The sequence below is a fragment of the Toxorhynchites rutilus genome, chromosome 2 (assembly GCF_029784135.1).
Source record: "Toxorhynchites rutilus septentrionalis strain SRP chromosome 2, ASM2978413v1, whole genome shotgun sequence".
Taxonomy (NCBI): domain Eukaryota; kingdom Metazoa; phylum Arthropoda; class Insecta; order Diptera; family Culicidae; genus Toxorhynchites; species Toxorhynchites rutilus.
Genome location: NC_073745.1, coordinates 145,613,106 through 145,878,417, shown reverse-complemented (window position 1 = coordinate 145,878,417; position 265,312 = coordinate 145,613,106). Strand labels below are relative to the sequence as shown.

The 265,312-nt window shown below is 38.3% G+C and overlaps 8 protein-coding genes, 2 long non-coding RNA genes, 1 other non-coding gene and 1 pseudogene across 17 annotated transcripts; 2 read left to right on the top strand and 10 right to left on the bottom strand.

The window, feature by feature from the left end:
* Positions 1-4,704: 4,704 nt before the first annotated feature.
* Positions 4,705-6,605, bottom strand: LOC129771182 (uncharacterized). The gene is made up of 3 exons (XR_008742301.1): positions 6,429-6,605; positions 6,219-6,368; positions 4,705-6,152 (listed from the first exon to the last, which is right to left on the bottom strand). It is a non-coding gene; the product is annotated as an uncharacterized LOC129771182 (long non-coding RNA).
* A 7,189-nt stretch (positions 6,606-13,794) lies between these two features.
* On the top strand, positions 13,795-38,961 carry LOC129771164 (uncharacterized). 2 transcript variants are annotated; one of them, XM_055774575.1, is made up of 3 exons: positions 13,795-14,081; positions 14,154-14,328; positions 36,855-38,961. In XM_055774575.1, the coding sequence occupies exons 1-3, from the start codon at positions 13,953-13,955 to the stop codon at positions 38,774-38,776; spliced, it is 2,226 nt and encodes a 741-aa protein (XP_055630550.1). In that variant the 5' UTR covers positions 13,795-13,952; the 3' UTR covers positions 38,777-38,961. The 2 variants fall into 2 exon arrangements, with proteins under 2 accessions (XP_055630550.1, XP_055630549.1); XM_055774574.1 differs by having other exon boundaries at positions 36,816-38,961.
* Positions 22,869-27,442, bottom strand: LOC129771167 (uncharacterized). Of its 2 annotated transcripts, XM_055774581.1 has the most exons (4): positions 27,135-27,442; positions 26,734-27,068; positions 26,254-26,570; positions 22,869-24,177 (listed from the first exon to the last, which is right to left on the bottom strand). In XM_055774581.1, exons 1-4 carry the CDS (start codon positions 27,291-27,293, stop codon positions 23,600-23,602), a joined length of 1,389 nt encoding a protein of 462 aa, XP_055630556.1. In that variant the 5' UTR covers positions 27,294-27,442; the 3' UTR covers positions 22,869-23,599. The 2 variants fall into 2 exon arrangements, with proteins under 2 accessions (XP_055630556.1, XP_055630555.1); XM_055774580.1 differs by having other exon boundaries at positions 26,734-27,442.
* Positions 38,962-74,249: 35,288 nt separating the features above from the next.
* On the bottom strand, positions 74,250-74,791 carry LOC129771179 (DNA-directed RNA polymerases I, II, and III subunit RPABC5). 2 transcript variants are annotated; one of them, XM_055774595.1, is made up of 3 exons: positions 74,738-74,791; positions 74,508-74,633; positions 74,250-74,448 (listed from the first exon to the last, which is right to left on the bottom strand). In XM_055774595.1, the coding sequence occupies exons 2-3, from the start codon at positions 74,600-74,602 to the stop codon at positions 74,340-74,342; spliced, it is 204 nt and encodes a 67-aa protein (XP_055630570.1). In that variant the 5' UTR covers positions 74,603-74,633; positions 74,738-74,791; the 3' UTR covers positions 74,250-74,339. The 2 variants fall into 2 exon arrangements, with proteins under 2 accessions (XP_055630570.1, XP_055630569.1); XM_055774594.1 differs by having other exon boundaries at positions 74,508-74,675; positions 74,738-74,772.
* Positions 74,792-75,470: 679 nt separating this feature from the next.
* Positions 75,471-76,292, bottom strand: LOC129766207 (uncharacterized protein K02A2.6-like). The gene has a single exon (XM_055766718.1). The coding sequence runs from the start codon at positions 76,290-76,292 to the stop codon at positions 75,471-75,473; it is 822 nt and encodes a 273-aa protein (XP_055622693.1).
* A 157-nt stretch (positions 76,293-76,449) lies between these two features.
* Positions 76,450-79,231, bottom strand: LOC129766206 (uncharacterized protein K02A2.6-like). Its single transcript, XM_055766717.1, has 2 exons — positions 77,288-79,231; positions 76,450-77,232 (listed from the first exon to the last, which is right to left on the bottom strand). The coding sequence occupies exons 1-2, from the start codon at positions 79,229-79,231 to the stop codon at positions 76,450-76,452; spliced, it is 2,727 nt and encodes a 908-aa protein (XP_055622692.1).
* Positions 79,232-79,758: 527 nt separating this feature from the next.
* Positions 79,759-82,519, bottom strand: LOC129771184 (uncharacterized). 3 transcript variants are annotated; one of them, XR_008742304.1, is made up of 6 exons: positions 82,413-82,519; positions 82,133-82,331; positions 81,526-82,061; positions 80,986-81,415; positions 80,651-80,922; positions 79,759-79,881 (listed from the first exon to the last, which is right to left on the bottom strand). It is a non-coding gene; the product is annotated as an uncharacterized LOC129771184 (long non-coding RNA). The 3 variants fall into 3 exon arrangements; XR_008742305.1 differs by lacking the exon at positions 82,413-82,519 and having other exon boundaries at positions 80,986-81,418; positions 82,224-82,338; XR_008742303.1 differs by lacking the exon at positions 82,413-82,519 and having other exon boundaries at positions 82,224-82,338.
* Positions 82,520-91,545: 9,026 nt separating this feature from the next.
* LOC129771166 (uncharacterized) lies at positions 91,546-95,450 on the top strand. Of its 2 annotated transcripts, XM_055774579.1 has the most exons (4): positions 91,576-91,669; positions 91,764-91,785; positions 91,900-93,274; positions 93,335-95,450. In XM_055774579.1, exons 3-4 carry the CDS (start codon positions 91,922-91,924, stop codon positions 93,683-93,685), a joined length of 1,704 nt encoding a protein of 567 aa, XP_055630554.1. In that variant the 5' UTR covers positions 91,576-91,669; positions 91,764-91,785; positions 91,900-91,921; the 3' UTR covers positions 93,686-95,450. The 2 variants fall into 2 exon arrangements, with proteins under 2 accessions (XP_055630553.1, XP_055630554.1); XM_055774578.1 differs by having other exon boundaries at positions 91,546-91,669; positions 91,764-93,274; positions 93,335-95,449.
* Positions 95,451-101,780: 6,330 nt separating this feature from the next.
* LOC129771169 (DNA fragmentation factor subunit alpha-like) lies at positions 101,781-261,287 on the bottom strand. Its single transcript, XM_055774583.1, has 5 exons — positions 260,804-261,287; positions 254,720-255,310; positions 144,119-144,331; positions 128,130-128,362; positions 101,781-116,028 (listed from the first exon to the last, which is right to left on the bottom strand). The coding sequence occupies exons 2-5, from the start codon at positions 254,747-254,749 to the stop codon at positions 115,578-115,580; spliced, it is 927 nt and encodes a 308-aa protein (XP_055630558.1). The 5' UTR covers positions 254,750-255,310; positions 260,804-261,287; the 3' UTR covers positions 101,781-115,577.
* On the bottom strand, positions 217,677-218,738 carry LOC129771170 (uncharacterized). Its single transcript, XM_055774584.1, has 2 exons — positions 218,207-218,738; positions 217,677-218,141 (listed from the first exon to the last, which is right to left on the bottom strand). Exons 1-2 carry the CDS (start codon positions 218,672-218,674, stop codon positions 217,764-217,766), a joined length of 846 nt encoding a protein of 281 aa, XP_055630559.1. The 5' UTR covers positions 218,675-218,738; the 3' UTR covers positions 217,677-217,763.
* Positions 220,968-221,741, bottom strand: LOC129771172 (inositol monophosphatase 1-like; annotated as a pseudogene).
* Positions 241,250-241,395, bottom strand: LOC129772377 (U4 spliceosomal RNA). The gene has a single exon (XR_008742607.1). It is a non-coding gene; the product is annotated as a U4 spliceosomal RNA (small nuclear RNA).
* Positions 261,288-265,312: the final 4,025 nt, after the last annotated feature.

Here is a 265,312-nt window from a genome sequence, read left to right as displayed (position 1 = left end):
TTTTTTTTTTTTTTTATCTTCGCTTATTTTTCGTCGGCCTATTTCCGCCACTTTAGTGCCAATCACCGACATCAGGGAGGCGACTCCACCTGTTCCTACCTATCAGACTCAACAACTCATGAGCCGGGCCAACTTCTTTTACTTCCGCTCCGAAGGAAGATTTTTTTACTACTTGCAAGCAAAAGTGATTTTAGTTTACCTAGAGTACTAATTTGGTTTGGTAAAAATAATTTTCATTCATAATTTTTATTTTAAAAGCACGTTCATTTTTTTTGCAAACCCATATTGTCATGCCTGCTCCCCCATTTCGTAATACGAAGCTCAATGCCGTCAACGCGGATTAGTTCATGAATGAACAGCTGGGACATATTGCTTTAGCACGGTTGTCCATTTTATGGTTAAATTCAGAAATCGATTTTTTCCCGGTTCATTGTTTGGATTGTGCTATGAAATTTGGTAGAAATAAAGAAAGTAGTAGAAATGGGCAAGACCTATGATGATGTTCTGTTTTTTGACGTAGAACTACGTCTTTCATTAAGGGTGCCAAATCAGAAAACAGGTCACGTTTTTATGAAGTAAAGTTAACGTTAATAACTATTTTTGCCGCGAACGAATTTTGGCGATTTACATACTAAAGGAATCGGAAATTCCGTAAGATTTGTTTAATGTGCCAAACATTAGAATCCCTTGGTTTGTAAATGGTTAAAATTCATGAAAACTTTAAGCGTTTCCATTTTCCCATAAATATGTTCTATCCATTTGTGTGATTTCCCGAACAGGGGTGTCAATAACGAGCAACTTATCGACGACCAACAGAGGGGAAATCGTAGGATTCAAAGTCTCCGTGAGCAAAGGAAAAGTAGAAGAATGAAAGGGAATACAAACAACACACAGACAAACTTTCATTCGGCATCGGACTGTTGAGCAATCCAGTTCACTTTGCTTTTGCTGCGTTTCGATCTGAGATTGGACTCCACCAGTGGTAATCCAACTTGGATATCGTCGTTTGGTTTTTCTGTTTTTCGCGTTATTCGTATCGTGTTTTTTTCCGCGTAATAAATTGGACGCTTCGCGTAGTGTGTGATAAGTAAAAAGAAGAGGAATGCAGGCTCGAGCCCTGCAAAAAAAACGAACCCATTGCCAAGGGCAATAAAATTCCGAGGCAAGCGTCATTTAATGCACGCAATGTTGGTGCAGTGAAAAGCACTCGCACTGAACCCTCATCGAATAACAGCGGAGTAGGCGATTCGGCGCGTCGGTTGAAAATGTAAACGCCTTTACCCAGGCAGCAACCAAAATCAAGCTCCCCCCGCTGGTGGTAAAGGCGGTCGCTCTTGACAAACTCATCAGCGAATTCGCATTGATGGGTGTTACAGCAGAATACAAGCTGTGTAGCATAATTCAGTCTTTTTTTCCAAGCAGTTAACATAGTTTGTTTTCCGTCATCATAAGGGCTTCGTTGGTGCCTTTGAGAATGCATCAATGCATAAAACTGACGTTATGGCGAAGCAAGCGTTAAGGTTGTGCGCCAAAAAATTATTTGGGGAATACCAAGCATCTTGAATGTCTTACTGGAATGTTATAAGTTATTTGGGTTCACGTGCCAGTCGCAAAACAGCCTTCAGCTAGGATTGCATTTGCGCTAATATTGACCATAATGAAGCATTGCCACTGCTACTACTCGAAAAGGTTGTTATTAACAAAAAGAGTTCATTTCACTTGTTTAGTCACCAAGGAAGTGAATGACGTTCTGGAATTTTGCATGTGATTAGATTTCGCTCGCCAGTAGCAAAACTTCCTCCACTAAGGGTGACAGCTGCGCTTCTCTCGAGCATGAGAAAGTAATGCAACTTTTTTCGATGCCAGTAATATTAACAGAAGTGTTTCTTTTGAGAATAGCGTAAAATGATGAGAAGTATTTATATTCCTAGTAGTTTCAAACCACCAATGTATGGCTCTGTATGCATGCTATGGCGAACGCTTGTTTGGCGCTTGGTTTACGTTGTACGAACGATGCCTAGAGGTGCGATTGCATTGAGGCAATACTAAATAACATGTAGCATGATATTTGATACTTGCAAGTGTTGTCATTGTTGTTGTTTCCATGCGGTGCCAAAGATATATTGATGTAATTATGAGATGTGGAATAATGGTACGGGTGCAACATGTATATAATCGAGTCTATTTCAATTGCGAAAAAGGCCACCGGAATAGCGTTCGAGGTATGAAATAAATCGCGACATACGATCAGCTAGTATATTGTTTTGCGAGGGCATAAATGAATCATCAATCAATTATCGTCAACTGATTCTACAATGAAAAATTCATTTCAGAAATTATTCTACTAAGCAGTTATTTCTAAAATTTCACAACATTATAGAATAATATCCGAAGGTATGAACAAGCGACTTATATAAAATAACAGTGTAGTTCTACGTCAACAATGCGGTCGTATCTTGGACACAACCTCCTATAATTTTTTCACCAGGTGAATGATGTTAGCAATTGTTGCGCTTCAAATATTGCAGATCCTTCTCGTATCGGTCGAAAGGAAACCCCTGCATAATCAATGGTATCCACCAACTTGATATGATATCGATTGCATCGTCATTATTCACAGTTTGAGCACGTGAAAAATTTCCGGAAGTTAGTACTCATAACCTATATTCACTATCATTTCGAAGATTATCTATGACTTAGGTCCAATCGCGTGTTGAGACCATTGTGAATAGACAAACATATAATTTTCTTACCATTTACTGATGACATTTAATGGCTAAAATGATTTTAAATCGAAATTAATGAAAATAATCACGACCGAATCGCGCTGTTCAGTGCGTAAAATAAACAAACACCCTCACTTTTGTGGTTCTGAGCTCTAATGTAGATGTCGCTGATTCAGCTTTGCGTAAATTCGTCAATTGACGCTCAATTGACGTCAATTGTGCTATGTGTATTACGAGGAATGGGTTGTTGTAAGTATTGTAACTTTAACTTTTTTCAACTATGTAAACGATGAATAGGGTGTTTTGCGCTAAAAATACTTCAAATCCTTCTCGTATCGGCCCCTACATAATCAATGATATCAGCCAATTTGATATTAAATCGATTTCATCGCAATTAACCATAGTATGCATTATCAAACTTAAAATTTTCGAATCGCGTGTTGAAACCATCGTAAACAAAACAAATCACCAACTTTCTTACCATATACTGACGACATTCAATGGCTGGAATGAATCTAAATTGAAATAAAATGAATAATCACCACCGAATCTTGCTTTTCAGTGCGTAAAATAAACAAACACCCTCACTTTTGTGGTTCTGAGCTCTAATGTAGATTTCGCATGCGTAAATTCGTCAATTGGCGATCTAACGTACAAATCTACATCTAAGCGGCGCTGCGGTGAAAGTGATAATGGTTTTAAATTTTGCAATGTTTGTTTATGAGAGGTTTGTAGTTCTTTCCATAAATTACAATGTTATAATCATAAAAGATTATTTGACTGCGATGAGTTTGGAAGAAATTTAATTCTGCGCAATTGTATATATAACATGTTATTTTCTTACCTCTTTCAGTAGTGAAAACTGTATAAATATTCACAATGGTTGAATTAAAGAAGGAAATTCTAGAGCACAATCAAAAACAAGTAGAAAATGCATGGTTCCTGCATGTAGGAACTACCTTGGAAAGTCCGGAAGTAAAATATACGTGATTTGTTTTTGAGTTTTAGTTCTTAGTTCAAAAACAAAATCCAGCTGCCTCACCGATCGTTTACGTTTTGCGTTAGATCGCCCATTTTCACTACTGAAAGAGGTAAGAAAATAACATGTTATATATAAAATTGCGCAGAATTAAATTTCTTCCAAACTCATCGCAATCAAATAATATTTTATGACTATAAGAGCCCCCGCATACTACAGACTTTCTGTCAACCAACAGTTTGGTCTGGTCGGCCTTCTGGTGCAAAAACCGACCCAACTGAATCGGCGTAATGTGCGCACATGCATACCTCTCCGTACTGATAAAGAAGCCGACCAAACTATCGGCCAACAAATCAGTCTGCGGGGGCTCTAACATTGTGATTTATGGAAAGAACTACAAACCTTTCATAAACCCACATTGCAAAATTTAAAACCATCATCACTTTCACCGCAGCGCCGCCTAGGTGTAGACTTGTACGTTAGATCGCCAATAGATCTCCCCAAGATGTGTGGAATAAAGGTGTGACCGTGTCGTCAATAAGTGCGCGAGGGGAAACGGTATAGATATACAGAGGATTGTGGGAAGGGATTTGACTGCAAATAGAGATGTCTAAATTTTTCGTTTATTCGATTGTCGATCAATCGTGAGGTCATTTTTATATATTCGATTCATTCGAATAATTATCCGAATTCAGTATTCGATTAATCGAGCGAATATTTATTTCTTGTAACCAAAACGAACAAACATTTATAATAAAAAAATATGATGTCATAATTTTGAATGTGACATATAATATAATTTTGAAATAAACATGGCGCAACATAATGGTTTTTAAAAAAAAGTTGTATTTCAGTATATTGATAAATTTACCATTTGATTTTTTTTAGGACGATCGAAAAAAGAGCACACCATGAAAATGATACAGGGCGGACTCGATTATATACAATGTCTGATTTCTTTTAACCGTATATAATCGAGTCAAAAAAAGTTTTTGATCGTTTTATTGCATTTTTTTTTTTCATTTTTTGAATATGAAAGAGGAATTTGATTTTTGATTCATACCCTTAAAGTCAGAAAACACCTTTCTCGCATGAAATAAATTTATCCAGATTCTCTCAGTAGATAATAGACGATCATATTTGATGAAAAAAAAATCCTTCTACGCATATGTTCGAATTTCAACAATGAAATAGTTATAGAACTTTTTTTTTGTTTCGAACTTTGTTGCCTCTAACTTTCTCTACTTTAAATACTACGCTACGGAAGACGATTCTGTTGCTTTCATTTGAAAGATGAGAAAATTTTGTACAGGATATAGTAGTGGAACATGTAAATTAGTGGATTTTGATAACATTTTGGAAGTGGATAACTTGAAGGTTAACAGTTTTTAACGTGGTATTATTAATTTTAACCTGAAAATTTATATTGAACTAGATCATTTCTATCAATTAAATTAATGTTCTCTAACCGCATGAAAATTTGTTCTTTGACACCCAACTGCTTCTTCTTCTTCTTCTTCTTCTTCTTCAATGGCACTAACGTTCCTAGAGGAACTTCGCCGTCTCAACGTAGTATTACTTGCGTCATTTTCATTAGTACTTAGTTAAGATTTCTATGCCAAATAACACGCCTTGAATGCATTCTGAGTGGCAAACTCTAGAATACGCGTGATCACAGTGCAAGTCGGAGGAAATTTCTTTGACGAAAAATTCCCCCGACCAGAACGGGAATCGAACCCGAGCACCCGGCATGTTAGTTATGACGCTAACCACTCGGCCACGGGTGCACACACCCAACTTCTACCTTTTTGATTTGGCTGCAATAACGATATAACGATACAAATGGTGAAAACTCAAGTAAAATCCTCAAAAATGACAATTTTTATCCCACTGTACATGCAATACCCACTTAAATTTCACCTTAACGTTAAAAGGTTACCTTTCTTCCTGAAATAAGTCATACTTAAAATACAAAAAAAAATATTTTTTTCCAAACTGTATATAAACTAGTCCAAAATTGTATATAATCGAATCACATATTATCGAGTCTGTATATAATCGAGTCCTACATTTTTATTGCACCAACATAAAATTTTGCTGTTCGAAATTATCTGTTCTTCGAATGTTGTTGAAATAGCTGATTTGTTTGAATATTTCTACTTGGTCCCTATAACTACTAGTTCTAAAGAAGTATATTTATAGAATTATTGACCACTAGTATGATATATTTTCCTTAGCACTCTGAATTTGAATACTACTATTTTAGAATGGGAGCTGAGACCACCTTCTTCAAGTCCGCATTTTACTCCTGCAGACTCTGAACTCTTGTTCCCAGTTTCCCCCACCACCAAGGCATCATTTTCATGCTTCAACCGTAAATAATTTAGCATATTCGATGAATTTAGACGAAACACCATGACGGTTAAACAAATTTTGCACTGTGTTTTCTGAAAAAATGGTTCCCTTTTTCATTAATCGTGATTACTTTACGTGAGTATTCGATGTAATCATACCATGATTTTTTATTATTCGATATAAAATTACTGATGCAGATATTCGATTATATGAATTAATCGAACGATTAACCGACGTCTCTAGCTGCAAAACGCGGGAAAAATATCTCCATCACCAACCGACACCGAGAGTCGATTTATTCTCTTGATCTGAAACAAAAAATAAGATAGAGTATATTATAAACCTAACTTTAATCGTAAAAGACTTACCTTTCAACTTCTCAATGCTCTTATTGCCACCAAAACAATTCCACACACAAAGAGCAAAAAAAAGATATTGCAAAATAATGCAGATTGTTTACATACAAAATCCAAGATGGCTGAAAGGCCTTTTTCATAAAGGCTGATTTAGACCAAGATGTGTAGAATAAAGGTGTGACCGTGTCGTCAATAAGAGCGCGAGGGGAAACGGTACAAATATACAGAGGACTGTGGAAAGGGACATCTCTATTTGACTGCAAATAGAGATGTCTAAATTTTCCGTTTATTCAATTGTCGATTAATCGTGGGGTCATTTTTAAATATTCGATTCATTCGAATAATTGTTTTTCAGTATTCGATTAACCGAGCGAATATTTATTTCTTGTAATCAAATAGAACAGACATATTTGTAATAAAAAAGTATGATGTCATAATTTTAAAAGTTACATTAAATATAATTTTGAAATAAACATGGTGCAGAATAATTGTTTTTGAATGAAATGGTATTTTAGTATATTTATAAATTTACCATTTCATGATTTTTTGAGGACGATTGATAAAAAAAAGTACACAATGAGAATGATGCACAATATTATTTTTTTACCAACATAACATTTTTTCTGTTCAAAATTACGTTCAAAATTATGTTGAATGAAATAGCTGATTTGTTTGAATATTTCTGCTTGGTCCTTATAGCTACTAGTTCAAAAGAGGTACATTTATAGAATCATTGACCACTAGTATGGTATATTTTTCTCGGCACTCTGAATTTGAATACTACTATTTTAGAACGGGAGCTGAGACCACCTTCTTTAAGTCCGCATTTTACTCCTGCAGACCCTGAATTCTTCTTACCAATCTCCTCCACCACCAGGGAATCATTTTTATGGTTCACCCGTAAATGATTTAGCATATCCGAAGAATTTCGACGAAACACCATGACGGTTAACACTCCTATACTCGCGCATACTGTGCGTCTGAGAGACCAAGAAATCAATAATTCGTTCATTTCTCAGAAAACATCAACACTACGACATTGCGATTCTCTCTAGCTTCGTCATTCGTTGTTCATCATCGTTTAGCGTATCATATAAGTTGGTACGAAGGGGACGTATGTCACTTTTTCACCACCTTTGGTCTGAGACACCGACGCGCGTACAGGAGTAACTTTTTTGGACAAGTGACTTTTTTTCCTATTTTAGAATATTGTTCAATGAAATGTATAAATTAATGTGAGTGGCGTGGAATATTTATTAAATATAATGCATTATATCATTTTCGGACTATTCTTATTTGATTTTAGTCCTTTTGTCACCGGATTGAATGGATTCATATATTATTCGTCGATATTCTCGTCGTTAGATTCATACGTGCAAAAGTAAAGTACAAATGTTTGACATTCGTATAGTTGTTCACTAAATATAATGGTCACGCATATACACACTTGTGAAATAAATGCACTTGCGGAAGAATTGTGAACTGTAAATTATAAATTAATTGGTGGCTTATGGTTATTTTTACAGTTACAGCTTCGGTTTTTTTTCTATAATATATGAGCTGAACAATATCGACGATAAAACAAGTCGCAGGAAGTTCCTAGAAATCCTTTTATATCATCTTTTTATGCCCCATCAAAAACAGGCATTAAGTTTTTGTTAACCAGAAACAAAGAATATTAAATATAGGAAAACTTGAAATTCCAGAAACCTTACAATCGAATAATTAACCGACGTCTCTAACTGCAAAACGCGGGAAAAATACCTCCATCACCGACCGACACAGTCGGTCATTCTCTTTATCTGTTTATTCTCTTGATCTGAAACAAAAAATAAGATAGAGTATATTACAAACCTAAATTTAATCGTAAAAGACTTACCTTTCAACTTCTCAATGTTGAAAGGTAAGTCTTTTACGATTGCCATCAAAACAATTGCCACCAAAACAATTCCACACACAAAGAGCAAAAAAAAAGATATTGCAAAATATTGCAGATTGTTTATATATTTGTTTATATACTGTTTATATAAGATGGCTGAAAGGCTTTTTTCATAAGTTACGCTACCGTATTGTATCTATCGTGGTTGAAGTATCCAGTGAATAGAGAACTGTTTAAGTTAGAGGCCAATTACTTGTTCGATACTGGTACAAGTAACTTGAACAGAGTGTCTGTTCTCTGTTCACTGGATACTTCAACTAGAGCGCTGACTGGCATCGTCTAAATCAGCCTTAAGTTGCGCTACCGTATTGTATTTATCGTGGATCTCCCTAATGTAAAACTATGTAAACCTATGTAAACCCGCCATTAGGTTGGAGCCAAGATGCTGAAACGATAGGTATTTCGTTCTTCATACTTTCATGACAAGACATGAGACGAGTAGCGAGACGAGAGCGTTACGTTGGATGAACATGCTTTTATGCATCCAATATTGGATACGAAAATATTCTACTGATGGGCAAGAATATGTAATTTTCAATTCCAATGGGAACTTGCAGAATATTTTGCAACAACGATGACATCTTTCCGGATTTTTCTCGATAACCACCAAACGAAAAGAGTTGCGTGCGTGTATGTGTGGCGACTGCTTCGATACTTTCTTGGTCTTCTTTTCAGTAGCATCACTCTCCTCCTGATGAATTCCCTTTAGGCCTAAGGTGCACAAACAGGCTCTTGGTGACACCGTTCATCAGCCCTTTCATGATTAACGAAGTTAGTTTCACCACAACAGCGACAACATGCTCCTGTCGCTGTTCAATTATAACTGAGTGGATTTCCGAGCGGCGCTCGCTCATATACCGATTGGTGATTTTAATAGCCTGTTTTGAAAGCAATTTTTGTACGCTATTTTGTTTCAAATTTATTCATGTAACACAGAAGTCAAAAAAACGAAATTCAAGGCTCAGGATTTCCTTTGATTGAAACAACCAACGCAACTGGTTATGTTCCTATAATATATGGCAAATTAGCAACACAAAAGACAACTAATTTGAAAAGTAAACACGAACCTGTTGCAATCATTGTCAACCTTCTTTTGCTCTAGCATTTATGCAAAATCAATTACTTGTAACAGTTCTTTACGGATCTTCTGGATCTGGTAATCTCCTTCCCGGTATATGCACAGCATTCTCCTCCTCCCTGAGCGAAATTAGTGGAGCCACAATCCGCGTTATTTCTTGTCACCATCGCCGTAAGCTGATAGTACTCTTTTCCTCCTCCTTCCTCCTCTTTTTCCTTTTTTTCCGATGGGAGCCAAACAGAAGTACATATTGCTTGGAAAGAAATGCATTGATTCCGTGGCTAAGAGCGACAAGATATACTTAAAACAACCTTCTGCTCTGTTATAATTCGACCGCTAATTGTAGATATCTAAAAAAAAAAAAATAGAAGAAAATAGAAAAATAGAAGAAAAAAGAAGAATTATGAGAAATTGTTATAATATATATCCAGAATGTTACTTAGCTACAGTAAAGCGCGAGCAGCCATTTTGCCAACAAATGTTTTTGTCAACAATAGATACGATTTGACTCTGTAGTAAAAAAAAAACCTTTTAACGATTTTTTTTTCTCTATCAGATCAGAAGGACCAAGTGCAGTGTAAAAATATAAAAGTTTGAATGAAAATTTCTACTTCATATTGTTTGATTACCTAACACATGTAGTTCTGACACGCACTTAACCATTTGTCGGTGCATTTCCTGTTTATTCCACAACATAAAATCATCATCAGGCACAGTTTACGTTTAATATGTTTTTGCAATTTCGGAAAAAACCCTTATTTCATCACATAAAATAAGTATTCATACGTTAAAGTAAATTTTCATTCATAATTTTGATTTTGAAAGCATGTTTTTTCCACCTGAACATCCATCATTATTTTCGCCTCCCAATGAAAGTACACGAAGGATAATGCCGTCTACGCGAATATACTGTCCAAAATCAAAATCCGAATTGGAATACGATTCCAATAATACAAAAGCAAAAGCAGCAGTTTTCCATTTTCATAGTCTTTATTTTTAGATTTTTAGATTTAGTATTGTACACGGTACACGATTCACACCCCATTTTCAGTCAGTCCTTAATTGCGTTAGCCGCGGTCACTTTGCTACCCAATCGTGGATAATACGTTCTAAACTTATAAAAATTCACAGGGGAGTTGTGTCCGGGACACGACCGCATAGTTGACGTAGGATTCCGTTAGGCTATCTGTTGATTTTGGATATGTTTGGAGAATTACATCGTTAAACTCTTTGATAATGATTTGGTGACCCTGAAAAGGGCCGTTTTGTTTGGTTGTTGTTATGTATGGATGAAATAAAGAAAAAAACTCACCAATGCAATATAACCCAGCAAACATTAAGTCGCATAACAAGCGTATATATAACATCATATGCCCTAAAATTTGGTTGGCATATAATGCGCCTAACTGGCATATGCATGCAAAAGTGGAGGCCATATACATACATGGCAAATGCTTACCGGATTTGTTTGGATGAATATGCAACTTTGACCGGCTATAATAGCGATTATGTTGGAATTGAATTGCGATCTAATATGAATATATTCATGAATTGTCAAAGCATCAAATACGACTTATGCCATACTCATATATGATTTATGACAGACATAGAAACAAAACAAATGGCGCAAAATATTTTCGTTAAATGTTTATTATAACCTCACGAATCGCCATTTTTATATATGAGTATTTATGTTCGTAGAAATACTAATTGATTGATTGACTTATGTAGGGAGTGGAATATGAATGTTCAAAATGACACAGATTGATGTTTGGTGAAAACTGCTCCGATGTAGGTTCGAACTCCGGTCGTCTGGATTATCATCCACCAGCTATCTCGCGCGGCTATCTGAAATTTAATTCAACAGCGTTTAAAACTTCCGCGTGCATCAGCATTTCATTGACATTTCAATATGATGTAATATGTTCTTTATTAGGATTTAATATGATTTACTGTTTCATGATTTTCTACAGCATGCAATATGATTTACTACAGTACTGAATCGATTTAAATTATACGCTTATACGACACACAAACTGCATCAGCATAATATACGCATATGATGCGGATTAAATATATTTTACGACAATGTACATCATAAAATTGATGTTTATTATACCGAATTGCGACTTAATTTGATAATGATATATAAAATCGTGTTTTTACATTTTATGCGATTTCAAATATACACGATACATACTTTGATTGATATTATATGCGATTATGATTTATTCTGATTTCTTGTAAGACTTAGTACGTGCCAAATTATACGATTCAATGTTTGCTGGGAAAATAACAAGTCTTACAAGAAATCCGAATAAATCATAATCGCATATAATATCAATCAAGATATGTATCGTGTATATTTGAAATCGCATAAAATGTAAAAACTCGATTTTATATACCATTATCAAATTAAGTCGCAATTCGGTATAATAAACATCAGTTTTATGATGTACATTGTCGTAAAATATATTTAATCCGCATCATATGCGTATATTACGCTGATGCAGTTTGTGTGTCGTATAAGCGTATAATTGAAATCGATTCAGTACTGTAGTAAATCGTGTTGCATGCTGAAGAAAATCATGAAACAGTAAATCATATTAGATCGTAATAAAGAACATATTACATCATATTGAAATGTCAATGAAATTCTGATGCACTCAAAAGTTTCAACCGCTGTTGAATTAAATTTCAGATATCCGCGCGAGATAGCTGGTGGATGATAATCCAAACGACCGGAGTTCGAACCCACATCAGAGCAGTTTTCACCAAACATTAATCTGTTCCATTTTAAACATTCATATTCCACGCCCAACACAAATCAGTCAAACAAGTATTATTTCTACAAACATAAATACTCATATATAAAAATGGCGATTCGTGAGGCAATAATAAACATTTCACGAAAATATTTTGCGCCATTTGTTTTTTTTCTATGTCTATAATAAATCGTATATGAGTATGGCAAAAGCCGCTATTATAGCCGGTCAAAGTTGCATATTCATCCAAACAAATTCGGTAAGCATTTGTCATGTATGTATATGGCCTCCACTTTTGCATGCATATGCCAGTTAGGCGCATTATATGCCAACCAAATTTTAGGGCATATGATGTTATATATACGCTTGTTATGCGATTTAATGTTTGCTGGGAATTACCAATACCGAACACAATTATCAATTTTTCTCACCAGTAAAAACATGTTACTTTAATATAGAGAAAACATAATTGATTTGGAAAAGGTAATTTTCTTTTATGACTTTTACTTTCTGAGTGGTTATTCAACCCAATGCGAATTTTTATTGAACTAACAAAACCTAATACTACATGTAGAGCATATGGGTAATCACTTTTTCTAACATTGTGCTAAATTTTTCGCAATATACGATCGGTCATTGATATGAAATTTAATGAAACAACAAACACTAAAGTTCCAAATTTAAATTTTATTTACTAGAATAAGTCGTATCACTCACCTTACTTGCAATATTTAAATGCCCCTGTCTTGCATATATTTGCAATGCCGATTTCCCTGGGCATCTTGGTTTTGATGTCTCTGTTAGGGAATACATTTCGGTAGGAACAAAAGCTTCCCCTATTTTCATGTAATTGCAATGCCTATTTATCCCAGGCAGCTAGGTTTTGATGTCTCTGTTAGGGAATACATTTCGGTAGGAACTAAAGCTTCCCCTACTTTCATGTATTTGCAATGCCGATTTCCCCCAGGCAGCTTGGTTTTGATATCTCTGTTAGGGAACACATCTCGGTAGGAATAAGAGTTCCCCCTACTTTTATGTATTTGCAATGTCGATTTCTCCCAGGCAGCTTGGTTGGTTAGGGACCCGCCGCATGTGTCGTCAATATCGACCAATCAGAAGTGGGTATTTCCGTTATGGTAGGGGTTGAGATTTTTTAATTGTTCGATAGTTAGTTTCATCACATATATTATTTTCTTCAATATAAAAAATTGTTATGGAGTGCCGAAATCGATTGACGCAAAAATTTCATCAATCCATCATGAAATGACTGAGCAATAAGCGTTTGAAATTGGACAATTTTCACGATGTGCTCGATTTTCGATTTTCAATTTGTACCCCAATATGTTCCCGAAAGACGTAATCCTACGTCAAAAAACGACATCTTCATTATTTATTCTTTGAATGAAACAATTTATACGTTATTATCTTTCGGAAAAAAAATGAAATTTACCTATAGAAATGATCCTGTGGAGCACAGTATTTCGTAATTTCATATTTTTAATATTTTAATATAAATCTTACGTAATAGCACACCGAACACTTGTCACTGAATATGTTTCGTATGTCGCGGTGGCGCCCCGATGTATCAACGAAAGATGTTCACTAGTGTCTGTTTTGACGTTCGCCCAAGCGAACGCTGTTCTCGCAAATAGCAAAAGATTGTGGCCGATTATTTCGTGTCCAATATTGTTAACTCAATACTGCATGTATTGTTGGTACTGCTAGCGCGTCTGAATCGACTTGTGCCACTCCAGATGGGATTGGATGTGAAACTTTGCTGTAGATTGTGTTTAGCGGATTCCGCCAGCGAGAATGCAACTCAGATCGATGTGCAACAGCAGCGGGAAGTGGGCGAACTGGTGGAAGAATTATACGCTTTAAATGTATGTAGTTGAAATACGCAGACTGAATGGTCGACCGGTTTAATATAGCTGCAAGTTTTAAAATCGTCACAGGTTGGCGTATCGGACCGGGGTTCCAGGTTTGTCTGCGTGCCGTGTTACAGGAATGCTGCTAACTTGAAAAAGTATCTTGACCAACATCGCACAAAGGCGAAACTTGTTTCGGTGAATCAATCAATACTAGTGGCACAGGTCGAAGCCTACCTGGAGAAACAATTGGATGAGACAGGTATATTTTTTCGTTATTGTAATGCCGGAATGACGATGGTTGAGGATGTTTTTCTCTATGATTAACCTTCTAAAATGGTGGTGAGTCGGGACACAAACCTATATATTCATCGAAATTCAATGTTCGAATTCGAAAAAATGGTCATACAATACGAAAAATTGGCGACTCTTCAGGTACATTGCTAATCGTTCGAGATTTGCTATTGGTGGTTGATGGATGATCGGGGCGAATCGATTGTTTCTAGATCGTTCCAAGTCCAATAAGATTGAGTTCCGTAGTAACGTACTGGAATAGCATTTTATCCAAAAATACTAGATTTCGATGAGAGAAATGATTTTGTTCACAACTTTTTACCAAGAAACTAGATTTCGTCCTTACATTCTCGTGCATCTCGTTTGCTAAACAGCGTTCCATATTTCAATCGGATTCCAAACGAACATCGTCCTCTTTTGATCTTCGATCCACCTCGAACGTTGCTTTATCGTGAGCAGATATTACCCACACCTTTCTTCACCGTCCCCAAATTTTATCTGCCAAATGCAGCGTCCGTTTATATGCGTCTCGTACTGCTCCCACTTCGTTCATTCGACCAGCGAGCCAGACGTCTACGCCCCAAACTGTTCCAGGCAAGAAGTTTCTGAGCCCTCCGTCTATACTGACACATGTGGCAAATATCTCATCGGCATGTTTTCTCCTATCGCACAGAGCCGCAATTGTCTCCTTGACAGATCGGAAAATGCGTTCTCAGATGCCGCATTGTAGTGGCACTACCCATTTACCCATTTAGCAAACTCGTTCTCCAACTACTTTAACAACACCTCCGAATGTCTACAATGTTTTCCCACAATTGTCCATCGCCGTGCTTCGAAGCAGTGACGTTCCTCGAGAGATCCTTTTATGCCCTCCATTGGTGCTACATCGGCGTGCAGTATGAAGATTCGTGCCTCTCCTTCTCGACAGAGTTCACTTGAGCCAGCAACGCTTCCTCATGCTGGTGCAGAAAATCGAGATTGGTGAACCAGGAGCCATTACTGTCGAACGGAGGACTTTGTCCCCACTTCTTTAGAACATCTGATGCTTTCATCTTTGTCGGAACCCAGCGCCAATAAGGTAAGCTCCAATTCCTCTCGATGATGAGCTCGTTGTTCCGTCGGAAGCGAAAATGTATCCTGGTCCGTGGTCCTGAGTTGCCTAGGATTCTCTCGTTGCCGGCTCTCTTGTCCCGACAAAAGTGGATCGTTTGAGCAGCTTCCTCCTCTCCCATCCACCGAAGGATTTCATGTGAATTATGATCTTATTTCACATTCTGGTTTTTTACGTATTGAACCGAGGTCGGAAAGCAGACATTGTAGACATTCAGAGAGTCTGCTTTAATTGCTCGGAAGAGAAAGCGCAGTGTTTGCCTGTCAACCTCGATAACCCGCGAATTCAGGAACACATATTCAACTTTGCAGCGGTATCCCAAAACCAGACGGTTTTTTCCGGGCTTGTAAGAAGTTAGGACCACGATAAATGGCAGTTATCAAGTCATGCAGGGATCAGTTCCGGAATGCTCCTTTGGAGTAGCTAGGTAAGTGTATCTCTTTCGTTGGTAGTCCACTATCTGTGTACGCTTTCGGAGGACCTTTCCAGATTTTGCTTCGATTGCTTCAATCGTTTGACAACCATCGAACTGATCCGTCGATCTTCCACAAGAGGCCGATTTCAAAGCGATTCGTTGTGCCTTGTAGAATACTCCTCATTTGTCTTCTTGACAGCCACAACCGGGACAACCGAGCATAGTGCGATTCAGACAAATCGTTAAAAATTTCGTTATTGACGATGTCGTTGAAACCCATAAGTTCTCTGCGTTACCCTGCGAACACTTTCTTTACTCCGCGGGATATGTTGGCCGCGGAACATCCGCGATACCTAGATGATTTATTAACTCATTCTCGATCAGCGTAACCGACGCAAGTTCGTCCAAACCTAGCGTGGTGACTGGTTCCGAAATAGTGCCGTACTGGAATCATTCGGAAGAAGGTTGCGTTCGCTAATCGGATGTGCGTACTCGTCCGGATGACGTCCAGCTAACTCCTTCCGAGTGGAGTGAAGGGTTATGTATTCTGCTAGCAATCTCCGACGTTACAATGATTCTTGAACTTGAATGAAGCGTTTCCGTAGTCATTCGAGCAGATGTAACACAGTTTCTACTCCATTACGAGAGCCACTCGTTAACCATAGGCCATCAAATAGGAGTTGAACAGCAAAGTGGCTTCCATAATAAAGCGAGAAACTTTGGTATCCCACGTCATTTACCGCGCCGAATAAGGAAGATTGTGATGCGTTCAAGAATGCTTCATCGCATTTCGTAAAACCGGTCGCGCATTAGTTCTCGCGGTATTTTCTCATGTAACTGTCTCGAAGTGACATTTGGTGTTGTTGAGCGTCGTGCACAAATTACGTAACCCAAGAAGGGGGAGGGAGAGGCGACTCGAAGTTACGTTACTTGATGTGGGGGGAGGGGGGTTGCCGTGATTGTTACGTCACAATCACCGAACCACTCAGGGAATAAGTGATAGACGCACTAGGACTTTTGCATATCCCCCCACGAAAGTATGACTTCATAAAATTTAATATAATCCTTCATAAAATTTCTTACCTTTTTTGAATTCAGCAGACCAAATTTAGTTAGACATAAGAATGCCCTTTCCAAGAATCCGCAGTCTTCGCTGAATTAGTATACTGCATTGACACAGTAAGTGCTTCGAAATTACAGAAACGATAATTATCATCTGTCAGTTTTCCGATATTTTAAGATGATACCTGCTCGGACAGTGTCCGGTCAATAGACCGGTTAATGTACTGAAATCTGCCTCATTCAAGCTGAGTAGCTGCGTGTTATTTTGTTACAAGGTGTAGTGAATAATTTTGATTGTCTTGGTGTTGATAGAGCCCTCCAGCTGGCTTCAATAATCGATTTTTCTCAGGTTTTCAGTTCTAATCTAATGCATGATGTAGATAATCCACAAAATGAATCAGGTCCGACGAATTTAGTTGAAGACTCAAATCTTGCTAAGAGAACGGCTTTTTCGATAACTTCGTTAGTAGCAGCTAGTTGCTTCAAGGATAGAATACATTCCCAAACTAACTTTGACTGACACGTGTATACTTTTAATGCATTAAAAGCTGCTTGGCTGTCTGAGAAGATACATATATTGATATATAGCTTGTATTTCTCTTGTGAACTGTAGGCCAATTGAATTGACATTACGATTCCTGGTCCAGTGATCCCAGCTTCTGTAGATTTACCAATTTCAGACCCATCGGTATAAAACACGAGTGATCTTGGACGAGCTTTAGGACCAACTTCGCTGCGATTCAATTAAATCACTTTGAATCACACTCACACTGAAGTTAGTCTTTGTTTTCTTCCAAACATCATTAATGCTTATTATAGTGTTCAGTTGAAAATCTTTCAGGATTTTTTGTCTAGTTTACGGCCGCCACACTAGCAAAGCTAGGTCACCTTGGTCATGCTGAAGCGATTCAGTACAATGGTCCACGTTGCTGTTCGTTCCGGAAGATACTGTTGTTCGAACGTATTTTCTCATGGACTCAATTTTAAAAGGGTGTGCGAGCTGCCTGAATTCGAGGTTATTCGGTATCAAGGAATAATCAGGCCAGTAATCATAATTAATTTGGATGGACGACCAGACGAGAACATTCGTTTCAAAAAGGTCATAGATATGGTCGGGGTTCTGCCAAAGCGAACCAAGTGCCAAAAACTTTATTTTGAGATATTTCAGTTTGAAGTTTGGGCTCCCACAAATTGACTGTGCCTGATCAAATCTATCATTTTATCGCTCACGTGTTACAAACAGGGTGTCAAACAAAATACTCCCTTTCATGCTGTAAGCACACATCTTCGCCAATTTCTAATTCAGAACCTACATGAAAATGAAAAAATTGTAAGGGGTTGTATCTAGAACACGAACGCATATTTTCGACGTAGAACTACGCAATTACATTATGCAATCCACTTATTTACCCCTTCGAATATTATTTTAGAATGCATCGAAATGTTCTTGTTCATGTTCTTCGTTACAAATAAATTCGATGAAAGTCCTTTCACGTTTTATATGATGCCTAGGACTACCAAAATATGTGAACGGAAGAATTGGCAAACGATCATTGTATTTTACATTTCCCCTTAAAATCATTGCACATCTCATATTTACGTAGTTCTCGAACCGTGAAAGTTAATTCACCTCTAGTATCTGAAATGACGATTTTCCCAGGCTTCTCAGTTTAAAAGTTCGTTTTAGGTTTGCACAACGACAAGCGAGTATAAAAGTACTCAACACCCCCGACTTGAATGTATTCACAAAGCGGATTCCCCCAGGTACATCGATTTTGAAGTCTGTGTTGGGGAAACCGTGAATCGGGCCAATCAAAACTTGGCAGTTAGGGCGTTTAAATAACGCTTGACATTTTACAGTTATTCAATTGATTGTGATAGACGCGTAGAAATATTTCCTATCAATTGATGCAAACATCTTTCCGATCTGTTAAGAAATGTTCGAGTTATAAGCATTCGAAATACGGGTAGGGTTAGGAAGTTCTTCCAGTTTTCATGAATTTGAACCTGTACGAACTATTTGGTCCGGTCTCGGTGTAAGATAAGAAACTGTTTTATTGGCTTTCTTCGATACAATAACTTGACCGAAGCTTGAGTAAATACTTTTAGAATAGCTGTTTAATTGCAACTGAGAGTGATCTGGCTTCTGTATATTGTATATATATATAGGATGTCCACGATCTAACTACTGATCAAAAGGCTATCGACGGTCATTCGTGTGATCGTTCGGTTAACTGATAAGAGAGGCAAGATAAATTAAGCTAGCTATTTTAGTACCACAATAGAGTGGGTCAACTTCATTTGGTTACATAATTTGTTTCTTAACAGAACCGTTTAGATATTAGCGAATTGTGATGTATAGCATATCAAACAAATCTTAGAGAATTTCCGATTCGATTGATATGCAAATCATGAGAATTCGTTCACAGTGAAAATAGTTATTAACTTTAACTTTATTTCATGAAAATGTGACCTGTTTTCTGATTTGGCACCCTTCCTGAAAGACGTAGTTCTACGTCAAAAAACTAAGTTTCGTTGCTGCCATACACGCTAAACTTCGTTCTCTTTGCAGCCAGAACGGACCAAGTACATGCTAACTATTAACATAATATCATTACACAACACATTAGTATTTTGTAACGGCTCTGGACTAATTTCATGAATGGTATATATATTGACTCACTTTTACTGTTTTTGATAAAATAATATTTTAATAAACGAAAATAAATTGATTTAAGAATGCATTACACTTGGTGTGGTTGAATGCAATTTTGGAAAATGCACACCATCCTTTTAACACGCTTCTACACTTCATGGCAGCCCTTTTGCTGTCTTAAGGTCCATTTATACGTTGCTAGTAGCTGACTTCACAATGAGCAGCTACTGACCCGGTGAACTCGCTTGACAAATGGTTGACTCGCCTTGTCCGTTCACACAATGTGAGCTGCTGGCAAGAAACTAGATACTACGGCACGGGTTTACCAGAGATGCCAGACGATTTTTCAAATGTTCATCAAATAGTCAGAAACAGCAATCAGGTCCGAATTTGTCAGATGAGGAAAATGAAAATGATAGTAGATTTGCAGAAGGAACAAATACGCCTCGAAAACTAAAATAATGAAGGAAAATCTACTTTTTTATATCGATTATGTATTCTGTTTCTTAGAACAATACTTTTTTTTGCAAGTTGTGAGTGAATTCTGAATGAAAATTGTGCCCGATAATGATTTTATATTCAGATTCCCAATAAAGTTATCTCAAAAAGAAAACGTATTAGTTTTCCAATAATTTTCAAATCTATAAATATCTTCGCACATTTTCAAATATCTTAAAAATAGAGACATGTCAAGACAATGTAAAGATTTGGCATCCCTGATTCGAGCGCTAAATTCTGTTTTTGACGTTTTGAGGGATGCGAGTGCGAGTAAATTCAAAAAACTTTGAAGTAGCTCGCACGCCGAATCACACATGACACTAACTGGAATGATGTGTTCACACGGTGTGAGTAGCTGCACTGCAGTAACTGACTAGATCGACTCGTATGCTTACTCGCACCGTCTGAACCCGGCTTTACTTACCAGATCCCGACGACATCTGATTCCAGGAGCTGTCCGAAACAGAAAAATGTGGACCCCACCAGTGGTAATCCAACTTGGATATCGTCGTTTGGTTGTTCTGTTCGTTTTTCGCGTTATTCGTATCTTGTGTTTTTCTTCCCGCGTCATAAATTGGACGCTTCGCTTAGTGTGTGATGAGCAAGAAGAAGAGGCAGGCTCGAACCCTGCAAAAAACGAACGCATTGCCAGGGGCAATAAAATTTCGAGGCAAGCGTCATCTAATGATGCACGCGATGTTGGTGCAGTGAACAGCGCTCGCACTCTGAGAGAGAGGAGCCAGCTCGCGTTTGTTGTGATCACCCTTATGTCAGCGCGAACCAGTCACGGTGAACCAAGGGGGAGTATTGTACTCTGTAGAAAATTTTAACATGACATTTATTTTCAAGACATTTTATGTTGAAAATGATTCTGACGTTGGACTACGTCTTTAATTCTATACTAGGATATGAATTCAAAGTTTCGAAATCGAGAGAATCACATTGGAGGAACTTGATTTTGAGCGTTAAAACCTCTTTGTCTGATAAACGAAATGGTATGATAATCGCTTCATTCAAAAAATAAAATGTCTACGCGTTTTATGCTTGTTACTTATTGATCCAAAAACTTGTTTCAATAGCTTAAAATTGCTTTGAAAGCAATCTATTGATTTTCTTCATTGGTGGGAATTTTCTAACGATAGTACTGGTTTCTCTGGACCATAGAGTTAAGGAGGTAAATTTCAGAAATGTGTATAGAAAAAGTGGTCAAAGTAATATGGATTTCCATTGAGTTAGGGATAGACCTGTGCGCCGGCCATATTATCGGCTGTGACGGCGGCGGTCTACGCACCATTTTTGTAATGCGGCGGCGACGGTGTATAACAATGCCATATAGTTTAAAAATATTTTTTTCAAGAATTTTCAATTGGTTTCAAAAAGGTTGTGTTATTAAACGTTATATGCAACTAGAATAGCAAATGCATGAAAAATAGAATAGAAAATATCGAAAAATCGTCATCGGCGTGACAAAATTGACTCGGCGGTGCGCCGGTCCAAAATATCTGATCGCGGCAGCGTATGAAAAAGGATCAGCGGCGGCGGCGCACAGGTCTATTACAAAAGTATTGGATTTGAACTAAAAGACATGTTGGTATTTTAAATATATATAACAATATTTTATTTATCAATCGTTTTAATTAAGCATACTTCGGCTATCATATTTACGCTTCCGGTTTTTTTTCGAACTATTGGAACATGTTTTAAATTTTACAAATCTCTTAATTATTTTATGTTTTAAATTATGACAATTCGAAACCCTCAAAGGCAAAGTTTTCAAACTTTTTTGAAGGGTAAAAATATCTTTTTTCGTTAGTTGAGAATGACTTCCAAAGTAATGGTTGATTATTTTTTCCATACAAATAAAAAAATAAAAAACGGTGCGTGTAACAAACACGAATGGCTTTTGACGTGCTGTAGCTAGAAGACTTGAGTATTTTCCATACTTTTTGTCGAAAGGAACTGCCGAGACACACTGGTTCAAACAATTTGAGCAAGTATTACTTGTTCTACTAATACTGCCCAAAATATAACCGGAAACGTGGTACACTGCATTGGCTTCGGAATTTTTTCTGGATCTTAAATACAGTTCAGCTACAGCAGATATATCCATATTTGATAGATCGGGAACATCGGGCTGGTCAGCATCGTCAAAACCATTCGCAGTATTGGAAAGTGAACGTTCACCAGGTTTTTGAGTATTTAAATACTCCATGAAACCTGTGAGGTATTTTTGGTCATCCATCTCATAACATGATTTTTTTATTGGCTGCATATGTTGCGAGATGGCGATAGTACGTAAATGGTTTTTGAACTGCAATGGCGTTGGGCGTCGCTGTTTTGTCCTAACTACTCCAAAAAGGCTTTCGAGGTAGTCTTGAGTTAGAACGGATGTGCACACTTCACTATATCCCTCTTCTATGAGAGTATTTTGGAGCCTCAAAATAGCCGCTGTAGCCATGGTTGATTGCCACGGCTTCCAGTAGCCTTCGAGACCGACCTGCAATTTGAGTATTACAGTATACTGCTAATGGACGTAGAACTTCCACGTTTACCTTCCGCAAAAAAAATTAAATCCTCGGTCAATTTGTCCCATAATTTTTTGAAGTGGTTTATTAGACAAGATTTTTATCAATTGATAAAAAAAATTAATCCTAGTATATTGTTTCCATTGCTCGCAATCAAATACATTATTGTAAGCGACCATTAATGTTTCTCAACACCTTAACTTTTTCAATAGAACAAATGGATCTAGGTTGTGATGTATAATTTTTTTATGGAAGGTAACATGTAACAGTCATACGTCAACGTCAGTATGCCTTTAGTTATTATTATTATTTTAACTGAATTACCTTCAAACCGGTTACAAGTTTAATCATCATATTAAGATGATAAATATCTGCTGCATATTTAACTTTGTTGCTCGGATTCAGAAATGTATCTGTTGATCTGGACGTTGTTAGGTCATACCATCTTGACAAATCCTCCAGGAAAGCTGCAGTCGTTTTGAGTTCAACATTCTCTGACTGATCCGCGATTATATGCATAGCTGCTGCAACAGTATGGTTACAATATTTGGTCGAATTGCTAACCTTCATCTTATCAACATTTGAGATTTTGAGCAATTCGAAGTCAACTTTCTCAGGCTTCAACCGATAAACCATTTTTGTTGCCTGGTCGGCCTCTTCTGTGACTAAAACACGTAAATGTTCCCTTGATACGATATTGGAGGAAAGATTTCTTAAATCAGTATACCATTTTTTTTTTTTATCTTCGCTTATTTTTCGTCGGCCTATTTCCGCCACTTTAGTGCCAATCACCGACATCAGGGAGGCGACTCCACCTGTTCCTACCTATCAGACTCAACAACTCATGAGCCGGGCCAACTTCTTTTACTTCCGCTCCGAAGGAAGACGTAACCAGAGATTTTTCGCCTCAGAAAATCCCAACGACGCCAGCTGGGATTGAACCCAGGCCGATCGGATTGTGAGGCTGTTACGCTAACCATACAACCACTGGCGCCGTCGATCAGTATACCATGATGGAACTTTAAAAAACTGATTTGATATAAAACCATTGACGATGCTTTTAAAAAGGTGTACAGGATCCGGGATAAATTCCAAAAAGCGATCTTTATCAACAGGATGCACTGTAGTCCAGTTGTTCAGTGCGGTTTCTTTCTTAGTGCTTAATCCATAACTTTGCCACATGGCCTTGTTACTTGATCCGCAATCAGAAGTAACGAATCGAACTTTTAGGCCGAACGATTCAACGTTGATAATAATCCTGTCTACAGCTTCCTTCAACAAGCTGCCTGGAATTGTATTCCCTACAAATTCATAAGAGATCACTTGTTTCCACCTTGAATGCATGCCAACAATCATGAAAACAAGACCATGCGTCGCAAGCTTATCACTGGGTGGCATTGTAGTCATTCCGAAATGCTTCTGATTGTTTGGACAGAATTTATTCGCCTCATCTAGACTCATTTCGTCTAAAACAATGCCACAATCAAGTTCTTTCGAGCTCATCATAGCTACCTTCAACTTCAGGATGTCCAATACTTCATGTAGAAATCCTATTGCAAATTAGAGAATTATACAAAATGTAGTGGTAACGTTGTCTGTAACTTGATAAAAAATGTAAATCAGGGGTTTTCATATAATTCGCTTTTTATTGTACTTGAAGTGTTTCATATAAAAAAGAACTATGATATGATTCACGTTGTCACACGATTCGAAAGAAATCTGAAACAGGGTATTTCCTTCGGAGATTCGGGACTAAATCAAGTCAGATCAAATTAAATGGTGACCATGCTATATCATCAAGAACACACTAGGCATATTCAAGAGATCACAAAGAATTTCCTGTCCGTTTCATCAATTTTTATTGAAAAATTTTCTAGACATATTTTCGGAGCTCGAAATTCAAAAAAAAAACAAACCTCATTAGGAACGATATTAATACCCCTAATTTGTTTCAATAATTAAAATACCATATACACTATTGTGTATAAACGAAGTAGATATCACAGAATTCTATGTAATTTTATCTACAGTTAACCCTTTCATTACGGCAGTGTGCTTCGCCGAAGTGCTACTTTTGTACGGGGCACTGCGCCGAAAGTATGCACATCGCGCTGGTGTGATCGAAGAGCAGTATGAATTTCATGTCGTCTAAAGACAACGCTCGTACACACAGCTCGTCGCGCGGATGTCGTCTATAGACGACACTCGTACACACAGGACGTCGCGCGGATGTCGTCTATAGACGACGCTCGTAACGAAAGGGTTAAGCATGCAGATCATTGAATGGAAAAATATAAATAAACAAATCTGGGTCGCTTTGTTACAGGAATAACTCATAGGATAAGAGCATTTCGACTTATTTGTATCTTGGTTAACTTACCAGGTAACACATCACAAAGTATAATATAGAAAAAAATTATCGGGATATTATAAAGATAAATAATTTTGATATCTCAGTATCATACCTGTGAATTTAATTGTCTGTGTTATTATTACATTACAAAATATTATTCGTGAAAAACAATAATGCATACACATGCAATACTAACGTTATAGTTCAAAGTGTTCTCTTCTGGTTTCTACGCATGTATCGATCATAAATCGCTGATTAACAGTTATGCCAATTATTGACTCCTAAGCTCTAAATAAACTGATTTCAGTTAGGGATAGTTGGAGGAAGAGAGACGAGTAACATCAAAAATTTTTAAAAAATAAATACGATTCTCATTTCAGTATTTTTGAATGCGAACTGATGACCCAGATTTTTTATTTTAATTTTTACCACACTCCATGTATGGGCATAATTTCATATAATTGTGATAATCATCATACCAAAAGAATACAGTGATTTAAGGTGAAAGTTAACGGAATTCACAAATAACAGTCCTGGCAGTTTGGGCCTAATCATTTCGAATTTTTGAAAGCACAAATCTCAAAAAATACAAGGGAATCGTGTGTGAAATTCTAATTCATGGTGTTACGGACGGAAATCCCAAATCAAGGCCGGTCTTAGAATTTGTTTACGATAATAGGATAGACAAATAGGGATCAGGTAGAACACATGGCAGGGATAACTAGAATGACGCAGGCAAAAGAGTCTGGTACCAGACAAATGAGAAAAGGCAACTCTCATTTGTCTGGTACCAGACACTCTCACGCGCCAATAGGTAGAGAAATCTTCACAAAAACAAAGGGTCTAAAATGTTTAGTCACCAGATAGGACCTTAAATATGTTGACGACAACTCATACAAAAGATTGTTTTTGTTGTTCAGGCAGCTTATCGTTATGCGTGGCGAGGGTAGAATTAAGAACTAGGAATAAGTTTTGTATAAAAATCCGAGATAGCACAAGAATAAACTCACTCTCAATTCGCCCGAAGTGGAAGCTTCTTTATTTGTGAATTTCACCAGAGGAGCCGAATCAGGTGACTCTAAATAGGGTTCATTCCCTATTTAATACATGGTTTTCTGCGTTACAGCATCATGAAATTGTTAATTTGCAGATTGCTCTCGAGCATTTTGATATCGGTGCTCTCAAAAATTCAAATTGGCAGTACTGTCAATTTGAGGATTCCGTGATCTTACAGCAACCAAAAACCATTTGCAAAAAAACGTATAGATCTTACCGCTGTCAAAATGTATTTCTTGAATCCTTCGCACTAACGTACGGACACTAGGTAGTGCTACATACGGCAGTTTAAGCAACTGTTCGTATCCAGCCCCGCAAGCAAACCGCATCCGTAATCCTTCCGTAATGGTTTCATTAGACCACTCTTTCACCTGTTTCACCTTCCCTGTTACTTTGGAGATCTGATCCGGTCGAAATTTCCCTTTTAGTACTTCTTCGGTATCAACTGCTTCCTCCAAAGCACGAAACTTGGCTTTCCATGACAACGCTTCTTTCTTCCACTTGATTGCAAGTCCTTTCCAATTCTTCGCATATCTGATGAAAAATTTCATAAGTGCGTTATGCAGGACATTGATTTTTTAAATATTAATAATGTTTTTAATATATTCCGTTACCGACTTTTCTAGACAGTGCTTCAAAAAATTACCATATTTTTTTAAACACCGTCTAAGGGATCGGTAACGGAAAGATTAATCACCTGTTACTGATCGATCGCTTCCTGACTCTTTTGGTTTTGTGGACGAGACTAATCGGTTCACCTTCACTACCAATCAATTCGATTGAACCTTCAGTTGTACTACTGCCTTGATTAGCGACTTGCATGGCACATTTCAAATTTGCATATGAATGGTCCACCAGCGATGGGCAGGAGTATAACGGCAAGGACGTCGAAAGACTGATAGGATAATTGTCATCGCCATCCGAATCCCGATCGATGTCTATTAAAAATGCAGACACAGTTGGTACGGCATCCGTTTTTCTCAACCTATTATTATTTCCATCGTGTACAAAAGCACTTTCCTCAAAATGCACCTGTAAGAAATCAATGTTGGCACATTTCATTGGCGGATTAACGCTTACTCTATGTATTCTACATACGCTGCATATTCGCATTGCTTCAGATAGTATCCAGTCGTCCCCCACATTGCAAAAATCGATCCACTGAGCTTGCAGCAATAAATCAACCGGGAATCGGTGAAATGATATGTTGGGGTGAGATTTCTTGCTCCTGCCACATTTCCTCACTTGACATTTCATCTTCGCTGTACCGAATTAAATGTCGGATCACAAAAGGCAAACACTAATCGAAACTGTCCGATTACGATCACGAAAAACCAAATCGCGGATTAAATAGCACAAATTATCTCACAAACAAAGTTTCACGTCAAGTTTGAACAATTTTTCTGAAAATAAACGACAACAAACCGAATGACAAACGGAGCTGCTAACTTGATTGAAATTGTCCGATTAGAATTTTTATGATGAAAACCCGTAAGAAGAATAAGAAGAAAACAAACTATCTGTCAAATCAGCTGGCTCCTCTCTCTCAGCTCGCACTGAACCGAGTCTTCGCGAGTGTGACACCGCATCGAACAACAGCGAAGTAGGCGATTTCGGCGCGTCTGTCGAAAATATAAACGCCGTTACTAAGGCAACAACCAAAATCAAGCTCCCCCGCTGGTGGTGAAGGCGGTCGCTCTTGACAAACTCATCAGCGAATTCGCATCGATGGGTGTTACAGCAGAGTACAAGCTGTGTGGCATAATTCAGTCTTTTTCCAAGCAGTTAACATTATTTTTTTCCGTCATCATAAGGGCTTCTTTGGTGCCTTTGGTGCCATCAATGCATTAAACTGACGTTATGGCGAAGCATGCGTTAATCTTGTGCGTCTAAAAATTATTTGAGGAATACCAAGCATCTTGAATGTCTTACTGGAATGTTATAAGTTATTTGGGTTTGCGTGCCAGTCGCAAAACTGCCTTCAACTAGGATTGCATTTGCGCTAATATTGGTCATAATGAAGCATTGCTACTGTTTTCGAGGTTGTTATAAACAAAAAGTGTTTATTTCGCTTGTTTAGTCACCAAGAAAGTAAATGTCGTCCTGGAAATTTGTATGTGATTAGGTTTCGCTTGCCAGTAGCGAAACTTCCTCCACTAAGGGTGACAGCTGCGCTTCTCTCGAGCATGAGAAAGTAATGCAACTTTTTTCGAGGCCAGTAATAATACCAGAAGCGTTTCTTTTTAGAATAGCGCAATATGATGATTGTATTCCTAGTAGTTTCAAGCCACCAATGTATGGCTCTGTATGCATGCTATGGCGAACGTTTGTTTGGCGCTTAGTTTACGTTTTACGAACGATGCCTAGAGGTGCGATTCCTTTGAGGCAATACTAAATAACATGTAGCATGATATTTGATACTTGCAATTGTTGTCATTGTTGTTGTTTTCATGCGGTGCCAAAGATATATTGATGTAGTTATGAGATGTGGGATAATGGTGCTGGTTCAACATGTATATTAGGCTGTCAAAAAAGTTCTGCGGTATTTTTTTTGAATTTTCATTTGTTCATAAAATTAGTTACAATCATCTGTTTTAAGTCAAATATGCGCCGTTTTGTTCGATGACTTGTTCCCAGCGAGATGCCAACTTCATAATACCCCTGTTATAGAAGCTCGCTTCCTTATTGGCAAAAAACTCGTATAGCCAATTTTCACAGGCCTCTTTTGTGGCTAACTTCTGACTACCTAGCTCGTTCGCCATGGACAAAAACAGGTGGTAGTCACTTGGTGCAAGGTCCGGACTATACGGCGGATGCAAAAGAACCTCCCATCCGAGCTCCCGGAGCTTCTGGCGCGTCACCAAAGAAGTGTGTGGCCTGGAGTTGTCCTGATGGAAGACCTCTGTTTATCAAAGATGGCCTCTTCTTCATGAGTGCTACCTTCAAGCGGTCCAGTTGTTGGCAGTACAGGTCCTAATTGAGCGTTTGGCCATAGGGAAGCAGCTCATAATAGATTATTCCTTGACAATCCCACCAAACACACAGCAGAACCTGCCGTTAATGATGGCTTGGCCACCGTCTGAGCCGCTTCAGCGGGCTTCGATCACGACCGTTTGCGCTTCACGTTGTCGTAAGTGACCCACCAGTCACCGCCAGTCGCCAGTCACCATCCGCTTCAGAAACGGGTCGATTTTGTTGCGATTCAACAGCGATTCACATGCGTCGATACGGTCAAAGATGTTTTTTTGCGTCAACGTGTGTGTCACCCATACATCGAGCTTCTTTGTGAATCCAAGCTTCTTCAAATGGTTAATAACGGTTTGATGACTTAAATCGTGGCTTCTCCTTCTCCGGAGCGGGATGTTTCGGAAAACTGAATAATCATTCCGGGTTGATGGTTAAAATTGAACTGCCGTGTATTCTTTGCTTACCAACTAGCTTAAATAATAACCTAAATTATCGTTGACCCGAACTCAAGCCACCATCGGTGTTTGGGAAACAACCAGATGGTTCTTTATGGTAACCATGTGTTAGCCAATGCGGAAGACGAATCGCTGTTTGTACGCAAAGCGTACATGTGGCGAGAGACAGAAAAATAAACAAGGAAAAGTGTCGAATAGCAATAATATTTTATGACCCAGTGAGGAATGAGTGTGAAGCAATAATTTGCGTCTGGGTCGTTTGGAAACAATGTTTTTAACATTGCTTTCTAGGCAATATCGTTTTTGGGTTATTGAAAAATAATGCATGATGAAGATGCATAGGGATGCTATACTTATCCCCAGTTCTTGGCCGATGCTACGGCTGCTACTATGCCGGTCTTTCTCGGCTAATTCAGCGATTTTGTCGCAATTTTCGACGACAGGCCTTCCGGAGCGTGGCGCATCTTCGACGACCTCTACACCAGAACGAAAACGTTGAAACCATCGTTGTGCGGTGGAAATGGAAACTGTATCGGGTCCATAAACTGCACAAATTTGATTGGCAGCTTGAGATGCATTTTTGCCTTTGTCATAGTAGTACTGTAAAATATGTCGGATTTTCTCTTTATTTTGCTCCATATTTGCGACACTATAACTCACGAACGACTTAACGAAACAAAACACTGTCAAGGACTATATTACAGCGCGCAAAAATACCTTTCCAACAAGCTATAGTATGGCTCAATACAATGAATACAACTAGAACTACGCGCTTACAACGACACCTCGCGAAAATACCGCAGGACTTTTTTGACAGCCTAATATAATCGACTGTAGCCGAGTCTATATCAATTGCGAATAAGGCCATCGGAATAACGTTCGAGGTAAATTTTCAATGCATTGACATGAAATAAATTGCGACATACGATCAGCTAGTGTATTGTTTTGCGAGGGCAAGAATGAATCATCAATCAATTATCGTCAACTGATTCTACTATGAATAAAACATTTCAGAAATTATTCTATTGAGCAGTTGTTTCTAAAATTTCACAGCATTATAGAATAATATCCGAAGGTATAAATAAGCGACATATATAAAATAACAGCGTAGTTCACCGTCAACAATGCGGTCGTATCTTGGACACAACCTCCTATAATTTTTTACAGTCTGCTACACAGAATTTTTGTTTTGGAGCTGTTGTGAATTGTCCGAATGACATTGTTATTTTACAATTGATAGATTATTATTTTCTGCATCCAGTGGTGTAACTCTTTTTTTTTAAAGGCGATTAGTTCGTTTTGTCAGTACCCCGACCATATTTGCGAATTATTATTTTAACCAATTGAATCTTGATGCAATATTCGTTGCTCCAGGACGCAGTGTTTTCAACCAAGTAAAACGTCGGATGGCTCCTTTTTCCCGGTAGTTAGCAGGTTCAATACTTCCTCATGATCTCACTTGGATGAAAAACTCAAAAGGTACCCGGACTTTCAAACGAAACATTTTGAGTATGCAGGGAATCGCTAGTTGATTTGTAGAATAACCTAGTGATCGGTAGATATCCCGTCAAAGCAGAATACATTAAGTACGCAAACTCCGAAATCGATGAAACGGAATCAGTGGTTTGCTCGTCACGTGAGGACATTCCAGTACATTTTGCAAGTAGTAAAATGTAATGACAGGAACTGCTGCGTTGAACCAAGTAGTATTTACTTTTGCGCAAATCAACATCAACTTATACCAGCCCATGTTCCTCTCAGCTACACGCCAGAGGTTTTGAATGCACCAATCCCAATAGATGTGACCATTATTTTTCCGTCTCTGTTTGTTCTAAATTGTATGAAATTTTCGATAGTTCTTTACTTGCATATAAGGAATCTCCGTATGAACATTTGATTGCGATCTGGGCAGATGTCTAATTGTATACGTTGATATTTTCATTACTTAAAGCTAAAGTATGCGAGACGAGCTTACGCGCTCTTTTATGTACATAAAATTCGTGCTCCTCACTCGATCTGGAAAGAGTTGCACACAGCTCACAATGACTGTTGACATGCAAGACTGGATAGCACAAAGCACACTGTCTCTTTTACGTGCTGTGCGAGATCTCAGAAAGTCTGCTTTTACGGTCGATTTCCGCTAGAGGTTTCGGCTAGTATGTAAGGTCCAGTTTGACATTTGCCTCGCACGCTTCGTCGACCATTCTTGATACGAAGTTTGTGAACGTTCGCGACGCAACATCTTGTTTATTCCTCTTGTATTGGACTCACTTGTGTTTGTTATGATGCCAGAAATTTAGTCTTCGTTGGTTCCAATTTCCTCAAACGCATAAGTTGGCTCTGAAGTCGAACTACGGTCTACGGACTAAGGCCGACCGTAGAGTTGGTGTAGTTTTTGAATAACATTTCGGATGGGTTCGATCGCATTGTGAAAAATTTCAAACGCTTATTGCTCAGTTATTCCATGATGGATTGATGAGATTTTCGCGTCAGTCGATTTCGGCACTGCGTCATCTTGGCGGGTTGGGCCGTCTCGATTCCCTATCCTCGTTAAACAGGAACTTCGTCCCCCTTACATTGACATCAGAATAAATTTCGAAAAACGAAAACGAGAAAATAAATTCATAATAGAAAATTTGAGGCATTTATACTCAAAATGAAAGGGATGTAGGTGACATCATCGATTTCTCTACATCGACTCTCTCTTTTGGTCTAAACCAGCCGTATGACACCCGCCATGTTTTTGGTGCCAACATCTCACACGTCAGAAGTATTTGTTTTCTTCAAAACAGCGATCCGCGTTGACGGCAGCGAGCTTCGTTTACTAGTTTAGGGGAGCGTCAAAGAACAGCTGATTTTCAGTCGGAGTGATCGTTTTCAAAATTAAAATTATGAATGAAAATTAGCTTTTCCAAATTAGTATTCTGTTTAAAATTAAAAACATTTTTGTTTGCAGGTGGGGAAAAAGTCTCATACGAAAATTGTTTATGAAGACAACTTTATATTATAGAGAAAAAAATCAGCAACAATGTTGGAATTGTATGACCATATGGATGAATGAAAGTCAGAAATACGTGTTTCTAATAATTAAATAACATAATGTGAAAATTTTCATTCAAATTTTAAAATTTGAAAACCGGCTTCGTGTCTTCTAATCTGGTAGATTTTACACTAACGATTTTGGGACCCAAATTATGGCTCTAGCTTGAAGTCGCCACCAGACGTCGACGTCATCGCGAATTACCAATTTACCACCATCTGACATATCGTGATGTCGATGATGAACTTTCACAGCAGAGGAATAGTGAGATAGGCGGTGACGATAGGTAGAGTGAGATAGCGATAATCGTGTCATACACCTGGTCTAAACATAGCTGCAAACACACTCCCAGTTGTATTTGACAATGTGGAATATAGGTCAGAAGCTCATCTATTGGACCCTATAGCAAACTCAAATTGGAATGTTTTTGCATTTGAGTTATTCACCCCTATTCTGTATTTCGATAGAATCGAAAGATTTAGAACGTCTTTATAAAATTCCGTTCTGTATTCCGTTCGAGTTTCAATAAAATTATAACTCGAACGAGATAATGGTTTCGAACGAAATGCAAATCTGACGGAATGCAGAATCGGGGTGATTATCTAAATAAAAAGGTGATGATGAGAAATCGATCAAATCACTTACACCCTTTTCCTTCTGAGCCCCTCACATGATGTTTTCCCGCGCTACAATATTTCTAGCCTACTACACTTTTTCCAAGTGATTGTTCCTGTTGCAGTAGTTTACTGCAGCGATCTATTCCGGTCACGAGCAAATATATGTAAGTTGGGGGCATTTTAGTATTGCATGTAATGTGAGTGATACGAATAATTTTAACAAATAAAACATAAATTTGAAACTTAAACGTTGGCTGCTTCGTGAAATTTCATATCAATGACCGACCAGGCATTGTAGAACGTTTAGCACAAGTACAGGTCGGACTCGATTATATATAGTCGACCATTTTTTTCAACAGTTATTTTCAAATCCTGTACATAATCGAATCTCAAGAAAACAATTTTTTTCATTAATGTATGAATGTCAAAATAGAAAAATATCTTTTTTGTGATTCGATTATGTATTGGATTCGAAAATTAACGTTGAAAGTGAAATTGCGAATATATATAATCGAGACCGACTTGTATAAGTGTAAAATTGTAGATGCTAGCGGATATGTTAAGAATGTCTTGGAATATGAAACGATTCATTTCAATTTTCATTGATAAAAACCAATGTGTGTTCTGCTTGAGAACGGATCATCCGATTCAAGCTGTCTGTTTTGTTGTATTCATCTTCACCCAAGAAAAGTTCATGCGGCGAGATAAAATGGAAAAGTGAAGGAATATTCGAAAATGTGATTTCCCATATGTTGTCATATGACCTTCATATCGTATTAGGTACGTAGGTACGTAACCCGATTGTAATTCGAATCGAGGCAAACAGCATCGTGTTCCGTTGGGTTTGAAGCGAAAATGGAAGTGAGTTGAATAAGCACTCTCAGAAAGTAAAAATTATAAGAGAAAATTACCTTTTCCATTTCAAATATGTTTTCTCTATAATAAAGTAACATGTTCTTTTGTGGTGAGAAAAAATTATAATTATGTTCGATAACGATAATTATCATACATTACATTGGTGAGTTTTTTTTTTGACGTAGAACTACGTCTTTCATTGAGGGTGCCAAATCAGAAAACAGGTCACGTTTTTTATGAAATAAAGTTAACGTTAATATCTATTTTTGCCGTGAGCGGATTCTGGCGATTTACATACCAAATGAATCGGATATTCCCTAAGATTTATTTGATATGCTATACATCACAATCCCATAGTCTGTATTTGGTTTAAATTGATGAAAATCGGAAGCATTCCCATTTCCTCATACATTTGTTCTGTCCATTTGTGTGCTTTCCCAAACAGAACTGTCAATAACGTGCAACTTATCAACGAGCAACGAAGGAGAAATCGTAAGATGTAAGGTCTCCGTGAACAAAGAAAAAGAAGAAGAACGAGGGGGAATATTTGCCTAGAGTATGAACAGTGGATCTTGCTGAGGCAAACTTCATCATTCTTTGTGTGGACATCGACTGGACAACATCGTGGCTGGACGAGCTGGACGACGAGGGATCGAGTGCCTTTCTCAAGGCAATGAGGGTGGAGGTGTAGTGCAGGAGTAGGGTAAAGTTTACCAAGGGCCTTTCTCAAGGCTAGAGACAAATGAACCGAAGAAGTTTGAAGTCTCTATAATGCAAAACCTGACCTGACCTGGCAAACTTCATTCTTCGTGAGGACACCGACTGGACAACACCGTTGCTGGGCGAGCTGGACGGCGAGGCAATGGGCGCAATGGGCGCAAGGCAATGGGCGTGGAGGATTAATATGAGGAAAGAGTGGAGTTTTCCAAGGGCCTTTGAAGGCTAGAGACGAATGAACTGAAGAAGTTTAATTCAACAAGGAAAGGAAGGAAAGGCAAACTTTCAGTATCGTTCTAGATGCGAAACAATGAACATCGATTGTTCTTCCTTGTTTTTCGCCATTACATGTCTTCGTTTCGGACTGAGCTGTGGACGCGACCAAATTACTCACTCGCCGATGTCTCTAGCATTGCAATCATTGCATCAAACTTACGCCATTGCATTAATGTTCTGAATTACCCAATTGTGTGGGGAATCATCAAGCTAGGCTATCGTCAGCTCACCAAGAAAAAAAAAGTTCTGGAATTTTGTCAGTGATTTGGTTTCGCATGACGGTAGGAAAACTTTCCACAAAGACTGGCAACATTTACAGAAAGGGTATCTGTTGAGAAGAGCGCAAAACAGAGATAACTGTGTGTATATTTAGTTGCTTCAAGCCATCGATATATGGATATTTGTGTGCGTACGTGCGTGATTCATAACCCGTACGCAGGTATGGGCAAAATCGCATCGAAATTCGTTCAACAACACTCACTCATCAGATAAAACTCACCCTTCTATTCTCGTTTATGCCACACTTTATTTGAGACAGAAAACATTCACCTATCATCTTCGCAAAGTTCATTCCCGATTTGATCTATTTCCAGAGAATTTTGCATTCCCTCATTTGCCTCTCGGAATGGCGTTAGATGGTGATAGAATCAAATTGGAAACTTTTGCTTGCGTCAGCGAGTGTCTCTGTAAAATCATTCGTTTTTCACTCAAATAGCAATCATTGAGCCTCGATCGCGGCAGTCAAATATATATAATGCTGTTTTCCACTCTTTGTTTTGTTATGTTCACTCTCAGTCCCGATTGAAGATGGTCGGGGAGTGAAGAATGATTAATCGTGCAATCTCACGATTGCTTGCTGCATTCTTTTTGCCATGATTATTCCAAGCAGATACAAGAGTGATTTATAATTAGGTGTGAAGAAATGAGCGAATGAACTTTTCCATACTTGCCCGTATGTGAAAATAGTGCACATCATCGCTACGCTGAAACCCCATTTGTAATGATAAATATAAACAAGGAGGGGAGATAGCGGGAGGGAATTATTTACGCTAGGGTATTAGTAATGAATCTCTGTTGAGGCAAATGTCTCAGCCTTTTTCCAAGCAGTTAACATTGTTTGTTTTCTGTCATCATAAAGGCTTCGTTGGTACCTTTGACATTGCATCAATGCATTGAACTGACACTATGGTGAAGCAGGTGTTAAGTTTATGCACCAAAAAATTATTTGGGGAATACCAAGTTATTCAATAAGTTATAATAAGTCATTAATTATTTGGGTTCGCGTGCAGATGGTAGGAAGGTATTGTAATTAGAGAGACTTTAAACTCTGAGAGTTCATTCGTCTCTCCTCTACTTCGCGTGCAGATAGAATTTATTTCGCTTATTTAGTCACCAAGAAAGTAATTGTCGTTCTGGAATTTGTATGTGATTTGGTTTCGCTTGCTAGTAGCAAAACTTTCTCCACTAAGGATGACAGCTGCGCTTATCTCGAGTATGTATTGTTCTGCGAGAACAAGAATGAATCATCAAACAATTATCGTCGAATGATTCTACAATTAAAAAAACATTTCAGGGCGACCAAACTGGTAGAATGGTTATTTCAAAATTATCGTAGCATTATAAAATAATACCCGCAGTTATAAACAAGCGACTTTAATTAAACTACAGCGTAGTTCTACGTCAAGAATGCAGTCGTGTCTCGAACACAACCTCCTATATATTTTTATTTTATTCAAAAGTTGCAAATTACACATTTTTTGTAACAAAAAATAATTTTAGATAATCATTTATTCTGTACTAACCCGGCCTTGCCCAACTAACAACATACTCTCCCTACTCTTCTCATCTGAAGTGCTTGCTGACAACGCATCAACTTCAATTTTCGTTTCAGAGGATGACTTGCGTAGCGAGCCTCGAACCGGCTATCGACCGCCAAGCTCAACTCCTGCAGAGATGTTACTCACGCTGGAAGACTGCATGCGCTGTACCAGTTTCCGCGAAACGTTACAAAATCCCTATGAGCTGGGCCATCTAAGGCTTTCCGGTCCTATTTATCAGGAAGACACGGATAGTTTCGCCGAGTTTTGGCACCCCAATCTGTTGTATTGTACGGTTTGTAAGCACACTTTCGAGGATGCCGAAACTTTTGATGATCATAAGCCTACCTGCAAGTATCGTTGTGTATACTGCAAGCGAAAATATGCGCTACCGGAGAGCGCGAAGCAACATGTTTGCCCGGCTGGAGATAAGTACAAGAGAAGTAAGCGATTGCGGATGCTGAGTATAACGGATGAACCAAGAGCTAAACGCGCTAAAACAGTTGATCGTGATTCGCAGAGTGTACCACGAGCCGAAGCAGTAGAGGCAACTCCCGTGGTTTCCACATCTGCCAATTCATCAACATTCGAGGATAATCATGACAATGATAGTTTGAAACTTGTTCCCATGCCAACTTTATTACCCGCTCCAGCAGAAGCCCCGCACATCGAGGGTGAGGCTAGTCTGGATGCCGAACTTTCGAATCTCTTAGAGCGGTGGTATGGCCACACGGAAGATATCGAAGAGCTCAACCATCTAAACTTGGAAGCCGTTGAGGAAGTTGCGGATGAGAATGGTTCCATCACCAACGCAGATCTTCACGGTAGGATTATTGATATGACATACCAACAGAACGCGACTCCACGTAGGCCTGCTATATCGGTCAAACCAATGAGTCAGCTAATCGGAACCTCTGCTCCGCCTCCTCTAGCGGTATTTTCGTCCGCAATCCAAACTCCCAGCGACGTTATAGAAATTGATGATGATGATGATGTGGTGGTACAGAATTCGACTGCCGTTCCTCAAAGTGCTTCCTCTGTGACCAGACCCGACGGCCAAGCGCTTAGCCAAACCGATATACTGAACATCGTTAAGCATTTCCGCGGCATTGATGAGAACGAATCCTATCTTATTAAGGCCAAAATAAATGGGGCTCAAAAGTTAATCTGCATCAGTAAGCGAAAAGGCGAAGGAAATTCTCAATCTAGAAACGCATCCTCTATTGTAAATAATAATTCCGCACTTCAATCTGGAAGTAGGAAACCAACGCTCATAACTCCAGCGAGTAGGCAACAGCAGTTGGCAACTCACAGCACTCCTTCATCTCACATGAAAACAAAAATTGTGTCCGATAAAAATGGTACATCGGATTCCGGTGTTCCCCAGATTAAAATAGCGCACGTGCAGTCTCTGGGTCAGAATACACAGATGCTACAAAATCAAACAGGACCTCGACGAATACATAATGGAAAACAAACAGTATTTACACCACAATCGACTGTGAACCATCAGAAGACTACCGTACAAAACATAGCATCTCCATCCCCGGCTTCAATGAAGCGGCTACCAACCTTCCAGCAATCGACGGCTAACAATGCGACGACTCAACCGCGACGAATTATAGTGGGAAGTAATTCCATCAAGCTACTCAATGCATCGGATAAGACAAAGATCATCGATCCATTATTGCAACAAACAACCGGAGTCGTATCAAACTCGAGCACCACCACCACAACGACGTCAACACAGCAGCGTATCGTTGTGCAGAGGAAACAGGTGCAAACCATAATTCATTCTTCGGTACGCCGAACAACCGGAAGTAGCACCCAAGTAAGCAATGCGAGCTCTAACGAGTTACTGCGGACACATTTGCTCCAACAGCCTCGGATTGTTTATCCGGGCGCGAACAGAGCACCCCAGAATGGAAACAACGCGGCTACTGACTCCAGTAGGAAGTTTCAGCTGAATAACACAACCATAACTCGGATAGATTAACCTTGCGTAATTAGTAATCTACAGATTTAAGCAGAATCATTAGGAAAGTATTTTAATGGCATGTAAAAGTCATATTCTAAGGTACATTATTACCGGATTATTGTGGTAAAAAACATGAAGCGAAATTCATTTGTATCTAAAAAGGCACTATTGAATAAACGAGATGAATTTTTTCACCGACTGGATACTTCTTGCTTTTATTATTTTTACTCATGATTGTGTGCCGAAAGAATTTCCTAACTTTTCCGCAATCGAACTTAACGCGTGTATCTTAAATGTTATAGGGGAACTGGGGGTAAAACCGACATCCCCTGAGTTTAACTAGAAAACTCTGATTGACTATGTTTTGAACACTGTACATGTTAGGGGCTGTCCACATACCCCCTCCCTCTCCGTGGACAAGCGTGGACATTCCTGATACGCCTAACCCTGTTGTCCACGTGGACATTTCTTCATTTTTTATAGAATATAATTGATTTTTTATGTTCTATTCCATTTTTTTTTCATTATTATTATATTTATTTAGCCAACAGGTAAAATATTCACCCCAATGACAAAAAATATACTTGCACTATACACATTAATTGCAAAAATAACATTGAAGTCAAACACACCGTAGCATCTGTTGAAGATTCGGCACATCCTTCGCATGGGCTCGTTAAGTCCGTAGTTGGTTCATGAGGGACGAATATACAGGAAAATCTGTGAGCGTAAATTACGACGGCGGGTGTTTATGTGAAGCAACTTAACAGCGAAGTGCAGTCGATGTTTCCCTAAATCAGATCACCGATGAAGCTTGCCATCGTAATGTTGCGTCTCGCATCCAGGAGCTCCAGATGTATAAGGAAACAACGGCTTTCATAGCGGGGCAAATTGTTGGTGTCATTCCACGGAAGATGCCTCACAGTGAAACGAATAAACTTCCGTTGAATAGCTTCGATGCGATTCGTCTCGTTTTCTTAGTATGGACACCACACTACAGCCGAGTATTCCAAAAGAGGCCGCACCAATCAGCAATGTAAAGCTTTTAAGCAATACACATTTTTGAAGGTTTTAGCGAAGCGAAATATGAAGCCGAGATGAGAGGAAGCTTTTGATACCACGTAAGCGACATGATTCTTGAATGTGAGCTTAGAATCGCGTAGATGTCGTGGCAGCCGTTACTTTTCTATTTGTAAAAATGTTAGCCATTCCCAGTCTACTTTGTTGTGTCAGGTTGGTCCCAACAAATGGTGTCGACAACGATACTGATATCGTGATATCTGATATAGCATAACCATCCCAGATACTCCAGCTCCATCAGGATTCCAAATCGGAGGAGGCATGTATACCGACCAATTGCTTGGTGTTGCTGTCTTATTTGCTGCACGGCAAATGAATTCTGCATCATGTAGACGGCCCAATCTGGTGAAACCATGTGAACAAACTGAAAAAATATAATATAAAACAATAAATCGTAACCTAATTGAAAAACTTCTCGTACTTACGACATCTGATTCTCGATCCATTTTCTGTTTTGTTTTAAATGAAAGTTCACAGAGAAAGAGAAAAAACAATACTTGCAGTGATGCCGTTTCGCTCAGTTGATGTATCGAGTTCATTTATAGCTGAAACCTAGGTAGTGCGGACTGAATCAAAACGGCTGTCAAAAAAGATCCAATTGAAATGTCAAAAGAGATCCAACGATCAGGAGTGTTATTTTTCTTATGATAATCAACACTATAAAAGAGGTATTGTTGTCAAGGGCAAAAATAATTAAAATTATAAAATGAACGAACTACATTTTTCCGTCAATTGTTCAATTAACCATTGCATCTCTGAATGAGCATCTCAGCCTTTCACTGAGCAACGCATTTTTAATGTCCCCTCTCTTTGACATAACGTTTTTCCGAACGAAATAAAAACAAACGAAGTCAGAGTCACGTAAATGTTTACTCCTGCGATTTAAAAATATTCTATAAAAAGTGGAAGGAAGAGATGCCAGATGATTTTTAAAAAAAGTCTGTAAAAACATGTGAATGTCTGTTAAAAATGTGGAAAAGTCTGTAAAAGTGTGCAGATCTATAGAAATGTCTTTGAACGTTAATTTTCACATATTCATTAATACTTTGTACATCGCGATGCACGTAAGATTGTATTTTGTATATACATACAACCATTCCATGCCAAACCAATATAGTGGTTCTCAGATCTTCGTCAAAAGTTGTAATTTTGTTCTTTATCGCAAAACATTAGACTCGTATTTTATTTATTTTTTCATTAGGGTGCCCATGTCCATTTTATGGTGATCCAAAAAATCATTTTTTCGAATTTTTCCCAAAATGACTTTTTTCAAAAATTTATAACTTTCGAACCACTTAACCTATTCAGATGAAACACATCAAATTGAAGCCAATGAGCTTTAATTGAGAAATATTGAACTTGCAGATAATATGGATCCTATTTTCGTAACTATTGATTCTAGTCGTTTTTTAATGTTTTCATGGTTTTGGAATAGGGGGCACCATATTTTTTTATATTTTTTCTTGAAAGCTTAGAATTTTTTTCATAAAATATCTTGATATCAGATATGCAATTTTTTCATTTTTGAAACATGATTTTTCAAAACTAATCGATGGTTCGAAAAACAATTTTTCCCTCTGCAAAAAGTCATAACTTTTGAACTATTGGACCGATTCATACCATCGGTATATCAAATTGAAGCTTATGAGTTCTTTTTCTTTGAAAAAATATTCATTTGCGAAAAAAATGAATTTTTGCTTTTGTAATTATTGATTGAGTTAGTTTTTCATAGTTTTCTCGGTTAAAGATAGGAGCGCTATATTTTTTTATATTTTTTATGGAAAGCTGAGGATTATTTACCTTTTTTGAACCACCGGATAACTTTGAAAAATCATATCTAAAGAGCGAAAAAATAGCATCTCTGATATCGAGATATGTTATATAAAAAATCCTCAGCTTTCAAGAAAAAATATAAAAAATATAGCGCTAAAGTCATAAAAAATAAAAAACGACTGAAATCAATAAATGCTAAAATATAATTATTCTTTTCGCAAGTTGAATATTTTTTAATAAAAGGCTAGGTCATTAGTTTCAATTTTATATGTCGATCATCTAAATCGGTTCAGTGATTCAAAAGTTATTAATTTTCGTTTGTCATTTTTGGGAAAAAGTAGAAAAAAATGATTTTTCGGACCACTTAATAACTTATGTATTGTAAGTGTGTTTAAATGTTTCAACGATCTACACATACATACATACACATACATACGCGTTGTTAATTTTTATAAAAATCAGTATTTCTTCGTTGATATATTGGACATCCACCAAGGCTGGGGGTCTTGTCGTTGATGAAATTTATAAGAAAATGCAGTGTATATTTTCCATCCGCCATGCAAGGCTATACAAGTTTTAGATCACCACACGGCCATGAACCATGTCTGTGGTAACAATATCGAACAGTAACCCATATTTCGTCATAAGCAGACCCGAAAGCGAATGTAAGTTGTTGAAAATAGAATGAAAATTTTTATTCGATGTTGTTCATATACTTAGAGACATAGTCCTGACCCTAACTTAACTATCTTCTATCTTCTATCTTATATATATAAAAATGGAGTGATGTCTGTCTGTCTGTCTGATTCTTATAGACTCGGAAACTACTGAACCGATCGACATGAAAATTGGTATGTAGGGGTTTTTGGGGGTTTTCGTGATATTTTGAGACCCCTCCCCCCTCTCTAAGGGGGGGGGGGGGACTGATATACAAATGAAACACAAATTTCTGCATTACTCGGAAATTAACCAAGCAAACGAAACCGAAGTTGGCATGTGAAAGTTTTAGGGTGCAATAAATGTTTCTATGATGGTTAGACAGTCCTTTCCCCACTCAAAGGGGGGGCTGCCATACAAATGAAACACAAATTTCTGCATTACTCGAGAATTAATCAAGCAAATGAAACCAAATTTGGCATGTGGAGGTTTTAGGATGCAATAAATGTTTCTATGGTGTTAAGATACTCCTTCCCCCTCTCTTAGAGGGGGCTGCCGTACAAATGAAACACAAGTTTTTGCATTACCCGAGAATTAATCAAGCAAATTAAACCAAATTAGGCATATGGAAACTTTAGGGTGCAATGAATGTTTCTATGGTGGTTAGATACCCCTCCCCCCTCTCTTAGGGGTGGCTGTCATACAAATAAAACACAAATTTCTGCATTAATCGAGAATTAATCAAGTAAATGGGCGGGACGAAGTTTGCCGGGTTAGCTAGTTTTCAATAAATCTCCTTGCATTTCAGCAAAACAATCTTATCTAGAACAGAAAATAATTATCAGAGACAATTTTCGTTCAAGATTTTTCCTTACCTGCATAGAATGCAATTTTTCATTAATTGTGTATAACCGTATCCTCTCTTTCGTCTGCAATGATGTCAGGGCAAAAGTACTTATGTGTATAAGTTCCAAACTATATACACACCAGATGGGCCAACCAGAAAGACTGCCGGGCCGCAGGTTGAGTATCGCTGGTCTAACGTCATGTGTATTGATATAAACTAAATATAATAACTTTTCTGTATTAAAATTGGGGAAAAATGTCATATGGTGAGTCAAATATCTTTGATGTGATGGATAGAGCCTCTTATTTTTCAAAAACCTGTGAAATATTGTTATATCCAAAAAGTCTACAACAAAAATTGAAAGTGTTTTACAGATATGTCTGTAAATTTACAAACATATTTGTAAATCTGGCATCTCTGGTGGTCTGAGAATTTATTGCAAGAAATCGCTTGAAAACATGCATGAATTTGCTTGAAAATGAAGTGGATTGAGTCCGCACCACTTAGGCTGAAACTATAGGCAGTGCTGCATGCGGGGGGCAAAGCGGGATTAGATTCCGGCACTTTTGTAGCACCCTAGTCTACTTTGTTGTGTCAGGTTGGTCCCAACAAATGGTGTCGACAACGATACTGATATCGTGCCATTTTGCAATGATTTTGTCGACCTATCCTTCGTATTTGACAACCAATTACGGGCCAACACTGTGCCAATCTGGCACCGCGTCGACCGACCGAAAAACTACTCGACTCTATTATGGTTTTATTTTGTTTTTTATGATAATGAGAATAAAAAGTGATGACAAAAAATAGACCGTTGATGGGAATTATTTATTTCTTTATAAATATAAACAAATATATTACACATTACATTTAATTGTATATGATATTGTATGTATATGATTTTCTATGATCTTTTTTAGCATATTGCATATTGCATACTGCATCACTGAAACAAAACATTAATTGATTAAATTATATCTGATTCAATTCATATTTTACCGCACTATATACTTGCTATCGTGACGGTATTTCTCGTCGTATCACGATGATTGCGTATAATTTTACGGATGTGCTCAGATATTGTTTTTTACAGCGTGGCGAGGGGCAGAAGTGGGTGGCCACCAACTGCTGGATGCTGCTGTTACTTACTGCACGGCAATGGATTCTGCATCGTGTGGGTAGTCCACTCTGGTGAAACCATTTGTATGCGGAAGCATGTGTCCCATCCGAAGACCACGAAACGTTCGAGTGTGAACCAACAACTACTTAATTGAAGTACTGTGGCCTCACTGAAATGAAAATTGTATTCACAGCAAATATCGAAGAAAACTATATACATTGAAATTTTCCTTACCCCTGAAGGTGATAGGTGATAGCATAACCATCCCAGATACTCCAGCTCCATCAGGATTCCAAATCGGAGGAGGCATGTATACAGACCAATTGCTTGGTGTTGCTGTCTTATTTGCTGCACGGCAAATGAATTCTGCATCATATAGGCGGCCCAATCTGGTGAAACCATGTGAACAAACTGAAAAAATATAATATAAAACAATAAATCGTAACCTAATTGAAAAAGTCACAGGAGGGTTGTGTCTGAGACACGACCGCATAGTTGACGTAGGATTACGTTAGGCTATCTGCCACATGCTGATTTTGGATACGTTTGAGAAACTACAGGGAAACTTCGATATAACATACCCTCGTTATAACGTACCCTCGATATAACGTACATTTTACTTCGATATAACGTACACATTTCCAAAGTGTAAAGGAAAAAAAATCCATTTTTTTTCTTGATAGAACAATGAATTATATGTATTGTGATGCTAAAACAGTTGTGTACCTTCAATCAATCCCGAAATACAGCTGATTTTGTGATTCCGGATTCTAAATGAATCAAGATTTAATCAACACTACGAAGGGAAACATCATGAGAAAGGCTGGCTTCGTCTTCTGATTGAAGTTATTCATTAACTTTACTAAAACAGCAACACAATAATGTATTATAGACTACGTTTGTGGGTACTTTATTATTCTTCGATATAACGTACAATTCGATACAACGTACAATTTTGAAAGTGAAATGTACGTTATATCGAAGTTTACCTGTATATTGTTAAACTCTTTGATAATGATTTGGTGGCTCTGAAAAGAGCCGTAAAAAATCAAAATAAAAAAAATAAATACATTTAAATTTTATCAATTCAAAACTGCCTTTGGGCCTGCTAGTTCGATGGGAGATTAATCTGCCTCCCTAAATGAATATTGCTCATGGCGTCGCTTGGTGCCGCCGAAAGCAGACTCGTTTGCTGAGGAGTGCTGAGCGACAATGAAAATGTCTTTCTAAAGGTAGGTCGAGAAAGAGTATGAACTAGTTTTCTTCGCAAGGGCCCTTCTCAGGGCTAGAGACGAATGAACGTAAAGTTTAAAGTCTCTATAATTCAAAAGAAGAAAAATATTGTTACCAGATGTCACGAACTTCGACATTTTTTGCTACTATGGTGCTACTCACCCGTGTAGATGGCGCAAAGGCACCGCAAAAATATTATTTTATAGAATTCCTTCATGCATTTGTCTGATACGGGCTGTGTATCGTTCGTTCTTGTTTTTGAAGGGACTTTAACCCAAAGGTCATTCGTCCCTAACGGGCTGTGTATGACTGGAGCGTTCCGTTATATACATGCATGCATATGTCCTTCGCTTCTTTTGCCAAATCCAGTAAAAGGTGGATGATGAAACGTATGTTTTTGACGTGATACCTTCCATGTTAGTTGTTAGTAGAAAATGTAAAAATAAACAGTATTTTTGATCGGTTTTATATAGTTTTTGTGGTAAGTGGAAAACAGTAAAATAAACTCTTTTGTTTCAAGACAAATTGATAGTCCTGAGAAGAACTGGAATGGTTTAATGGGTTGTGCGGAATCTGCTGCGTTTCAGTCGGATGTAGCAGTTTAGTTTTGGGAGCGGTAGCTTTTACGGAATCGCTGATGCTTTCCTTGACTTTGGCGCCATCGGCTTCTATGGGTCGATTTGCGAGGGTTTGATTGTCACCACCACGACGAGCTAAACGACGGATAGCGGGTGTGATACGATGCGATGCAATGCACTTCGCTTCTCTGCCTCATTTGCCGCATCCAATTGTTGATGTGAAGAGGAGCGCACCAGCAATGCACACTAGATTTAATTCGATGCTCTCCGCTGCTTCCTCTTCTTTGCTCCCTTTGCCGCACTGCATCCATCGTTGGTTGCCGATGGCTTCCTCTCCTTTGCCGCACCGTATGGTGTTGGTTGCACACTAGAAGCCCAGATGTATGCCGATCTGAGCGTTGAACGAGAATGATAAATCCGAAAATGCTACCGTCCTTTTATATCAGTTGGTATGTGAGAAATAGGCGCCCCCCACTCGCTCGCCATGCAAATATTTGACTTATCGGGGAACGAAAGAAGCGAAGCAGGCGAAAAAGAAATGACGTCAATTTCGACCAATCAGTACCGTTTGGATAGGGGTTGAGATTTTTCAATTGTTCGATAGTTAATTACATGATATATATTATTTTATTCAAGGTGGACATTTTTCACGATGCGATCGATATTCGATTTTCAATTTGTACCCCAATATGTTCCCGAAAGACGTAATCCTACGTCAAAACTTCTCGTACTTACGACATCTGATTCTCGATACATTTTCTGTTTTGTTTTAAATGAAAGTTCGGAGAGAAAGAGAAAAAACAATACTTGCAGTGATGCCGTTTCGCTCAGTTGATGTATCGAGTTCATTTATAGCTGAAACTATAGGCAGTGCTGCTTGCGGGGGGCAAAGCGGGATTAGATTCCGGCACTTTTGTCGCACTTTATGGCGCTCGGTCGACATCGGACCGATAACCGCTCGAAAACAGTTTAGAGCGGGACTTTATGGCGCTCGGTTGACATCGGACCGATAACCGCTCGAAAACAGTTTAGAGCGGGTTACTATTGGTGGTTTGTTCTCAATTTTTTATTTCTTATCGAGCTCGGGAAGCTCTTTAGTTTGTTTCATCCGGTGAAGTCCATATCAAAATATTACTCATGGATCTAATCTCGCATATTTTTATTTCGGAGCAAAACACGATACATGTTTTAGTTGCGTTGATGAAGCGAATCGCAAATGGAGATGCGTTCAATCAAATGTTTTTCGTCAAATAATATGTAACCCATCTATTGCAGCGTTTTACGCAACCATACTTCACCAGGTGCTCATGAACGGTTGTTTTAAATACGAAAGCGGTCCGATAAGTACTTAGCCTCATCGCCCGATGGTGTCAGTATCGCAAGAGAGATTACTATCGTGTAGTATATTCTCGTAAACGGCAAAATTTTTGACCGTGTGTGGAAGGGGGCGTGTTCGCGGATTTTAGAAAAATGGAAAAAAATTGAAATCCGCCGTCGCCACGGCCAAATTGGTCGAATTGCACTACGAACTGCTGCCCCATCCACCGTATTCTCCAGATTTGGCCCCGTGCGAGTTTTTTTTTGTTCCCAAACTTGAAAATGTCACTTGCCGGACAGAAATTTGAGCCGAATGAGGAGGTCCGCAGACCTCGAGAAAACACAGAAGTTGGAGCTTTGCTGGGTAAAGTGTATCGAGCTAAAAGAAGACTATGTTCAGGAATAAATCGCCACTTTTCTGAAATTTTTGTTTTTTGACTTAGGATTACGTCTTTCGGGAACATATTGGGGTACAAATTGAAAAACGAATATCGATCGCATCGTGAAAAATGTCCAATTTCAAACGCTTATTGCTCAGTCATTTCATGACGGATTGATGAGATTTTTACATCAAAACATTGCGGCACTTTATAACAATTTTTCACCTTGAATAAAATAATTTATATCATGTAATTAACTATCGAACAATTGAAAAATCTCAACCCCTATCCAAACGGTACTGATTGGTCGAAATTGACGTCATTTCTTTTTCGCCTGCTTCGCTTCTTTCGTTCCCCGATAAGTCAAATATTTGCATGGCGAGCGAGTGGGGGCGCCTATTTCTTACATACCAACTGATATAAAAGGACGGTAGCATTTTTGGATTTCTCAAGAGACGAATGAACTCTCAGAGTTTAAAGTCTCTCTAATTCATTACCTGTTACCTGTTACCTGGATTTCTCATTCTCGTTCAACGCTCAGATCGGCAAACATCTGGGCTTCTAGTGTGCAGTGCTCTACAAATCAACCAACACCATACGGTGCGGCAAAGGAGAGGAAGCCATCGGCAACCAACGATGGATGCAGTGCGGCAAAGGGAGCAAAGAAGAGGAAGCAGCGGAGAGCATCGAATTAAATCTAGTGTGCATTGCTGGTGCGCTTCTCTTCACATCAACAATTGGATGCGCCAAAGGAGGCAGAGGAGCGAAGTGCATTGCATCGCATCGTATCACACCCGCTATCCGTCGTTTAGCTCGTCGTGGTGGTGCCAATCAAACCCTCGCAAATCGACGCATAGAAGCCGATGGCGCCAAAGTCAAGGAAAGCATCAGCGAATCCGTAAAAGCTACCGCTCCCAAAACTAAACTGCTACATCCGACTGAAACGCAGCAGATTCCGTACAACCCATTAAACCATTCCAGTCCTTCTCAGGACTATCAATTTGTTTTGAAACAAAAGAGTTTATTTTACTGTTTTCCACTTACCACAAAAACTATATAAAACTATGATCAAAAATACTGTTTATTTTTACATTTTATACTAACAACTAACAGGGAACCATCATATCACGTCTAGAAATGTTTAAAATTTTCGTAGGGGCATATTGCAATAACCGATTCATTCGAGGAAATGTCTATAGAAATGTTGACCAGACATCGATAAAAGTTACGTCAAATATAATTTTAAATAAACATCGAAGTGCTAAATAATATATTTTTAATGAAATCGTTTTGACGAAGGATTACGTCATTCGGGAACATATTGGGGTACAAATTGAAAATCGAAAATAAAGCACATCGTCAAAATTGTCCAATTTCAAACGCTTATTGCTCAGTCATCTCATGATGGATTGATGAAATTTTTGCGTCAATCGATTTCGGCACTCTATAACAATTTTTTATATTGAAGCAAATACTATATGTCATGAAACTAACTATCGAAGAACTGAAAAATCTCAACCCCTATCCTAATGGAAATACCCACTTCTGATTGGTCGAAATTGACGACACATGCTGCGGGTCCCTAACAGAGACATCAAAACCAAGATGCATGGGGGAAATCGACATTGCATATACATGAAAGTAGAGGGAACTTTTGTTCCTACCAATATGTGTTCAGAGACATCAAAACCATGGTGCCAGGGGGAAATCGGCATTGCAAATATATGCAAGTCGGGGGCATTTTTATATTGCGAGTAAGGTGAGTGATACGATTAATTTAAGTTTGGAACTTTAATGTTGGTTGCTTCGTGAAATTTTATATCAATGACCGATCGTGTATTGTGAAAAATTTAGCACAAGTGTGTGTAAAATTGTATATGGTGGCAGTTGTGTTAAAAATGACTTGATATATAAAACGATTCATTTCAATTTTCATAAATAAAAACCAAGGTGTGTTCCCGCTCGAGAACGGGTCGTTTGGTTTAAGCTGTCTGTTTTGTTGTGTTCATTTTCACCCAAGGAAAGTTTATACGGCGAGAAAAATTGGAAAAGTGAAGAAAAAAGAGAAAAAAATGATTTCCCATATGTCTACATATAGTATTAGGTGTTGTTAATCCAATTAAAATTCGCATTGGGTCGAATAAACACTCAGAAAGTAAAAGTTATAAAAGAAAATTACCTTTTCCATTTCAAATATTTTTTCTCTATATTAAAGTAACATGTTTTTACTGATGAGAAAAATTGATAATTGTGTTCGGTATTGGTAATTATCTTATATTAGATTGGTGAATTGTTTTTCTTTATTTCATCCATACATTACACAGGAGGCATCTCGTCTAGGATCACAGATGACGGTTTTCATCATATCTCGTTGCACTTCGGTATCTTTTAACTGATACGCACCATCTAACGACTGTTTACCATCCTTCTGTCATCATCACTCAGTAAACATTTGTGGAGTGAACAAACAATACCCAACAACCAAACAAAACGGCCCTTTTCAGGACCACCAAATCATTATCAAAGAGTTTATCGATTTAATTCGTCAAACATATCCAAAATCAACAGATAGTCTAACGGAATCCTACGTCAACTATGCGGTCGTGTCTTGGACACAACCCTCCTGTGACTTTTTTTTTGTAGTATTTAGTATTTTTCGGACAGCCCTCGTATCTATAGTGAATCCGTTATATGTGTTATGTACCGAGGATTATTCTTGATCAGTGTCTTGATAAGACTGTTATCAGTGGTGACAAGAGCTCCCCAGAAAAGCCAATAGAAGCGTATTGCAAAAATTACTTAAACTTAAAAAAGAGTATCGCTGCCAGAAACACATCTCCATAGATTTGACCCATAAATCAGAGAATGTGTTGTTCGTCTTCCATTTTCCCAAACCTCAATAAATAGAAGTGAAGCAGTGGTAGCTGAATCGAAACCCGCACCTAAACAAAATAATGTCGTGCTTTTAATACATTCGACAAAAAAATTGAGGGTTCTACGATTGCTTAAAAAGAATGGTTAAACGTATCATTATGAAACGTTCCCAGAGGTTTTGAGAATAAAGGGTGTGTCACATCAAATTGCATCACGGATAAAACGCTGTAGAAATTTAATTTTCAGGAATTATATCTTCAGCTTTCGCTTATAATCAGATAAGAGTGTATAGATAACGTTGGCCATGCTTCACTGACAATTTCTCGTAAATTTGGAAAAATGTCGTCGAACGATAAAGAGCGTCGTGAATTAATCCTGTGCACTCATTTCGAGAATCCGGAGTTGTCACATCGGGACATCGGTAAGATGCTGGGAATCGTCCAATCCACGGTCAGCAAAGTACTAAAACGATACTTCGAGAACCTAACCATCGACCGGAAGGTGAAGAACGGCAAAAATGAATGCTCCGTCAGGGATGTCGCCAATAAGCTGAGTTTGTCAAGTTCATTCGTCCAGCGGACCAAGAAGCGGGAGGGCCTGCGTACATACAAGGTTCAGAAGGCTCCTAACCGCGATGAAAGGCAAAGCATGGTGGGGAAGACGCGAGCCCGGAAGCTGTACACCGAAATGCTGACGAAGCCGCATTGCCTGGTAATGGACGACGAAACCTACGTCAAAGCGGACTTTCGTCAGCTGCCGGGCCTGTTGTTCTTCTCCGCAGAGGACAAATTCAGCGTTCCGGAGGAGATTCGCAAGCAGAAACTATCCAAGTTTGCCAAAAAGTACATGGTGTGGCAAGCGATCTGCTCTTGCGGAAAGCGGAGCACCCCCTTCGTGATGACCGGCACGGTAAACGGGCAGGTTTACCTTAAGGAGTGCCTACAGAAGCGCTTACTACCACTATTGAAGCAGCACGAGGGCCCGACCATCTTCTGGCCGGACTCGCTTCGTGCCACTATTCAAAGGACGTGTTGGAGTGGTACGAAGCCAACGGGGTCACCTTCGTGCCAAAGGAAATGAACCCGCCCAACGCGCCGGAGCTTCGCCCAATAGAGAAATATTGGGCGATTATGAAGCAGGCCCTCCGGAAGAACCCAAAAGTTGTCAAATCGGAGGCGGGCTTCAAGAAAAAAAGGATTTCTGTTCAAAAAAAACTACAACCTGACGTTGTACAGAACCTTATGGACGGGGTAAAGAGGAAGGTGCAAGCATACGGGCTTGGGCTCGAAGTATGAATAAAAAGAAAATGCCAAAAGTTGTTTAATAGTTTTTATTTTACTGTCTAAAATTTTCAAAAGGATCGGTCTACTGGGCGAATTTCTACAGCGTTTTTTCCGTGATGCAATTTGATGTGACACACCCTTTATACAAGGCTCAAAATGTTCTGCTAACATTGGAACTTGCAAAATGACAAACTATTTTCTAAAACACTACTATCTTTGGCACTTTTTTAAAATCGATGCAAAGAAAATAACTCTGCACATAATTTATTGGAGTTTTTCAAACTGCCTTTCGATTAGCGGTGCGTTTATCATTTATTGAATTATTAATCATCGAAGACTATGAATAAATTGTTCATTTAAACAAAAATAACTTTATATCGAAAGGTACTTCAGGAGAGTTATTGGAATCCAATGGAAGCTGGTTGATAAGTTTTATTGGCTTTTTTGTTGACTTAGCTAGCTAAAAGTCCGGAAAACCATTGACACCCTTGTTTTGATCCTATATATTTATTCACTACATTTGCACAAACCAAGATAAAAATGAAAAATATGTCTGTAGTATACTTGACATATTTTTCATTTTTATTGAAGCTTTGAAGCTTTGAGATGATCTTCATAAGTTCTTCTTCTTTTTTGGCTTTATGGTAGGTTTAGAGTATCCGTGAACGTGAACGCGGACAAACACTTTTTTTGTTAATAATTCATCAGTCCATGTATAAAACGCGAGGAAAACATCTTGAAACGATAGGAACAAACATTTATCCTTGTTCCGTGTATGTCGCAGAAATGGGTGCGATATACTATGCTCTAGGGATCATTGAAACACTGCCCATCGACCATTATTTTATTTTTTCAGACAGTCTCAGCTCAATAGAGGCAATCCGCTCAATGAAAGTTGATAAACGCTCATCTTATTTCCTAACAAGAATAAGACATCTATTGAGTGTTTTGGTCGAAAAATTATTCAAGATTACCTTAGCATGGGTTCCCTCTCATTGCTCGATTCCGGGGAATGAGAAAGCGGACTCGCTAGCTAAGGTGGGCGCTTCAGAAGGCACACTTTTTGAAAGGCAAATTGCCTATAATGAATTTTTTCACATTCCTCGTCAGGACACACTCGTTAGTTGGCAGCGCATGTGGAGTGAAGATGAGTTCGGTCGTTGGTTACACACGATTATCCCTAAGGTCTCGACGAGTGCATTGTTCAAGGGATTGAATGTAGGTCGTGATTTCATTCGCGTGATATCTCGGCTTATGTCCAATCACTACAACCTAAACGCGCATCTCTATCGCATTAGGCTCGCAGCAAACAATCTTTGTGATTGTGGCGAGCTACCACGACATCGAGCATGTTGTCTGGTCGTGTATCCGGTTCCATGCTGCTCGCTCTCAGCTCTCTAGAGCACTGAGAGCAAAAGGCAGACAATCGGATATCCCCGTCCGGGATATCTTAGGTAGCCGGGATCCTGATCTTCTGCTTCATCTATACCTGTTCCTCAGAAACGCCGATGTCAACGTTTAATGATGTTTCCTTCGTTGTGTCCCCGTTTCATATCCCTCCTATCCGATCGATAAACTTTTACTTAGTCGCGGCAATACATACACACACTCTTTACAGATGCACGGGCCGAAGGTTGTGCAGTCCACTGATCATTCAACAAGAGCCAAAGGTTGTACCGCTCATGACAACTCTACACGAGCTGATGATTACGCCGGCTAGTGACCATTCTATCCTGGATTCCTCGAGTCGAGAAAGACGCACCACGCTAGATATGGGGTACAGATTAGGGAGCGTTGCTGATTAATGGTCAGCTGCATCCCAATAGGAAGTAGCCCGTGTCGGGCACACGTACAGAGCATCGAAGACTGCAACATACCAATTATGAGAACACTTGTAATACTAACCTCGAGCCAACCGCGAGTAATCGGTTACATATTACTAACATAGTTGTAAGACAAAAATTGTCAAAATATTGGACTACTGGCCCTGTCAGGCTAACGCCACATGTGCCTTAATAAAAAATATATTTTGGGAAAAAAAAAACATTTACTAGATGTTTTTCATGTTTAAACGCAATTTATAATGATGAAAGCGGATTAATTCAATATTTCACAACGATTCTTAATTTCCACCGTGGAATCGAGATGTTGGTGAACATATCATAAGGTAGGTTTAGAGTTCCCGTGAACGTGAACGCGGACAAACACTTTTTTGTTAATAATTCATCAGTCCATATATAAAACGGGAGGAAAACATCTTGAAACGATAGGAAGAAAATTTTTCTAGTTGAACAACATGTTTAAACACAATTCATATTGATAAAAATGAATTAATTCAATATTTCACAACAGTTCTTACTTTCCACCGTGGAATCGAGATGTTGATGAACTCACCATAGTTCACCGACTTCGGTGAACGTGAACGTGAAAACAGTGGTGAATATAGACGTCAAAATATTTCCACGCTCATGTTCACGTTCGAATGTCCCAAGTTTTCAATGAAAATTTTGATATGGAGCAGTTTCAATCAATCGACTCTCCGCGCGTTAAAAAAATTATAGGAGGTTGTGTCTAAGACACGACCGCATTGTTGACGTAGAACTATGCTGTTATTTTATATAAGTCGCTTGTTTATACCTCGGATATTATTCTATAATGCTGTGAAATTTATTAAACAACTGCTTAGTACAATAATCTCTGAAATGGGTTATAGAATCAGTTGACGATAATTGATTGATGACTCATTCTTGCCCTCTAGCTGATCGCAATTTATTTCATGTCAATACATTAAAAATTTACCTCGAACGCTATTCCCGGGGGTCTTCTTCGCAATTGACATAGACTCGGCTACAGCCGATTACATACATGTTGCACCAGCACCATTATTCCACATCTCATAACTACAATGACAACACTTGCAAGTATCAAATATCATGCTACATGTTATTTAGTATTGCCTCAAAGGAATCGCACCTCTAGGCATCCTTCGTACAACGTAAACAAGCGTTCGCCATAGCATGCATACAGAGCCATACATTAGGGGCTTGAAACTACTAGGAATATAACCACTTCTCATCATTTTGCGCTATTATCAAAAGAAACGCTTCTGTTAATATTACTGGCCTCGAAAAAAGATGCATTACTTTCTCATGCTCGAAAGAAGCGCAGCTGTCACCCTTAGTGGAGGAAGTTTTGCTACTGGCAAGCGAAATCTAAATACATACAAAATTCCAGAACGACATTTACATTCTTGGTGACTAAACAAGCGAAATAAACTCTTTTGGTTAATACCACCAACCTCGAAAACAGTAGCACTGCTTCATTATGATCAATATTAGCTCAAGTGCCATCCTAGTTGAAGGCAGTTTTGCGACTGGCACGCGAACCTAAATAACTTATAACATTCCAGTAAGACATTCAAGATGCTTGGTATTCCTCAAATAATTTTATGGCGCACAACCTTAACGTCTGCTTCGCCATAACGTCAGTTTAATGCATTGATGCATTCTCAAAGGCTCCAACGAAGCCCTTATGATGACGGAAAACAAACGATGTTAACTGCTTGGAAAAAGACTGAATTATGCCACACAGCCTGTTCTCTGCTGTAACACCCATCGATCCGAATTCGGTGATGAGTTTGTCCAGAGCGACCGCCTTCACCACCAGCGGAAGGAGCTTGATTTTGGTTGCTGCCCGGGTAACGGCGTTTACATTTTCGACCGACGCGCCGATATAGCCTACTTCGCTGTTGTTTGATGCGGTGTCACACTCGCGAAGGCTCGGTTCAGTGCGAGCGCTTTTCACTGCACCAACATCGCGTGTTTTATTAGATGACGCTTGCCTCGAAACTTTATTGCTCCTGGCAATGCGTTCGTTTTTTGCAGGGCTCGAGCCTGCCTTCCTCTTCTTCTTGCTCATCACACACTACGCGAAGCGCCCAATTTATGACGCGGAAAGAAAAACACACGATACGAATAACGCCAAAAACGAACAGAAAAACCAAACGACGATATCCAAGTTGAATTACCACTGGTGGGGTCTAATCTTAGATCGAAGCGCAGCGAAAGCAAAATGAACTGGATTGCTCAACAGTCCGATGCCTAATGAAAGTTTGCCTCAGCGAGATTCACTGTTTATACTCTAGGCAAGTATTCCCCTTCATTCTTCTACTTTTCCTTTGTTCACGGAGACTTTAAATCCTACGATTTCCCTTCGTTGGTCGTCGATAAGTTGCTTGTTATTGACAGCTCTGTTCGGGAAAGCACACAAATGGACAGAACAAATGTATGGGAAAATGGAAACGCTTAAAAATTTCATGAATTTTAACCATTTACAAACCAGAGGATTCATATGTATAGCATATTAAACAAATCCTAGGGAAATTCCGATTCGTTTAGTATGTAAATCGCCAAAATCCGTTCGCGGCAAAAATAGTTATTAACGTTAACTTTATTTCATAAAAACGTGACCTGTTTTCTGATTTGGCACCCTTCTTCTACGCCAAAAATCGTTGGTTTGGGTTGATTCGTGAACAACTGTATATTTTATCCGAATTACTTTATTGAAGATCGATGTTTATTTACTTCACGTTCACTGTCGAACTTTGAATATGAACGTGAACGTGAACAAAATCATTTTATTCACCACTATTTTTTGACTTGTTTGTTCACAATGTAGTTCACCGTGAAATGATTGTCCTATTCCACCACCTGTTCATGTTCACGTTCACGGGAACTCTAAACCGGCCTATAGTTCACCGACTTCGGTGAACGTGAACGTGAAAACAGTGGTTAATATAGACGTCAAAATGTTTCCCCGTTCATGTTCACGTTCGAATGTCCCAATGCATTCTGAAAATTATTTCGCCGTGAACTGTAAAAGGATATGTTTAACAATTCTTAAGTTTTCAATGAAAATTTTGATATGGATATCCAATTTAATTCAATCGGATCTTATTTTTTTTATCCCTTTTATTTATTTATTAGGCTCATTAGCATTTTATCTGTAACAGAGCCGAGTTTTTATCGTGTACATGTACATATGTTAATGTTTCTATAAATTGTAAATTACACAGTAGTAGTAGTAGCCATTTAGGCGTTAGGTTTTCTGTTCCATTACATTATGGTAAATTACACTGCCATTTAGGCGTAAGGGTATTCTATCTGTTCTTCCATTGTTCAGCAGACCGGACAGCGGAGACAGTTGGTATTGATCATTGTTGGGTTATTTATAGAACAGCAGCCCGATGTTTCTTGCAGAGCAGAGCAGTTGTATGGATGAATCGATCTTATTTCGACCGTGGATCGATCTCCATCGCTGATGATGGTTGCGTGGACGTAGTTATTCTATAATAACACAAAGATGGTCAATTGAGGCCCTGAGTTTGAACTCACGATCGATCGCTTAGTAAGCGAACGTGTAACCAAGTGGCTACGAAGACCCCCTAATCGGATCTTTGCACGAGTTGAAAAACTTCGTTGCTTCGGGTTGAATCGTGAACAACTGTATATTTTATCCGAATTACTTTATTGAACTCATGTGAGAATTGAACTCATGACCATTAGTGTGAGAGTTATGGATGTTTATTTACTTCACGTTTACTGTCGAACTTTTAATATGAACGTGAACGTGAACAAAAACATTCTATTCACCACGAGTTGTTTGTTCACAATGTAGTTCACCGTGAAATGATCGTACTATTCCACCTCCTGTTCAAATTCACGTTCACGGGAACTCTAAACCAGGCTTTAAGAGGATTTAAACTTTTCAGTTCATTCGCCTCTAATCTTCATAGGTTGCTTTTCACGAAGTTACAAAATTTCAAAAATTACTTAAAATTTTCTACTTCACACTCTGTTCGTCTTTTTTCGTTGTCAACTGTATTTTAAAATTGTAACATTTGTCTTCGAATTTGTCTTCATTCTTCTACAATTCACAGTAAAATAATTTTCAGAATGCCTTGGGGTATTCAAACGTGAACATGGACGGGGAAATATTTTGACGTCTATATTCACCACTGTTTTCACGTTCACGTTCACCGATGTCGGTGAACTATGGTGAATTCATCAAGATCTCGATTCCACGGTGGAAATTCAGAATCGTAGTGAAAAATTGGATTAATTCATTTTTATCAATATGAATTGTGTTTCAATATGTTTTTCAACTAGAAAATGTCTCTTCCTATCGTTAATAGATATTTTCCTCATGTTTTATATATGGACTGATGAATTATTAACAAAAAAGAGTTTGTTCATGTTCACGTTCACGAGAACTCTAAACCGGTCTTTACTTGTACCACCTTCATTCAACTGGTACATTAGTGTGCGTATGCTAAATGTCAGTACTGTCTATAAAGTTTTCTTTTTTTCTGTATCATAGTGACTTTCAACACTTTTGGCTGGTTCATCACTTCCTACTTTCATTTTTGGAAGTATGTGGGGGTGAGAATTGAACTCATGACCATTAGTGTGAGAGTTATGGATGTTACCACTACGCCAGATCGCTTCCACTATATAAAGTTTTCTGTTACGGCAGCATCGACAGTTTAATCGTTTTGGTGTGAATATCAGACAGAGGCACCGATGGTTCCTTTCCTTTTCGATAACCCAACGGGACTTGTAAAGGCTTTTATTGAAAAAATGATGAACAACGAAGGACTGAAATTGAAATTTTATTCACTTGTTGAACTTGAACACAAAGAAACTATTCTACAGCTACCTGGAAATATCAAAATTGGATTTGCAACGAAATCCGCAATCAAAAGAGCAAGGGATTCCGCCAAAATTTCCAATAAAGATATCTTAATATTAATATTGAAATATCGCATCACTCGTTACTTAACGTGTATTGATCCGGATGTGATTTCCAACTTTCCGGATATAGCGAAGAAATGGATGGAGTTATGCTTGGAAGTATTCGTCGATAAACAACATTTGCCTGACGTTCGTGCAGATAAAATAAAGAATGAGTATGGACAATTGTGTTGAACGTCTTCTGTTAATTTTTTTTTCATTTGCTCATTAAAAAAAATGATCAAAGATTAGATATTTTGGTAATTGAATTGTGATGTGATTTGAGGTGCTGCATGATAGATGTGCCTAATTTCAAATTCCTTTATTTTCCATATTCCATATTCACCGGAGCTTGTTCCGACCATATCTTCGCAATTGGTTGAGCGATTCGACAGCGACATCTAGAATGAGAATACGTTCTATTTGGAGGTTGCTAAAATCAAACTGGTTCAGCTGTTGTCAAGTATATTTATTGACAAATTGAGATGACGGTCTTACCCCAAAGGGTGCTGGTGTTACCCTCACGGGGTGCCAATTTCACCCGCAATGGTTGGTGAACTCCGTTTCATGTCAGTTTTGAAAATTGTATTAGGCTGTAAAAAAAGTCCTGCGGTATTTTTTTTGAATTTTCATTTGTTCATAAAATTAGTTACAATCATCTGTTTCAAGTCAAATATGCGCCGTTCTGTTCGAAGACTTGTTCCAACGAGATACCAACTTCATAATACCCCTGTTATAGAAGCTCGCTTCCTTATTGGCAAAAAACTCGGATAGCCAATTTTCACAGGCCTTTTTTGTGGCTAACTTCTGACTACCTAGCTCGTTCGCCATGGACAAAAACAGGTGGTAGTCACTTGGTGCAAGGTCCGGACTATATGGCGGATGCAAAAGAACCTCCCATCCGAGCTCCCGGAGCTTCTGGCGCGTCACCAAAGAAGTGTGTGGCCTGGCGTTGTCCTGATGGAAGACAATGCGGCCTCTGTTTATCAAAGATGGCCTCTTCTTCATGAGTGCTACCTTCAAGCGGTCCAGTTGTTGGCAGTACAGGTCCGAATTGAGCGTTTGGCCATCGGGAAGTAGCTCATAATAGATTATTCCTTGACAATCCCACCAAACACACAGCAGAACCTGCCGTTAATGAGGGCTTGGCCACCGTCTGAGCCGCTTCAGCGGGCTTCGACCACGACCGTTTGCGCTTCACGTTGTCGTAAGTGACCCACCAGTCACCGCCAGTCGCCAGTCACCATCCGCTTCAGAAACGGGTCGATTTTGTTGCGATTCAGCAGCGATTCACATGCGTCGATACGGTCAAAGATGTTTTTTTGCGTCAACGTATGTGTCACCCATACATCGAGCTTCTTTGTGAATCCAAGCTTCTTCAAATGGTTAATAACGGTTTGATGACTTATCCCCAGCACTTGGCCGATTCTACGGCTGCTACTATGCGGGTCTTTCTCGGCTAATTCAGCGATTTTGTCGCAATTTTCGACGACAAGCCTTCCGGAGCGTGGCGCATCTTCGACGACCTTTACACCAGAACGAAAACGTTGAAACCATCGTTGTGCGGTGGAAATGGAAACTGTATCGGGTCCATAAACTGTACAAATTTTATTGGCAGCTTGAGAGGCATTTTTGCCTTTGTCATAGTAGTACTGTAAAATATGTCGGATTTTCTCTTTATTTTGCTCCATATTGGCGACACTATAACTCACGAACGACTTAACCAAACAAAACACTGTCAAGGACTATATTATAGCGCGCAAAAATACCTTGCAACAAGCTATAGTATAACTCGATACAATAAATACAACTAGAACTACGCGCTTACAACGACACCTCGCGGAAATACCGCAGGACTTTTTTGACAGCCTAATATATTACTTGCAACATTATCGTTTAAAAGCACCGACATTTCTTATATCTCATGAAAAATAACCTGTTCAATGATCTCACAAAACAATACTTTCCCCTTTGGGGTCGAGCTTTCCCCCCCGTTCCCCTATATATTCGCTGAGTGTTTACGGAACTGCGAATTATTCAACACTACTATACTCGCTCATTGGTCTGTCAGACGGAGAAATCAATAATTCGTTAATTTCTCAGAAAATATCAACACTACGACTTTGCGATTCTCTCTAGCTTCGTTAAGTGGGATTCACATACAACATCCACGTCACGTTCACGTTCCGTCCCGTCACGTTGCGTCAATTATTCTTCAAAGCAGTTCTTATGCAAACATTCACATACACCATTACACAGCAAGTCGAAGTTGCCGTTGCTGGTGTATGTGAATGCTTCAATAGGAATTGCATGAAGAATAATTGACACAACGTGACGTGACGTAACGTGAACGTGACGTGGATGTTGTATGTGAATCGTGCTTTATTCGTCGTTCGTCATCGTTTAGCGTATTGCATGTCTTGGTACAAAGGGGACTGTAACAATCTGCCTTCTGTCGCTTTTTATTTCTCCTCCGTTATTTCACCTACACTGTTTTTCCAACCGCGTTGTGTGCTGTCCGTTAACTGATTCTCTGTTCTTTTGTTTTTCCGCTCTTCCGCTCATCTGACATCGCAAGGTAGTTAAATGACGTAAGGTAGTCTACATTGAAAGGAATAGCAATCATTCACATTGAAGGTAATCCCTACATCCCCCACTTACCTTAATAATTCAGAACGAAACGTAATCTTCAAATCGTCATTGGATAGATACCATTAGAAGTGATCGTGTGTCCCAAAAACTCTATTTCCTTAACTTTAAATACACATTTCTGCCAATTAAGCTCAACACCGCGTTCTTTGAAACGCTGCAAAACCTATTGATACAGTATATTTAAGTAAATGTTACAAACGAAAACACAAAAATGTATTTTTTAGTAAATTTATTTGATACCATATTTATGAACAAAATACTACTTCATTTAGGCGTTCATCATGCTCTGAATCAGTCGATCCTTTAACGATAACCTCATCCAGGTACCAGTGTGTACCTTCACACCCGGTCAGTATCTCATACATTGTCCTTTGAAAAGCCTCCGGGCCAGTAACCAGACCAAACGGAAGTCTCTTGAAGCGAAACAGACCATTACTAGTGATGAACGTGGCTCTCCTAGGAGACATTGTTGTCCACTCGGCAGTAACGCATTTCTGTCCAATCTGCACATCAGCAACAAAAGTGCCCAGAACTTTCAAAGAGTTCTCACTACCATATGCTTTTAAAATACGTTTGCATCCTCTCATAGACGAAATCACTTTGATTTGTTCCTCTTTTAGTTTATTCCAAGCAGTCGCCGAAATCAAATTACAATCTACGCCAGAATCAATCAAGATTTTCCATTTTATTCCACCAATGGAATAATCGACGATGTTCGTTTCGTTTCCTGAATAAAATGCATAGTAGCTTCTATTCGTTTTCCTTCTGCTTCTGCGCACCTTCCTTCTTTGGGGTCATATCTATAACTCGTATTTTTTTAATAGGTTGATTAGCGCTGCTACTATTAGACTTGATAATTGAACGCTTCTTAAATTGCCGACATACCGATTGGAAATGACCTTTTCGTTTGCAGATCCTGCACTGCTGACTTCTTGATGGACAATGTGGAGAGCTCGCTATATGTCCCAAATTTCCACAGTTGAAGCAAGTAACGTTACCGTGCTGAGCGATTCTAGAAGTCTTCGAGTTCTCGGTCACATAAAAAACTTCATCTTCCGCTTGTTGAACGACTGACAAACTTCTGACTTGCTCTTCAACATCCTCTAGCATTGCACCCAAAGCTTCAATTTGTTACAGGGTCTGATCTTCCTTTAAGATTCGACATCGAAGTGCATTTGAAGAACAGCCTTCTACGATCACATAAGTAAGCGTTATTTCGAGCAAAATTTTAGCGACTTTCTGTGGATATTTCCCAAAACCACAGTCAGCCGCCTGTTGTCTCAATCGTAGCACATATTGAGCAAATCTTTCATCTTTCCTTTGCTTCATCTCTCTCAACCGATGACGTTCAAGTGTGTCCTGACGAGTAGGTGTGAAAAATTCGTTCAATTTATCAGCTGCCACATCATACCACCTTCTCTCCCATGCTACTAATGGAAATTTGTCAATATCCGGGAGATTTGTCAATCGCTGTAACTGCGGCCCTACGAGATAAAGCATCTTTGCTCTTTTCACTCTTTGATCAACAATTCCGTGAGCTTCGAAATAAAATTCCAGCGAAGTTTTCCATGATTTCCATTCTCTGGGCAATTTTGTGCGTTCAATTTGTTCGCAACAAAACGGCTAACACACGAACCTCCGAGTCCATCTGTAAAACATGAAATAACATCTTAATGCACACAGCATGTTTATAAATTGACTTCCATATAAATGTTTGTTTTTATTCTTTGAACTCATTTTAATAAATTTCATCTTTCTTCACTTCCCAAAAATACATCCCCGAATCATTTTGACGTAGGACTACGTCTTTCATTTCTATACCGGGGTGTAAAATCAAAGTTTCGAAAACGAAAGCGTTACGCCGGAGACCGAGATTTTGAGTGTTAATAGCTCCTAAACAACTGAACGAAATGGTATGATAAACACTTCATTCGAAAGATAAAATGTCTACGCTATACTTGTTACTTTCTGATCCAAAAACTTGTTTCAATAGTCTTAAATTTGCTTTCAAAACAGGCTATTGAAATCACCAATCGGTATATAAGCGAGCGCCGCTCGGAAATCCACTCAGTTCTAATTGAACAGCGATTGGAGCATGTTGTCGCTGTTTTGGTGAAGCTCTTCATTTATCATGAAAGCGCGGATGAACGGTGTCACCAAGAGCCTGTTTGTGCACCTTAGGCCAGAAGGGAATCCATCAGGAGGAGAGTGATGCCACAAACGGTTCCCCGGGAAGATCTCGAAGCAGCCGCTACACACACACATACACGCGCGGAATTCTTTCCGTTTGGATGCCATTCAGCATCGAAAAAGATCCGGAAAATAATCTGCCAGTTCCTCTGGGAATTTAAAAATACATTCATGTGAAAGAGTTTATTTGAATGTTTTCTATCCATGTAACACTGTGACCAAATATGTTCCAATCAAGTGCTATTAACAGATGGTTATCGAGTTAGAATAAACCACTGGTGGGCTTCCAGTATCGAAGAAAATGTGGAAATATCCAATCGTTACTGAAAATAATCTGTCAGTTCCTCTGGGAATTTAAAAATACATTCATGTGAAAGAGTTTATTTGAATGTTTTCTATCCATGTAACACTGACCAAATATGTTTCAATCAAGTGCTATTAACAGGTGGTTATAGAGTTAGCATTAACCACTGGTGGGCTTCCAGTATCGAGGAAAATGTGGAAATATCTAATCGTTACTGAAAATAATCTGCCAGTTCCTCTGGGAATTTAAAAATGCATTCATGTGAAAGAGTTTATTTTAATGTTTTCTATCCATGTAACACTGTGACCAAATACATTTAGTTTTGTGATTTTTCAATCAATCGCAATTAACAGGATAGCTTCTGAAGATTATTCTTCTCCATCAGTAGGATATTTCCGTATCCAATATTGTATGCGCCCGCAATCGATTATTGAGAGTTCATTCCCCTCTAGTTTGCCTTCTCTCGATTCAATCATGCACAAAAGCATACTTAAGCGATATTCTGGTGGTGAGACGCATTCATTTTTCGTGAGGACATCGACAAGACAACATCGTTGCTGAGGGTGCTGGACGGCGAAGGATCGAGATCTGCCCTGAAACGCAAGCAGTTTGTTTGAAACTGTGAGGGAGCACAGAGAAGCTGATCCTTCAGGAGGAGAGAAGGTGACCATCGAAGCAGCCGCTACACACACACATACACACACGGAATTCTTTCCGTTTGGATGCCATTCAGCATCGAGAAAGATCCGGAAAATAATCTGCCAGTTCCTCTAGGAATTTAAAAATACATTCATGTGAAAGAGTTTATTTGAATGTTTACTATCCATGTAACAATGTGACCAAATATGTTTCAATCAAGTGCTATTAACAGATGGTTATCGAGTTAGCATTAACCACTGGTGGGCTTCCAGTATCGAGGAAAATGTGAAAATATCTAATCGTTACTGAAAATAATCTGCCAGTTCCTCTGGGAATTTAAAATTGCATTCATGTGAAAGAGTTTATTTTGGGGGTCTCCGTAGCCACATTGGTTGCGCGTTCGCTTAGTAAGCGATCGATCGTGAGTTCAAAACTCAGGGCCCCCATTGACCATCTTTGTGTTGTTACAGAATAACTACGTCCACGCAACAATCATCAGCGATGGAGATCGATCCACGGTCGAAATAAGATCGATTCATCCATAAAACTGCTCTGCTCTGCAGAAATATCGGGCTGCTGTTCTATAAATAACTCAACAATGGATCAACGACTGTCTCCGCTGTCCAGTCTTAACTGTGGATAATGGAAGAACAGATAGAAAACTCTTTCGCCTAAATGGCTACTGTGTAAATATGTACCATTTGCAATGGTATAGAAGGGAATACTCTAACGCCGAAAAATGGCAACTGTGTAATGTGCTAATTATAGATATGATAAATATGTGACATGTACACGATAAAAAATTCGGCTCTGTTACAGCTACAATGCTAATGAGCCTAAAATAAACAAAAGGGATAAAAAAAGAGAGTTTATTTTGATGTTTTCTATCCTTGTAACACTGTGACCAAATATGTTCCAATCAAGTGCTATTAACAGATGGTTATCGAGTTAGAATAAACCACTGGTGGGCTTCCAGTATCGAAGAAAATGTGGAAATATCCAATCGTTACTGAAAATAATCTGTCAGTTCCTCTGGGAATTTAAAAATACATTCATGTGAAAGAGTTTATTTGAATGTTTTCTATCCATGTAACACTGACCAAATATGTTTCAATCAAGTGCTATTAACAGGTGGTTATAGAGTTAGCATTAACCACTGGTGGGCTTCCAGTATCGAGGAAAATGTGGAAATATCTAATCGTTACTGAAAATAATCTGCCAGTTCCTCTGGGAATTTAAAATTACATTCATGTGAAAGAGTTTATTTTAATGTTTTCTATTCATGTAACACTGTGACCAAATACATTTGGTTTTGTGATTTTTCAATCAATCGCAATTAACAGGATAGCTTCTGAAGATTATTCTTCCCCATCAGTAGGATATTTCCGTATCCAATATTGGATGCATAAAACCTTGGAGGCACAAGGTAACGCTCTCGTTTTCGAAGTTCTCCAAATATTCATTCATTCAGAATGAATTCAGATTCAACTTCAAACAAATGATCTCTAAATCAACGATAGTCCTACGTCACCCTTGCGGTTATACCATAGATATAACCCACTTCCTGTTTTTTAGATTCCCAATTGTGGAAGGTTGGAAAATTCAACCAGGAAGTTAATTACTGGTTGAATTTTCCAACCTTCCGGTTGCATACATCAACCTTTCTGTTGCCTTCCTCAACCTCCCGGTTGCCTTCTTCAACCTACCGGTTGCCTTTCTACTTCAAACTCCCGGTTGAACACATCTGCAACCCGATCGTATATAATCGACCTCCCGGTCACGATTTGTTTCCGATTTAATTTTCTTATGCAAATTTAATCACATGTATAGTATAAATTAGACCTTTTGTTCAATCTTAACCTCAAATTCTAATAAAAAACAATTTTCTTTTCATGTCGTAACATTTTTATTATCTTTGTTCCCTCCTATTTGATTTTTCTTCGAACGGAAAATAAATCTAACATACCTTTTGAAAATTTATCCTCGTCGCCAATTGTAACAATCTGCCTTCTGTCGCTTTTTGACGTAGGACTACGTCTAACCGGAAGATATAGGGGGTGAAATGAAAATCTAGACACTGAACAAGTAGGAAAAAATGCAAGATTTGGAATGCTTATAACTCGAGCATTTCTCAATAGATCGCAAAGATTTTTGCATCAATTGATAGGAAATATATCTACGCATCTATCATAACGAATAACATTTCATTTTTCTTGAGATAAATAATTGAGTAATTGTGAAATATCAAGCATTGTCCAAATGCACTTTGTGCCCATTTTTGATTGGTCCATTTTGTGCTCCTCAAATCGTACCGACCAAAACGGGCAACCAGAGCAGCAGCGAAATACAACGAGGCACGATTGGAAAGGAAAAAGAAAAAGACGGGTGGGTAATGTCGGGGACATAACCGGAGTGACGTAGGACTATACAAAGGGGATAGCTTTTGTTAAATATATATTTTATTATTTTGGATAATGTTTTAGAAAGCATTGAACTTTATTTCCTAAACTCTTTTTTGGAAGGTTTAATGGCCCTGAAAAGCGCCTTGTTTTATGGAATGGTTCCAATTTAGAAAACTTAGTACTCGTGGTTTTGAAAAAAACCATTTCGAACGCCCTCGATGCCGCCTTGTTCTGGATTTGCCACCAAAGCAGTTTGTATAAAGAACAAACTTTTTTCTTCTGCTACCTGATGCCGTTTTGCGATTGCGTTTGCCACTCGCCATTCGCTGCAACTGCCTGTTGTCTTGATGTCCGCCGAACCGAATGTGTTATGTTCCGAATGCAGGTTTTCTTATCGTCGCGAGCAGCTTTGCCAGCTAACTCGATCACTCCGGCGGCCGAAACTATATAACGCCGGCTAGGTGGACTGGTACACAGGTACTAACGCGCTCGACCTAGCTACCTTTTCCGGTGCAATTGGCGGATACACCTACGGGAAATTGCAGACCACCACGGTTCGAGCGGGATTTTGCCTTTCCCTTCTCTTTTCCTCCTTTGTTGAGTACACGATGCCGATGCCGTACAACCACACGGGTTTACGGTTTGAAAGAAAATAAGATATTTTTTTGGGGTCCGCGTGTTTTATACTCTAGCGGTACACACTCACAGGATAGAGACAAATCGGTTGACTCAGCCAAAGGGGCGGGTCCAACGAGACGAACGAATGAGCGTTAAAAGGGAGCGATGGCAAAAAAATACATTCATTACGATTTGTTCGCTCGTTGGATTCACATACAGACTGAAAAGGGTCCTTTTCAGGATCACAAAAAGTCTAAAGAGTTTATTGTTTTGTTATCACTCGATATCCCCATCTTGTTCGGCTAAACCTTCCTGTTTAGCGATTTGTTGTCACTCGCCACAGCTTTCACAGTTGGAAAATTTCTTCCCATCCAGCTTGTGACATATTTTACAGTAAATTACATTCAATGACATGTCGCATTACCACTACTCAGTGTCGGATTGGAGGTAATTTTAACCTGTAATTGAACATTTGCGATGACAGTGGTACAGTGTCGACTTTCAATGTGGGGTCATAATTTGGATCTCTATGTTTACAAAAATGTCCAACTAAATATGTCGCATTACATGTCCGTCCAATTAGCTAAATGTCGAACTAATTGTAAATTACTGTACTTTCAATCTGGAAACAATTTAAGAATTGGTGAAAATTGAATAATCAGGAAAGTCCCCAACTATCAATAAGCTCAGAACAACTGCCAAATTCACATACTCATCAAATCCTGGCAAACAAATTATGAAAACATCAATTTGTGTTTCATTATTATTTTGGATAATGTTTTAGAAAGCATTGAACTTTATTTCCTAAAATCTTTTTTGGAAGGTTTAATGGCCCTGAAAAGCGCCTTGTTTTATGGAATGGTTCCAATTTAGAAAACTTAGTACTCGTGGTTTTGAAAAAAACCATTTCGAACGCCCTCGAAACTGCCTTGTTCTGGATTTGCCACCAAAGCAGTTTGTATAAAGAACAAACTTTTTTCTTCTGCTACCTGATGCCGTTTTGCGATTGCGTTTGCCACTCGCCACTCGCTGCAACTGCCTGTTGTCTTGATGTCCACCGAACCGAATGTGTTCTGTTCCGAATGCGGGTTTTCTTATCGTCGCGAGCAGCTTTGCCAGCTAACTCGATCACTTCGGCGGCCGAAGCTATATAACGCCGGCTAGGTGGACTGGTGCACTGGTACTAACGCGCTCGGCCTAGCTACCCTTGCGGGGAACTCCAGATCAACACGAGCGGGAACTCCAGATCAAGGTTCGAGCGGGATTTTGCCTTTCCCTTCACTTTTCCTCCTTTGCCATATCCAACCATGGCTGCTTGTGTTGGTTTGTTGATGTGAGGTGATGCGAAACGATGTGGTGTACGGTTCGGATGAGAATGATCGTTACGGCAGGGGAGAGGGGATTTTTAAGCTGACTGGCTGGCTCGAGAATTACGCATGTGTGAGACTGCGACCAATGTTTCCCTCATTTTTTTCTTTTTCCTTTCCAATCGTGCTTCATTCTATTTCGCTGCTGCTCTGGTTGCCCGTTTTGGTCGGTACGATTTGAGGAGCACAAAATGGACCAATCAAAAATGGGCACATAGTGTATTTGGACAATGCTTGATATTTCACAATTATTCAATTATTTATCTCAAGAAAAATGAAATGTTATTCGTTATGATAGATGCGTAGATATATTTCCTATCAATTGATGCAAATACCTTTGCGATCTATTGAGAAATGCTCGAGTTATAAGCGTTCCAAATCTTGCATTTTTTCCTACTTGTTCAGTGCCTAGATTTCCATTTCACCCCCTATATCTTCCGGTTAGACGTAGTCCTACGTCAAAAAAATGAAGAAACATTGGTTGCAGTCTCACACTTGCGTAATTCTCGAGCCAGCCTGTCAGCTTAAAAATCCCCGCTCCACTGCGGTAACGCTCATTCTCATCTAAACCGTACACCACATCGTTTCGCATCACATCACATCAACAAACCAACACAAGCAGCCATGGTTGGTTATGGCAAAGGAGGAAAAGTGAAGGGAAAGGTAAAATCCCGCTCGAACCGTGTTTGCCTGGAGTTCCCCGCAAGGGTAGCTAGGCCGAGCGCGTTAGTGCAGCAGTGCACCAGTCCACCTAGCCGGCGTTATATAGTTTCGGCCGCCGAAGAGATCGAGTTAGCTGGCAAAGCTGCTCGCAACGATAATAAAACCCGCATTCGGAACAGAACACATTCGGTTCGGTGCACATCAAGACAACAGGCAGTTGCAGCGAGTGGCGAGTGGCAAACGCAATCGCAAAACGACAGCAGGTAGCAGAAGAAAAAAGTTTGTTCTTTATACAAACTGCTTTGGTGGCAAATCCAGAACAAGGCGGCATCGAGGGCGTTCGAAATGGTTTTTTTCAAAACCACGAGTACAAAGTTTTCTAAATTGGAACCATTCCATAAAACACGGCGCTTATCAGGGCCATTTAACCTTTCAAAAAAGAGTTTACGAAATACAGTTCAATGCATTCTAAAATAATATTCAAAATAATAATAAAACACAAATTGATTTTTTTCATAATTTGTTTGCCAAGATCTGATGAGTATGTGAATTTGGCAGTTGTTCTGAGCTTAGTGATAGTTGGGGACTTTCCTGATTATTCAATTTTCACCAATTCTTAAATTGTTTCCAGATTGAAAGTACAGTAATTTACAATTAGTTCGACATTTAGCTAATTGGACGGACATGTAATGCGACATATTTAGTTGGACATTTTTGTAAACATAGAGTTCGCGGTCCAAATTATGACCTCACATTGAAAGTCGACACTGTACCACTGTCATCGCAAATGTTCAATTACAGGTTAAAATTACCTCCAATCCGACACTGAATGGTGGTAATGCGACGTGCCATTGAATGTAATTTACTGTACAATATGCCACAAGCTGGATGGGAAGAAATTTTCCAACTGTGAAAGCTGTGGCGAGTGGCAACAAATCGCTAAACAGGAAGGTTTAGCCGAAAAAGATGGGAATATCGAGTGATAACAAAACAATAAACTCTTTAGATTGAAGATAATTTTGTGATCCTGAAAAGGACCCTTTTTAGCATGCATGTGAATCCAACGAGCGAACAAATCGTAATGAATGTATTTTTTTGCCATCGCTGCCTTTTAACGCTCATTCGTTCGTCTCGTTAGACTCACCCCTTTGGCTGAGTCTGCCGATTGGTCTCTATCCTGTGAGTGTGTACCGCTAGAGTACAAAATGCGCGGACCCCAAAAAATATCTCATTTTCTTTCAAGCCGTAAATCAGTGTGGTTGTATGGCATCGTTTCACATCACATCGCATCAACGGATTGATGCCGGAGCACCAGTATACCTAATAGCGGTTATAGAATTTCGGCCGCCGGAGTGCTCGAGTTGGCTTGCGAAGCTGCTCACGACAATATAAAAACCAGCCTACAGAACAGAGCACATTCTGTTCGGTGGCAACAACTAGTTTCAGTGAGTGGCAAACGCAATCGCAAAACGGCAGCCGGTAGAAGAAGGAAAAAGTTTGTTTATACAGACTGCTTTGGTGGCAAAACCAGCCACCGTAAAACACGGCGCTTTTCAGGGCCATTAAACCTTTCAAAGAAGAGTTTTTCACAATACCAATGCATTCTAAAGTGACATAATATGACATATAATATAAACTGATTTATTTTGGTTATGCTTGTTCTTGAACTTATTGGTGGTTGGGGTCTTTTAAATTAATCATTCAGTATTCACAAACCCATGCATGGTTTCCGAATTAAAAGTGGCTTCACATTGTATGCAGGATGGCATTAACGAATTTTCTCGGTAGCAAGAACCGCTTTCTTTGGTTGATAACTGATGTTGAAAATTGACTGACGTTACATCTGCATTGTATAGAAAAATAACTAAGGAGCAACATGATGAGCTATGTATTTCCTTTCCTGCTGCTCTGTTCTTATTTTAAAAGACTTTAATCCGAAGGTCATCCGTTCCTGTATTTACGGTTGGATTTTCAGAACGCTTATAGCTCGTTTGTTTCAGTTTATTTCAGTTCTTTTTCATTTTTATTACTTTGTTTGCGGAGACTACAAATCTTACAATTCATTCATCTCCGAAACCACAGTTTAAGGTACGGTAATGTGCTCAATAGTGAAATATATGATAGTGAATGAGCTGATGACCACCTATGCATTCCCTATCACAGCCATCATTTTGATTGTACGATATGTTCATACGCCGAATGATGGTCGGCGTTGAACATTTAATAAGTACAAAGCCTTCAGAAAAAAATCAAGAATCAATTTTGTAAAAAAAAACGCAAAAACACAACACCAAAGATTCTTTTCAGAACCCCCAACATGTTCATAAAAAGTAAACAGTAAAGTAATCCATTTTTTCAGGTAGATAGGTAGGTATTCACGTAGGAGAAGAAAATAAAACAATATATTTAAAATATATATTTAGCAAAAGCTGTCCCCTTTGTATAGTCCTACGTCACTCCGGTTATGTCCCCGACATTACCCACCCGTCTTTTATTTCTCCTCCGTTATTTCACCCAAGACGGGTCTATGGTACTAGGTGAGGCCGTTTCGTCACTACGTGGGTTAGGGGAGCGGTATATAAAAACAGTACGGAAGAAAGCAGAAGGGGAATTATTTGCTTGAAGCGTGAAAGAGACAGACTGATCACGAGCGAGCTCCGGGACAAGCGTATTGTGTTTTGTTTACAAACAAAACACAGTAGACTTCCAAGATGGCTGAAGAGTGGTTTTAGCAAGTTTGCCCACCTTAGGATATACTTCTACGCGCCTTGATTTCACCTACACTGTTTTTCCAACCGCGTTGAGTGCTGTCCGTTAACTGATTCCCTGTTCTTTTCCTTTTCCACTCTTCCGCTCATCTGACATCGCAAGGTAGTCGAATGACATAAGGTAGTCTACATTGAAAGGAATAGCAATCATTCACATTAAAGGTAAACCCTACAGGGACGTGTGCCACTTTTTTCAACGCTTTCGGTCTGACACACCAACACGAGTATAGGAGTAACTTTTTTGGACAAGTGCCTTTTTTCATATTCTAGAATATTGTTGAATGAAATGTATAAATTAATGTTAGTGGCGTGGAATATTTATAGAATATAATGCATGAGATCATTACCGGACTATTCTTATTTGATTTCAGTCCCTTTTGTAACTGGATTGAACTGATCCATATATTAACTAATCGTCGTTAGATTCATACGTTCAAAAGCAAAATGTAAATGTTTGACTTTCGTATAGTTATTCGCTAAATATAATGGTCATACGTATACACACTTGTGAAAGAATTTCACTTGTGGAAGAATTGTAAACAGTAAACTATAAACTAATCGGTGACTTATTGTAATTTTTAACGATTACAGTTCCGGGTATATATTTTTTACAATGAACTAATGAACTAATAAGAAAACTAGAAAAATAAAAGGAAGTTACTAGAAATCCTTTTACATCATCTTTTTATGTCCCATCTAAAAAAAAAGATATTAATTCTTTGTTTACCAAGAAGTAAGAGACATCTTGAGTGACGATCCAGCAAGAGTAGCAGCGCTTGTCTGCTACCTAAAAGATGCTGAACTATTTTTTAAGATCTAGCGTCTGAACAATGGATCAGTCAAGAAGATCCTTGTTCCTTCCCCTCCACGATGAAGGGGAATAAGAACACTTCGGCATCTTCAACGGCACGGCTTCCTCTCCACTGGCCTGGAGCCAAGGGTCGAGGACATTCTTGCAATCTGGTCCAACAAGCAAACAGTAAGTTCTTTGTTAAGTTATGTTTCGCAAAAGGATTTATATATGTTTAATTTTTACGTAAAATTTTTATGTGCAATTTGTTCCCAGCGAAACCTTGCGGCAATGCCGTCGTTAAAGAGGCGAACCAGCTCAGGAGGCTTAAAACCTCTCAAATAAAGAATAAAAAAAATTGTTTACAAGAATACAGAGACAAAGAACATTAGAAATATGCAAACTTTATATTCCAGAACCTTTATCATCTAGTAGTTATCTAGAAGGTCGTTATACATTCTTCTCTTCGATAAAAGACCCGAAAAACACGCAACAACTGCATGAAATGTAAAAAAAAAGGTTTGTTTCGAGCATGCAGTTATGCTATGTTCTGATTCTCACTCCAATGAAACCACAATCGATTAATACGTTTTTATATTATTTTATAGCTCTTTATACTTACATGAATTATATACAGTTGCTTACTTTTAATTAATAATAGTGAAAAATTCGAATTTCGATATTTGTGTTGAAGTATCAAAAATTACTCTATTTTGAGGAGGCTGAATTAGACGACTATTAAAACATAATAAAGACGAAGAAAACATATTTTTTGGAGTTTTTTTCATTCAATCATACCCTCTTCTTCAAAAAAATGCCAATAAAGCTTGAAAAATACGCAATGGCAACATTAAAGAGAAGTTCAATTTTCGGTCTGTGACACCGTACGTGTTATGATTTTGCACGTGAGTACAGGAGGGTTAAGACCGCTTCCCGCGCAATAAGCTTTACACATCGAGGACCAGGTTCGTGTCACCGCTACGACATTCGGGATTAAAACTTGAAAATATCACCGCCATTCGCAATGATAAATGTTATCGACTCGAGAGAAACTTTGCTATCTCACATCATTCGTCGGAATAAAGGGGATTATGTGTGTGCTTATTCCATCTAAAAAACAAGTGCCAAGCTTAATATCGTCAACGCAAATAGCAAATGCGAAACAAATCTTTCAACGTAATTTTATTGAGGATACTTAGCAAATATTAAATCACAACATTACTCTCCGATGATGAAACAGATGTATAAAGATGTTCTACTTTTCCAACGGCGCATAATTCAATAACTTCTCAATGAGATCGACATGCCCAAGCAACATACGGCGGCAACAGTATCGCTTCAAACCAAGGGCATCCAAAGCGTCTCTGGAAATGGGATTCTTTTTTGTAAAATGGGTAATGAATTATTGTTAAGTTTGTCTTACCCTTCCGTATACTCAGCTTGAAGTAATCCAAGGTAGGCTTCCCATTTGTTTCCAATCACCTTCCCACAAGTAAAACAGCGCACCGGAATAATCATTGTTATCGTCGAAAGTTATTTTAGTTGAGGTCTACAGATTATTCGGATGAGCGAAAAATTAATTAAACATTTACTGTGTGGAGAGAATTCCTAAATTTAATTCGTTTTATGTTGAAGAAAACGCGACTAACTTACAATGTGGGTAGAAATTCATAGGGTATAAACAACTTTGTGACAGAAGAATTCCCATTGCAAAAGAAATGCAGCCGGCTATACTGAGAGAAATATTTAGTAAATATGACGATTTTTTTTTGGTAAATATTACCAATTTGTTAGTCGTTTTCGACCCTACTAATCATTGGTACTGTTACAGACTCCAGCAAATGGAAAGACTTGTTTGATAGTATGTCTGTATTCTTCGGAGGTTGGAACAATATTTAATAGTGAAAATTATGCTGTCAACCAGCTTGATTATTCATGGGCTTCTAGGATGATCGTCTAATGTGGTTTCGGGTTGATTAGAGCACTGTGGTTCAATGACTTCAACAACGGCTTCAGGGACTGGTACCTCTTCTTGATCCAATGTTGGTTCGGTAGGAGGTGGTACTTCAGGTGGTTGTTGACCTGAGGGTGGCATCTCGGGCAGTACTTCAGGTGGTTGTTGAGCTTTTTCCAAATCAGGATCGGCAGTTTCATTGGGGCATGGGGTACACAAATCTTGCATACCAAATTCCTCAAGCAGCATAGTCCATGGCAAACTTGTCTCAGTAGCATCACTAGTGGATTCCAGATGACGCTGTCGTAGCTGATTCGTCTGAGAACGGATAAGACGACCGGATTCCAGGAGGACAGCATACATGACGGAACCTTTCTTCTCGATCACCTTGCCAAAAATTACTCTTACTTTACTTACTTACTTTTACTCTTATTACTTATACACCAAATCATAAGTGCAGAACTCTCTCTTGACGGTGCCATGGTGTCGATTGAACTGGTTATTTTGCTTACTGTTTACAGCTGGTGTCGGTGTCTTGCGGGGTTTGAGCAGATCCAGAGTAGTAGTGATGGGTCTACCAAGGAAAAGCTCTGCAGGAGACTTATGATCAGGAGCACTTCGATTGGGCGTGGATCGATAAATGGAATGGAATGTTTGAAGATGTCGGAAAGTTGCTGGATGATTTCCTCCCTCTCGTAACTTCTTGAGTCCTCTCTTGAGTGTGTCCACAAAGCGCTCAACCTGTCCATTAGACTGTGGATGGTAGAGCGCAATCGTTAAGTGGGTGATTCCAGCTTCTTCACAGAATTGCTTGAATCTGGCGCTAACAAATTGCGATCCATTATCCGAGACGAGAGTTTTGCCGTATCTTGCAAATATCTCGTCTAGTATCTCCAGTGTCTTTGTTGTACTTGTGCTTCGAGTGCGATAGATTTCTGGCCATTTTGAATATGCGTCGATTACCAGAAAGTAGTAGTATCCATTGATTGGGCCAGCATAATCAATATGGACTCGTTTCCACGGCTTCGATGGAATGGGCCACGACTCCAGGTCCGTCTTGCGTGGTGACTTAGCAGCTTCAGCACAGGATCTACAGCAGCGGACGTAGTCTTCGACGACAGCATCGATGTTGGGCCAGTACACGAAACTCCTCGCTAGGGATTTCATCCGCTCCATTCCTGGATGGCCTCGATGCAGTTGGTGGAGAATGCGTTTGCGAAAACAGTCTGGCACAACGACTCTATCGCCGAACATGATGCAACCTTGAACGATCTGCAGACTGTCTCGGCGAGTGAAGAATTGTTGAACAACTGGATCATCAATTTCCTTGGAATACTTGGGCCATCCTTCATTGTAATGGAACACCACCGATTGGAGAACAGGATCTCTTGACGTTTCAGCAGCGATAATTTCAGACGTCACGAAGACTAGAAGTAGAATCACTGAGAACGGCGTTGATATCGGCTTCCATTTGTACAGAAGCAATGACATATTCTTCATCGGCTGTTGCATGGCATTTCATCAGTCTTGAAAGGAGGTCCGCGTGTCCAAATTCTTCAGTGCGCACGAACTGGACGTCGAAATCGTACAGCATCAGCGTAAGCGCCCAGCGTTGAAGTCGGTTGGCCGTGTATACCGGAATTCCTTTTTTGCTTCCGAACACCTTGAGAAGTGGTTGGTGATCAGTCTGCAAGGTAAATTTCCGGCCGAACAACATCTTATGAAATCGTGTCACAGCAAAAATCAGCGCCAAAGCTTCTTTCTCGATCTGGCCGTAATTTTTCTCTGCAGGGGTCAGTGATCTTGAAATGTGCGAAATTGCCTTCACTGATCCATCCGGGAAGCGATGCATAATAACAGCGCCCAAGCCGTCTTTGGATGCATCACCTGCTACGATGATTTCCTTGTTCGGGTCGAAGTGCGTCAGCAACAAGTCGGAAGTGAGAAGCGTTTTGAACTTGTCGAATGACTTCTGGCAGCTTGCAGTCCATTCCCAATTGACGTTTTGTTTCAGCAAGTAGTCCATGGGTGCTCTCAGCTCCTTCATCTGCTTGACGAAACGCCCATAATAATTGATAGCTCCAAGATACGATCGAAGCTGTGATACGTTCATTGGAGCTGGCATCTGCGAAATTGCGGTAGTCTTCGCTGGATCAGGTCGTAAGCCGCCTTTGTCGATTATATGACCTAGAAACTTGATTTGCGATAGGCCAAATCGACATTTTTCGATCCTCAGATGAAAACCGTACGTCTTGACCCGTTCCAGAACTGCGATCGTGTTCTTCCTTTGTCCTACCGGCAATCATGATGTCATCCAGATACGGTTTCACTCCAGGAATACCAGCGACCATGCTATCGATAATCCTTTGGAACGCACCAGGAGCGGACTTGATTCCAGGCGGCAGACGGTTGTATTTGAACAGTCCACGATGAGTGTTGATCGTTAGATACTTCTGAGATTCCTCCTCAACCTCGACTTGCAGGTACGCATCAGATAGATCGAGTTGGGAGAAATACCGGCAGCCAGCCAGATCAGCAAAAACATCATCTGGATGCGGAAGCGGATGGGCATCGGATTCTAGTGCGTTGTTCAACCCTGTAGAATAGTCGCCGCAGATACGGACGGAAACGTTGTCTGACTTCCGGACCACTACTATCGAGGTTGCCCAGTCGGAAAACTTCACTGGTGAGATTATTCCCTTGTCTTGAAGACGTTGAAGTTCGGCATCCACCTTTGGAAGGGCAGCGTATGCAACTGGTCTCTTTGGACAGTACACTGGACGGACGTCGGGCTTCAGGTAGAGTTTAACCTTCGCTTTGGTGCACCGGCCTAGTGTACTCTGGAACACTTCAGGAAACTTCGTACGCAGCTTTTGCTCAGTGTCTTCCGGTCTTTGATGGATAGCATTAACCAGCGAGCTGAATGGAATTGACCACAGATGGAATAGGTCGATTGTTTCAATTCCGAGGACATCCAAATCGGAGCTTGATGACACGTAGACAATGCCTGCTTTCGTCACGCTTTGGATGGTTAATTCAGGAAGGAACTCACCAGTCATGTCGATCTTATTTCCGGAAGCGCTGATGGCTGGTTTTCCGATCGCCTTCCAGGTTTGCGTAGAAATGATCGTGATATCGGAAGCGCAATCCAACTGGAGAACAGAATCGTTGCCATTGATTCCGACGGTAACGTATTTCCTCTTCCCTTGGAGATCGATGCGTTTCACCGAAATTCCTTTGTACTTCACATATTCCTTGGACTTCGGTTTTTCGAATTTCTTTGCAGACTTCGGTTTTGATTCCACGGATGAGCAGTAACCTTCTTTATGCCCCTTCCGTTTGCACTTGCTACAGCTGTGGTCTTGATAGGGGCATTCCTTCACAAAGTGTAAATCACCGCAGAACCAGCACGGAGATTTCGGTCGCTTCTTCTTAGCAGCCTTGGTAGAAACGGCGTTGACGACGGATTTTTCCGGAACGGGCTTCTCTACCATCTTGGTGTCCTGCTTCAGATTGTTAAACCGATGGCACTCCTCGACGAGATTTTCCAGTGTGAGCTTCGTGCCGTCTGCTAGCGGAGCATGCTCTTCAGCTTCTAACTTACCGATCAATCGAGTTCGGATGTCTGCATCGCGGGGAGATTGTAGACCGCAAACAAAACGTAGTGCCTTGAATTGGTCGTCAGTTAGCTTGGTCAGCTGGAATGCTTCGCAGTGCTTGTTCACAGAGGCAGCGTAACTTGAAAAATCGTCTGCTTCGTTCTTGACATATTGTAGACAACGGTAGCGATCGTTAAACAGCGAGGTTTGGCGGCCAAAAAGCTTCTTAAGTTTCTTCACCGTGTCGTCCAGGCCGAAATCGCGGGGATGCTTTGGCAGGATACTGTTTACGTACCGCTCATGGAACTTGGTGCCCATCTTCCTCAAGAGTAGCCTCACCTTCGCCAGATCGTCCAGATTCTTGCCGTCAACCTTGAAGATATCCTCGTAGTGCGCGAACCATGCATCGAAAAACACTCCACCGTCAGGATCGTAGTAGAAGTCTTCAATTCCCGTGGCCAACGATTCGATGATTTTCTCACTTCCCGGTTGGTTGGCTTGACCGGTTTGGTTGAGAAGTTGAATCTGCTCTTGTTGGCTAGCTACCAGTTCAGTGAGCCGGAGAATTGCGTTCCTCAAATCCTGGTCGGACATCTTGCAAGGGCTTGATCTGGATCGTCTTGAAGTGGGTTGAAATGACCTCGTCGTCAAAAATTGTTACAGACTCCAGCAAATGGAAAGACTTGTTTGATAGTATGTCTGTATTCTTCGGAGGTTGGAACAATACTTAATAGTGAAAATTATGCTGTCAACCAGCTTGATTATTCATGGGCTTCTAGGATGATCGTCTAATGTGGTTTCTATGGAACAGGTACATCCTACGAAAAAAAAAAATGGTAGGCACAAATGCCAAACGCAACTACGGTTTATAAGTCCAATGTTGGTTCAATTTTGACCCAACAAAATCGATTCGTCCGTTCAGTGTTGGCTGATTTGTTGACCAAACAACGGTACAATACAAGTGAAATTGATGGTTCTTATTTGTAATTGGGATTAGGGATATTATCAATATGTTTTGAATAATATTTATTTCAAAAGCTGTGTTGAAATATTGTTATCTTTATTTAATTATTGAAAAGCTTTTCCAGTAGGCTTTTAACGAGTGAGTTTTGTATTACAGTACTCAATAGCTTGCTTTTTCGGGCATCCTCATCCTCTACATCCTCTAGGCAGAACTACATGGTTGAAACACAAAAATTGAGTTTCGTTATGAAAAAGGCCTTGAGTGCGGCAGGTGTTTTCACCTGAAAATGAAAAAAAAAGATGCACAGTCAAAACTTGAAAAGAAAATATAGAATTAACTTAACCGTTAACAAGAATCCAAATACGCCAAAAATTCATATGTCAAACAATAGAGAGTAAAAATACAAACAAACATACAAGCCTTCGCAACTTATCGCCTTCGTAGAAGTGTAGCATACGCATGAATCATCCGACTATCATTTATGACTTTGTTGGACTTTTACACCCATATAATTTTGGAACGAAACTTAAACACTATACAACGAAATCAGTTCATTTCCTAGACATGTGCTTACTAACATTATTCTGTTTCAATCGACATACTGATTAAGGCGGAACAATGACTGTGAGTCATGTTGATTATTTTTCAATCATCATAGTAAAGCTGACGCATAATTGCAGCGCAGCGCGCTACACATACTTTACGACCATAAGCGAGCGTAATAAACTGACCCACTTTACGACCATAAGCGAGCGTAATAAACTAACCCACTTTACGACCGTGCGCGTATTCTCGATGAAACATAACAAGCGCGCCAAACAAACCAAACTTCTATGTTTATGTTTATGTTCATTTCTCTTACTAACTTAGAATAAGGAAACGAAATGTAAGAATTGATAAAACTTGGTGAAGTGAATAAACAGGAGAACAGTCGAGTTCGGAACGTAAAACGGAGCATACTGATATGCCTGATGACAAGAACCCTTGGGCGGAACCGATGCCCTTTTTGTCCGCCACAGAAGTTTGATGTTAGTGGCAGTTGGACTCACAGTGCTTCCCATATATCCACCTCGTCGTTCTCGCTACGCGACCCGAATCGCAAATTACATCAATTCATCCTTATCTTCGAAGGTGATTCGAAGATGGAAATCGGAACCACGTCGTACATACTCGGGTGGGACATCGAAACAAAAATCCTCGATGATGTATGTCGTACGCTCTTTGCTCTTCTTGATGTGGCTCACGTTGATCACGGGTACCTCTATCGCGAATACGTTGCCAAATGCAACAATCGCGTTCAACACATGGAATAGCTTGATTTCTACAAAATAAAACGAGTTGTGGAACACTGCGGCAAACATTTTGAAAATAATTATATACTCACCAATTTTCACTGGTAATCCCGATGGAAGCTGCATGGTACCGAAATCTTTTAGTTTGGTCACTCACGGACTGGTCATTGTAGCCATGTATGTTGTATGTTTTTCACTCGGCCACATTATAGCTTTGAATCGAGGCACCTTTCTTTTCTGTTTTCTAACATCTCTCCCTTGGAGGTCAATGTCAGTAAAATACTCCTTCGTGGCGAAATCTGTCATGAGCAATTCATTCGACGAGATAGCAGTCTCCTGAAGTTGTCCGAGGAGAACATGCATTGACAATAGAGGTAGCTGACTTGGTTTGGCACTAGGTTGCAGGTGGATTTTTTCTTCTGTTGTATCGACGATTGATTTGAATCTTCTGTGCCGCAGTAGTTGCTCTTGCACGCCGAGCCGGAAGCCCCTCCTCATCGCTTGTGCAGCGGGACATCGGATCTGCTGAAGAAAAATATTCTTATTCATAATATATAAGATCTTTCACAAATCTAACTACACAAAAAAAGTCGAAATTTATCTAAAATAGTTCTCGTACACCACGTTCGTACCGTTATCTTCGCCGACGGTTCCAGCAAGGAAGCGGACGAAAATGACTCTCCGTTAACCCCCGGACGCGAATTTTCTGTTGTTGAGCGACCGGATATGATTCGGAAATCGTGCTTTGATGGTAGGGTTTGTGGGCTGCTGTTGGTAGTCGTCGCTGAGTGCCATCGCAAAGAGCTGCTGTAGAATGTTGCTAGCCGTGATAAGCGAGTGCGGACGCTTCCCGCTGTAGTTGTTATTATTGTTGTGGCGATGTGATAGGAACTATCGAACTTTCGAACATATTGTCCATCAGCTAATGAGAATTTTGGCTTCGGACAGTGTGTAACTGAAACAGCACAGACGATCTGCGCTGGTGCTATTGCTCCTCATCCGAGTTGATTTTGTCCGAATTGTAATTTTCTTTTTAGCTGATGATTGCTCGGTGCGTAACAGTTGCTTCACGCTGCTGGCGGTACGATTAGTCAAACTGATATCCATCGCTTCCTGGGGCGACGAGTCGATCGAGGGGGAGCAATTCATTGCTGCGGCTGGTTGTGATCTGTTGAAAACGGAAGAAGGGAAAAAGTCAACGTTAGTTGGAGCATCAATCAAATGTCATCATCGCAATACACGTGGATTTCTGTCGTTTTTAGTCTCCAAAGATTAGTTTGTCCAAAAAACATTTCGCTCTTATATATAACTTATTCTATGAGCAGCGTACACGAGGAAAGTTCCCGTTCCTCTTCCTACTGCATAGCTTTAGTTTGCATTATTTAGGGAGTGTCGGTAGCACCAGCACGTTTCATTCGCATTTTGTTCTCTCGTGTCTCTATGAAGAAAAGAAATACATATGTTAATAATATTAAATATGTATATATGTAATGAAACGTAACATCAACAAAATGCTTACCTCCGAATCGCTTCATCTCCAAAATAGAAATGGCGATTGCAAAGTGCGCACATCACAGATGTTAGGTATGACAAAAAAACAAAGTTACTAATGGTATGAAGTAAAATCTACGAATCTCTGGTAGGAACGTTCATTGCGTCTGACATCGCTTTTACGCAATTTTGGTAATATTTACAAAACATTTGTATATTTTACCAATGTTTTGGCTACTAAAGATTTGGTAGCTATTTCTCCAGTGTAAGGTTGCACGCAGAGATGCCAACTTTCCTGATTTTTAAGGATTTCCCAGACTTGTTAGTACGCTCCCTGATATCCTGACGAACATTTAATATATTCTGATTCGTCTGAAATGATCCTGATTTTTCCTGATTTTTATACTCTTTACATTATTCGTAATAAATATACTGGTTTCCATGTCAAAGTTTTCTATCATGATAGTTCTCCGATCCACACTTGTATATATCTTACATTAAGTTAAATTCTCTAGACGCAAAGCTGGACTTATTTTTTTATCTCTACCATCAATTATCTCGTGGCTTTCCAAAACAGTGCTAGAAAATTTCATGAAGCCAGATTGTCTGACGAATTTATGAAATTAAAACGAGCTTTATTGAGGATAATGTGAAGTTAGATGTATCCGCAGAGTTATTAATGTATGAATACGTTTCAGAGTGTAATACCAGGGACAGACATACAGCTATACTAGCGTTGTACGTGTACAACGTTGTACAGATACCATCGTAGCATGACAGACATACTTTGGTTGTACATTGCACCGCATGTCAAACTGACAATCAAAAATTCGACCAATTTTCACCACATGTTTCAATGAAAAAGTTTTTTATTTAGCGTCTGAACCATCAAACACAACAAACAAGTTTCCAACAATCAATGAAAAGAATATTTACCAAGTGTTTTGATTCAGTTTGTTCATGCTATCCACCACTAACCGTTTGTGGCGCTGCACCCAGTACAACTGTAGTCATGTACAACGGTGAAAGAGGTCGGTACAAATATAGCGATTGTACCGAGATGCTTGCATGGTTCTATCGCTGTACATGGTGACAGACATACATTTTTCGAAGTAAAGCGTAAGTACAGCCGTATGTCTGTCATAAGTATAAAATTACTCAAGGGAAATTTTTTAAATCCGCGGTCAATATAAAAAGGTTTTATAGGGTTTTATATGTAATTTATTCGTCTGATTCAAAATAGAATCAACTTTAACGATGGGACTATGGTAAATATATCTATAACCATACTAAATATTATAAAAATTAAGAAAAATTCAACAAGCTGATCCACTGCTTATATGTTTTCCTCATTCGTTGAGTAAGGATTCATTCCAAAGTATGGACGATGAATTCAGTGAAAATTTGAATATTGATTTCTCTGCAACTGACTGTAATGATGCTGTAGGTTTTTCGGAAAAAATATAAACAATCAAAAGGTTAGGCGAAACACTAGCATTTCCGCTGTTTCTGGTGGGATTTGGAATGGATTCTGTATTGAGCTACTACCAAGCAATCTGCTTCTCACATGTATTGCTCGCAGCAGTTTTCAATGAGGAAACAACCAATTCCTGGAAGAATAGAATATTGAGGCTATGTGAAATATGGCGAAAGATTGTGAAACAGAACTATGGATATAAAATTAAGTTATAATGCTTTGATAGAAAATTATGTTTCTGTTTTCCCAAAAATCGACATTAACTTTTCGGATAACCCAATATGAGCTATCCTGCTTTATCCTGATTGTTATTTTCATTCTTTCTGATTTTTAAAAATTATAGTTGGCAACTCTAGTTGCACGTATTGTGAAAATTGCTTTTTTGGACTTTTGCTCACGAAGTGTACAGATGTATTTATATACTGGAGCAAACTAGAAAAAATCATATGTTCTAGAGGCGAATAAACTGCGAAGTTTAAAGCCATTAAAAGCCGAAAAAGAAGAAGAAAAAAAATCATAGGTAGGAGGGCTGCTGTCTCGCGATTTCAATTTTCATGATAATATTTTTATCGATACAGATCATACAATTGTTTCCGTGATGGATTGATATCTTCATTTATCTTCAATTTGCACGGAAAAAACACAAATGTTGTTTATTTACTTCAAAATGCTATATTTGCAATATTTGATGTTATTTCTATCCCTTCATGAGCACAGTCACATAACTGGATATTTTGATCGGTGAATGCGAATATTTAATTGTCTTAAACTTAAGGGAATCGTGCCGCTGCTCACGGATCTCTTTTGACATTTCTATTGGATTCTTTTAAAGTATTGTTATTGAAGGCAAAATAATCAAATTTATTAAAGAATGAACTACACAGTGGCGTAGCGTAACCGGGTGACACCAGGGGCGGGTTAATACTTAGTTTTTGTTTTCGAATGAAAAATCAAACTTACCTAAACAAGGAACGTATTTATTACTAGCTGACACGGCGAACTTCATCCTGCCTAAAATTGATTTCGATTTGTATATATTAACATTAACATTGTTTGTAGAATTTTTCTTTTAGTACTAAATATCTAATCGTTGGATTTTAATAAAATCATGTAAATGGTCGCTTTGACTAGATTGTTCCTTTCGTCAGCGAAAAAATGACCAGCATATTGAGTCTGATCACAACGTTACTAGGGAAAGGTCCTTTGGTTTGCAAATATTCTGCGCTATATCTACTTCATGTAGTACAACACGTCAGATGTACAGATAACACAGAAATATTAAATCATAAAATTATGGTAGGAGCGGCCGAGTACTTGATCGAGTGTTTGAGTCCACAATATTCCAGTGGCTATGATCAGCCAAAAAATTGGTTTCACAGCATTATAATTGGTACTCCATCAAGATTGCGACAAGCTGTTGACAACCCACCAGTGTGGCATAGAAACATTTCTCAGCGATCAGTTGAAACTGCGAAACACGAGTAAACAGATTTAGCAGTTCTAAAAATGTCACAAACTGTAGATTCTTAGCAAAATCATGTTGTCCTCATGAACACAAAGACTTGTCTACAAACTCTATGGATACGGCTTTTTTATTTTGTTTTCTCGACAAAACCTGAACTCCTTCATTTGATCCTGACATGGTTGGAGCGGTCGATAATCTGCGAACGGGACTTCATGAAAACTAAACCCTGGCCTTTCAGTTGTTTAAAAGATATCGTTATTAAAATCTGCACCTTTTCTCACCCAATACGAAAAAAAACTAGGAGTGGGTTATATCTGTTATATAACCGCAAGGTTAACTTAGGACTACAGTTGGCTTAGTAATCATTTGTCCGAAGTTGAATATGAATCAATTCCCACTAAATGGATGAATGAATATTTCGTTTTCCCTTGAATATGGCTAGCGATCTGTTCAAATATATACGAAATAATATTCTTTTTCTTGTGATGTCTTTTAGACGTTCGGCACTCAAATCATCAAGACAATCTCATTCAATCCTCCGTACATCCGAAATATATTTTACGTGATATAAAAATCATCACGGGAACAACTAGTTAACTGTGTGCGAAATCATATTCCACTCCTTCGGTGCATTCACAAGCAAATGAATCTGCATACTGTGTGGTACCGGTTGAACAGATGCTAGTTAGTGTAAAAGTGTGCTGAACATAAACTGGCAATTTTCATGATAATATTTTTATCGATACAGATCATACAATTGTTTCCGTGATGGATTGATATCTTCATTTATCTTCAATTTGCACGGAAAAAACACAAATGTTGTTTATTTACTTCAAAATGCTATATTTGCAATATTTGATGTTATTTCTATCCCTTCATGAGCACAGTCACATAACTGGATATTTTGATCGGTGAATGCGAATATTTAATTGTCTTAAACTTAAGGGAATCGTGCCGCTGCTCACGGATCTCTTTTGACATTTCTATTGGATTCTTTTAAAGTATTGTTATTGAAGGCAAAATAATCAAATTTATTAAAGAATGAACTACACAGTGGCGTAGCGTAACCGGGTGACACCAGGGGCGGGTTAATACTTAGTTTTTGTTTTCGAATGAAAAATCAAACTTACCTAAACAAGGAACGTATTTATTACTAGCTGACACGGCGAACTTCATCCTGCCTAAAATTGATTTCGATTTGTATATATTAACATTAACATTGTTTGTAGAATTTTTCTTTTAGTACTAAATATCTAATCGTTGGATTTTAATAAAATCATGTAAATGGTCGCTTTGCCTAGATTGTTCCTTTCGTCAGCGAAAAAATGACCAGCATATTGAGTCTGATCACAACGTTACTAGGGAAAGGTCCTTTGGTTTGCAAATATTCTGCGCTATATCTACTTCATGTAGTACAACACGTCAGATGTACAGATAACACAGAAATATTAAATCATAAAATTATGGTAGGAGCGGCCGAGTACTTGATCGAGTGTTTGAGTCCACAATATTCCAGTGGCTATGATCAGCCAAAAAATTGGTTTCACAGCATTATAATTGGTACTCCATCAAGAATGCGACAAGCTTTTGACAACCCACCAGTGTGGCACAGAAACATTTCTCAGCGATCAGTTGAAACTGCGAAACACGAGTAAACAGATTTAGCAGTTCTAAAAATGTCACACAATGTAGATTCTTAGCAAAATCATGTTGTCCTCATGAACACAAAGACTTGTCTACAAACTCTATGGATACGGCTTTTTTATTTTGTTTTCTCGACAAAACCTGAACTCCTTCATTTGATCCTGACATGGTTGGAGCGGTCGATAATCTGCGAACGGGACTTCATGAAAACTAAACCCTGGCCTTTCAGTTGTTTAAAAGATATCGTTATTAAAATCTGCACCTTTTCTCACCCAATACGAAAAAAAACTAGGAGTGGGTTATATCTGTTATATAACCGCAAGGTTAACTTAGGACTACAGTTGGCTTAGTAATCATTTGTCCGAAGTTGAATATGAATCAATTCCCACTAAATGGATGAATGAATATTTCGTTTTCCCTTGAATATGGCTAGCGATCTGTTCAAATATATACGAAATAATATTCTTTTTCTTGTGATGTCTTTTAGACGTTCGGCACTCAAATCATCAAGACAATCTCATTCAATCCTCCGTACATCCGAAATATATTTTACGTGATATAAAAATCATCACGGGAACAACTAGTTAACTGTGTGCGAAATCATATTCCACTCCTTCGGTGCATTCACAAGCAAATGAATCTGCATACTGTGTGGTACCGGTTGAACAGATGCTAGTTAGTGTAAAAGTGTGCTGAACATAAACTGGCATTTTCCATGCACGGCCTCATTGATTCTGCCTCTTTCCGTATCTAACAGTCAAGCAGATCAGAAGCGAGCAATAGTACCTTTCTATTGCAGCCCTGAGAATTGCACACATATCCGTTCATCACGGCAGTAAAAGAGAAACGGACAGAGGTTGGCCAGCCGACGCATCCTGCATTATGAATCAAACGCAGATCAATCGGGACTGAATTGAAATTTCAAGAAGCTATCGCTATTTATAATTATTTAAATAGTTGGGTTTCGAAGCAGTTTTGAGCCAATGAAACAAGTTTTTATGGCAAATAAGTAAAACATAGATCTTTTATCTTATTTTATGTTATTTTCATAAAATTTCGTTCATCCGGTGGAGAGATATTAACGCTCAAAACCTTGTACTTCGAACGTAACTCTCTCGTTTTCGAGTTTTTGAATTTACACCCCAGTACAGAAATTTAAGATGTAGTATGACGAAATAATGAACATAATAAGAACAAGAAAGATTCTATACTATGGGCTTTTCCATAGTGACTTGCATTGTTAGATAGTACATATAACATAACATAAGTAATAACCGGTTACCTTCATTCAAAATCATGTTTTTTTTTTCAATATAATTCAATCACTGCTGTATCAACGATTGAAAAAACGCTTGAAATCAAACGCTTCAAATGATATTGAAACCAGCAAAGAATTTGAATATATCGAATCAACATTTCATGAATTCTAGATACCTTCGTCTCTCAGCTGCGTGTAGCAAGAATCGACGCAGCAAAAATTTCTACAGGAAGATAATCTTTCTTGAGCGAAATTCTGATTCGGTCAAAAAGTTATACAAACAAACCCTGAGTCACGAAAATGTTGGCTCTTTTTATAGGAGAAACATTTGCCAGCATGGGAAAAACAACTGCAAGAATTTTTTTTTTCAAGCAAAATGCACTAAATTTGATTGACTCCGCATGACCTAGATAAGAGGTATAAACCAAATGAAGACTAGATGGAGATACGTAATGAAAAAAATGGGTGGGTTATATCTATGATATTACCGCAAGGTTGACGTGGGACTACCTTAGCTTAGTAATCATTTGTTTGTATTGATTAAATTTTTGATTGAATAAAACAATTTCCGAATTCAATTGAATTCAATATATTCGCGTTGTGAGAAAAAATTTGAATAGATGCAATGTCTCTAGTGTCTACACGATCTTACCAGGTACCTAAGTTTAGAAGACCGTGTTAGGGAAACGCATTCTAGTCTGTACAAAGGTAAGCGAGTACAAAAGTACTCGCAGTTTGCATGTATTTTCAATGCCGATTTCCCCAGACACCTTGGTTCAGAAGTCTTTATAGGTAATCAGATTTCAGTCGGAACAAAAATACTCCCGACCTGCATGAATTTGCAATCCCAATTTTCCTAGACACCTTGGTTTTGAAGCCTGTGTTGAGGAAACATATTTTAGTCGGAACAAAAATGCCCTCGACTTGCATGTATTTGCAATGCCAATTTCCCCTCGCTTCATGGATTTGAAGTCTGTGTTAGGGAAACGCATTTCAGTCGGATCAAAAATGCCCCCGAATGCATGAATTCGCAATGCAAATTTTCCCAAGCTCCTTGGATTTGAAGTCTGTGTTAGGGAAACACATTTCGGTGGGAACAAAAGCTCCCCCTACTTTCATGTATTTGCAATTCCGATTTCCCCAAGGCTGCTTGGTTTTGAAGTCTGTGTTGGGGAAACCGTAGAGCGGGCCAATCAAAACGAGGCAGTAAGGGCGTTTAAATAACGCTTAACATTTTACAGTTATTCAATTATTTACCTAATGGAAAATAACACTTTACTAATTGCGATAGATGCGTAGAAATATTCCCTATCAATTGATGCAAACATCTTTCCGACTCAGTAGAAAATGTTCGAGTTATAAGCATTCGAAATCTTGCATTTTTTCCTGCATGTTCAGTGTTTATGTTTTCATTTTACCCCCCATATATTCCGGTTAGACGTAGTCCCACGTCAAAAAAGAGAAATAAGTGTCTCAGGAACAATAGTAAAGATGCTGGATGGTAGGAATAGGAAATGAAAAGAAAAAAAATAACATATGTTCCGCAGTTAAAAACACTTATTTCACTTATTTCATTGAACCATTCTGAGCTATAATGTTTGCTCGGGGCACACCCCATCGGAATATGATCCTGGTCTTAAATTTTCAGATCGAACAAGGTGTTCCAGCTAACGGTACCAGTCTAGTGAACCATTCTTCCCAGGGGTGAAAAATGTTGTATGAAAAAGCTATACACTAGCAATGTTCGAATTGTAATGTTGATTCGTTAACACAAGGTCCCGCCGCTTCTACCAATTTCAAAAGGTATTTCATCAAGTCGTTTATAATACTCGCATGCGGGGTATTGGGTTGTAATTGGGTATAAGCGATACTGTTCGTGTAAGAGGTAACGAAGGTCTAAATTCATTTGGTAATAGCATCCATGTCAAAGTGTCACACTTCACGTGGGCCATACTCTTCGCATGAGAGGTACTGGATTTTGAAGAAGACGCACCTTATGTGAACATATGTGAACATATGAGCCATTCAGTTCAAGCATAACGTTGATTGTTCTCCGTCCGTTTGTGTGTCGTAGTGCATGGTGTTATTAAGCTCTGACTGTTGTCTATCTGTTTGTGAGGTTTGACTTAATCAGATGGAATCACACTGATTATCTACATACGTATTTTTTTCCTTTTTTAACGATATTTTGAACCAGAGGCTGGTACATCTTCGGATACTCCAGTGGTGTTCAAAAAATGCAAGGGGAGCTTACCCAGCAAACATTAAATCGCATAACCAGCGTATATATAACATCATATGCCCAAAAATTTGGTTGGCATATAATGCGCCTAACTGGCATATGCATGCAAAAGTGGAGGCCATATACATACATGGCAAATGCTTACCGAATTTGTTTGGATAAATATGCAACTTTGACCGGCTATTATAGTGATTATGTTGAAATTGAATACGACTTTTGCTATACTCATATACGATTTATTACAGACATGAAAAAAAAAACAAATGGCGCAACATATTTTCGTGAAATGTTTATTATAGCCTCACGAATCGCCATTTTTATATATGAGTATTTATGTTCGTAGAAATAATAATTGTTTGATTGATTTGTGTTGGGAGTGGAATATGAATGTTTAAAATGGCAAAGATTGATGTTTGGTGAAAACTGCTCCGATTTGGGTTCGAACTCCGGTCGTCTGGATTATCATCCACCGGCTATCTCGCGCGGCTATCTGAAATTTTATTCAACAGCGGTTAAAACTTTCGAGTGCATCAGCATTTCATTGACATTTCTATATGATGTAATATGTTCTTTATTAGGATCTAATATGATTTACTGTTTCATAATTTTCTTCAGCATGCAACACGATTCACTACAGTACTGGATCGATTTAAATTATACGCTTATACGACACACAAACTGCATCAGCGTAATATACGCATATAATGCGTATTAAATATATTTTACGACAATGTACATCATAAAATTGATGTTTATTATATCGAGTTGCGACTTAATTTGATAATGGTATATAAAATCGAGTTTTTACATTTGTTGCGATTCCAAATATACACGATACATACTTTGATTGATATTATATGCGATTATGATTTATTCGGATTTCTTGTAAGACTTGGCACGTGCAAAATTATACGATTTAATGTTTGCTGGGTAGACAGGACTGATGTCACTGATACGTGGTACATTTCTTCAAATTCGTATCGCATACCTACCGACGAAATTGTTCCACCTTTTATAAATATACATTTTGCTTTCAACAACAGAGAACAAAACATAATTTTGGCAACACTTCCCACGATTCGCCTTCAGCCAGATTCTAAACAAGAGGTAAACAGTGAGCATTTGCAGGAGACACACAACTTCTCATGTATCGTTTTCGAAAGAGGTAGAAGAGGTGCAACAGGAACAAATAAGACAGAGTTGAGTAATCGAGTTTGACTTGATTAAATTCAATTATTTTAATCGCGAAATTTAATTACGACTATGTTTGTTTATTTTCTTTTGCTATTTCAGGTTTACTCGAGATGTTATAAATGTGAGCCCAGATTCTAATTACCCAAAAAAGGAATAACATCTAAAAATTGCGTATCAGCGAACTTAATATCGATAATATCTCGGAGATAATGTTTTAACATTTCGTCATTTTTAGCAACATTCGTTATTTACTCCTTATGCGAGTGCAAATGTACGCAATGCAAATGTTCAAGTTCCAAGCACTATTGGCGATGCTGCTACTCATTAGCTTGGAGGTGCCCAAAGTGGAAGCCTATGGGGATCTTCCTATCAGCAATATGCCCTTATACAGTGATGGCATTTATTTTGAGAATTTAAAACCCGTAAAAATACAGCTCAGCACCTGGACGCTGCAGACGGAGTATGAGTTGAGTGAGTTTATCGGCGAAATCGCACTGGTCAATGCTAGTGTTGATAAATTGATTCAGGCTTGCAAGCAAATGCAAGCAAGTTTCCCGGACAGCTGCAAAAGCATTGGTAATATTTTGGAACTAACGCGCGAACTGAACGATTTTAAGATCCTACTGGATAGTTTGTGCGAAGATAAAACGCGTCGAAGGAGAGGTATTCTAAAATCCTGGTTCGGACTTATGGACGACGATGATCGCGAGGAAATCGATGGAAATTTTAACAAGATTGATAAACAGATCGAAAGTCAGTCTTCTACAATCGAACATTTTTTCAATAGTACCAATAAGGCTATCGCTGTGCTCAGCGGAAATGTCTTCCAGGTTGATCCGAAAAAGCCGGGCACCATCGATTATAGTAAAGAGGGGCAGCTGTTGATGATGGATATTTTATTGAACAAAATAATCCGAAAGAAGGACCTTTTCATGAAACTTCTACAGTCGTCCAGTTCCGTGTCGTTGAGTGATGATATCGTTAGCCCTAACCGCTTACTGAAAGAACTCGAAAAGTTGAAGAAAATTCTCCCGGAGGAATTTACATTCCCTGTTGCAATGACATTGCGAGATGTCATAAAAATGTATCCCTTATCGAAGGTGGTAGCATATGTGGATAATTGCAAAATGAAAGTTAGCATTCTTCTGCCACTTTGCAACGACTTAGAATACACGACTCTAAAGGGAACAAGTGTACCCACGATGCAGGATGGTGTTCTTAAAATGTTTCCTCTCGAGAATGATGTTTTAGTATACAACGACAAACACCATCTCGGCATGGTGTTCAATTACGAGGAATACAAAAGATGCAATCACTTGACGAATTTTGCTCTATGCAACAATCACCATTTGATGAAAAATTTATCATCCGCCGTGGACTGCATCGTTGCGTCGTTTTTCAACAGAACTAGCAATTCGGATTGTCGCGTCAGTCGCTTAGAGCTTAGACATCAGCTGTGGATCCAGTTGGCCGATCCCAATGGATGGGTTTATGCTGTACCGAACCGGACAATTATAGAAGTGACCTTTGGACTTGGAAATAAAAAGAGTGTCGAGCTGGGAGGTGTTGGAATGCTCAAGCTAGTGAGGATGTGTCATGTTAGATCACAGGTTTGTTGTGATCCATTATTTTGATCCATATAAATTTTTGCACAATTGTGGTCTTTACAGGATATAATTCTCCAGTATGTTCCAGTTTTGGGAGGAACATTTAAGCCGAACAATCTCGGCTTTCAACTACCTGCGGTGGTGACACGTGATCAGCCATTGATCATTTCCGCCAGTGACAATAATAAAGTTATCCTTGTCGGCAAGAATACGGAAAGTGCGCTCACTGAAAATACTCACGTTTCTGGAGTACACTACGCACAGCCCACAATATCTCCGTGGGCTATTGTTGGAATTGTTTGCGGTGCGTTTATCGTGAGCGTCATTGCAATGAAGATGTATACATTTATCGATAAACGCTGCCAGGGATCGATGATGCGTCTTCGGCGGCGACCATCTGCTCCGATTTTTTGATTAGCTCGAAGTTCCTAAGCCGCCAAAGAAATTTAAACCTAGAGTGCCTGGAGTGGAGTTTTTAGATTTTCTGTTTGCATTTCGTTTTTCTTTTCACGATTTTCGTAAAGCTAGGCTGTGTGAAGGAATTAGTTTATTTTTGTAAAAACTAGCATTAATTTTATTGAATTGATTTCTCTCTGCACACCAAAAGGATTGTTAGTGAGTTTAGGTTATGTTTTCATATAATTTTATAATTATACAATGAGCTGAAAATGTGATGCACGATTGAAATATTTACAGTCTAATGCCCAAATGGCATTAGAAATATATAAATAATACCCATTTATAGTGGAGGTTGAACTATACTCTAAACCATAAACGCTATGGAAGCATTCAACAAACATACTGGACCAGATGGTCGTCTTTATTATATGAACCGAATATTTCCTGAAGATCTGAGTACAAGCTCGTGGCCATAGCCCTGCTAGAATTTAGGATCGATTTCATCATTTAGAGGCTGTCACATAGGGCTTTAATGCCATTAATCAGCTAAAGAACCACAAAGTAGCTGGTAAGGATGGCCTCGTAGCGAAGCTCTTCGAGGGAGGTCCGGAAAAACTTTTAGAGTGTGTGCACCGTGTATATGGTTGGTAAACGACTCGACTAACCGTACCATCGGTGCTCCGCGTACCTGCAGGCATAAATAGACCCAATTCATGGTCCTTAGCTTCTTGTCCAACAACTCCTATCCATACCACCCCGCGGTACCGGCTGGGATACGAGTAACTATAGTGAAGATCGTGTAACCAACCCCGGTGGGATCTTGGTCGTATGCTGACAGGGAAGGGGTCCTATCCGAGCGTCTGTTCACCATGGAGGTGCGGCTCAAAACCAAATGTCCACGATTGTCCACGGTGTGGGGGGTAGGGGTATGGCCAATGTCCACGTGGCCAATGATACGTGATACGTGAAATAAATATTTGAGAAAAAAAACAATCACATATATATTTAAAAATTAACGACATCTGTTTTTCATTTTCAAGAACTTTCAAACTTTCCTTCATGCTTGTTCTGCATATTTAACAATAAAAAGGCTGAGCTGTCTGATGTTCTTTTCAAATACTTGTTAGTGTGCACACAATGGTCATGATTTTGTTTTTGAAAATGAATGTATTTCTTTCTGAGATGTCCACTAAAACATTTTAATCTTTTTGGACTGAAAAAAGCGTTTCGCAACCTTCGAGGTGTACTTAGGATCATTGGGATCATAGCCTTTAATATAAATTTTCCTGAGTGACGGCTTTAAGTTCTCCTCCAAGACATTGACGTAGGACTCTGCAGTCTTTTTCTATCGATCTTGACGAGATTGTCCACCCCATTCCAAGTAAACAGCACCACACAAGCTGGGTAGCTCAGACTTCTGGCTGTAATTTTTTTGTGTCCTTTAACCTCAAACTTACTCTATTCGGTCAAAATAATCTTCTTCCAAAAGTCATGGCTGGAGCTCCTAGTCGTGGACCATCAGAGGATTTTTCATTTTAAAATAAAACATGCAAAATGCATACTCTAGTTGCAAATCATGACTATGTAGAAAAATGTCAAAATAATGCTAATCTTTAAATAGACACACAGTTGCATGTTGACCCTTTACGGTCGTATTCAATTCGGATATGGGTGCCATACTGGTTGGAATTATTTTCCCTTGAAAGAGCGGTGATGCATAATTTGTATGACAATGAAAGATAAACAAGATTTTTTCAATTCGTTGTGAACTTTAGATGTGTATCTACTGAATAATGTGTTTTAAAATGCTGTTTTTATATAAAAAAATATACTCTAAAACTCTCTTTCGAAACAGTCCCTCAAAATGAGATCCTGGTTTTTGATCACAGTTCTGCACGGTAAAACAGGTTTTTTTCCGACTGAGAGTAGACATACGAACGCGAAGATTTAATTTTTCACTTACATTACTTTTTTCAAAAATTTCTTTCGCGAGCAATTGAAATTCGAGCAATTTGAAAAAAAATGTCACTTCTTTATAAAATTAACAACAAATTTCGCACGAATTACAACAACTTTATAATACGTAGACCATCCTTAGTTTCCACTCTGTCCAAACAACGTATTCGGCCAAGTTACGGCATGTGGAAATTTGAATCTCGCTCCACGCAGAGGTAGCTGCTCGTTTAAGCTCAATAAACTCACATACTACCTATTCTTCGGCAGTTCTTCGTGCGATCAATCTACATAAGTTATCGATTGGGTTTGGAACTGGTAAAAAAGCAGGTCCGATGCAAAAACGGCAACAAATGATTCAGGAATACTTCTTTAATTCCTATTGACATTCTTTGTTTTAAAGAGGCTTTAAACTTTTCAGTTCATACGTCTCTAAACCCTTGAACTCCTAACTTTTTATTCGTGTGAGTGGAAAAGTCATTTGAAACAGTCCTTTCTGATAAACAAAATCTAACATGAAATAAATTTGAAATGGAACAAGGGTGCAATCGCGGTGTTTTAGGTGTTTACGTTTACTTTGTTAAAATATTCAGGAATGTCCACGTGGACAACAGGGGAAGGGGTCTGGTCAATGTCCACGTTTGTCCACGAAGGGGGAGGGGGGAGTCTAAAATCGTGCTTTTTGTGTCCACGTGGTATGTGGACAGCCCCTATGTAGCATAAAAATTAGACCTGCTTTGTTTATAAACAAAAATAGTCGCTCTCATTTTTTATCCCCTCTCGCATCTTCCATGCCTTATCTACATACTGTCGAAAACGAACCACCTGTCAATTCCAGCTCCTTGGTGGAAACGAAATAAACGGCACGCCATTGAACTACGTTTTACGAGTTAGTGAAGTGTCGAAGATAATGATGAGTTTTCAGGCAGAATGAGCATTTTTCAAATAAAAAATCATTAATAAAAATTAACTTCTTCGTATCAAACTGGTATTCAATGTGAGTGGAAAACTTTGTTTTCTTCATGTGATATAATAATCTCATACAAAAATTTAATCTGAAGATAATTTGATATTTTTTTTTTCCAAAATATATATTTTTATAAAGGCTCATATGGCGTTAGCCTCACGGAGCCGGGAGTTCAATACAATTTTTCTTATTATCTATGTTAATAATATGTAACCGATTACTCGCGGTTGGCTCGAGGTTAGTGTTACAAGTGTTTTCGTAATTGGGATGTTGCTGTCTCCAATGCTCTGTACGTGTGCCCGACACGGGATACTTCCTATTGGGATGCAGCTGACCATTAATCAGCAACGCCCCCCTAGTCTGTACCTCATATCTAGCGTGGTGCGTCTTTCTCGACTCGAGGAATCCAGGATAGAATGGTCACTAGCCGGTGCAATCATCAGTTCGTGTAGAGTTGTCATGAGCGGTACAACCTTTGGCTCTTGTTGAATGATCAGTGGACTGCACAACCTTTGGCCTGTGTGTCTGTAAAGAGTGTGTATATGTATTACCGCGACTAAGTAAAAGTTTATCGATCGGATAGGAGGGATATGAAACGGGGACACAACGAAGGAAACATCATTGAACGTTGACATCGGCGTTTCTGAGGAACAGGTATAGATGAAGCAGAAGATCAGGGTCACGGCTACCTAAGATATCCCGGACGGGGATATCCGATTGTCTGCCTTGTGCTCTTAGTGCTCTAGAGAGCTGAGAGCGAGCAGCATGGAACCGGATACACGACCAGACAACATGCTCGATGTCGTGGTAGCCATCGCCACAATCACAAAGATTGTTTGGTGCGAGCCCAATGCGATAGAGATGCGCGTTTAGGTTGTAGTGATTGGACATAAGCCGAGATATCACGCGAATGAAATCACGACCTACATTCAATCCCTTGAACCATGCCCTCGTCGAGACCTTAGGGATAATCGTGTGTAACCAACGACCGAACTCATCTCCACTCCACATGCGCTGCCAACTTACGAGCGTATACTGACGAGGAATGTGGAAAAATTCATTATAAGCAATTTGCCTTTCAAAAAGAGTGCCTTCTAAAGCGCCCACCTTAGCTAGCGAGTCCGCTTTCTCATTCCCGAAATCGAGCAATGAGAGGGAACCCATGCTAAGGTAATCTTGAATAATTTTTCGACCAAAACACTCAATAGTTGTCTTATTCTTGTTAGGAAATAAGATGAGCGTTTATCAACCTTCATTGAGCGGATTGCCTCCAATGAGCTGAGACTGTCTGAAAAAATAAAATAGTGGTCGATGGGCAATGTTTCAATGATCCTCAGTGCGTAGTATATCGCACCCAGTTCAGCAACATACACGGAACAAGGATCTTTGAGTTTGAAAGAGGCACTGGAATTTTCATTGAAGATGCCAAAGCCAGTGGACCCGTTTATGAATGAACCGTCAGTAAAGAACATTTTATCAGATCTAACTATGCCTCCATATTCTGCCGAAAATATCGGCGGAATAGAATCTGAGCGTAGATGATCTGGGATTCCATGGATTTTTTTGTCGCATGGACAGATCAAAAATGACAGAGGAATTGCAAAAGTATGGGAAGCAAACTTGGTTGGAGATGCCTGGTGAAGGGTGGTCGTGGGTAAGGTACTCATGGTATAAAGACATAAAACTTGACTGAGGAATCAGTTGGAGTAGATTTTCGAAGTTATCAATCACCAATGGATTCATGATCTTGCAACGGATGAGAAATCTATAGGATAATTCTGTGAACCGAAGAGTAAGCGGGGGTACTCCTGCCAAAACTTCGAGACTATCAGGCCCAATGTGTAGTGAGTACAACCTTATTCCGGAATACACGCCACTGTAAACATTTGGGGCCTGATTCTCGAATACACTACGAATATACTTCACGGTGGAAACGGAATGAAACGCATTCGCGATGACAACGGTACGGTGTCGACATCTGGATGCGAGATTAGTTTCCCACTAAATTTATCATTATAATATCAAATTATCTTCAGATGAAATTTTTGTGTGAGATTATTATATCACATGAAGAAAACAAAGTTTTCCACTCACATTGAATACCAGTTTGATACGAAGAAGTTAATTTTCATTAATGATTTTTCATTTGAAAAGTGCTCATTCTGCCTGAAAACTCATCATTATCTTCGACACTTCACTAACTCGTAAAACGTAGTTCAATGGCGTGCCGTTTATTTCGTTTCCACCGTGAAGTGTATTCGAGAATCAGGCCCTTGGTAGAATTCATTATCAATACACCGAGTTCATCCACCGATGTTATTCTGATTTACACTTCACGCTCTCTTTTGTGTAAACAGTCATACACTCTACCGAAAAGTTGGTATATATGACGAGCTTTTTGGTAAATATTACCAATATTTAATAAATGTTTGCAATACGAATTCTTCGTACATATTACACGATATGATGTCAAATCGGCCAGTATAACCCAGTATAAGCAGTCGGTTCAACGTTCGTTTAACATATACAACATGTTATGTTAATCCTACCTTTATGCATATATTGTCATGAATTTATTGAGCTTTTGTATGCATCTTTATTCATTTATTGAACTATCTAAACTATTTAAAATATTTATTGAACTATCTAAACTATCGACATCTGGTCCTGCATCGATTGGGTCTGATCCATGGCTACAAATTAGGAAAAAATACACAGTTATTACTATGAATAGCTACGACAGACTACTCAATTCTCACCATTACCCTCTCCCAGGACCAGCTTGTAATTACTTCTCAGCCAAACACATTCGGGAGATATCATGAAACTGACAAAACCCAGATGGCATTAAGTGAAGCTAGTTTTATGCCCCGTTGCACCATTGACTTGACGCGCAGGATACGGAACCAGCGTCGTGACGAATCCGGAAAACATCTAATTGATTGAACCACCGATCACAATCGTCTGCAAAACGTTTATGAAGTTGTCCTTGGCCGAATCCAACAGGTAGAACAAGGACTCGACAGGGCTCGTTTTTGTGTATCGAAGTACCCAGATTCCTTACTATTGAAGTAATGTCTTCGCATTCCCCCGCAGCAGACGAGCACTAATCATTGCTATCCAATATGTATAAATATTAAGTAAAGAACATAAATTGAATTGATTTTCACGAATATTACTTACCTATCCCGAATCTGAGTTAATACGACCTTCTTCTGTGATGAAATCAATATCGGAAAGTAGTGCCTTGCAACTCAATTAACAACTCGGTAATTAGGCTAATAAATTTATTTTCTTCGCGGTTGCCAGTAATGACAATCGTAAAAGTTACTAACACCGCGAAGTAAAATGAATCAATCGTTGGTAGGGGTGTGTATTGCGTCTGACATTCATATTAAAAATGATTGGTAATATTTACAGAAAATATGTACATTCTACTGTTTGAATTACAAAAGATTTGGAAGTTTTTTTTAGTAATCCATTTTCTGGGTGTATCGACACAACTCGAGGATAAACAAAACAAAATATAACTGACGTCTTTATTATGGTGGGTATAGACTAGTGATATATTCATGTGAAAAAATAGGATGAGATTTATAGAAATCGCATCAACCGTTTACACTAACGCGAACTTATATACTGAATATATTCATATTTTCGGTGAATTTATTCACCTGAAGTAAAACTGCATCCAACTTTAGTGGTTTCTCACCAAAGAGAAATTCATATTCTATTCATAGTGGTTATATATACCTCGATGAAGTGTATCATATATATTCTCACCCGTTTACATCTATTTTCGTGTGAATGAATCCATCTATAGCTATAGATCTCCCAAATGTAAACGCGCCATTAGAAACGACATCGGAAATGAACACAAGGTCATTTTGGTATCCACTCCACATTCTACACGAAGTTCATTTTTACACTTCACGATTGGTGGAAACGCAAAAAAGTGAAGTGAGATGTAAACGTAGTGGAAACGTAAGTGTAAGTGGATACGGGAATAAGGCCCAGTGCCTCTTAAATTCTGTAAGGCAAGGCGCAAATTGAGACGCATATAGCGCGAGTAACTTGGCGCGATATAGCGCCTGTTTTTGTGGCTAATGAAAACAGATAGAAGGGCGCAAATTGGTCAGATGACTCGAGATGGTGGAGCGCTCGTGAGACACGACTCGCGCGACGCTGTGGCTGAACCACAGTTTCTCGTGCTGGTCATGCCGGTTGTGGTAGTTGTGTTGGTGAACAATCATATAGCGCCGTGGGTTTGACACTGTTTGTACTGGTCGGGTGATTGTGTTAGTAAATAAATATATCGCGCAACTCTGTGTTAATCAGTCATTGTATGCGAGTGGTATGTTATTTACACCAAACTGCGACTCAATATGCGCTCCACCACGCTACGTTTGTGGCACGTATGAGTCGTGTTGGTAGTCTCGCGTTTGCTTCTCAATTTGCGCCTAGCCTAAGTGTTGTTGCACGTTTAATATGTCTTGGCATCGAGTTGAACACATTTATACCTTTGAAATACAACGAATTTTGTGAAGCACATGTCAAGAAATTGTTTGTTCTCGCCGGCAATAATTTCTATGTTCTAAGTCGTGTCTTGGACATCACTTTTCTTTTTTTTTGCGGCCGCGACACCATGACTAACACGTGTTTGTGGCCCCTATCAAAAAAGGTTGAGAACCGCTGTATTAGAAGGTGCCGGGTAGTAGGAATAGGACAAAAAAGGTTTGATCAGCTGGCTTTACTTTATTGTTAAACCGCTTTGCGCTTCACTGATCCCTTGAGGAAACGTGGCACCCTTCATTCGGGGCACTTCCTATTGTAATCCGGCCGTTCTCCTGGACAAGCGAACCTTCCGGCTAAAGGAAATCGAAGCAAAGAGAAGCTATACGACATGTCGATGCCATGTTTTACACTATTAGTGTCGGAGCTAACATGAAAAGGACAATACCATTCGTATTGTAGAACATTCATTCAGTTAAAGGGAAGAAGTTATTTTAGATTTGTTAGAGAATGTATGTATAATGAAGAATGTAAGAATAAGTAAGAGTGTACTGACCATGGTGAACCATTTTTCTGTCTGAAACAATCACATCACGCTTTCACGTTTTAACGTTTATCTGTAACTAAATCGAAATAAATTTTCAAGGATTTTCTCTATTACACTCCAAACGACATAAGTTTGTTTTAGTTTTATTTATTAAATTAACATTTCCTGTAGACAATCATATAAACTATAGTCGAAAAAACACATCATGCTCGCAGTGCGCCTGTGCTGATAAAAATCGTGTTGTTTATCTATCAGAATAATGTTTTACTTACTGTCTGTTATTTTTTTCCTTTGTTCCTTCCTTTACTGCCATCCTAATATGTCTAAGTTAATTTGCTATCCTACACGGTTTGCCGAATCGTATTTGTTGTTCTCGTTATGCATTTCAGCGTTTATCGAATGGCTTATATAGCACGATTGCCAATCTACTCGATATCGATTTCTGTCTTATTTTCTCATCACTAATTGTTTAGTAATTGTGTTGTATTAAAATTTATTATTGGATTAATTTCATAATCTCTACCAATGACTAATTAGTTATTCTAGTTATGTTTGTATGGGAGTGTGTATTTGTTTAATGTTAATATGTTTACGAATGATTCCGGGGCTCAATATAGCGGATGTGTGCTTAGTTTCGATTTTGTTATAAAATTTATTTTTAAAATGTGTTTTATTGAATCGGAGCTGTGAGCAAATATGTGGAACATTATTACTACAGTGTGTGAGGTTGCTGTTAGGTTTAAACGTGTGTCGACTGGATGGGGCGAAGTGATTGAGCTCGGAATGTTTCCTGTGCAGTGGTTTCGTAACTGGCGACCGTGGTTATGTTTGTGGTTGTACTAAAAAAGACCCTTTATAATACTTTGTATGAAAAACAATCGTTTATCAACGTTTTGCTTGGTATGAAAATTTGATGTTTGTCCTTCTAGAAAAAATACATAATTTTCCGCTTATCAAAACATTGCTACAGAATTCTACTTAAAGTTTCCGTTGATGATGTTGTCCAAGCACGTTGTTTTTTTTGCTTTCGACAGAAGCTGGCTTGGCCACTGTTTGTGTATTTTTCATGCAAACCGTTGTGGCTCGATAACAAATAGCATGTTTTAAACTAACATTCTGCAGAATTGCTCTAGCGTAAACACACGATCGATACTAGCGGAGTACTGGATTTGGCCACTTTTGGAACTGTTTGTAGATGGTCTCAATGCTGCACTACGAGCAGGAGCACTCGGTGCGAGCAAAAACGTGACGCATATTCATCCAGACAGAAGTCTCCAAATTTTGGGGCAGTAGTAAACTCTTGCAAGCGGTGGCCGCAAAATACGATGTACATAGCATCTGCATGCATCAGGACCGCGTACATTGTTGCAGCGATGGTGTGAATGCAAATTTGGGTTGGGGAATTTCCTCCTTTGTCGGAACAAAGCCATCCTCCTGGCTATTCTGTTCGTTTGTGGCTATTTTGAAAAGCATTCCAAGCAAGTGATTCGCAGTTTCCTTGATCTGGATTTTTATTAGCTGAAAACTCGTGTCGACAAGGCACTCATATAATTTTTTTGTAACAAAAGAAGCTATCATATTCGTTTTATTTGAGAGAGAATATGGACCTGTAGGAATGAAAAACCCCTTCCCGAAAAGATCTCATCCTTCCTGGAAGTTTTTACATAATTCTTCCCGCTTTACATTTTTTAAGAAGAATCTTAATTACGATTCGCATTGCCGGTTCAAATCGTCAGTATTACTTTTGTATTTTCTAGTTGTATTGGAAAATGTGCTCTTCGAGTAGGAAGCAAATAATTCTGCTCAAACATTCGAACAGAATGAATTGTTTGGACAGTGACGTGGTTGAGTTCCACTTTTAATATATCGTTATTCTTCGGAGCCCGTGTCAGATGAGTAAAATGAAAATGGTGTGTCGGATAAAATTCTTTATCCTTGATGCGGAAACAATGGAAAATTCTAAATTTAGAATCTACCTAGCAGCGCTGAACACGTGCTGATTAGTGTCAACGAACGAAAGTAATGACGACTCAATCAATTTTAGATATCAATTGTATGAGAGTGATTGTAACGTTTACATTTAAAAAAATGGACAGAAATTGCCAATTTTTCATGAGTTTACCTTCACACGCACTGACGAAACTACCTATGCAGCATCAATCATAGTAACCCATGAGTCAGCAGAAAAAATTGACAGCTCTATCAGTTCGTGATGGCGAAAACAGTGAAGCTACTCCGTTCAGAAGTTTACGTGTTCAAAAAACGGTACCCCGCCGTGTCGAAAAGGAACATCGTGCGGCACTTTGTGGACGCCGGATACGACCGTTCCGGCATCTACAACATCTTGGTACTATTGGACAACAATCAGAGCATCGAAAGAAAGCCCAGTTCTGGACGGCCGACAACCTTGAGCGACGAGAAGCTCCAAAGGATGCTGGAGAGGAAGATAGAGGGAAAAGTGGCTACATCGCTGGGTGCGCTTGGCCGGGGGGTCGGTGCATCCGGCCAAACAGTGAAAAAGTACCTGGCGAACATGGACATACATGTCAGGAAGCGGCAGCGGCAGCGGCTGAATAAGATGGTCAAGTCGATTTTTCCGGCGAATCGCGACGTGGTGGTGATGGACGACGAGACCTATCTCACCCTGGATGGCAACGACTGGCAGGGCACCTCGTATTTTACTTCCCTCACGAAGGAAGTGAGCTCCGAAGTTTATTTCACACACCAAGTTTCCCAAGAAGGTGCTGCTGTGACTGAAAATCAGCGAGAAGGGGATGTCAAAGCCGCTCTTTTTTAGCTCCGGAATGGCCGTGAACGGTGAAATGTATAGTACGAAGTTCCTGCCGGAAGTTGCGTCGTTCATCAAGAAATACCATAAGGACAAAGTCGCGGTGTTCTGGCCGAATCTGACATCGGGCCACTACTCAAAGCAATCGTGAGAGGAGATGTAACGGCTGAATATCGATGTGGTACCAAGTGGTACCAAGTCGGCGAACCCGCCCAAAGTCCCCCAGCTGTGTCGCATCGAGAATTATTGGGCAAACCTGAAGCGTAAGACTTCAACAATTTTGTCGCGAAAACTGAGAAGGAATTGATAAATAAAACGAAGAAAGAACTCAAAAACGTGCATGTTTTCGTCCGCCATGGCGAATGTTCAAGTCAACTGCCGAGAAGGCGCTCGCAAGGGCGTAGAATTTTTTTTGCAAGTTAGCTAATATTTTTCATTTTAAATTTATCAAACTCAATTATCTGTCTTAGTTTTTTATCAACAATCTTAATAAAGTCCTTTTTTAATGCAAACGTTAGTCAATGATATCAATCAACTTAATATAATATAAATTTCATCGCAATTTACTGCAGCATAACCTGTATGCATTATCAAACTTAAAATTTTCGGAATGTCTATGACTTTGGTTCAATCGCGTGTTTAAATCATTGTAAATAGACAAAAATCAAACATTCTTACCATTTACTGACGAATGTAGGTGTCGACTCATGCAGTTCTGCGTCAATTCGTCGCAAAATCCACAGCCGTGAAAAACTGCATCTGGTGTCGTGTCAAGCGGAGTCAACCAAATAACCCATTGATGGTGCCACTCCCAGTCCAACGAGTAGCCCGACCATTGCGGCTGTTTTGCCAGGTAGGGGGCGGATCCCTTGGTCCTGTGGAAGTCTCGGTCGTTCGAAGAATGGAAAAGAGATGGACTGCGTTGTTCACGTGCCTCGCAGTGAGAGCAGTGCATCTCGAGGTGGTGCATAGCCTTAGCACACATGCGTGTTGTGCAGGAGAGGTTCACCCGACGCGTTCTTCCCGGACAACGGGACGAATTTCAATGGCCAACATGTTGAAGAAAATCAACGTGGAATATACGGAGAGTGTTACTACACCGACAATCAAGAAGCACTTCAATCCCTCTGGAACTCCAAAAATGGGTGAAGCTTGAGAGAGGATGGTACGATCGGTGAAGGAAGCTATGGAGGCGATAAACAAGGGATGAGATTCTTCTGACCACGTTATCCGAAGCAGAAGATATGATTAACACTCGTCCGTGCACGTATTCTTCCGAAGAGTCGGAACTCGATACAATCACGTCAAATCACTTTTTACGCTGTATAGTCAAGGATGCAGATATTACGGTCGAGCGCGTAGATCTGGTGGAATCTTTGCGAGACTGAGCGATCACAATACTTGACAGACAGGATGTGACAAAGATGGTGGAAGGAGTACCTACCAGTAATCAATTGGCGAACAAAGTAGTACGAGGATCAAAGAAAATTGAAGGTTGAAGATGTGGTGTTCGTAGTAGACGAAGATCAGCGGAAGAAGTGGGTGCGTGGAGTTGTCGAAGAAGTTATCGAAGAAGCAGATGGTAACGTTCGTCAAGTCGGACAACGAAAGGAGTGTTCAGGAGAGCGGTGGTCAATCCGACAGTGGTTGAGATAGCTGGCAAAACCGGAGCTGGCGAATCAGAACTAGTTCGGGACAGAAACCGGTCTAGTGGAAATTGACATGGTTGATAGTTAGAAAAGGCAGAGTAGAAGGGAGAGAACAGGACAAAAAACACAAAAACATATACAGTGATGGGCACAAAAAATCCATCTCCATAAAATAAAAGACATAAAAGTATCCCAATATTAAAAGTTTTTTCGAACTTTTCGGTATTCCAGTCAATAATACACAAAATTAGGTAACTAGTAGTCCATTTTGACATTTCAGTATCTATGATCTATGATATAACCGCAAGGTTGAAGTGGGACTACCGTTGATGTGTATGTAAAGAATTTGAACAAACGCCATGTAATGTAAGGCATATTGGTTTTGATGGCTGTGTTGGGGAAACCGTAAATCATGCTAATCAAAAGGTGGCAGTTATTGCGTTTAGACAGCGATTGACGTTTTTCGATTATTCAATTGCTTATCTCAGGAAAAATAATATTTTATTAATAGTGATAGATGCGTAGAAATATTTCCTATCAATTGATGCAGACATCTTTCCGATCTGTTAATAATATAGTTAATATAAGCATTCGAAATCTTTCATTTTTTTCTGCATGTTCTGTGTTAAGGCTTTAATTTTAATGTTAATAATATAATTATAACAATAATAATTATAATAATAAAAATTCGATCTATTAATAATATAATTAATATAAGCATTCGAAATCTTTCCTTTTTTCCTGCATGTTCTGTGTTAAGGTTTTAATTTTAACCGGATTTTACAACTGGTCACATCTGACACAAACATATAGCGAATTCGTTTTTGAAACTAGGTTAGTTCCAAACTTACTCTGTAATAAAAAAAGGTTTTCGGGTTCACGAATGAGGCGGTTTGTTGGTGTGCGTTATATAGTCTGATTTGTTTATATTTGCGACGACAAATGTACAACAAATGTATTGTGTCGACGTCTGGTGGCGATAATAGTGCTTGGGAGGTAAATTATTCTCTATCAGATCAGAAGGACCAAGTAAAATTATATAAATTATAAAAGTTTGAATGAAAATTTTTACTTTATGTTGTTTGATTATCTAACACATGTAGTTCTGACACTCACTTAACCATTTGTCGATGCATTTCCTTATTGTTCCACAAATAATCACCATTATAATATACAATCATTATCAGAAACAGTTTTTGTTTTATATGTTTTCGCAATTTCGAAAAAAACCCTCTTATTTCATCACATAAAATACATATTCGATAAGTAAAAGTTAAATTTTATTCATATTTTTTATTTTAAAAGCATGTTTATTCCACCTAAAAATCCACAATTATTTTTGCCTCCCAATGAAAGTACTCGAAGCTTAATACTCTTCAAAATCAGAATCCAAAATGGATTTCGATTCCAACAATACAAAAGTAAAAGCAGCAGGTTTTCCATTTTCATAGTCTTTATTTTTAGATTTTCCAAATCAATACTCGGAACTTGACAGTTCAGTATAGTTGTGAACCCGTGAAACATCTCAGTGCGAACCCAACAGCAGTTAGGTTGGAACTGGGGTTGAAACTGAACAAAAACGAATTCGCTAAACATTTTCGTAGTTCTTCAGTCATTTTTTCTTACGTGTTTTTGACGCTGAGAAAGATTCAGGAAAATGTGCGGAAAACAAATCCAAAATTTGATTGTGCGTGACTTCCAACGTAAGGAATTTTAACAAAACATTGCTGGAAGGTATGGGGTAAGCAGTGGTGCGGTCCAGCTGGTTCGGAGTTCTGGAAGCGCGATATTTGGTCGGACGAGTCCAAGTTTGAACTGTTTAATAAGGAAAGTCTACTCCGAGTGTGGCGGAAGAGCGACGAGAGACTCCAGGACCGGCATCTACAATCGACTATGAAGCACGGTTGTGGAGGCATCATGGTGTGGGGCTGTTTCTCGTGGGCTGGGGTGAGAAACTTAGCGCAGGTCAACGATATTATAAGTATTATGGTTATGTCGCCGCTAGCTGCTATCAGCTGTTAGCGTTCGTTAAATTTCCCTTCCACAAACTGTAAAGCAACAATATGAGTACGCTGCAGTGCCACCGACCGAGAGGGGAATCAGATTACAAAGAGCTGATTCACTACGCGCACGCATTAGCGAGTATGGATAGGTCAGTTGTGCTAGGATCAGCAATTAGATTTCGTCGCGGTTCAACCCAATCAGCGACTGGAAGAAAACATAACACATAGAAAGTATAGCTTAGACGTATATTCCTGATTCGGAAGGGATACCGAATTTGATCGCCCTTTGCTTTCCGGGTAGCAATATTATTAAATGAAATTGTGACTCCTTTCACACTGGGAAGCAAGGAACATCAAAATTGCTGACAAATTAATATCTTAGTATTTAAGAACCAGCAAACCCTGTAAAAAATCAGTATCTAACTAGTATCTAACGATTATCGAACTAGTAACAACAAAGTATCATGATCTAAACGTTCGGGTCTTCAATCATCCGGAAAATGTTTTCCTCCGGCGTGAGGAAGTTACTACGTTGAAACTTTCACTCCGCTTACAATCCAAAGTTACTCTGTATCACTTGTGCTGCAAGTGGAACATAGAAAACTTATAACAAACTTGGAATTAGAATTGGCCTGTACTGCAGGACGGTTCTAACCAAACTCCTCCAAAGAAAGAAAGTTACCAAATTGGAATTCTCGTTACGCGGGATTTTCATTGTCTAACTTCTGGTTAAGTCTTGGACGGTTTGTTCTGCAGAACGTCGAATACTGACCGGCAACCAACTCGTGTCGTAAGGTCGGCGTGTTTCGATCGCCGATAGGTTACATCGCTTTTTTTCCGAGAAGCTGGGAGAATCCATGCTGAAAATGGGACTACACCTTCCAGTAGGATCCACGAAGAATACTGCGAAGAACATGCCAACAAGCCACCGGAACAGCAGCATTCTTCCGATCAGCCCGGTGGAACCTAATATAAGAACACACAATAGGGGGTCTTTTACGGACCAAATTTCTGATTTCTGATTGGGTGATTTCGATAAATTTTGTAAACAAAGTCGATTTTTTCAGTGTTGCCAATAAAAATAAACAACGTTGGATTTGTATTGAATTTAGAAATAGTGAATTAATGAATATTACGATGTTTGGTTTGAAGGAAATGTGAAGGAATTATACGTCAAACCACTCATTTTTCAATTTAGCCTCGTTAGGTCCCTAATGCGATTTCATGTTTCGGAATATAACATCCATTGCTAAGAAGAAATGGAAAGTCTCATCATTCACTATGCAAATGGGGGAGTTGTTAGCTCTAGCTCGTGAATATGAAAAACGAGATGGTTGATACCGTCCAGGTTCTGTTTTGCTGACAACCAATTGTTACACTGCTGACATGTTCTTTCCCGCTGACTTATTTTGATGATGTAAAGAGCTATATAGAACAACGAATTTTGTTCTGTTCTGTCGAGGAAAGTTTTCGCTTCATCGACGGTGTACTCTTAGTCGAATTCAATATTTATGTCATCCACATTATCATTAAAATTAGATGAAGCTGAAATTCGATAGAGGCGATGAATCCGTTGACCTACAACCCTTAATTGTTAAATCATGCTAAATATTGTCCTGAAAAATTCGTGCCGATTCTAAGGAAAAAACCAAAAGCATATTTTTGTAGACATACATCATGATACAGATTTTCTTCCAGTCCTACCAGACCCAGCCATAACACTCTTCAAGCGAAAACCTGCTTCGGAGTTCCATTCACTTGCTAAGATTTTTTTTAACTCAACATTCTTGTGAATGATTTGCCCTTTATAATTCGCCACAAATATGTATTTTCGTCGCGTTTAGAAAACGAATCACAGATTGAGATAAGTCCCTTCAAGTGTTTTTCGGTAAAATAAACCCTTATTCCGAAGTCCGGTCGGATTTGAAATTAGCACAATATTGCGTTCTTTAAGAGGGTATTCTAGTCTAGAAATTTGAAAAAAAAATAATTTTTTTTCTTCATATTTCTCAAATTTAGACATTTGAAAATATACCATAGAAGAGACTTTTCGAAAATCTCATTATTTACCAAGGAATAGCCGTTTTAGTGATACGAGATCTAATCTAGTACGGCCATAACAATTAACTTCAAACACGTTTTTCTCGAAACATGTTTTTTTCAAACTGGCTTACACGATATCTCAAGTTCTACTTATCCGATCTATGTTTATATGAATACAATTTGTATGCATCTCTCTATCGCATGAACCTATAAAAATCATAATTTCGTAACTTTACTATTTAAAAAAAAAAGACGGGTGGGTAATGTCGGGGACATAACCGAAGTGACGTAGGACTATACAAAGGGGACAGCTTTTGTTAAATATATATTTTAAATATATTGTTTTATTTTCTTCTCCTACGTGAATACCTACCTATCTACCTGAAAAATGGATTAGTTTACTGTTTACTCTTCATGAATATGTTGATGGTTCTGAAAAGAACCTTTGGTGTTGTGTTTTTGTTATCACTCGATATTCCCATCTTGTTCGGTTAAACCTTCCTGTTTAGCTATTACGTTTGCCACTCGCCACAGCTTTCACAGTTGGAAAATTTCTTCCCATCCAGCTTGTGACATATTGTTCAGTAAATTACATTTAATGCGACTTTGCCACTCACTGAAACTAATTGTTGCCTTGCCGAACCGAAGCTGCTCTGTTCTTGATGCGTGTTTTCTGATTGTCGTGAGCAGCAGCCAACTCGAGCACTCCGACGGCCGAAACTCTATAATCGCTGTTAGGTATACTGGTGCTCCGGCACCAATCCGTTCGGCCTAGTTACCCTTGCGGAGCAATCAGTGAATGCGGCCAACAGGGAACTGGAGATCTGCACGGTTCGAGTGAGACTTTGCCTTTCCCTTAACTTGTCCTCCTTTGTTACGTCCACGATGCCGATGCCGTACAACCACACGGGTTTACGGTTTGAAAGAAAATAAGATATTTTTTTGGGGTCCGCGTGCTTTATACTCTAGCGCAATTTAAGAATTGGTGAAAATCAATAAGCTCAGAACAACTGCCAAATTCACATACTCATCATATCCTGGCAAACAAATTATGAAAAAATCAATTTGTGTTTTATTATTATTTTGGATAATGTTTTAGAAAGCATTGAACTGTATTTCCTAAACTCTTTTTTGGAAGGTTTAATGGCCCTGAAAAGCGCCGTGTTTTATGGAATGGTTCCAATTTAGAAAACTTAGTACTCGTGGTTTTGAAAAAAACCATTTCGAGCGCCCTCGATGCCGCCTTGTTCTGGATTTGCCACCAAAGCAGTTTGTATAAAGAACAAACGTTTTTCTTCTGCTACCTGATGCCGTTTTGCGATTGCGTTTGCCACTCGCCACTCGCTGCAACTGCCTGTTGTCTTGATGTCCACCGAACCGAATGTGTTCTGTTCCGAATACGGGTTTTCTTATCGTCGCGAGCAGCTTTGCCAGCTAACTCGATCACTTCGGCGGCCGAAACTATATAACGCCGACTAGGTGGACTGGTGCACTGGTACTAACGCGCTCGGCCTAGCTACCCTTATGGGGAACTCCAGACCAACACGGTTCGATCGGAATTTTGCCTTTCCCTTCACTTTTCCTCCTTTGCCATGTCCAGACATGGCTGCTTGGGTTGGTTTGTTGATGTGTTGTGATGCGAACCGATGTGGTGTACGGTTTGAATGAGAATGATCGTTACGGAAGGAAGGAAGGTATTGTATTATAGAGACTTTAAACTTTTGCAGTTCATTCGTCTCTAGCCTTGAGAAAGGCCCTTTGAAAACTCTACTCTACTCTACTCCAGCGCTACCACCTCCGCCCTCTTGCCTTGAGAAAGGCACTCGATCCCTCGCCGTCCAGCTCGTCCAGCAACGATGTTGTCCAGTCGGTGTCCACACAAAGAATGATCGTTACGGCAGCGGAGCGGGGATTTTTAAGCTGACTGGCTGGCTCGAGAATTACGCATGTGTGAGACTGCGACCAATGTTTCGTTCATTTTTTCTTTTTCCTTTCCAATCGTGCTTCATTCTATTTCGCTGCTGCTCTGGTTGCCCGTTTTGGTCGGTACAATATGAGGAGCACAAAATGGACCAATCAAAAATGGACACATAGTGCATTTTGACAATGCTTGATATTTGACAATTATTCAATTATTTATCTCAAGAAAAATGCAATGTTATTCGTTATGATAGATGCGTAGATATATTTCCTATCAATTGATGCAAAAACCTTTGCGATCTATTGAGAAATGCTCGAGTTATAAGCGTTCCAAATCTTGCATTTTTTCCTACTTGTTCAGTGCCTAGATTTCCATTTCACCCCCTATATCTTCCGGTTAGACGTAGTCCTACGTCAAAATCAAGAAGCTTAAAAAAATGTTTTAAACAGTATTTTTTCCTTCAAATTTCCGCCATTTTGTCAAAAAACACATTGTTGACTTGTCCGAGGTTCGTGCGATAGTGGCAATTTTACTGATGCAGAATCTGCTCGATTTGTTTGTTTCAGATAATCAGAAGGGCTCGAATCGTGTACCCCATGGCACAACTTTTCTTTGATCAGCTTCTAATTATGGATATATTTTTTTCCATTCAATTCTTGTTCTATTGTTGGAAGATAGATAAACAAATAGTGATATAATGGATGGTAAAAATATTCTTCGTTTTACTTTTTCGGAGCTCGAAGAAACGTCCGAAATTCGTGTCTCTATCCCCTTAATCTAATCGAGTCAAATCCTATCGGATTGTGCAAATGTTGCAACCTTGAACGTGAACGTGAAAGTTTATTTCATTCGGATTGCGATATGTCAAATCAGATCGGGTTCCGTAATATGGGTTAATATGTAGTCCATGCATTGTAGCGCTTTTCCTGATGTTTTGTCTCTCATGAACGGTGATTTTTGACATCTGTAGCGAATCTACTAATTCATGTGCATCAAGGATTAATCTTTTCTTTAAATTAATCAGCAGTAGCAGCATGAACTTTCCAGACAACTCAAAAGAAGCGTATTATAAAAATTATCAAACATCAATGAAGAATAACAACATTGCATTTGTTGTTCGTTTCAATGTTCAGAAATCCTTGAGAGTTCTCGAAAAAAAACCAAACCAAACAGAAAAAAAACCAAACAGTCCAACATTCTTTGTGTTATTGGGTGTCTCTATCCTGACGGATTTAATGGCGCTCTATTACCGATTGGAATAAATTGATGGATCCTAGTTCATATACTTTCAGAATATACATTTCAGGAAATATGGATGTTTGACCGAGCAGCACTCTCAGGCAGTTCAGTCTTTTTATTGATGAATACTGAGTACTCAGGGCGGGCGTGAAGTTCAAAAAATCGTGTAAATACAAACCAGATCGCATTCAATTTTGACTATTAACTTGAATGTTTTACTTGACAAAATTACTTAACGTATCCACGTGGACATTATCAAAACCCCCTCCCCCTCACCGTGGACAAGCGTGAACATTTTCGTAACCCCTACCCCCCCTAAAGTTGTCACTGTCACTGTCCATCAATTTCTGGGCAGAACATTCTTCTCGCCGCTTTGATAGCAAGTCCATCAATCCAACAAGATACTCTTGGTTATCGGCTGTATACGAAGCATTCGGTACTACGGTCATATGTTGCGAAAGAGTCACAATTTTCAAGTTGTTCCTGAATTGCAATGGAGTTGAGCGCCGTTGTTTTACACGGAGAAAAGACTCTCTAGACAATCTTGGACGAGTTGTTATGGATATCATTATTATATTATATATATGGGTATTTGATAGACTTATTTTATCTTTTTAAAACATTTTTTTATATTGCCTAATTGAAAATATGCAAAATCATTGAACTCGCACCAACCAACCAAAGCTCCGACATGAATCCTATTGAGAAGTTATGGGTGATGTTGACAATAAGGTGGACAAAACTGACGTTACGAACAAGCAAAACTATTTTGCTGCGTTGAAGAAGGCTTGGAACGAGCTGAACCTCCAAAACCTCCGGAACGTCGTGAAGATTATGCTAAAGCGTTGTCCGTTGGTTATTGAGACCAAAGAGGATTTTTTTTTGTTTTTATAAAATAACGAATCAACGATACTGAAATGACAAAATGGTCTATTAATCACCTAATTTTACAGGAATACCGAAAAGTTTGAAAAACTTTCAATATGGGAACACTTTGATTTCGAATGGGGTGGATTTTTTGCGCCCATCACTGTAAAGTGTTAATGAGCCTAAATAAAAATAAAATAGATAGGATAAAACAATAAAAATAATCGGTACGAAGACCTAATTTTCAAATGAAAATGATAATAGAAACGACTACGTTGAAAATAGTGCTTCTGTTAATGTGACCGTCTGGGTGATAATCTTTTCCATCCTCTTGGCTGCACCTTGTGTGTTTATAATTCAGAAGAGAATAAGTTTCGAAATATGCCCCTAATTTATTTTCAGTTCAGCTTCAAAATTAATTTCCGTGTGAACTTTCTCTCTCTCAACATCTTCATGAATTCACTCCTAAGTTGTTTCGCAGTAGATAACGGGGTAACAATGTTATTTGTAACCTGTTGAAGTCCTCGGGGGCACCAACTACGAATACATTATCCCATATTCCGGAGAACATCAATCTTTGCAGCCGTATCCTTCTTCCTGCAGTGCCAACAACAAATAAATTTTGGTCTACATTTCCAGCCTAACTTCGTCGCCAACCGGCAGACGGTCCCGTCCATTGCTGTTGACGAACCGGGCTGGCCGAGTGGGGGTGTAAATATTTTAATTGCAAGGTCGTCTTTGGCCTCGCATTCGGTGCTTGCTCTGCAACAACAACATGAGCCATATTTTTTTGGGGACGAAAAAAAAGCGAAACATAAAAATAACGTGTGAAAGTTATGCTGGTGGAATCATAAAACATGCCCGAAAGATTAACGCGACGTCTGGCGTGGATGACACCAGGCGGCAGAATAAATGATTCATGAGTGCAACTTAAACAAAACTTCGTGGATGGTACCTATTTGTTCAAACTAATGAGCACATCGATCAAGCGAAAACGCGCCTTTCGTGTTAAGGTGAGATTTTAATAGATAAGTTGCGGTTCTCAGCACAACGGCAAAGACAGCTTCTGATTGGACATGACTAAATTTGGTTTTTCGTTTATTATTACTCAACTAAATTAAGGCAATCTGTATGGGCAGAGATTTTTTACAGTTCTGTTACATTCTCTGTATTGTATTTTTTTTCCCTAAATCTTACTAGTTATAAAACTTCCTAGTTCTCATTTATCAACATCATAGAGTTTTCAATTGTTCAAAAATGTTGACCCCGTCTTCAGTTTTTTTCAGTGATGTCCCAGGGTCAAATTACCAACAAGAGTCTGTTCAACAATTTAGCCGTGTTTACGCAAATGCTGTTATTACATGTGAGCAATTGAATGAATCTTACTTGTGACAGAAACTGATCTGATAAACCAAATATCAAATATTCGACATTTCACACCGGTTGGGGCTATCCGAGGAAGCATTATCTGCTTCGGTTGTGACGGCTGTTGTGGCCGTGTCCGAGGGATTGTTATTCGAAGCGTTTGCACTACACTGCTTCTGCTGCTGATGGAAAGTGGCTAGTGTTCGGGGATCTAGCTCGAGGGTAATTTGCTTACTACTGTTAGCGGTGCCGCTGCTCTTGTTGTTAGCACTGTCGATTTCATCCGGGGGAGGACAACGGCCATCCTCATCATCATCATCATCGCCAGGATTGGTTCGACACTGTTCGCCACCCTCCATGTCGTACTCATTGTCATTAGCGTTGTCGTGCGATGGTTCACCACCGGGTATATTGTGTACGACACTCGGAATGGCAGCCTTCTGCTTGGCGATCATCTTTAGCAGCTCAATTGCGTCAAGAGCCTGTCGCCTTTCAAACAGGATTCTGTGGGGTGAATAGAAAATAAATGTAGAAATTAAGTGTTGGAATTTATGTGGAAATTGTGACAGCATCCAGTTATCTCTACAAGCGTGTTTAGTAAGAACGACTCCTAGCATAATTGCAATGTGTTATAACATTTTCTATTCTACCTTGTTGAAAGACTGACACAAATAGTCGATGGAAATGGAAATGCGGATGTATGGAATGACGACAATAGATTACTGCGTCTTGATGCGCTTATCGTTTTTGGATTAGTGATACAATTCACATTCTAGAATACCAATTGGAAATTAATTTATATAGTTCATGCCATTCACTTATGTTACATATAGAGAGCCCCTTTAAAGCAGGGGAGAATTGAGATTCCATATGAGACGAGTGAGCGATTTAACCTTATGTTTCAAGTCAAATTCAGCTCCAAAAATTAGAAAGGATGGACACCTACGATGTATGTTTATACCAAAGAAATCTGTGCTAGGTAGAATGATGGGAATTAGTGCTAAACGGTATCGGATTTCACTGAGAATCTATTCAAATTGCGGCTGGTATGTAGTGTTACCAATGTTGTTTCGCTTTTATATTGGTTTTGCATTATTTCGGAAATAATATCCAGTGTGTGGAACCCCTCATCATTTTCATTCTAGGGGAATGGTGGTAAAGACAGACACCTTAAGTAAACGTTTAATTTTTTGAGAATTTTACAAAAAATATATAACTATCTTACCACAAATTGATAGTCTGTATCTCTTTTTATAACAAAATTTGGTTTTGAGGCAGAAATTTGCAAAATGAATGTGTCCGGCTTCGGGAAAAATGGGCACTAACTGGAAGTTCAAATTTTGGAGGTTTTCAAATAGGCTTTAAAATGCTCGAACAAAAAGGCTTGACTAAAATCAGGGCTTGTAGTTTTTCTCATTTTTTCATGTCTAAAATAGCTTCCGGCCTTCGGAATGACAAATTCGGATTACGTTTTTAAAGCCGCTCTGCTGATTTGTCCATGATATCTGGCTGATCTTGCAAACGTAGTTAGTGGGCATCTGTTAAAAGAAGGAGGAAATAATCAAATTGTTTTCAAAACAAAATGTTTGTCTTTCTTTTCGGTGGAGTGTCCGTCTTACCCGACTTGATTAGTATTTTTTTCATCAATATACAGTTTATCGCGAAATTGAGTGTACACATTCTACCTGACGACACTTTCTATTTATTTGGTATAAAATATTTTGAATACATTCATTCTTTTGATGCACATTAATTACTTATATTAGGCTGTCAAAAAATCCTGCGGTTTTTTTTTTAATTTTCATTTGTTCATAAAATTAGTTACAATCATCTGTTTTAAGTCAAATATACGCCGTTTTGTTCGATGACTTGTTCCCAACGAGATGCCAACTTCATAATACCCCTGTTATAGTAGCTCGCTTCCTTATTGGAAAAAAACTCGGATAGCCAATTTTCACAGGCCTCTTTTGTGGCAAACTCTGACTAACTAGCTCGTTCGCCATGGACAAAAACAGGTGGTAGTCACTTGGTGCAAGGTCCGGACTATACGACGGATGCAAAAGAACCTCCCATCCGAGCTCCCGGAGCTTCTGGCGCGTCACCAAAGAAGTGTGTGGCCTGGCGTTGTCCTGATGGAAGACAATGCGACCTCTGTTTATCAAAGACGGCCTCTTCTTCATGAGTGCTACCTTCAAGCGGTCCAGTTGTTGGCAGTACAGGTCCGATTTGAGCGTTTGGCAAGCAGGGAACATAATAGATAGGAAGCAGCTCATAATAGATTATTCCTTGACAATACCACCATACACACAGCAGAACCTTCCTGGCCGTTAATGAGGGCTTGGCCACCGTCTGAGCCGCTTCAGCGGGCTTCGACCACGACCGTTTGCGCTTCACGTTGTCGTAAGTGATCCACTTTTCATCGCCAGTCACCATCCGCTTCAGAAACGGGTCGATTTTGTTGCGATTCAGCAGCGATTCACATGCGTCGATACGGTCAAAGATTTTTTTTTTGCGTCAACGTGTGTGGCACCCATACATCGAGCTTCTTTGTGAATCCAAGCTTCTTCAAATGGTTAATAACTGTTTGATGACTTAGCCCCAGCTCTTGGCCGATGCTACGGCTGCTACTATGCCGGTCTTTCTCGGCTAATTCAGCGATTTTTTCGCAATTTTCGACGACAGGCCTTCCGGAGCGTGGCGCATCTTCGACGATCTCTACACCAGAACGAAAACGTTGAAACCATCGTTGTGCGGTGGAAATGGAAACTGTATCGGGTCCATAAACTGCACAAATTTTATTGGCAGCTTGAGATGCATTTTTGCCTTTGTCATAGTAGTACTGTAAAATATGTCGGATTTTCTCTTTATTTTGCTCCATATTTGCGACACTATAACTCACGAACGACTTAACCAAACAAAACACTGTCATAGACTAAAGGGTGTGTCACATCAAATTGCATCACGGAAAAAACGCTGTAGAAATTTAATTTTTAGGAATTATATCTTCAGCTTTGGCTTATAATCAGATAAGAGTGTATAGATCACGTTGACCATGCTTCACTGTTAATTTTTCGTAAATTTGGAAAAATGTCGTCGAACGAAAAAGAGCGTCGTGAATTAATGCTGTGCACTCATTTCGAGAATCCGGAGTTGTCACATCGGGACATCGGTAAGATGCTGGGAATCGTCCAATCCACGGTCAGCAGAGTACTAAAACGATACATCGAGAACCTAACCATCGACCGGAAGGTGAAGAACGGCAAAAATGGATGCTCCGTCAGTGAAAAAGATCACAAGCGCGTAGTTAAGCAGTTTAGACGTGATCCGAGAAGTTCGGTCCGGGATGTCGCCAATAAGCTGAATTTGTCAAGTTCATTGGTCCAGCGGACCAAGCAGCGGGAGGACCTGCGTACATACAAGGTTCAGAAGGCTCCTAACCGCGACGAAAGGCAAAACATGGTGGGGAAGACGCGAGCCCGGAAGCTGTACACCGAAATGCTGACGGAGCCGCATAGCCTGGTAATGGACGACGAAACCTACGTCAAAGCGGACTTTCGTCAGCTGCCGGGCCTGTTGTTCTTCTCCGCAGAGGACAAATTCAGCGTTCCAGAGGAGATTCGCAAGCAGAAACTATCCAAGTTTGCCAAAAAGTACATGTTGTGGCAAGCGATCTGCTCTTGCGGAAAGCGGAGCGCCCCCTTCGTGATGACCGGCCCGGTAAACGGGCAGGTTTACCTTAAGGAGTGCCTACAGAAGCGCTTACTACCACTATTGAAGCAGCACGAGGGCCCGACCATCTTCTGGCCGGATCTCGCTTCGTGCCACTATTCAAAGGACGTGTTGGAGTGGTACGAAGCCAAAAGGTCACATTCGTGCCAAAGGAAATGAACCCGCCCAACGCGCCGGAGCTTCGCCCAATAGAGAAATATTGGGCGATTATGAAGCCGGCCCTCCGGAAGAACCCAAAAGTTGTCAAATCGGAAGCGGACTTCAAGAGAAAATGGATTTCTGTTCAAAAAAAAACTACAACCTGACGTTGTACAGAACCTTATGGACGGGGTAAAGAGGAAGGTGCGAGCATACGGGCTTAGGCTCGAAGTATGAATAAAAAGAAAATGCCATAAGTTGTTTAATAGTTTTTATTTTACTGTCTAAAATTTTCAAAAGGATCGGTCTACTGGGCGAATTTCTACAGCGTTTTTTCCGTGATGCAATTTGATGTGACACACCCTTTATATTATAGCAAAAATACCTTTCCAACAAGCTATAGTATGACTCGATACAATGAATACAACTAGAACTACGCGCTTACAACGACACCTCGCGGAAATACCGCAAGACTTTTTTGACAGCCTAATATATTTAACTAGCTGTACGTGCAATAAAACTCCGCGAAAAGTTTTCTGCTGATTGTTTGTTCCTAAAAATTGAAAACAATCTCTATTCTAGGCATCGCAAAATTGAGTGTACACCTTAAATTTCCCCGAACAAACTAGCCGTGTAAGTAAGATCTTTGTGACGCAAACTTTTTTTTCGTCAGTAATTGGTGTCAACACTTCACCACTGCTCGGGCAGTGTTGGTTTTCGTTTTTTTTATTGATGTTTGGAAAAGTTTTTATAAAAATGGCAAGTTAGAGGAAAGAAATAGATATTGTTACGGGTACAATGATAAGAAGTATGAATTGTCGTGGAAAGACATTGCAGGAAATAGCAACTATAGACGGAAGAACCCACTATAATTTTCGAATCGGATGGAACACAGATGGTGTGGAGGAAACCAGAATCGGTGCTGCAGGTTCAGCATTTGGTTCCCACAGTAAAACACCGCGGCGGTAGTCAGATGAAGTATGTTACATTGGCGGCTTCTGGATCTGGAACCATGGTGTTTATCGATTCGGCGGTGGACAGGATGTCTTAATTGATCTTCCTGAAACGTAACAGTCTCCTGTTCAGAAATTGGGTCTCCCTCGAGATTACTACTTTCAACAGAATAATGACCCGAATCAAACTGACCTCATCGTACGGGAATACCTGCTCTATAATTTTCCAATCAACTCAAAACACCTCCGCAATCACCGGATTTCAACGCTATTGAGTATCTATAATGGGAAATCATGAACCATCTGAAGAATAAAAATCTAGGGGACAGAGCGGAACTCAAAACGACAATTGTGGAAATCTGGGAGGCACTTCCGTCTACAGTGTCCAGAAATCTCGCCACGGCGCTTGCAGGAAGTGCTGGACGTCAAAGGGGCCCATATCAAATACTAAGGGATTGATTTTTGTTATATGTTAACATTTCTGAACTGATTTCAGTTTTCTTCTTAAGAAAAACTTAAACTGTACACTTAATTTTGCTACGCCTTATTTGGAGATTTTTTGTTTGTATTTCAAATATGAAGTAGAAATATGACCATTTCAATTTTTTTCTTATCACTACATGAGCGTAAAATGGATCAATTTAACGATGAATATGAGTCGCATTTAATTATTTACTTTTCAACCCCGAAAAACAAAAATAACACAGCAGCACGATGTGTACACTTAATTTTGCGATTGACTGTATCTGGAGTAAAAATGAGAAAATTCATCGCTAATTCGGTAAGCTGGAAGAAAAGTGATGGTAAAACACTCACGTAACGTTAAATATCCCAAAAAATTACCCGATAACAATGAGAACCTCATTTTGTGCACGAAAATTTACATTTGTAGATTTCTTTGTTGATTACTTTTTTTGTTTTTATCTACAATTTTAACAGAAGGCCAGCTAGGTGTACACAGTAAGTGTCAAAGGTATTGATACACTGTATTGCAAGTTTGTACATCATTAAAATTTAAAATAAAAATTAAATTTATCAATCATACATAGGTGTCCATCTTTCCCGACTTTCCCCTACTGAATGAGCCAATTCCTGCTGACGAGACTTTCACCAGCAGAGCAGTAAGTATGTTGGAAAATCCTGCACCAATGCACAATGGTCCAGGAAGTGCGTTTAAGTGGAAATTTGCATCTAGAGCTCGATAGTTATTTTCTAGACAAAATCTGTTTTCGTCGAAGTTGTTACATATGATAGAGCGCTCATTTTTATGTTGGCAAAAGTAGGGTGAGCAAAATTTTCGATGCAGTAAGAAATGTTCCTTTTCTATTTTTTATATATTGAGGTAAACATAATTCCATAAGCAGTTTTTTTCTATCTTTTAAACAAACCAAATGAAGAAGGCGTATTTTTGGGGAAGAAGTATGAATAACTTTGAGTAGAGTTGGGATATTGACAAATTCCGCATAGCACAATGTTTGTCTTAGTAAGCTCGAAAAGTCTTCTGAAGACAATTTGCATGCAGAATTTTAAATGTAAAAGCTAGTGCATAAACCGTTTTATTATTTTTACAGTTATTCTCTATACAAACCATTGTCGAAGACAGTGTTTGTATAGAGAATAACTGTCGAGATCTAGATGCAATTTCTACTTAGATGCGCTTCCAGGACCATTGTGCAATGGAGTTTGCTCTAGGGAGAATTATGGGAATTAGAGTTAAAAGGTATCGGGTTTCACTGAAAATCTATCCAAATTGTGAATAACCTAAAACATTTTACTAATTTTTCATGCGTTCACCCTAATACCTGGTGATGAGAACACTTGTGCAGCATAAATCATAGTAACCCATGAATTTTCAAACAAAATTTGACAGCGCTATCAGTTGAACTGGGTAAAGTGCGCTACCAGGTGTATGGCACGATTATCGCTATCTCACTCTACCTACCGTCATCGCATATCTCACTATCCCTCTGCTGTAAAAGTTCATCATCGTCATCACGATATGTCAGATGGTGGTAAATTGGTAATTCGCGATGGTGTCGACGTCTGGTGGCGACTTCAAATAAGGGCCATAATCCAAGACAAGACGTGACAACTGGCTTCTTACTCTTCTTTCTGCATTTTCGTCAACCAAGTACTAGATAACAGGGAGCCGAGCCACGCGAGATGTGAAGGTTGCCAAATGTTATAACATTTTGGAAGATTATTTTCCTATAAGAGAAACATGTGTTCTTCGTATCACGTATTATTTGAGCTGTACAACTTTTCATATTAATTATAAAATCGGGTGTCATATTTTAAACAGTTAGTATTTTCCTGTTATTATGGTATCCAAAACAAATTTAAATGCAGAGAAAGCAAAAAGAAATAGAAAACGTAGATTTGATAACAGGAGTATGATATGTTGAAATACATGAATTGAATGAAAATTAACTTCTCCGTATCGAATTAATGTTCAATGTGAATGGAAAACTTTGCTTTCTCCATATGGTAAAATAATCACTTGCAAAAATGGTATCTGAAGATAAATTTATATTTTAATAAATTTTAATGAGAATATCGGAAAGTGTATAGAAAATGGGTTAAGTTAAGGTAAGAAAGACGTGTTTCAAGTAAATAAACAACGCCAAGTGAAAATATTCATTCTGATTTTGACAAATTTAAAACTGCCTTCGGGCCGGCTAATCTGATGTGGTGAGAGTAGTAAGCCTTGTTAAAAACTAATTTTGTTTCCAGGTGTCAACATTGTATAGTTGTCATCGTGGATACACTTCATTTCGTTTTCACCGTGAAGTGTATACGGAAATAAGGCCTTATAATTCAACTCTGACATCGTTCAAAAACTAACAGTACTGTACAATGTTTCTCTCTCTTCAGGAACTGAACACAGGACGTAACAGAAACGAAAATATACAAAGAATCCATAATAGAAATTTTCGTTAAATTGAAATATGAATGCAACTATTAGTCAATTTTGAATAAATTTGACAACACTGTGAAAATGTTGGAAATCCCATTTTAGTATATTTATCTTTGTCAACTGTTTTCCTCATCAACCAATCAGGAGTCGTGTTGCAAGTGGTCCGAGTTTGACAGAAAAAGTGGTCCGGAATCGGCCCCCTATTGTCATGTCTCGTCTCAGGCCATAATTTGTGTTCCAAACTCGTTAGTGTAATCTCTATCAGATTAGAAGATACGAGGCAGGTTTTTAAATTTTAAAATTTGGATGAAAATTTTCACATCATGTTATTTAATTATTTGAAACACGTATTTCTGACTTTAATTCAACTATATGGCTATACAATCCAAAATTGTCCAAAATTATAAAATAAAATTGTCTTCTTAAACAATTTTCGCATGAGATTTTTTCAACAAACTGCACACAACAATGTTTTTAATTCAAATAGAATACTAATTCCATATGGAAAAGCTAATTTTCATTCATAATTTTAATTTTGAAAACGTTCATTCCGACTGCATATCAGCTATTCGTTGACGCTCCCCTAAACTAGTAAACGAAGCACAATGCCGCCAACGCGGATCGCTGTTTTGAAGAAAATAAATGCTTCTGACGTTTGAGATGTAGGCACCAAAAACATGGCGGGTGGCATACAGCTGTGCGCTACACATATACCGTCCCGTCACCGTGAAGTCAACGTTAAGGAATGAAATGTCAAATATTCTCCCATGGAAATCGTATGGTAGCATTCATATACACCATCACCGGCAACTTTGACATCGGCAAAATAAGTCCAAGAGAATAGTTGAAGGGACGGTGACGGTGACGTTATATGTGTAGCGCACCTAAGTTATGGCGAAAACAGAAACTCAACTGCGCTCCATGATTTGTGCGCACTGGTAATTCCATCCAGTTGTGGAGAAAGTGAACATCGCCAAGTAAAGGGTGTGTCACATCAAATTGCATCACGGAAAAAACGCTGTAGAAATTCGCCCAGTAGACCGATCCTTTTGAAAATTTTAGACAGTAAAATAAAAACTATTAAACAACTTTTGGCATTTTCTTTTTATTCATACTTCGAGCCCAAGCCCGTATGCTCGCACCTTCCTCTTTACCCCGTCCATAAGGTTCTGTACAACGTCAGGTTGTAGTTTTTTTTGAACAGAAATCCATTTTCTCATGAAGTCCGCCTCCGATTTGACAACTTTTGGGTTCTTCCGGTGGGCCTGCTTCATAATCGCCCAATATTTCTCTATTGGGCGAAGCTCCGGCGCGTTGGGCGGGTTCATTTCCTTTGGCACGAAGGTGACCCCGTTGGCTTCGTACCACTCCAACACGTCCTTTGAATAGTGGCACGAAGCGAGATTCGGCCAGAAGATGGTCGGGCCCTCGTGCTGCTTCAATAGTGGTAGTAAGCTCTTCTGTAGGCACTCCTTAAGGTAAACCTGCCCATTTACCGTGCCGGTCATCACGAAGGGGGCGCTCCGCTTTCCGCAAGAGCAGATCGCTTGCCACACCATGTACTTTTTGGCAAACTTGGATAGTTTCTGCTTGCGAATCTCCTCCGGAACGCTGAATTTGTCCTCTGCGGAGAAGACCAACAGGCCCGGCAGCTGACGAAAGTCCGCTTTGACGTAGGTTTCGTCGTCCATTACCAGGCAATGCGGCTTCGTCAGCATTTCGGTGTACAGCTTCCGGGCTCGCGTCTTTCCCACCATGTTTTGCCTTTCGTCGCGGTTAGGAGCCTTCTGAACCTTGTATGTACGCAGGCCCTCCCGCTGCTTGGTCCGCTGGACGAATGAACTTGACAAATTCAGCTTATTGGCGACATCCCGGACCGAACTTCTTGGATCACGTCTAAACTGCTTAACTACGCGCTTGTGATCTTTTTCACTGACGGAGCATCCTTTTTTGCCGTTCTTCACCTTCCGGTCGATGGTTAGGTTCTCGAAGTATCGTTTTAGTACTCTGCTGACCGTGGATTGGACGATTCCCAGCATCTTACCGATGTCCCGATGTGACACCTCCGGATTCTCGAAATGAGTGCACAGGATTAATTCACGACGCTCTTTTTCGTTCGACGACATTTTTCCAAATTTACGAAAAATTGACAGTGAAGCATGGCCAACGTGATCTATACACTCTTATCTGATCATAGACGAAAGCTGAAGATATAATTCCTAAAAATTAAATTTCTACAGCGTTTTTCCGTGATGCAATTTGATGTGACACACCCTTTACTTTGTGTCTGGCGTGTTCACATCAACTATTCGGAGCTTCGGTTCAACTTCACATTCCGAAATTTTTCGCAAGATAAAAAATCTTCCGTCCAACAATGATACATGCATATCTATTAGCTTGCATTTCGTAAATACGATCATGGATTGTTTGGATTGGTTGCCATACAAATGAAGTGAAAATTTCTGCATAATTCTAGAACTAATTAAGCAAATGGAACCAAATTTGGCATGTGTGGGTTTAAGTGGCAATAATTGTTTCTACGGTGGTTTAACAATCCTTCCCTTTCTCTAAATGGGAAGAGGGCTGAATTAAACGAGAACTAATCAAGCAAATGGAATCGAACTTGACATATAAGGGTTTTAGGGATCGATAAACATTTCTATGGTGGTTCGACACTCCTCGCCCCGTTTTTAAGGCGGCGCTGTCATACAAATGAAACGTAAATTTCTGCATAGCTCAAGAATTGATCTAGCAAATGAAACCAAATCTGTTATATGGAGGTAGGCAATAAATGTTTCTATGGTGATTCGACACTCCTTTCCCCTCTCTAAAGAAGGAGGGGTTGTTGCATAAGTCGAGAATTGATCAAGCAAATTGAACCAAATTTGGCATATGGAGGTTTTAGGGAACAATAAATATTTCTATGGGATGTAAGGGTTTTTGGGTACTAGAAATGTTTCTATGGTGGTATGACTCCCCTTCCTCCTCTAGAATGGAGAGGGGATCCCATAAAAATATTACACATATTTCAACCAAACATGACAATTGAAAATTTTCGTAAAACTACGAAGGAAAATGGGGTAATTCAATTTCCATATTCATCTTTAATTACATAGTGACAAGCGTTGTTAGTTCATTTGATGTTTGCGCTAACGAAGTTGATCTTTGTTGAAAGTGGAAATGGATTTCAATGTGATAAAGTGCACTCCAACATTTTATTCTATCCACATAAATAGAAATGGAATGAATAAGATCGAACCTCGAGGGAGAAATTGTCCGATTTAGGGCTGTCTTTATTCTATCATATTTTCTGTATCAAATATTTGTTTCATGTAACGGAGAAACATGTTATTTGCAAGTGGTTGAAAAATTTTGAACGAAAATTGTGTCTGAAAATAATCTGATATTATTGTGACGTGTTTTGGTGGAAGTACTAATAATTTTATAGTAAAAGGTAATTTTAAAGGGTCAATTAGAAGATCAATCAATGAACAGTTCTGCGATTGGATCCATGAACGTTCGTAGTTCCGAAAATTCTGTTCGGCATGGAAGATTTTCAAGCGTTGCAGCAGCGATGGACCTTCAGGATTCTCTTACAGCAGCTTCTTGTTCCCATACTGACTTCCACCGCTGTACAAAGATTGTGCAAGAATTCCCCAAAGGATGTAGGTCTGGACTACGTGCTGGCCAGTCCCTTGATGTCTCGCTCTGAAAACCACTGCATACTTCTCTTACTGACATGGCATTGACTTGCTGAATAGTGAAGTCTTCAGGCATAAAATCCTCGATAAATGGTACCAGAACGTCTTCCAGTAATTCTATGTACTTTCCTGAGTTCATCCTTGTTGAATTTCTAACAAGAGGGGTTTTCCATGACGTGGAAAACCACCCCAAATCATGAGTGTTCCGTCTCCAAAGCTTCGGTTTAGCTTGACCTCGAGTTCCTTCCTCAAATCATGCCAATAGTATGCACAACAATCGGGGCCATCTAGATTGAACTTCTTTTCATCCGAAAATACAATGTTTTGCCACTCATCTCGCCATGCCATATGCTTTTTGACGAAATTCAATCGAGCCTGAATATATGCTGGAGTAAGATTCGGTTCCTTGGCCTTTTTAGTGCACTTCGAACTTCGACTTCGAACAAAAATTAGCTTGCGTTTAAATGAATTTCCCTCACTGTACTAGTCGAGGAAAAGGTATACTGATGAGAAATTATCTTCTGGATAGATTGCTTTTCGTTAAATGGTAAGCGTTATAATGAGAGCCGTTTGATTGTAAACTTATGTTAGAAACTATGATACTGAATGTAATTACTTGAAGTGAAATGTTAGAGCGAGTGAGCAAGTATATAATGATTCTGAGGCCATAAATTCAACATTGCTTGATGGGAACAGTTGCTGGCGGTAAATGTTATCGCAGGCAATCGAACTGTGAAATTAATTGCGAATGCAATTAGGAACCCAGCGCAGTTGATCGATTGCAAGCTTTTCTACCACACGCATGTACCGATTATGCAGGCCAAATAGATTGTGAACCCTACTGATGCGATGAAATTCTGTACATCCAACAGTTCAACCATACTACAATTAAAATCAAATTACAGCCGATCGAACGCAAACCACAAAAACATTTTCGCTAGGTTAAAATAAAACAACTAACTAAAAAAGCCCGAAATCAATAATCTACATTTAAAACAACGGCTTGGTCCGACAAGCATGTTTGGCTCCACAACCGAGACGTAACCCGTAACAGAAACATCAACGCAAAAAGTTTTTTGGTAGAAAAAAAAGTTTATCATCAGAGACACGTTCGTAGATGGGGGTTTCTAGAAACCAGAACCACATCCGGTCTCCTAGCCCCCTAACCTGCCTGATGCTTCCTTCAGCTGCTCGATAAAGTCCCGCCCGGTGATGTCCGCCACCGAGTTGGGATCCATGTTGGACAGCAGTTCCAGATCCGGCTCGTTCAGCACCGACACGTTGCACAGGTTCGACTTCATCTGGGCCACCAGCTTGGTGAGGTGTATTCGTTCCACCTCGGGGCTATCGGTGGTGTCATCCGATTCCTTCTGGGTCGTTATGGATACGTATTGCGTCGGCTGCGAATAAGCGAATGAGGATACAGATTAAATTTTGTTCAATCAATATAGACCGGACAAAAAGGGTGATTTATTGGTTCTGACTGACTGTGGGCTGTGAATCATTAATTTCCAGAGGGAAGGGGTTAGCTTTACACGAATTGTGAATACTAATGGAAACACATTGGTTTGTGTGCTATACACGACCGTTTGGACAGTGTTAATCCGTGGTTAGGCATGGGTCGATCGGATGAGCACCTCTATATCCGTAATGGGTATAAGCTGGAAATGCATAGACCTCTCATTTGCGGCTTTTTTCCATAACATAAAAACTTTTTGCATCAAGATTCATACTGCAGCCTCATCCTATTTTGTTCCTTTTGAAAGCCTTTTTACGTTACTAGAAATATTGTTTAACGCCACTCGTCGATGGGAGGAACACGAAACAAAAAATGTTCTTCATCTTCCCTCGAGATGTAATTTTGCTGACGTTTAAATTTGAATTCTTAATGGCGGTTGTTATAAAGGAAAATATAATAGGGAAACCATCCTTCATCTGGTGTTTCGAAAGCTCATCAAAGATTCTATTTTCGCTTCATAGTATATAATGCGTGTTTACAGAAAAGAATGAACATTCTACATTATGCAGACTGGAAATGCCTCGTGTTGTCATAATTCATGACAGTATTGGTGCGGTACATTGCGTGTGCATGTATCCACTGTTGAGGATAAGAAGTTGTTCGGTCTCCGAATCGGGCTTTGAGTAGAAGATGTTGAATATTTGGAGCTGCTGGTAGGGCACGTATATTATGGCGACATTTTGCATAAGTTTGAATCATGTATATTCTATCATATTATTTTGAATTGCTGATGTTGGTTATTGAAAAACAGCAGAACAGGGTTTAAAAACTAGATTCATGTATTGGATAAGCATTTTTCTATCGATTCTTAACCCTCCTGTACTCGCGTGCAAAATCATAACACGTATACTCGCGCACGGTGTCACAGACCGAAAAATAAACTTCTCTGTAATGTTGCCATTGTGTATTTTTCAGGCTTCATTGGCATTTATTTGAAGAAGAGGGTATGATTGAACGAAAAAACTGCAAAAAATATGTTTTCTTCGTCTTTATTATGTTTTAATAGTCATCTAATTCAGCCTCATCAAAACAGAGTAATTTTTGATACTTCAACACAAATAACGAAATTCGAATTTTTCACTGTTATTAATTAAAAGTACAGAATATAATTCATGGAAGTATAAAGAGCTATAAAATAACATAAAAACGTATTAATCGATTGTGGTTTCATTGGAGTAAGAATCGAACCATAGCATAACTGCATGCTCGAAGCAAACATATTTTTCATGCAGTTGTTGCGTGTTTTTCAGGTTTTTTTGATCAAAGAGAAGAATGTATAACGTATTCTAGATAATTACCAGATGATAAAGGTTCTGGAGTATAAAATTTGCATATTTATAATATTCTTTGTCTCTGTATTCTTGGTAAACTAAGAATTAATGCCTTTTTTAGATGGGACATAAAAAGATTATATAGAAGGATTTCTAGGAACTTTCTTTTCTTTTTCTTGTTTTCTTGTAGATATTGTCCATTATAAAAAAATATATCCTCGAAACTGTAACTGTTAAAAATTACAATAAGCCACCGATTAGTTTATAGTTTACTTTTTACAATTCTTCCACAAGTTAAATTCTTTCACAAGTGTGTATATTTATGACCATTATATTTAGCGAATAACTATACGAAAGTCAAACAATCATATTTTGCTTTTGAACGTATGAATCTAACGACGAATATATCGACGAATAGTTGATACAGGTAAACTTCGATATAACGTGCATTTCACTTTCAAAATTGTACGTTGTATCCAATTGTACGTTATATCGAAGCATAATAAAGTACTCACAAAGGTAGTCTATAATACATTATTGTGTTGCTGTTTTAGTAAAGTTAATGAATAACTTCAATCAGAAGACGAAGCCAGCCTTTCTCATGATGTTTTCCTTCGTACTATTGATTATAGCTTGATTCATTTAGAATCCGGAATCACAAAACCAGCTGTATTTCGGGATTGATTGAAGGTACAAAACTTGTTTTAGCATCACAATACAGATAATTCATTGTTCTATCAGAAAAAAAATTGAACAAAATTTGCCTTTACACTTTGGAAATGTGTACGTTATATCGAGGTAAAATGTACGTTATATCGAGTGACGTTATATCGAGGGTACGTTATATCGAAGTTTCCCTGTATATGGATCCGTTCAATCCAATTACAAAAGGACTGAAATCAAATAGAATAGTCCGGTAATGATCTTTAAATATGTTCAATAAATATTCCACGCCACTAACATTAATTTATACATATCATTCAACAATATTCTAGAATATGAAAAATGGCACTTGTCCAAAAAAGTTACTCCTATACTCGCGTCGGTGTGTCAGACCGAAAGTGTTAAAAAAGTGTCACACGTCCCTTTTGTACCAACACATGCGATACGCTAAACGATGACGAACGACGAATAACGAAGCTAGAGAGAATCGCAAAGTCGTAGTGATGATATTTTCTGAGAAATGAACGAATTATTGATTTCTCGGTCTGACAGACCAATGCGCGAGTATAGGAGTGTTAAGATCGTTTTTCTTTCCAGTTTTAAACCTGTGGGGAAACACATTTAACCGCTTAATTTCCAAGTTCAAACGCTCGTTTACGCTCGATTTAAAATTTCTTGGCCCAATTGATTCACCATGAGTGAAACTCGGTGTTGTAGGTTTTAGAAGTCAATATTTTACCAGTTTTTGGCAATTAGATAGCTAACTATCTAATTGTCTTTCGAAGGCAGAAAAGAGTCAAGAAGTCGAGCTGTTCGAAATTGGAGCGTTTATGGGTAAAAGCGGTTCGCATCGCCAAAAGTAGCCAGTAAGACCAATGTCTGGACTTAAAGGGTGTGTCACATTAAATTGCATCACGGAAAAAACGCTGTAGAAATTTAATTTTTAGGAATTATATCTTCAGCTTTCGCTTATAATCAGATAAGAGTGTATAGATCACGTTGGCCATGCTTCACTGTCAATTTTTCGTAAATTTGGAAAAACGTCGTCGAACGAAAAAGAGCGTCGTGAATTAATCCTGTGCACTCATTTCGAGAATCCGGAGTTGTCACATCGGAACATCGGTAAGATGCTGGGAATCGTCCAATCCACGGTCAGCAGAGTACTAAAACGATACTTCGAGAACCTAACCATCGACCGGAAGATGAAGAACGGCAAAAATGGATGCTCCGTCAGTAAAAAAGATCACAAGCGCGTAGTTAAGCAGTTTAGACGTGATCCGAGAAGTTCGGTCCGGGATGTCGCCAATAAGCTGAATTTGTCAAGTTCATTCGTTCAGCGGACCAAGCAGGGCCTGCGTATATATAAGGTTCAGAAGGCTCCTAACCGCGACGAAAGGCAAAACATGGTGGGGAAGACGCGAGCCCGGAAGCTGTACACCGAAATGCTGACGAAGCCGCATTACCTGGTAATGGACGACGAAACCTACGTTAAAGCGGACTTTCGTCAGCTGCCGGGCCTGTTGTTCTTCTCCGCAGAGGACAAATTCAGCGTTCCGGAGGAGATTCGCAAGCAGAAACTATCCAAGTTTGCCAAAAAGTACATGCTGTGGCAAGCGATCTGCCCTTGCGGAAAGCGGAGCGCCCCCTTCGTGATGACCGGTACGGTAAACGGGCAGGTTTACCTTAAGGAGTGTCTACAGAAGCGCTACCACTACCACTATTGAAGCAGCACGAGGGCATCTTCTGGCCGGATCTCGCTTCGTGCCACTATTCAAAGGACGTGTTGGAGTGGTACGAAGCCAACGGGGTCACCTTCGTGCCAAAGGAAATGAACCCGCCCAACGCGCCGGAGCAATTTCTTGTCGGATATTGTCTTTCAGCGCAGCCAGGGTCCTTGGTTTACCAGTGTATACCTCGGATTTTAAATATCCCCATAAAAAAAAGTCAGGAGGCGTCAAATCAGGTGATCTCGGTGGCCAGTCATAATCGCCGTTTTTCGATATTAATCTTCCGGGGAACATTTCGCGCAATAATTTGGTCGTGGCAGCCGCTGTATGGCATGTAGCGCCGTCCTGTTGGAACCAGTAATTGTCCAATTCATTTTCACGAGTGGTTCGAGCGATGCCTAACTCTTGCGAACGATGGCGACCTGATGTCGATGGAGTCTCTGCAACACTGGCTCGAACGGCATCAATATTCTCGTCGAAACGTCTTGGTCGTTGTCTGGACAGATGACTGGCATTACCAACACTACCAGACGATATAAATTTGGCATATAATCGACGTATAGTGTTGTCTCCAGGCGATGTTTTAACTTTATTTTTATTTTTCCACGCACGTTTAGTTAACACAATTGAGAAGTTATTTTGAATGTACAGCTGAACAATTTCAGCGCGTTGTTTAGGTGTGTATTGTTCCATGGTTAAAATTGTACTGAAATGACGCTTCCAACGCGGTATGACATTTGTTAATCTGACATCTCTGTCAAAAGTTATGGGGTTGCCAGATGCTTCCACTTTAAATTGCCCACCCTGTATGTTATGTAAACAATTCTCAGCTTCCAAGAAAACAATATAAAAAATATAGTGACCTATATATAAATATAATAATATAATAATATAATAATATAATAAAATCGCGTGGCATATGATGAACCCATTAATAATTGAAATCCAACGTGCTCCACGATTTTAATTTAGTCTCATCAATGTCCTTGATTAATGAAGGAAGGGGTATGATAACTGCTAACTGCTACTTGCCTAATTATATTCTAGCTTTTAGTACATTATCTTTATTATTATAATGTTTAATGGGCTTATGGGCTTTATGGGCTTAGAAACCTTTGGATCGATCGGCGTGAAATTTGTATTTAGGGGTTTTTGGGGCCAGGGAAGGTTCTTATAATGGTTGAAGACCCCTCCTCCCTTTCTGCATAACTCTAGAACTGATGATAATGATGATGGTCCCGCCTCCTTTTCCTACAGAGGTTTGAGCAAGACGAGTTATCTAAAAGATAATTTATTTATTTTTTCTCAACATTTAAATCAGTTTAGCAAACACAAAAAAAACGCACTGATTTTATTCACAGATATAAGTTCAAAAAAAATTGTAATGTCCAAGGACAAGCCAATACTCAGTCATGTCCGCCACAGAGCCGATACGGTCCCGACGAGGCCCTTGCAACCAAAGGGTCCACCAGAGCAGAAGTCCAACCGCTAGCCTTGTTTTGGATTGACAATGAATATCCTCATTCAGAGAAATCAAGAAAATTTCCTTCACGAAAATTTCCTTCACGAAAATTTCCTAGACCTAGAAGTTTGAGCGTCGCGCGTGTGGCACAGATATAAAAGATATTAAATTGAAAGATTTTAAATTCAATTTAATATCTTTTATATCTGTGGCACACGCGCGACCCTCAAACTTTTGTAGACTACTTTTATTTTTTTTTTCAACTAAAATAGTCCATCATCACCAGATCATGACAGACATAATAGAGATCAATACAAATTTAAAAAAAAGATAATTTAAAAAATTTATGTAGTCTACATAATATAATCCGTTCAAAAAAAATCGTCAGGTTAATTGAAAATATTAAAACAAACTACAAAAAATTGTCCACATTAATTATCCGTTCGTATAAAACTTCGTCAATAAAAATCTTCGTCATAAAATATTAAAAAAAAAAGTTCGACTGTTAATAAAACACAGCTTTCACGTGTGAAATACAGTGCCTCTTAAATTCTGTAAGTGTTGTTGTGCATTTAATATGTCTTGGCGTCGAATTGAAAACATTCATTCCTTTGCAGTACAACGAATTTTGTGACGCACATGACAAGAAATTAGGTGTTCTTAATTCATTCGCGTTTCTAGTGTTATATCTATGGAAATCACTACCTCTTTCAACTCGATCACACAAATATCGAGGCAGCAAACCGTTGACTACTTTTAAAATGAACACCATAGTTAAATAAACAATTCTTTGCTTCACGGATAACCATTTTAGAGCGTCCAGCATCAAAGATGAGGAAGTGAATCTATTACATTTTAGAATCAACCGCATTATTTTATTCTGCAAACGCTGTAATCTCGATATTTGTGTATCATTGGCTAAAAATAATATGGAAGAACAAAAGCATAAATGAGGAGAGATGATTGATTTGTATAGCTGTATTTTACTGCACATAGTTAAATCGTTTTTCAATCGGCATAAGATTCTATACTTCTTGGCAATTTTCTTGATGACATTGTCAATGCGAGTATTGAACTTGAGTTTGTCATCAATAATCACGCCATGATATTTAATCTCCCGAACGCGATCAATGGTCTCATCATCAATTACAATAGAGACGTTTTCATTAGAACGATTCCGCGAGATTACCATAAATTTAGTTTTATTTATATTCAACTTCAATTGCTTATACTTCAAACATCTACTTAAAGAACGCAGATCTCCATTCAAATGTAAAACGACCTGATTCAAATCATTAGCTGCAATGAATAACACAGTATCATCTGCAAAAAGGTTAATATCACAAAATCGTAAAACTCGTCGCATGCCGTTCTAATTTCTCTTTCCATTTTACTAACAACCAAGCTCAATGCGGTTTCCAGGAATGTCCTTCCCGAAATCCCGATTTTTCTGGTATTAGCAAAGCGTTGAGATTTAAATATTGCAACAGCTGGCCTTTAACAACTAATTCTAATATTTTCTCTAATGTGTGCAACATGTTGATGGGACGAAACTCTTCGGCTTTAATCGTTCCAGCAACCTTTTGAATAGGAACTATGCAAGATTCCTTCCACACCTGAGGCACATGCCCAGTAAATAAAGGCTTATTAATAAGGTTCAACAAGATGTGATCAATGACATGAAAGCAATCTTGAATAACTCTAGCATTGACATTATCCACTCCAGCCGTTTTTCCTAAAGAAAAGCAAATAGTTTTAAGTTCATTTAATGTAATTGGGTTTATTTAATAGTAATTGTAGATTTGAAAGTAAATGTAACTTTTAAATCTACAATTACTATCAACCGGCTGTTTTATTTCATCAGGTTCATCGACCAATTCAATGAACTGATTGATCAACACTATTGACGAAATAATCATTAAACTTAGATGCTATAGCCCAGTGATTTTCGACCGGTGGGGAATGCCCCCCTAGTGGGGAATTCGGTCATAAAAAGGGGGGAATTGTGCAAGGGAATATTGGACATTTACTTCATTTTGAAGATGACAATGATTAGCAAAAATTGCAAAAAAAATCTTTATTGGATACGCTAAAATTGACGATCCTCGGCAAACATTTCCAAATTTGAAATGTAATGTTCAATTGAACAACTTTGCAATGTTTGAAAGACTTTCATCAGTGATTGATGACTAAACTAAACTAAACTAAACGACTAAACAGTACAGAAGACCATAATAAACGAAATTGTACAGCAATTGTCAAGATTTTTTACAATAAGTTAAACTTGGAATACATTTTCCTTATATCAAAGAACAAATTTGGACATGGAATGCAGAGTGGAATTTTACGAAATCGTTCGAAATATTTCGAATCGATCGAAATACAGAATATGGATGGAGGTGTGCTTTTCGACAACGTTCTCAAGCATTACAATTTTGGCGGAAATTGTTCAGGCGCAGGTACCATACTGACTTGCCAAACTTTATATACCTTTTTTGTAATCAAATGTATGTATAAAATCAAATTTTTTGCGAATATAACTTGAAAACCGTTAGTATTCTTACATTACTTTACTGATATGATACAGACTTTCTTACCAAAATATTGATAGTGGTGAAGCACCGGGATCAATTTTTGTAAAGGGGGGAATTGAGCAAAAAAGGTTGAAAACCACTGCTATAGCCTGTTCAGACTGTTCAAGTGTGCTATGAAAAGCTATGGACCGCGGTTTACTTTTACTAGAACTAATCAAGTAAACAGATCCAAATTTGGCATGTGAAGGTTTAAGCAACACATGTTTCTATGGTGGTTTGACACTCCTCCCTGCCCTGTAAAGGAGGGCTGCCATACAAATAAAACTCAAATTTCTACATAACTCGAGAACTAATCAAGCAAATAAAGCCAAAATGGCATGTGAAGGTTTTCAGCGACGATAAATGTTTTAATGATGGATTGAAATACCTTCCTCCTCTATTTCTACATAACTCGAGAAATAATAGAGCAAATGGAACCAAAATTGGAATGTGAGGTTCTTAAATAAGACGGTCAAAAATCTTTCCTCGTCTTAACTTACATTTTAGAGATAGGGTGTCTTCAGAAGAGTTGTTCAGAATGTTGATTCGGATAATTTGACGGTTTCATTTAAACTCTTACTAACTTACAGTAAAAATTTAAAAAAAACTAACTTTTTGTACTTACGAGACAGTTGAGTAATGTCTTCAGCATCATTGTAGAGCTATAAATTTCATGAAACTTTAATGAAGATACCGTTCTGAATCATATTTCGGACGCTTAAGGCATATTATACAGAAAACAGACTTAAACTTTATGCACAGGTATTATTTGGTTGATATTTTTAATAAATTAGTTCAATATGCTGTTAAGCTTTCTCCTTTGGTACCTATTTGATTGAAAACATAAAAAATCATCGAATAAAATGCTTTTCAAATTAAGCGAATAAGAATAAAACTTCGGACACTTAATCAAATTTCGGACACTTTATTTTGTAATTTTTTGGACGAAAATTACATTATACTTGATTATATTTTATAGTCACCTGCGAAACACTCACCAAGTAATCACAGTAAACTGTTAACAATGATGAGAACTGATGAAACACGGGAGAAATTTAAATATTTATGAACGGGTAAATTCTACGTAAGCTAAGGAAACGTCAAACACAAACGATATTGAGTAGTGTTGTAAGATTTCTGCCGATTATGTTATAATTTTGATGCAGTTCTCATGTGAAATGATAGTGAAATCAAGGGATTACTCTAAAGAAGCAATTGTGATATTAATTTGATAATTATATCATCAGTGCATTCAGCATTTCAAGATAAGTGTCCGAAATATGATTCAGAACGGCACAGAATATCTGTCTATCAGTCCTTCAGAGATATAACTGTTTTTCTGGGGAGACTCTCAAAACTAGTTTTTTAACTTAAGTTATACCTAAATTACATTATATCAACTCTGCATGATCCACAATGTTTTAGATAACATGAAAATACATAACTTTGCTGAAGACACTATTTGTGTTAAATGAAACCATTGCGATGTACAGTGGTTACGCAAAACTATGGCACTCTCATTCACTAAATTATTCAAAAATGTGCACGTATGTTCATCAATACTCAACGTCATTTTGTTCGTCAGAGTTGGGAGTATACGGCAAACAACTTTTCGAACTCGGGAACTCTCGGTGACATCACTTTTTATACCAATTTTTGCAGCGCAATTTACTCAATATTTTACTCTGTTTTTTTCAAACTTTATCTACTATTGAGGTTTATTTGCATTATATGAATTTATAAATCAATTTCTGATTCTATCTCGCTATCAGAGCTCAAATTTGAGTTATTTTGTAGTAGTTTTGTTGCAGTTGGTGATAGCAATAGGACTTTTCTCGATTTTCGTTTCCGCAAGCTGCTTATTAGAGGGTCATAAGCAATCTTACAAAAATATCCTGATTGCTGGATTGCTCTCTGCAAGTTGATTCCCATATGTTCTACATTTACATCGTGATAAACGTTGTTAGATCATTTGATGTTTGATGTCTATATAATTAAAAATGGATCGCCAATTGTGTTGGTAAGTGCAAAACTCGAGGAATCGTCCGATTTGAGCAGTCTTAATTTTTTCAATATTTTAATATCAAGCATGTATTCCATGTAACGGAGAAACTTGCTATTTGTAAGTGATTGAAGAATCTTGAACGAGCATTGTGAATATTTTACGAAAATATTATAATGGCGAATTTTTACCAGGAAATTTATAGTAAAATAAAATTGTAGAGAGTCAATTTGAACGTTGAAGTTCGTTTATTAATAAAACGTGAATATTTGAAAGTATTGATAACAAAAAATCCATTCTGAACGAGATGAAGTTTGCCGGGTAAGATAGTGTCGGAATAAAACTGTTTTCTTTATATTCCTAAGCGATTATTAAAAATATGTATTGAACAGTATTGTTTAAACACCAGCAATGTTGCTTACTATAATCTTTATATATTCAGCCATTTCATACCAAACCGATATGGTGGTTCTACGATCTATGTGACTCTTCGTGACTAGAATCCAATTTTTTTCGCAGGTCTATTTTTTAAAAGAAGACTAGCTTATTAGCTTCAATTTGATACGTCGACCATCTGAATCGATCCAGTAGTTCAAAAGTTGTATTTTTTTGTAAAAAGGGAAAATTGATTTTGGCATGAAAGGAAGGAAGGAAGAAGTAAAAAGGAATATAAAGAAAAAAGAAAAAAAGAAGAAACAAGAAAAAAGACAGAAGAAAAAGAAAAAAAGAAAGAAGATATAATGAACAAAAAGTGAAAGAAGAGATAAAAAAGGGGGAAGAAGAAAAAAAGAAGAAGAAATAGGAAAAAAGAAAGAAAAAAGAAGAAAAATGAAAAAAAGAACGAAAAGAGAAGAGAACAATAGATGGATCTGGGCCTAGGGACACAAACGAGAGCTTGACGTAAGACTATGATTGTTTGTGCGATTTTATCATTAAATCCGGTTTTGAATCAAACAAACTAATCACACAAATAATTAAATCGCACCTAAATAATAACACAAATGAGAAATTGCACAAAAAGCAATCGCACAAAAACAGGTTTGCCTGTAATTGCATTTGAATAGATTTTTTCCAGTTTCAGTTTCTTATACTGCCATTCCAAGTCAAAAAATATTTTTTGGACCATTGGTTAACTTTGTAAAATCATTACACAAAAATGGAAAAGCGCATCTCTGATTTATGTTAAAAAACCTCGGCTTTCAGGAAAAAACGTGAAAAACATAGCGCAAAACAGAATCCATTTTTTTTGCAAATGTAACATTTTTCCAAAAAAGACTCCGAATCCGGATCGGTCCAGTAGTTTATTTATTAAATTTTTGAAAAAAATGGGTGGGTTAAATCTATGATATAACAGCAACGTTGACGTGGGACTACCTTATCGTACCAATCATTTGTTTGCATTGATTAAATTTTTGATTGAATGAAACAATTCTCGAATTCAATTGAATTCAATATATTTGCTTTATGAGTAAAAAGATTGTATAATTCCATATAAGGTCAATTCATGCATTGTGATAGATTATGTTCTTTGTTACAAGTAAATTTAATGACAGTCCTTTTACGTTTGGTATGATGCCTAGGACAAAATATGTGAACGGAAGAATTATCAAACGATTATTTCATTTTACGTTTTCTTCTGAAGTTTGCATCTCTCAAGTGTACGTACTTCTCGAACCGCGAATTTGCTTGATTTGATGAACTTCAGGCACTCAGTTTCGATTTTGATACATATGTCGAACGCATATTGTTTAATCAATAGGCGTAAACGCAGCACTTGGTTATCAACATCTTGTCTTATCATTTAATGGTATGCGTAGGAATTCAGTGAGCAGAAGATATGAAGGCATATCCTTCAATGCAATCTTGGATAACCGAGCCAAAGCGTGGTGTTCGTATCCGCTTTTGTAATCCGTGTTAGGAATACACTTTTCGGAGTGCAAAAAAACATGCGAGTGCAGAAGTACCCCCGGAAGATCGTGTTAGGAAAACATATTCTAGTTTGCACAAAGGCAAGCGAGTACAAAAGTACTCGCGGTTTGCATTTATTTACAGAGCCGATTTCCCCAGACATCTTGGTTTTGAAGTCTGCGTTAGGCAAACACATTTCAGTCGGAACAAAAATGCACCCGACTTGCATGAATTTGCAATGTCAATTTCCTCAGACACCTTGGTTCTAAAGTCTGTGTTGGGGAAACACATTTCCCCCCACAAAAATGCCCCCGACTTTCATGTATTTGCAATGCCGATTTCCCCACGCTCCATGGATTTGAAGTTTGTGTTAGGGAAACACATTTCAGTCGGAACAAAAGTACCCCCGACTTTCATGTATTTGCAATGCCGGCTGTGTTAGGGAAACCGTAGATCGGGCCAATCAAAATGAGGCAGTTATGGCGTTTAGATAACGTTTAACATTTCACAGTTATACAATTGCTTATCTAATGAAAAATAACATTGTATTAATTGCGATAGAAGCGTAGAAACATTCCCTATCGATAGATGCAAACATCTTTCCGATTCAGTAAGAAATATTCGAGTTATAAGCATTCGGAATCTTTAATTTTTTCCTGCATGTTCTGTGTTTAGGTTTCCATTTTACCCTCCATATACATAGTCCAACGTCAAAATTTTTTTAGAAAAACGGGAAAAAATTGATATTGTGATAAGGAACAAAACTACCAATTGTAACAATAATCTGAGAACCACTATGTCGGTTTGGTATGGAATGGCTGTCATGGAATAAAGTTGAGACACTAGATCGCCACCGGTATCAGAATCAGCATAGGGGCTAACAAGTTAAACAGATCCATTGCCTCTGTAGTTAGAAAAATAACACCTTCGTTGACCCCGCATAGAGACAATAACGAAGGCTCATGAGTGACGATTATGAGCGATTGGCGGTTCATAGCAGATGAACAAATACCGCAGCCCTGGTTGGAAGGCCTCATACGCTTTATCTATTCGGTTGGGGAACAAGTTCATAGCGTTTTTTTTATTTATTTTATTTTACAAGTTTGTTAGCTGTTTGGCAAAGGGTGAGTATGTTAATTGTATTTTCAAGTTATTTATTTTTTTAATAGTTTCGAGGCTAACTAAACTGATTAGTGATTAGGCTGATTGGAACGACGCTGGGGGGGATCAGAATTATGCATGCGAATAGCGAGAGAAACATTAGTACCTATCGAGTCGTTGGATGGACTAAAGCATTGTTCTTCGGTGAAAAATCCCCCGGCCAGAACGCGAATTGAACCACGGGAGCACAATAGAGCTTTTATGTCCTTTAAAAAGGAAGCGACGAGATTGGGGTTCGTGATTTATAAATGGTAGCTGACTTGAGAATGCTTGAAGTAATCGAGGAGTCAGTTTATTTTGGTAAGCTCGTAAGCCACGAGGTCAAACAATGAGTTGCGTCTACGGAAATTGCGTTCTTCGGAATATGTATGACTACAATCCCGTTGCTTGCAAACTTGCACGAAACTAGCGTTTTATAGAGAGGTGATCATTCTGGTGATACAGACATGAAGCATGGAAACTGAAGGAAGTTGATCCTTCCTTCTTGTGCTACATTCAATACTTTGCGGAAGGGGAAGGAAGAAAGATAAAAGAAAACAAAGGAGTGAAAGAATAAAGAAGGAAGAAAGAAAAAAAGGAAGAAGAAAGAAGAAAGAATAAAGAAGAAAGAAGAAAGAAGAAAGAAGAAAGAAGAAAGAAGAAAGAAGAAAGAAGAAAGAAGAAAGAAGAAAGAAGAAAGAAGAAAGAAGAAAGAAGAAAGAAGAAAGAAGAAAGAAGAAAGAAGAAAGAAGAAAGAAGAAAGAAGAAAGAAGAAAGAAGAAAGAAGAAAGAAGAAAGGAGAAGATGTGTTTCTTTTTACCTATAGAAACAGGTTGCTAATTGTTCCCAATACATTTAGAACATTATGTAAACTGACATGTTTAGTGCTACGTTGTATTTTGCGGAAGGTAGCTCATGTCGTATTACTTCCAGATGTATTTTTCCAAACAATTTGCTGCACATCTGTGTCAAATAGTCTCCTGATCTTGACACAGAAATAAACACTAGAGAAACTGCATCCCGATGCGAGAGAAAGAGTATCTACACACATGAAATATTCGTAACATCTCGATAACAACTCAATTACACATGATCAGCGGCTGCACAAAAGAGAGTTGGAAAATCTCTGCTCTTGACACGTGTCAAGTAGACACACACAAGTTGCTCAATACGTCGAACAGGCAATTCAAGATAGGATTGAATGATTTTCCTCTGGCAGACAAAAAACTTTTCCAACATCACCCCATCGCCATCATCATCATCAGCGATAACAACAAGTGAAATCCTGTGCACAAGAGAAAGAGGAGGCATGCCTTCAGGGGAGGGCAGATTATTTCACAGCAACGTGGAAGTCGTGCGTGCCACGGTACAACAACCAACCCACCTGGTAACGATGTTCGGAAACAGGCACTTGGAAACGGCTGATGAAGGAAATCATCGTCTTTGATTAAAAAGGTAGGTGCAACGAATAGAAAGAACACGGTCGAACAGGAAAGAGGGAGAAAGATTGATAAACAAAAGTGTCTGAAGGCGTAAGAAGGTGTATTCATAGTTTACGTCTCTTATCCTTCACCACGTGTACGTCTCATCGGAACCACGCACGCAATGGGGCTGATAACCAATTTCAGTGAAACAATATGTATCCATCAAGGGTGAGCGCCTAAGCAACCTCATAGATTTTATCACTAGTGGTTACTAGACCTGGGTCACGGAGAGCGCCTGATTTATACGCCAACGAGCGAAAATTAATTATCAAAATGGGGGGATTATAACTTAATTGTTTTCCCTTGGTTCGAGAATGCTGATGAACTGGAATAGGCAAAAATGTAATAGCGGTGGCTAGCCATTCGCTGAAATGGAAGTGGCAATCGAAATGGTTTTATCCGTTTTTAACGAGCCGAGGATTCACGTTTTGAGTATTTCATTTATAGGAGAAAAAACAACAGGTTGGGATGCATCATTCATCACGTCCTTCCAGTTTGCCGTGATAAATCTGTCTCGAATAAGAAACATAACTTTTTAATGCGTGTACGTTGGTTTACCGTCTCATCTGTTCATATATACATGATGAACTTGGAATTTATTCAGTTCTGCTTCGTGTAGAAAAAGAATTATTCGCTTGAAGAGCACTAAACTTGAGAAGAACGTAGCAGCTTGTTGAACCATATGTCGAGATCTTTCCGATGAGTGTTTCTTATTGAAGTAACATAATTTGAGTTTGGATGAGTGTTTCGGGGGATTATTTGATGAATGAATGCAGTGAGCATTGGGAAGACAACATTGGAAATTTGTTCAAGCTTGTCTGGACTTTCTTTTACTAAATTACCTATAGCCCTAGGGAGAACAAAAATTTGTTTAGATTTGATTAAATGGTAAAGTTAAATTTGATTCTATATTTTTCGAATCTCTATTGATTGTTTTTCGGAATAGTCATATTCGAATAAAAGTTACTACAACTTACAAGTTTGAGTGGATAACTGGCCTGTGCCAAAAGGAATTAATGTCCTTCGGGTCGAAGCCTCTTAAAATAAAAAAAGGACAGTATGATTCCATAAAACACAAGCACTCTCCGCCTGACGGTATGAAAATCGACGCTGTTTTATCCGGTGCAAAGGCGGAGCTTACGTTGCATTATTTTTCTTCTCTTCCGTTGTAATTGCATTTGGAGCATTTTTTACTTCCGTTTTTTATGTTATTGTTCGTAAGAACCGGGACAGCAACTTTGCACGTGGGGATCAAGTATGTCGTGGAAAAATATTCATCAAAATCATTCGTGAGTTATAAATCAACATCCAAACACAACGGGAATTTGTTACCCCGAAGCATATTTTCCCTCCTGATTAATGGCCCACAGTCAATTTCTAATCACAGCACACGACTCCACTACTTACGTCAATCCACTTTTCGTTGGTGAAAGCCGCTATCAGCTCGGTCTCGGGTTCCAGCGATTGGAAGTATTCCTCGTCATCGATTTCGGTCCCATCGGAGTCCCAGTGGATATTTGGGAGGTCTGCGCGTCCGAACTTTGCCGCCGCTTTCGTACGGAGTTCCTCTAGGGAACTGGCAACGACCGCTTTCCTGATTGTGCGAGTGACGTCTTTGATCTGCAAGTAGGGGGCGGAAGTAGAGAAAGAGTTGCGATGAGATTCTCGCGGAATGAATGATATATTGGGTCCATTAGAGCGGAAATTGGCGAATGTACGGGGGATGGTAATCTGTTCATCATATTATAGGCTTATCAGATAATCGGTATATTAGTTTATGGATATATCTGTTTGGCAGATCATCAATTTATACGGTTATGTGGACATAGAAACACAAAAAATGTTCATCATTAGATATATAAGTTCATTTGATGTGGGACCCCGCACAACGTAATGTGGGGATACAATGTTGAATACGCATCGGTTAACCATCCGAATTGGATTTTAATCAAACATGAGGGTTCAGCTTTCCGTTCCAAATGCACTCTCACTAGATCCAAATGTAAGCAGTACCACGAACATTAGCTACGTGACGTGTATCTAATATTTTATTTAGATGCACCATCTCGTCCACATACTCCGTTTGATGGCTGCCACGTTCTGTGGGATAAATATAGACGCTGTGCAAAACACCTGTCATACGTGTGCGCAGATGAAATTTACTCTATCCCACACCTGGATGATAGTCTTCATATTTCTGAAAGGTGTAACCTAATTTTCTAGCCTAATGAGTTTGAGCCTGGCACTCCCAAGGGCTACCGTTACCATTGCCGCGTGGGAAAGGACAACGGTGAAAAGCCGTTTATTTTACCAAAGAACATGGCCAGAGAATTTATGGCCCTTCTTGAGTTCCCGCCGCCTATTGCTGCATCATGTCGTATGGGGAAAGAATAGTTTAAGCAGTGAGCGATTTTACGAATTTTCACTTGTCACGCTCTGCTACTGACGCAACTTTGCACGTTTCTTGCTGCGCTCGAGAGCTCTGAAAAATAGCAAAAGCTTTGCGGACATTGACTGTTTTTTTTTTTGTTTTCCACTTGTGTAGATGAAAACTAGGAGTTGCTGAGTTTGGGCCGACAGAATAGGAATGAACGAATGAAAGATGGATTGGTTTTTGTGGGCACGATAGGAAACTTTCGGGAACCCGGCAAACTGATGGCTTGGCAGAAGTTTTCGTATTTCAATTTCAATTAAATTTCAGTGAACTGAATCGAGGGTTCTTTCTGCGGGAGGTAGCCGAGTAAAGTTATACGTATATATGAATGAAAATTGAATTTTTAACACTGTAGTTTCGTTTGTTATTAAAATGTGCGTTAAGCTACTCTTTTTTCAAAAGCTATCGAATCTCATGTTTTTAGATTCTAAAACGCTAAACAGGCACAAATGGAATAGAACATGCAGAATAATCACGTTACAGATAAAGCTATTCCACGTCGAATTTATCGAAAAACAGCAGATTTTTACCCAACCTTCTCCGATTTCTTTAAAGCTCATCATTCATTCATATTCATATTTTACTTTTCGTAAGTCTTGCAACTATCTGACAAACAGTATTCTGATAGAAATTCACAAAAAATATCGAATAGGGGCTGTTTTGAGATATGAATGTTTATGACATCAAGGTCAGGTTTTGAATCAAACTGTGTATTTATTATTTTTTCTAGGAAGTACATTGATTTTTCAACAACTTTGTCGAACAAAGGTGTTTTAAGCTGGAATTCGATTTCGTCACGATTTTCCAAAAAGTTCTATGATTATGGCGAAGCTCTTAAACGAAAATCAATCGAAATCCAAATTGATCGTATTATAAAAAAATGTATTTTTGTTATTTTTATTTTTATTGACGTAGGACTGCGTCTAACAGGAAGATATAGGGGGTAAAATGAGAATCCACACACTGATCACCTAGGAAATAATGACAGATTTCGATCGCTTATAACTTGACCATTTCTCAATAGGTCGCAAAAATTTTTGAATCAATTGATTGGAAATATTTCTACGCATCTACCACAATATATAGAACATATATATTTTTGGAAATATATATGGAAAATAAGACAACGAAGCAAATTCATTTCTTTTCTAATCGTGCTGGCACGTACAAGTTTTGTTCGATATAACGTAAGCTTGAAGAGAAGCGAAGCATTGCATCGCAAACCTCACCACTGTGGAATTCTAAAGCCAGTCAATTCGGACAAATTTTACAGCTCTGCTCCGAACCGATCATTCATCCTCCGGGAAGCAGCTCACACCAGAAGGAGCAGTAGAATACCAGCAGGATAGTTTTCCTGGCATCCGGAAGAGAATCGTAAATTCTCCTGGCATCCAGAGTAGAGCTGTAACCCGATTCAGCACACATTGATGTAATGGCAGTGATGGCACAGATGTAGAATCGCTTGTGTAGCCACTTGTGCAAACCACAAATTTCGACATATGGTCAGCTTGTTCTGAAGATAACAAGAATGAATCCACTCCATAAAACATGACCACCGAATCTTTCACCAAAGAGTTATTTTGATACAATTCAATGCAACAGAACGTTGTATTCTAAATAAATAAATAAAAAGATAAAAAAAGACGGGTGGGTAATGTCGGGGACATAACCGGAGTGACGTAGACTATACAAAGGGGACAGCTTTTGTTAAATATATATTTTAAATATATTGTTTTATTTTCTTCTCCTACGTGAATACCTACCTATCTACCTGAAAAATGGATTAGTTTACTTTTTACTCTATATGAATGTTGATGGTTGATGGTTCTGAAAAGAACCTTTGGTGTTGTGTTTTTGTTATCACTCGATATTCCCATCTTGTTCGGTTAAACCTTCCTGTTTAGCTATTGCGTTTGCCACTCGCCACAGCTTTCACAGTTGGAAAATTTCTTCCCATCCAGCTTGTGACATGTTGTTCAGTAAATTACATTTAATACGACGTGCCGGAGAAACACTTTGCCACTCACTGAAACTAATTGTTGCCTTGATGAGCGCCGAACCGAAGCTGCTCTGTTCTTGATGCGGGTTTTCTGATTGTCGTGAGCAGCTTTGCAAGCTAACTCGAGCACTCCGACAGCCGAAACTCTATAATCGCTGTTAGGTATACTGGTGCTCCGGTACCAATCCGTTCGGCCTAGTTACCCTTGCGGAGCAATCAGTGACTGCGACCAACAGGGAACTGGAGACCTGCACGGTTCGAGTGAGACTTTGCCTTTCCCTTAACTTGTCCTCCTTTGTTACGTCCACGATGCCGATGCCGTACAACCACACGGGTTTACGGTTTGAAAGAAAATAAGATATTTTGTTGGGGTCCGCGTGTTTTATACTCTAGCGGTACACACTCACAGGATAGAGAAAAATCGGCAGACTCAGCCAGAGGGGCGAGTCCAACGAGACGAACGAATGAGCGTTAAAAGGGAGCGATGGCAAAAAAATACATTCATTACGATTTGTTCGCTCGTTGGATTCACATGCAGGCTAAAAAGGGTCCTTTTCAGGATCACAAAATTATCTTCAATCTAAAGAGTTTATTGTTTTGTTATTACTCGATATCCCCATCTTGTTCGGCTAAACCTTTCTGTTTAGCGATTGCATTTGCCACTCGCCACAGCTTTCACAGTTGGAAAATTTCTTCCCATCCAGCTTGTGACATATTTTACAGTAAATTACATTCAATGGCACGTCGCATTACCACCACTCAGTATCGGACTGGAGGTAATTTTAACCTGTAATTGATCATTTGCGATGACAGTGGTACAGTGTCGACTTTCAACGTGGGGTCATAATATGGACCCCGAACTCTATGTTTACAAAAATGTCCAACTCTAGTGATACACACTCACAGGAGGAGGATGTCGCATTACAGGTCCGTCCAATTAGCTAAATGTCGAGATAAGTGTAAATTACTGTACTTTCAATCTAGAAACAATTTAAGAATTGGTGAAAATCAATAAGCTCAGAACAACTGCCAAATTCACATACTCATCAGATCCTGGCAAACAAATTATGAAAAAATCAATTTGTGTTTTATTATTATTTTGGATAATGTTTTAGAAAGCATTGAACTGTATTTCCTAAACTCTTTTTTGGAAGGTTTAATGGCCCTGAAAAGCGCCTTGTTTTATGGAATGGTTCCAATTTAGAAAACTTAGTACTCGTGGTTTTAAGAAAAACCATTCCGAACGCCCTCGATGCCGCCTTGTTCTGGTTTTGCCACCAAAGCAGATTGTATAAAGAACAAACTTCCGCTACCTGCTGTCGTTTTGCGATTGCGTTTGCCACTCGCTGCAACTGCCTGTTGTTGTCTTGATGTCCACGGAACCGAATGTGGTCTGTTCTGAATGCGAGTTTTGGTCGGTACTATTTGAGTAGCACAAAATGGACCAATCAAAAATGGGCACATAGTGCATTTTGACAATGCTTGATATTTCACAATTATTGAATTATTTATCTCAAGAAAAATGAAATGTTATTCGTTATGATAGATGCGTAGATATATTTCCTATCAATTGATGCAAAAACCTTTGCGATCTATTGAGAAATGCTCAAGTTATAAGCGTTTCAAATCTTGCATTTTTTCCTACTTGTTCAGTGCCTAGATTTCCATTTCACCCCCTATATCTTCCGGTTAGACGTAGTCCTACGTCAAAAAGCAAATTGATCTTTATAAATTGTTTGCCTGGGGAGAATTTGTGAAGTTGTGTGAATTTAAGAGTGTCTAAGTGATTCTAAGTTGAGTGATTCTCTAATGAGAGAACCGGGAAGACTATCGAAATATGCTTCAACGACGGCTATTAGCGTTTCGTTCAACACATATTTTTTGAGACGCGGGAACAACCATAGTTTTAGTAAAAGATGCTAGATGTAACAAATAGTGCGGATACTGTAACAATTAGATTTTTTAGTGAGGATTGCAATCAGAAAACATGTCACTTTTTTGCGAAATACTTTTGATATTGGGTTGGGGAAAAAGTAATCCATTATATTCTCGTTAGCTGGCTTTAGTGAGCAATATCTCGCGTAATATCGATCAAACAATTTCAAGTTAAGGAGGAGACATTTCACACTAAAAATAATTCTAAAAATTTTTATTTTTAACATGTAATGTTGAATGCTCGTTGTCTAGAGCGACAGCTAAACATTGAACTTATTGAATATTAAAGTAATTTAAAAGGAGGCAAAAGCAATCACCTGGATACCGATTTCCACCTCCGGTTTTCAGAACACAGCAAAATATTTTCTTCATTCAAATTATCATTTTCAAATTAACTGCACGTTGGAGGGAATTTGAACCCAGAAACAATGCGAAAAAAGGATGATCGATCCGAAAGTCAACAATGAACTTGAAACCCACCTAAATTTACACAACATCTCTCTCGGCAATGAATTATGATTTTTCCGATTTCCGATTTCTTTTCACTGTATATAATCGAATCCTGTATATAATTGAGTCAAAAAAAATTTTTTTATTCGTTTTTTTTTTCATGTATTTTTCGTTTTTTGGATAAAAAACAAAAATTTGAAAAATTGGATTTTTCATTCATCCCCTTAAAGTCAGAAAACACCTTTCTCATATGAAAAAAATCCTTCTACGCATATGTTCGAATTTCAACAACGACAAAGTTATCGACATTTTTTTCTGTTTCGGACTCTGTTGCCTCAATCTGCTCTACATTGAAAAGTACACTACGGAAGACAATTCTGTTGCTTTCATTTGAAAGATGAGAAAATTTTGCACAGGATATAGTACTGGAACATCTAAATTTGTGGATTTTAATAACATTTAGGAAGTGAAAAACTTGAAAGTTAATAATTTTTAATGTGTTATTATTAATTTTATCGTAAAAAATTATATTAAACTAGATTATCTCTATCAATTGAATTAAAGTTCTTTAACCGCTCTAAAATTTGTTCTTTGACACCCAACTTCTATCTTTCTTAATTTGGCTGCAATATCGATATAAAAAATTCCTGGTGAAAATTCAAGCAAAATCTTCAAAAATCACGATTTTTACCCCACTGTACATGTAATAGCCACTTAAATTTTACCTTAACGTTGAAAGCTTACATTTCTTCTTGAAATTAGTCATATTTGAAATATAAAAAAAAACTTTTTTTTCCAAACTGCATATAATCGAGGCTAAAATTGTATATAATCGAATCACAATTAATTTAAAAACATTAAGTTTTTAACTGCTCAAAAAATTTATAATACATAAACTGTGAAGAAAAAAAATGAGCTGTACCGAAATGATTTACTAGGGAATTTGCCAGACTATTTTTCGGATAATCAGGGTTCTACTGCACTGTATCTACTGCCTCCTCTTTTTCGTTCGTTTCGAGCGAATAATGTTCATTTCATTGGCTGTTAATTTCGATCAGATGTGAAAACACATTAATAAATTTCCATGAATAACAAACATGTTTTTCAATGGCAAAACAATGCTTCCGCAAATCGTTTCTTCGCACCAATCATTGGATTGATTGGAGATGACAAAACACCAATTTAAATGCAATAGGTTGCATTTGACGTGCTCCCTTGGCCGAGTGGTTAGCGTCATAACTAACATGCCGGGTGTTCGGGTTCGATTCCCGTTCTGGTCGCGGGAATTTTTCGTCAAAGAAATTTCCTCCGACTTGCACTGTGATCACGCGTATTCTAGAACTTGCCACTCAGAATGCATTCAAGGCGTGTTATTTGGCATAGAAATCTCAACTAAGTACTAATAAAAATGACGCAAGTAATACTACGTTGAGACGGCGAAGTTCCTCTAGGAACGTTAGTGCCATTGAAGAAGAAGAAGAAGGTTGCATTTGAATTACCAGACGCTTTTTATAGTGTCGCCCACTCAAAATGGTTGATTTCATACATAATTCGACATAACTAACAGAACATAACAAATGTTATCGATTATCAAAAGCAAGTACAGGTCGGTCTCGATTATATATAGTCGACCATTTTTTTCCACAATTATTTTCAAATCCTATACATGATCGAATCTCAAGAAAACAATTTTTTCATTAATGTATGAATGTCAAACATTAATAGAAAAATAGCTTTTTTGTGATTCGATTATGTATTGGATTAAAAAATTAACGTTGAAAGTGAAATTGCGATTATATATAATCGAGTACGACCTGTATATAAAATCAATTGATTTTCGATGGAGGGTTAAATGTGCTCATTATTCTGGTTGTTGAGAATTATAAGGTGGACTGTATTTCTGGGTTGGTCTACTCATAGAGTCAACTGGTGCGCGGAAGTAACGCTCGTGTTCCTCACGTCCTGCACGATTAGAGGGATCCGCAGTGACTCCGGTTAAGGCTCTGAAAAGCCTAAAGTTTTTGGATGTGTTTTAGGAAAACTCTGCTTTGGAATTCTTGGGATTCGGGTAGCGCAAAGGGAACGCATGGTGTTTTGTGATTTTTCGCAGTTTTTTAATGCAGATCTTCCAATAACCGCGGGTTTTTACGCCGATTCTACGATTATGGCGTGTTTCATGCAATTTTCCAATTATCGCGGTTTTTTACGCGGTTTTTTACGCGGTTTTTCCAATTAATGCGGTTTTTTTTTGTATGCGGGTACTGAACAATATCACATCTGTTCCTCGTGTTTCCTCAGAGTATATGGTCGGGGTTCTGCTAAAACGAACCAAATGTCAATTTTTATCGAAATTGAGTTACTTACACCACTGGATGCTGAAACTGACAATAAATTAACAGGACAGTTGACGATGGCTAAAAAACAAAAAATCTGTTTTGCAAGCTGTGGAAAAAACCAAATTGTATTTAACCAGAGTGAACCATAAACCAACAAGATGGATAGTGAATCAGAAGATAGTGATCATTTTCTCTAAAAGGGACAGTTTTTCGTATTTATCCGAATCTTTAACAACTTGTTCTGTTTCTGACAGCTCTTGGAAACAGTTGTTGTCGGGATCTGGTGAGTATGATGGCCAAAGGGCTGCCATGACGTGTAAAACCATGTAAGGAGGACTGATCTGTGTTTTCAAAATTGCGTTCTGTCATAACGAACCAAGTGTAATGCGTTTTTAAGTCAGATTAAATCAGTTACATAATATTGTCATTCATTTTCTTAAAGATTATGAATCCGAAATTCACGAAGATGTGTGCTCACGACATGAATAGTAGTGGTATGTTATTGCGAAAGACTTGCCTATGAAGTTCGAAATTTAAGAGGCAATATTACTCTAGGTGATATTTTTGAACTAGGTTCACTATGGCTGAACATTTTTTAAATTTTCTTCGATCATAACATTTTAGAACCAAAAAGAGAAAGACATTCGTGTGGTAAAATACAATCCCGGAATACTTTTGTTTAAGTATAGCCACAATCCAGATGAGTTAGGCTTGAGGCAGTGACTAGAAGAACCTTCGCTTTTTTTTATCAAACCATATGAACTTTTACACCCAAACACGCTTGGTTCGTATTGTCAGAACCCCGACTGTGACGTCGATTACTCCTTGGCTACCAGTTTAGAACAACTGTGGGAATATCCGCCACATTCGGCTAGTGAGGGAAATCGCCCTCATCTGCGGAATGTCATTGAGTGACGAGACAAATTATTAAAAACAAGACATCTCGTGTTGGAACACAATTGTTTTAACTATTAAAGTGAAAATTTATTAATCTAGTTAAAACTATTTAAAATCTCGGTTGGTAAAACCTAGACCTATTTACATATATTTACAGCCGTGAATGAATTAATAGAAGATCCTTCCTATCTAAATTAAAAAATGTATCCCCAGATGGTAAACTTTACCTAGAATTGAAATTGCGTTACCTAAGAAATTGTACGGAGAAAAACTGTAATTTGTAAGTAATTTGTATTTGTAAAATTCAAAACCTAAAACCCAAACTAGCGCTAGAGTTTTCGTGAGGATCTGATAAAAGAATACAGTCACAACACCGACCATATGATAGTAATTAGTGCTTGTGGCGGAAATTAGTGCCGCATCCAATCACGATTCTTACGTGTATTTTAGGAGACCTGTATTTTTCACGTGGATTTTCCAATTAACACATTTTTTAGACGATTTTTCTAATTGACACGATTTTTTACGTGGATTTTCCACTTGATGCAATTTTTTCACGTACGTATTTCCCGCGTAAAAAAACTATGGGTGGGTTATACCTGTGATATAACCGCAAGCTTGACTCAGGACTGCCGTTGGCTTGTGTTTTTTTCAATTAGCAATTTGTGTTTTTTTCAATTAGCAATTTGTGTTTTTTTCAATTAGCAATAATCGCACCTCGGAGGTTCCTCATTGGGCTGCGCAGAGCTATCTTTTGTGTGTATTGATTGAATTATTGATTAAACTAGTGAATGAATGAAACAATTTACGAATTCAATTGCAAACAAATCCTAATTTAGGTAAATTCATGAATTATAGTAGTGGTAATTGCAACAAATAGTTATCAACATTTTGCCTAATCATCAAACGGTATGTCACATAATGTGAGCTGAGCTCACGACATGAAGGGATATCTTCCAATGCAGTCTTGAATAACCGAGCCAAAGCGTTGCATTTGTACCCGCTTTTGTAGACCGTGTTAGCAAAAGGACTTCTGGAGTGTAAAAATGCAGGGGGATATAAAAGTACTGCCGACTTGCATGTATCTGCAATGCCGATTTTCCTAACTTCTTGGTTTCGGAATCTGTGTTGGGAAAACACATTCCGATTCGCAGAAACGCAAACGAGTACGAATGTACCCGCAGCTTGCACCTATTTTGCAATGACAATTTCCCCGAGCTTCATGGTTTTGAAGTCTGTGTTAGGGAAACATTCCGATTTTCAGAAATGCAAGCGAGTACAAAAGTACCCGCTGCTTGCATTTATTTTGCAATGCCGATTTCCCTTGGCTCCATGGTTGGGAAATCTGTGTTATGGAAACATCCCAATTTGCAAAAACGCAAACGAGTACGAAAGTACCCGCGGCATGCATCTATTTTGCAATACCGATTTCCCCAGGTTCCACGGTTTTGAAGTCTGTGTTAGGGAAACATCCCAATTTGCAAAAACGCAAACGGGTACGAAAGTACCCACAGCTTGCATCTATTTTGCAATGCCGATTTTCCCAGGCTTCATGGTTTTGAAGTCTGTGTTAGGGAAACATGCATTCATTCCAGCGATCCTACTTCAATCGTTGCGCAATCATAACTGAGTGGATTTCCGAGCGACACTCGCTTATATACCGATTGGTTTGATTTCAATAGCCTGTTTTGAAAGTAATTTTATGGTTATTGCAACAAGTTTTTGGATCAAAAAGTAACAAGTATATAAAGCGTAGACATTTTGTCTTTCGAATGAAGAGTTTATCATATCATTTCGTTCAGTTGTTTAGGAGGTATTAACGCTCAAAATCTCGCTGCTCCGACGTAACGCTTTCATTTTCGAAACATTGAACTTACACCCCAGTATAGAAATGAAAGACGTAGTCCTACGTCAAAAACGTGGGTGTATACACATTATTTAGACCTACTGTTAAGGTTACATCACTGCTAATTTTCTACTACTGCTGATAGTACATTGCCTAGAAATGGTTTCATGTTCCTTTGTTAGATCAATTCTGACTCATCTCGCTTGAAGCTTTTTCATAGGTAAACTAACTTTGACCCATATGTTCTGCAATGAGAACATATCCTTCAATTGGAATTCGCGTTGACGGCTTTGAGCTTCGTGTTCCGTGATAATTAACTTTTAGGTGGAACGAGCGCATTTGAAACGAAAATTGTGGTTGAAAAACAACATATTGTGGTTGAAATCGAATATGTATTATACGTTATAAATTTAACACATTTTCTGTAAGCGGGAGAAAATCTTGAATTAAACGTGTAATTAAACAGTGTAATTAATACACATTAATCGTGTCTATTTGGTGCCCTTTTTTCTCCGTCATTTCACATTGATTTTATATCTTCACAGTAAATGCTGCATTGAAAAAAATGGAAATTAAATTTTCCCGTAATTTGAGAAACATCGATTCTTTCTCTAGTGTGAACAGGAGTGATAATTACAATGATTCCGGTAAGTTTATGAGAATTCCACATTTTACTCGAGCAATATGATTGGAATTCTTTTAAACTGGGTATTAATTATTTGGGAGTTGAAAACAGTTATAACGGGTCGCTTTCCAATATGACTGCACGATTGGGTACAGCGAACTGTTTCTGTGGTGTTTGGGTCCGAGAATGTGTTATGCCAATATTGCAATACGCTGATATTCCTCCAGGAGAAACCAGGATGGTGTTGTGCAGGTACAAAGTCAAATTATCATCGGCTCAACAACCAGAACATTCGTTTCACTGCCACCTTATAATAATAATATTTAATAAAACAATAAAATGATCGGGAAAACAAAACAAAACTTACACTTTCGAAATTAGGTCAAAATACAAAATTTGGAAAATCGTCATTTTTACAAAATCAGTACGGCTCCTCTTTACATCATAATTGCGGAAATGAGGTTAAAATTATTTAGTTAAACCAGAAATTTTTTTTTTTTCAATTATTTACAATTTCAACCTTTATTTAAATTTTTTTTTGTTTGTTTTCTTTTGTTTTGTTTCTGGAATTTTATTTTTAGATTATTTTTTGATAGTGCTTTGATATTAGGCTGTCAAAAAATTCCTGCGGTATTTCCGCGAGGTGTCGTTGTAAGCGCGTAGTTCTAGTTGTATTCATTGTATCGAGTCATACTATAGCTTGTTGGAAAAGTATTTTTGCGCGCTATAATATAGTCCTTGACAGTGTTTTGTTGGTTAAGTCGTTCGCAAATATGGAGCAAAATAAAGAGATAATCCGACATATTTTACAGTACTACTATGACAAAGGCAAAAATGCATCTCAAGCTGCCAATAAAATTTGTGCAGTTTATGGACCCGATACAGTTTCCATTTCCACCGCACAACGATGGTTTCAATGTTTTCGTTCTGGTGTAGAGGTCGTCGAAGATGCGCCACGCTCCGGAAGGCCTGTCGTCGAAAATTGCGACAAAATCGCTGAATTAGCCGAGAAAGACCGGCATAGTAGCAGCCGTAGCATCGGCCAAGAGCTGGGGATAAGTCATCAAACCGTTATTAACCATTTGAAGAAGCTTGGATTCACAAAGAAGCTCAATGTATGGGTGTCACACACGTTGACGCAAAAAAACATCTTTGACCGTATCGACGCATGTGAATCGCTGCTGAATCGCAACAAAATCGACCCGTTTCTGAATCGGATGGTGACTGGCGATGAAAAGTGGGTCACTTACGACAACGTGAAGCGCAAACGGTCGTGGTCGAAGCCCGCTGAAGTGGCTCAGACGGTGGCCAAGCCCTCATTAACGGCCAGGAAGGTTCTGCTGTGTGTTTGGTGGGATTGTCAAGGAATAATCTATTATGAGCTGCTTCCCTATGGCCAAACGCTCAATTCGGACCTGTACTGCCAACAACTGGGCCGCTTGAAGGTAGCACTCATGAAGAAGAGGCCATCTTTGATAAACAGAGGCCGCATTGTCTTCCATCAGGACAACGCCAGGCCACACACTTCTTTGATGACGCGCCAGAAGCTCCGGGAGCTCGGATGGGAGGTTCTTTTGCATCCGCCGTATAGTCCGGACCTTGCACCAAGTGACTACCACCTGTTTTTGTCCATGGCGAACGAGCTAGGTAGTCAGAAGTTAGCCACAAAAGAGGCCTGTGAAAATTGGCTATCCGAGTTTTTTGCCAATAAGGAAGCGAGCTTCTATAAGGCTAGGCGCAAATTGAGAAGCGTATAGCGCTCGTAAGCGAACGCGAGACTACCAACACGACTCATACGTGCCACAAACGTAGCGTGGTGGAGCGCATATTGAGTCGCAGTTTGGTGTAAATAACATGCCACTCGCATACAATGACTGATTAACACAGAGTTGCGCGATATATTTATTTACTAACACAATCACCCGACCAGTACAGCCATACAGTGTCAAACCCACGGCGCTATATGATTGTTCACCAATACAACTACCACAACCGGCATGACCAGCACGAGAAACTGTGGTTCAGCCACAGCGTCGCGCGAGTCGTGTCTCACGAGCGCTCCACCATCTCGCGTCATCTGGCCAATTTGCGAAGTTCTATCTGTTTTCATTAGCCACAAAAACAGGCGCTATATCGCGCCAAGTTACTCGCGCTATATGCGTCTCAATTTGCGCCTTGCCTAACAGGGGTATTATGAAGTTGGCATCTCGTTGGGAACAAGTCATCGAACAAAACGGCGCAAATTTGACTTAAAACAGATGATTGTAACTAATTTTATGAACAAATGAAAATTCAAAAAAAAAAAATACCGCAGGACTTTTTTGACAGCCTAATATTAAAATTTTGCTGGATAGCCTATTCGGTTTCCAACAGTCAAAAACACATTCAAGACTATTCTCAAGCTATAATTTTGAAAATAGCATTTCGGACATCTATCGTCATATGGAGAAAGTTTGAAACAATTGTCTGTTTTAGCCGCTTGTATGTGGAATATCTCAATAAATATCTGCATTCCATTGAAGAGGAGGAGCGATCGTGACTGAAGTTCGTTATAAAGTGGTGATTCGAGGAACACGAAGATTGCGGATATCCATTCGATTATAACTTTTCCGATAGTCTACCTTCAATGAATTTGATTGAATTTAGTATTGGGAAATGTGATCTCCAATGGGTCTAGTTTACTCCGGAGGATAAAAGGTGGTGATTAAAGACACCCCAAATTGAAAATTGCTTATAATCTTAATATTCAAGAAAAACATGTTTTGTTGGGACTCGAATTCGTAACTCTTCCAAGAATATTTTGAAGTTAGTCCGTAGAAGAAAAAAATCCATAACAGACTGTCTCCCATCAATCGTGTGATAGAGAGATATGTCCGTTCTGTGAAGGATGCCGGATACGGTTATTTGATTATTCTGCGGCTGGGTCCGAAGCGGGCCCTGTTTATATTATTGCTTCCAATGAATTTGTTTCCTCCTATTTAGTTGGAAGGAGCTTGGGACACTAAAACCTATATTATTGCATTATAAAGAAGAGAAATATTCTTCATCATCAATTCAGGGGTAGTTCTTCTGGACGAAACCCAACATGTAACTAAATTATGCGTTTTTTTTGTGTTTACATTGAACCATGATGTGAGTCTGTATAAGCAGTGATTCATTTGATTTCATTTGTAAAACTCGGACTATTCTACATTGTATATCGAAAAAAAATCAGAAAGATATGTATTTTTCAATGTAAGGTCATGTGTTCTGGAGCAGTGGTTTTCAACCGGTGGGGAATTTGATCATTAGAAGGGAAGAATTGCGCAAGGGAATATTGTACATTTACTTCACTTTGAAATTTCCACAAAAACTTTATTGGATACGCTAAAATTTGCGATCCTCGGCAAACATTTCCAAATCTGAAATGTAATGTTCAATTGAACAGTTTCGCAATGTTTGAAAGACTTTCGTCGGTGAATGATGATGAAATAGACGTGAAACAGTACAGAAGACCATAAAATAGGAAATTGCACAGCATTTGTCGAGACTTTTTACAACAAGTTAAACTTGAAACATATTTACTTTATATCAAAGAACAAGATCTGGACATGGTTTGAAATACCTTCCGACTGGCAGTGACGAAAGTTGCGGATCAATTTCAGAATAAACTCATCGATCTTCAAATGATCGATTCACTGTGACGGGACGTTGTATGTGTAGCGCACTTTACGATTTTGAAGGAGAACGTTCGGACGCAGGTGTCATACTGACTTGACAGACCTTCTATACCTATTTTGTAATCAGATACATACATAAAACAGAAAGTGGGTTATATTTGTGGTGTAACCGCAAGGTTGGCGTAGGACTATCGTTGATTTAGTGATCGTTTGTTTGAAGTTGAATCTGAATCCATTCCGAATGAATGAATAAATGAATATTTGGGGGACTTCGAAAACGAGAGCGTTACGTTGGAGGCACAAGGTTTTATGCATCCAATATTGGATACGAAAATATTCTACTGATGGGGAAGAATAATCCTCAGAAGCTTTCCTGTTAATTGACTTGATTGAAAAATCACAAAACGAAATGCATTTGATCGCAGTATTATATGAATAGAAAACATTAAAATAAATTCTTTCACTTGAATGTAATTTTCAATCCCAAGGGGAACTGGCAGATTATTTTTCAGCAACGATAACATCTTTTCAGATTCTTCTCGATGCTGGATAACAACCAAACGAAAAGAGTTCCGCGCGTGTATGTGTGTATGACGGCTGCTCCGATGTCTCAAGCGGAACCGTTTTTCGATGCTGATACTCTCTTGGTTCTCTTCTCCTCCTGATGGTCAGGAAATGAATTATATGGATACGGATTTTCAATTCCAAGGGGAACTGGCAGATTATTTTTCAGCAACGATGAACTCTTTCCGGAATCTTCTCGATGCTGGATGGCATCCAAACAAAAAGAGTTCCGTGCGTGTATGTGTGTGTGTGGTGGCTGCTCCGATGTCTCAAGCGGAATCGTTTTTCGATGCTGATATTCTCTTGGTCGCCTTTTCAGTGGCATCACTCTCCAGGCTCTTGGTGACACTGTTCATCAGCGCTTTCATGATGAACGAAGTTAGCTTCACCACAACAGCGACAACATGCTTCAATCGCTGTTCAATTATAACTGAGTGGATTTTCGAGCGGCGCTCGCTTATATACCGATTGGTGATTTCAATAGCCTGCTTTAAAGCAATTTTAAGACTATTGAAACAAGTTTTTGGATAAAAAAGTAACAAATATATAACGCGTAGACATTTTATCTTTCGAATGAAGTGTTTATCAAACCATTTCGTTCAGTAGTTTAGGAGTTATTAACGCTCAAAACCTAGGTCTCCAGCGTAACGCTTTCGTTTTCGAAACTTTGATTTTACCCCCTCGGTATAGAAATGAAAGACGTAGTCCTACGTCAAAATCAAATTTGCTGCGAATACAACTTGAAAACCGTTTGTATTCATTTATTATTTTATTGATATGCTACAGACTTTTTTTCCGAGATACTGATAGGGGAAAGCAAAATGCTTAAATTTCGTAAAGGAGGAAATTGAGCACAAAAGGTTGAAAACCAATGAAAAACCAATGGAGACGCATGGTAGTTTCGGAATAAAACAATGTTACAAATAATATAATTTCTATGAAACAATACAGTCAATATACCGTACATCTCCATTAGTATAGTAGAACTAAACTAATTCTATAAGGCTTCATGATAGTTTTGGTTCAAAACTCAGAGACGAACCAGCCTACGGCTGAAAGTCTCTTAAATACTGGAAGTGATATAAAAAAATGTTTATTGAAAACAAAAATAACAGACCTTTATAAATTTTATTATATATCCTGTAAAAGCTATCTAAAAATGTGAATAGCTAGGTTCTCCTTTGTCTCTACATTTTTTTTCATGGCCTTGTTAAAAATATGAAACAAATCTAGTACGTTAGTATGATCTCTAAAATATTTCATCTTTGTCATGATTTCCATTTATCTCCACCTTCTATATCTTCTATAGGCGTATCCTAGAATTTGACTGTCTGTGTCGCATCCCCTTTCTACGGCGCAATTTTTTGCCATTTCGGATGACTGTCAAAAAGTTTGTTTATTAAGCATTACGTGAAGAATACGCATGACGTGAACAAGGTACAGCAGGTGTCAGGTAGATGTAATTATATGAGAACAAGATTGATGTGTATTCAGTGAAACAGATCGTACATAGGAACATATAAAAACGTAATAAAGTTTTGCAATTTCGCTAACGAAAAATGTGACTCTCTGTACTTTCTAATAAACAGAGAAATCAACTGAGATTCAATCACTCTAAACACTCGACACCCGTGACGGATCAGGTAACTCGAATTTAATTTTTCTGTTTCCTGGCTTGTGCTCAATTGTGAACTACGCCAGTGCCACGAAAGCAACCGCTGGCAGCATTGAACAAAAAAAAATCCCGCAAACCACGTGATTCAACATGGTGCAGCATCTTGTGTGTCAACGAGGTAAGTCAACACAATTGCCTCTTCACATAATGTGGTTCGTAATATCAAGCAATAATAATAAACCACTAGAAACTAAAAGGTACACTTCACAGTGTGTTTTTCTGTCGGGTAATTATAAAAATTATCCTCGTTGACATCTTTGTAACTGATTTCCGGCGTACCGTCGATACTTGAAACTGTGATATTTCCTTGTTTGCGGGTCTCTGTTGTGGATATAATGATTTATCTAAATGTTCATGCTATTCTCATTCCACTCATACTTCGGTCTATTCCAATCTGTTCTATTCCAACATTTCAGGTCGAATAAAATTTGGGAAAAATTTGAATTATTTTGCGCTGCAATATCCCTCCCGTGTTTGAATCCCGGCAATAAGTGGAGGGAGTTTACCTTGAAAAAAATAACTTCTCTTCGGACAAAGTGGACCGAACCGAAATTACATTAGAAGCCACAGATGAGAAAAAAAACAAACAAATAAAATAGCAGCAAATGAAAATTGTTTTGAATAATCGTCGGTCGCACCTTTACCGGGAAATTTTGCACACACACACACACAAACGGATGTACACCGTAGCCACTGAGAGCATCAGGACTCGTCTCTGTCTGGCTCAATTCTTCCGAGAATGAAATTGAATTTGCGACTTTGCGCGTGAATTTGAATAATGAGATGACGAAAAAAGTGTGGCATTCAAAAGATGGATGAGGTTGGGGTTCACCTGCCCACACATTACGGCGCGTGTGTCTGTGTGGCGGAGGTTACAGGATACCGAATCACCTACAACAGATCCCCAGAGGGACAATGTGTAACCTTGGGAAAAAAGTTTTCTCTATCAAGACCGCGCATCGGAGGGATGAGAAGCAGGCCGAAAGTGGGTTTCAGCGTCTAGACATCGATTGGAGACTTCGCTTTCAATTGTTTATGTTGTTCGTTTTGGGGGAGAGGGATTTTTGTGCTTATGATTGAAACTATTTAGACCAAGACTTCATGTAAATTCTTTCGAAATAGCATACATCCGCAATCTGCTGAAATAATTGAATTCAAGGTTTTTGTTTGACAATATGCATTGCTCATTATTATCTATAATTTTTTGCCAATATTTTTTGACAATCGCTTTTTCAATTTTTTAAGTGATTTTCGACAGGTCTTAAAATGTCCCGCACCATCATTATATCATGAAACTTACATGAACAATGTTTGTGAAGTGAGGGTATGTTTTTCTGTTATAACAGTTAACAAGGTGTATAATTATAAACACATGTGCTCCCGTGGCCGAGTGGTTAGCGTCACACATTATCATGCCGGGGGTTCGGGTTCTGATCGGGGGAATTTTTCTTTTTTTTTCTCTATTATAGTGACTTTCAACACATTTCGGCTGGTTCGTCACTTTTATTTCCATTTTTGGAAGAATGTCGGGAGTGAGAATTGAACTCGTGATCTCTGCGTGAGAGGTGTGGATGTTACCACTAGGCCAGGTCGCCTCCACAGGGGGAATTTTTCGTCAAACTATGGTCACGCGTATTCCAGAGCTTGCCACTCAGAATGTATTCAAGGCGTGTTATTTGGCATTGAAATCTCAACTAAGTACTAATAAAAATGACTACGTTGAGACGGCGAAGTTCCTCTAGGAACGTTATAGTCATTTAAGAAGAATTATGAACACTTCGATTAAATTAGAATTTAAAATAAACTTTATTCTCTGTAATACACCAAATTGAGCTTGTCACATCACTGTCTGGATATCAACTAATAATTAACAATTAACTTAACCTATCTTTATGGCTGTTCAACAATAGAGAGCGAATGCTTACTGACCTATCTTCATATTGTTTGAAACACAAGAGAGCAATTCTATCATCAATTGTCATTCATGCTATTCTATTCTATTCAGTCATTGATTGTTTATGGTCACTCAACATCATTCACTGTTAATGGTAACTCAGCTCGTAGCTATATATACAAAGATTGAAACAACAATGTACTCAATTTATTCTTAAATCAAAGCTTGTGAAGCAAATTAGTTAAATGATCCCATAAAACATAAAACAAGAAAAAAATCATCTTTAAAAACTCATAATAAAAAAACGATATGATGAAACGATGAAAACATAAGGGGGACCCCTGTCCGGAAGGTAAAAAAAAATGAATGTTTGTGATTTTTTTTTGGATGTTTGGAATAGAATGAAATGTTCGGATAGTTTGGTTATTATTTAAGGTTTTTTTGAAGATGTATTTTCCATTTTTTGGTACCCGAATAATGATTATTACGCTGTTGACAGCTGGATTCGTAGATGCTGTCTGAAAATCGGTACCTTTTTGGTGATATCAGCTCTGAAGCAACGGGGTGTCGAAAAATGAATTCTAATGAATATTTTGAAATTTTAGGACAACAACTAAAGCGTTACATGGGGGTTTTTGAAAATTCGAAAAATTGTAAAAATGGCGGCCATTTGTATTCATTTGTATTCAAAAATGAGATGCTTTTAATTAAGAATGTGTAGAAGCTCATAAAAAATCGAAAAAAAGAGATTTCAAAAAACGGCTATGCTTTAAACGCTTTAGATAATTTATTTTGACATGCTGATAAAAAAATTTAAGCCAAATCGATTGAGTAGATCATGAGATATCGATACTATCAGTTTGAAAATCATAGTTTCGAGAAAAGTGCGTTTGAAAATTCATACAGCAATACTATATCCCTTAGGGTGACTTCACACTTTTGGCTGTATCTTTCCAAAGAAATCAAATATCGAAAAATCCTTTTAGGACAACATTTCTGAGGACATAAGCTTCCCGAAAATGTATAAAACCAGACCGGGGTCCATCCTTAAGATCTGCAGTATGAAATATGACCAACATGAGCCTCAATCCCCTTCTGGAGACGTTTGGGCATACTCTCCACAAAATTCTCAAGATGTTGTGCATTAATCTCCTTCCAGAATCTCGATGATGCTATAAAGTACGTGTCCTTGTTCGATATGCCAGTTTTGTCCACCTTATTGTCCAGAATAGCTCACAGATTTCTTTGTTCCTTGTTCCCAGATCCTGAGGCTATTTGTACGGTCGGATACTGAAAGCTGAAGGTTTTCCTTAATAGATCGATGGGTTACCGATGGATTTTCTTGATTTCTCGGATGGTCATTGAATCAGTGCGACGTTCTGTTTTACGCGTTCTGTCCGATATTCCTGTATTTTGCTCAATTTTCATCACCCATGGTTATCATCTTCAGAAAGTGTTCGATTTGATTGCTTCTTCGCTGATGGAAATTCGAGTAATCATGTTGCGTTAATTCATGTGGCACCCAAGCATCGAGTTTTGTTGCGTAGGCGGTCTCATCAAATGATTCCTAAATGGCTATGTGGTTGATTTTTGGTGCATTGACTATCTGCTGACAGCTTGTATGCCGGTTTCAATTTTCAGAATAATAGCTTTATGAAATGTACAGTGCTAAAATGTGAAATAAAAATTCAAAAAAGGTGCGTATTTTTTGTCAATACAGAAAACATTCCAGCTCATGACCATATTTCAACCACAATTGAAAAGCTTGGAGTGTAAAAGGTTAATTATATTTTCGCATATCATTTTGCAAGCTCGGCTCAATAACTGATGGCTTTTGTTATGTTGTACTATGTTGAAATCTGCACTGAGCCAATATTTGTGAGTTAGCGACCCTATAAAAAGCATCTGATAATTTAAAAGCAATCTGTTGCATTCAAATTGGCGATTTGTCATCTCCAATCAATTCAACGATTACGGTGCGCTGAAACGATCTGCAGGAGCATTGTTTTGAATAAATATGTTTGTCACTCGTGGAATGTTATAATTGTGTTTTCACATCCGATGAAAATTACCAGCCAATAGTAAGAGCACTGTTCGTTCCTGGTATTTGTGGAATACACTCGACAAAAAATAGAGAAGCAAGGTCGAGTAAATATTGAAAGGCTGGAACAAAGCTTCATATATCTAGTTTAAGGTAATCCTTTTTTTTTTTTTAATAAATCGTTTATTTTTACAGGCTCAGTTACATAAGTTTAAAGGAGCCAAACTCCTATCTGTATTGTTACAAGTATATATAATCATTTTTCATTAATTCTAGTGTTAATGAAGTAGAGAACCGATTACTCGCGGTTTGCTCGAGTTTAGAAGGGTGACATTTTTTTCAGGAAAAGGAAGAGATATAAGGATATGTTGACAATGTTCACACTCACATTCGCACTCACATTCATCATACTCAATTCTTAAGCCTATCTTATATCTAATATGTATTTACATTTCACCTTATTCTATTGTTAGTAAGAAGGGATTTAATTTCTCGCGAAGGAAAAGGAAAAGGAAAATATAAGGATATAAGGACAATCACACACGAAGATCGATAACTTTTAAGAAGACGTATATTTGGGACATGTAATCAAGGTCTAACCGAGCCAACACATCTCTCACCGGCACATTGGGCTGTCTTCCTCTGGCCCGAAGAGAGTTTTCTAAATTCGATCTGGCAACAAGATACACCTCGCACGACCAAACAACGTGTTCGATGTCGTGGTAACCTTGGCCACAAGTACAGATATTGCCATCGGCAAGATTAAAACGAAAGAGTAGCGCGTCTAACGAACAGTGATTGGACATGAGTCGAGAGAAGGTGCGAATAAAGTCCCGACTCAAGTCCAGACTTTTGAACCATGGTTTGAGGCTAACCTTAGGGATAATCGAGTGAAGCCACCGACCCAATTCATCTTCGTTCCACTTACGTTGCCAGTTAACGATGGTATTTTTACGGACTAAAGAATAAAATTCATTGAAGGCGATTTGACGCTGATAAATATCGCCTTCAATTGCACCTACCTTTGCCAATGAGTCAGCCCTCTCATTACCCGGAATTGAGCAATGTGAGGGGACCCAGACAAAGGTAATGACATAACAGCGTCTGGTTAAAGCACTCAAAATTTCTCGTATTCTCTCAAGGAAGTACGGCGAGTGCTTTTCCGGCCTCACTGAACGGATAGCTTCGACAGAGCTAAGACTATCCGTTACAATGTAATAGTGTTCAACAGGTCGTGAGGCGACGCTGTCCAGCGCCCAGTGTATTGCTGCCAATTCAGCAATATACACTGAGCAAGGATTCTGAAGATTGTGGGAGGTGCTATAAAATTCGTTGAACACTCCAAATCCTGTGGACTCATTCATAGAGGACCCATCAGTAAAGTACATATTATCACAATTGATACGCCCATATTTTGCATTGAAGATGGTAGGAACGATCCCCGATCGATGATAATCTGGAATTCCATGGATTTTCTCCTTCATGAACAGATCAAAATGTACGGAGGAATTGATGTAGTCAGGAAAACAAACACGGTTGGGAATATACGAAGAAGGATCAACCTGCATGGAGATGAATTCATGATATGAAGTCATGAATCCAAAATGAAAATTTAGCCCGATCAGCTGCTCAAAATTTCCGATCACCAATGGGTTCATGACCTTACACCGGATGAAGAACCGAAGAGATAATAAATTGAAGCGATCTTTTAGTGGGAGTAGGCCTGCCAAAACCTCGAGACTCATGGTATGCGTTGAGGGCATACATCCCAACGCGATACGGAGATAAAGATACTGAATTCGCTCGAGTTTAATGAGGTGTGTTTTGGCAGCTGATTGAAAACAGAAACTGCCATACTCCATCACTGAGAGAATAGTTGTTCGATACAACATTATAAGATCTTCTGGATGGGCTCCCCACCAGGTGCCGGTAATTGTACGGAGAAAGTTTATTCTTTGTTGGCATTTTTTACTCAGATACCTAATATGGGCCCCCCAAGTACATTTGGCGTCGAACCAGACCCCAAGATACTTGAATGACATAGCATGAGTGATCGGTTTACCCAAAAGTTGAAGCTTACATAGAAGTTGTACAAAAGGGGGCTTAAACATGAGCCCTGAGGGAGGCCCATGTAAGAGACCCGACTTACTGCCGAATCTCCGTGAGAAAAATTCAAATGTTTCTCACAAAGCAAGTTATATAACATATTATTCAATGGAGGCGGTAGACCCCGAGAGTGTAATTTGTCTGACAAAACCTCTATTGAAACAGAATCAAAGGCCCCCTTTATGTCCAAGAATACTGAAGCCATTTGTTTTTTTTCGGCGTAAGCCATTTGAATTTCTGAAGAAAGCAACGCAAGACAATCATTCGTCCCCTTGCCCCTGCGGAACCCATATTGTGTATCTGAGAGTAGGCCATTCGTTTCAACCCATCGATCAAGGCGAAACAAGATCATTTTCTCCAACAATTTCCGTATACAAGACAGCATTGCTATTGGGTGGTACGAATTGAAGTCGGACGCGGGTTTTCCGGGTTTTTGAATAGCTATAATTCGCACTTGTCTCCAATCATCTGGAACAACATTATGCTCCAGAAACCGATTGAATAAATTCAACAAGCGATGTTTCGCCACATCAGGGAGGTGTTTCAACAAGTGGAACTTAATTCTATCTGTTCCTGGAGCCGAATTGTTACAAGAAAGGAGAGCAAGAGAGAATTCTACCATCGAAAACTCGGAATCAAGATCGCACCTATCTTGTGGTATATCTCGAACAATTTTTTACACAGGAACGGAATCGGGACAAACTTTCCGTGCAAATTTAAAAATCCATCGATGTGAATATTCTTCGCTTTCATTCGATGAAGAGCGATTTCTCATGTTTCGAGACACTTTCCATAATTTTTTCATTGACGTTTCTCGTGACAAACCTCCCACGAAAGTTCGCCAATAAGCACGTTTTTTCCCTTTGATCAAGTTTTTAAATTGATTTTCAAGGTCCAAATACGTTTGAAAATTCTCAATGGTTCCACGTTTTCGAAAAGCTTAAAATGCGTTCGATTTATACTGATAAAGCTTGGAACATTGGCTATCCCACCATGGATTGGGAGGCCTTCGACGAATAGTGGAGCCTGGGATGGGTTTCGTTTGAGCGCGAACCGCGCTGTCATAGATCAAACGAGAAAGGAAGTTATACTCCTCCAATGGAGGCAAACCATCTCTGGAATTGATGGCTAGAGCAATCGCGTCCGCATATTTTTTCCAGTCAATGTGTCTTGTGAGGTCATATGCCATGTTTATAGATTCAGAAGAATTCGAACCAATGGTGATGGAAATTTTGATTGGCAAGTGATCACTACCGTTGGGGTTCTGGATTACATTCCACTTGCAATCTAACGATAGTGAATTCGAGCAAAGCGAGAGGTCAAGAGCACTTGGGTTAGCAGGAGGTTTAGGTACACGTGTTGTTTCCCCAGTATTCAAAACGGTCATATTGAAGCTGTTACAAAGGTCATATATCAACGATGAACGATTGTCGTCGTACTGTTCCCCCCAGGCAGTTCCGTGAGAGTTGAAGTCTCCCAAGATCAATCGTGGCTCAGGAAGGAGTGAGCACATGTCAACAAGTTGCTTGCGGCTAACCGCAGCTCCCGGAGGCCAATACAAGCTGACAATACAGAGGTCTTTGCCTCTGATGTTTGCATGACAAGCAACAGCTTCGATCCCTCCAATAGGTGGAAGTTCAATTCTAAAAAATGGGTGGCACTTATTAATCCCCAATAGTACCCCTCCGTATCTGTCATCGCGGTCCAAGCGTATTATATTAAAATCGTGGAAAGAGAGATCATTTTAAGAAGAGAGCCAGGTTTCGGACAGAGCAAAAACATCACAATTGAATTTATGAATTAGAAATTTGAAAGTATCCAATTTAGGGATAAGACTACGACAATTCCACTGTAAAACAGTGATATCTCCGACCTCTCTATTTAAATTAGACATCAACAGAGATAATCATTGCAAGAAGGGGCCATGTTTGCATCAATTGCTGCAAAATTGTCTTTAACACTGGAAGCATTGAGATGACAATGGTTCTGATGGAGTCGGAAACGTTAAAACACGTGAAGATTTGATCCACAAGGTCAGTCAACTTTATAAATCCCGATTGGGAAGTTGAACTAGACGGAAAAACAGGGACAGTTGGGGTTTTTGATGTCCCCTCGAGTGCTGGGCCGTTCAAAGGTGAACCATTCCCACGGAAACCAGGAGGAACCTGATTTTGCTTGTCCGCTGCACTCGATTTTTTAGACATGCTAACAGGGGGTATAACCGGTGGGGCTTGTCCTTGAACTTTGGGAGTAGTCACATTTTTGCGCCGGGGATTCCCTTGGAAAATGAACGGTGTGCCCCCGTTAGCTGTGTCCGCTTCCATTTCGTCAACGGGCAACATGGCGAAGACATTTTGAGTGTTGATTGATTGTTGTTGGGCAAGTGGAGAAGCGCCCTTTAAAATATCCGCAAAAATGCGTTTTGAGCGTTCCTTCAAAGAGCGCTTCTGTTTCTCCCAGCGACTCTTGTAAGTTTCACAAGCTGAGAGCACGTGTGGGGATCCCCCGCAATATGGACACTTATGCTCAGTCGCACTGCAGGATTCCCCCACATGTTGCTCTCCGCAAGTTGCACAGCGCTCCTTGTTGGCACAATAATCTGAAGTGTGACCAACTGACTTGCATTTGTTGCAAGTCATGGGCTTCGGCACGAAGAGTCGCACAGGCAGTCTCAATTTGTCCACCATGACGTAGTCAGGGAGGGCCGAACCAGCAAAAGTTACTCGAAACGAGTCTGACGGCGTGAATTTCGTTTTTCCCTCTTCTTGGGATACTTTACCTAGTTGGCGACTGTCCAAAATTTTAACGCCCACCAAAGGGAGTCTTTTGAATTTACCAACTCCTTCTTTTATCAATTGGCACGTCAGACCCGTTTCAGTTACCACCCCCGAGATTTCTACGTCATGGGAGGGCACGTAGACACGATACTCTAGGGTGAACCTCTCGTCGATCACAATTGCATTTGCGTGTTTCCGATCACTCACGACAACACGCAGTTTGTTCGGCCTAACCTTAGAGATTTCGACCACGGAGGAATAAAATCTTGCCAGAATTATATTTTGTAGGTTTTTATTATCGCCAACCGAAATTACTCAATTTTTTATGTATGCATTATAAGTATAATTCTGAGGTTCCGCGACTATTGGTACATTTACTTAAATGTTAGATTCGTAAGAGTTGCGCATCGAACTAAACTTAGCTCGCGAAAAATGTGGGAAGGTGGATTCGCAACGAATGCTTTATGACAGTGGAGGGTTGCCAGGGTTGTCACATTTAATTCTGTAAAATTTTCATGCGGCCCTCCAACGTTGTAACATAACCGCAGGCCTGATTTTGGAAAAAAAAAATCATACTAGATGTACCCTGCCACGTTTTGCTGTGGCACATTGTGGTTGCTTCTTCTTCTTCTTCAATGGCACTAACGTTCCTAGAGGAACTTCGCCGTCTCAACGTAGTATTACTTGCGTCATTTTTATTAGTACTTAGTTGAGATTTCTATGCCAAATAACACGCCTTGAATGCATTCTGAGTGGCAAGCTCTAGAATACGCGTGATCACAGTGCAAGTCGGAGGAAATTTCTTTGACGAAAAATTCCCCCGACCAGAACGGGAATCGAACCCGAAAACCCGGCATGTTAGTTATGACGCTAAACACTCGGCCACGGGAGCACATGTGGTTGCTTGGTAGAGTTGAATTTTTCAATTTCTTATGTTGTAACAATCACCCTAGAGGTGTTTGGTTGTTTTGTATATTGTATCATAGTTTAAGCTCAATCGGTTCCGAACTTATCGAGTTTTTGACGCGTACATAAACGAACAGAACATTTTATATACAAGGTCTATCAGATTAAACGCTCACGCAAAAAATCGAATAGCTTCTTATGATTTTTTTTTTCGCTCCGTCGATAGTAACATTACATCCCTCACTTCGGGACGATAATACAAGAACAAGAATACTAGAACGTGTATTTACAAGAATCGAAGCCCTAATTAAACTTTCTTCTCTTATGCTAATAATTTCTACATTTCTCGTCGTCGATTACTTCCTCCGGGCGTACGTGAAGGACCGTTGCTATGTAAATAAGCCACAAAATATGGAGGAACTTGAAGAAGAAATAACTCGGATTTTCAACAGCATCGAAGTCGTATATTAGAGTTGTGCATGAAGAATTTTGAACAACGTTTAAAACGCGTTATCGAAAAAGGGGTGGTCACATCGAAAAAGTCCTAAAATAAGCTTTATTTTCGTTTTCCAAAAATAAAAATCGGTTCACTTTTGTAGAAGTTATTAAAATTTGTTGCGTGAGCGTTTAATCTGACCCTGTATATATAGATGAGAGAAATCGATAAAGGGCCTGGCCGGGTAAGGGAGTAAAAAGTGCCCCCAAACCAAATCACCAGCTGTATGGCAAATATTGTAGATATTAAATAAGAAATTTTGGTGGTTTATTTAAACCCCTATGTGGTTTAACATAGGACGCCATCCACGAAAGCTTCGAGATAAAAATTTGAAAAAAAAATACTGAGTGTGCATCTTACTACGGTGTATCAAGAAAAATTATCAAAAAAATATTTATATATATATTCTTATGGACTTGGAAACTACTGAACCAATCGAGATGAATGTATGTATGTATATGGTATGTAGGGGTTTTTGGGGTCGGGGAAGGTTCTTATGATAGTTCGAGACCCCTTCTCTCTCTCTAAGAGGGGGGCTGCCATACAAATGAAACACAAATTTCTACATTACTCGAGAATTAATAAAAAAACGACACCAAATTTGGAACGTGGAGGTTTTAGGATACAATAAATGTTTCTACGGTGGTTAGACACTCTTCCCCCATCTCTAAAGAGGGGCTGCCATACAAATGAAACACAAATTTCTGCATAAGGCGTCGTGCATAAATTACGTAACGCGAGTAGGGTGGGTGGGGGGTGGGTTAGGTGGTCGAGAGTTCGTTACTTTATGTGACATAGGGAGGAGCGAGGTAGCCGTGATCGTTACGTAACAAAATTAAATTTTTATTCCTAAATATTCGGTTTGGGACCGAAAGAAGTGTGTTTCCTGAGCCAAAATGAGTACGTGTTGTAATGGTCAGTAAGCAGGCATCGATTAAGGGGGGACCCCGGTCTGGAAGGTCGAATAAATAGAATTTCTCTTTTTTGCATTTTTGGGAAGCTTATGCTCTCAGAAATGTTATCCCAACAGAATTTTTCGCTATTTGATTTCGCTGGAAAGTTACAGCTAAAAGTATGAAGTCACATGAAGGGGTAGTGCTGTACGTTTTTTTAAACGCGTTTCTCTCGAAACCATGTTTTTTTTCAACTGGTGGTCTCAGGATCTACTAGACCGATTCGGCTGAAATTTTTTATCAGCATGTAAAAATGAATTATCTAGAGCGTTACATAGCCGTTTTTTGATATCGAATTTTTCCCATTTTTATGAGCTTCTACACAGCGATTTTTCATGAAGAATAGCTTATTTTTAACAAAAATTGTCGTCATTTTGGCAATTTTTTGAATTTCCAAAAACCCCTATGTAACGCTTTAGGTATTGTCCTGAAGTCTAAAAATATTCATTGGAATTCGTTCTGCGACATCCCGTTGTCCCGGAACCGATACCACCAGTAAAGTAGCGATTTGCAGACCGAGTCAACGCATCCAGCTGTCAACAACGTAATAATCATTATTCGTGCACTCAAAAAATGGAAAATACATCTTCCAATATATTTTAAACAATAACTATAATATCCGAACACTTTATATATCTGAAAAAAAAAATTCATTATTTTTTGACCTTCCAGACAGGAGTCCCTCTTAATTCATTTCGAATATCGATTTAACCTACCGGATCATGATTTTATCTCAGTTTCTAAACAGAAGCTTATTACAGCTTATTACAGCTGTTATGAGGGATGGAAATTGGATGAAAGTGGATTGAATTGGATGGACTTGGATGAAAAACTCAAAACAAGGGACCCGGAACTGGAAACAAAACATGTTGAGTATGCAGGGGAATAGTTAACTGATTAGTGGAATAACTTAGCGATCGATGGATGTCTTCTCAAAGCAGAATATATTGAGTCCGCAAACTTCCGAATCGATGAAGCGAAGTAAGTTGAATATTAAGCCGAGTGGTTTGCTCGTCACAGGACTGCTTCAATGAACTAAGGATTAGTTGATTTGGTGTAAATCAACATCAATTTATACCAGCCCATGTTCTCTGTTCGGAACTCTATGAACTTGTCAAAAGTTAATTCGAAGTCATTACTTGCATATGAGAAACTTCCGTATGAACATTTGATTTCGACCTGGGCAGATGTTTGATTTTGTTACGTTGATAGTCTCATTACTCGTTACATTACTAAAAAAATTCAAACGAATTAGACTTGTGTACAGATTAGTGTTACATAACTTAGGGGGGAGGGGGGTTCGTTTTGCGTTACTTTTTGTTACATAGGGGGAGGGGTCTAAAAATTGCATTTTTAGCGTTACGTAATTCGTGCACGACGCCTAACTCGAAAACTAATCAAGCGAACTGAACCAAATTTGGCATGTGGAGGCTTTAGGGGGCACGAAACATTTCTATGGTGAATAGACACTCCTCCCCCCTCTATAAGGGGAGGCTGCCATACAAATGAAGCATACATTTCTGCATAACTCAAGAACTAATCAAGAAAATAGGGCCAATTTTAGCATATGAAGGTTTTAGGGAGCAAGAAACGTTTCTATGGTAAATTGACATTCCTCCCCCTCTATAAGGGGGGGGGGTCTACCATACAAATGAAGCATGAATGTCTGCATAACTCAAGAACAAATCAAGCAAACAGAAGCAAATTGGGTGTATGGAGTTTTTAGGTGGCAATAAATGTTTCTATGGTGATTGACACACCTACCCCCTCTCTAAGGGCAAGGGGATTGCCATATAAATGAAACACAAACTTCTGCATAACTCGAGAACTGATCAAGCAAATGGAGCCAAATTTGGGATATAAGGGTTTTTATGTACGAGAAACTTTTCTGTCATGGTATGACACCCCTCTCCCCTCTGGAAAAGAGAGGGGATACCATAGAAATAATACACATATTTCAACCAAACATGATAATTGACAATATTCGGAAAACTGTGAAGGGAAATGGGAAAATTCGGAAAATTCAATTCGCATATGTTCTTCAATTACATATTGACAAGCGTTTTTAGTCCATTTGATGTTTGCGCTAACGAAATTGATCTTCGTTCGAAAATGGAAATGTAATTGATTGTGATAAAATGCATTCCTATATCGTCTTCTATCTAAATAAATAAAAATGGATTGCCGAATGTGTTAATAAGAGCAAAACTCGAGAAATAAATTGTCCGGTTTAGCGCTGTCTTCATTCTATCATATTTTCTGTATCAAACATTTATGTAACGGAGTAACGGAGAAACATGTTATTTGCAAGTGGATGAAAAATCTTGCACGAGAATTTTGTCTGAAAATAATCTGATATTATAATGTCGAGTTTTGGTAGAAGTACTAGGAATTCTATAGTAAAAGGTAATTTTCAAGGGTAGATTAGAAGATCAGTCGATGAACAGTTCTGCGATCGGACCGATGAACGTGCGCTGAGTAAGAAGACGTGGATGTGATAACGGAAAATAATTTTTGGGCGGGACGAAGTTTGCCGGGTCAGCTAGTATTTAATACGGAATGATCCATTTTCGTTATAATCTTAATTTCAGAAACGCACAATCATTTTTCTCCAAATTTTTAATTTTTTTTATGCCGTAAAACATTCCTTAATGTGAATTGTATATTGTGTCCAATTTTGAGCTCAATCGGTTCCGTACTTTTCAAGTTTTTGACGCGTACAAAAACGAACAGAACATTTTTATATATATAAAGATGGAAGGAATGAGAATTTAGTTGAAAAATTCTTCCATGCAATTGAATATAAATAACTTTTGGAGTATTTTTTGTCAACAGTCTGTATCTAAGCTGATTGTTTTCTGTTTTCCTTTCCGTCCTTCAATCTTCTGACAATTTTTGTTGATACCGTAGAACCCCGAATCCCGAGTAGACCCCAAAAATAGATCTACGAGCTGCTCAAACCGTTTTCTATCAATGAACGATACATTAGAACATTATAACACATTATAACAGTTCAAAAAAAAATAGCTGATGTGGGAGATAGACCTAGAGAGGGGCGTCCAGTACAGCTGCTCAGTACAGTTATCTAAATTGTTCATTAACGCGTTCGACGCAATCCTCTTCGCAAACAATAGCGTCGATCAGTCGAATTGAATTTGATGTATTAATTGGTGCGTACAGCGGTGTGTGAGTCATTTATTGATGCCCAGATTGAAGCCGATATTCTTGGAACGATGCTGAAAACTCCTAGAACGGTTCCAAAACGTGACTTGCAACAATCCTTCCGGACTTCATCTCCCCAAATGATTCGCCATTTTCCACTTTGGGCTGAATAGAAAGGAGCGTTCTCATTGGAATGAGCAATCGTTGAAGAATTCTACCGAGAAGCGTGCACCGATAGTCGAATGGCCCTAGCGTTTTCGCATTTGCATGAAGAAGAGATAGTGGAATAGTTCTGCCGAAAATGTTAATTTTGGATACTTTAATACCTTCAATTAAAGTTTTAGGTTTTTATCTCATGTTATTCTGGAGTTATGAATTTTTAGGTTATGATTTTTTAGGTATTTTTAATTTAAATTAAAAAGTGAGTCAAAGAGAGTTCCAGTTTTTTTTATCCCATTTATTTATTTATCAGGCTCATTAGCATTTTATCTGTAACAGAGCCGGGTTTTTATCGTGTACATGTACATATGTTTATGTTTCTATAAATTGTAAATTACACAGTAGAAGTAGTAGCCATTTAGGCTGTTAGGTTTTCTGTTCCATTACATTATGGTAAATTACACTGTAGTAGCCATTTAGGCGTAAGGGTATTCTATCTGTTCTTCCATTGTTCAGCAGACCGGACAGCGGAGACAGTTGATATTGATCATTGTTGGGTTATTTATAGAACAGCAGCCCGATGTTTCTTGCAGAGCAGAGCAGTTGTATGGATGAATCGATCTTTGTTCCACCGTGGATCGATCTCCATAGCTGATGATGGTTGCGTGGACGTAGTTATTCTATAACAACACAAAGATGGTCAATTGAGGGCCCTGAGTTTGAACTCACGATCGATCGCTTAGTAAGCGAACGCGTAACCAAGTGGCTACGAAGACCACCTAGAGTTCCAGTTAAATACGTATGTTTTACAGCCTCCCGAATTGATTGTCAGTAAGAAGTAGGCACTTGCTCTTTTGTTTTGGTCATGGCTTTCACATTATCTGACCACTGGTACACACGACCTTACAGATGGATACTTGAATGATTTTTGTATTGATAAAACATAGTTTCCATGCTGAAAAAAAATTATTTCGCGTTGGAAATCATTTTTGATCAATTATCGCGTTATCCGCGATTTTCGTTTGCGCGGTGACGCTGCCAGACTATTTCGCGGATAATCGGGGTTCTACTGTGCTTGAATTAATCCATTCAAGCATATTTAAATGTTTTGGGTCATTTTATTGGTTTGCAGCAAAACAGTTTTGAGAAAATATGTTAAAAAATCACTTCTAGACATTGTATCTGTCAAATAAAATGATTTTTCATACCACTTCGTTTAACCGGCAAAGAGATATCAACGGTTATACCCTTGCACTTCCAACTGACGCACTCGTAAGAACTTCGAACTTACACCCCGGTACAGAAATATATTGTAAAAAAATAATACTGCGTCAAAAAATAGTGGGTCTAAGCAATGATCAAAACATAATACAATGAAGCAATTTGCATATTAGTGATCTCATTCCAATTGCAATGTCATCATGTGGTTTTCAAACATACAGTCAATCGCAAAATTGGATGGATGGTTCTTGATTTTCCACCATATATACTCAATAGTGTTCAGGTTCGGTGATTTCGGAGGTGTTTTGAGCTGATTAGGACATAGAGCAGGCATTGGAGCACCACGAAGTCAGTTTGCTTCGGATCATTATTCTGTTGAAAGTAGTAATCACGGGGGAGACTGAATTTCTGAACGGGAGACTGCAGGTTACGTTTCAGGAAGATCACTAAAGCCATCTTGTCCATCGCCGATTCGATAAACACCACACGACCTCTCAGAAGGTTCGTGTATGTTGCTCTTCGGACAGTGTTTGCCAGCCACTTCGGAGAGTCAAATTTTAGGATTCTTTCGCAATGTTCGAACAATTGCGAACCTGTTCATCATCAAAAAATAGAGTCCGTTTGCATTCTCTACCGGGAGATTTTCCATTGTTCCTTCGTATTTTCACTTGTTTATGATTTTCTTTACTGTAGACTGGGTTCTTCTGACAGCAGCTACTATTTCCTGCAATGTCTTTTCACGACAATTCATACTTATTATCATTGTACGTGTAACAATATCTATTTCTTTCCTCTTGCTTGCCATTTTGATAAAAACTTTTTCAAACATCAATAAAAAACAAAAACCAATTTTAATGTGTACACTCAATTTTGCAATGCATAGAATAGAGATTATTTAAATTTTTAGGAATAAACGATTAGCAGAAAGTTTTTCTCGGAATTTTATTGCACGTACAGCTAGTCAAATGTGTGAGTAATAAATATGCATCAAAAGAATCAATGTATTCAAAATATTTTATACCAAATAAATGGAAAGCATCGTCAAGTAGCATTTGTACACTCAATTTTACGATAGACTGCATTTTATTTTGAGCTGTCGGCAGCATTTGTCAATATGATGTTTTCGTTTACGATGCTCTGCGAAAGCATCTCCATCAATTCCAATGTATTATCCATTTACCTTACACCAGGAAGTTCACTATTTCAACTTCCTGTTGTTCATTATGACGCCAAATTACCGGTTCCAATTTCCGCTGCATGTTTTGCAATTTATATAATATGCTGCCATATTGATCTTTTTACACATCATTCGATACGAGAAAAGTTTTCTACACACTCCGTTGAGTGACATCCAATCGACATCGTTTGCGAAAGGATAAGATATATGTTTCTAATTTGAATGACGAAAACATTCACCCTGTCTTCGGCAAATCTTCTAATCCGTCTGCTAGAATGCCACGCCATCCGTTATAAGATTGAACTTCTTAGAATGTGAGAGAAATTCTCGCAGGAATGCTGTACCGGTTGTTCTGAGCCGAGACTAACTGTCCTATTAATTTAAACTTTGCCTAATTTTAATTAATGCATGAAATAAATTTTGCTGCGATAGCCGTACACCACTCCACTCCTCCGTATGTTTCTGTAGATGCTGCAGACGACATAAGGTGGAGCGAAACGAGCCGCATATATACGAGCATGAATCTCCATTATGGTGTGCTTTTGCAATATTTGTATCGTGGCCTGGTGGTTGCAGTTGGAGCGCTTTAGTGGCCGGAAAGTTTCGCATACATCATGACACCAGCCTCGAGATGGTTGCTGTGCACGATAAAGTTGGGACTGATCTCGTTCCAAAATAGTTTTCTCGAATTTGATTCAAAACACCGGACTATATCATAACAGCACGATTCGCAAAACAGTTTCCCATTGTGTCTGGAATTGAATGTGTAATCCAGTGTAACGATTGACCACATAAAACATTGGACCTTTATCGGAGAAGAAGTTGCAACTTCTTGGAGAGAAGACTTGAAAGAGACAACATGCGGCTTCTCTGGGGCCGTTCGATCGTCCGCATTTAGGCTCAGCATATTCATAACAAAATGCAGAGTAAAAACTCTACCTTAACTGTGGCAAGCCAGTAGAGGCAAGGGCATACGGCACTAATTTATTCTCTACACAGTATACTTTCAACCCGGACTGGTATTTTTTCTATCACCACATTGCAGGAGGCTTCAGAGTGGAAAGGAGAACTGTGATGTGTATGTACATGCCAAACCTCGTTCCTGGTTCAGGAAAGTACACCGTTGGGGTTTGTCGAGGCTTACGCTTCTGACTTTTGCAATACCGGGCTCCGAACAATTGGAATATGGCACTGAAAATCCGATCACGAAGTTCTTTATTGATTGAATACAATCGCTTTTCAATAGGGAAATGAAGAGAAAACCCCATTCAACTTGAGGCACCGTATGGATCTGAAGGCTTTTTATTTAATTAGAAACTACTGAGGGGATGCATACGAAAGTGGAATCTATTGTTGTTTCATTTCTAGACACATACGTTTGTTTTCTAGAACATGTTATATTAAACATATGGGACACATATTGCCTTTTTCCTATATATTCATGAAAGTTGTTAAACGTTTTTGTTAAGTTCTGATGGGATGTGTTAAAACAACCCATTCCAGCTCGACGTGACAGCGTTTCAATTTACTAAAACAGTTTTTTTTCTCGTTTTCGTGTATCACACGATTTCCAAAAAGTAAACTATGTCAAAGTAAAATTGATAAAATTTCCTCCAAGAACCATCAAATGGAGAATACGCTTGTTGCCAGTCCAATACTTTTGTGACGTGACAACACCTGACTTTTTTTTCTTACGAAGCACACGTTCATGGGCCCAATCGAAGAACTGTTCATTAATAGATTTTCTAATCTACCCTTTAAAATAACCTTTTACTATAAAATTCCTAGTCTTTCTACCAAAACTCGTTATTATAATATCAGATTGTTTTCAGACACAATTCTCGTTCAAGATTTTTCAACCACTTGCAAATAACATGTTTCTCCGTTCTCCGTGGAATAAATGTTTGATACAGAAAATATGATAGAATGAAGACAGCCCTAAATCGGACAATTCCTTTCTCGAGTTTTGCTCTTATCAACATATTCCGCAATCCATTTTTATTCATATAGATAGAAGACGATACAGGAGTGCGTTTTATCACATTAAAATCCATTTCCATTTTCGAACGAAGATCAATTTCGTTACCGCAAACATCAAATGGACTAACAACGCTCGTTAATATGTAACAGTAGAACACATGCGAATTGAATTTTTCGAATTTTCCCATTTTCCTTCAGAGTTTTCCGAAAATTTTGAATTGTCATGTTTGGTTGAAGTATGTGCATTGTTTTTATGGGACCCCCTCTCCTTTCCAGAGGAGGAAGGGGTGTCATACCATCAGTTCAGAAAGTCAGAAATTTGTGTTTCATTTGTATGGGAACCCCTCTTTAGAGAGGGGGGGGTGGAATGTAGAACTACCATAGAAACGTTTATCGATCCCTAAAACCTCTATATGCTAAGTTTGATTCCATTTGTTTGATGAGTTCTCGAGTTGTTCAGCACCCTCCCCCTCCCCCTCCCCCTCTTTAGAGAGGGGAAAGGAGTATCAAACCATCCAAAAAACATTTATTGCTCCCTAAAAGCTCCATATGCTAAATTTGATTGCATATGCTCGATTAATTCTCGAGTAATGCAGAAATTTGTGTTTCATTTGTATGGCAGCCCCCCCCCCTTAGAGAGGGGGATGGAGTATCTAACTATCATAGAAACATTCATTGCATCCTAAAACCTCCAAACGCCAAATTTGATTTCGTTTGCTTGATTAATTCTCGAGTGATGCAGGCAGGCAGGCAGGTATTGAATTAAAGAGACTTTAAACTCGTCTCTTACGAGTAATGCAGAAATTCGTGTTTCATTTGTATGGCAGCCCCCCCTATGAGAGGGGGGAGGAGTATCTAACCACCATAGGATCATTCATTGCACCCTAAAACCTCCACATGCCAAATTTCGTTTCATTTGCTTGATTAATTCTCGAGTAATGCAGGAATTTATGTTTCATTTGTATGGCAGCCCCCACCCCTTTGAGACAGAAAGACAGAAATCCATTTTCATATATATAGATTTTCAGTTCTGTTTCAAAACATACAAATGAACTTTTTTCTATGATTTGTCAATAAAAGATGAACGCAGATTCCTGTATATTCAGTTTTTCAAAAAAAAAACCCAGTATCTTGTAAAAAATCAGCATGCATTTTGTGACGCGACAAAACGCTCTATGCGAAAAAATCTCTACAAAGTGTTGTCACGTCACACAATCAATAAGTTGTATTGAATATAAATTTCGCTGTATTGTGGTGAGCTATATACTATTTTTTTTGTTCTTTATTACTCTGAGTACTTCTCACTTTCCGCTGAGATCTCTTCCGCTTCCAAAAGTTCATCCTATAGGAGAAGGTGGTCCTAACGCGACCGGTGGTCCTGAGCCTACCGCCCTTTGTATCTCCAGAAGGGTGCTTCCTACCGATTTTTCAGTAATGTCAAATGAAAGGTGTCACACGCTGTCAATTTGACAATATGGTGATTTTTTCTGGCTCTCTTCATTCTGGCGACTTATTTTGTGTTTTCATTGCTTCAAAATCAGAGAAGAAGTATTTTTGACCTGTATGAAAAATGAGTTCGATATTCTTTTAGAATGCGAAACATTACAAAACAAGGTAATTTTAATTGTTTATGGTACGTGATCACAATAAGCTATATAAATTGAATCTACCTGTTACCCGTAGTACAAGGCATGGGAAGGTTATTTGGAAATAAGATGGTAATTATTTAGCACGTTTATTCTGGCGCTTGCCATCAATGCCTGGCTCATCGTGCGTCGTTCACTACCGGGGGAACAAATTTGATTTTGCTATTAGAAACTTTTGATTAACTCAATGTACGCATCTGTGAGTGCATATGTGTTTGCAAGGTGTTTCTGTTTGCGTATTGAAGATGACGTTGACGTTGACGTTGACTTTACCGTTGATTGTTGACCTTTGCGTGGGCAATTTTTTGCACTTTTTTTTTTGTCTAACTCCACATGCGTCTCTCTAAGGCTAAGTGCTTCCCACTCTAAAATTATTTTCCTCTCGCTCAAATCCTATCTGCTCGCTATAAAACTTTATTTCCTTTTCTCATTCTTCTTCGCGCACCCATGGATATATGCTAACACTATCCTTTCCTATCGTATTGTGGGATTTCATACCATTTCCGGTCTTTTAGAGCCGTTTTTAACAAACCGGAAGTCACCATCTTAGACTCCGAAATGGCATCGGAATACTCGGAAATGGAATGAATCGGAATGAATATGTAGGACTGCAGTGCAAGTCAGAAGAAATTTCTTCGACGAAAAATTCCCGGCCGTTCTGAAGGGACAATACGGATATTGCATAAATATCAAACAACGAGATCCCACCACAGGCACTTTATTCATTATGATGATGATGGCTCATTTTAAAATAATTATTTATGGATATGATGTTAGAGGAAACGATATAATCAAAAGTGTGTGCTCGATGAATTCTTATGTGTGTCGTATGACGATTCGACGCAGTCAGGACAACGATGTCGTGAGTCGTGTCTATAAATCATGGTCGATATATACAGAAGCGACTAGACGCTCTCATGAGCAACACCGACACAGTCCAAAACGCCAAAACGCATACATTTTCATGACATTACTGCATTACTGTTTTTAGCACATCATTAAGTCTTTAAAGAGTTTCATTACAACAGTAGTCCCACACGTTGCTGGATATATTCTGTTGAATGGACGCGATTATTGATGCGAAGATTACCTCATTCGCACATTTCTAGTTTGGATAGTGAACAAAATACGCCCTGAGGATGTCGATAGTGTAATTTTTTCGAAAACTCCAGATCCGTCTACTGATCCACTAATCTTCTGTATTCTGAAATCCAATCGGGTTAGAATTATCCGAACGGAATGCAATATTACATTGCGTAATCCGTTCGACTCAAGTCCAATTGTATTGTGCAAATGTCACAACCGACATAGATAGAATTGAGCTTCGTGTTCAATATAAATAGAAATAGTTACTGATTTTTTTGTGTGAACTAAACAGGCTATTGATATAAAACTTGTAAATGAAAATAGGCTCTTCCGAAAAAAATAAAATAGACTCTAATAGGGGTAGTGGGGGCAAATTGGTCATGGGGGGCAAAGTGGTCACCTGCTTGTTTGGTAGTATAACTATTAACTATAGCTGCCGTATTGATAGTCACCTCATGTTTGAAGAATTTAATGACTTTTGAGTCACCCTGTACTTCAGTAGAGCTGTCGCATGTCAAAATGCAAACAAAAACAGAAATTTCTCTCTCGATAGCAATTCGGCCATAGTACTGTGCGCATAGTATCTAAGGAATTTATCTTGAAATTTAGTTTATTCAATCTGATATGTTGGACAAATCATCAGTTTGGACTACTGTTCACATATTCTAGGAGAGGTGAACAGATATTTTGTTTAAGCTCAGCGATTAATTAGCATAGTAATAACTTCGATGTTTGGGGGCAAAGTGGTCATAGGAAGATCCTTTTGTGACTTTGACCCTGGATAAATATGCCACTCCAACTAAACCAAGCCTCATTATGCGGTTATGTGTTTCTTACTACGATTTTGTATGCATGAGAAAATTTAAATTTAGACTATAGGTGAATAGACCAAGCTTATTGCATACATGTACCTACTATATCAAATATGATTGGAACAAATTGGGACGAAAAAACGCCTAAACCTATCCCATTTAGCTTTATATGTGCGAGTGACCACTTTGCCTCCAAGCAAAAAATAAGTTCGATTTTTCACCTTTTTTTCTAATGATGAAAAGAGTACTATTTTGAATTTTTATAGTAAGAGCCGTTTGCTATCTTTAAGAACAATGAGTTGAACTATAATATTCTTCGAGAAACTAGAATTGAATCGGTGTGTGGACGCTGGAAATGGACATATTCCTTAGGGTGACCACTATGCCCCCACTTCCCCTATGTGTTGTGTCTAACAGAATAACATATTCTCTGCAAGTGGAGAAAATCTTGAACGAAAATAGTCTTTGATAATGAATTTAGATAATGACAAAGTTATGGCGGAAATGAAAGAAAATTTATACAAAAATAGTTAAGTTAGGATTATGTCTTCTAAGTATTTAACAACATCGAGTAATAATTTTCATCAAAATTTGAACAATTTAAAACTGCTTTCGAGTCTGCTAATCTGAAAGAGAGTCAATTGCTCCACAAATACGGATGAATTTAGGGGCAAGGCAAGATTGAATTTCACATTTCATTTTTTTTCATCCCATTTATTTATTTAAGGCTCATTAGCATTTTTAGCTGTAACAGAGCCGAATTTTAATCGTGTACATGTCACATGGTTATCATATCTATAATTAGCACATTACACAGTTGCCGTTCGCCAGTATTCCTTCTATACCATTACATATGGTACATTCACACAGTAGCCATTTAGGCGTAAGAGTATTCTTTCTGTTCTTCCATTATCCAGTTGGACCACCGGACAGCGGAGACAGTTGTTTGATCATTGTTGAGTTATTTATAGAACAGCAGCCCGATGTGTCTTGCAGAGCAGAGCAGTTGTATGGATGAATCGATCTTATTTCGACCGTGGATCGATCTCCATCGCTGATGATTGTTGCGTGGACGAAGCTATTCTGTAACAACACAAAGATGGTCAATGTGGGCCCTGAGTTTTGAACTCACGATCGATCGCTTACTGAGCGAACGTGCAACCAATGTGGCTACGGAGACCCCCTATTTCACATTTCATAACATGATTGAATTTAAGTCGAGCCGATTTCAGAATGCAAGTCGATTCCGATCAAATTCGTGAAATCCGGAAAATTTAGCCGTCAATCTTGAAAGCGGCAAACGCGTATTTTCCACCAACGAGACAGCAATTCAACGAAATTGTCGACGGTCATCGTCGATACATTCCTCGATATGTCAAACTCAAGTATGAACACAAGAGTCACGAACGTTACACATTAGTTATCGAATAAAAATACACACCGTCATTTTCGGCAGCGTAAACATCAAACACGTTTTCATTTAAATCGTTTCATTCGATAAAATTTAGGTCTTTGAACCATTTAAACGCACTCACAATACACTATTTTACAATCGACATATTTACAACAAAAACTTATATGACAACGTATGCTGGGTCAGCTAGTCTAACTATAATATATTCTCCAACTGATGTTTCTAATGGGAAATTTTCTCAATTTTACAATAACATCGTTACATTCTGTGTGTTTTATACATGAATACGCAAAAAAGTGTTTGTAGTGAGTCAAAATGTTGTCACGTCACGCTGGAATGAATCGTATACTTTTCGTGACGTGATAATAACTTCTTGAGACAGTTGATACTCCTTTATTTGTGGGCCAATATTAATTAAATGCTGTGGGTTTTTGATCCTCATTGTTTGCTAATAGAAACCCAAGTATAAAAGTATTTGAACTTATGTTCGTCTGATAAACTGAAAAAAAGGCTCCATTCTTGTGACGTGTCACACTTCAAAATACCTGTTTTTCAAATGCTTGTTTCTTATGAATTACATTACAAAATGAAACCTAGAACTAATGCAATAATCGGCTCGATTGAAAACACAGCTGTTTGTTAAATTTGATATTTCGATCAACCTTCATTTTTGGTGCAAATATTTGAAAGAATCAAATCAGCAGTAAATCATTTCTATTTATTTTCCAGGAAAACCTTTCATCAAATCTATTTTTTGTTACTGCTTGTTATGGTTGTGTTTCTCTTTTTCTCCCTCTTTTTAATCACAACATATAGTATTCAGAGCCACGGTAAGCCAATCAGCGAATGTGCGAAAAAAAAAATAAATTAGAAAACCCATTTTCCGCTAACGAACTAGGTAGCTTTTTTCCACAACCACAGGAAGAGATCTGACTCGGCGGGAAAAAAGCATCACCTACAAACGGCATCATCACACATATCAACCTAACTTGATGCAATTTTACCGTTTGATGCCTTTTTATTGCTGCTATATGAACACACACACGGCATCAGCTGCTCATTCTCATTGCAAAGGTTTATTTTCTTTCTACTATGAATAGGCACATGATCATCATTCCGGGTACTGGAAAATGCAAGCAGGAAAAGAGAGAAAATGTTGAAAAATGTAGACCAGGCATAGCATAGTGCAGAGAAGACTTCTGGCCTGGCGATGCTCCGCAAGTAGATGAAACTAATATCAGTGAGTGCCAGAAGCCAACATAAAAGTCGTTAAGGTTCTATTGAGGATTTTACGACCGCGGTGCAGCCCAGCAGGTGGACCGCCACACCTATAAGAAGAGCATATTTGCCATAACGGCTCTTGTGTGACTTTTATCTGACGATTGCCGATCCCTTCTGTAGTTTGCCTTCTCTAATATTTCATGTCACTTTGGGATGCTGATGAGGAATTAGAACCTGTGCAGAGGCACGTTTCTCTCCGCGGAACCCTAAAACCTACATTGAAGAATTATGTACATCTCGGTGAGCCGAAACGACTCGGAGAGGGAATTTAATTAACTTTCCTCCACACTCTTGGTGGCTGGGTAGTTGGGCTTGAAACTTGCTTCTTGCTAACGCGGTACCAGCGGTTCATCCATTGCGATGTGGTTGTTGTTTGCAACTAAGGAAGTTTCACTATTGTCCAAAACTGAACTTGCTTCTCGCTCAACAGCGGAAGCAAATAAAAAATGCACGGTTCGGCAGGGAACATTTCATCGGGCCAAACTCACCCGGATGCACATTATGGGGGAAATTTAATTATCGTTTAGTTTGCAATAACATTAAAATTTATGAGTTTGTGGACGTTGTGTGCGGTATCTTCTTATAGCCGTGCTACTACGCATTGGGGAAGAAGGTTTCCCTCTTTCTTGGCCACGACAGAAGGAAGCAATCAACACATAACATAAGTATTGAAGAAGTTTTGTAGGATTTTATGCTTCCATGTTGACATAAAAAACAAATGTTAAACAAATGTTAATCCTCAATGCAGTGGAAACTACTCAAAACTAGGCAGCTGCTCATCGATTGATAATACAGGGCGGACTCGATTGTATACAGTCTCCGATTTCTTTTCACTGTATATAGTCAAAAATGGTCATCTCGAACTTTCAACCGGAACTATCTGAAAAGTGTTGATTCCCACGAAAAACTACCCTATGGAAAATATCAGCTCTATCGGACTTTACTCATTAGCAGGGCTCGGCATAGCCATATCCAACTGAGGATAGTCAGGGGACTATGAAGAAATTCCCCTTCGTATTCAATTGGAAATGACTTTTGGCTTCTTCCAGCAGTTTCTCCGTCAACATGACTCAACAGTCAGTCGGGCGTTTAGTCTCCCTCTACGAATCGGCTATCTCATTTCATTCTTCCCTGTTCAATGGGCTTCATTGCATTTTGAAGTGACTTCTTTCAGACTGAACTCGTTTCTCTCTCATGTGTGACGTATGCATGTTGTAGCACGGTACTGCGTTTCATATTGGGAAGCCCCCCGTTTCATTATTTTGAAGTCCAGATTCAACACAATCTCGCATGTATAAATCTGAGCTTCTCCCTTACGTGTTTGTTTGGATGAAAAGCTGAACGAGCGCCTTTTCCTCTTTTCCTCTTTTTGCCATAACGGGTGCTGGATGTGATTCTTTTTTTTTATTAATCCGTTTATTTTTACAGACTCAGTTACATAGGTTTAAAGGAGCCACGCTCTTAACTATATTTTTACTAGAAAATATTAACATGTTTCCTTAATTCTATGGTTAATAAAATAGGAAATCGAATACTCGCGGTCGACTCGAGTTTAGAAGGGTGTCACATTTTCTTTAGGAAACGGGATAGAATGTAAGGAGATTGTAACAATGTTCACACTTACACTCATATTTACATTCACATTCTCATCCACACTCACACTTCACACTCAATTCTTAAAACTGTCCTTACATCTAATATGTATTTACAATTTAACTTATTCGTATGTTAGTAGGAAGGGAACCGATAGCTCGCGAGGGACGAAAAGGAGGGGAAAATGATGTGAGAACAATCACACTCGAAGATTGATAGCTTTAAGGAAAACATATATTTGGGTCATGTAATCAAGATCTAATCGAGCCAACACATCTCTCACCGGCACATTGGGCTGTATTCCTCGGGCCCGAAGGGAGTTTTCTAAGTTCGATCTGGCGACCAGATACACCTCGCACGACCAAACAACGTGCTCGATGTCGTGATAACCTTGGCCACAAACGCAGACATTGCTGCTGGCAACATTGAAACGGAAAAGTAGTGCATCTAACGAACAGTGATTGGACATGAGTCGGGAGAAGGTGCGAATAAAGTCCCGACTCAATTCCAGACTTTTGAACCACCGAACCGTTCCACTTGCGTTGCCAGTTAGCGATGGTATTTTTGCGGACTAAAGAATAAAATTCATTGAAGGCGATTTGACGCTGATAAATATCGCCTTCAATTGCACCTACCTTTGCTGATGAGTCAGCCCTCTCATTACCCGGAATGGTGCAATGTAAAGGGACCCAGACAAAGGTAATGACATAACAGCGTCTGGATAAAGCACTCAAAATTTCTCGTATTCTCTCAAGGAAGTACGGCGAGTGCTTTTCCGGCCTCACTGAACGGATAGCTTCGACAGAGCTAAGACTGTCCGTTACAATGTAATAGTGTTCAACAGGTCGTGAGGCGACGCTGTCCAGCGCCCAGTGTATCGCTGCCAATTCAGAAATATACACTGAGCAAGGATTCTGAACACTGTGGGAGGTGCAAAAAAATTCGTTGAACACTCCAAATCCTGTGGACTCATTCATAGAGGACCCATCAGTAAAGTACATATTATCACAATTGATATCCCCATACTTTGCATTGAAGATCGTAGGAATGATCCCTGATAGAAGATAATCTGGAATTTCATGAATTTTCTCCTTCATGAACAGATCAAAATGTACAGAGGAATTGATGTAGTCAGGGAAACAAGCACGGCTGGGAATATACGAAGAAGGATCAACGTGCATGGAGATGAATTCATGATACGAACTCATGAATCTGGAGTGAAAATTTAGCTCGATCAGTTGCTCAAAATTTCCGATCACCAATGGGTTCATGACCTTACACCGGATGAGGAACCGAAGAGATAATAAATTGAGATCTTTTAGTGGGAGTACGCCTCCCAAAACCTCGAGACTCATGGTATGCATTGAGGCCACACATCCCAACGCAATACGGAGACAAAGATACTGAATTCGCTCGAGTTTAATAAGGTGTGTTTTGGCAGCTGATTGAAAACAGAAACTGCCATACTCCATCACTGAGAGAATAGTTGTTCGATACAACATTATAAGATCTTCGGGATGGGCTCCCCACCAGGTGCCGGCGATTGTACGGAGAAAGTTTATTCTTTGTTGGCATTTTTTACTCAGATACCTAATATGGGCCCCCAAGTACATTTGGAGTCGAACCATACTCCAAGATACTTGAATGATATAGCATGAGTGATCGGTTTACTCAAAAGTTAAAGCTTTGGTTTTGCTGGTCTATGCTTCCTAGAAAAAAACCATAATCTCTGTTTTCTCCGTGGAGAATTCGATCCTTAGCCCAATGGCCCAGGTTGAGAAATTGTTCAAAGTATCTTGTTAAGGTTCTTGCAGGCCGGATTGTTTTGATCCTACGACAGACACCACTCCATCATCTGCAAGTTGTTTTAGGCTGCAATTTTGTGTAAGGCAATTGTCAATGTCGCTTACATAGAACTTGTACAAAAGGGGGTTTAAACATGAGCCCTAGGGGAGGCCCATGTAAGAGAACCGACTCACTGCCGAATCTCCGTGAGAAAAGTTCAAATCAAAGGCCCTCTTTATGTTCAAGAATACTGGAGTCATAAAAAACAAGAGGGAGAGTTTTTATTGGAGGATGTGATTCGGCGGCTGTGTTTTAGCCAAGACACCCACATACCAACACACCCGAAAGACTTACGCTTTACTTTTTTCGTTTTAAATATTTACCCCAAATGGCAGAGTCTAATTTCGTTAGTCAGAGTTCACGGTGGGTAAACAATAAACCGTCCATTAATGGTGTAACTACTTTTTTGCATCAGAAATCATGTTTTCGTTTCACGTTTCATATGGACATAAAAATAAGATTGTGTACGCGGGCAAAGAGATTCGTGTCAGGGGGAAGTAGAAGTGTGGATTGAAGTCAGTTGAATGAAGAGGCAGATTTGTATTCATTAATCACGTCAATTGGAATAATCATTGACTAGAATAGTTCATCAGTCATCCTCGCTCTCAACGCTCGTTAATACATTTTCTAGTCACTTCAAATTATGTTGACGGCGAATACCGAAGTAGTCCTAGTCAACGCAAAGGTACTGAGAGGAGAGTCGACATTCATTTTTCATCTTCGAAGATTTTGGGCCCTGTTTATTAGAGTCGCACAGCCATCAAACTTTGAGTTTTTTGAAAAACGAAAAATCAAACATTGGTCATTGAAATAACTTTGCATATTTGAAATTTTGAAAAAATTTCAAATATGCATTTTTTTGCTTTTTGAAAAGGTCTAAATATTTTTTTTTTAAATTTTGAACAAAACACACAAAAACTACAATAAATACAAAACTTTGGTTAAAGAATAAAATATAGGAATTTTCAAGGATTTTTTTTTTAAATTACAATGAAATTTTTTTTTTCAAAACTAAAATTCATTTAAAATTTCGTATATCTTAAAAAATAACATGAGTAGCCTATACAATAACCAACAAGTCATCCATCCGTTGACCAAAATTTTGTAGGTATTATAGTTTGCACGTACAAATTTATCTGGAATGGTACAGATTTTTTCGTTATTTTTGGTACAGATTCTGTACTGCACAGAGTACAGACTTTTGTCAAAAGATACAGATTGGTATAGATTTTTTCACGTGTGAAAATTCTTACATTTGAACAAAGCAACATTAAGATACATGACGACTTTTACGCCGCAGTATTGCTTGGTGCTGTTGATCATAAAAGCATTTACAACGGAATTCGGAATTCCGGAATTCCTTACAAGGATCTTCTGAAAGGATTCGCGTCGGACGGTGCGTCGTATGTTTTTCTCCAGATCAACAGATTGGATCGTTTGTTCCAGGCTGAAAAACTTGAATTCACGATGTTACATGTCGAGCTGAAAGATTTTCATTTGGTTATTACCACTAATATCTGCGAGGAATCTTACATTGTTTCAATGTCCAACGCTTTTAAATTTGAAGATCATTCGAAAAGCGGCAAGAATTTTCAGTTTGGAATAGCAGCAGAAGAAATTATCAGAACAATGGACAGCGAAAGGCAGATCATTTCAAGGGATATTTGTCACAGTTTTTTCGTGGAGCTGATCAAGCAAATGAGAAATAGCTCAAGGCTGCGGCAGTGTTAAATCCCAGAAACTTTTCCAATTTGACAAGCATTAAAGTTATGTTAGAAGCGTTCCAAAGATTCTACAATAGAAATGTACAAGATGTGGAGAATATTAATTCCGTACCCTAGAGATAAAATTACTCCGTCACAGTTTCAGAAAACGAACATGTGCAGGGTTGTTTGATAAAAATTGGATGTCTAAAAAGAAATGACGGTTCGCATCGCTGTTTTGTATGTAACGTTCTCACTGTGCCTCACTTCTCGGAAACTGTCGAGCGCTTTTTTTCTGAATATAATCAGAGCAAAAATAAGCTTCGAAATTGGCTCAGCAATGATACGATGAACGCTATTATGAGATCAAAATATTTGATCATACATCGTGGTGGCAACTCGAAAATTTTAATAAATGATAGTATGCAATATAGATTCAGAAAAAACTGTGTGTAAGCATGATATTTTTAACCCCTACAGATTTAAAACAGTTTTTAACTCCTACAGATTGAAATGTGGCAACATTGGTTGCATGTCGAAACTTATTGCTATTAGAAATCATGCCATGCGTAACTCAGAGCATTTGATGGAAGGATCGGAATGATTTGAGAAGTTGACAATTTATACGCAAATATACTTTTTTCGCACTGAAACGCATATAAACCATCGAAAAAAAAACTAAATGACGATAACTTCGTTGAATATGCTTCTTTTCATATACCGCACGGGAAAAAATGCACAAAAAACCGCACAAAAACAGGTTTGCCTGTACAGGGGATAGCGACCGCAAAAAAAATCGTACTAAACTTCACCAGTAGCTTTAAAAAATAGTGTTCGCTACACAATTATTATGCGGTGGATAAGGACCGCATTAAAAAAGTAGGTTCACGGGACGCATCATTTTGACGCATTTTCAATTTAATAAGGAAAATTACAAAAAATGGTTGCATTTCTTTTTAATTTCTTGTAATGACTTTTATCCATTGATCGAGGTAAATATATATTGAGATCTATTTTCTTCAAAAGTGTGAAATATCGAAATTCTCTATACGTCAATTTGACGCAATCGTAGTGTAGACAAAAGTGTGTGTAAGCATGCAAACAACAATAATATATGAATAATATATAGGACTGCACCGACACTCCGATCCGCTATCTTCTTTATTCGATATAGTTATCTCAAATGAACCTTAATTTTAAATGTGTTAATTTTTTACCCATAGTATATAATAGTATATAATGCTTTCTAAATGTTGTTATACAGCCTTTCCATGCCAAACTGATGCAGTGATTCTCAGAATTTCGTGAAATGTGCTCGTTTTGTTTCTTATTGCAAAATATTAGACCGATTGATCGATATACCAAGTTAAAGCCAATTAGCTTAGGTCTTTTTGAAAAAATACAAAGCTTTCGAGAAATTAGAATTTAATTTCAGTAATTATTGATTGTATTTTTTTTTTTAGTTTACACGGTCTCGGGCCCAAGGACGTTATATGTTTTTTAGTATTTTTTCCTGAAAGAATTCTTGAAGATTTTTTACATAACTTATCCGAAGATCAAAGATGTGTTCTTTTTTGGTTTTGAGTTACGATTTTTTAAAGTTGACCGAAGGCCCGGAAAATCATTGTTCCTCTTTTTTAAAAAAATCATAACGTTCGAACCACGAAACCGATTCAGATAATCTACATATTAACTTGAAGTCAATGATCTAGTCTTCTTTGAAAAAACTTGACAAAAAGATTCTTGCGAAATTGGATTCTAGTCGCATAGATCTAGTCTAGTCGCATAGAAATATTGAACGAAGACTGAAAACATGTTAGCTTTGAAAAATCATAACTTTGAAACGAAAAATAACACATCTTTGATTTTCCGATATGCTATGTAAAAAAAAACTTCATCTTTCCGGAAAACATACTTAGTAAACCATAAAAATCATAATAGTATATATGATCACGAGAACAAAATTATTTTTTTTTGCAAGTGTAGTTTTTTTTTCAAAAAAGACAAAAAAGACTTTAATTTGATCATCTAAATCAGTCCAGTAGTTCCAAAGTTATGAATTTTTGAAGAAAAATCATTTTTGGAAAAAAAAACTGATATTTCAGGCCATCCTAAAACCAAAACGAAAAAAAAAAATAAAAAATACGGGTCTAATATTTTGCGATAAGAAACAAAACTATCACTTTTCACGAAATTCTGAGAAACACTATATCGGTTTGGCATGGAATGGCTGTATATGTTTGTTGTGTCAAAATGACGCGTGTAAACCTAGTGTTAAGAAAACAACCCAAACCATAATGATTCCATTCGTGATCAACATTCGATTTCCCTTTTTCAAATTAATAAGCAGCCTACTCACTTGCGCAGATCATGAAATCAATTCTTTGCTCCTTTCAATGAGCTTCTACTGACACCTTAAAACAAACAAAACAAAACTTGAGAATGGAAATCAGCTGATACAGTCTCTATGTAGAGCGATGAAATACACATCGAAGATAGAAAAAAATTAATGACCGATGACTTTATCTTTTTCTAACACCGCACAAAAAAAGTCGCACGAGATGTTTGATGCAAAAATCGCATGAAAAAAACCACACAAAAACAGGTTTTACTGTATATTTTTCGAAATCAGCGTAAATAAAAATGAAAAAGTGGGGAAATTATGTATCTAAAAAATAAAAAAAAGCTTTTCTGAGATTTTGATATTCTATGTGATAAAGCGCCAGCTTTCTAAATACGATATGAAAATCTAGGGTTTCTAGGTTTTGAGAAAACTACAAAAAACGAACATTTTTAAACTTTTAGCTTGAAAGTATCCTTTTGATTTCAATTGTACTCAAGGGAATTCAAGGTAAGTCGAGCAGTTCGAAAGTTACAAATTATTAAAAGTGAACGTATTGGCAAAAATATTCTGAATTGTTTCTGACGTTGAAATAAAAAATACGGTATTATTTTTTTCCGGGAAATAACAAATATAGAAGGTTTGCAAGTACTTTTAAATAAAATTCATATAAAAAAAAAACAAGCAAAAAACAAACTGAGCTCGGCAAAGTTCAGTCTTCCCTCTAAAAAAAGATATAAAATAACTTTCTGAGGAAGAATCGTCGCTTTTTTTCGCTGTTCTTCATCTTTGACGAGCACTCAATCACAATACATTCTAAGAGGCGAACACAGTATCGAATATTTCTAACGCCACCTAGTGTAGCTTGATTGCATTTTTCCAACGCGAGATACAAATTGCTAACGTTGGAAAATTATGGGTTTCTTTTTCTTTCCTTGTAAATACCGTTAGGCTCGGCTTTCTGCTAGCAGCATGTTATCTTTGTTGAAGCGACAATGCACATGATTCATAATAACTATTGAAAAAACCTCTTTAATGAAGACCAAAAAACATAACAAAAAAGTACTAATGACTACCAGCTGTATGCATATTAAACAAGAATTCACACATTAATAGTTACACATACTTATGTAAAAACTTAAAAGTCTAAATTTAATAAATTATTAAATAACATATTATCTTCTATAACTCCTCCGAAACGGCTCAACTAATTTTGATGAAATTATACACAAAGAATTATAGGAGGTTGTCTCCAAGATACGACCACATTGTTGACGTAGAACTACGCTGTTATTTTGTTCAAGTCCTCCGCCTTGCGCTCTTCTCAACAGAAGCCCTTTCTATTAATATTTTCGGTCTCGATTAGCTTAGCTGTCATCCTTGGTGAAGATAGTTTTGTTATCCAAATCCGAAACCAAATCACACACAAAACAATTATCTGAACAATTATCTTCTTGGTGAGCCGATGATAGCCTAGTTAGATGATTCCCCACACAATTGTGTAGTTCAGACCCTTAATGGAATGGCGTCAGTTTGATGTAATGATTGCAATGCCAGAGACATCAGCGGGTAAGTAATTTGGTCGCGTCCACAGCTCAAGCCAAAATGAAGACATGTGATGACGCAAAACAAGGAAGAACAAGCGATGTTCATTGCTTCGTATCTAGAACGATACTGAAAGTTTGCCTCAGCGAGATCCTATATTTATGCTCTAGGCAAATATTTCCCTTCGTTCTTCTTCTTCTTCTTATTCTGTTCTTTGTTCACGGAGACTTCAAATCATTCCCCATCGTTTATCTCCGATAAGTTGCTCGTTATTGACGGCATGGGTAGGGAAGCTCACAAACGAGCAGAACAAATGTATGGGAAAATGAATATGCTTCTAGTTTTCATCAATTTAAACCGTTTACATACCAAGGGATTGTGATATATAGCATAAAAACAAATCTTAGATAATTTTCAATTCGTTTGGTATGTAAATCGTCAAATTCGTTCCCGGCAAAAATAGTCATTGACGTTAACTTTATTTCATAAAAATGTCACCTGTTTTTTGATTTGGCACCCTTAATGAAAGACGTTATTTCACGTCAAAACTTGGTAGGCATGAGAATAGGTCGTAATCTATATACGGATACCGATTACCATATATTTAATACCATATATTAGGGTGGTCCTACGCAGAAATAAATTCTTTTTCTGAATATTTTTTTCTTAAATTTGGCTCAAACCATATAAATAACTCCAAAATTTTACCTCCATCCCATATTTTTAATAGAGATTTTAGAATGTTTTGTATAAACAATATTCAAAAATTTAACCGTCATTCGTTTTTCAAAGAGAAGAAATTTATTTACATTGTTCAATGACAGATGGGGCTACATCCGCTTCATCGAACTTTCATCCATACATGCGCAAGTAACCTCAATTCACCCATCGCCGGAGAGCTGAAAGCCTTTTTGAATGAGCACAATGAATTGAACTCAAAGAACTCAAGTACAATTATTGAATTGAAATTCTTCAAATCACACTTGCTCGGATTATAAAATTACAATCACGATATTGTATATCAATTCTGATAAAACGCCAGCTACAGAGCATGTGTATAGATTCAACTCGCAAGCGTTACTGGAATTATTTTAGACGATTGCACAATGGCGCGAGAAATTGTGATTCGAAGGAAATACAATAATCTGAAATCCATCGTTGACACACACCGTTGTTACGACTCTCTTCGCGTTCTTTTTCAATGGCACTAATGTTCTTAAAGTTCGCATTCTCAACGTAGTAATTCTTGCGTCATTTTTATTAGTACTTAGTTGCGATTTCTATGCTTGAATACAGTCATGCTCTAGAATAAGTGTGACTATAGTGCAAGTCAGGAGGGATTTTTCGGCGAAAAATCTTTCAACCGTACTGAAGGGACAAGAAGAATATTGCATAAACATCAAACAACGAGACCCCGCCACAAGTGCTTCATTCATTATAAACATCATTTCTCATTTTGAATTGAATTTATTAACCACAGTTAGAGGAGGCGAAACAAACAAGAAGATGCGCTGCATGCATTTTTATCATGAATCGACATGGTCAGGACAACGTCATTTAGAGAAGTCGTTAGCTATAATTCATGATCGACATGTACGGAAGGTAGAGAGCGAATGACGATACAATTCCGACACGATTCCTACGACAGAATCAACAAAAGCGGTGTGAGCAAGAATACATTCATCTGCGAGACGCTATCATGAACAAAGCCGACACAGCCTTTGCAATTTCCAGGTCAATATGCAATGCATTATCATGACATTACAGCGCGTGTGTTCAAACGTATAATGAAGTTCATAATGAGCTTCATTACAAAATTACACGTCTTCGGTCCTACACGTTGCTGGATGTATTCGGTTGAATGGCGGAAGCAATTCAATTCATTCTTCTTAAGTTTGGTTAGTCTACAAAATACACCCGAGGAAATAGTTTTCCTTGGAAATTCCAAATATGCCTACTGATCTACTGTTCACCCGTATTCTCAAATCCGATCGAGTCAGAATTACCCGAACGAACCGCAATCTTACATTCTGTAATCCGCTCAATTCAAGTCCAATCGAGTTGTGCAAATGTGGCAACCTTGCCACGCAACTCGACATAGACAACATTGAGCTTCGTGTTCCATTTCTGTAAAGTTAATGATCCTGAAGGTTGGAAGAAGGGTTCCGCATGATTTGACCGACAGATAACGAGAAACCCGGAAAAGTAATTTGAAATTTCGCTTGCTAGGTACAGAAAGTCCTTTTTGCATCGGCTCGTACCCGTAACCCAGAATAAAATATATATTTCAAGAATCTTGAGCGCAGAAGATCAACGGCCAACCATTTCGACCGCAAGATCAGATAGCTTGGAAAGGAAAACAATGTTGTGTGATCAGTGTGTGATCAGCGAGGTGTAATCTGGTACGGGGCTGATGTGCAACAAGTTTTCTTCAGTCAATTGAACTAATTGAACTTTCACTCCTTGTATACGCAAGCGCTATGGCGACACGCTGTGCCGTTAGGGCGGGGTAAATTGGTTTATTAATCCCTTGTGTTTGTACTGAATGTTGAGGCTTATTTTTATGTTTTGCAGATATTTCTTGACGTGAGATCTGTAATTGTTATTTGGGATTGGGTATACTACAACGCGTCGAAAAATAGATTAAATGTTTTGTTTTCAACACTGTTCGCTTGAAGGTTCACACCGTGTTCTTGTACTGTATTCGTGTACCGTGTTTGTATACCTTCTCTCTAAACCACGCTTGAATCTGGTTTGTCTGCTTTGGTTTCACTGTTGACTTATTTTTCTTCAAACAACCCCATACGATCGGTATGGATGCAGCGTAAAGGGTGTGTCACATCAAATTGCATCACGGAAAAAACGCTGTAGAAATTTAATTTTTAGGAATTATATCTTCAGCTTTCGCTTATAATCAGATAAGAGTGTATAGATCACGTTGGCCATGCTTCACTGACAATTTTTCGTAAATTTGGAAAAATGTCGTCGAACGAAAAAGAGCGTCGTGAATTAATCCTGTGCACTCATTTCGAGAATCCGGAGTTGTCACATCGGGACATCGGTAAGATGCTGTGAATCGTCCAATCCACGGTCAGCAGAGTACTAAAACGATACATCGAGAACCTAACCATCGACCGGAAGGTGAAGAACGGCAAAAATGGATGCTCCGTCAGTGAAAAAGATCACAAGCGCGTAGTTAAGCTGTTTAGACGTGATCCGAGAAGTTCGGTCCGGGATGTCGCCAATAAGCTGAATTTGTCAAATTCATTCGTCCAGCGGACCAAGCAGTGGGAGGGCCTGCGTACATACAAGGTTCAGAAGGCTCCTAACCACGGCGAAAGGCAAAACATTGTGGGGAAGACGCGAGCCCGGAAGCTGTACACCGAAATGCTGACGAAGCCGCATTGCCTGGTAATGGACGACGAAACCTACGTCAAAGCGGACTTTCGTCAGCTGCCGGGCCTGTTGTTCTTCTCCGCAGAGGACAAATTCAGCGTTCCGGAGGAGATTCGCAAGCAGAAACTATCCAAGTTTGCCAAAAAGTACATGGTGTGGCAAGCGATCTGCTCTTGCGGAGAGCGGAGCACCCCCTTCGTGATGACCGGCACGGTAAACGGGCAGGTTTACCTTAAGGAGTGCCTACAGAAGCGCTTACTACCACTATTGAAGCAGCACGAGGGCATCTTCTGGCCGGATCTCGCTTCGTGCCACTATTCAAATGACGTGTTGGAGTGGTACTAAGCCAACGGGGTCACCTTCGTGCCAAAGGAAATGAACCCGCCCAACGCGCCGGAGCTTCGCCCAATAGAGAAATATTGGGCGATTATGAAGCAGGCCCTCCGGAAGAACCCAAAAGTTGTCAAATCGGAGGCGGACTTCAAGAGACAATGGATTTCTGTTCAAAAAAAACTACAACCTGACGTTGTACAGAACCTTATGGACGGGGTAAAGAGGAAGGTGCGAGCATACGGGCTTGGGCTCGAAATATGAATAAAAAGAAAATGCCAAAAGTTGTTTAATAGTTTTTATTTTACTGTCTAAAATTTTCAAAAGGATCGGTCTACTGGGCGAATTTCTACAGCGTTTCTTCCGTGATGCAATTTGATGTGACACACCCTTTAGTTGTTTTATCGACGACGAGGACGACTGAAGATAAAATGGGCGATGGAATTTGATGTATGTGTGTGTGTAAAAAAAAAGGCGCGCATCACACAAATGAGAATCGCATCTGTATCTGAATTCTGCGCAAAAACAAACTCTCATGTTTATGAGTTTGGTACACTTCGATCAAAGAGCAAACACGTGTTTGTTATGAACGCGCGCTGATGAAAATAAAACTCGAGTGCAGCGCAGTGTGTATTTTCAGAAGACTGGTTAAACGTGACCGTTGCTGAAAACAATAGTTCGAACTGAACCGTGCTCTGCTCTAAAAACGACCGGAATGTCAAAAAGGCAATCATCTTGCTTCATTTTGACTGAAAAAGGGAAAAATGTGCAACTTCCAATGGTTGTTATTTTATCTAGAAAGTTTAAACCACTCAAGAACAATAAACGTGTATTTTATATTAGAAAAAAATCTCCTTCCATGGGCATACGCCTGGTATTTATTGAAAAATCTATGCTGACTTCGAATAATAATGATAGCGTTTTATCTTATTCTGTCAGATTCTTACAGATATACGTATCCCTAAAAAACCTCCCATCCTATAATACGAAGTGGAAAAAAAGCAGATTCAAAATTTGCTTATCAAACTTCGAAGTTACCGTGATGATTTCCGGGTTGACTGTTTACTTATGGAAAGCAAACGAAGGGGAAAAAATTGTTCAATATGAATCGTCGTCCACTTTGAACTCCCTGCTCAATTGGCGGGGGAGATTTCTTTATCCGGATTTTATCGATTACCTCCTGAGGAGATAATCAAGCTACTCCAAGCTTTGCACTCATCACCGTTGGGTTTCTCCACTTCGAGAACGAAGAGTGCAAAATGTATCCCAGGATTAGTGCTTAGGAGGCCAAGTCACGTTATCGCCATTATTCATCATCCGAACGAATCAAATTAGTACGTAATCAAATCAGACATTCTTCCGGCGGAACGAGTCTGCCAACCAAACAACGACGACGACATCGGATGAAAATCTATGTTGTGCTTAATTTTTTTTTGCATTCAAGTTCTGCTCCCGTCATGTATTTCGGGTTCGGACTCTCAACAGCAATCGAGAGTAAGGGGAAAAATTTTCAATCATCTTCGGTGCGTCCTTTTGTTTGTTATTATTTAGCTGTATAACCGACAAACGAGGCGTTGCAATCGCTGCACGTACGACTGATCATCATTGATTTCAAGTGTGAAATTTGTTAATCGGTTCTAAATCTAGAAAAAATATCTCTTAATTTTTTTCTTCGTTCTTCATGTAACCTAATCAATTATTCGCTTCAAAACTTTCAAAAATATAATATCTCGTTGACATTGGAAAATCGTTCCACTACGTGTTTTGCCCGCTTTATTCGGACATAGGGGCGGAAAAAAGGATTAAACAATTCCCTACCAGCTTGAAGTTTGGGAAATGCTTTTACATTGCAACAACAAAAAAATGTATTTCCCCTGCAGCTATTTTTCTCCAATTAACTGTCGTTTTTCCAATGTTTGTCATGCCTCGATACAAAGAGATTTGCTCGTTAACTGCTCCATTTTCAGTCGAAGCTCCGTTTGATTGACCTTCTCCGATTTCGATGGATATATCAATTGTTTTTTTTTTCATTTTGGAACATTGTTTTCTTTCGTCCCGAACATTGCGAAGATTTGAATAACGAAAAGTTGCAATCGGACACCATATTAAATTTCGCTATAAAATATCGCGAAAGATGAGATATATAGATGAGAATATTTTATAAGAATTATAGTTCTGTCTCATCTAATCAATAAATTGATTTCCAAGATAGATCAACTTTTCTTCCAAAGAAACTTACGAAAGAACATAGTTTTTCTAAGTTATTTTGATTGAAATGCTGTTCAGGATATTACACTCTGTCCAACTTCTATAACACCAGGATGATCTTGCTGGTTTGTGTCATTGTAAACAAACTATGCTTCGATTTATATTCTAGTGTATTGGTATTGGTGAACAGGTATGGGCGAAATCGCATCAAAATTCGTTCAACCACACTCATTCACAGATAAAACTGACCCTTCTATTCTCCGTTTATGTCTCACTTGATTTAAGACAGAAAACATTCACTAGGGTGGCAGCTAAAATGGTCATGTCAAATCTTAAAAACCGACCATGTACATTTTGTTTATTGGCCAAAAAAAAAATCTGTGAAAAGTTTCAGCTCAATCGGACATTATTTAGGGGTGCCTCACAGCTCTCAAAGTTTTCCTTTTTTCATTTTCGAAAATCTTCCAAGGAAATTTAGAAAATCGACTTTTTTTCTCGACGCCAAATGACCTAAAAATGTATAAAACTCAGGTGTTATCCCGAAAAAATAATTTTGGCCGAAAAACGACTTTTTGGGACATAGTCTGAGTGGCCAAAAAATCAAAACTTTGATTGCTTTGAGGCACCCGTAAATAATGTCCGATTGAGCTGAAATTTTGCACAGGTTGGGCCAGTAAACAAAATGTACATGGTCAGTTTCTGAAACTCGCTGATGGAATTTTTTCATACATCCATTGCCACCCTAACATTCACCTATCATCATCGCAAAGTTCATTCTCGAGTTAAACGGAAAAATACTGTCTCGATTCCACTCATCTATTCTTAGAAAATTTTGCATTCTCTCTTTTGCCTCTCGGGATGACGTTAGATGGCGATAGAATCAAATTGGAATGTTTTGCTTGAGCCAGCGAGTGTCTCTGTAAAATCATTCGTTTTTCACTCAAATAGCAATTATTGAAGCCTCGATCGCAGCAGTAAAATAAAGATAGATAGTTGAAATCGAGTTGTTTCCTGTGCACTATTGCAATGACATTTTTTTGTTTCTAGTATGAAACGATCTAAGCCAACGTAAAAGACCTTATTAATGCAAGCTATTGGTGAGCGGGAAGGTAGATTCATGTGCATTGCCGATAACAAATGCGCTCGAATGTTGGCAAGGAAGAGAGTAAGGGAAAATAAAATCCTATATATACGCAGATTCAATCTGATTGAGTATATTTGACTCATTCGTTATTTTGTTTCGTGCGATCCTTCGGAGTATTCATGCATCGAATGTTGTTTTGCATTCTTTGTTTTGTTATGTTCACTCTCAGTCCCGAATGAAGATGGTCGGAGAGTGAAAAATGATCCATCGTGCAATCTCACGATTGCTTGCTGCATTCTGTTCTACATGAGTATTCGAAGCAGATACAAGAGTGATTTATAATTAGGTGTGGAGAAATTAGCGAATGAACTTTTCCATACTTGTTAGTGACTACCATACACTGAATGATTTTCATGTGTGTGTGCAAGCGCTGTGCGTAAACAAATGTTTTTTTTGTATTTTTCAGGTGTCAAGTTTGTATAAGATCAGGTACATTTTCCGTTGTTTTAGTTGTAATAATCGCTCCTCGGTAGAAATTCATTGGTTACGATATCGCCACTTCGCAAAGCTAAATTGCATACTTATTCTAAACGAAAAACTCAATATTGGTTCAAAATTTTTGTTTAAACATTTGTTTATTGATTTCTTACATTTAACACTTTGTTTACACTTTGTTTGCTAATAAGGAGCCGGCCGCCGGCCTCGAAGTTGGCCGGATATCCGGTATCCAGTATCCGGCCAAACCATTATTCGTTTCATCACTAGTTAAGATACACTATCTCTCATCTGAGTCGTTTGAGTTTTTCGAAAGCTCATATGAACCGACAGTGGGACATGGAATGTTATGACAAAGAATGTTTTCGGAAGCATACATTTTGCTCTATACCATAACGAAAAGTTCTCCAATGCATACGTTATCTTCAGTGACAAAAAAAATCAATTTGAATGGTCCTGATGGTTTTAACGGGTACTGGCGTAATTTACGGAAGGAGGAACAGTATTTCTCAACCAGGAATTTGGTGGAGGATCGTGCATGATTTGAGCGGGATTCTGTGCGACCGGAAAGCCCAATATAGCTTTCACATCATTCAAAATGAATATCAAGGATTACATACATGTTCTGGAATTCTTTCTCCTACCGTTTTTGGTGGAATCACATGATACCAACTCCAGTACCACGAATATAAAAAAAAGCTCGGGTTTCTATGTGGCTCGTGGCGGCAGTTCATTATCCGCGCGACGAAAATTTCGCGTAAACAAATTATTGTTCACCATTGTGTATAGCCAATTCGATTGCAATTGATTATTTTTTTTACCTCTTCCTAAAAGCGACTCCAAGCATCTCCCGTAGGAATTTTTATATAGAATTGGATTGTAGACTAAGGTACGTATAGTGTTAGTTTAATTTATATTTAGTGGGATTAAAATAAAGAGTCGGGAGTTGTACGTTCAAGAGAAGAGTTGTGTCTTTTGATATTGGAAAAAAGCCAGTTGTCTAGACCACTAGGTAACGCTACAAATGGTGGTCAGAAGGGGCAAGCTCTGGTCTATAAAGTTTACATCCGGCATAGTACCATTAATCAGAGCAATATCATGATTGAAAACAACGATTGTTTTTAGGTTCTGCACTGATGTACTTGGTTTTTGAGCACTACATATCGCGTTAAAATATAGAATTGAATAGAGGGCCCAAAAAATCCCCTTAACTGCTTCTGAGAAGCGAGTCAACGCCGCTATAAACGTTTTAGCCCAAATCCTCGGTGCATCCCTTCTTCAGGAGTAGCGGCTCAAAGAGCGCCTGCTCTTGAGAGATGCAGCGGAAGAATGAAATGTGACGACCGCAAGAAAATTCACAAAGCCACTTGAATATCATCGGATCAAAGAACGACGAACAAATTCGTTCATTTCCTCATAGGCAGGAGGTATCCTTAGTCATCATAAACATACGCATTTACCTAGGCACGAATATGTACTATTTTAGGCTATTTCCATAGTTTGGAAAAAGACAAAGCTACCGGAAAAGTGGATTGAGGAATTCAGATTCAGTATCAGTAGATTGTAATCAGAGTACACTTTGTGTACATGTCAAAAATCAAAATTCAAGTCATTTAGTCGCGGTCATAAAGTTGTTTTCGAAATGCCGCGGGTTGATTCGGAAACTAAAAAGAACATTTTGCACATTTGGTGCACCGAAAAGGATGTTACATACCCCAAAACAGCAAAAAAAATCAAAGTTTGTCCATAAAATGTTAAACGAATCGTCGCAAAGTTCTGTTACGAGTGTTCTTTCGAGGATCTCAGCAGAAGTGGACGAAAACCTAGACCAAGTAATCCCGAATTGGACCGAAAAGTTGTAAATTATATTCAGATGGACAGGTCTGCATCTATTCGTGATTTGGCCAAGAAGTTGAAAACCAGTGTTAGGATGATTCAGCGGATTAAACAGAGACATGGTCTAAAGACCTATAAAAAGCAAAAAGTGGTCAAACAAACACCGGAGCAGAAAAATCGCGCTAAAACACGAGCTCGAAAGTAAAATGAGCGTATATTGAACAATCCCAACCAGTGCATTCTCATGGATGACGAAAAAATACGTCAAAGAAGATTCCAGAACGCTGCCGGGACCTTAGTTTTATATCAAATCGATTGTACCGGATACGGACTATTGCGATGGAAAAATTCGGCCAAAAAGTGCTCCTTTGGCAAGCCATTTGCATGTGTGGCATGCAATCGTCAACTTTTTTTACAAAAGGGACTACAAATGCCTCAATGTACGAGGAAGAATGCTTCAAAAATAGATTGATTCCATTTTATAGAAAGCACGAGGTTCCTCCTCTATTCTGGCCGGTTTTGGCATCGGAAAATGATGCCAAATCCACTCTACAATGGTTTTCGAAAACAACATCATGTTCGTCAAAAAAGACCTCACCCCAACAAACTGTCCACAGCAGCGGCCAATTGAACGTTACTGGGCAATTGTCAAGGCCAAGTTCAAGAAGGAAGGTACAGTGTCTAAAAATATGTCAGAGATCAAGAAGAATTAGTCTGCAGCGTCCAGAAAGTGCACAAAGACTACTGTGCAGAATTTGATGAGTTCGATAATTTTTTATAAATCAACAATAGGATTGATTTTTTCATTTCATTGCTATGTAAACTTAATATTCTTAAATAAAATTCACTTTGATAAACACTTTCTGAACATTTTCAGTTTTATTTTTATGTTTGAAAATTTAAGACTTCTTTTCGATTCAATACTTATAACATTTTTCGAAAAAAGACCAGCTAAAAATTTGAAAATTATTTTTATTGTAGTCACAAATCAATTTAATTTCGCGAAACAGTTTCATTTTTAGTTATGAACCACTGTTTAATGGCCATCGAGGCTTGATTGTTTGGAATTTGAGGCAAAACGGTAGATGTTGCATTTCTCATATTGTTTGCTGTCATCATATTGATCCATTCGTTTCTTTCTTCAGAATATTCCATTTTATTGCATTTTAAAGGTGAACAGTACTCAACACAAAGAAACTTTATTTCTACTACGCACGAAGAACAACATAAACAAACTGCAGCGCGCCAAGCGGTTATCATAATAGTCATGTAGACAAACCAACATCAGTGTATCGGGCGAACCATGATCAGAATTGAGGTCATCGAAATGAATTAATTACATGATTTAGATATTAGGCTGGGGAAAAAGTAATCCATTATTTACGCCTGGGACCGCACGTTTTGGCATGTGTGAAGCAAAGCAAGCGCTTGCAAGTTTTTAAGAGGCTTTAAAGTTTGCAGTTCATTCGCCTCTATGTTCAGCGGATAAAAGTTTTTGTTGCGTGCAAGTTTCTGTCCAACGTCTTGCTAGATTTAATGAATAATGAATTATTTCAGTTGAAATAAATTGATTGTTTATCAAGTAACAACCATCAAACTCATGCTCATTAGATAGAGAATTGAATCATTCATCTTTCCACATAGTTTTTTTTCTTGATCGTGACAGAGAAAAGTTATAGACTGAAACGAGAGCATTGGTCAATAAAGGAAAAATTTCAGAATTTTGAAAATGAAAAAAAAAGTTGTTCGAATAGAGTTATCGAAGTTATTCGATAGACAAATATATTCTAATATCTTCCAGCCACAATTTTATTAATCGGAGAAGAGTCTGAGAAAAGTTATAGCCCAAGTTGTATGGAAGAAATTAATTATTCTAAAGAAAATTGAAAAAAGTTATTTGAAAGGACCGAAAACACATTCTCGAGATAGTTCGATAAAGAATATTTTTACTTATCTTTAGCCAAATTTTCATTGGTCGGAAAAAGGTCTAAGAAAAGTTATAGGCCACAACCTTTACAGCTTGTATGGGTGAAATAAATAAATTTAAAGAAAGTTTTGTTATTTGAAAAGACCCAAAACACATTTCCGAGATAGTTCTCATTCGTTGAAGAATATTTTTATTTATCTTTAACCAAATGTTCATTGGTCCGAAAAGGGTATGAGAAATGTTATTGGCCAAAACGTTCACGAGTTATACGGAGGAAAGGGTCTGGCTGGGTAAGAAAGTAAAAAGTAAAAAGGAAGTAAAAATTTCTATTGTACAGAAATTTTGACTATTTTTCGAATCCCTATGTAATTCACCATAGGATCTATGGCGAAAAACGTACCTTTCAATTTTTAGCACGCCATTCTCAATAGCTTCGTGATAAAAAATTGAAAAAATACTGAAAGTGCATTTTACTATGGTATATCGAGAAATATAATCTAAAACTAAATTCCTAAAAAAAATATGTACTAAAAATATCTTGAAACATTGAATTTTTTTTTGAGGATTTAGAAATTCAGTACTACTATAATTCGTATTTAAAGTGTTCCTACCCCTTCTATAGACATGTTTGATTTTTTTCCGATATATCATATTATTATCGGAAAAAATCAAACATGTCTATAGAAGGGGTAGGAACACATTTAAATACGAATTATAGTAGTACTGAATTTCTAAATCCTCAAAAAAAAAATTCAATGTTTCAAGATATTCTCCTATATGGTTCACTATATGAGCTATAGTGAAAAAATGAGTTTTCCTTTTTTTCCCTCAATAGGCTAGGGAATGAAAATTTAAGAAAATATACAAAGAATATCTTAGATATTCTACAGGGTGTCGACTACCTTGAAAATCCTTGAAAATCAGGGAATATCAGGGAATTCAAATATGGTCAGGGAAAATCAGGGAAAATCAGGGAATTTTACCACAATCAGGGAAAAATGAAATTCGTTGGATATAAAATATAAAAGTTTTTAGCCTTCCAGGTTTTATGTGTACATTTACTTCAGTGTATGTTGTTTGTTTTTGTCTGTGAAAATGGCGCGAAAGTAGAAGTCTTTTACTTTCGTGCAGTTTTTGCCAACTCCGTGTTAAGCCGTTATTTATCAGATACCATCATCTCGAGCACCAGTTTGACAATTGTTGAATGCAACTGACAGCTGATATATTTGCGCTTTCCGAGCACAGCCAGTAAGATAGGCGATGTCACGGGGCTGTTTTTTCGACCATTTGAAAGATGTGTTTGCGTAAGAAGAAATAGAACTGCAAGAATTTAAGTTTGAATTTCGTTCAACGGAAGCGACTGTTGGTGCTCGTAGGCAGAAACAGAACTGCAAAAATTTAAGTTTGAATTTCATTTAATGGAAGTGATTGTTGATGCTCGCTTTGTGTTAAAGTTGAGGTGGGTGAGCCAATTTTATAATCGGTGAATACAGTAAAATAATTTATTCATTATTTTAGCAGAGAGGTACGATAAAATCATAAGGTTGTCTGGCATTCTTCCCCGACTATCAACTGAAGCGAAGGTGTAGTGTACTGACAATTTACAGTGACCTTTTTTACTGATAATTATTATCTTTATCATAGGAAATCTAGTAGAACTTAGTTCGAAATGGCAAGCAAAACCACGTTCCAAGGCGTTTGGTTGCATGACCCGGAGTTTTCATCATGGTTGAAACGAATTGACACTAAGCTAGGATGCGCATACTGTTCTGTATGTTCCTGTGAAATAGTTCTCAGCAACATGGGCAAACAGGCTCTCAAAAGTCATATGAAATCAAAGAAGCATAGTCAACGAACCACAGCCGGAAATATTTTCAAATATCTAATGAGTGATTCACACCAAACGTTCGAACCAGGCACTTCCAAGAATATCGGATTCAGTTGTGCTAGAAATGATCATCCACCTGTGGAATCAGTACCTACTGTTGCGATTCCTTCAGTTTCCTCTGCGAGCATTCTACCTCCTTCGAAAACTATCGATAAATTCATGCTGAAAAACGATACCATCAAAGCTGAGATCCTGTGGTGTTTGGAAACAGTTATGTGTCACAAATCACTTCGCACAGCTGAAAAGGACATGGTAGTATTGAGAACAATGTTTCATGATAGCCAGATTGCTGAGAAGGTTCAACTAGGCCGTGATAAAATGAGCTACATGATGCTGTTTGGCATTGCCCCCTATTATAAATCTGAGCTCGATAAAACTCTGCATAATACAAACTGCATTGTCGTTGGTTTTGACGAGTCCTTAAATAAGACTACAAAAAAGCAGCAAATGGATCTAAATGTCAGATTTTGGGATGAAGAAAAGAAGGAGGTGGTAACTCGTTACATGACCTCAATGTTCTTGGGACGATCTCGAGCAACAGATTTACATGCAGCTTTTAAAGAAGGCCTGGGAAATATCCCTTTAAACAAGCTTCTTCAGGTGTCGATGGATGGTCCCAACGTGAACCATAGTCGATTATCGACTATGGTGTACCGCAACAAATTATAACAAAATTCTATCCCCCGCGTAAAATATCCTGGGTGTATAAAATTTATTAGAGTTTTCAAAACTGTTTTTCGATGATTGTTTATTGAACTATTTATTATCAAATACGAGTTCGAAATTTTTCGGTTCCACAGCAACGTTATAGAAATCTAATGGAAGATAGTTGATAACATTAATTGGATTTGCTATCATTGAAAAACAGAAAGAAATCGATTTACATACATCTAAATACTAATTTCTCTGTGAAATATTCCGTGTAAATCCATGAATATTATGCTTTAAAGTGATTTATGTCCCATCTTCATGCGTTGATATTCCACGATTTTAAAGCATTGCCAAAAATTGCCTAAAAATTTCGACTTCGCACTCTGTTTGTTCAGTTTTTTTCTCGAGTGTGAAAAAGTTTTATTTCCATTCACGTTAAATTTATTAATTTCCCTCCTACAACTTACATACATTTTGGCCCATACCTTCTCTCAGATTCTTTTCCGGCGAACGAAATTTGGTTGAAAATGGATAAAAGTATTCTCTATCCAATGAGTATTATCTCAGAAATGTGTTTTGGGTCCTTTCAAATAATTTTTTTAAATTTTCTTTAAATTAATTAATTTCCCCCAAACAAGTTGTATAGGTTTTGAGCTATAACTTTTCTTAGACCCTATTCCGACCAATGGAAATTTTGCTAAAGATACATAAAAATAATCTATATCAAATAAGTACTAAGGGGGTCTCCGTAGCCACATTGGTTGCGCGTTCGCTTAGTAAGCGATCGATCGTGAGTTCAAAACTCAGGACCCTCATTGACCATCTTTGTGTTGTTACAGAATAGCTACGTCCACGCAACAATCATCAACGATGGAGATCGATCCACGGTCGAAATAAGATCGATTTATCCATACAACTGCTCTGCTCTGCAAGACACATCGGGCTGCTGTTCTACAAATAACTCAACAATGATCAATCAACTGTCTCCGCTGTCCGGTGGTCCCACTGGATAATGGAAGAACAGAAAGAATACTCTTACGCCTAAATGGCTACTGTGTGAATGTACCATATGTAATGGTATAGAAGGAATACTGGCGAATGGCAACTGTGTAACGTGCTAATTATAGATATATGATAACCATGTGACATGTACACGATTAAAATTCGGCTCTGTTACAGCTAAAATGCTAATGAGCCTTAAATAAATAAATGGGGGAAAAAAAATAAGTACTATCTCGAGAATATGTTTTGGGTCCTTTCAAATAACTTTCCTTCAATTTTGTTTAAAATAATTAATTTCTTCCATACAACTCGGCCCATAACTTTTCTAATACCCTTTTTCGATTAATAAAATTGTGGCTGGAAGATAGGTAAAAGATTTCTCTATTGAATAACTTCGATAACTCTATTCGAACAACTTTTTTGGATTTTCAAAATTATGTATATTTCCCTATATTGACCCATGCTCACGATTCGGTCTATAACTCTTCTCTGTCACGATCAAGAAAAAAAAGAACTATGTGGAAAGATAAACGATTCAATTCTCTATCCAACGAGCATGATTTCGAAAGTTACTTGATAAACAATCAATTTATTTCAACTGAAATAATTCATTATTCATTAAATCCAGCAAGACGTTGGACAGAAACTTGCACGCAACAAAAACTTTTATCCGTTAATTTCACACAAGTCCGCAGAGAAGGAACGCGAAAACGAGAAAACTCGTGAGCGGTCCGCAAAGTGGTAATGGTACCGATATTGTAACAGTAAAATACGTGCAACTATTTTTTTATGTTTTATTTTTGTTTAATATTAACTATTTGAATGTTTTTAGTGCAATACACTAAATTTAGAAATCCGAAGCATATTAAAAAATATTTTGGATTTCACCCAAAAATAATGGACTACTATTTCCCCAACCTGATATATATATCTGATACAAATGGCGTGCAAGCATGATGTATACCATATTTGTAACAGGTATAATCCAGAAAAGGTCGTACCAAATAATCATCTGATGATTGATTAAAAGTTAGCTCAAACGAGGGGTGCATTGTCACCAATACAACGTTGATTGTTACCTTTTATACCTTTAAAACGCGTGAATCCGTAAAAATATTACATTTAACTACCGTAAATCATGAAAAAGACAATTTTATTTCTATGTTTTGGAACATTTGAATACCTGATTTGTCACAGGTGCGCTGAACCAGACAAACCAAGATCATATTTTCGACTGGACAAACCAACATCATTCACTTTACACGTTCTCTTAAAAAATACGTTTGCCTTAAAACATATTTCAACTCGTAAAACATTCTCAATCTCTCCAGCCGCATGCAAAATTTGCTTCAACTAGGAGCCTCCACTGGAATTTGATTGAACCGTCATTTGGACATGGAAATGCTCTTGAATCATCCCATGTATTACTCTAACGAAGACACTCGGTTGTTTGTGAGCGATATTGGAGGAAACGCACGGTGTTTGATGCCTCTCAGCAGTTGTGGAATCGCAACGCAATTCATACAAATAATCCGTCCTCGGATCAGCAGTGTTGAAAATATCATCCCCTTACAGTAGATGTAGTTTCGTGCCCACGGATTGTTGTTACCACAGTGGCACTGTCTAGTCGTGTGCCGCGTCAATCCTCCCCGAGAGCAGCGTAAATCGAAAGGAAAAGCAATTTCCGGGAATAGTGCAAATAGCTGGTAGACGCGATGGAATACATTCGCCGCAAACGGCACGAGATGATGATGGCAATTTCATCAGCACCCGCTGCCGATATTGGGGTGGAAACGGAAAGAGATGCTAACAAGGAAACACTTTTCTTCCGTAATTGAAACTGGTATACTTTTTCATAACAGCAGCTGAGGCATTTCTTTTTCTTCACATGGATGGTATGATTTCACTTCGCAGGTCTTCCAATTAAAATACTCATTTCAGCATCATTATTACCATCGAGTTCGCCAACGCCATGTACCTGATATCTACAAGAAACTAACACGGAAGAGACTATGTATTGCTCTATTAAATTATCTTGTCGTTATGTTCGCTGGCCACACAATGTAAGCCATTAAAATCGAACAAACTATGGGGAACTACACAGTGTATGTATCACATGCACAATGCTATTTTTTATCTCTCGGAAGCGGGGGAAACGAAGAGTCGAGAAATTGTGCAAAACGATTCAAAACCAGACTAACATCCGAAGAGATAAGGGACCTGTTGGGAATGTTTTCGGAAGCTTCATTATCTTCTGGGACACACACCAAAACATATATTTCGAGAACGCTCGTCCCATAGTGCAATGTTACAGTTGTAATTTTATGTCCCCAAACATTACATTCATCCAATTATTATGTCTGCCTGGTGGTGTGGCGTGTAAACGAGGGATTACAAAAAACGATTATCTCTGTCATCTGTGACTGTATAATAAAGAGGGGTAAGGGCAGTGAGATGCACTCCTGTTTGCGATGGATTACCATCGAGATTACACTCAGTTATGATTGTAATCGTTTCAAACATCATTCGATCAGCAGCGCAATCTGTGTAATAATAAGAAAATTCGTGAAATTTGGATGTAAGACCGAAAAGAACATTCATGTTTACTTCCAGGTAAGAGTGCTAGATAAACAGTTTTAAAATATGCATATTTTTTTATGATACGACGATGACGTAAATCCAAATACGAAAAAAGAACAACATCAGAATCTTTTTGCTTCCGCCCTAATGATATGGATAATAAGGGTAATGAAGGGCAGGCCTTACTAATTTGATTCCATAAAATTTTGTTTATAGTTCGTGGTTCTTCATTTACATGAAACATTGTTTCCTAATGAATAACTCTCCAAACCAAGGGTGTGTTATTTAACACGTTAAGCCTCGAATTTTTCCTGCTGCTCTTTCCATTCAGCGCGTATCAAAAACATATGCACAATATCAGTGTCGGTCCCAGTTCCTAAATATACTTATTGTATGAATAGAAGATAGTTAGCAACTCGACTAGAAAGCAGACAAATTTGGTAAAACCTCCGAAAACAAACCATATATATTTTTATTTTATTATTTTATAACCCAGTCACCTAGGGACCGACGCTGGGCTCAACGTGTCAACATCTGCTTCAAATGTGAAACACTGGTTTGCTGACTTCAAACGTAACCGTGGTCGCCAAGGGCTGTAGATGTCCCTCAGAGGCCACTGTACCGGAAAACATAAAAAATCCATTTGATGGTTCTGAATTAAAAAACAACAAAAACCAGGAACGTGAAGATGCGTGAAATAGCAGAGCCTTCGGTACATCCATTGGTCAAGTAAACAACGTTTTGCTCGGGCATTTGAATATGACAACCGATGTGCGAATGCCGGAGCAGAAGCATAAATTAATTGAGGATTTCCGAGCGATGTTACAATGTATACAATGTTTTTCTCGAAACTATTTTTTTCCGCAGGTGGTATCGATATCTCATGATCTTCTCGACCGATTTGGCTGAAATTATTTATCAGCATGTAAAAATGAGTAGTTATCTAAAGTGTTACATAGCCGTTTTCTAATATCCATTTTTTCAATTTTTTATGAGCATCTAAACAGCGATTTTTCATGAAATATAAATAATTTTTAATATAAATGGCCGCCATTTTGGCAATTTTTCGAATTTTCATATTTATCTTACCGAACGGACGTGAAAAATTTTTTGCTCCAGGAAGCATTCTCAGAATATGAATAAAAGAAGCTCAGCGCAAAGCTTGCACTGACGCGTATAAGCAAAGCAGAAGTGAAATATTAACTATAAACCTATCGATATTCATGTATGCCTATTCCTACCACAGCGGGTCAAATGACCCTTCATTGAAATATTAGTATGTAAATCTCAAAATGTATTATTTCGCACAATTTGATAAGGAGTAAATATTGAAGAATACACTGATGATTTTTTTAAGAAAAGTAGTAAAGACAAATGACGATGAGATAATGTTACTTGTATAGCTTGTATATTTTGAAAGAAATTCAAGAGGGGTTATTTGACCCCGCCGTGGTAGGTTTAGTGTTGGCTTAGCGAGCTTGAAAGAAACTTCATACAAACACATGAAACACAAATTTTTGCATTACTCGAGGATTCATCAAGCAAATGAAACCAAATTTTGTATGTGAAGGGTTTAGGGTGCAATAAATATTTCTATGATGGTTAGACTCTCCACCCCCCCCCCCCCCTCTCTAAGGGAGGGCTGTCATACAAATGAAACACAAATTTCTGCATTACTCGAGGATTAATCAAGCAAACGAGACCAACTTTAGCATGTGGAGGTTTTAGGATGCAATAAATATTTCTATGATGGTTAGACACTCCTCCCGCTCTCTAAGGGTGAGCTGCCATACAAATGAAACACGAATTTCGGCATAACTCGAAAACTAATCAAGCACAATTTGAGATGTGAGGGTTCTTGGGTATGAGAAAATCTTCTTCTATCTATAGCAAAAAAAAAAGGATCGCCGGATGTGTTGATAAAAGCAGAACTCGAGGAAGGAATTGTCTGATTTAAAGCTGTCTTTATTCTATCATATTTTCTGTATAAAACATTTATTCCATGTAACGGAGAAACATGTTATTTGCAAGTGGTTGAAAAATATTGAACGAGAATTGTGTCTGAAAATGATCTGATATTATAATGATGAGTTTTGTTAAAAATACTAGGAATTTTATAGTAAAAAGTAAATTCAACGGAGACGAATAGAAGATCAATCAATCGATCTTGGTTGGTTTTTCTTCGAAAGTCACTAAATGAATGTTAAAATATGTATCTCATAGAACAATTTGTGTTTGTAATAATTTGAATCGTGCAAAGTTCCATAAATATCGTTTTTAACAATGGAGCAAAAATCTCCTATCAACATTTTTCGATTTTCACAAACAATACTAGAATACTCCTCAAGTTCAAGTTTCAAATTAACCCCTGGTCTTATCTTAATAAGCAGAAAGACGACTACACGTAAATTCACTGAACTTCCAAGACAAAGCAAAAAAAAAAATCAAGAAATATTGTTTGTAAATATACTAAATATACGAAAAAAAACTCAATTACAAATTCAAAATTCGCAATAATTGTTGAGGAAAATCAAACAAATGATTTGAAGTCTCTTTTAACAAATAGAGAGAGAGAAAGGAAGAAAGGAAGAATAAAAGGAAAAAATAAAAAATAAAAGAAAGACAAAAAGAGAGAATAAGAGAAAAAAGGAGAGAGAGAGAGAAAAGAAGAAAGAAAAAAAAGAAAGAAGGAAAGAAAGAAAAAAGATAGACATAAATAAATAATAAAAAAAAGAAAAAAAAAGAAAGGAAGGAAAAAAGGGAGACAGTAATAAGATCGAAAGAAAGAAAATATAATACTTTGGTGCTTTCCAAACATTCCCCTCACAGATTGGATTTGATTATATTAAGTGTTAGACTCGATTATACGAGAAGCATTCAGAAACAACTGTCAGTAAAATCACGAAAAATCGAAAAATGCACTTGTTCAAAAAAATCAATCAGGCTTTCATAGTACTTCCCTTCCGATAAAATACACGATTCCCCGCGAGTTTTCCACAAGTTTTCTCCGAGCTTCTTGAAAATCGCCTCCTATGCTTCTACTACTGATATATTCTTGGTGAATCGACGGCCTCTAAGGTGTTTTTTCAGCTCAGGAAACAACAAAAAATAACAGGGAGCCAAATCTGGGGAGTAAGGAGGGTGTGGCATAGCTTGAATGTCGTTTTTCTCCAGGTACTCGGTTACAATTCGAGCGGTATGCGGCGTCGCGTTATAGTGGTGCTATATCCAAGTGTTATTCGGTCGCTAAGATGTTGTGTGTCGAACCTATGGATATGTTCATGATCTCGGCTATTCGTTCTACACTAATAGCCCTATCTTCTTGCACAAAAGTCCATATCGCGTTGATATTGACCTTCGTACAGGAGGTTCGGGTCCTTCCTCCGTGAGGAATCAGTTCACCCGATTCTAGACCATTTTTGAAGCTTGAGTACCATCGAAAAATTATTCTTTCATCATATCGACTGTCTGTGGCGCGGATTTACACAAGCAATGGCAAAATTTTATCGCACAACGTTGTTCATTTTTTAACGTCACGTCACACATAGCGAAAACTTCGGAGTCGAAAACCAACACGATTTCAAAACACATATACAGGGAAACTTCGATATAACGTACCCTCGTTATAACGTACCCTCGATATAACGTCACTCGATATAACGTACATTTCCAAAGTGTAAAGGAAATTCTTTTTCAATATTTATTTTCTGATAGAACAATGAATTATCTGTATTGTGATGCTAAAACAAGTTTTGTACCTTCAATCAATCCCGAAATATAGCGGGTTTTTTGATTCCGGATTCTAAATGAATCAAACTTTAATCAACAGTACGAAGGGAAACATCATGAGAAAGGCTGGCTTCGTATTCTGATTGAAGTTATTCATTAACTGTACTAAAACAGCAATACAATAGACTACGTTTGTGAGTACTTTATTATGCTTCGATATAACGTACAATTCGATACAACGTACAATTTTGAAAGTGAAAAGTACGTTATATCGAAGTTTACCTGTACTCATCCGCTATAAACGAGTGTAGGGACAATACTGACAGGTGTTCTGAAACAAAAAACTACGCTCTACACGCTCCCGAAGTCAATTCAACCGTAACCAGTGTTGCCTCTTCAACAAAAAAATCACTGACATATATAGTTACCTTCTTTGCAATTTCAAAAATTAAAAAAATATTTCAACTTTAAGGAGAAATTTAAATCACTATTTTAGGCACAATATAGTATAAATCGTGGCTTTCAAGACTATAATTGATGGTTCATCAGGAACTGCTCAAAATGATATTGCAGCGAAGTTAAAAAAGATAGGAGTTGGGTGCCAAAGAACGAATAGTACACCCAAACTAGCGTTGGCAGAAAACATGCCATCTTTGGCAGAAAAGATGCCATTTCCTGGTCATGAGAGTCAAATGCGCAAATAATGAGCTATTTCGAAGCTTAAAAATGGTTTGTATGTATGCGAGCAGACATCTCTTTCTGTTTTCTTTTCTCTTTTCATTTGGGATTGTGCAAAAAAAAAGTCCAGACGACGTCAATGGGGATCGAACCAAGGCCGGCTGGAATGCGAAGTTGCTTTACACGACCACGCTATCCATATAGCTGCCAGCGCTATTATGAAGGAGCTTGATAATATTACACCTCATCATAAAATGAAGTTGGAAGGTGTTTTCTAAGCCGATAAAGAAGAACATGAACGAGAATATATCTTTCTCTGTCTGGGCTTTCATTTAAATGTGTCTCCTGTTTCGCTCCCTCATATTGGCTCTAGCATATATATTATACAAATGATATACATGTATTGGGGAGTAGAACATTTTATGTTATCTTTCAGCTCATTTAATGTAATAAATCGGGATGCCAGAATATGTGCTAAACATTAACTTTGGTTGCTGTTGGAGAGCTTTAATTTTGTTGATACGAACAATGAAGTTTATCATACATTTCGAGAATAAAATGTTAAAAAACGTCTAAGATAACATACACTTTTGAGTTTTCTTCAATCTTTTGTTTATTTCATCTATTTCGATGAATAGACCATGCATTTCTTCAGAAAGTAAGAATTACCCAATACAACGAATCTTTTTCCTATGACAGTTGACCTTTAGTCACATCCACTTCAACCTTCTGGACTATTTCCAGTATACGCTGAGCTAATTTCTCACAACTAGCTGCAATCACGTCCGGCTTAAGAATATCATATTTTCCTCCCTTGATGTTTATGACAACACCACCAGCCTCTTGAACTAACAGAGCTCCTGCAGCAATGTCCCACGGTTTAAGGTAATCGATTGCATAGCAATCGATGTTACCGTTAGCAATATAAGCCAACGTTAGGGCCGCTGATCCCATCGCCCGTAGTCCGATGCATTCTTTGATGAATTCCAATCCACGACCAAAGATGTACGGACGAGCAGACGCGTAGCAAGCAATTGAAGATTCGTGTGCGACCAGAGCCTTTTTAAGCTTGAAGGAAGAGGAAAGACAGATCACGTAAATGTTTACAGTAAAATTGTAATGAGAAATTTTACTTCTCCTATTCCGCTAGTTTGTATTTTCCCTTCATTCAGGTAAGCTCCTTTACCCCTAACAGCCGAGAAGAACTCGTCCGAACACGGATTAAATACGATGCCAATCTTCAAATCACCATCCACAACTAGGGCGACCGATATCGCGATGAACTTAATCACCTTCACAAAGTTATTGGTTCCATCGATGGGATCAATAATCCAGGTTGGTCTCCCATCCAGCGGTTCTCTCAGGTTTACCTCACTTACACTCTCTTCGCCCAGAATACGGTGATCGGGAAAACGTTCAAGTAGACCCTTCACAAGCACATCCTCAACTCTTCGGTCATACTCCGTAAGTACGTCCCAATGGTTTCCCTTACATTGCACAGTTTTTGAAACGTTCCGAAAGCCTTTCAAAACTATTGAGCCACACTGTTTTGTGAGAGTGGATGCCAACTGGAACGCTTCCTCTATTTCCTGACCATTCATTTCAACGTTTGTTACGGCACTAACTGCTAGCTTCGATAAGATTACAGAATTGTTCGATAAGAAGAGAGCTCAAGTGACTAGACACTTGCATTCGCTTGCAAATGCAGAATGATATATTTGATAAGGTGATGAATAAAAATTATACCATCTATATAATCTCTAAAAGATTATAAGGGATTGCGTATCTCATGTAGCGATATGTATTTTCAGCGGCCTGTTTAAACAATAACGTGGTGTTTACGTTCGGCTTAGTTTGACATTTCATCTTGGTACGTGTTCGAGTAATTTAATTCTAAGAGGAATTAGGCCACGAAATAAAAGCTTCGCCGCGAGAACAATTTAGAACAAGTTTATTCACGCTTCGGACCGACGAATTAGCTCTTAATTCACTTCATGTTGACTCTGACTTCGACATCCTCTTCATTTCAATCCATTGTTGATGTTGTTTGCGGGATTCGGGATCATACTCAAATTATCATGTGTTACGAATCACCGAAAATTGCACAACGAGAATGATTTGCTAGTCCCAAGTGTCATTCTGTGTGTTCTTTGTGCAATTTGGTTGGTTCAGGTCCATCACGGAGAGCAATTACGAATTGTACAGTCTACCAAGCTCATACTCAAATTATCATATATTATCCGGTGCCCACCCGAAAACTACCACCTAAAATTCGATAACAATTCGTTATTTGTAAAATGGACGTCTGGGTTCATGAAATCTAAGAGCTATCACCATAAAATCTGAACTTAGACCTAATCTTCTCTAATGTACAATCTTTTTTCCGTTATTGATTTGCCCATACTTCGCATGTTATAATAGGAGTGCCGGTAAGTTTCTTGGTTTTTTTTTTCAAATATTAATGCTTCATTCTGCAAAAATAGTTACAAATCTAATATTGAAAGTATTGCCCATCGCTAGTCACAACTTTTCCCATCTTTCTGGAAATTCACGGATCCTTCTTTTTCATTTGACTACAATAAAATTGATTTACAAATACATATTTATGGTGAAAAACTAAAAATATGTTTTATCACTTTTGTCTCAAATTCCGGACACCATTTTTGTCACTGACTCATATTCCGATCACGAACACTCGAATTCCAAACAGCAAATATGCATTTTTTTTAAATCATTACTTTTGAACTACTGAACGATTCACATGATCGATATATCAAATTAAAGTCAATCAGCTAGTCTTTTTTGGAAAAATGTTATATTCACAAAAAAAATTGGATTTTGCTTTCGTAATTATTGATTGTATTTGTTTTTTTATAGTTTACATGGTTTCGAAACCAAGGGCGCTATATCGTATCGTATCAATACTTGTAAATGATGTTAAAATGAAGTCTATAATCAAAAGAATGTCAAGGTTTTGGTTGTATTAAATTATTTATAACAGTAAAGTTCAGTAAATTCACATTGAAAAATGAAGTGTTCGCAATTTTAATCATGCGTAGAAACATGATTCATATTCCGAACACTAATTTCAATGAAGATTTCTGCATAAAATATCGTTTTTTTCATTCATTCAATGTAGATTCGTACAAATTCTAGCACTTAACATGAAAACAATAAACAAAATAGTTTAAAAAACTACAAAAAACTGAAAAATTAACGATGCTTACAGAATTTGCTAACGCAAACATTTAATCATTGGTTTTGACTGTCACTTTTTTGCAAATGTCTAATATTATAAATTATAGTCTATATTGATACCTGTAAATGATGTCAAAATGAAGCCTATACCTCAAAGAATGTCTGTGTTTTCATTATTCAATTATTTATAACATGAAAGTTTAGTAAATTTATATTTAAAAATGAAGTGTTCGAAATTTGAGACTGTTCGGAATATGAAACAAAACGGTATTCGAAGTGGCTTTTTGACATATACTGAAAAAGACGCGCAATGACAGTTGCTTTCCAACGGTTGTCTGGAATTTTGATGCACTGGAATAATAATCAGTATTTTAGAGAACAGATTGAATCTCTTTCTTCGAATCATTGTATTATTGGGGTATAAAATAGGTTTTGATGTTTTTTGGAACTCTAAAGCTTTTTTCCAATGAAATTGGTACAATGCATTTCATTCAAAACATCGCCATTTCTAGCTACGACTTTGACCCAATTTTTGGTATCTTCGTATGAAGTCAAGTGCTGTTCGCCTAAGCCATGAGGAGCTTGACTAGGAGAAGTCGGAAGCACCAATGATCCACTGGTGGAGTTGGAGCAAGCTGCAACATGTGGCCGAGCATTATCGTGCAGAGAGAACTTTTTGTAATGTCTTTCAGTGTATTCTATGCTCAAACAGCCCTAATACTCAATTACATTGCAATTTTGCGTGAAATTTAGAACTTTTGGCCTTCACCTAAGTCGACTTCAACCTTCCGAACTATTTCCAGAATTCGCTGGACCAGTTTCTCACTACTAGCTGCAATCACATCCGGTTCAAGAATATCATATTTTCTTCCATTGATGTTCATAAGAATACCTCCGGCTTCTTGAATCAACAGAGCTCCGGCTGCGATATCCCACGGTTTGAGGTAATCAATAGCATAACCGTCGAGGTTTCCACTAGCAATGTATGCCAACGTTAGGGCAGCTGATCCCGTCGCTCGCAATCCAATACACTCCTTGATAAATTCCGAGCCAAAGATGTACGGATTAGCGGGTGCATAGGCCGCGATTGAATATTCGTGTGCGACCAAGTTCCCATCCACAACTAGAGCGACCGATATCGCAATGAGCTTAATTCCCCTCACATAAATAGTTGGTGGTTCCATCGATGGGGTCAATAATCCAGGTTGGTCTCTCATCCAGCGGTTCACGCAGGTTTGCCTTTCTTGCACTCTCTTCGCCCGGAATACGGTGATCCGGGAAACGATCGAGCAAACCATTAACAATCACATCCTCAACTCTCCGATCGTATTCAGTAACAATGTCCCCACGTTTTCCTTTGCATTGTACAGATTTTGAAGCGTTTCGAAAGCCTTCCAACCCCGTTGAACCACACTGTTTTGTGAGAGTGGCTGCTAACTGGAACGCTTCTGCAATTTCCTGACCATCCATCTCGACGGTTGGCTTGACACTAACCGCTAGCTTTGATTAGATTACAGAAGTGACCGATAACGAAAATGACCAGATAATTTTGCACAGCATACACTTACGAATGAAAAAATTATACGTGTGATAAGACCATAGTGATGTAACGGCTTTTAATGCGCGGATATAATCGTTTATTGTGTTTTTGACGTAGGACTATGTCTTTTATTTTTGTACAAGGGAGCAAGTGCAAAGTTTCGAAGACGAGAGCGTTACGCCGGAACAACAATATTCAGAGCGTTAATACCTGCTAACCAAATGAACGAAATAATATGATAACCACTTCATTGAAATATAAAATGTCTACTCGTTATATGCTTGTTAAATGTTGATCCGATAACTTGTTTAAATAGCATTAAAATTGCTTTGATAACACACACATCTGTATATAAGCGGGTGTCCGCTCGGAAATCCATTTCAAGAACGTCGTTTGATGCTGCTGAAAGCGGACAAGATTTGCTGAGGAGCATCGAACGACAATGAAGTGTCTTTTTCAAGGCAGGAAGGAAATTAGAATTGGTCCTAGAGACGAAAATTCAAGAAGAATAATAAAAAGAAGAAATTTACTCAATGGACGAATGACTTTTGGGTTAGTCTCTTAAAAAACAAAAACTGAACAGGAAATCCATTTAGTTTTAATTGTGAAGCAGGTGTATAATGTTCTCGCTCGCTCACCAATACACACACTATCTTCCGTTTCTATTTCCCTGCCGATCTGATTGGAGCCTTTAGTAAAAAACAAACTATCGATGATGAATCGATAATGATTGCGATAGGTGCAGAGAGTTTGTGTACTGAATCGCACGCAAGGGTTGTTGATTTTATGCGTTGACAAAGATACAGCTATTCCATGCCAAACCGATATAGTGGTCCTCAGATTTTTGTTAAAAGTGGTAGATTTGTTCTTTATCACAAAAACATTAAACTCGTTTTTTTTTATTTTTTTCGTTAGTGTAACCATTTCAGTTTTAGGGTGGTCCAAAAAATAACCTTTTTCACCGATTTGAGACGAAAAATATCCGTTTTCAGGGAAAAAATAGCTGAGAATATAGGCGAGGCGAGAGAATGTTATACGCTCACTTCGATTCTCGCGAGAAATTCAATGCCGATTTTATTTTTCGTCGAGTTATGATTGCCAAAAAATAGTTTCGTTTTCAGTGACTCCTTGATGACGATAATGGTTTTTCACTTCTTCAGTACAGCTGAAAACATTGCATGAAAACATGCGGCAATATTGGGTTTCATCGTGAAGTGAACATGAGATGGATTAATATTTGTACAATTCAGACGCTGTCGTAACAGACTAACGTTGGTAAAGTTAGCTTTGATTTTTCGCTCCATATTTCCAGTACCAAATGAGAGACGAAAAAGCATTCTCGTTGAACTTCCGAGATAGAGATTTTCCACATATCTTCCTCTCTGAAAAATAATTTTCGGTGAAAAGGAAGAGACGAAAATATCGACAATACAAGGTTCATCGAAAACTAGATTGATTGACTGAATATTTATCGCGCAGCCGAGCGAGAATTTCGACTTCTGGTTTCGATTGTTCCTCCGCTCTCTGGTGTGTACCAGTGGATCCATGTTTCGTCGACGATCACGAAACCATGCAGAAACTCCTTCGGATTGCGCTTAAACAGCGTCAAACACTGCTCTAAAGTGGTCTCACGGTTGCGGGTGTTGTCTGGAATGAGCAAACGCGGCACCCATCGCGCCGACAGCTTTCTCATTCCCAAAATTCCATGCAGGATATGACCCACGCGGTCTTTTGAGATGCCTACTGTTCCAGCTATCTCGCGCACCTTCAATCGGCGGTCTGCCAATACGAGATCGTGGATTTTTGTCACGTTATCCTCCGTGGTAGTTGTTTTCGGAGCACCTGGACCTGGCTCATCAAAAACCGACGTGCGACCACGTTGAAACTCGTTAAACCAATTTTTGACGGTCGTCATCGAAGGAGGAGAAGAGTCAGAGTATACATCATCCAAACGCTCTTCGATTTCGCTGCGCGATTTCCCTTCCAAAAACAAGAATCGAATCACAAACCGATAAAGCTCTTTTTCCATTTGTCTAAAATCCGCGGACACGCCCGCTTCCACATTCGGTCAAAACAAAACTACGAGCCCGATTCGGCTGAAATTTTGACAGTGGCCGTTTACGAGAATGTACTACACGATAGTAATCTCTCTTGCGATACTGACACCATCGGGCGAGCTGAGCACTTATCGGACATAGCAATATTAGATCAATATTAGCAGCGTAACAAGAGACACATCGCAAATGAGCATGCATCAAAGCTTTTCACATACTTTACATACACTTCCCAACTTCATTTTATGATGTGATGTAATATTATCACGCATTTATGCAACAGCACCAGTGGTTATGTGGATAGCGTAGTCGTGTAAAACAGTCTTGCATTCCAGCCGGCCTTGGTTCGATCTCCGCTTGACATCGTTTGGACTTTTTTTTTGGGTACAATTCCAAGCTGATGTTCAGTCTGAGAGAAAGAGATGTCTGCTCCCATAGATACAAACATTTTAAAACTATTGAAAAAATGTTCTTTTATTTGTTCATTTCACCCTTCCGAACACAAAAAAGCATTTTTTTTTTCTGCCGAAGATGAAATTTTTTCTGCCAACGTTAGTTTGGGTGTAGTCTTATGTAAAAAAATAGTAATGAATTTACATTCATATTTTCATATCAATATTTTCATTTGTATTCACTAAAGTCAACAGGATTAGCCCTCATGATCGGATTAAATATTGGGTTGGGGAAAAAGAAATGTCGTATATTATCAATATATGGCAACACTTAAGCATATCTTGTGTTGTACTTATCGCATCGGGTCATACTATACGGCTATTTAAAGACGACAATCTGTGCTACAAGTATCGTTTTGACAGTGTTGTGCTAGTTTGAATTTAGTCAAAGCAAAGATGGCGTCGAAACAACACGTGCTCCGCGAACGCATTATACGGTTCTACGAAACGCATTACCAGCAAGGAAAAAAGTTCACGGTGGCACATTTTAAGGAAGAAAATGTACCTGTCAGTCGTATCCTGGGTTCCCTGAACGTATAGTGGAAGGACGGAAATGGTCGTCCGGTGACGATAATGACGAAGAAGAGGAAGACATCGTTAAAGAAGCTATTTGACAACAAGGACGCAACCAGCCTGCGTGACGCCGGTCGGAAATATGGCTGCTTCCACGTATTGATCCATCGGACTCTCAAGACGGAAGGAATCGTCTGCAGGAAGAAGACGAGGTCGCCGGAGTACACGGAGGAGCAGATTGAGACGGTTAAATCACAGTGTCGGTGGATGACCAAAATATACCGCGGGACGTCTTTCGTTCCGGACGACGAAAGCTATTTTCCACTGTCCAAAACGCATACTCCAGGAAATGATAATTACTACTCCAGCGACAAGTCATCCACATCGCCTGAAGTGAAATACAAGTTCAAGCACAAGTTTGAAGAAAAGGTTTGTTGTACATCGCCATTTCCGACCGGGGCATTTCAAAGCCTTGGTTTAAGCCGAGCGGTCTGGCAATCAACCAACAAATCTATCGAGAAGAGTGCTCGATAAAATCCTGCTGCCGTTCCTGAACGAGCATCACGCGAATGGGAAGTAAGTCTTCTGGCCGGACAAGGCGTCTTCCCATTACGCCACGAAGATTTTTATTCTTTATTATTATTGATTCATCTGACAGAAATAGTCTTAATGAATAATCTATCACGTTTTAAAATACATGCAGTCTTCTAATACTATTAACAAATTGTGACGTGGACATTCCAAATTCAAACACTGATTCAACGGACGAAAACATGCGGATCATTGCACAAACAGGTTGGTTGTATCCATACAAAGTACGATGAAATCCCGGCTGCATTAGGGATCGGTATCTCAGCATCCTACCCGAGGCTCGAAAGTCCAAAAGCGATAGGAGATACGAGCAGTCGACATCGCCATTGAGTAGTTTAACTACAAACGTCGCTTGTTGAATCTTTCGTCTCCGATCAAGTGTTTCAAGTCCAAGCAAGCGACACCTGTCGGCATATGCTGGTAGGTTCAATGGGTCACGCCACGGTAAATTTCTGAGCGCAAGCCGTACAAACCTCTTTTGCACTCGTTCAATCCTTAGGTTCCACGTGACATCATTAGGAGCCCAAACAGCAGATGCATTCTCCAGGATCGGGCGAACAAGAGAGCAATACAATGCTTTTAGGCAATGCGGGTCCTTGAAATCTTTGGCAATCTTGAATAGAAAACCAAGTTGTCGGTTTGCCCTAGATATGGTCCAGGTATAATGAGAATGGAAGGAAAGTTTAGGATCCAGCACTACGCCAAGATCTACCACTTCATCTACTCTCTCAAGAACATTTTCAACGATGTGATAGTCAAAAATGATTGGGTCCTTGGATCGATGAAAGGTCATTACATGGCATTTACCGATGCTAATAACAAGTTTGTTCTTGCGGCACCAGTGAACAAACTCATCGAGTAGCCTTTGAAGACGTAGACAATCCCCGATGCAACGTACCACGACATAGATCTTCAAATCATCAGCATACATAAGTTTGTTCTTGAAGTCTAACGAAGATGCAGCGTCATTGAAATATAACACGAACAATAAAGGTCCCAAATTGCTTCCTTGTGGGACACCAGATACGCTCACAAACGATGATGATACGCTAGAGCCATGCTTGACACGAAGCTTCCTATCAGTAAGGTACGACGACAACCACGACACCAATCTGTTCGATGCGCCCATCCGTGATAGTTTACACAGTAGCACTTTGTGGTCGATCTTATCAAAGGCTGCCTTTAGGTCTGTGTAGATCACGTCTACCTGTGCCTTTTCTTCTAAAGCTTCGAAACAAGTACTGGTGAAATCCAACAGATTGGTACTTACGGATCTACCGGGAATGAAACCGTGCTGATCGGACGAAATGTGGGACTTAGTAGCATGTAGAATTTGATCACTGACGATAATCTCAAAAATTTTCGATGCAGCGGGGAGGCTGGTTATTCCACGATAGTTCTTCACATTACGTCGATCCCCACTTTTGTGTACAGGTAACATATATGATTCTTTCCAGCACATGGGAAACACTCCTCTTTCAAACGAGTGTCTGAAAATGAAGGCAAGCGGCTCTGCAACTGCAATTATGCAGCGACAGAAGACAGATGCAGGGATACCATCCGGTCCAGGAGAAAATGAATTCTTCAATTTCTTGGAGGCGTGGATGATCATTGCAGGTAATATTTCAAACGTATCCAAATCTACTGCATCCGCAACGATGTTAGACGCAGCCAGTTCAGCATCGGAATCGCTAGATGGCTCGGGTTGAAAGACGGAAGCAAAATGTCTCGCGAAGAAGTTGCACGCTTCGGCTTCATCACTGGATTCCTTGTCTTCATACACTAAATTGGACGAAACTATTGGGTTTTTGCGTTTGCTATTGACAAAGCTCCAGAAGGATTTTGGATCACGACGTAGACCAAACTGCACCCTTAATACATGTGATTTGTAGAGTGCAGCATTTAGATGCCTGTAGTCATCGCTTGCATGTTTGAAATTGACTTTTGTAAAGTTGGATCGATGAGTTCGCATACGTCGCTGCCATTGATTGCGTACACGCTTCGCCCTCCGGAGGAGAGGCGTACTCCAAGGAGGTGAAATTGGGCACCGTTTCAAAGGAACGTTCGCAATCAGCCATTGGCGAATGATGTCGCAAAATTTGAATGCCATGTCATGGACGTTCGTACAATCGTAGATACAACTCCAATCAGAACCGGACAGATGGGCAGAAAGGCTGTCAAAATCAATTTTGCGGTAATTTATTTTCCTTTCTTCTACATTTCCCACTGGAAGCGAAGTCACTGATTTAGCTGGTGCGTTGAAGCGAATGGTCAAAGGAGGGTGATGAGGATCTACGGACATTAGTGAATCAACGGCGGTCAATACTTCAGCATGGCTTCCTTCGGTTAAAAAAACCAAATCCAATGTACGGCGCAGGTGATTTAGTTGTGCATTAATTTGATTCATGTTCAAGAAATCCATTCCGTCAATCAGCGCTGCGCTCGCCGGAGTCAAAAGTATCGGGTTGTCGAGACGTAAGCTGTTGTCGTCGTTAGACCATGCTAAACGCGGCTGGTTATAGTCGCCACAAGCGAGAATGATAGCTTCGGAGTTGGCGGACACACTTAGTTCACGGACGGTGGCGATATGATCTTCCATCAAAACAACGTCCCGGCTTTTATCGGGTGGAATGTAAATGTTACACATCAGAAAACGATGGCCCCGAATATTCGCAGAAACACACACTTGCTCCAGTCGATTTCCGTTAAGCGTGTCGATGCGTGTGCTCACGTGTCGATTGGCGACAGCTATCAGTACACCGCCAAAATTACGCTTGTCGCTATTCAGAGAACATCGATCACATCGAAAAACGTTGTACGATAATCCGAAAATTTGCAGTGAATTGATGCTATCGTTTAGTCCAGTTTCCGTCAGCAATATAACGTCATAACCGCAGTCGAGGGAAGTAAGAAATATATTGTCCAGCTTGGTCCTCAATCCTCTTACATTTTGGTAATAAATCCAGACGGCTTCATCGATGGAAGTAGAAGTATGCTGCAACACAGACTGATTGAGTGCTGGGGTCGAGAGAATAGAATGGATATACTCGCCTGTGATGGGAACCCTTGGGTTCCCACCGTCCTCATCATAACGCATTGGAACATCGATCAATTCTGCATTGCATCTACCGGTGGTGTGATGGATGTTGGCGTCAGGTTGACAACGGGAGGTTTCCGAAATTTTTGGACAGTAATCTCCTCGAACTCACGGAACATGATGCCCTCTGGCCAAGACGAAGGGTCCATTGCTTTGGATTTCAAAGCTGGATCAAGCCCGACTTTGAACGAGATGAAGGTCATGTTGCCGATGTCTGCTCCTTTGGGGACCAGTTTGACTACATCGGGATCCTGGGTTAATTGCAAATTTGCACGCACCATTGCTGAAATTTCCCCATTGGTCACATCGGGACGTATGCGAGACAGGTAGAGCCAAAATTTGGGTGCTGGTTTTGCACTGATGGCAACAGATACAACATCATTCCCAATCAGCTTAGAGCCAGACTGACATTCAGACGATTTTTGTGTGACATCAGGTCCACGAAGACGTTTGGCAGCTCGAACAGGTTCTAATGAGGGCCAACGCTTCACTGCGGGTGACATGGTCAACGAAGTGGGCCTAGATGACAATTGCTTTATTTCCGATTGCAAATTGGTGATTGCTTCCGTGAGTGCAGCCAGCGGAGATTTTTCATCTGCTACCTTAGTAATGGAGCGGAGATGGGAATTGCTGAACAGCTCAGCGCATTCATCGCACATCCAAAAGAGATTTTTCCGATGTGACGAGAAATAGCCCAGAAGGGCACGTGTCACTACCGGCTGGCCAGCACATTGCAAGTGGAATATGCCACCACAATATCCACGGCATGTGACGAATTCAATGCCGTTTATCATTTGGCAGCAGTTTGCACAAATCTTCTCCATGATAACCGTCGAACTTATTCGCCTATCGGTAGGCTTACAGCACAGCACAAACACAAGAACAGCAAAGAGGTGCCGAGGAATGTTTATTGTTTTTGTGTAAAAGTGGATGATAAATCAGATGAACAAAACGAAAACTTTTAGGCAGCTACAGTTGCAACACAAACGTAAGCACGATAATATCGATAACTTTGTCACATTCGCACAACAAACAGTCAATGGACAGTCACTAATTAAAAAATATTTGAGTGCGAAATCACAATAAAAACGGTAAGGAATAACGATCAAAACAAACACGATTTGACTGAATCTGTAAGATGCTGGCGTATCTTGAGGAGAAAAAGATACCGTTCGTGCCGAAAGATCGTAACCCAACAAACTTGCCCCAGTGCCTCCCAATAGAGGATTTCTTTGGCTCACTCAGTGCCCTAGTGTATAAAAACAATTGGGGGGCCAAGGACACGAAGCAACTGACTACAAGAATTCGGAATTGTATCCGGAAAATGGACGTAAGTGCCGTTCTCTCGGTTCTCTACTGTGAGTAGCTTGACCGTTGGAAGCAGGCGATTAACCAGAAGCGGCCAGAAATGATCAATAATAATGGTGTTGTTCTCCACCAGGACAACGCTCGGCCTCATACATCTTTAATGACCCGCCAGAAGCTACGAAGCTCCAAGTGATTATCATCTCTTCCGGTCCATGCAAAACGCTCTTGGTGATACTAAGTTGGCCTCAAAAGAGGCTTGCGAAAACTGGCTGTCTGAGTTTTTTGCAAATAAGGAGGGGGGGGGGGATAATGAAGTTGCCTTCTAAATAGCAACAAATTGGATAATTTTAAGTATGTTAAATAAAGCGTCAAATTTCGATCAGAAATACGACATTTCTTTTTCCCCAACCCTATATAATCAATATATATTTAATCTACTAATACCACTTAACTAGACAACTAACTAATGTGTAAATGTGTGATGTGTCTTTATTATTCTCTTGTCATGTTTTCATTTCATGTTACACATTCAAAATGGTACCGGGCAGACGGGTCAATCAGAAAAGTCCGGTGAGCTGTACGCGGTCCGCGGGTCGAAGGTTGAGTATAGCTGTTCTAACCGGCCTTGCAGCCCAAGTTTCCCCGTCTTGAACGACCGAAACCGGCCAAATTTAAATTCACCGTTCGAATTTTATGTTGCCATCCTGCGAAAGGTGCTGGCAATGATTAGATATAATTTCGCTAAGATATACTAGAAAATTATTTGGATAATCAATATGTTCAGTGTTTCAGTGCCAAACTTGACAGCGAGCAATGGTTAACTCTGTTAATGTTAATGAATTTAATTCACTTATGATGTACGTGAATATGAATAAAAAGCAACATAATGTACTATGAAGTCCTAGGTCCCTCCGGTTAAGTCTCCGATATTACCCATGTAGGATTTTCGAAAATTAGTAGCTTTTAAACTGCTTGATCGTTTTTTGAAAGAATGAAAAGTATTTAAGTGAACTTTTTAAAAAAAGGGGGAAATTATCTGTACCTAGAGATCCGGATGGATGCTTGATGTACATTCTTTCAAATATATACAAGGAATTTATAATTTTAGACAATTTTTTTTCTTTTTTTCAAGTTGGTACTACTATCAGTGGTCTTAATGTCAATCTTAAGATCAATCTGTCATTTAGTTTGTTTATAGTGTCATTAAGAACAAGTAAACTTTTTTTTGCTCGGTGTTTTTTTTTGATATGGATAATTCTATTGATCAAAGGTATTGTGTGAAATTTTGTGTCGCAAACAAAATTTCTTTTACTGACACGTAGAAAGTGTTGTGTGTTCCCGTGCTCGAGTAGTTAGCGTCCCACATTATCATGCCGGGAGTTCGGGTTCGATTCCCGTTCTGACCGGGGGATTTTTCATCAAAGAAATTTCCTTCGACTTGGCTTAAGAAATCTCAACTAAGTATTAATAAATGACGCTAGTTAATGCATACGTTGAGACGGCAAAAGTTCCACAAGGTACGTTAACGCCATTCAAAACGAAGAAGCACGACTAGTGCCAAAAGAGCTCTTCACTGGCATAATTACTGGCGACGAGACATGGGTGTCGAAGACATAAAAACGAATTCGCTGCATGAACTGGAAGCAATTCCTTAATACATCCATAAAAAGTGGTTCGGTGACTGGGTTCTTCGTTGGAAAAAGTGTATTGCTTCAGAAAGGACCTCTTTTGAAGGCGATAATATAAATTTAGACGATGAATATAGCATTTTTTTTAAAAACCACAAATTCCCGGTATGTATTTGACGGCATGAACGTCAGTATTAACATAAAAAGACTTATTACATGCATTAGCATTATTAGTTGCCCGCAGCTGGTTCCTTAAATAATGAGTTTATCCCATTTAATGGGCGTATTGAAAATTAATTTTAACGCCGCAGAATTTACGATTGGTTAGGACATTGAAGCAACAATATTTCTTTGAATTGAAAACTTCAAAGCTCACCTTTCCTGGAAATATAATTTTACAATCCTTCCCAAATGTATCTGTATTTTTCTTGTAAGCCGTTGTGCTCTCGTTTGTCTGAGAAAGTGAAAATAAACACGAAGAATACTCGAACACGGCGGCTGCTGTTTTATTATATTTTTCACCCCCCTTCAAAGTGTTCAAAGCACTCAGTGGAAACGACTCGAAGAGGCTGCCACGAAGCACCTGAACCTGAACCGACGAACCTCTTTGGGGATCACATGTTTTTTGCTCGGCGTGGGATGCATAACTTTGTACACTTCGGTTGTTGACATTTGCTATCGGTCAAAGGTGAAATGGCTGGAGACGGATATTCATAACGCAGCAGACAGACAGACGACTTTGACAGGCTTTAACTACACGACTGAGGGATTAAGTTTGGTTGGCGCAATAATTCATCGTTATCATTACAAAACGAGAGGGGGAAGGTGAAGCCATAGCTCGATCCGAAACGTGGTTCGAAGCCTACCATCCGAAATACTTGCATGAATAATAGATTCAATGGAGAGAGAGTGTGTGTATGATGGTGAAGTGAAAACCACCCACTGAGGTGGACCGACCTCATGATAGAATATGTAATGGTTTTCTGATTAATCATGGATAATGGCATTCAGAAATCGTAAAGTTCGTGTCGAGTGCGCCGAGGTGCGGGGAAATGTGAGTTTTATGCTAAACGCGTCCGTAGAATATGAGTACTATGTTACACTGATTGGAAATAATGGTTGTTAGGAATCAGAGTTTTTCATGAACTGAGGAGAAGCGAAGTATATTTTCCGAAGGCCGAGAAAATCGTGTTATTTCCTTTGATCTGTCAGGGCAGATCCGTGTAAGACGTTTTCCCATAACCCTAATAAAGTTTACCAGAAGGATGAAACGTGCTTGAGGCTGACACGTATTGATGCACTCATGTATAAATAGGTTCTGTCACATAAATAGGTTCTGTTCACCTTCTCCGATCGATAGGGCAAACGACTTACATCGTTTTTTTTTGTCCCGTGCGGAATAATACAATTTTTGTTATTGTACTAGAGGGGTATGAGAATATTTGCTTCCTCGAGAAGAGAAAGCAATATTTCTTCGCTTTATTTTAAGTGTTTCACTTTACAACGATCTCATAACTCTAGGAAAGATGATATTGACAGAGAGTTGGCTATATGAGAACGTTCACTCGTTGTCTTATTGTTGAGAAATGTGGGTTTAAATTCAATCACAATGCTTGCTTTTATCCTATGCATCAGCGCATGGATCTGAGTTGTTTCAGAATGAATATTCATTAGTGACTCAATAATATATGAGCCAATACACAAACAGAACCGCATAGTGATTGAATAACATGACATGAATAACAATAACATGAAACTTCATCGTTCAGCTGTAGACTATGTTTAAGATGAGCTCCATTTATCCTATTCACAGATGGAACTAACGGATATCAGGTGAATTTATAAGGAAACTATCACGAGTGTGTGAAGTTTGTGTGGATACACGTGAGCGGTGCAATGAAATGACCGTTTTCAAGCTTAGAAACAAATAATTCCTACCTTGAGAAACCTTGAGAATTCGTAGTCAATCCTTCTACCCGTACACTGTCGAAGTTTAATAAAAACGGGGAGCTCTGTTTCATAGTGATAGAAAACCTAAATCATATATAGTTTCACAATGTTTAAAGGCCTGAGTAGGGGAGGTCGCGTTTCCACAAATGTTCATGCCAATTCATGCACCATCTCAGATTGTAGTGAAACTTTGTGGTGTAAAACCATTGGCTATTAATGCAACTTGCAATTTGATTATTACACATGGTCTGGGTGATAAGCAGTACCGTTCAAAGACAACGGTTTGATTCGTGAATAAATGATATTCGGACTGTGCAATATGGCGAGTATGAAAGAAAGTTTTGACGGGTTTGGTAAAATGTAGTCGAGCGTTGTCATGCTTTATAATCATTTTTCGTATCTCTATTCGTTTTTCGACGTTTTTTCCGTGCCCGGCTCAATTGCATCAATTGAATTCGATGCCGTTCCCCAGTGATGATTCTGTTCGAATCCATAGGGGTAAAATAAAATCGGCCTATTATCTACGCATCCTGAGCATCTTCTATTCTATTTCTTTGATTTCTACTGTCATTTTCTTTCTTTTCGAAAGTAGAAGCTTCATTGAAGATTGGAATTGCTCGAATGGGCTAAGTTCGTTATAATCGTCAAAGATTTTCGCTTCGCATGCGGAAGGATTTTACCAAAATGTATTGTCTTCGACTGATTTCGAAATAGTGGTATGAAAAGAGCCAGAGGAGCACATAACAGTTACGCTTACCACTACATCATCGACAACGGAAACTGTTTATTCATGCTGTTCTACTGCACAACCTTCGTTTCAAAGAAAAAGAATCTGCTCGAATATAGGAATGTTTCAGTTCGCTCTGAAAATGACGATTTAAATTATCATTTCAACTGTGAAGAATGAAACGAATGAACGTAAAGCGAAAATAGTGTGCACGGAAGGGGAAAGACATTTTTTTCTACGAGCGTAGAAAGAGAACAATATTGAAGCAGCGTGAACAAGCTGGTTTTTATTGTGTGACGATTTGCCAATGAAAGGAAGTTTGTATCTAGAAGCCGAGTGTGACAAACAGTAAACGCGAAAATAAATGAAGAAATGTCACAAAATGTCTCATTAGTTTTTTCTTGTTTGTAAGTTAGCTCAATTTGTTTCAATTGTTGTTTACGAATTTGTAGATACATTTAATTAACACAAGTTTGGACTTGGGTAGATTGTACACTTGGTAGTTACTCTCCGTGATTGACCTGAACCAACGAAATTGTACAAAAAAACACACTGAATGGGAGTAGCAAACCAGCCTCACTAAGCAGATGCAGGTGAATCGAACTTTAATTAGTCAATAACAAATCCCACAACTTTCTTACAGACGCCAGGGGAAGGATTGCGATTATCATGAAAGATATGAGTGATAGTGGGAAAGGTTGTCTGTAATTGTGGACCTTGAACCACTCGAAGGAACGAAACTCAAAATTCGAATGTTCGAAATCACTCGAAAGAATTCGACTAGAATTAAACGGACAGGCAGTATATACTTTGGGACTAATCATGTGTAATTCTTTCTCTTATTTTGTCACGCGGAGGCGTGCGAGATCCTTTGGTAATCTGAGAAAACAAACGGGAGAACCCTATGATAAATTCGACCGACAATAGATTTTAAAACTTATCGCGCGATTAATTCTAACGGAATTCATTCTTATTTCAGCAACTCTGGATACCCTGATGAAGCAACCGATAAAAAACCCTTTCTAATATATTTTTTTGGCGACGGAGTTGTCCTTGGGCAAACTAAGAAGCGGAACGAACGCATATGAGAGCTTGAGAAACCCATCAAGAGCATAATTCTATTTTCAAAAAATCCACCTACAAAACATTACATAAGTTTTCGCGCGCAGTATTCTCTATTTATAACGTGGTGACGAAGAATATCCCTAGGCCACCGAGGAAATTTTTGTACTGTAAATCTTTCTAATCTTCACGATGAAACGTTTTTGTATCGCTTTATTATTAAAATTATCAACAAATCAGCATTCAGAATGTGAGACCCAAATCATAGAATCAAATATGGGATCTTCAACCGAGATCTGAATCTAAGATGTGTTCCTGAATCTTAATTTGAATCTGAAATCTGAATATGTGGTCTGAATCTAAGATTTGAATATAGGTTCTGAACCAAAAATGTAAATCTGAATTAAAGATCTGAATCTGTATCTAAATCTGAGTTTTCGATGTGAATCTAAGATTTGAATCAAAATCTGAATCCGAGATTTGAGTTTGAATTTTGAATCTAAGGTCTGAGTCTGATATCTGTATTAGAGATTTGAAGTTGAGATCTGCATCAATGGTCTGAATCAAAGAATTAAATCTGAAATCGAATATGAGATATGAATCTGAAATATGAATTTGAATCTGTGAATTTGAATTTGTGATCTGAACCTGATGTCTGATATGAGATCGGAATCTGTGATCTGAATCTAAGTCTGGATCTCAGACTTAAATCTTGTATCTGAATCTGAGATCTGAATCTGACGAATATGAATTAGAGATCTTGAAACTGAGAACTGGATTTGAGGTCTGAATCAGAGATTTGAATCGGAAATATGAAATTGTGCTCTGAATCGTATATTTTACTCTGCTATCGGAGGTTTGGATCAGAGATTTGAATATGAGAGCTGAATAGATTTGTTTATAAGATCTGATTCTGAGATTTGAATCAAAGATGTGAATGTAAAATCTAAACTAGAGGTCTGAATCTAAATCTAAATCTGAATTTGTGATCTGGATCTGAGATCTGAATCTAAGTCGGGACCTCAGACTTAAATCTAATATCTAAATTTAAGGTCTGAATCTGATATCTGAATTGTGCAATTCCAAATGGAATCGAACTTAAATGCAGATTTTGAAAACATATATTTTTTATTCGAATGGATGTTTGTATTTCGTTTGGGTTGGAGGACATATGAGTTTTCCACAGCATTTGGGAATTTTTTGACTCAAGTGTAACTTTTGAAAAGGGCGTATCGATTTTAGTAAAAGAAATCTTTGATAATTTATATCTCAAAAACTATGAGTCGTACCAAAATAGTGTCTTAGAAAGAGTTATAGAGTATTGATGTTAAAACGTAGAAAAAATATACACTGAGAAAAAAATTAGTGCTCTTTTTTATTTACAAAAAAAATTTAATTTGCAATATCTAAAATACATATTTTTTAATTTTTTTTTGATTTTTTTCATATAAAATAGAAGTTATGTAGAAAATTTAAAAAATGAGTCCAAGATGGTAAAACTATTTTTGACGAACTTTGTGGAACATCTATTTTTTATGAATTTTCGAAGCTTCAAATTTTTGTTTGTTGACAATAATTTTTAGCCACAAATTATGAATCCTTATATCCTGATGATGGAGATTAAGAGCTAGATTCATAATTTGCGGCTAAAAAGAATTGTTAACATACTGAAATTCGAAGTTTCGAAAATTCATAAACATTCGAGGTACCACAAAGTTCATCAAACATAGTTTTATCATCTTGAACCCATTTTCTAAATTTTCTACATGATCTCTATTGTATAAAAAATATATGTATTTTAGATATTGCAAATTAAAGTATTTTTTTGTAAATAAAAAAAACTATTTTTTTTTTCTCAGTGCATCTTTTTTTTAACGTTTGGACACCAATACTCTATAACTCTTTGTAAGACACTATTCGGTAGGACTCATAGTTACGCTCGATACGCCCTTTTCAAAAGTTACACTTGAGTCAAAAAATTCCCAAACGCTGTGGCAACCTCATATTTCCTCCAACCTAAACGGAATATAAACTTTCATTCGAATCAAAAATACTCACGTTTTGTCATTTGTCGATTTCATTTGGAATTGCTAAATTAGAGATCTGAAACTGAGAATTTGTTCAGAGGCTTGAATCAGAAATTTGAATATGAAATCTGAACCCAAGAAACCTGAAATCTGAGCCAAATATTGCATTTAAGATCTGAGTTAGAGGTCTGCATCTGAATCTGAGATCTAAATCCGAGTTTTGAATCCACAATCGGAGTCTAATAAATTAATCAGAGATCTGAAACTGAAGATCTGATTCACAGATTTAAATATATGATCTGAATATGACATCTGATTCTAGAATTGGAATTTAAACCCCGAACTAGAAATCTGTTTGTGAATCTAAATCTGAATAGGCGATCTGAATCTGATCTGAATTTGATATCCGAATCAGAGATCTGAAACTAAGATCTGGATCAGAGGTCTTTGTCAGAGATTTGAGTAAAAAAATGATTCTGAAATTTGAATCTGTGCTCTGAATATGGGATCTGAATCTTAGATTTGATTCTGGGATCTGAAACAAAGATTTGAGTACGAGATCTGAATTCAAGATACGATTATGAACTCTGACTCCGAAATTTCCGATCTGAATCTTAGATCTGTAACTCCAAAATATAGTACTTTTTTCTCTGAAGTTAAACCTTTAAAATCTTTGAAGTTAAACATCTAAAATACTTGGTTCTGAATATGGAGCTCAATTTCTAATTTGAAGTGTATTGTCTGTTTCATGAGTCTAACCCTGCAATCCAAGTATAAGATCTGAATTCCAAATACAAAAACAAGAACATGAGTTCTGTATCTGATGTGGAAACCTCAATTTGAAATCTAGCTTCAAGGATCTGTTTATGGATCTGGAAATTTGGAACTTGCATCTGAAATCAGTAATCATAAATTTCTAATTTGAAGGAAGCAACCTGATTTGTGAGTTTGTATCTGCAATCAATATCTTAAAACCGCAACTGGTTCTGGATCCTCTTGACTATAGTCGATTCCACAAGACGGCATTGGTATATGAGGGGTTAATTCAAGTTTGTGTGTGGTATGAAGATTTGGCATTGATATTTATATAGTGCTGTGCTCAATACGTCGATATTTATGTCAAATTGAGCATTCGCGTTATTATTTATCTTATTTGAAGCAATCGCACACATATTAAGTGATGATTTCGATGCATGTTACATTAAACATGCCCAGAAGTAGTAACAATATGAAATTGCAGGCATTGATGAGCAAGGACCTTTTTCAAACAAATAAATTCTCAGAGCAATCAACAATCAACAAAAGTCAACAAGCTGTATCCGAACACCTAGAAGGGGTGGTAAATCGATGCCGTTGTCCATAGGATGAAGAGTGAATTCATTTCGAGAATCCTATGTGCAGAACAATAATAAGAAGACTCAATCGCACCATCTTGAAGATCAATTTTCATCATTTCATCATATGCGGCAAAATTAGTTCGCGGCACGTTGGAAGTACTCAGTGGATAAATGAACTTTCGTTTCATATTATTTCTATGATGGTTTCCCGCCAACTCCAAAAAAACTAAATTATTCATGCAATTTATAGAGAACGCTCCGCATCGTTTGATTTCGTTGAATCAGTTTAATTTGTTAGTTTCAGTAGAAATACAAAACTGATTATTGATGACAGTTTTGGTTTTGCTTGTTTGCATTTCTCGATAAATTGTCCGTTCGAATCAATTCCACCTCTGTTTATTAAACTTAACGTTTCTCAGCCGACTGTGCTTCTGCGATCTGTTCTCATAGTGATTGAAGCAGAAAAACCGATAGGAGTAATAGCTTGGAAATTATTTTTGAGTTATACTGACTTACTTTCAGTTGCCACTTCTTCGAGGAATGTGGCGGAAAACTTCCTCCTCACGGTAGGATGGTTTCTAATTAAGAGGGAGGAAAACAAATTTTTAAACCGAACGAACGTTGATGGACACTTTGGGAAGGCTCTCTGCTCACCCATTAAAAATATGACAGACTTCCGTAATTAACACTCTCTTCAACCAGGTTTTCCTTTTGCCTGTTAGGATGCCGAAAATACACTGCAGCATTCGGTAAGTCAACTTCCAGCCAACGACAGCTTTAGTGTGGATAGATCATCCACGAGAATGTGCTTGTAAAACGAACGCTTTAAAGTGCCAACTGAAATTAGCGAGCAATTAGGGCAGGTGCTAAAGTGAAATTTCAATAAACGTTTGATGTCGTAGACCACTTCCCGTTAATTTTCAAAAATCGAACGCGATTATAACTATTATTCGATTACGGATTACGGAAGTGTGATCCTCGCTTCGGGGTTGGGAATCCAAAAATGAGTTCAACGGCATTATATACGCGCTGTCTGCTCTGTCTGTTAAAACTGTACCCATAAGCTAGGTGTTAGTTCCTATATAAGCATCTGCATACGGTAATGTAGCAACATAAGCCTTCTCCTCTTCAAATCCATTAAGTAAATGACCTCTTTTGAGTTGGGCTCTTCTGCCGCGCAGGGAGGATACACACAGCAATTTTCATATGGTGCGGTTTTCCTAATGCCCTGATGTCGAGGGCGTAGAAAATAAGATATCACCATGGTGGTAAGTTTAGAATAGACACGTTTGGTGAGTTTACATCAACGTAATTTTGCCTCTGGAGTGGAGAAACGGACGCGAATCATTTTGTGTAAAATAGCAATTTTCTAAGTAGGAGGCCGAGTGCCATTGATGTTTGGTACATTTATAGGATAACAAAATGAGCCTCGTTACGATGCTGGGGGAGACGTTGAGAGTATATTTCTCTGCTCCCATGAAGATTGGTGGGAAGTGATACTATAGATTGAACCGATGTTCATTACTAGATTGTGATCGGGAAATACTGTCATGAAGTGAGGTTACATTTATGCAAACGCATTATATGGAAGTACTCATTATTGAACAACAATATTTTCCAGTTAGAGAACTACGTTCAAAAGGAAGGCATAGTATGAAGTTGGCACCAGTAATCTATTCCCTCCTAGCTATGCTGTCAAAAAAGAAACAAGTAATGCAGCGACAAGGCACAATTCACCAGGCGAGAGTATAATCAATAATTCTCGTGGATTTTTTTTCAGTTTCGCTCTAGACAGCGAACAGCAAATGTTCAAGCTGAGAGTTAATTTAAAAATAAACATGCTGATTTTTTGCTACTTTGCTACTGTGTCAGTCTTTCGCGCAGCTCAGTGCAAGCATTTTGTGCAATTGTACTCCATGTGGTAAAAATAAACGACGGCGCAATGAAATATGGTTTTGTTGCTTGGATTTGTGCTGATGTGTGGATCAGTTCAAGGTTGCCATTACTACAGGTCCATCTGCATTTTTAAGACAAAGACACACATAATTTTAAGATTTAAAAAAAAATCCTTTCCAATATTAGTTATCACCTAATAATGAAACTATGAGTATAATTTTCATTTAATTTTTTTATCTAGTAAAATTGTGCAATTCATGATAGTGTTTGAACAAGTTTGAACTTCCAAAGATAGAAAAAAATCACTATGAAACTAATTTTACCCTAAACACATAGCTTCTCAGGAAATTCATACCCCCTTTACAGCTGTATCTCAATTGTGATCTTCCGGAAAACGGATATTCATTTGTAATGCTTTCGCTGTCACTGATATTTCAGCTTTAAGTTAGATGAAAACATAAAAACATAGAAGGTTCAGAGCCTTCGGGCACGGACGGATGATTGACGTAGGACTGTGATTGTTCGAAACACTAGTTCTTTTTTGTAATTCTTTCTTTTGTTCAGAAATCTGTTATTTGATTCTTTTTTGAAATTCGAAATGGTGGCCCGGAAAAGGGCCGTTTGTTATATGTACACAAAACCGTCAAACGGGTTGTAACGTACAAGAAATAAAATTAGCTTTCCTGCCAGAAGCTCAACTGTTCAACTGTCTAACTGAAAATGAATAATAAATATCAGTGTGAAACATAACAGGGTGGAATGGCAGTCGAAGTTTTTCTGGATCGCTAAATAAAAAAACTATGGATGGGTTATACCAATGATATAACCGCAAGGTTGACGTAGGACTCCCGTTGGCTTAGTAATCAATTGCATTTCTTCAATTAGCAATAATCCCACCTCGGATGATCCTCATTGGGTACGATATCGCCGCTGCGCAGTGCTATCTTTTGTGTATTGATTAAAATAGCGAATGAATGAAACTATTTACGAATTCAATTGCAAACAAATCTCAATTTAAGTCAATTCATGCATTATGGTAGTAGTTATCACAGCAAATAGTTATCAACATTTTGCCTAATCAACAAACGGTATGCGTAGAAGTTCAGTGAGCTGGTGACATGAAGGGATATCTTCCAATGCAGTCTTTAATAATCGAGCCAAAGCGTTGCATTTGTACTCGCTTTTGTACACCGTGATAGCAAAACGAGTTCTGGAATGTAAAAATGTTTGGGGGTATAAAAGTATTGCCGACTTGAATGTATCTGCAATGCCGATTCTCCCAACTTCTTGGTTTCGGAATCTGTATTGGGAAAACACATTCCGGTTTGCAAAAATGCAAGCGAGTACAAAAGTACTCGTAGTTTGCATCTTTCCCCAGGCTTCATGGTTTTGAAGTCTGTGTTAGGAAAACATTCCAATTTGCCAAAACGCAAACGAGTACGAAAGTTCCCACTGCTTGCATCTAAATTTCTATTCCGATTTCCACAGGATCCATGGTTTAGGAGTCTGTGTTAGAGAAACATTCCGATTTCAGAAACGCAAGCGAGTATAAAAGCACCCGCAGCTTGCATCAATTTTGCAATGTCGATTTCCTCAGGCTCCATGGTTTTGAAATCTGTGTTAGGCAAACATTCCAATTTCCAGAAACGCAAGCGAGAACAAAAGCACTCGCTTAGCGACACTCGCTTATATATCGATTGGTGTGATTTCAATAGCCTGTTTTGAAAGCAATTTTAGGGCTATTGAAACAAGTTTTTGGTTAAAAAGTAACAAGCATATAACGCGTAGACATTTTATCTTTCGAATGAAGTGTTTATCATACCATTTCGTTCAGTTGTTTAGGAGCTATTAAGGCTCAAAATCTCGTTCTCGGGCGTAACGCTTTCGTTTTCAAAACGTAGTAGACGTAGTCCTACGTCAAAAATATATTTATTTATTTATTTATTTATATAGAATTCATTGTGACGTGAAGAATTCTCCTTGTCATGTACTACATTTAGTTTTGATTCATTTAACACTTCAATTTAATCTTATTTCTCTATAATTCAAAATATAACCAATCAATTTTGTTGGTTCTACCTGTCCCACCACCATTTAATGCATTCCTTATGAAATCCACTCACACTATTTATACTCCTAATTTCGTTAGGTAGTTGATCCCAAAAACCAGTGCCAAAATATATTGTCATTAATTACATTGAAAAAGAAGAAGAAACAAGAAATGTTAAATCCAAAGTTGATCCCAAGAACCAAAACCAAAATATATCGTCCAAGAATGTTGAAAATACTAACCATTTCTTGATATTTTGAGGCAAAATACACATGAAAGCTGTATTATTTTTAATGGTCAGCTATGGTATTGTAAATCATCGATAGTAGTAGTTTTTTCGGTGCAATATTGTTCGTTTGCAGACTGTATTTCACATCACACACACTGACATTGTGGGTCGTGACAATACCACCTTGGTATCGCTGCAATAATAATTTTCTGAAATAATGACTTTCTATGGAATTGCAGCCATCTTTCTAACTCACTCCACCATCAACATCACCGATATTCCTACACATTGACTGGATGTCCAATTTGTTTGATAGAACGAATTATTGCACAGAATCTTCTGTTGCATACAACATTCACGGGAACTAAGTTGAAAGAAAGAATGCATAATACATGATTCCCTTTGCATTCGCTTGCAAAACATACCTCTTTAATTAGTTAAATTGCTCACTTGTTTTACTATTTCCACTGTTGATTTCTCAGGTAAAAAATTGCTTGATGAATCTGCCGTTTAATGGTATATAAACAGCCATTCCATGTCAAACCGATATAGTGGTTCTCAGATTTTCGTGAAAAGTGGTATATTTGTTCTTAAACGCAAAATATTGTACCTGTATTTTTTTGTTTTTTCTTTAGGTGCCTATTTCCGTTTTAGAGTGGTCCGAAAAATCCAAAAAGAATTTCATAACTTTTGAACTACTCGACCGATTCAGATGATCGACATATCAAATTAAAGACAATTAGTTGGTTTTTTTATATTACACTTGCAAAAAAATTGATTTTGTTTTTGTAATTATTGATTGTATTTATTTTTTGTTGTTTTTAGGGCTTTGGACTCGAGGGTGCTATATTTTTTTATTTGTTTTCTTGTAAGGTGAGGATTTTTTACATAACATATCCAATAATCAGAGATGTGATTTTTTCCGTTTTAAACTTATGAATTTTCAAAGTTAATCGAAGGTTAAAAAAATAATGTTTTCCCCTTTTTTTCAAAAAAAAAAATATTAACTTTTAAACAACTGGACCGATTCAGATGATCAACATAGCAAATTGAAGCCAATGCTCATGCTTCTTTGAAAAAATATTACTTTTGCGAAAAATTTGGATTTTCACTTTTGTAATTATTGATTGTGTTAGTTTTTCATAGCTTTTTTCGGTTAAAGAAAGAGAACGCTATATTTTTTTATATTTTTTCTTGAAGGCTGAGGATTTTGAATTTTTAAATAACATATTAAAAATCAAAAATGTAACTTTTCTCGTTTTTGAGTCATGATTTTTCAAATTTAACTTGTTTCCAGTTTTCGTTCAATATTCCTATACAACTAGATTAGATCTGTGCGATTAGAATCAGATTGTTTAGCAAGTGTACGAGGGCTGTTTAAAAAATAAGTTCCTGTGTCCCTCAGAAATCGCGGAAAAATAAAGTTAGGACAAAAAACAAGGTGATTTTCGTAATCTAAGTTTTATTTTCTTTCCGCGATTTCTGAGACACTGAAACTTATTTTTTGAACGACCCTCGTGGTAATTTCACATCGCTGATTTTTGGATAAATCCTCAGCTTTCAAGAAAAAATATAAAAAATATAGCGCCCTCCTGTCCAAAGCCATGAAAACAACCAAAAACAAATACAATCAATAATTACGAAACCAAAATTTGAATCTTTTGCAAGCCTAATATTTTTCTAAAAAATACCAACTAATTGTATTTAATTTGGCATGTCGATTATTTGAATCGGTCGAGTAGTTCAAAAGTTATGAATTTTCGAAAAAAGTAACTTTTGGGATTTTTTTGGGGATTTTTCGGACCACTCTAGAATGGAAATAAGCACCCTAATGAAAATAAAAAAAATACGGATCTAATATTCTGCGATAAAGAACAAATATACCACTATTCTCGAAAATCTGAGAACCACTATATCTGTTTGACATAGAACGGCTGATAACATGTATCGTAAGAACGATTCTGCTTAATATGACGTAGTCAATACAAATGTTGTTATTGGGGAGTTCGCTCTACGTAATGTTATGTCATAATGCTAAGCTGGACCGCTTTTGATAGAACAAGCTCGGCCTAGAGTAATATGAGCTACAACAACCGATTTAAACAATTACAGACTATCGGCATTGAGTGAAATCGTTTTGATTGAACAGAGTATTCGGAGTCGAACGGACCCAACGCAACGAGAAACATGATAGGGATTTTGCAGTATGTCAATGCTCGAGCACATATTGTGAAAGTTGTTATGATATTCTATGCAACATTGAACCCTGAACTAGTCGTGTTCTTCAAGCTATGTTCCATTTCCTTGTTACTTTTACAAATTCTAAAATAGGGGAAGCGAAGTTATGCTCACAAACAAATTTCATAAGGTGATAAAAGTTTCCTGAATATTCTAATCGATGCAGGTACAAACGAAAATCATTTTCACTAAGAGCCACATAAGTATATCTAAAGAGATCGCTACTCTACAGCGAATTTGTGAAGTAGGACAACATCTTTCATTACGGATGCCGAATAAGAATCATGCTACGTTTTTTTGTTTTGAAACTAATATTGTTGCGAACGGATTTGAATGATTTTTATACCAATGGAATCGAAATCACTCTAAGATTTGTTCGATATACAATTCTTTCAACCGTAAATGGTTTAAATCAACAGAAAAAGGAAGCCCTATCATTTTTCTTACATCTTTATGTGTTTTTTTGTATTCACCTTCCCACACCGTCGATAACAAGCTGCCAATGCAGCTGCGAGGCACATTTTTGACGTCTAATCCGTCAATATAGGGGTCCGTTTCCATGTTTCGTGTGGAAGTGTAGTTTAATTTAGAATCTTAATCTTCTTAACTAATGGATGTATTTTGACTCCAAATATACTAATTAATAGGAACCATCTTTGCCTAAGACATGTATAATGAAAATAGTAAAACAATGTAACCGATTAAATTAGATGAGTTTTTTTCCGATTTCACTCGCCACTCACATTTTTCCACAATTCAACAAGTAACATTCTTGCTTGCCATTCGGGCGTTAGTATACATGGCAAGGTTTCTTTCTTCGATGTCACGTTGCATCGAGGAAGAATTATATATTGTCCGCTATCTGGTAATGATTTTTAGCTTCATTCTAGACAGCAATCATCTTACACCATGTGTTAAAGCTGAGAGTTGATTTGGAAAAATATTGCTTCTATATCAATTGCTCAGTGGAAACATTCTGTGTAATGGAATATGCGTTTTGTTAAACAGAACAACAATAGTATGCTGTCGATTTCGCACATGTCACATTACATCGAGCGAGAGGTATACATTACGATTCGACAGTCATCCAGCTAGTAACCAGTAAGCAGCGGCGGCGGTGACGAGAGCGCTCAGGATAGCCTTTCTCAAGGCTAAGAGTTTATGTTCAGTTTCCTTTTCTTTCTCTTTTTCTTCCTTTTTTCTTTTTCTAAAATATAATTCATTCATGATTTAACAGCTATCCAGCTAGCAACCAATCGTGGTTGCCGGCGAGGAGATCTAAATAGTCTTTCTTAAGGGCAGGAGATGAGAGAATACATTTTCACATTTCCCTAGGTTTGAAAACATTCCATTCATTTTAGAAGACCTTCAATATTAGCTTTCAGAGCGTGGTAATCAACCATCGATTCGATAACGCGGTAGGGTTTTTAGCCATCTGAAAACAAATCCATGCAACAGCTTAAAAGTTCGCGAACATCGTTTATGAATGACGTAGCATCGTGATCCTCAACAAAAGCTCTCCGATGAACGAGTTTTTGTTTTAAATTGGCATTTTTCATGGCTAGAGAAGAATGAACTGAAAAAGTTCAAAGCCCCTATAATTCGAGACAATACCCTCATTAACACTAAAACGGTTCCCTGAATAAATCGCAGCATACCATAGACCATTTTATACACTCTGTCCAACTTCTATAAGACCAGGTGATGATCTCGCTGCTTTGTGTCATTGTAAACAAACAATGCTTCAATTTATATTCTAGTGTGTAAGTATTGGTGACTAACATACATTGCATGATATTCATATAAGATCATTTACATTTTCCATTGTTTTAGTTGTTTCGATCAATAAATCTGGACAATGCCGAAGGGAAAAGTGCTCATGAAGAGAGAAGAAAGACAAATTGATGCATTTCACCAAGAAAATGTTGGTATCAGAGAAATCGCTCGTCGAATTGGACGATCCCATGAAGTAGTGCTCAATTATTTGAGGAATCCTCAAGGATACGGTAAGAAGGAGAAAGCTCCACGTAAATCGAAGCTCTCTGACCGGAATAAGCGAGAAATAGCTCTCTCAAGTATCACCAAAAAATTCTTCTGAAAAGTTAATATTCAGATATGTTCTAGAATAATATTCAAAGTGAATTGAAAAAAATTCAACAATGCGTTTGTGTTCTCTTTGAAGGTGAGTCGATGACAGTTGCGACACTTTCAAACTTCCGTAACGTTTTCCGACCAAATTTAACAGTTTCTCTTCAGAATGTGTGTTTCGCTCAGTTTTGCAGTTGTCAGTGAGATCCAGGTCGAGATTTGTGGTCTCTTTGTGGTCGTTTGTCTGCTTTCAGCCACCACAGCAAGAAACTATGCTAATCTTATATTTTTCTCAACCAAGTATCAGTTTACACTTTTTCTAAACGAATCTTGATGTCCAGTGAACCTGTTCACGAATCAATACGGTGCTCCTATGAGTAATAGATAACGGTACTCAATATCAAACAAAGTAGTCACCCACACTAGCTAATGTTTTGAACTACTAGACCGATCCAGATGATCGACATATAAAATTAAAGCCAATCACCTGGTCTTTTGACGTAGGACTAAGTCTAACCGGAAGATATAGGGGGTGAAATGGAAATCTAGGCACTGAACAAGTAGGAAAAAATGCAAGATTTGGAACGCTTATAACTCGAGCATTTCTCAATAGATCGCAAAGGTTTTTTCTATCATAACGAATAACATTTCATTTTTTCTTAAGATAAATAATTGAATAATTGTGAAATATCAACCATTGTCAAAATGCACTATGTGCCCATTTTTGATTGGTCCATTTTGTGCTCCTCAAATCGTACCGACCAAAACGGGCAACCAGAGCAGCAGCGAAATATAATGAAGCACGATTGGAAAGGAAAAAGAAAAAAATGAACGAAACATTGGTCGCAGTCTCACACATGCGTAATTCTCTAGCCAGCCAGTCAGCTTAAAAATCCCCGCTCCGCTGCCGTAACGATAATTCTCATTCAAACCGTACACCACATCGGTTCTCATCACAACACATCAACAAACCAACCCAAGCAGCCATGTCTGGACATGGTAAAGGAGGAAAAGTGAAGGGAAAGGCAAAATCCCGCTCGAACCGTGTTGATCTGGAGTTCCCCGCAAAGGTAGCTAGGCCGAGCGCGTTAGTACCAGTGCACCACTCCACCTAGCCGTCGTTATATAGTTTCGGCCGCCGAAGTGATCGAGTTAGCTGGCAAAGCTGCTCGCGACGATAAGAAAACCGGCATTCGGAACAGAACACATTCGGTTCGGTGGACATCAAGACAACAGGCAGTTGCAGCGAGTAGCGAGTGCCAATCGCAATCGCAAAACGGCAGCTGGTAGCAGAAGAAAAAAGTTTGTTCTTTATACAATCTGCTTTGGTGGCAAATCCAGAACAAGGCGGCATCAAGGGCGTTCGAAATGGTTTTTTTCAAAACCACAAGTACTAAGTTTTCTAAATTGGAACCATTCCATAAAACAAGGCGCTTTTCAGGGCCATTAAACCTTCCAAAAAAGAGTTTAGGAAATACAGTTCAATGCTTTCTAAAACATTATGCAAAATAATAATAAAACACAAATTGATTTTTTCATCATTTGTTTGCCAGGATCTGATGAGTATGTGAATTTGGCAGTTGTTCTGAGCTTATTGATAGTTGGGGACTTTCCTGATTATTCAATTTTCACCCATTCTTAAATTGTTTCCAGATTGAAAGTACAGTAATTTACAATTAGTTCGACATTTAGCTAATTGGACGGACATGTAATGCGACTTATTTAGTTGGACAATTTTGTAAACATAGAGATCCAAATTATGACCCCACATTGAAAGTCGACACTGTACCACTGTCATCGCAAATGTTCAATTACAGGTTAAAATCGCCTACAATGCGACACTGAGTGGCACATCGGCACGTCGCATTGAATGTAATTTATAGTACAACATGTCACAAAGCTGGATGGGAAGAAATTTTCCAACTGTGAAAGCTGTGGCGAGTGGCAACAAATCGCTAAACAGGAAGGTTTAGCCGAACAAGATGGGGATATCGAGTTATAACAAAGCAATAAACTCTTTAGATTGAAGATAATTTTGTGATCCTGAAAAGGACCCTTTTTAGCCTGCATGTGAATCCAACGAGCGAACAAATCGTAATGAATGTATTTTTTTGCCATCGCTCCCTTTTAACGCTCATTCGTTCGGCTCGTTGGACTCGCCCCTCTGGCTGAGTCTGCCGATTTGTCTCTATGCTGTGAGTGTGTACCGCTAGAGTATAAAACACGCGGACCCCAAAAAAATATCTTATTTTCTTTCAAACCGTAAACCCGTGTGGTTGTACGGCATCGGCATCGTGGACGTAACAAAGGAGGACAAGTTAAGGGAAAGGCAAAGTCTCACTCGAACCTTGCAGGTCTCCAGTTCCCTGTTGGTCGCATTCACTGATTGCTCCGCAAGGGTAACTAGGCCGAATGGATTGGTGCCGGAGCACCAGTATACCTAACAGCGATTATAGAGTTTCGGCCGTCAATTAGAAAACCCGCATCAAGAACAGAGCAGGTTCAGTTCGGCGCTCATCAAGGCAACAATTAGTTTCAGTGAGTGGCAAAGTGTTTCTCCGGCACGTCGCATTAAATGTAATTTACTGAACAACATGTCACAAGCTGGATGGGAAGAAATTTTCCAACTGTGAAAGCTGTGGCGAGTGGCAAACGCAATAGTTAAACAGGAAGGTTTAACCGAACAAGATGGGAATATCGAGTGATAACAAAAACACAACACCAAAGGTTCTTTTCAGAACCATCACCATATTCATAAAGAGTAAACAGTAAACTAATCCATTTTTCAGGTAGATAGGTAGGTATTCACATAGGAGAAGAAAATAAAACAATATATTTAAAATATATATTTAACAAAAGCTGTCCCCTTTGTATAGTCCTACGTCACTCCGGTTATGTCCCCGACATTACCCACCCGTCTTTTATTATTTCGAGAAAAACGAGTTTGAAGTTTGGTGCTACAAGGGATTTTCATTGAGCGTTCGAAACAATTCCGATAAGTTATTCCTGCTGTACCCGTGGTTTCAAAATCTGATAAGTCTGGAATGTAGCTTACAGAATGTTTAACCTAATGCAATCAATAACTCAAAATTTTGAATTTAGCGACTTGGTCCGCTCTGACTTAACACCGGCCATATGTGCGATTCACATAGAACGTTACGGAAAAGAACGTCCACGTCTCCACTAATTCACACACGCAATCTACGCGTGCAGCAGCACCGTCACGTCAAATGTCAAACAAATGATTTATTCAATGTTATTCATGATGTCACCACCTACAACAGTATCAAATTGCAATGCTCTCTTTGCCTAGAACCAGTTCTAGATTTAGAAAGATTCAGTGAAAATCATTGAATTATATTATTTAAATACTCAAACCCCGTAGTCCCGATCCTTATTCAACAATAATAATATATGGACTATTTTCCTCAGGTAGTCGCGAATGATTTTTTAATTCTGTTCTCGTTATTATTGATTGTGTTCGTTTTTTATTTTGTTCATAGTCTAGGGACGAAGGGCGCCTATTTTTTTATATTTTTTCTGAAAAGCTGAGGATTTTTCACATAACATATGTCGAAACCAGAGAGGCGTTTGTTCGTTTTTGAGTTATGATTTTTCAAAGTTTACCGATGGTCGAAACATCATTTTTCACATTCTTTCCAAAAGTGACTTTTTCCAAAAATGTATTACTTTTGAACTACTGGACCGATTCAGATGATCGATATATCAACCTAAAGCCAATTAGTTAGCCTTTTTTGAAAAAAATGACACATTTGCCAATTAATTGAATTCAAGTCGTTGACATCCAGTCTAGTCGCATAGAAATATTGAACGAAGAAAGAAAACTTGTTAACTTTGAAAAATTATAACTTAAAAACGAAAAATAACACATCTCTGATTTTTGGATATGTTATGTAAAAAAACTCAGCGTTCAAGAAAAATATAGAAAAATATAGCACCCTTGGTTCCGGAACCATGCAAACTATAGAAAACTAATACAATCAATAATTACGAATTCAAAATCCATTTTTTTTCGAAAGTCTAATATTTTTCAAAAAAGATTATCTAATTGGCTTTAATTGTATGTGTCGATCATCTCAATCGGTCCAGTAGATCAAATATTATGAATTTTTGTGTTGGAAAAAAGAGGAAAAAATTGATTTTTCGAACCATCTGTTAACTTTGAAAAATCATAAGTCAAAAACGAAAAAAAACGCCTCTCTGGTTTCGGAATATGTTATGTGAAAAATCCTCAGCTTTCCAGAAAAATATAGCACCTTTGGTCCCGAGACTATGAAAACAATATAAAACGAATACAATCAATAATAACGAGAGCAGAATTCTAATTTTCTGCAAGTATAGTATTTTTTCAAAGAGATCAGGTGATTGGCTTTCGATCATCTGGATCGGTCTAGTAGTTCAAATGTTATAAATATTTTGAAAAAGTTATTTTTGGAAAAAAAAGAGGAAACAGTTGATTTTTCGGACAACCCTGAAATAGAAATGGTTTCCCTACTGAAAAAAATTAAAAAAATACCGGTCAAATGTATGCTATAAAGAACAAAACTACTAATTTTCACGAAAATCTGAGAACCACTATATCGGTTTGGCATGGAATGGCTGTATATGAGGGTGGCAGCGAAAATGGACATGTCAAATTTCAAAAACCGACCATGTACATTTTGTTTATTGTCCCAAAAAAATGAGAATTTTTCACATAACATATCTCGAAACCAGGGAGGCGTTTTTTTTGTTTTTCAGTTATGATTTTTCAAAATTACCCAATGGTCCAAAAAATCTCTTTCCCCTTTTCTCCCAAAAATGACTTTCTTCATAAAAGTATTACTTTTAAACTACTTAACCGATTCAGATGATCGACATATCAAATTAAAGTCTACTAGCTAGCCTTTTTTGAAAAAAAAAATAACACATTTGCCAATTAATTGGATTATAATCACATACATCCAGTCTAGTCACATAGAAATGTTGAACGAAAACTGAAAACATGTAAACTTTGAAAAATCATAACTTAAAAATGAAAAATAACACCTCTCTGGTATTCGGATATATTATGTAAAAAAAACTTTCAGGAAAAAATATAAAAAAATATGGCGCCCTTGGTTCCGAAACGATGTAAGCTATAAAAAACAAATATAATCAATAATTACGAAAACAAAATCCATTTTAATTAATTGGATTATAATCACATACATCCAGTCTAGTCACATAGAAATGTTGAACGAAAACTGAAAACATGTAAACTTTGAAAAATCATAACTTAAAAATGAAAAATAACACCTCTCTGGTATTCGGATATATTATGTAAAAAAAACTTTCAGGAAAAAATATAAAAAAATATGGCGCCCTTTGTTCCGAAACGATGTAAGCTATAAAAAACAAATATAATCAATAATTACGAAAACAAAATCCATTTTTATTCAGAGTGCAATATTTTTGCAAACAAGACCAGCTCATTGGCTTTAATTTGATACGTCGATCATCTGAAACGGTCCAGTAGATCAAAAGTTATGATTTGTGGAAAAAGTCATTTTTGGCAAAATGAGAAAAAAGGTTTTTTTGGACCGCCCTAAAATGGAAATGGTCACCCTACTGAAAAAAAATACTATATACACTATATCGGTTTGGCATGGAATGGCTGTATACAGGGAAACTTCGATATAACGTACCCTCGTTATAACGTACCCTCGATATAACGTACATTTTATCTCGATATAACGTACACATTTCCAAAGTGTAAAGGAAAATTTTTTTCAATATTTTTTTTCTGATAGAACAATGAATCATCTGTATTGTGATGCTAAAACAAGTTTTGTACCTTCAATCAATCATGAAATACAGCTGGTTTTGTGATTCTGGATTCTAAATGAATCAATCGTTAATCAACAGTACGAAGGGAAACATCATGAGAAAGGCTGGCTTCGTCTTCTGATTAAAGTTATTCATTAACTTTACTAAAACAGCAACACAATAATGTATTATAGACTACGTTTGTGAGTACTTTATTATGCTTCGATATAACGTACAATTCGATACAACGTACAATTTTGAAAGTGAAATGTACGTTATATCGAAGTTTACCTGTATATACATATATAGTTCACAAAAAAAAAGTTTATTTTTCATAATCTTGCATGTATGCCCAAATTTAATACGACCGCAAAGGGTTAAACCATTGAGAAGCATGAACTCCGAAAGATCGAATAAGAGGCAGAGGAAATGATGAGGAAGTGGAAAAAAACTGAAAAAACATACCGGAACCAACATCTTTTTAACCAAGATGATTTGTTTTTAAAAAAGAAGAGTAAGAATTTACAGCATGTTCTTGATCTAAGATGGTGAATTATTAACAATTATCAATAAGATAACTCGTCAAGCCAAAATATTTGTAAAGAAAATATAGTTTGGAACAACCATCATAAAAAATCCTGAAACCAGAAATTCATTTTTCATTTTAATTTTTTTTTTTTCAAATACGATGTTGAAAACTTTTCGAATGGATTTATTTCATTATTCTAGTTTTCAAATTTAGGACTATCCCCTTCCACTATTTTGAACACAATATTACATTCTACGTTTCTAAGAATGGTTTCAAATTCCGATGGTAGTTAGTCTCTACGTCATTTTCAATTGTTATTTTATTGTTTCCCTACACATAAATTTAACTAGTTATTAATGTTGAACCAACATCCATCACATTGTTTCCAAAAGAGCAAATTCCATTCCGACAACTTCTGGAGCAAAGGTATTGTTTGAACAGATTCAATTATTCGGTTGATTTACGCATCAAGGTTCATCTAAAGATAATAATTCTCATCCAAGCGTGCTTCTTACGCAAATATTGGCACTGAATACAGCAGCATTCCAAACGAAATGATTAATCATGTCATCCTCCTGTGTCAACAGAAGTTTCCCCCAGCCAAACCAATCCAAACTAATTTAGAAAAAGATTAGAGTCAGCAATCCACGCGCAAGAGTCAAAGCAGCAAAACAGCGGTAGAGCGAACGAATGGATTCAATGCAATGGAGTCTGTTTGATAATCAGTGTCGATCAATCACCTAATTCTGCTTCGTCGGAAAAAGTATTATCGTTGTCGAATCAAATTACAATTTTGTGAAATTCTTGCTGGCGGAGTGTACCGATTATTTGGTCTTGCTTGCAAAAAACTTAATTTATTGAGTTCTGCTTAGAGTTGCGAAAATGAGGAGGGAAAAAACAGGCACAATTCGAACTTCTCTGAATTCCAAATAAGTGTTTTTCTTACAGAATGGATTCTCAATCCCGTTTTTAGTCACATTTTCATCAAATGTATGTGTTGTAAAAAGTGGATTGATTATTCCTAATTATGGGGAAAAGTAAGAGAACGTAAATCAAGTTAAACTCCCTAAAGCAAAACGAGAAACGAAGTTAACACAAACAAAATTAGGCTGAATTTGGAATGAGTTTCGAATATAATATTATTTCACTTCACTGAATGTTCAAACAACGTAAATATTAATAGTTTAATCACGGAAACACAATTTAAAGTTTCTGTGAAAAGGCTCTTGTTCAGGACTCCCGATGTGTTTCTCATGAATGTGTGCAATTTATTGCACAAATTTACCTTCCCATCCGCACAATAATAAATTTCGTTTCGGCTTACCTTGTACGGTTTTTTATTGTCATCTTCCATTGTTAGACACTAATTGGTTTTTAACTTTTCACTAAACGCACTGGGTACGAAGTTTAACGTAAGTGAAGTTCACAGTTCACAGATTATGAATTTGGCACGATCCAACAATATATGTTCTGTATACAGATTGCTAAACTTGGAATATTTCGTTGATGTATCACAATCGGTTCAAAGATTTAATGCACACTCTCACACTTATTCGCTAGCGTAGTTGATACACTTTTCCGATATCACTACAAAAAAGCGCAACTATAAATCACTTATCACTAGAGCTAGTGATCCCCTCGAATAACAACCAATCGAATTCCCGGCTGAAGAATCATCCACACAAACACACACCTTCAGAAACCGCTGCCGTCGAACTTACAGAAGATATCCTCCGACCCTAACGATGATAAGATTCGCATTAAAATGATAAACTTTTGCACAGACGGCTCCACCTAAACCTTGCACGAACGAGAGTGGAGCACCTGAGCGTCTGAGTAACTGGGGCTCTCAATGTTTTGTCTCGCAATCAACCAATTAACAGACACTAACACCAGTGCAGCTTTGTTGTTTGGGCTGCAAAAGAGAACGGGAAAAAGACAAAGAGAATATCAGGAGAGTGATGACGGCAGTCTGACACGCACACACACACACACGCGGAGCATGTAGACCGAGCGACGCGTAGAGATAGCACGTGTCTGCTCTTCTCATTCGCTCTTCCGCGCTCTCGAGTTCGCATTCGCATTCGCGTTCTCTTCAATGCATGTTCAGCTGATGTGTGTCAACACTGTCAGCTAAATGGCGATGTTTGCTTCCATAGTGGATGAGGGTGGTTCCATTAAATTGCAGCCTGCCTGAATTAAGGGTGGAAATGAATGATGAGATCAAAACAGATTTTGAAGTAGAGATTTTGATAAATTATTTCTACTTTCGAGAGTATTAGCACTAGAAGGAAGGAAGGTATTGAATTAGAGAGACTTTAAACTCTGAGAGTTCATTCGTGTCTTATATAGCACTAGAACTACCGACAGTTCTTATATACCCATTTCTACCAAAACGATTATTTAATCCAGTGGTATAAATATAAAAAAATCAAAGGAAATAAACAATATGTTGAAAAGGTCATAAATTATTACAAAATATTAAATGAAATTTCAAGATAAAATCTAGTGATACAACTGGTCGGTGGTTCTTGTGTTAGGAATAAATATAGTGCGAGGTGCGAGGATACTTTTCACAGGCGGTAATAATTTCATCACTCCAGTTACAAACAGTTAGAATTTCAACAAGATATTTTCATACATTGTTGAATGCTTAGAATAAAGTATATTTAACGTCAATTCCATTCAAACGAGTCGTTTGTTTGTTTATTGCGATTGAATATGACAATGTCCAGTTTCTATAAGACCAGTTCGAAATTCATAAGTATTATCAATGAAAAATTCAAAACTATCGACAGATTTGTATTTCAATAATTGGTGACCTTGCCATTTTGGTAAATAACCTGGAAAATTCGTTTTGGCATACTATTTAAAAAAATTGCAGAACGGATTTCCCGGAATATTCCCATGTCTTCAAAATCGCGAGCTTGAGTTCATCAACCATGGTATACTGCTTTCCCTCAGCATAGATTCTGCGTACTAGGATCCCCCAAAGATTTTCAGCAGGATTCAAGTCTGGAGAGCGAGCCGGCCAGTACAATTAGTAAAGTTTTTGGTCTTTAATTCATTGCTTAATTTCCTCGGCATTATCTTGCTGCCGAAAATGTACTTACTGCTAAGTCAGTTAAATTTAGTGCACATCGGACCTGGCTGGATGCGTAATTTGAGTCTTACAATATGAATGTGTCTGAATACGGACCGCCGAAGGCGGAAGGTAAAGAATGAGCGGTGATGGCTTCCGATCGTTTGAGTGGCAATTGGCACATGTGATTGCAATTACATTATTTGTGTTTTTGTATACTATGCATCTTTTAGGTGAACGGCCTTTACGTTTGTTTGGTTTGTTTTGCTGTTGAAAGTGGTTCTCAAATCACTGATGGCACTTGCTATTCATTTTGAAGGATGTGAAAGCTATCTTGAGCCTCCACCAAATTTCTCTATTGTTCCTTTTCCGTAAATCATGCCAGTACCCGTAGAAACCATCAGGACCATCCAAATTGAGCTTTTTTTGTCACTGAATATAAGCTAGAAAAGTTAATAGTAAAGAAATGCCGACTTACATTTAAGACCTTCTCGTTATAATATATAGCTAAATGTAATCTTTTAAAACATTCTTTGTCATAACATACTATGTCCCACAGTCGGTTTATATAAGCTTAGGCAAAACTTTGATGTTAGATGGTGTAAGATTAGAAGCTAACCTTGGGCTAACCTTGTTAGCCCTCTTTATGTAATGAACTTCTACCAAAACATAACGAATTGTCTCCCGGGAAATATATAAATTCAAAGATTGCATTATTTGCAAAAACGATTTTGCGGTATTCGAAGCTATTCTATTTCTCACTTATCCCGGTCCGAGAGCATCGATTTTCGTGGAGCTCTCTTCTTCTTACCGTAATCTTGAGGATTCAGATTGAGTGCTACTTGATGGGATCGGATGGTAGTTACCAATACCAATTCACTAGAATATAAATTGAAGCATTGTTTGTTTACAATGTCTCAGAGGCGAATGAACTGAAAAGTTTAAAACCTCTATAATTCATCACGTTCGTTCTTTACAATGTCTCAGAGACAAATGAACTCCCAGAGTTTAAAGTCTCTCTAATTCAACATCATCATTATCATTACAATGTCACAAAGCAGCAAGATCATCACCTGGTCTCAAAGAAGTTGAACAGAGTGTACTAATAAATGTTGCCTAATAAAAAAACGATGGGTGAATTTTACCTAAGATATAACCGCAAGGTTGACGTGGCACTATCGTTGGCTTAGCAATCAATCAGTGTATTGATTAAATTATTAATTAAACCAGTGATTGAATGAAACAATTTCCGAACAAATTGCAAACAAATCCCAATTCAGGTCAATTCATGCATTGTGATAGATTACGTTCTTCGTTGCAAGTCTGACGTATGGCATGATGCCTAGTTCATTACATTCATTTATCGTGGACTTCCAAATTATGTGAACGGAAGAATGGCTAAACCATCAATGTATTTTACATTCCCCTCTGAAGTTATTGCATTTCCCAAGTGTACGGACTTCTAGAACCGCAAATTTTGCTTGATTGATGAACTTCAGGGACTCAGTTTTGATTTTGATATGTAAGTTAAACGCATATTGTTCATACGACGTTATCGCAGCAAATTGTTATCACCATTTTACCAAACGATATACGTAGAAGGTCAGTGAGCTGAATGCATGAAGGGATAACTTCAAATGCCGATACAAAAGTACCTGCACCTTGCATATATTTGCAATGCCGATTTCCGAAGGCTCATTGATTTTAAAATCTGTGTTAGGAAAACACGTACATCAACCACTGCGCAATCATAACTGAGTGGATTTCCAAGCGGGCATTCGTTTATATATCGATTTGTGTGATTTCAATAGTTTGTTTTCAAAGTTATTTTCAAGTTATTGAAACGAGTTTTCGGGTCAATAATTAACAATAATAAAACTCTCGGATATTTTATCTTTCGAATGAAGTGATTATCATACCACTCCGTTCCGCCGGTAAAAGGTATTAACGTTCAAAACCTTGTACTCCAAGCGTCACGCTCTCGTTTTAGAAACTTTGAACTTACACCTCGGTACATAAACGAGAGACGTCAATATCCTACGTCCTACGTCAATATGACTCAATCTATATCTTTCATTTTAATTTAGGGGAATCAGGATAAAACCTACACCCTAAAGATATCTCAAATTTTCAAAACCTCCCATGTTTCTTTGACTTCAAATCGTTACAGAACCTCTCCTAAACTCTACACGAACCATTCTACGGAATTTAAATGACAGATAAATTCCTGATCATGATCCGGAGTAAACATGGGCATTTTGATCCCACCGTAGATGTGGCCGATGAGCGTTGGTCGATGAATACTATGAGCTCTGGCAGCATTTTATGTATACATGCTCTGCTCAACGTTGGTCCTGTTTTTTTTTTCAGCTGAATATAGGCCCATATTTGTTTTGCAATTTTGTCTTCCAAACATAAACACAATGCGTCCACAAGAAATAAGGACGCATTTTTCTTGTCAGTGAAACACAATCCATGTGTCGGTTTTACTGACTGAAAGTTTTATCGCGAATAGACTGGAAATTCCAAAATAAAACTTTTGAATGTCGATAAGGATCAAAACCATAAGGAATACACTGAACAATTTTTTCAAATGCTAAGCTTTATTTTAACTTTGTTCAAAACAAATATCTCAAAAAATTTGAGACGTACAACATTTTAGTCAGAGAATAAAATATAGGAAATAATTTGATCATTCATAAAAAATACAAACAATTATAAAAATGACACTGCAAAAAAAACATTAAAAATTGAAATTTATTTTTCTAATTTTTGTTTTTTATTTTGAACGAAATTTATATGAAAAGTTCACACAACTACCAACAAGTCTCCCTAACATCGGAAGAAGGGTACGTTACAGGGAAAAATGTTTCTAACAATTAAGCGGCCATTTTATCATTTTTTTCCCTCAATCAACAGTATGAAGGGAAACATCACGAGGAAGGTTGTCTTCACCTTCTAGTTGGATTTTTCCATCATTATTTACTAACTCTACCCAAACAGCATCACAATAAAGTGAGCTATGAGCTATGTTTTTTTTTGAATTCTGTATTATGCTTCGATATAACGTACAATTCGATACAACGTGCAATTTTGAAAGTAAAATGTACGTTTCCCTGTATTGCGGACACGAAGTGCCTTACGATACACAACTTTTTTGCTTCGTGGTGGAGTTGGCCGTACGAACAAAGCATCGAGCGTAGACAACTGATAAGGGCGACGATGCGTTTCTTAGATAGCTTAATAAACTTAGGACTCAAGAAAAATTTGATCCATTTAGTTATCTTTGGTAGTTTTTCTTTCATCGCCATTCGAAATCATCTTGAATGGATACATTAAAGTATCTCATGCCATAACCGATTGCGAATCGAAAAGTTCCACATTTTCCGCACCGCCTTTCCGAGGTTTAAACAATAACAAATTTAAAAGTCTTAAGCTGTCAACCAAAAACAAGGAAAACTAGGAAACTAGAATTAAATGACTGAAGCGTTATTGACACGCGACAAGGCTCGGAACCTTCAGCTTCAAGCTCTCTCAAAGGCGGGTGGTTCAGCCTCAACCTAGACTTAAACTAGGGACCTCTTCACAAGTCCGATAATTCGAAAGAGAAGGATATTCAAAAAAAAAATTCCACTATGATAATGTGAAAAAAAATAATTCTAAATTGTTTTGTGATATACTATTAGATTTAGAAAAATATGCAAAGACGACAATGTATTAGACAACTGCTAGATAGACAGGCTGACACTGGTCGTATGTAAATTCAAAACAATGAAAAAATGATGAAATAATAAACACTTTAATGCGAAGGTTCATAAAAGTTTAAGCTTTCTCCATGTTTAACCAAAATAATATGTTTGTTTTATCGGTTCATTAGTCAACAATCGCGCTTTCATAAATTGATTTTCGCTAATGCGAATAACAGACTGCACCAACCCATCAATGAAAGGGTTATTGACCGATGTATCATTGATGCATCTACCTGTAACAAGATTATCGCTGACCACATCAAATACAATGTTTGCGGCTTGCCTGTGTCCTTTTGTATGGTTGGTCTTCCATACGATTTATTTTTCTCCAACCAAACTGGGTCATGCATAGGGTATCTTTTTCAGTAGATTATTACTATGGATAACATTTGTTTTCCAATTAATATCTTAACCTGTTTAGTCTGCTATTTTATCTGATTCTAACTCCAAATATCGATTCCCATATCGTGGCCCTATTTATCTCGTGCTAGCATTGACCAACTTCCATAAAATTAATAAAAGATGATCCAGGGATTTACTGCATCAATATATAAAAAAAAGTTCAACGTTAGCATACCTTTTGTGGTTTTTTATGTTCCTCTGTCATTCCACGAACTACTGAGTGTTCTCTTTTTCACACATAAAACACCAAAACACACGAAAACTCAGTTTGACAACATTAAAATTCTTTATGGCTATTAACACGCGCGATTATTAGTATTGAACCATTGGTAGGTCACTTTAAAATCGGAGTATCATAATTCAATTTTATGTATCAAATCTTGCACTCAATTCGTCGTACTGCTGCTAACTTTACGAGAATTGGCTGAACATTCTTTCCACATAAACTATCACAGAAGAGTTAACATCACACGCACATAATTCCCAATTTTCGACAACGAAAGTAATTTGCGCCAGGATATCATGGATACGGTACCCAAGTTCTTCACAGTCGAACTCGTTACCGGTTTGGGCTACAGGTTGAGCTCGCAAGTTTAAACACTTAATTTTTCCTCCAAACGACTCCACCTTGCTAGGAACTTTGCGTGTAGAGTTGCAGTTGCTGTTCTCCCGTAGAAATGCCAACCAACATATAGATAAAGACCAAAGCAAGTCAAAAAATGACGTCTCCTTGCAAAAATGGAGATGTGATCTGCGCATAACACGAGATGTGTTGAACGCACACAATCACACGCGGCATCAGCACGTGCTCTTCAATGCACGCTCTCGTGTTTTGAAAATGCATCCTCAGCTTATGTGTGTCAGTAGTGCACTGAATTGGAGATTGCCATTTTAACCGCATTTTCTTTCAGCTTAGGACTGTAGCGGACGAAGTAAATTGGAACGCTTATTTACTTGGAATTGCATTGATAGACGATTTATCGAGCATAATAAAATTTCTTCAAACACCCTTTCATGTAATAAATGAATTGAACTGTACTGCCCATGTTTGCATAGCAGACGTAATCACCAACACCATTAGTGTTGGGAAAACGCAATTTTGTTGTTTTTTTGCCTACAAGCGTAACCATGCAAATTTCCAATTAAATAATTTGTCCAGTTGAAGGATATTATCGGCAAAAAGGGGGCCTAGGGGATTTTACGGATTAAAACATATTTTTTCCATTTGGAAAACGCTTGTGTCTATTTATGCGGACAATCAATCGTTTCAATGAACATTTGTTCGCATTGCTAGACGTAATCACCAGGTTGCTCTGTGTGTAGCGTTAGTATTTACATTTCCGATAATAGTCAAAAAGTCTCCGTCGGTAGTTTCAGTTGTTATCGGAAAAAATCAAATAAGCTTGGAAGAAATTTAGTGAAATGTCTGGAAAAGGTGCTCTGAATTTGTTGCGAGTCTAAAACAGTACTTTTTTTTCTTGAATACTCTGGAATATGATAAGAACAGCAGGTTCGTGTTTTTTTTTTGTTTTTTCAATTAATTGAATTTGTAAAGGTAATCCGCAATGTTGTTAATTTTAGCAACATGATTTACCGATATCACGATCAATCGCACAAAGATGGTGGGGTGACTTACACTAACGTTATGAGTAAATGTTGAGTATGTGGAACAATTCGATATCGAGTCCGAGGAGTTATAATGCTAAAACCCAATTTTTTTTTATTTTACTACTGATCTGATTGTTTCATTACCTACTTGAAGATTCAAATGAAGAAATGTAGGTAGTTATAACATTAAAAAACGCAATTGCTTCTCTTTGATTCGTTTCACGAATCTTGGCTGCAAAGCGAAAAGCCTATTAGGAATCAATTATTCTAATACAAATTCAATCGGATTGGTTCCAAATTTATTGAATATGTAACATAGTTCATCATTAAAAAAAAAATATCTTTTTATTTCATTTAGAAATACATACATAACATGTATATATATATCACTTTTTATTTTGATTCGTTGTGCAACGTAAACACTTCACGACATTCACTAAGACGCGACGCGAGACAAGACAAACACTTATTGTTTTTACTATTAAACTGTTTAAAAATTTCCTTAAGTGTCGACCGGTTTCGGGCGCGAAGCTACCCATCTACGAGACAATGTCCGACTCTCATGTCATGTCATGTCGGACATTGTCCCGTAGATGGGCAGCTTCGCGCCCGAAACCGGTCGACACTTAAGGTAATTTTTAAACCGTTTAATAGTAAAAACAATAAGTATATATATTTAAACATAAAACAAAAACAGACTCCAAAAAAGAACAATAATCCATAAACAAAAATGAAACAACTTCATCTATATATATTAGGCTGTCAAAAAAGTCCTGCGGTATTTTTTTTGAATTTTCATTTGTTATAAAATTAGTTACAATCATCTGTTTTAAGTCAAATATGCACCGTTTTGTTCGATGACTTATTCCCAACGAGATGCCAACTTCATAATACCCCTGTTATAGAAGCTCGCTTCCTTATTGGCAAAAAACTCGGATAGCCAATTTTCACAGGTGGCTAACTTGTGGCTAACTTCTGACTACCTAGCTCGTTCGCCATTAACAAAAACAGGTGATAGTCACTTGGTGCAAGGTTCGGACTATACGGCGGATGCAAAAGAACCTCCCATCCGAGCTCCTGGAGCTTCTGGCGCGTCACCAAAGAAGTGTGTGGTCTGGCGTTGTCCTGATGGAAGACAATGCGGCCTCTGTTTATCAAAGATGGCCTCTTCTTTATGAGTGCTACCTTCAAGCGGTCCAGTTGTTGGCAGTACAGGTCCGAATTGAGCGTTTGGCCATAGCGAAGCAGCTCATAATAGATTATTCCTTGACAATCCCACCAAACACACAGCAGAACCTTCCTGGCCGTTAATGAGGGCTTGGTCACCGTCTGAGCCGCTTCAGCGGACTTCGACCACGACCGTTTGCGCTTCACGTTGTCGTAAGTGACCCACTTTTCATCGCCAGTCACCATCCGCTTCAGAAACGGGTCGATCTTGTTGCGATTCAGCAGCGATTCACATGCGTCGATACGGTCAAAGATGTTTTTTTGCGTCAACGTGTGTGGCACCCATACATCGAGCTTCTTTGTGAATCCAAGCTTCTTCAAATGGTTAATAACGGTTTGATGACTTATCCCCAGCTCTTGGCCGACGCTACGGCTGCTACTATGCCGGTCTTTCTCGGCTAATTCAGCGATTTTGTCGCAATTTTCGACGACAGGCCTTCCGGAGCGTGGCGCATCTTCGACGACCTCTACACCAGAACGAAAACGTTGAAACCATTGTTGTGCGGTGGAAATGGAAACTGTATCGGGTCCATAAACTGCACAAATTTTATTGGCAGCTTGAGATGCATTTTTGCTTTTGTCATAGTAGTATTGTAAAATATGTCGGATTTTCTCTTTTATTTTGCTCCATATTTGCGACACTATAACTCACGAAGGACTTAACCAAACACAACACTGTCAAGGACTATATTATAGCACGCAAAAATACCTTTCTAACAAGCTATAGTATGACTCGATACAATGAATACAACTAGAACTACGCGCTTACAACGACACCTCGCGGAAATACCGCAGGACTTCTTTGACAGCCTAATATAAAAATGGATTTCTGTCTGTCTGTCTGTCTGTCTGTGTGTCTGTCTGATTCTTATGGACTCGGAAACTACTGAACCGATCGACATGAAAATAGGTATGTAGGGGTTTTTGGGGCCGGGGAAGGGTTTCGTGATAGTTTGAGACCCCTCTACCCTCTCTAAGGGGGGCTGCCATACAAATGAAACACAAATTTCTGCATTATTCGAGAATCAATCAAGCAAACGCATGTTAAGATTTTAGGGGGCACGAAACGTTTCTATAGGTAATAGACACTCCTCCCCCGTCTCTAAAGGGAAGAAGAGGGAGGGGTCTGTGTCTGAAAATACAGGTCGGACTCGATCATATATAATCGCAATTTCAATTTCAACGTTAATCTTCGAATTCAATACATAATCGAATCACAAAAAGCTATTTTTCTATTAATGTTTAACATTCATACATTAACGAAAAAATTGTTTTCTTGAGATTCGATTATGTATAGGTTTTGAAAATAATTGTTGAAAAAAATGGTCGACTATATATAATCGAGTCCGACCTGTAATCTGATATTAAAATTATGAGTTTTGGTAGAATAACTAGGAATTTTTTAGTAAAAATAAATTCAACGGGGTCGATTAGAAGATCAATCAATGAACAGTTCTGCGATTAGACTCATGAACTTGCGCTTAGTAAGAAAACGTGAATGTTTGAAGGTATTGATAAGAAGAAACAAAAGTTCGCCGGGTCAGCTAGTGTTACATAAAATGTATGTATGTATACAGCAATTCCATGCCAAACCAATATAACGGTTCTCAGATTTCCCTTATTGCTATATATTATGGCGGGTTTACACTAGGGAGATCTATAGCTATAGATGGATTTATTCACCTGAAAATAGATGTAAACGGGTACAAATATGTAAATATGATACACTTATTCGAGGTATATATAACTTGGATAAATTCAGCATATGTAAACGCTTGTGAATTTCTCACTGGTGAGAAATCACTAAAGTTGGATGCAGTTCTACTTCAGGTGAATAAATTCACCGAAA

What these genes read in the sequence shown, in the direction of transcription:
- LOC129771164 (XM_055774574.1), top strand. Translation starts at nt 13,953, where the DNA reads ATGGGATTGGATGTGAAACTTTGCTGTAGATTGTGTTTAGCGGATTCC. An exon ending in AAGAATTATACGCTTTAAAT is followed by an intron (nt 14,082 to 14,153) that starts GTATGTAGTTGA and finishes AAATCGTCACAG; the next exon opens with GTTGGCGTATCGGACCGGGG. An exon ending in GAAACAATTGGATGAGACAG is followed by an intron (nt 14,329 to 36,815) that starts GTATATTTTTTC and finishes TCTCATCTGAAG; the next exon opens with TGCTTGCTGACAACGCATCA.
- LOC129771167 (XM_055774580.1), bottom strand. Translation starts at nt 27,293, where the DNA reads ATGAAATGTCAAGTGAGGAAATGTGGCAGGAGCAAGAAATCTCACCCC. An exon ending in AAGCGATCGATCAGTAACAG is followed by an intron (nt 26,571 to 26,733) that starts GTGATTAATCTT and finishes ATTTTTCATCAG; the next exon opens with ATATGCGAAGAATTGGAAAG. An exon ending in AGAAATACATTTTGACAGCG is followed by an intron (nt 24,178 to 26,253) that starts GTAAGATCTATA and finishes AATTTGCAATAG; the next exon opens with GATTTCTACATGAAGTATTG.
- LOC129771179 (XM_055774595.1), bottom strand. Translation starts at nt 74,602, where the DNA reads ATGATTATTCCGGTGCGCTGTTTTACTTGTGGGAAGGTGATTGGAAAC. An exon ending in CAAGCTGAGTATACGGAAGG is followed by an intron (nt 74,449 to 74,507) that starts GTAAGACAAACT and finishes TCCCATTTCCAG; the next exon opens with AGACGCTTTGGATGCCCTTG.
- LOC129766207 (XM_055766718.1), bottom strand. Translation starts at nt 76,292, where the DNA reads ATGTTCGGCGATAGAGTCGTTGTGCCAGACTGTTTTCGCAAACGCATT.
- LOC129766206 (XM_055766717.1), bottom strand. Translation starts at nt 79,231, where the DNA reads ATGTCCGACCAGGATTTGAGGAACGCAATTCTCCGGCTCACTGAACTG. An exon ending in GTTCTGGAACGGGTCAAGAC is followed by an intron (nt 77,233 to 77,287) that starts GTACGGTTTTCA and finishes TCGCAAATCAAG; the next exon opens with TTTCTAGGTCATATAATCGA.
- LOC129771166 (XM_055774579.1), top strand. Translation starts at nt 91,922, where the DNA reads ATGCGAGTGCAAATGTACGCAATGCAAATGTTCAAGTTCCAAGCACTA. An exon ending in TGTGTCATGTTAGATCACAG is followed by an intron (nt 93,275 to 93,334) that starts GTTTGTTGTGAT and finishes TGGTCTTTACAG; the next exon opens with GATATAATTCTCCAGTATGT.
- LOC129771170 (XM_055774584.1), bottom strand. Translation starts at nt 218,674, where the DNA reads ATGAATGGTCAGGAAATAGAGGAAGCGTTCCAGTTGGCATCCACTCTC. An exon ending in AAACTAGCGGAATAGGAGAA is followed by an intron (nt 218,142 to 218,206) that starts GTAAAATTTCTC and finishes TCTTCCTTCAAG; the next exon opens with CTTAAAAAGGCTCTGGTCGC.
- LOC129771169 (XM_055774583.1), bottom strand. Translation starts at nt 254,749, where the DNA reads ATGGAAGATGACAATAAAAAACCGTACAAG. An exon ending in CCAACGAAAAGTGGATTGAC is followed by an intron (nt 128,363 to 144,118) that starts GTAAGTAGTGGA and finishes GCTTATTCGCAG; the next exon opens with CCGACGCAATACGTATCCAT. An exon ending in CTGAAGGAAGCATCAGGCAG is followed by an intron (nt 116,029 to 128,129) that starts GTTAGGGGGCTA and finishes TTCACCCCACAG; the next exon opens with AATCCTGTTTGAAAGGCGAC.